General features: G+C 41.6%; 7 protein-coding genes across 9 annotated transcripts; 5 read left to right on the top strand and 2 right to left on the bottom strand.

The window, feature by feature from the left end:
- Positions 1-15,372: 15,372 nt before the first annotated feature.
- On the bottom strand, positions 15,373-20,679 carry gba3 (glucosidase, beta, acid 3). Its single transcript, XM_084547519.1, has 5 exons — positions 20,521-20,679; positions 19,596-19,820; positions 18,719-19,521; positions 18,123-18,246; positions 15,373-16,816 (listed from the first exon to the last, which is right to left on the bottom strand). Exons 1-5 carry the CDS (start codon positions 20,573-20,575, stop codon positions 16,614-16,616), a joined length of 1,410 nt encoding a protein of 469 aa, XP_084403645.1. The 5' UTR covers positions 20,576-20,679; the 3' UTR covers positions 15,373-16,613.
- Positions 20,680-22,453: 1,774 nt separating this feature from the next.
- Positions 22,454-49,123, top strand: adgra3 (adhesion G protein-coupled receptor A3). The gene is made up of 19 exons (XM_084541341.1): positions 22,454-23,461; positions 30,581-30,652; positions 35,410-35,481; positions 40,490-40,561; positions 40,645-40,716; positions 40,919-41,079; positions 41,649-41,862; positions 41,946-42,110; positions 42,444-42,645; positions 42,733-42,882; positions 43,313-43,471; positions 43,568-43,735; positions 43,926-44,133; positions 44,265-44,473; positions 44,716-44,840; positions 45,101-45,224; positions 45,703-45,848; positions 46,419-46,514; positions 47,217-49,123. Exons 1-19 carry the CDS (start codon positions 23,256-23,258, stop codon positions 48,664-48,666), a joined length of 4,071 nt encoding a protein of 1,356 aa, XP_084397467.1. The 5' UTR covers positions 22,454-23,255; the 3' UTR covers positions 48,667-49,123.
- A 10,381-nt stretch (positions 49,124-59,504) lies between these two features.
- On the top strand, positions 59,505-185,231 carry kcnip4a (potassium voltage-gated channel interacting protein 4a). The gene is made up of 8 exons (XM_084543633.1): positions 59,505-59,679; positions 176,438-176,562; positions 182,432-182,501; positions 182,995-183,065; positions 184,298-184,405; positions 184,748-184,852; positions 184,938-185,000; positions 185,097-185,231. Exons 1-8 carry the CDS (start codon positions 59,619-59,621, stop codon positions 185,142-185,144), a joined length of 651 nt encoding a protein of 216 aa, XP_084399759.1. The 5' UTR covers positions 59,505-59,618; the 3' UTR covers positions 185,145-185,231.
- Positions 185,232-186,507: 1,276 nt separating this feature from the next.
- sec24d (SEC24 homolog D, COPII coat complex component) lies at positions 186,508-201,994 on the bottom strand. The gene is made up of 23 exons (XM_084543623.1): positions 201,919-201,994; positions 200,752-200,959; positions 200,018-200,120; positions 199,634-199,770; positions 199,223-199,543; positions 198,771-198,892; positions 198,253-198,364; positions 197,888-198,015; positions 196,510-196,648; positions 196,279-196,394; positions 195,412-195,536; positions 193,964-194,155; positions 193,719-193,812; positions 192,896-193,012; positions 192,477-192,647; positions 191,877-191,973; positions 191,633-191,778; positions 191,405-191,543; positions 190,829-190,947; positions 190,529-190,708; positions 190,171-190,362; positions 189,495-189,584; positions 186,508-188,993 (listed from the first exon to the last, which is right to left on the bottom strand). Exons 2-23 carry the CDS (start codon positions 200,900-200,902, stop codon positions 188,853-188,855), a joined length of 3,132 nt encoding a protein of 1,043 aa, XP_084399749.1. The 5' UTR covers positions 200,903-200,959; positions 201,919-201,994; the 3' UTR covers positions 186,508-188,852.
- A 1,075-nt stretch (positions 201,995-203,069) lies between these two features.
- Positions 203,070-217,971, top strand: synpo2a (synaptopodin 2a). Its single transcript, XM_084546393.1, has 4 exons — positions 203,070-203,313; positions 210,055-210,206; positions 211,305-212,098; positions 213,829-217,971. The coding sequence occupies exons 1-4, from the start codon at positions 203,206-203,208 to the stop codon at positions 217,560-217,562; spliced, it is 4,788 nt and encodes a 1,595-aa protein (XP_084402519.1). The 5' UTR covers positions 203,070-203,205; the 3' UTR covers positions 217,563-217,971.
- A 6,109-nt stretch (positions 217,972-224,080) lies between these two features.
- Positions 224,081-232,511, top strand: myoz2a (myozenin 2a; the record flags this gene model as incomplete). Its single annotated transcript, XM_084554665.1, is given in 10 exon segments — positions 224,081-224,150; positions 224,153-224,202; positions 224,205-224,261; positions 224,265-224,292; positions 224,295-224,312; positions 225,016-225,105; positions 225,917-226,080; positions 228,713-228,857; positions 231,196-231,379; positions 231,893-232,511. Coding segments are annotated over 10 exon segments (1,032 nt in total). The 3' UTR covers positions 232,119-232,511.
- Positions 232,512-241,362: 8,851 nt separating this feature from the next.
- usp53a (ubiquitin specific peptidase 53a) lies at positions 241,363-270,485 on the top strand. 3 transcript variants are annotated; one of them, XM_084561459.1, is made up of 17 exons: positions 241,363-241,769; positions 248,901-249,535; positions 250,377-250,469; positions 250,650-250,784; positions 252,016-252,126; positions 253,025-253,107; positions 253,347-253,431; positions 253,678-253,824; positions 255,071-255,220; positions 257,607-257,769; positions 258,516-258,662; positions 259,857-260,003; positions 261,859-262,648; positions 263,394-263,461; positions 268,064-268,130; positions 268,247-268,977; positions 269,069-270,485. In XM_084561459.1, exons 2-17 carry the CDS (start codon positions 249,392-249,394, stop codon positions 269,134-269,136), a joined length of 3,129 nt encoding a protein of 1,042 aa, XP_084417585.1. In that variant the 5' UTR covers positions 241,363-241,769; positions 248,901-249,391; the 3' UTR covers positions 269,137-270,485. The 3 variants fall into 3 exon arrangements, with proteins under 3 accessions (XP_084417585.1, XP_084417586.1, XP_084417584.1); XM_084561460.1 differs by having other exon boundaries at positions 248,898-249,535; positions 268,250-268,977; XM_084561458.1 differs by having other exon boundaries at positions 248,898-249,535.
- Positions 270,486-288,358: the final 17,873 nt, after the last annotated feature.

The raw sequence follows: 288,358 nt of genomic DNA, 5'->3' as shown, positions 1-288,358 counted from the left end.
CAAAATCCCTCATCCTTTGAGAGTCTGAAGTGAAACATATTACAGTATCTCTTCAAATTTTAAATGGAGCCTGAAAAAAGTTTCTACGCCGTGGTTCCGCCGCTCGTCCCCCCTCCTCCCACCCCAACAGACTTAAATTCCCCCCCTGCTCATCTCTCTGTTCAGCAGACTAAGAAAGAGATGTTGAGCAGAAGTAATAATGAAGCAAAACTTGTGAAGCTATGCAGGGAGAGAGAGAGAAAAAAAAATGAGATAAGAAGAGGCCCTTTAGGATTACTTAACTCGATTCAATCTTCATGGGTTTCATGTGAGATCTTCTCTGATTTGGGAAGTTACAGCATATAGATTCCTTTTGTACCAGAGGCTTTTATTGATTAAAATGTATGGGCCAACTACGCTGAATGCGAAAACTCACTAAGCAAGAGAGGAAGCCAAAGAAAAGCCCAACGGAGGCTCCCTGAACAAAATTACAGTGCAGTCGCAAATGAGTTATGAACAAATTAAGAGACTACCGCCACACTATCGCCTGTGTGAGGCTTTAATAAGGCTCAGTTGTGGTATTAGCTGAATGCTAATGCTAGCATGGCATAAATGATCTATTTCCGCATTCAAATGGAACTCGTGAGTTTGTGGTTATGACATGGGGTGTGGTATACACCAAATGCTTGCCGGTAACACCAACAAAAGGTTGACAACACCCTCGCAAGGCAACTGTTGGCATTTAGAAGTCCCTGCGGCTAAGAATTTAGTAAGCTAACAACCTGGCAATGTAATGTAGGAGATACAAGGGCATAATGAAAGGATGAGGCCATCAGGAATATCTATAATTTCCTCAGACATACTAGACACATCACAACTCGTGAATTTGGACCTTACCAAAATTTCCAAATAAGAGGTCTGGAATACCAAGAGTGGTATACACAAGTTTGTAGACCGACTCAAGAAGGTTTTTTTGAGTAGTTTTGATTTTCTGCATTTTATACATTTGTTAAAAGATTACAAACATCTGTACATCCGTCTTCATCCAAAACGGCTGTGTCCCTACCTTAGAAATACTGCCAGCCGCTGTTCAGGGTTAATTAGATTGCTGAGAATCTTCTCAGGATTGGATGTACCCAATATTTTCTTTTTCTTCTTTCAAGAAGTGAGAGGACCCCAAAACCATCCTCATTATGATGGGAGTTGTGTGAACTGAAAGATACTCAGAAGTCTAATATTTCGATCGAGGAGAATTGTGATGCCTCGAACTCCACCCACCACCCTAAAAAGTGAAAGTGCCTTTATCCTTGTCCTTATCTTTTATCCTAATTAGGCAATTGCAGCTCAGTGAACACAACATATGGACAACAAATGTAAATGGAGGAAGGCTCACTACTGTGCTCACTACTTGATGACGTTTATCTGTTGCAACAAACAGAAAAATACAAGGCATTGCATGACAGTCTTTGTTGGACGAGGGATTTAAAACAATGCTGGCGATGAATACAGACTGGCCTTCAGGCATGAATGTTTTAGATAAGGCACGCAGCATTTCCATCTCTACCATTATTACCATTACGTTATTATGTTGTTGTCAGGGTTTGTGTGACGATTTAATACAAGTCATAGCTTTCACTGTTTAAAATTAAAGCTAACAAATGTCATTCAGAAAAGCTGCCACTCCCATTCACAACCACTGTTGGGCAACATGACTGACAGCAGCACGTTTGATCAAAACGCTCTCTATTAAGTTAGAGCAAACTATCATTATATCACCAAAGGTGGGAGTGTAATGAACCTGTGCACCTCCATTAAACCTGGAAATTGGCTGTACAGCATTTTATTCTCCAAACATCACTTTGCTGGAACTTTTCGCAGATGGCGAGAGATTTTAAATCGCTTTATATATTTTATATATTTTATGTGGATCACTCGTTTTAATTTCAACTTTTTCTGCACTGATTTGATGGCGCAAGTTGAAATTGGGGTTATAGTGTGATCACACGCTATATGAGCCCAGCATGAATTGTCTTTTGAAGATATATATATTTTGTTCCACCCACATTAGAAGGCTGCCTCTGTCCTATATTGGAAAAAGAGTACAATGGGACAAATAGAGCTTTAGCAGGCTTTAGAAACATGAAAGTACTGTAGGAGGGCCATAGCTCCTTGGGGGTCCCAGATTTCCTTCATGAATGCAAAACAATATAGCGCAGGCGTATGTGTGGAGCGGAGTAGGAAGGGGTGAGGAGGGGGGCTATCATCAAAGGCACCTCATACTTCAGCTCGTTTCCCTCCGTTTTTCCTCCTTCTTCTTCTTCTGTGACCTGACATGGATTAATTACAGCCCTGCACAATTTACACCCTGCTGGAACTGTGGCAGAGAATAAAGAATGGTTGAAATGTGAGCCCAGTGACAGGGCGTTAGAATGCTGAATTGCTTTGTGCTGCACGTGCCGCCCCTCTATTGCCTTTGCAGGGAGCATGTTTACGAGGCCCGACTCAGAGGTGAACTCCCAAGCCTTAAAGTGACAAAATGCCCTCACTTAGATCAAGACAGCCCTGGTGTTTTATGGACTACACAGGATTTGTTCCATTTTTGTCTATCATGTGGTGCAGCTTGATCATATCAACCGCATTTAAGAATTTCAGCATCTTAAACCATGACTGCAGCTTGATTCGGAAATTCAACATAGACTAAAATGGTATTAATTAAAAATCTAGATGAAAGATTCTGCTTATGGGATATACACTGTGAGGTACACTGATTGGAAAGGAAGCATTAGCAGACACATCAGCCAGTGTCAGCCTGGCGTTGCCAAGGAGGTGTCAGCGACAACTGGCAAAGTGGGCGCCCTGCCATCCTGCCTGGCTGCCCTGCCTATGAATGGTGCTTTTGTCAAAGGTGGCAGGGAGGACACTTGAGAGGGCCGCAATTAACACTACCCAAAATTAGAACGCGTAACCCCGTGCATCTGGTCTTAAAGAAAAGCCTCCCTTTTTTTCTTTTCTTCAAGACATTTAAAAAATAGGAAGCGATCATTTTGACAGGGTTTGTGCACAGAGCCGCGTGCGACCACATGTCGGAGGCCACAGGGCCCAGGCAGTCACCATATAAGGTGAACCGGACAGGGATCGAGCGAGACAGGGGAACCCATCTTGGGTTAAAGTGACCGGCGGATCAATGCACTAAAAGGCAGAGCCAAAGGTCAGGCTGCTCAGTGGTAGCTTGGGGATTCACTGTGACAGCCACCAGGATGGGGGTGAGTCTCTACTTTCATGTGACCACGCACACTACAAGCTGTGTCTTTTGACCCTCACTCTTAACACAACTCTGTAAGAGGCGTCTAAAAAGTGGCCGCACAAGTGTAAATATCAAACGGCATGTGTTTAACATCAAACTGGATACACAGCACATACTGGTGACCAACAGCCTATCCGTCCCCATAAATCAAAGCAAAACCAATTTGGATTTGATGTGTGCAAGCAACAGTATTCCCTCCTCTTATAAATACTCCTCTCCACACAAAGGTTATTTTGGCTTGAGGACAAAGCTGTTGACACGCTGGCCTGGACGCTAGCTTTGAAAACCACTTCTGTTGAGTGGCATACTTGGCAGAGCACGCCCAAGGCCACAACATTTATAGGAGAGAAAGGAACATACTGCCCGCCTAAACCTTCAACCCTAAGTATACACATCAGTTGTGTTTAGCGTGCTTTACCATGGTCCTTTATCTCATATGCAGTGTATTGCTCCATATTTCAAACCTCTCCAGCTGGGACCTCCTTTCATAAATTTCACTTCTGTCGACTGTGTCTTTAAGTCTTTCCTCTCCTTCTTTCTCTGCTCCTCTTTCCGTCATCCCTTCCCATTTCTTCCTCCTTCGGCTGATTTATAATCTCAAGCTCATTCACAAATCCTACTGAATTATGTACACTGGCACTGGGATGCAGCTGTAGCATGAAATAAACAAGAAGCCCGGCAAATTAAAAAGAAGCTAGGTTCCCCTGCTGTGCGCTCAAATTGCTCCGCGCATTTTTGACAGGCCACTGTCGAGTACGTCGCTGAGATCAGACAGTCCCGAGATGCTGTTTATATGTGTCGGTTGCAGGATGCCTTCACTTTTGTCCACGGCTTGCCATCCCCTTCTTTGACCTACACTCGGATGTGCTGCGAAACTTCTGACAGGTAGAGCTGACCCTTAAGTCAACCTATCTTTTTGACGTGCTCCTTCTCCATCACTGTTGCTGCAAACATACAGGCAAGTTGGGGATTTATCACTAAGGATTACTGTTTGACAGCCACATTGTAAAGCTGGATAAAATATTTAATACGTTGTGGCGCGCTTATTAATGTCTTGATTTACTTTTTCTTGGAGATATTGTGCATCTTCTGCAATCGGGGTTAGAATATATAAGTCAGGTGTTGCGTTTTTTTACATAAACAGTTAAATGCACCTAAAAAACAGCAAAAAGCATTTCTCTCCCACAGTCTTTCTGCTCATTCCTCCATTTGTGAATAGTGCTGCGTAAACACAGAATCACCCCCCCTCCGTGCAGCCTCTATTTTCCCCGGGATTGCTGGACGCCAAACAGGCAAGAAAAATGACCAGCATGCTCTCCTTACTCCCCTGAGAAGTGAGTCCTACACATAGGGATGTGGCTATTACTTATCATCATCAAAAAGTGCTTGTTTGGTGATAATAAGGGCCTGGGATAGATATCTCAGCTAAAGGGAGGGAGGGGACTACCTGAAGTAGCAACCGAGGAATCCTTCCTCTGCTTACCCAAGCGTTTTCTGCCTCTCTGTAAAACGGAGGGCCAGCTCTAAGACCCGGCTTAGCCCAGAAATAGAGGAAGATAGGAAAAACTGCTATTAGCCATGGTTAGGAGGACGAAATACGATAAAGAATAACAGACAACAACTTCAAATGTGCTTACCGTGCAGGAGACAATCGTCGGGGAATACGGCAACGCTGTTTACTCGAGCATTAGGTCGTGGCGTCTTGTTTTATCTAATATTCTCGCCTGCAATGGTAAACATGAAAGCAATATTGCTTCAGACGGAAACGCTGTCAATTTGCGTGAGGCCCACCTTTAAGGATGTAAAAGGGAGCGACTAAGGGGCTTTTGAGCGAACAAGCTTTATTGTGTATTCTGCCGTTGTGTATTCTGTCCCCGCAGTATTCAACCTGAAGCATGGCCACATTGCTAATAGCAACATACAGCCCAAAGGGAAAGTCAAAGCGCAAAATATTTCCATCAACCTCTTTTTTTCCCCTTTTGTTTTCCTCTTTTTTTCCCCAGCAGTGGGTCAGAAGGACCGTGCACCCCGAGGGGGAAGCAGAACAGAACGCAATTCAACATGAAACATAACTCATGTCATGCTACATGGGGAGAAAGTTCGCACGATACATACATTTAGGGTCATAAGTTACAATTCCAGCACGGGTCACGCTCGATAATAGCCCAATTGTGATGCAGCGCTAGTGGGCCTTATCTGTAAAAAGTTCTCAACAGCGCGACACGCGGCTCCGTGCCTCCCTCTGCAAGCAGTTCACGTTCCGTGTTTGTTTTATCTATTGCCATTCAGCTATTTGAGTTTGACACGAGGTTCATGACCACTTCAATTCACCTCCCGGTATCTGATGATTCCGTCGCTCACACTCCTCTAATGTATTCTGAGGGGGATACGTGTTGGGGGGGGGGGGGGGGGGTCGGAGGGGGGGCACACGTCCCATCTGATTGCAAGGTCTCCTCTGATGAATCGTGCTGCAATGGACATCTCGGCTGTATCAAAGGGTGCTTTCCATCGCGCCGGCGTGATTAATCAGAAGGGGACTTTACTGTTAACATAAAAAGTCACCGCCGATCACGGGGAGACTCATAAAATCAAGTATTTATTCACTGTGTCTGTTGATGAGGCCTGAGAATAATGGGATGATGTGCCAAGGCCGGTGTTCATTTTTTTTTTTTTTCAAAGTAGGTTTATTATTAGCTTTGTTTAGAATATTTTGGCAAACTGAAGTTGGATGGGTGAGTTTGGTTTTCAGTGGTAAAAGGAATAAACAGAAGCAAGAGACAGAGAAGAGGGAAATGAGAGAGAGAGAGAGAGACAAAGAGATTGGTGTTGACAGAAATACCTTCCATGCCACGAGCAGTTCTCCGTTTTGTGTCGATTTTTCCACTGGTCACAAGCGGTAAAGCCATACCTGTAGGACATAGGGGGAAGGAGGGAGAGAGAAAGAAGGAGAGGGAAGAAAAATTGAGAGAATGAAATAAATATCTATTTAAAAATAGCCTCTCAGCATGGCAAGGAGAGATTTGAAGATATTATCCTCAAAGGCTGCTGTGAGTGAGGCCGGGAGAAGGCAAGGCTGTCTGCGGTGAAATATGAAAAGCACATACTCCCTGACAGCCTATGGCTTTTCCTGATACTGCCAACACCAGCCCACTGGAGTGATCCATAGACTCTTTGTGGAGACTTGTGATATAAATGCTGAGGGCTAGATGTTAAAGATCCTCAGCTCGCTGCCACCCCACCCTCCCTCGTCATCCTTCGCCATTGCCTTGCTCGCCGCATGGGGGGAATTTGTTATGTTCCCTCTCGTACACCTGCCTTGGAAATATCAGGACGGCGGACAGGGAGAAAGTCGACTGACTTGTCCTTGTCCCTTTTCAATTTGACAAGGCAAGCAGCCTTGGGGACTTTCCAGTCTATTTTCAAATTGACCATTTATAATCAGTTTTCTAAAGGAGAAAGAGAAGGGGTGGAGGGCCCTGTGTTGTTGTGGAAGGAGCTGGGGGTTGGGTGATGATAATACAGCAGCGTGTTGTCAGATGTGTCAGCAGGTAAGATGAATGAAGAATAGGAGGTGGGCGCATAAAAGAGCATGCACAGTGGGGAATTGACCTCTATTCAAAAGAGAAAAGGAAGACAAAAGAGAGAGAAATCTATATCCTCAAGCAAATAAACATATACAGCATGTCTTTGAAATATGCACCACCTCTCCATGAACCCGAAACAAGAGGCAAAAGTTTCGCTGGTGGCGGCGAAAAGCCTTCCAGAGAGGCGACGCGCCCGTTGTCCATTTGTTGACGCCAACGTGGCTGCATATATCAGCACCTGCAAGGTCAGGCCGACTCGGGCGTAGCAAGCGCGGCGAGGGCCCCAGCCCACGTTACAGCATTCTGTCACACTGCTTGCTCCATTGCCACCGCACGATGACATTTCCACAAGATGGCTCTTCTGAATTATGCGGCCCAGCGGAAGGGTACGAAGAGAAAGGGGGGAAAAAAGCTCATTTTCTGGGTGTCTGCTTCCGACCTGAAACAGCCACTTGTTTTCATCAGCGCCTCTTGCCGCTTATGCAAAAACGGTGCGCGGGGCAATAGGGGAACAATCAAGCCGGCCCAACGCTCTCGTTCGCCGTGCCACAGCTGCCTCTCTCTCTTTGAGGTGTAACGACACAGTGTCACCTCTACGCTGGCCCCCATCCTCCCCAAATTAATCCCAATTTGGCCATCAAGCGCGGGGCCGTCCAAAGGGGGCAGGCGGCAAGTAATTGACATTCTCAGGTGCATGAGTTTTGTTTATGTAGTAACGCTGAGCCAAGGCCTTTCACCGTGGATGACAAGCAGACCCAGTTTGCATACACCACTTGATTCGGGAGCGCTGCATGAGTGACTGCTCAGCAGCCCGTGGCCCTGTGGCATTTCAGCAGAGGACATTTCAGTAAAGATCGCCTCAGGTGTCAAGCGGCTTGGAAGGTACAGGCGGCAGCTGGAGGTCGTTTGTCCAGAGCATTGATTCCACCGTGACCCCATCGCTCTCTCTAACTATTGATCCTTCCCCCAAGACCCCCTACACAATGCCCATGCCACACTGGGGAATTAGAACTCAGGCATCAATGTGGCCTTCCTTTAAACGAAAGAATGGCAAATTTTCAATAGGACGTCACACATCACTATATGAAATAGGCATTGTGTTGGCCACTTACCTCCGAGGTCATACGCAAAGTCCATTTTGGTTATTGGGATTCAGTGACTGTGGGGTGAGGGGTGTACATAAACATGAGAGCATACTGGGAGTAGGAAATGACCGTAAGTCATTACAGGCTATGTGGGTGTGTGTTGAAGTGGGGGTGCTGGCTCTCATACGTGGAATACCCTTCCCCGAATGCTTTCCTAGGCAGATCTCCCATGCCTTTTAGCATGTCACACAGGGCCATGAATCACCATTACGGCACCTACGTTTTTACCTGGGCAACTCTAAGGCTTTTTCATTAGGGTAAAAGGGAACCCAGGCAAGCACAGACAGGGTTGCGGAGGGGGTTGGCTGCGTTTGTGAAAGGGAGGGTCACGGATTTGGGTTGGGTGGGTTAATTACAATAACAATGGGGGCGGCCAAAAGAAAAAAAGAGAAAAGAAAAGAACACACTCCATGGCAGGGCTGAGCTGCTCTCATTTGTTTCAATAAGGTAAATTGATTCCTATGTCCTCTGGTGCCATTTGCATCGCATCCATTTAGCGCATGCCACTCGTCCCACTCTCCTCCCATGCTCCGCCCCCTCCTCCCCCTCCATTCACTTCACGTGTGGAGGGCAAGACGGCATCGATGGGGACGCATTGATCTTGCCAGACACCAGACGCGCATCCACACATATTTATATTCCACCTGTGCGTGGACGTGCATATACAGTATATACAGCGATCGGCCGCAACATTAAAACCACTGACACAGGAGAAGTGAATAACATTGATCATCTTGTGACAATTCAGTGTTCTATGGCATTTGTGTAGATGTTACTTAGACATGGAGCACCCACCTAGACCAGACCAGGCTCTCCAACCCATAGCAATGACTCTCCTTGATGGCAGCAGCCATCCCCAGCAGGATGCAGCCTGAGACACACACACACACACACACACACACACACACACACACACACACACACACACACACACACACACACACACACACACACACACAGACGGTTTAGGAACAACTTAAAAAACGAAAAAGAACAGCACAACGTGTTGACCTGGCCTCCAAATTCACTAGATCCCAAACTGATCAAGTATCTGTGGGATGATCCACAGAGGCCCCTCCCCTCAACCCACAGGACCCAAAGGCCCCCCACTAACAAAATTCTGTTGCCAGACACCACAGGACACCCTCAGAAGGTTCATGTCCATTCTCTGATGAGTCACAACTGTTTTGGAGGCACAAAGGAGACCTACACAATATTAGGAAGGTGGTTTTAATGTTATGCCTGATCGGTGTACATAAATGCATACATAAAGCATGCATGTGACCACCAGCAGATATTTGATTTTAGTTATTTGAAGCTTAAAATCATTATATTTAAATGGTTCTGTATCTTTTTTAAACATCTTTATACTTTTTCAGTTTGATGTGACTGTATTAATGTAGTATACGAGCTACAAACTTCAGTTATTTACTTCTAAAATAGTGCTCATTTGGGTTTATAACCACAATATCACTGTTAAAGATATTAGGAGAGCCTCCAGTCACTCGTGTCCAAATGCTTTAAGAGCAAAATAGATGTTTCCTTGACATCAATTTTGACATATGTTCTCTGGATCACTTCTTTTTTCCTCATCTTACCTCCCAAACATCTGTCTGTTCTACTTAACATTCAGTTTTGTCACTGGCTTTTGTCAGCCTTGTTAGTGTGGATGCACTCTTGCTTGTTTATTGTTCTCAAAATAGATTAATTCAACATCAACTCCTACGACGCCTCAGTTCCTCTCTGTGGGCATCGTCAACATAGTTTGATAATTGGGGTTTTTACGACGAAGACAATTCTTGAGATCTAACGATGAATTTGAATAACCACACAGTGACACTACGCCAACTTCCTTTCCATTGCCACGCTGCCCATGTAACAACTGATCCATCTCAGCTACACTGCTGTCCGTGCTGCGCCCACTAACTCCAGTATTACTCACAGGCACGGTCAGTGAATTCAGCACTGCCCACTGGCTGCTAACCAAGCCCTCACTCGGGGTGGTATCTATCTCACCTCCCTCGCTGCCTGCCTGCCTGCCTGTTTGCTTGCCTGCCTGCCGGCCGGCCTGCCTGCCTCAGGACCCTCCCAACCCCCCTTTTGGTGTAACACACTGTCTGGTGCTGACACATACACACTCCCATCCCACACTCCCATCATCAGTCACCGTCAGGGCAGATAGCGGCAGCCGTCAGGCACATGAGTGACGACTGGGCCTGTTACCTGAGCGCCTGCATGACAATGGGCCTGTGGGCTGAGATAGAGAGACAAAAGCGGCAACTCACGGCCACACACACATGCATGACACAACAGATCTTTACTGTATGCTGTACAATTAGCTGTCAACCTGTGATGTAAAGATGTGCTATACAGTGCATCCAACCTGGTGCCAAGTAATTGAAAAACTTGGAAATGCAATATTCTGATACGTCAAAATACCAACTCCACTGATCCCAGCTAGTTGAAATAAGCCTATTTTATATTCCTAAACAGTCAAAGAAAACTAAAGCATAATAATTCTATGCTTGTCGTTTACTGCAGTTTCAATGTGACACCTCTTTCACCACTTCCTTCAAGACGGTAACACTCTCCAAAGAGCTTATTCCCCATATTGCTACCAACAGTATCACAACCACCTCCTTGAATCAGCAATAAGCAAATCCCATTAAATCCCTTTTAATTGCGCCTCATTCAGGCAAATCCTGACCGCGAGTGAACAGTATCAAAATATAGATTCTTGAGGGAGGTGTAAAGACCTTGTATATTAGACTCATCAATATTTTTCTCAACACACTCCAACAGCGGGAGGGTTGCAGAGCGGGAGGCGGTGCACTCGCCCCTTCCAAAAGCTTCATCTGCACGAGCCGACGCCGTACCCACGCGTGCACCTCGAGTTTAGGCTCCTTGGCACACACGAGCTGAGCCGCACGCACGCTCCACGCATGCCACAAGATTTATAACAATAAAAGTCTCCCCGAAAGGCACTGAAACGCACCAAGCGCTTCGCAAGCAGCCTTGAACTCTGCCTGATCTGCTATTTGTTACCTCGGGCGCTTGGCAAAACAACAACGGCTCCAGCCCGAACACTTGAAAGGGCTTATTGCTCATGTTGCCCACAAGTTCAGCGCCGTCTGGCTGGAACGCGCCATCGCGGTTAAGCTTACCAGACAACAAACTGAAAATACCTTGATCCAATTAGAAACGCAAGCTTATTTGCTCAAGTATCAATGCTTAAATTGATAATACCAGCAGGTAATTATTAAATTCCCCCAGCATGCCCCCCTGCAGAACATTTGTATTGCATCAGGAAACAAAGTGAGCACAACAATTGAGTCACAGGTTTGGGCACCATTGGATGATGATTATGGTAATCCAACAATTCCAAAGCTCCATTGTGTGTCACAGACTTTTGTTACAAACTCATGACCTTATTAACCTTCCTAATCCTCAACTGGCGTCTCATGATAAGGGGCTTGCATGCACACACAAGCGCGCACACTTTCTTTTTGATGCCCGGCAAACACTTAGAAGCCCTATCCACCTGGTTTTATCGAGCACACCTGGGGTTCCCTGCATAATATCAACAGAGGCCCTCGAGTCATCCAAGACAATTAACGCTCTCCCTTAGATCAACAGTGTGAGGGGGGAGAAAAAAAAAAAGTGGATGGCGGCGTTTGGAGCAGAGGGCCCTCCCAGTGTGGGCACATGAGAAAGCAGGTCTGATTGGTATTAAGTGGTGAGATTAAAAAGCCATCTCTTAGGTCAGGTCAGCTGGTGTTCATTTGAATGCATTACCAGGGTCCGAGGCTAGATAATTCTCTCATTAGTGCCACTCAAACCCTGAGTGACAACACGGGTGAGAAGGGAGCATGTCGTACAACACTTAGAGTTAATTAGTCCACGCGCACTGTTGCTCCGCACCCCATGCGTCTGCTCTCTCCTCATCCTTTTGAAATGGCCTGAACCTAAAGCGTTGGTAGTTAATCAAAGAGGAATTGCGGCGTTTCGCAAAGGAGCCACTTGTTGTTTGAGGAAATACATGATAACAGGCTTTCTGTTCACGCTCTCATTACTATTGGGGTGTACTCTCTCTTGAAACATGCATTGCATTGGCTAACATGCATTGTGACGGCCTTTCACCGCGTTCCCAGATCTCTGCAATTCACTAAATAAAAAAAGTTAAATGAATCTTCTGTACTTCTGTTGAAATCTTCCCATTTTCTGTCCCTTTATCTGCAGAGGAGATTTGGAGGAGAAGAAATTTTGACTCTTTCTTTGTTGATGAGACCGTGTTTGCATATCGGGAGCACGAGGTTATATCCACGTCATTAGTCTCTCTGCTTGGATCCGGGCCCAATAACTGCGCCGCCATCGCAGTTCTATTCACTTCGGTTCTAAAGGTTCAACAAATTGTCTCTTTCCCTCTCTCACTTATGTTCACTCGCACTCCCACCACTGTTCCCATGAGGCACGGCGCTCGGCTCATTGGCCACCGCACACACGCACACGGAGGGGGGTTCTCTCTCGCCACCACCGCTGGGCTTACCCACCGCACACACCGGACCCAGAATACCAATCTCGCCGCGTGCACCCCCCTCCCCACCCCGACGTCGCCACCCCCAACTGAGCGCGCAGGGTTAGCTGAATATTCTAGGAGCTTTCAATTTTTCAGGCAGGTCTGCGAACCCCCCTCCAATCACACCGCGCCATCACACTCAAGGGAGTTTTGACAGTCGTTAGCGGGGTCAACTGCAATCCCTCAGGGAGGGGCTTTAAAGAAAAGATTTGAATTGCCTTTTTTCTCTTTTTATTCATCTCCCCGCTTTAGTTCTCCGTATGGGTCTGTCATAATTCCACTTCCTGTCTTGAAGGCCTAGGAATATTTATCCCCTTCAGTCTTGTCTCCGCCGCCAAATTCATCAATCAAAGACGAGGCCTTCCAAAGAGCTTTTTATAACTCCGATGTCACGCTTCTTACACCACTGTCAAAAGTGGTGACAGAGCTCCAAACCGCTGGTTATGCCACTGTAAGGCGTTTATCCACTTGTATAATGTGCTGTTAGCGCTCACACAGGATCAAAAACGGGATGCGAGGGAAATGGCTTCCAGCTAAAAGAGAAGGAGAAAGGAGGGGGTTGCGAGGAAGACGGAAGAGGGGGGGATGAGAAAACATTTCTTCTTCTATTTCTTTTGCACTAATATGAATTCCCAGTGAAATGTCTGGCGAAGTAGGTCAATGGGATTTAGAAAGTTTGTGCCGTTTTTTTTTTTTTTTTCTCCTTTTCCCCTCTCTTCTCACACTTGTCAATGGAGAATGAGCAATGCGATTAGGAGAGGGGAAGATGATGAGCTAGAGAGAGCGAGTGAAAAAGAGCAAGAGAAAGAAGAGACTCGAAGACAGGCTGAGTGGTGTGTCGGGACTCTCGCGGGTCCCTCACCAGCTGACGGAGAGACCCAAACAAAAGGAGAGAAGGAAGAGATTCATATCTGTGCTCCAGAGAAAGGGAGTGGCTCCCGTCTCTTCATCTTGATATTGAAGCAACAATCTAATTATACCATTTCTCCAGGGAATATGCATATGAGGGTAATCAGTAAATAGAAAAAGGTAATTATTTGCCACAAGTCATACCCTTTGCACCTGTAAGCACTTTACTGATGTACAAGATTGCGCTTTTTCCTATAATTCCCAATCAAGATAGTTTATTAGGAGCTCAATTATTTAGTTAATTTATAATAAGCAAATGAATTTCCCACTTATTGAATATTTCATACTGTCTGTCAAAATATAATGAGTTAAGTTTGGTCAAATACAAATGGGCCCCTCTTGGTAATTTGCCAGAACGTTCCTCGGGGTAAATCTCCGCCAGCGAATGTGATTGAATGTTACAATTAAAACGTGCTAATTCATTGTCAAAAGCAACTTATCTATACACATGATATATTTGGCGCTTAATTGGAAAGCACATTTAGGAATGGTTTATTCGGCGACTTTCTACATCACGGCCTAATCAGAATAAATTCCGCTAGCTGTAATGAATTGAAGTTGAATATTCGTAGTCGGGCTATTAAAGAGACTGGAAGTGTGAATTATTTAAATGCTAATTAATGTTTTAAGCTTTCCAGGGAGCAATAGGCACACATTATTCCTCTGTCCCCCACAAATGGCTAATTCCAGCGTTCACCAAGTGCACAGTAACCTCTTGCTCATATTTCATTCAATCAATTCAGCAGCATTGGAGGCTCTTTCACCCATGCAGCTACCTTCTACCCGGTGGAAGAGGGAGATGGAATCCATCAATACTGGGAGACAGTTGCTGGAATTACTAATCAACTCTTAGCTGGGAATTCTCTTGATGAGAACATGATTCAAACCTGCTTCACTGAGGATTCGGAGAGAAATTCAACTTGTTGCCATAAAAGAATGCAGTTGATATTTCTCTGACGCACATGAGAAGCTGAATGTTCGGCGAATGCTGCTGCAGAGACGTAAAGACCACCAGCGGCCTCCGACACGGCCTCATATATTAGCAGAGCTTCATTAGTGTTAAAACTGAGCGAGGTGCGGTTTCAGCTTTGCGTCCGACGCAGCCTGCAAAGAAGCGGCACTGGCATTATTCATGCTCTCACAATAGCTTGTTATTCATCATAAGACAAAGGAGATTCTCACTCGGCTTGACGTAGATGGAGGAGGGCCACGAGGGTATTATTCACATCTGCTGAAAACAGTAAGCACAGCCAACTGCATGTCACGATATACACCGCGCTTATTAATGCAAACAAAGTCTCCCAGCGCGGAATATAAATGACATTTTCCTTCACGTCGGAGCATCAATATTAATTGTGTTTAAATATGTGATGCATTGTGGTGGGGCTGCTTTGCTTGTTTATCGTTAACACCGAATAGGATGCATTTTATTAATCAAAGCAGCACATCATGTGGCACCATGTTGTGCAGTGCATGGGCACTGAGCTCTTGGATCCCAAACTGTGCTTTCCTTTTGCACCACAAGGTGGCACTGTAGGTTCACAAACAGATCGCTATCGCTTCCCTGCTCTTTCCTCCTCTCTGATTCTCATCTTATTTGATGATGTGCAGCTGGCATTTCATTTAACCTAAAACGTTAATAACCGTCAACAACATCCTCCTTTCTGCCAGACACACCAGTACACACTGATACCAAAGCCTAATATTCAACTGAGCGCCTTAAACCCTGTAGCTCTATAGTTCATTCATTCCTCAGCACTTCATCTAAATAATCCTTAACCTTAACCATAGTATACACAAGAGATCAACAAAGGGCCTCCAGGAGATTTCTTTTTCTTTGTTCCTTCTTCTTCTTTTTTTCCCCCTCAAAGTAGAGAGTTTGCACAGCTGTCCGGGGAACACAAATGGCATTATGCTCTCTTCCTGTGGTAGGACATCTGTTGCATTCAGCTGGCATCCCTTCTGAGTCTACTAAAGTGTTCTTTATGCACCCTGATGGTATTATCATAACTAGGTTGACCACAGTATTTCATTCATCCTTCCCTTTCGGTGGGCGGGGTGGCTCCAAAGGGACTGTGTGATTTTGCTACATCTTCCCTGCAATAGATAATAGATAACCGCGGTGTTTACGTATGAAATATCAAAGATGTCATGACACCGTTTGACCTGAACCTTTAATTCATGTAAAACTGACCTACTTTGAGCTATTTATGCTCGTTGTGTTTCTTTGTGTTGGCACTTTATTCAATAAGGAAAGTCAGACGCTTAGATTTTTAAGGAAAGCTGCTAAGCAATTCAATTTGATAGGACTCCATGACCATTAATGGATGTCAGGGTTCTCCTGGGGTATAAGTGTCTATCATGTCTGCATGCCACATTAGTTTGAGACCACATAACTTGACAAGCATTGTGTCTTTCTTTTTGTTTTTTCCTTCTGTGAACATTACATGACCTTTTATGTCCTAAAGTTGAATTACAGCCGCTCATGTTTGGGCACGATCTCCACCGAAGTCAGTGCCTGCATCGCTGCAGTTAAAAGCGTCTCGCCTTCCAGAAGACAATGTGAGTACTGTATTTTCTAATTAACCGTCATAGCTGCATAGAAAACTCATGTGACTCTCAGTAACAGGAAGATATCGTCTTAGACATGCGGACGGACAGCCAGAACACGTCAGCCTTAACATATGCTCACAGTGCAAGCACATTTAAGGCTGCTATTCACAATGATACGCACCACTATTTATTTTTGCTGTTGATGCAAATGTTTCTGCAGCCTTGTGAAGTGGCGGCAGCAGCTTGATCTGGTGTGCTCACATCTGCCACGGCCCTCCATGAACCATCTTTATGAAGACTGACTGGGAATTAGGCAGGGCAGAATACTAATTTCTGTTCCATTTTCTAAACTGAAAAATTCCCAGACAATAGTGGCGCTTTATATTCTGGATGGAGCACGTGCCGCTCTATAGAGTCAATTGGGTTCATCCAATTTGTCATTTGCGAGTCTAATAAAACAACAAAAGTGTATCGATTGCTGGTTTATTATTAATGCATGAGAAAGATTGACATTCTTTTCTCTTTTTTTTCTCTCTTCATCAGTCACGTATTGCCAGCTGCTCTCATTTGCATGGAGCAGATTTGTAACGTGAGATTATCTTTGCATACTCCCTTCCAGACCGGTACACGGCCCGTGTCAGCTCCGCGTCAGAGAAGTCCACGTGGAACAATCCAAAGCGGACACTGAATCCATCGGCCCATTCAAAGTTGTCCATCAGCGACCACGCAAAGTATCCGCGGACGTCGACCCCATCTTCTTCTATGGCTGCACACAGACGGGAACTGTCATTTTGGTGCGTGCAACAAGTGCTGATGCAAGAGGCCCCGTTTTTAAACCATTCCCTGCTACGATAGCTACGGCTATTTAATTAAACCATGACTGCTAACATGACATGTGATTGAAGATTAGCATCATTATTTAGCGTTTAAAGCTCAACAAGAGCATGATTTAAACTGTAACCAGTGAAAACTAGTGACGCCCATATTTATTCTTATCAACTGTGAGCATCAAGTTATGCATTAACACAAATTTTCTGTGACTGTTATGGATAAATGCTCCATCCCATAGTTACAAAAAGAATTATATATTCAATTTATATCTTTAAATGAAGAGATTGCTGCAGAGCAGACGAGCAGGCATTTACTCTGCAAACATATTTATATGACACAGATAATTCAAAACCCATATGAAGCCCATATGCCAAAGGTATTGTGTACATGTGTGTTACAGGCCTAATGGATATCCATGATAGCATCGACGCAATGGTTAATACAATTTAATGACTAGTCACAGAGTAAAACTGACTTAAATTAGATTAGATTATTACATACATCATAAATGTTTGCAGCGTTTACAAGCTTAATTGTATGTATTTCTAAGGCAATTTAAAAGGAAAAAAATAGCAGAATAATAATATACTATTTAGCCGCAGCATCCTGTACATACAATATCCCTGACTGCCTAAATGGTGACACCGAAACGAGAAACTCCTCCAACAAGACCTACAATGAAAATTGTTAGGGAAACTTTATTATAGTTTTCGTTTCCATCTTGATTTCAGTCCTTGAAAGAAACCAGTAAGTGTCGCAGTCCCAAAAATGTGATTAAAATAATTATCGCTGAACAGGAGCCAGTCTTTGTATAGCAAATTTGTTGATTGCAAGAAGATGAGCTAAATATCATTCCTTTATCACAAGAGTTACTGTCAAATGGTGGGTCTAAATCAAACAAATAAGCAAATGGACTTGAGTGTGTAGCTTCTTCAGTTTTAATTGTCAGGTTTCTGTCAGACCTCTAGGCACTGGGACTCCCACCAGACACAGGCGCCTCTTGGTTGAGAGGCGAAAGTTCTTGAAGAAACTGAAGCAAATCCAGCTGCTTTCATTTTAGCACTAAGAAACACCATGGCTCGGACGACTGAGAATCTTTGGACATATTGTTAAAACTTCCAACCCGGACTAAAGATTGGAATAAAACCACAAATAAATGTAGAATTAAAATCATTTGTACGACACACGGCATGTCCTTGGACTTTACAATATGTATTTAGTACTGATTTATGAGCTATTACCTTTACCCACTTCCAAGATGGTGTCCTTGTAAAACTCGCAGCGCTGGGCATCTTCAATCTGCAGCGGCCCCACCTGAGAAAAGCCATTCTCTGTAATGTAGACTGCCGGGTTGTTGAAAGTGTCCTGCAAAGTCAGAGGGCAAATATTATTGTCAAACAAGGCATCACGGCTGTCAGGCATTCCGAGGGGAGACAGATTGGTCTACAGTGCGCCGTTTAGCTGCGTTTCAACGGTGCCAGGCTCAAACTAATGGCCTGTGACAAGTCACAACAGCAGGAAATTGCTCGTTTGCAAACACTTTTCAGCAAAGTAACTGTTTCATTCAATGTGACAGCACTAATGAAGCATCAATGTGTTTCTGGAGGTGTCGAAAAGAGATTACCGCATACGGAATCAATAGCAAGACACTAAACAAATGTCAGAGTGTTCTCCTCGTTTGGGTGAGGGCGATCTATCTTGTTGTTAGTTAGTCAGTAAGAGGGAAAAAAGAATACTTCACATTTAAACTCATGTAACCCAAGGTAAAAAGAAAAGAGTGTGGATGACTCTAGAATAAGTAGAATAAGTTAGCTAACCTTTAGCCGCACTCTTTTACCTTAATGTACTTTAGAAGTTTCCTTAAGCCATGGGGCACCACAGCCAGCCAGGACACTCCACATATGGGCCAAGACGGATCCAAAACTTCTTCCGCGTCCCGGTCACTCTTCATACACAACCCGTGTCCACAACCTCCTCCTGATTTGACTTTGCGGGACGTATAGTAGTTCAATGCAAAGAAATCAGCAGTTCCCAAAATGGCAGGTTCATCGCTCGAGAAAGTCGGCAGTCTAGGTGCACCGCTATATTTTAGCTTTTTACTCTGAGCGTCTATGGCAGATCTCATTATTTCTGGATAATCTCCGGTGACGAACACAGGCCAAGCAAACCATCCCATTGTGAATGCAAGGTCACGTTCAGCAGCAGCGACATCTTCCCTGGAAGCTGGGTGTAAAGGCTCAAACCAGTCGCTGCTGATGGCCAAAGACACTGCACCCTTCTGCTTTGGCCTGTACACTGAGTTGTAGCTGTTCCAGGCCATGGCATGGGCGCGCAGCATGTTGTGCCCCACTAGGTAGGCAGCGGTGCCTTTTTCTTTTAACCCCGGGGCATGGATGCCATCTTCATGGCCCAGTTTGGCGCACACATGCGGTTCATTGATTGTGATCCAGAGTTTGACGCGGTCCCCAAATGTTTGGAAGCAAAACTTGGCGTAGTTGTCAAAGTGGGTTGCTATACCCGGGGACTTCCAACCCCCCTCATTTTGGAGAGTTTGAGGCAGGTCAAAGTGGTAAAGGGTGACCATAGGTGACACATTACACGCCAGCAAATCATCAATAACTTTGTTGTAGTACTGCACACCTGTTGGGGAGACAGACATCATCAAGAAGGCTTGGATTTAATTCTGCCACAGATTTTTTTTTTTTTAGAAATACCTTTCTGATTGATGTGCCGTGTGGTCCCATCAGGCAGGAGGCGCGCCCAGGAGACAGACAGGCGATAGTGCGTCAGTCCAAGCTGCTGGATACACTCCAGGTCTTTCTCCCACACCTCATAGCTGTTACAGGCCACATCTCCATTCTGCTCCCCAAACACTCTACCTTTCTCGTGGCTAAACGTGTCCCAGATACTCGGTCCCTTGCCGTCCGCCTGCCAGCCACCTCGACAAGCACATAAAGGTTGATGCCTTTCATAGTAGTAAGTAGGTTAAGAAAAATCACTTTAATGTTTCTGCTGGGACTTCCAGTGCATCCGTGGATTTGATTGAATTTGCTGTATCTTCACTTCATCCCCATAAGGATTTCATGTTTTCAATTTTCTCTCGTTTGCTTTTAGTATGTTGCCAGTTTTAAATTAAGATGATTAATGAGATAATTCAAAACGCATCAGACGGAAAGTAAATGATTATTTAAGTGAACTTTAATATTGCTGCCTCACATGACAGCATGCATGCATCCTCTGAAGGGAGAAAAAAAACTCTTGTGCTTTGAATACGTCTCCAGGAAAACATGAACACGTGTGTTGTCTAATGCAATTTAAAACACAAGATGTGGACTGTGTGAAGCCCATATGCCAAAGGTATTGTGTACATGTGGGTTGCAGGCCTAATGGATATCTATGATAGCATCGACGCAAGGGTTAATACAATTTAATGACTAGTCACAGAGTAAAACTGACTTAAATATTATTACATGCATCATAAATGTTTGCAGTGTTTACAAGCTGAATTGTATGTACTTCTAAGGCAATTTACTACATCAGACCTAACATGTAGTCCTCATATTGTATAATAATCTTCCACTTTAAGAGGCAACTACAGCAGGGGCTGGATTTAAAAATCTCATGGTTGTGTTTACATACCTTCAATTTGATAAGCAGCAGTTCCCGCTCCCCAGGCAAAGTCATGTGGAAACATGTTTTTGTGCGATAGCACAGTGAAACAGAGATTTTCTGATTTCTTACTGAATTATGTTATTGTAATGTGTTCAACTCGGATAAATCGTAAACAGAAAGTCAGCGTTTTGCACATGCTGTCAACACAGCCACAAATATACGACAACCAGGAACTACTTCGGAATGCGACGTTTAATTGCAGTTGTTACGTACACTTACCCGAAATATAATTCCCTGACATGCTTTCTTCCCTTTTCCGTTCTATCCCTGTGACAACACGACTTGAAAGTCCTTATTAAGTAATAATAATAACAATCGTAAGTCAACACCTACGTGAGCTAGCAACATGGGTGGCTCTTTCAATGTTCCCTGGAAAGTATTCACTACCTGGGATTACAAGAAAAACGAGGAGCATTTGAAAGCAACACGTGAGCTTCTTCTGCGTGATGACGTCGGAACTAATTGTGGAAGTTTGCTGTCTTTCACGACAACTTTGTCAACTTCTGGTTGACATGATAGTACAACAAGTGACTTTTTCAAGGGTTTATCATAGATCATTACAAGAAATATTAAAGTTTAAAATTGTTTGTGTGTTTTCTTTTGCAAAATGGTCATACGACTGCGTCTTGCTTACTTCATAGCAAAACAAAATCTTTAAAATTAGATTCAGTTGCAAAATTAAACACGAATGACAAATAAATATTACTATTTAACAAGAACTCACTTGTTTTACATCAGTTAAGTTAAATGAGAAGCACATGGATATGTATAAACATTTTTAGGTTTAGAGTGGATGGAAATAAGGGTTTTAGTCATGTTAATTATGGTAATCCATTCTATTGTTTTTAGCATTACAACAGTATGAGGTAGTGTATGCTCACAATTGAATGGCAAGCCCCACAGGTTCTAAAAACAAATTAGTGAAGGTGAAAGGATAGCCTGAGGGCTCATGTTCCCTGGCCTGTGCTCACTTCAGTGCTATTCTGTTGTCCAGTTTTCTATAGGATGGCGTGACTCACTCCACCTGATCATAACAAAGAAGATTGATTGGTTTACCTGGGGAAAGAAATCCTGTGTTTTTGTGCTTAGCATTCTGTGAAGCACTTCAAATTGCTATATAAATAAATAAAAATGAACCGAACTGAATTAAATTATCATCCAACCTGTCAATAAAGAGTACTTTCGGGGAACTTTCTCTAAAGGTTCTCAAAAGTTTTTATAAAATAACCCAAGAAAACTTTCTTTAAGGGTTATTAAAATAAAATAACCTCAAGGGAATGTTCACTAAAAGTTTATCTAAGGGTTGAACAAAAATAATCCTTTCCAAACTATTCCTTTAAATTTACAGCTTTTGATTGTCAGGGAAGAGTGCAAAAACCCCAAATATTCTCTAAAAGTTATATTTGTACAACATTAAGATAAACTTGAGGAAATACTCCCTAAAGGTCAGGACATTAACTTTCTACAAGATTCCTTAACTTCTTCTTTCAATTTACTGTGGGGGCACAAAAACAGAAAAAAGACCAGGGATAGAAGACGAAGTATTCAGATCCTTTATTTCAGTTAAATGTTAAATGAAAGTCAAATGATAAAAACTCAAGTCCATTCAATTATACGTCCATTAGATTGTGGAGAAAGTGAGTTAGGGCATGATGCAGAATATTCTGCCTAAGAATGAAATATAACCTTAAAATTAAATGTAGTATAAATCTGTTCTAAGTTACTTTCCATGGCTGAAATAAATCTGATCGGAGACACAAGCTACTGAAACCAAAGTCATTGCAACTCGTTGACAAAATTCCTCTACTGAGGAATACTGCCGGTGCTTTTATTCTGAAAGGCAGACCGGATATGGTTTCGAATAGGATCAGCCTTGACAATAGTGGAGCCCGAGGCAGGACTATGGGAAGCAGCTTTCCTAATAGTGGACAAGTTTGAAGACTTTCCAAAGACGTAGAGTAACAAAACTACTCTCTAACCACTCTAGCTACGACTCTTCGAGTGATTTCGAGCTTTTTACTTCGTTTTTCAGGCATTCGCTGCACATTTTTGGCTCAAAAAAAAGTTGTTGTTTTGCGCTTTGGTGATTTTTTTTTGTTTTGTCAAAGTAATTTCCTGTTGGTGCTCAGGGGAGAGTTTACTCGCTTTTATTTGGCTCGGCACCCTCGGTCCAAAGTTCCGGGAAATGAAAGTGAGCGTTTTGAAAAGCCACAGCTCGTTTCCTGAAGTTGGAGCGGATAACCTGGGATGACTTCAGCCGCCTCCCGTGGAAAAGGCAACACTCTGAGTGGGACCCACGCTTCGGGTAACAAAGAGAGCCTCTCCACAACCGGGCAAGTTATTTAGCAACCCACGGGAATACTGAGCATTTTAGACTAGTGGGGTTTGCAGAGTTGGAGGAAATGAACGCCAGCATGGGAAGGGAATTATAAATGAGTCGTTTGCCAGACAAAGGAGGACACCTCTTTCGGACTGGATACCGCCGAGCAAAGGGAAAGCCTTGCGAGAAATGGAGGAGGAAGGCTCACTTGAGCCGAACAAACACACTGGGAAATATCTCATTCTTGTCCTGCCTTAAGGTCAAATTCTTATAACAACGCTGCTCATTATCACCACAAATCCGCCCTGCCCATTAACAAAACATTACTTCCTCGGCCAATGCTGCAGCGGTTTTCTCGCCGTGCGTGAGAAAAAAAAAAAAAATGGGGATGGATCGGTTGCAGTTGTTTGTGATTTTGCTGCTGAGTGGCTTGGGCTGCTCCACGGCATCACCCGCCTGCAAATCATTCGATGAACGCCCGAAAAGCGGTGGGAAGAGCCTGCCGTCCGACAGGAAGGTGGTGTGCAGCAACATGGAGCTCCATCAGGTGTTGCCCCCCGACTCCTTCCCCAACAGGACGGTCACACTGTGAGTACAAGAGAGGGGCATCCAACATACATTTCAGTCAGAGGGAGGGGAAACAGTTACTGTACCTACGATTACAGGGGTTAAAACGTGTTTTTATGCTGCTAAAACTTTACAATGTGCTTTAAATGAAAGACATGCACCCTTATCAACTCTGTTCATAGTGCAAAACAATGAAAACTAGGGCGATATTGCTTGATACCATGCCATAAATCCTATGTGACAACCGTCTGTCTCCCTGCTGTGTAGTGATTCATGTACAGGAAGGCTGCTAAATTAGTGATCACACATGACACCATATCTCCAAGGCATTGTAACAGATGTAAGAGCTATCAGGCTGTGAGTTGAGCCTTGTGGAGTTTTTCCACCTGGCTCTAATATACATGCGCATGGGCTCACGTCCAGTTTCCACGCTCATGTTTTACCTTTTTTTTTCTTTCATATCCAGTTATCACACTCAGGTTTTATCCTATTTTATGCTGTAATCACTACATTTGTTCATACAGAAATCAAAAGTGCAGTTTCAGGGTTCAGACGAACCGCTGCCGTCCTTCAAGACAACACATCGACCATCGGTCGTTGATGTTTGTGCGGCGCCCTGCAAGGGATGAAGCGCACAAGTTGTCTGTTGTTGACGTCCTTTTGTTGCGAAGCCTGAGTTGCACACGCAAGTTAAGCAGCTGTAATTTTGGTTTTGGTTCATCACAAAGCGTTTGACGGCACAGAACAAATTGCATTCAAATACACGGCTAGTACAAAGGCGTAAATCCAAAGCTGTGCACGCGGAGCACTTGCACTTTGTGGTGGTGAGCGATTGAGGGAAATATGAGAATACCAGGGAAGGGTGCAGGAGTAGAAAGCACATAATACACTCATGGGAAAGAAAGAACGGGTTCTTAGATCATTACAGTGCTTGTTTTAAGTGGTTTACCGCAAATCACGTGTACACTGGTATTAGCACACTCCCTATTATCCATACAATACTAAACTTTATTTGTAAGCTTTTACTTGATTTAGGTAATTCATAAATTAGTCATTACTATCTTAAGTCAAACCGTTGTAGCTTTTACTGTAAATCCAGACACAAGCACCGGCGCTGGTTGTCTGCAGAGAACTGTTTGTCATGTCATGGTTCTGCGAGGTTGCTGTTAAGTCTGGCGTGTTCACTTTCCATCAGTTACTGTTGCCAAAAAATCCAAATTAGGCAATTGTAGGCTAGTCTGGGTGGGGCTCAACACCTGGCAGAGACACAATTGAATGTTAAAACCCAAGGATCTGTCAGTAAAAGAGACGATATGCTTCTCTATAAGTACTAAACGACCCAGTAAACATGAATCTCTGCCTCAGGAAATTCCATATCGTCGGGGCTTTTTTTTTTTATTGTACAGTATCAAGCGGCCATTAGGAGTGCATTATTAGGTGCTTCCAAATTTACCTCTACACTTACGTTTTGTGATGCTGGTTGCGTTTATGGGCCGTCTCGGAAATTTCAGACCTTGGAGCTGCACATAAAACCTCCATATGGGCAAACTTTTTGACGAAATACGCCCGCTCAACTGCCTTACAGTGAAAATAAACAGACCATTACTCTGTGGAAATACTTTGCTCAAGCAAGTATCTTGTGTATTTTTGTTATCTAATATTTATACATTACTTAAATAAATGGAGGCCATTAGCTGACCAGATTCTGAGGCGTGCATTTTATCTTAAGAGAAGATGCAAGTTTATGAGGTGGTCAGCAGCAACGACAAGTAGATGTGATTTGTAGTGAATCAGAACTGCATTGCTGTTGAATGTTGGTAGCACTTGGACATTACCTTTATTTTTGTGGTCTGGAAGTATTTATGAAATTTTGAATATGCTGATTTCGTTTATCTAAGATCTTTAGTAGGCCTTCCCTCATGTCTTAGTTTTTGCTGTGTCTGTATGTCCTCTGTGAGGTATCTGTCACTTGTCCTGACAGTGATGGATTGAAAGTTGAGCCTGGGTCCTCGTGATTTAGCACTGAGCTCCAAAGAACAAGAAAATATGCATTTAGAGAGCATAGACGGAAAGCGTGTGCATTTCCGAGCAATTATTGCTACCAGTTTCACCAAAAACAAAGAAGAAACATTCCCTACCAACTGTTTTTCATCCCCGGTAGACATGAGTGACAATGAAATGGCAATTTATGTTAACTGCGCAGTTTTATTTTTTTTTCTGTTAGTTTATGACCTGTAAAGTCACCAGGCCTCTCAGTGGGTGTGGTGGTCCTGTTTTACGGCATTCCCGCCGTCTTGTGGTGTGGTTGACCATGGCCTGGACACAGCTGGTCTTGACTGTAGAGAACTGGGACAGGAGTCTCACGAGAAACTTTTCTCAAGCCGAAAAAATAAATGATCAAGCTGTTATTTCTCCTTGTTAAGCCAAAGCCAATCCCATCCTGTTCAGCTGCTCTTACTTTGTGCATGGATATGCAGCGGATGGATACACAGTTTAGGAAGTGAATTTGCTTGTGTTTATGTTTGCTTCATTAGCGTGAACCACCAAATCTTGCATTAAGCTCATTTAAGACTAATACACATATTTCTATTTAGGGTACATAGGGTCATGTCATTTTCCTAAGGAAATGTCTTCTACTACAGACAGGGAAACTTTGCCACAAGTTGAAGCTAGGTGTGATTAAAAACCCATTCTATTCATTGGACTTAAGATTTCCTGTTTTCCTCTTCAGGGATCTGCTCCCAAATTCAGATTTTAATCCTTTTGAAAAGCTTTTGGCAATAAGACTTGAACCACAAGCACCAGCACCTTTTTTCTCAGCTACTCTCTTGGCTACGGTTGAACTTGTCGCGCCACTTGGATGATTGGTTTTGCTGAATGCCCAAAAATGTATCCCACATATTTGGGTAGAACAACCAGAGCTCTTAACCTAAACCGTACCTCTTTGTACATGAGCAGTTATGTAGTTATTTAGATGTTTTTTTTTACCCAACCTAGATGATTGGTGTCATTAGTTCACCCCGACATTCAGTGCATGTTGCTATTCAGTGCAGTTCTGTACTGAATGCCTCTCTGTAGAGAAAAAAAAAAAAATGAGTAATGCATTCTCTGCATTTGCGCTCTCCAAATGATACCACATGCCTAAGTAATCTGAGAGGAAATGACACAAATGTGTTTACAGCCGGCCTGTCCTCCCATGTCAGTGTGGGCCTCGGCTAAAATGCGAGGGGTTTAATTTAACTTTTACCTCTCGCAGACGCATAAAAAAGGTTGCGCGAGTAGTTTGTACGGGTGTGTTCACGAGGGTTTATTTCTGTTTACCTGTTTAAGTTTCAGCCGACATACCCACGCAGGCAGGAACTGGCTATATTTAAGCTTTCTCTACTCACCCGGCTCATATTTCTTTACAATGCTTGTTTGGTGTAATCAGGATCCATTCACAAGAGCACCTGGGTTGCACAGTGCAAATAAGCACACCTGGTTTGGGCCTCTATGAAGCAGCGTAGGATTAATGTCAGGAAGAAAGCCGGCGTTTCCTCCCTTGCTGCAAGAAAAGACCGCTCTATTAGATGACACATTGGAGAGCAGTAAACTGTCTTGTTTTACAGCAGTGCAAACTGGGAGTAAGGGGTTACATTCCCATCTGGTTTCCTTGAAATTCCACTTCCTTTAAGAGATGCATGTTGAGTTGTTTCCTTATGGGTTTTGTATCGTAAAACTCGTAAAATGATCGTTAATTCAGGCACGGCGGTCTAGTCCGTGATCAGTCCTCATGTCAGTCACCTCATTTATTTTTCTGTGTCATGCCGGGGAGCCGTTTGAAGTGCTCGTGTAACGAGAGCACAGGTGCCTGCTGCCATGCATGTCCTGAGAGGATTCATTTTTTGGTGCTTTCCATGCAAGCCATTGGTCTGAAAGGAATCCTCCTGTGTTTTTCATAGTAGTTCTTCAGTGTTTGCAGAGGAAGACAAAATCCCACGGGAGAGGCATTGCCAGCTGCACATCTCACTCAGTTTGCAGCCTTTCATTTCGCAGACCAGTTGAGCTTTGAGTTTGCCAGGTTTCCTGAGGTATCCGCTAATCCCAGACAAGAAATCCAGTTCAGTGCGTAGATGTGAGCTTTGCATGTGTGGTGCCTTCACGTCTGTGTTCATTTTTGCAGCTTATCCTCTTTTATCCTGGTGTTTGCATGGTGGATCATTTCCCCATTTATCCACAGAGCTGTAATGTGAATACCTTGCTCTAATGGTACCGTATATTGTAGGGCCTACTACTTGAAAAATGAAGGGGGCCAAGAGAGCATGAATGTCAAGTGCCCTCTTTCTTATGGTGTCCATTCTCTTCATAAAGAAATCTTCTTACTTGGATCATCTATGGAACCAGAAGGCACTGGATAAATGCAGGAATTCTCTTGGCACCTCGCAGCACCTCTGACGTTGGACCAGCTTCTTTTTTCCACCTGAGCCGAGGCCTATGTTTCCATCCACAATATCCAGAGGATGTCACTCTAGAAGGGTTTTTATGAGCTCCGCTGCAGCCTGAGACCTATTTGAAAACCTGCTGAAGAGTTACAGATTTCGATGCTTGGGAGTTTTTTTTGTCTAAATCCTCCTGAGCATAAAGAAAGTGTTGAGAGAGCACCGGTTGCCTTTGTCCTTAAAACACAAAGTCCCTGTGAGGGGAGTAGTGGCTGGCCATTTTGTGTCTGGATAATGTGCCTCCAGCCAGAGGCGTATGCTTGAGAAGTGAAAAAGAACTTGGGACTACCTACAATAGTGTCGTATTTACTCTCCTTGAAAGCAAGATCAAATCCGGTGCATTTTATATCACTTTGTGAATAACAGTGGAAAGTCCAGTTCTAGAGACAGTTTTTCTACAAATGTCGCTGGGATTTATAGCTTCTGTATCAGTAGACAGGATGTGAGATTTGGTTGGATCCCCTCGCAGCTTGTTCCTGGCTTGAGTTCAAGCAGGCCTTATCTATGCATCAAGATAAGGGAGACTCCCCTCCTGTATCGTTTGAGGCCCAGCCGTAAGAAATTCCGTAGCCTGGTCTTTAGTCTGGAGACCTCGGGCTGACGTCCAGGGACAGACGGCAGGGAAGCAGACGTCTAGCTGCAGACGTCCCGAGGGCAGTGGAGACGAGGGTGGTAAAATGGTCGTGATCCCCCATGCAGACTTGTGACTCTGCAGTACACGTGTTGCCTGTACAGTCGGCAGCAGTGCTGCTTTCACACCGATGCAGAGAGTGCAAAGAAGACAGAATTTGCCGTCAGAGCAGTTTCTGACATGCAGAGGTCACACTCCTGTCATGAGGAAGAAGGAGGGTAAAGCATGCAGAGAGGGGAGGGATGGAAAGAAGCCAAGGGGAAAAGAAATAGTTCATGATTCTGAGGAGAATGCTCTTTTACACATTGATTTGGACAACAAACAGAGTCTCTAAGCTAGAAAAGTGTATTTAAACAGCCCGACTTAAATAGTTCCCATAATTTGCTGGTTTAAATTCAAAATCTAATATATAAACCTACAAAGCAACTGAAGAACAGGTGACTTTCTGAGCCAAATGTAACGTCACGTAGTTTTATGTCAATAGTAATAGTTTTTCCACTCTTTGCTCTTGCGCTGCTTTTTTATAGCAAATCTTATCATGGCTTAACTTTCCTGTCACATTGTTAACATACTTACTTACTATCTCTGCAAATTTGTGATGAACTAAATATTAAGAAACACGTTCCCAAATCAGCACTCCTCACGGTAAAAGCATCAGCTTGGTATTCCTGGTAAATATTCCTCTATATAAATTATGCTTTTCTGACCACAGTCTTGGGAGGCCCAGCATCTCTGCCTATACCATTATATCATGTTTACCCAGGCAAGTGATAGAACTTGCAGTCTTGTTCGTCTCTCATGTCGTAACATCTGCCATTTCAGCGTTCAGAACCCAGAAAAACACGGGTGGTGAAACACAGGGGCCGTTTGTGTGCGTACTCTCCTCTCGCTCTCACTCTGAACGGCAGCTAGCCAAACAGCAAATCTCCAATGAGTCTCCCCTGTCCAACCCTGTAATAAAACAACCCCTCAACACCCAGTAATGACTCCAATCTGGCCTCGGGTTGTGGGTGCCACTAGCATGTATGTCACCCGCCACATCCCCTCCCTGCTGGCCAGAAGTATATGCTAACCACAAGTCCCTGCTAGTGTTTTTTCTTTTTTTTTTTTGTTGGGAGTTAACAGTGCTGTTGGTTTCCCAGACCCTTTGGGAATAGTTTGAAGGCACACAGGGACACAAAGTGGAGCGTTACTTGGGAGCTTGGCAGGGAAATTAACTTGGTAATAAAATGGGCTTCATTACCCAGGGAGGAAGCTGTCACACTCGTCAAACTTGGAGTGTAAGATTTTCTCAAGATGTTTTTTTTTTTTTCATTTTTGTTGTGATAAAGTTGACGATATCTTCTAATATAGCAGGGTTTGCAGTTGTTGCTTGCATTGAAGGGGGTATGTATTGTGCATGTTGGTTGCTTCTCTTCTAGAAAAGGTGACGTCTTCTTAGAGTTTGTTTGCAGTGCAGTATTGAATAAGGACGGTGTCTATTTTTGGGCCAGTTTTACAGCTAATGTTCCACCAATGGGTCATGGCCGCTATCAAATTATGATGGTTTTACCTGTTAAAGTAGAAGGAGTTCTCTCTTAATTTCATCTTGGCTACCTGTCAAGATGAAAGAAAACACTCGGCCGAAGTTCAAGTTGTTTTTCTTCAGATCTCTTCGGTGAACGTTGTGTGACTGGAAGCAAAGAGTGGTTAGAGGAGAAAGAGTGAGGCTTAATATTGTTATCTGCCAACAAGTAGCAGTGTGGCACAGTTCCACTAGATGCTGGAAAAGACATGAGATCCTTTTGATGCACATTTAATTAACGCACATTCCTCACTGATGTTCTGGGTGCTGTGTCTGGTTTGCTGTTGTTCCTCCCAGACATTAAAAAGGACTTGTTGGAAAATGTTGGATTACACACAGTTGTTGGTGCGGTACAGTGTTAAAACCATTGTATTGGTGCATTTTTGACATTTTCTTTTTTAAATGAACAATAGTATTTTAATGTGCATTTGGTTCTTTGTATTGATATATATTTTTTCTCTCCACAGAATTTTAAACAACAATAAAATTCAAGAACTCAGAAATGGATCCTTCTTTGGATTGTCTGCTTTGGAGAAATTGTAAGTATTATTATCATTTTACCAGCTACAGCATCAAGAGTTGATTTTGAGTCAAGTGAATCCTTCTCCTTCTGGCAAAGCAGATATATAGGTTGAACGACTCCATGAAATGTCACCGTTGCACTTCACACAAGTAGGCCTTGAGCCTGTTTTCAAAAACCTTCACAATATTTCACATCATACCCAACCAGTGCATTAGCAGGAGCCATCCATCACTCCGCGAGTGGAGCTTTGGCTTGTGGAGCAGGAGGTTTGTTAAACACACACTGGCGTCATGCCAGTGGAACATCCAGGTCACAGAAAGCTACGAGGCATCCGAACAGCACTCAGCTTCAGTCAAGGATATCTGTCCATGTTGAAAGACTGGAGATGGTACCAGAAAGGGCTAATTATAGGTATATGCCCTAGGGCTGGTACATGTCTGCCTGGTGACATACTCTCAACATACAGCTGCTTGGATATTCTAGGGCCGGGGTGCTCTTTCTTCAAGAGTACTTAAAGGCAGAATTATAGTAGTAATTATAGCAGTTAACGAAGACTGTTAAGTGTGGTTGGATCTCAGCTTCAGTGATTGGTGAAGATATTCACTGATATAACGCTCTATGTTTACTAGTATTGGTTACACAATAGATGCATGTCATTCATTCCATGTCATTCCAACACTGGAGATTGGAATGTCATCACCGGTGTTCCCTTCCTACACAGGATTCAAGAAAATGGCTCTGGGCCTGCACATATGGGCCATGGGTGATTTATCACTCGGGAATGGCTTCATGCAGATAAAATAACCAGACCGTTAATGGCCCTGCTTTTACCCAAGGCTACACTAACACATGACTGCATTGATATGGAATTCTCAGAGCATACCCCCCCCCCCCCCCCCACCCCCCTCCGACATTCTTCTCAGTCTGTTTAAAAAAGGCCAGAAACATAGAAAGATATACGAGGCAGAATTGGCTGCGTTTGGCCTTGTGGTATCAACCCAGAAAGATGATTTAGATTCAGATGTGCCCTCAGTTTTTGGATGCCATTAATCATTGAATTATTTCATATTTCTCATGTATAAAGTACACATTGACTTTACTTCTTTTTCAGTTTGTTGTGTAAAGTTGTCCTGCATGATTTTTATGAGTTTCAGAAAGACAGATTGTTTATAGATTTGCAGGAGAGTTCCTTATAGACTCTTGAATTGGGTCAGTTGTTAGTTTTTAGAGCTCAGGCCTAGAGGATAAACAGGAGGCTGCGTGCTGAATGTGTAAAAAGAATCTTTGATCTTTCTCCACCAAGAAAGCCTTTAAGGCACTTATGTGTTTTGTCTGTGAATGGCAAGTCAATTTGGTTGTAAACTCTACTCGGCCTGCCGTTGCATCAATACACACAGGCAAGTTTGCCTCCAAAAGCAACTCCCATTGTGCTCCACAGACCCCACCCCACCCCACTCTAGTCTACCCCTCGACCAGCGAGATTGCGAGGTTGGCTTGCTTGCTTTTGTCATTGTAATGAGGCCGAGCCAAGGCCAGAGGTGTCAGCAGTGCGATTCCCACACACAATCACACTCTGCATGCTGACGAACCTCTCCCTGAAATGTTCCTATACCCTCCCTCCCACCTTAAATCAAACTCCTTTCTCCTCAAACTCTCAAAGAGTGGAAAAAAAATGCAACATGAGTCTGTTTGAATGCACGGAGCCTCTCCATCTTGCCTTCCACCCCTCCTTCCCCCCGCCTTTTTACAACTTTTTCTTTTTTTTTTCTTAGTCCACAAAGGAGCTCTCCCTCATTTGGACTCCTTAAATGCAGTGGTGAAGACTGAGACAGCAGCTGGCTGTGAGTGCCGGAGAAGGATAGAGAATCGATTACGCCTATCCGGCACTCTGCGTGAAATTGCAAAGTAACTGTGGAGACCACTGTGTTTTGTTGGGGCCAAAGGTGTCCCCCGCTTGGTAATAAGCCACACAGAATCCCTATTATCACTCTTCTCATAGAAATAGGAGCCAAGCTAGGCGACCGTCACATGCTAATTCCTTTCTAAATCCACTGCTATGGAGGAATGCTTATTGTGGAAACAGCCAAGGATTAACAGCACTAGTGTGTGACGTTTCCTGAAGAATTTCTTGTTGTCGTTACAAGCAGGTTACACGCTAATGCAAAATAAATTGCTTCGCCAGTGTATAAAACATTTTCGGCAATTTAGCACTTTTACAGATAAAAGGGTGAACTCTAACTAGCTAACATTTAAAGTGACCCCTCGCTGAATTGAATAGACCCAGTTGTGTTGGTAGTTTCTATGCTTGTGGTGCTATTTCCGCTGTTATTCACATCACAACTAGAATACTTCTGGCTTGAGAAATAAAAGGAAATGTATACATGTGGCTTCACTGGCTTCTGTGAACAACAACATGGTGGAAAAACAATAGTTATGGATGTAACTACGGTTCTCCGAATTCAGCATGTGTGGCAGTCGCCAACAATAGAACAGAACAGGAAGGGTTAAAGAAAAGTTTGATACTTAAAAAGATATTCAGAAGAAGGGTTGTCATTGGATTACCATCGGTTTGGACTTTCCTCGGAGTGTGCGGAAAGAATAGAATGGGGCACTTACTATGTGTCTTTTGAAATTACTGCTTTTAATATGAGTTTTTGTGAGTAACATGGTAATACCTAGCTCAGTATTTGCTAATATTTAAAAAGCAATCATCTAAAATCATTCTGGTGGCTCGCCTATCATCAATAGCTTCCCTCTCCTCAGTGGGAAACCTAGTCTAACGCCAGGAACCTTCCATAAGTGATATATCACCCTCTAGACTCTTAATTAAGCTTAGTGGACATAACATATGTTTTAATTTTAATATTCTTGGAAGACGCTGTACTGTGTGCACCCCTTAAAATGGCACCAGCTGCAAAACCACCCTTAGGTTTGGGGCCAGTTCAAGAACACTTCTGGAACACACATAGAAATATTCCACCAGCTATTTCAGTTTAAGCTTGTCGGTAAAAAAAAAAAAAAAAAACTGGCATTTTTTTCTCTGCAAATAGATTTAAAAGGTGCCAAGTCATGTGTGGTCGGCGGGCTTTGGAATCTGCACTGCAGTTGTGGATGATTAAACATGGACTGGTCCTCTTTGACTCCCCATATTTTATCCACAACTATTAGAATGTCAGTTGGAGCGACAGTGTTCGTATTTTAACTTTAGTAGTAGCGGTTACTCCTTCTGCTTCTCTGTCCGTTACCTATAACCGCTTGTCTTGTCGATGGTCATGGAGAATTGGAGCTGATCCCAGCTGGCTTTGGGCAAGAGGCGGGGTACGCCCTTGACAGGTCAGCAGGTCATTGCAGGGCTTATGCAGGGACAAACAACCATTCACTCTCACATGCATACCTACTGCCAATTTTAGACTCAGCAGGTTCTCCAGTGTAGATCTAAACTTAGACCTTCGGCGGATATTTTCCAGTAACCGTGTCCTTCAGAAATGTTGAAAGTCTAATGTATATTTCAACAAAACCCTATTGTTAGTTTGACTTTATTACATTTACATCAAAATGTGAATTTAGTTAATTGAACAATGACATTGTTCCACTGGGAGAGTTTGCTGTAACATTCTGAACTTGGACAGTAGAGGTTTGCAGTTTGAGATTGTGTCCTATTCTAAGTTTACATTAAAGTAAATCTGCATCCGCAGCACAGAAATTAATAGGCTCAACATCCTCGTTTGTGCACTCTGTACACTCTCCAAAGCTGCTCTCACTGACTGTAATAATACTTTCGACTTCTGATATTTGATTTCTTTGTCCTGCCTTCTCATTCTTCTCTCAACACTACTTCACTGTGAAGCCAGCTCCGCTAGCTTACATCAAAAGTTTTAACAAGCAATAGATTTTTTTTTGTCTGCGACTTATCTGTGGCCACCTACACACCCTCAGATGACAGTTCTCTGACATCAAACGGACAGAGTTACCCAGAGGCCCTTTGTGTGGGTTCAGGTGCCGACTAGAAAGCCTCCCGAACCTCCACTGTAATGAGTGACTAGGCAGCGCCAGCACAGGTGAGCGCCGCAGGAATTCTGTGAGCACAAGCCTTTGAACCTCAGGGGAGGGAGGGCTGTGTGTTTTCGTGAGGGGCTGAGCTCCGGAGCACCTTTGAGGGTCAGGTTGTCTGTGACGGCAGCTATGTAGTGATGATGGGTGGCTGGATTTGGAGGAGGTCTGAGTGTTGGGTTAAAAAAATGCGTGAGCTTTCCTGTGTGTGAACCATATTATTGTGGGTGTAGATTCTTGCATCCTGAAATGCTCATTTCAAACAATGGCAGCATAGTCCAGTGGTTACAGTGGTTTACTTGTAACTGGAATATTTAAAGATTGGTTTCCGTAATGCTGTAAAGCCCATATCTGTTCATATTTATAGTTATACTAGTACAAAGGTCCTGCCATGTCATTGCAGGTTAGTATTGATAAAAGAGGTCACCAATTACAAGTTTAAAAATGATCTTATGCAAATGTTTGTACCCATAACTATGGGTACACTATGAAAAATTCAGGAATTCGGATCATCATGCCAATATTTTCTTGTTGTCTTGTTTTATTTGATCAGCAGTAAAGATATTTAGTTTAATATCAAATAAGGATTAAGGATAAACTTTCAGTTGTTGTTGGGAGCAGTTCATTTATTACCTTATCGCTTAAAATAACAAATTGACAAAACGGTTGTATTTCTGCTCTTGTGTTTCATGACCTAAATCTTTTTTTTTCTTTTCCCCACAGGGACCTGCGGAGTAACGTGATCAGTCGCATTGAACCGGGCGCTTTTCTCGGCTTGCAAGCTCTAAAAAGACTGTGAGTATTGAGGGAGCTTCTGCAGTGTCGCTGTCTCTTGAATGCGTTTCCCGCAAGTGTGTGTATACGCGACGTTCACACATTTAGCACCTCTGGGATTTCACACCTTTTTTTTTTTTTTGGCAACCAAAAGATCTGAATTCCAACTTTTTAAAGCTTTGGAGCGCTTGCTTTTATTATTTTCCATGCGATAACAGTGATTCATGAATATTGTGAAGACACGGATTTTTCTTCACAAGCTATTTAACCCCATTTTCTTTTTGTTTGAAAACCTTGTTGCAGTTCGAAACTATTTCATATTAGTCAGAGGTAATTCCACTACTCTCAGCAATGAGTCTGCGTGCATTTATTTTGTTTAGAGCAGCTGTTTTATATCTATTTATGCAGCCACAGCTCTTGAGTGCCCATAAGGGAGCATGGTCAAGCAGCAGTCTATTTCTACTGCCTTGTTTTGTCTGGCCTTGTGCCAGACACCATTGCAGACAGTGTGAGGCCTTATATACTTTCACACACTCTGGGGAAAAAATGGAGGGGGATATATAAACGTGTGTATGTGAAGTTTATGAATATCACGTGAGGATTATTTTGATACGTTGAATACATATAGCTCGACTCCATCCAGGTGGTCTGACGTAAGTGTATAGTTGTGTGTTTCGCTTTACGAAAGTGTGTATGTGCATGAGAGAGAGCAGGAACACAACATGAATTGGAATCGTTCGACAGTACCCAGTCGCTGCCAACACAAACTTGAGCTTGGCGGCTGCTGTGGAGCAATAAGAACGAGACAGGAAAGCAGTCAGCTACTTGGCTCAGACCCGTCCCCATTTCCCCCGTCCTCCTTGATGCATATTCATGCCACATTGAGATGGACCCATGCCAGTCTATATGTCTTTTGCATATTAAAATCCCCACCACCTACTCACAAGATATTCCTTAATTCGTTATCGCCACAGAGATCTGAGACCTCACATGGAAATCCTTGTTCCAGGATACAGTTTGGTTTTGCCTCGGGGTAGAATAGTTTAATTGGCCCCACCGCCCGTCTAATTTCAAAGGGTGGTTGTCACTCATTCAGCTGTGAAAGGGAGGGCACACGAAAAGAGAGGAAGAGCAAAGGAGACGATGAGGTAGAGCTGAACCCTGAGAACGTAAACACAGAAGCCCCTCCATCAAGGTTTGGCATTCGCAGCTCCACATCCATTCTACTTTTTTCCAGTTTTTGGAAAATTGGAGTGGAGTTAATTGGCAGCAAGGCATACATCAAAGTAGATTTGACACACAGTCGTGAAAAAGCTGGAAAAGTTATGGGATGTAATGCACTCCACCTCGTCTTTGACTCTACCCTAGCCAGTCTTTACTTTCCCCCATCTGTTTGTTGACTTCCACCCCCAGTATTGCCTAATTGGAGTTTTTCCTCATTTGAAGACGTGCCATTTGGAGGACCTTTTCATCTTGTGTGCGTTGTTATAAAGCCCTGACAGGCCTTTTAAAGTGAAAACGGCAGAAGTTTGGATGCTAAGATCCTACACATCAAATATAAGACATTCAGCATGTAGCAATGTAACTGATTTATGGTTCCACTTGTTTAGTGAAGGGTTATAGGGGGTTCAACCCAAGGAGAGACAGTCCGCAGAGCCAAAAATCCGTAGGTCATGACATTATGTTTAAGTTGAATGCTGCTTGTGTGAGAGGTTGACTCAAACCAGTCACAGAATGACTACAGCAATGTTCACCGATGGGTCATAAAGACAGTGGTTGCACTACGAAGGCGTTCTTTGGCCACTCTTTTCTAAATGACCAACAACAGCAAAACACTGACAACCACCAAGTGGCAGCTGAGGGTTTTAAGTGGCAGACGTGTGTCTGCATAGCACCAATGCATTGCAGACACAGTAGCGTGTTGGAATTTTGTCCATGTGGTATGAAACAAGTTTGTCGGAGTCATCACTCTTTGACTAGCTGTTGAGCAAGAGAAATGTACTCGCAAGTAATATGGCAAAACAACTTCTTCAGACAAAGACCCCTCTTCACGTTTGCACTTTTGTATATTTAAACCTTTTTACATCATGTATAGATCTCATCGAGGTTTCCAAATACCTCTGTCCATAAAACAGTCAAAAGCAGCACAGGGTTTGATATCCTGACATTCTTTCCTCTGTATTCATCAGGCTCCAGAAACACTGAATCCTGGATAGATCCCCTGTCTGCTTCATAAAAGCTTCCTTCAAACCCCTTTCTGTTAGACTTTGAGGCCAAACCGAGATAACCTTCAAAGACCTCCCGAGAACATCAGACTTCAGACTTTTGCAACCTTTTTCCAAAGCCCTCAAACACAATTTCAGGCATATACTTGCACCCTCACAACAGGACTTACATCGCATCTAAAAGTAGTCAGTTGTCCCGGATGTCTGAGCTTCTTTATTAGTGTTGAGAGCTCGGGTATAGGGTGCACTGATGGTTACACCCTAAGGCGCAGTAGAAGTGTATCCCTTACCTCACTTTACAGTTAACACACGCAATTTCTACACAGTTTGGGAAGTACGAATGGATTTAAACACCCCTGCCTCATAATGTGCAATACTCTCCAGCCCTATGGATTCCCTTTACTCTGCATTCCTGCAACAGCTGAACAGTCCCCGCTATAACCCAATCGTATCCGGCTATTTTTGCTTCTGCAGCTCCTCATATCATTCACAGCAACTGATGTGCTGCACTGAAACAGTCTTGCTGTTAATTTGCTCCATGCCTGTGGCTGAGAGACGTGGTTGAGACTTGAGTCAGTAAAAAAAAAAGGTGGTATGTAGAGTGATTTCCATTTTTTAAAATGATTTTAGTCATAAAGATTCCTAACAAAGTGTCTGAGTGTAATAACAACATTCGCCACCTTGTCTTTAAGTCCCTTGATGTAGATGTAACTCAAGTATATGAATCCAGGCGACAGAATGAGATGAAAGTATGCCTTCAGCTAGGGAAGCCCCCCTCCCTTCCACCCCTTCACTTTTACCAAGTTATCCTTCCCCTGACACACAATGCTCGCACAAATTGGCAAGCCTGCAAAAGGCAGCTTTTTCTTCTCTTCCAAGTGGAACTAATAACCTCACACGGTAAATTCCCCAGCTGGTACCTTCAAGACCAACACCAATAATTACATAAATGCTGGGATGTTAGCATATGCCTGCCAGTCATTTTCCAGGTATCACTTTGTGTTAGTATCACATTCCTGGAGCACCCCAGGTTACAGTTTGGCTGGTGGGTTGGGGTAATGCTCTGCCTTTTCTCCCAGGCTCTGGTTTCTTTTCTTGGCACTTTTCAATGATTGGATCATTTACGGGAGAATATGCCTTACAGCTATTGTCAAGGTGCTGTGCCTAGGTCACCAGGACCGATTGCTTAAAATGTTATCTTCCTGGGAATTTAAATGTGTTCTGCTCTTGTGGTTACCTCACGAGGCAGCTGTATTCTCACGAGATTTGTGAAATCCATCTTGTCAGGCTTCAAGCTATGACTGTGTGGCTCACCCACAGTGGTGTGGACAAATCATCATCCTGTTACCAACTACTGGCAGCTATGGCAGTGTTTTAAATGTCGTGATGTGCATTTTATGCATTTGTAAACATGGCAAACTTCTACAGACTTAGCGGCCCTACGTTACATGGTTTGTTAATCTGATTGTTTGAGGATAGTCCGTGATTTACAGAGATAGGTAGATGGTTCATCTAATCCTCCCAAGAATTATTTTATGCAAGTGTCCAAACTGATTCTGAGAACGACTTCCCAGATTGTTCTTTCTCGTTTTGAAATGTGTTTGTTGGATAGTAAATACATAAAAACTACGGAACTTGTTTTCGATTTAGTCTTCAGCGCTTGTAAAGCTGACCTAAGCATTGTTTTAATGTGATTAGTGGGTCAGATGACTACATGTAGCTTTAAAGAGACGACCCCACGGACTTTTACGATGAGGCTTCAAACACTTTAGTGCCTGTTAGGCGCATTGTTTTTGTTTTACAACCCAAAGCTTCAGTTTAGTGGTGCAGTTTCACCTCTGGTATCAATCTTGTTTCCAGATGCAGGTACGGTATTTTCTGGTGAATATAGGCAGACGGGGTTTAACATCTCATCTAAGGATTAGTGGAGACCGAAACAGAGCTGAAAAGAGGAACAATGTTGGACTTAAATTTGCTCGATTTTTCATTTGCAATGTAAAGGTCAGAAACACTAATCCAACTTTAAAGTAGTTAAACCAGACTAATCTTCAGATTTCAGTAGTTTTTAGAGGTCTGAAGAAATATATTTCTACAATTCTTAAAAATATAATTAAAGACAAAACTCATGGGTTCAGCAGAAATGTTTTTAAACGCAAGGGATCAAAACTCCAGCCGCACTTTAAGCATGAAGAAAGGCTTTTTGTGTGACCGGCATGTATCGCCCTTGATGCCTATATCTGGCAGCGTTGTGCTATAGTTGACTCAGAGCTGCCAGTGAATATTTGATCTTGGGAGGCGCTTCTAAATGTTTGTACGGTAGATGTAATTCACAGTGGCGGCAGCCATCTTTTCCATACTAAGCCCTGGAATCGTCTGCACTTCCTTCTGAAAGGCGTCAGGAGTCTCGGACACTTCAATCTGATGTTTGCCAGAAACATCATGTCAGGTCTCATCCAGAGGAGAATCACACACTTTTGACGCGTTTGACGTTAATCATAGGTGATTTATCACCTCCCACAGTGTTACTCTGCCTTTGATGTGCAGCTTTCCCTGCAGGCCCACACAGACAAGATCGAAAATCACCTTGAAAGTTGTAAACCTGTCAGCGGAATTTGTGAGACCTCTGCCTCAACCTGCCTTTGTTAAACATAACCTTTATTTTTACCTTTTTTAAACCTGCAATTAATTAGTGTTCTTCATTAGGGCTGGCAACATCTTCTTTTGACTTTTATGGCTGTCAGGTTGTGTTATTTGTGAATTTGTTGAACAAGTAAACCAAAACCTTTTTTCTGTGTCTACTACAGAGACCTATCCAACAACAGCATTGGGTGTCTTAACGTAGACATCTTCAAGGGCCTCGCAAGTCTGAGCCGACTGTAAGTCATTTGTGCTGTTATGAATACAACATAATCATCTGATTATAAGAGACTATAATAAAGGATCTTTTTTTTTTCTCCAGAAACCTATCAGGGAACATGTTCTCTTCGTTGGCTCAGGGGACCTTTGACAGCTTGGTGTCTCTGAAGGCATTGTAAGTATGATAAGGAGATAGTCTTCCATGGGATTTCAACACGAGGCAGTAAACTTTGTGTCACTGTGATGTCTGTAAAGCTAACATGCAATAAAAACTATGCTAAAGTCATGGCAGAAAAGTGAGAGTTGGCCATTTGTCACTTGGTGTTTGATAGTGCTCACTCAAACTGTGATGTGCGTGCGCTTCTGTCCATCTCCAGGGAGTTTCAGACACCTTACCTGCTGTGTGACTGCAACCTCCTCTGGCTGCTGCGATGGATCAAAGACAGGAACATTTCCGTGAAGAACACCAAGTGCTCATACCCCCAGTCTCTCCAGGGTCAGCTCATCACCTCCATCAGACCGGAGCTCCTCACTTGCGGTAGGGACGCACACGGAACTGGGATTTTTCACTAATAAATGCACAAACGTGTCAAACAAACAAATTAGTAGCTGTTTAAACACTCTAAACTCGAGCCGTTCATCGTTTCAGTGGCCCTATCTGATACGTCATTTGTCCAGTCTGAGACATTTTGAAATGTTGAGCTGTGGCACAGATTATATTGTCAAATGGTGCACCGTCTCTTTAATTTCTCTGTTTTGGTATCAGTGAGGCTGGTGTTTGGGGAACAGGGGCTTGTGCAATGACACAGGAGATAAGACAAGGGCTGCCCAGGCCAGTGCTGCCTTTGTTTGTACTTGCTCATGTCTTATCAGTTTGGCACTCATCGCTGTGAGGGATTATGAAATACATGGCATAGCTTTACCCGGACCAAGTGGTCTGACATGAATGACAAATAGGCCTAAAATACCCAGAACACCGTTTTAGCTTTCTTATGTGTCCAAAGTGCAAAACAAAATGTCCAGAGTGAGCAGGGTTGAAAATCATCCTGGCGGACAAATGTCTTTCTGTGAGAAATGACGACCTGTCTCGCCTCCCTGTTTCCTCAGATGCTCCGCTTGAGCTGCCCTCCTTCCAGCTGACTCCGTCCCAGCGTCAGGTTGTTTTTCAGGGGGACAGCCTGCCATTCCAGTGTCAGGCTTCATTCGTCGCCGAGGACATGCAGGTGCTGTGGTACCAGAACGGCCGCATGGTCAAGTCTGATGCCACCCAAGGCATCTTCATTGAAAAGCGCATTGTGCAGAACTGCTCCCTGATTGCCAGGTATGACGATAGCTCATGAGAATTAACGTCGTTAATTTTAATGATCATAATGTATTAATTTTCCGCTCCACGTTTTCCTACAGCGCACTGACCATCTCAAACATCCAGCCTGGTTTTACGGGGAACTGGGAGTGTCGTGTCAGGACGAGCAGGGGCAACACCACCAGGACTGTCCACATCGTGGTGTTGCAAAGCTCTGCAAAGTACTGCGCTCCTGAACGTGTCTCCAACAACAAGGGAGAGTTCAGGTAGATAAAATGATATACTCATCAGAATATTAATGCAAAAAATAAAAAAAACTTAAAAACCTGAATTTTATTTATGGCTTTTAGGCACAAATCCCATATAAATAGTTCAAAATATGAATCAATAATCAAGTAATTTGATGTGTGATAAAAAAATGTTTTGTTGCTCTGTTGGTGCAGCTGTGTTCTTGTGCAAGCAGCTCCCCCTTGTGGTTAAACCTAATCACTGTAACCAGTGCTGTGCAGTGCTGTTATGATGCACAGATGACAATGAGTCGGTAGGAAGTAAAGTCTTTGCATGGATGAGTGTGACGGTATTTGTTTGAATCCGTCCAGGTGGCCACGCACCCTGGCAGGGATCAGAGCATACCTCCCCTGCAACAAGCTGCCGTCGAGCGCAGGCACCTACTCGGGCAGCCCCGGCGAAGAGCAGCGGGCGTGGCGCTACTGTAATCGCGAGGGCCAGTGGGCAGAGGAGGACTACTCCCGCTGCCAGTTTCAGAAAGATGTCACAAGATTTCTCTACGTCATCAACCAGGTTGGTCGCCTTATTTTCCGATCTAAAGGTTGTTTTTTTTAAAAACTTTCCCCTTTTTAAACCCACCCAAATTTTCTCTTCTCCTAGATGCCTCTGAACGAGAGCAATGTGGTGACCAGAGCTCGCCGCCTGTTGCTCTACACGATTGATGCCGCCAACTTCTCAGACAAGATGGACATTATCTTTGTGGCCGAGATGATTGAGAAGTTTGGCAAGTTTGTTGAGAAGTTTAAAGACGTAAGTTCGCATTTCCAACCCAACAGCAACTACAAACAGACAGGTTGTCATCAGTGGTTTGTCATGGTGTTGTTTATAGAGAACGAATGTTGTGACTTCGGGCACGGCTGGAGGCCAACATAAGAAGTTTAAAGTGCTCCTTGCAATGGCTGTAGGCAAGGAGAGCTTGTGTCTGAAAGCACTTTAGTTTAGTAGTACGGCGCTTGAAATGTGTTTCCAATAGTCACTTATCCAGTTAAAGAGCCATGTCAAGCATCTCCCTGAAGCATGTGTTTAGTGCTGTTTGATACAAACAAGTTGCTCGCTGAATAGAGTCACATTTCTTCTGTTTCCACTCAAGTGAGTATTCACTGGTGGGCTGCTGTTAAGCAAGGGTTTGACTTGTGTTTTGCATCTGTGTGTGTGTATTCACTCGTCTCTCGTCTCCCAGCTGGGTGAGGTGATGGTTAGCATGGCCAGTAACTTGATGCTGGCCGACGAGAGAGTGCTGTGGATGGCTCAGCGCGAGGCCATGGCCTGCTCCCGCATCATCGCCTGCCTCCAGAAGATCGCCGTCTACCGCCTGGCCACAGCGCAGGCCTTCTCCCTGGTTAGACCCGTTAAACAGCACCTTGTCCTGTTGCACCACCACAGCTTTAGTTTAGCGGAGAAAGGCCTCATTTCACCCTTCCTTTTGTCCTCCCAGACGTCCCCAAACATAGCGCTGGAGGCCCACGCTGTCAGGGCCAGTGACTGGAACGGCATGACCTGCATGTTATTCCAGAGGCCCAGCCCGGAGCGCACGCCGGGCCAGGACCGTCAGCTCACATTCAAATGCAACACCACCAGCTCCTCCTCCAGCATCCTTCACAAGGTCAGCTCCTGCCACAAAGCACTTTCATTAGGGAACTGTGGGCCTTTGTTAGGACTGCAGCTTGTAAACACACACTGTGGGTCCCGTCACTGTTCTTTAGCTACAACAACACTTTAAAAGGTTTGAGATTACCATAACAAGTTGGAAATAGTTGGATTTTAACTTCCTTGTGATTTTTTTGTCTCTACAGAGCACTGTAGTGGAGGCTTCCCTGCAACTTCCTCAGTCTCTCTTCACCCAGGCTGTACTCCCTGGGCAGGTAGATGACACAGTCTACAAGCTCCACCTACTGGGCTTCAGAAATGGAAAGTTTTTCCCCTCCACGGGAAACTCCTCCCAACTGGCTGATGGAGGGAAAAGGAGGAGTGTGGCCGCCCCTGTCATCATGGCTAAGATAGGTGAGCAATTGTGATCTGGTGTCGTCACGTGTCTCGATTGTGCTTTTAAAAAATATCAGCTCGGATAGCCGTCAGGCAGCAAAGTGACAAACTAAAAACACTACGACAACCTGATATGTGCTCCCCATCAGATGGCATGTCTCTGCGCGTGCTGAGGACTCCCGTTAACATCACCCTGAGACGGTTCGCCCGCGGCTCAGACGCCGTGTCCGCCTGCTGGAACTTCAGCCTGGCGGGCGGTCACGGAGGGTGGCAGAGCGACGGCTGCCGCATCCTGGGCCATAACGACAATTCCACCACCATATCGTGCAACTCTCTGGGCAACTATGGCCTGCTTATGGTAGGTCGTGCTAATCCTTGTGATGCAGCAATATTTGGGTGTTTGTGAGGTGATGTTTTTTCAGCATGGATAAGTTTTAAGAGTAATTGTCATTCCTTCGTTAAGATGATAAGGCCCTCTAGTGGCCATTAAGAAAGGTTGCCACTGCTAAAGTCGGGGCATTTTGTGCTAGTCTATGAATTGCTTATTGGCTATGACAGATTATGTTCCCCTGAGGGTTTATCTGTTCTTTTTTCTTGCAGGACCTCAGCAGTGTGGAATATTTGTCTCCAAGCATCCGGCCGCTGCACCCAGTAATCTACGCCACAACTATCATCCTCCTCCTCTGCCTGCTCACCATAATTATTAGCTACGTCTACCATCACAGGTAATCATTTCTTTTCAAAGGACAGTCTCTCCTATTTTTATATTTTCTGTCATTTTGATTAATCATGATGTTCTTAATAAAAGTAATTTATATATAACTTTTCTGGATATTGACACTCTCATCTTTTCCTTGAAACACCTCAGCATATCCAAATTATTACATTTCCCAGCCCCAGTGCTATCATAAACCTTCTATAAGTATGCAGTGACCTTTTTAATTTTGTGATATCTTTTTTTTTTTCCCTCTTCCTGTGACCACAGGTCAGTCCGCGTGAGCCGCAAGTTTTGGCACATGCTGGTCAACCTGTGCTTCCACATCTGCCTCACCTGCGGGGTTTTTGTCGGTGGCATCAATCAGACGAGACATTCAAGTGTCTGCCAAGCAGTGAGTATCTTCCAGCGCCCTGATAGGGGAAAATGAACAAGTGCTTCAGATGTTTTCTAGGAAAAGTTGATAAAGTTGCCCTTGGCTAAGTTCCCTGTGCTCATAAAACTGGGGGAAACGTTAAAATATACAGTAGACTGTTTCCATGGCTTGAGGCAGTCCTGTACTGAGGCACATTACTTATTCATTGCACCATATCTAGCGAGGATCTGGCTGGAAAAGTTTTGGCAGGGAACTTATTGTTTATTTATTTTATCCCCTCTGGTGGAAAGCAACATCTCAGTCATTTTTCAGCTCAGGCTGATGATGACAGTGGAAGAGCGCTACAGGTTCCTGGTGCTAATTGAAACACCTCACGTATATTGAATTCCATCATTTTTTATTTCTATGGACAAAACAATATAACAGGTGCATTTTACTATTCTGAAATTCAATTTTATGAGGTCATATGAAAATATCACGGTGTGATCTCTTCTAGGTGGGCATTTTGCTGCACTATTCCACCCTGGCCACTGCTCTGTGGGTGGGCGTGACTGCACGCAACATTTACAAGCAGGTGACACGCAAGGCCAAGCGCTACGAGGAGCTGGACGAGCCGCCGCCGCCACCCAGGCCTATGCTGAGGTTAGATTCCGCGCAGCCTTGCATTAAAACAGATGTGCAGCAAAAATAATACGTTTGTGTTGGAGCGAGCGCCTCTAAATGGGTGCATTAATCACTTGAAGGTCTTCGCTGCTTCAAGTAAAATGAATATCGCACGAGCTAGAAAATCAGATCAAGTGTTGTTAATTACAGGCTTACACCTTCTGAAGAAATAAACGCACACGTTTTGATTTATATTTTAATTTATATTGCCATCTGTTACTTTTGCAGTATCAGCATCAACATGCAAGAACAGATACAATTAAAGCAGCTACGTTCTTATTTGTTTAACTGTTTAACTACAGTCACAGGTTTTAATTAGAGCAAACGTGGAGATGTTGTTTGTTCAGATATGGGTGTAATTTACTTGCGGGGCAAGCTACAACTGTGCATATGTTTTCTGGATATCCATCAATGTTTCTTGTTATAAGAGGTTAGGGACGCTGCCACATGGTGTCAGTGTAGAGACTTAAAACATGATTGGGCCTCATTGTCATATAAGATACAGAAAGACTAAGCCTAACAACCTCTTTTTTTTTATTTCTCCAAAAGGTTCTACTTAATTGGTGGAGGGATACCCATCATCGTCTGCGGGATCACTGCAGCAGCCAACATCAAAAACTACGGCAGCCAGACCAATGCACCGTAGTAAGTAGGCCTTTTATAGATGGCAATTAAAGTCACTTTTCCTCTTGTTTGTGCCTGTGGAAATACTGCGCCATTTAATCTGGACAACTGCATTTAATAAGGGAGCATCCAAGCCCAAAAGATGTTTTACATTCTATCCTCAGGAGGATTGGTGTTGTTATCGACCCGCCAGACTGCATTACTTTAGTAAATAATGGATATATTTTTATGGGGGTAGGAAAAGTTTATTCCCTGAAGTTCTGATTATGGAGCCCCATTAATGATATGTGCATTCAAGCAACAAGCAACTGCTTCCAGTTTACAGCAAGCTCCCCCACCCCTTTCTCTACAGTGGCAGCTGTTTAGATTGTGCAGCGGGGCTGGCTAATTGAGAAATCTGGACCCGTATCTGTCTCCGAGTCTTGGGAGTTTAATTAGTTCCTTGCAAGCAAGACACATTCAGCCCGAGTTATTAAATGAAATGGGACAGTAACAAAAAAAAAAGAGATGCCAAAGTTTTTCCAAGTAATTTTAAGTTTGGAATAAATAATGATATTGACGGATCAAGGCTGGGTGAGGAGGTATTATTTAATGAGGACCGTTTCATTTTAAGTTATTAATAAAAACAAATACGCAGAAATGTTTGGAAAAGCTTGAAGGCTCCATCTAATATCCTGCTACATATAGAAAGTTAAAATGGTCTCATCTCTCTTCGCCTTCTAGTTGCTGGATGGGATGGGAGCCGAGCATCGGGGCTTTTTATGGCCCGGTAGGATTTATCGTCTTCGTGGACTGCATGTACTTCCTAAGCATCTTGCTCCAGCTGCGCCGACATCCCGAACGTCGCTACGAGCTCAAGGAGCCGAATGAGGAGCAGCAGCATCTGGCTTCAGCCAGCAGCGAGGCGGGGCCAGATGTTCCCAGCAGCCACTGCCACCCCCTCACCCTCCAGCTTCAGCCCCAGGAGGCCTCCTCCTCCATTGTATCTGCTGCACACACCGTGCCGCTGTCAGCCCTGGAGAACGAGCACACCTTCGCTGCACAGCTGATGGGTGCGGCCGGGGCGTTGGGGCTGTATGCAGCCCTCTGGGTGTTTGGTGCCATGGCTGTATCACAGGTTTACCCCTTTGACTTGGCTTTCACCTGCCTGTATGGCGTGGCTGCTTTGGCACTCGGTGCATTCATGGTGGCGCATCACTGTGTCAACAGACAAGATCTGAGGCGCTACTGGTCCCAGACTTGTTGCTCTGGTAGACGAGCGTACTCCGCACAGGAGGACATCCTTCTCCCTCAGCCAGGCGTGGCAATGACATCCACAGCAGGATCTGATAACAAGGCAGATGGGGAATCGACAAAGTGTGGCCACAGCAGTGCAGACTCTTCTTATACAAATAAGAGCGTCCCAAGCATGCGCAACTCTGCCCACGGCAGCAAGCTGACAAACCTGCACGCTGAGGCCGCTCAGTGCAAGTCCGCCTCTGCTCTGGTGACGGCCAACGGCGCGGCTATTTTGGACAACAGCCTGACTGAGCATTCGCTAGACAATGAAATTAAAATGCATGTGGCCCCCGTTGAGGTGCAGTTCCGCCCGGTGAACAACATCAGCAATCCAGCTGCTGTCACTAACGGACACGCGGGCAGGCATCACAAAAACAGAGCACGAGCGCACAGGGCGAGCCGGCTAACCGTGTTGCGAGAGTACGCGTACGACGTGCCAACGAGCGTGGACGGCAGCGTGCAGAGCGCCCCCCACAGGCGACACCACCATTATGACTTGGCGGCACGCAATAGCCGACGGGCGGCCTACATGGCTTACAGAGAGCGGCACCAGAGCCAGCTGCAGCAGGACAGCAGCGACAGCGCGAGCCTGCCGCGGCGCTCCCGCCACGCAGACAAAGGAGGGGGTGGTACGCTAGGGAATGGGACAGTGGTAACTGTAGAGGCTGAGCAGGTGACTCCTGCTCCAGTGTCGAGCTCAAGCAAGGACTCTGGTTCTGAAAAGCAGCAGCCCGGCAGCACAGACCTCGACAGCCAGCCTAAGTCGTATGGGCTCAACCTTGTCACTCCAAACGGTGGCACCCTTAAAGAAAACGGACAAGCAGTGCCTTTAATTCACACAGACAGCCCGGCCTGTATAAAGACCGGCTTGTGGAAACACGAAACTACTGTGTAGCAACCGTTTCCGTCCCAAAAGACTGCATAGTAACATGCTCACGCCTTTAAACTGTGAAGTTTTAAATATTTTTGACTGTACATTTTTTTTCTTGGAAAAAAAAAAGAGTCCTTTAAAGATAATTATTGGAAAATTAGCCACATTACTGCCACTGAATTGTCTTTGTAGATATGTTGTTGTAAATGTTCTATTTTTATAACTTTTAATCCAAAAACACTTTTATTCCATCTGAGAGTTCTGTACATTGCACGGTCTGGTTTGTGGCTCTGTGAATACTCTTACCCCGGAGCTTTTTTCTAGTTTGTCCCAAAAATAATAAAAGAAAAGTTCCGTTCAGCTAATTGAAAGTTTTTATTCTTGCGATGACTCCCACACTTTCATCGTTTGCCTCTCTGCAGCCACTGCAAAAGGTGAGTCAGAGCTGTTTTGTTTCCAAGAATTGCTCTTCCTGACAATGTATGACAAGCTGGTAATTGGGTTTTTCACTGACCTCCAGGTGGCCTCAGGTTCCTTCCCCCACAGTGGTGCAGCACTTTAATTGCACGTGGCTGTGGCTCTGGGCCGTATAGGTGTTGTCCCCCTGCCTGCTGGCAGATTTGATGAGTGCACCGTACATTCTCGGCTCCCGCTGACTTGATGGCCCCGGTTGTGACTGACAGCTGACTCTCAGGGCGAGCGAGGCTGCCTTGAGAAGAAAGGATAATGAGAGTAGTGTCTTCTTCTTCTTCCAGCTCCTTCCTTTCTCTGTCTCCTCCGCAGCCGACAGCTGAACTCGAGTCCCACTCACAGCTTGACATTGCTGTTGGCGAGTCAGAGACACAAAATGTGATTTGACTGCTGAGTACTCGCGATGGATTAGTATCACTTTTTGCTGGGTGAATGCCATGTGTCTGACTTAGTGGCCATATTAACAGCCAGACAGTTTAAGTCTGATGGGAGATCAGCTCTCTACGTATTTGTGGGGTAAGGGGCAGCTGAACAGAAGTGGAAGTAGTTTCCACGTCCTTTTTTACATTGACATTTTTACATTGTTGTTCTGGTACTGTAATGTAAAACCACCTCAAGCCCCCTCTTCTCAGGGCTGTGACGCACAAAGCCAACAGACAGAAGCCGTTGGCTGTTGATGATCATCTGTGGCCCTAGTTTTTGCATTGCGTCCCACACCACTGGCACTTTGATTCGCTTTTCGACCCGTAGAGCATGTTGAATCAGTGGTGAAGCAGTGACAGTGAGATCACTTTGATTCACTCTTCAGCTTAGCCAAGCAGCGCATGAGAAGAGAAATGGTAGTCTGACGTGTCCTCACCTTTGTCTGGACCAAAAAGTTACACCGCAATGGCTCGCTTGTGTGAAAGGAAGTAACTCTCCATACCAGCAGGGGGCAGTAATCTGTATTCCTCATTTTACAAACTGTTGCACAAGGCTACCCTCTCTTGAATCATGCTGTTCATGTGGTCTGCAGTTTATTAATTCCGGATGATCATGCCATTGTGTATATACACTGATCAGCCACAACATTAAAAGCAGACAGGAGAAGTAAGTAACACTGACCATCTTGTGACAATACAGTGTTCTGCTGGGAGACCTGGCATTCATTCGAGTGGATGTTACTCAGACATGTAGCACCCACCTAGACCAGACCAGGTACCCCCTCCCCCCAATAGCAATGACACTCCTTGATGGCAGCAGCCATCTCCAGCAGGATGCAGCCTGACACAGACACACACATAAAAATGGTTTTGGAACAACTCATAAAACATGAAGAACAGCACAAGGTGTTGGCCTGGCCTATAAATTCCCTAGATCCCAAACTGATCAAGTATCTGTGGGATGATCCACAGAGGCTCCTCCCCTCAACCCATAGGACCCAAAGGCCCCCCACTAACAGCATTCTGATGCCAGACACCACAGGACACCCTCAGAAGATCCATGTCCATTCTCTGATGAGTCACAACTGTTTTGGAGGCACAAGGGGTGGTCATAATGTTGTAGGTGATCAGTGCATTTGTATCTGCCGTTATGGAGAGTTATATCATCATTTACAGATGCAGGACAAACATTCTTAGCTTGTCCATTGCGGCTCGTTCTTAAATGGTGGTTTGGTGTGTCTGGGCCAAAAGGAATCAACACGTCCGATTCATCTCAGGATCTTTAATAAGAACAGATCCATATGTGGCAAAACAACGGGACTAAACTACTTAGCTGTATCATCATTAGAATCATCACCTGTTTTCTGTTTCCTGGCTCAATAAGCCAGGAGTGCTTATTCAAACTGATGTGATCTTGTCAGCGTGTCATTAACTAACCATCAGAGAATCTTGAAGGTCAGGCTGAAGAATATTCCAGCAATCTTTCACATGTAAGAACTGACCAGTACTCAGTTCTCCAATGATCATCTCAGAGACGGCACAGGTCCAATTTTTCATTAATGGCATATTAATAAAACGCATATTTCACTCAGGCAAAGATATATTACCCGGCCATCTTGGATGTGACAAATTATAAAAAGTCTTTTGAATTATGTAGAGAGCAGTTACGCCTTGATTAGTGGCAGCCTCGCCGATTCCCCCCGAGGCACGAAAGAGTGATCTTCAAATAATAGCCTAGGTTCTTAAGAGCTGCCATCTGGAGGAAAGTTCATCTGAGGTTGTCAGCGAGGTGGGAATGACAATCGGAGGATGTTTGTGTCGCTTGGGGGAGAAAAAGCTCATCAAGGCAACCAAACTGATAGTATCTGGGCTTTAAGATCACAAGGACACCTTGGGCAGAAATCGATAATAAATTAAGATAAAACGAATTAAAATAAAGCAAATTAAGTAATCTAGGTCTTAGCCTTATTCAGGAGTCTCGGGGTTAGATCCCACATCTCAATTAATAAATCAGGATGAGAGAATTCACACACACAGTCATGATCCCTCTATAAAGTCTCTTACACTTTCCCACCCAGTTTCCACTTGGTGCACTCTGCAGAGCATATCCGAGCACAACTCCTTACCAGGAAGCCCAGGGACGACCAACATCAGACGCAGAAGTGACGCGTTGTTTGCATTTTCCAGTTGCCGCTCGTGGCGCCTGGAGGAAGCATCTGGCTCTGTTGTGGAAACTTGCCACTGGAAAGAAGATTGATACTTTCTAGAGTATGAAGCCATCTGAGTGTACTGATTGTAATTAGGTGGCGCTCGCTGTCCAGGGAAACCAAAATATTTTTACCTGCAGTATGCTAATCACCCATAAACCTCTCAGGCCTGACGTATGGATTAAAGCATTAATAATCTTCCAGGGGTTTGTGATGATCGCTGTCACCATCTAGCAGCTGTCTCCATGGATAATTTGTGCGTCTGCGTGATTGGTTTACGTGCAAATTCCCCAAAGTCGCATCAGTTTGAAAGTTTGAGCTAAGGTCAGGGCAAAACATTCAGTCACATAATCCTGGAGAGCACGTCGCGAGTAATTACACTGCTGTCCTTCACATCACAGGTGCATCTGACATTAATATTAAATGCTGTTTTTTCTTTCATCAGAAAGTGTTTTATTTGCACATCATCTTTCTTCTCAAGAATTGCTGACTCCCATCTTCTCCACAGTGTGTGACTGTGCAAATTAGCATTTTTGCCAACTCTTTTTTTTTTTTTTTTTTTACGCCGATTGTGCTAAAGAGGCATTTCAGGTGAATTAAATCAGAAACGGAGAAACTCGCCTGCCCACATTATGTATCTGATTTAAATACACTAAGACTAATTGCAGATTAAAAACTTGGGAAGTCCACCTTCTGTTGTGCAGAGGTGTATAGTAACGAAGTAGATGTAGTACTTAAGTGTTTTTTTGTTTTTGTTTTATCATACCACATCTATTTCATTCACCTGAAAGTGAAATAAAGTGAACAAGGGGAGAACCATTTTATGCGTACTATAAAAATACTTTGTACTTTACTTGTACTTATGATACTTGAGTATATTTTTTCACAAGATACTTTTGACAAGTACATTTAATGTGAGCTACTTTAAGACTTTTACTCAAGTGATTTTCTTATGGGGGACTTTAACTTTTACCAAAGTCATTTTCATTTATGGTATTTGTACTTTTACCTAGTTATTTTTTTCAAGTACTTTATACACCTCTGCTGTTTATCACTTCTTTGCATTTACTCCAGGCCTTCTCTGCGGCGCTTCATAGGACAGTCCTTGGATCTCAGAGCTTGGTTCGTGTTCAGGAGCCTGGCTGGAGGGCGCAAGTCCAGATCATCAAGGGGGGAGGGGGCTGTGGGGCTACATCCTGTCCCAGAGATCTTGCTAATCATCAGAGAATGAACATGGGCCTTCTGAGGATGTCCTGTGATGTCTGGCAGCAGAATGTTATTAGTGGGAAGGGGCCTCTGTGGATCATCCCATAGAATTTGGTGGCCAGGTCAACACCTTGTCCTGTTCTTCATGTTTTTTGAGTTGTTGGGGTCAATAACTCTTAGAACCTTTGAGGAAAGTGAAGACTCATTGCTGGTGCTGCACATAGTCATAAATACCAAACGCTCAGGCGCTATGTAACTGGTTATTGAAGAAGGCAATGGTAAGTATTCATGGAGCACTGAACAAGATCTATCAATAAAGGGATTAAGCTCACAGATGGAAACATTATTCATTACAGGCTATCACACAAGATCAGTTGTTAAGTTTATGCGCTGGTGCCCATGGTGGGTGGCAAGGGGGTAGCAATAAGCCGATAAATCTGCTGCATGTACAACCATTTACAAAGAAATGCTCATCCTATAAACAGAAAATCATTCAGGTCGAAGTGAAGCAATAGCTGATGACTGACAGGAAGTTATTTGGTTAGCACGAGAGAGAATACTGGGCCTGAACGCTGACTGATAAAGATTATATCATGTTGAGTGATTACATCACTCAATCGCTGCTGCTGTTGCTGGGATTGATGTGCAATTTGGAAAAAATCCATTTATTTTGAAGATTCCTCTGAGTTATAATTCTAAAACATGTAGTGTTGATATTGCTAATATGCTAACATGTATGCAGCTAGCATTACTACCTTTTTATTTGAATGAAACATATCAGCAGGACCTCCATTACTCAACTCAAGGTTACTATACCCATGCAAAGTGGGCTTACTCAATCAGATTATTAACAGTGTTGTTCACCATGATATTTTGGTCCAGTGAAAATGCTTTAACACTAAAACGCAGTACAGAATCAATGAGGACAACTAAATAAAAAGATAAATATGACACCGGATTATCACTGGGAGTTTCTCAGAATAACTTCAAGGAATGATAAATGGTAGAAATGTCATTAAAAGGTCTTAAATAAAATTAAATTATTCCCGATAAACACTTTTATTTGTAAAAAGCTGCTTCATAGTTCAAAACTGTCCATTATGTGACTCCAAAGAAGGCCCAGAATCCTCAGTTACTTAAGCTGCTATAGACCCAGGATAGTGGGTGACTCAGACTCTCTGGTTCTTTAAATTGTCTTGATATGAGGTTGTTATTGATGCAACATAAATGAAACTTAATTTAGTATAAAAAGTGTCCCCACAACCCTTAAGAGGAATAAGCGGGTACAGAAGGTGAATGAATGAATGAATAAAAAGTGTTGATAATTACTTAGATGTGTTAATATACCAACACCAAATATGCTCTGTACACATAAGTTGAAAATGAACACTCTTTCTCTGAAGCCTAAATACTATTCTATTCTATCTGCTGAACAATATAACTAATGTGACAGCTGTGATATTACAACAATAGATCAAGTTTACTAAAGGAAATACCTCTATTCATTTACTATATATTTATATATATATATATATATATATATATATATATAACCCTAACCCTATATATGTAAATATATATGATGATTCACATAAAAACTGAGAAATCGTTGACTGTATATTTAAGTTTATTGAAAACACAATATTACATTTCAACTTGTCACAGAGTAGAGTAGATGTATATGATTTTTTTTTTATTTGAATGTGTGAAAACCTACACCACTAAAGTGGGCAGCAGTCAGGTTGTACTGCTGTCCACTGAGATGACAGTAAGAGCTCCATTCCTGACCTGCATTCAGGTGTCCCCTTGCTGCACTGGTATCTGACCTGCAGTATCCAGGAAAAGGTAAACCCAAAAACAGGTAAGTATCCCCCATCAACCCCCCCCCCCCCACCAACCCCACCAACCCCTCCTACACTGCTCTCTGCATTGCAGTAACATGTGAAGGAGGAGGTACCCCCCCCCCCCCCCCCCCCCGCCCCAAAGTAGGTTACCCCTTCCTCAAATGATCTCTGTCCAGCAGAAACCGAAAGAAGAGAAGGTATCCCAAATTTTAAATACCCCCCTCCCCCAATGATCTCTGACCAGCAGAAACCAGAAGAGAAGGTACCCCCCCCCCAAAGTAGGTTAGCCCCTCCTCAAATGATCTCTGACCAGCAGAAACCAGAAGAAGAGAAGGTATCCGCACTTTTAAATGCCCCCCCTCAGCCAATGATCTCTGACCAGCACAAACCAAAAGAAGAGAAAGTATTCCCACTTTTAAATAGCCCCTCCTCCAATGATTCCTGAGCAGCAGAAACCAGAAGAAGAGAAGGTAACCCCCAAAGTAGGTTACCCCCTCCTCAAATGATCTCTGACCAGCAGAAACCAGAAGAAAAGAAGGGGGGTCAGAACAATATGTTGTGGGTGGAACCTTCTGATGTTCCAGGTTCTGTTACACGTTTCTTGAACGCAGAAGTAAAAGCACTGTAAAAGCTTACAACTTTCATTCACATAAACTGTTGTGATCTGCTTCTCTCTGGCGAAGTAAAGTGACCTTAGTATTACATGCTAATGGTCAAAGGCTTCTCATCTTTGAATACAGAACATATTTCCTGTGCAAAACTTCTAGTTCTGGAGTTTTCTTTTGCACGTACTTCAGTCAATGTGTCCCTGAGGCTTGAACTTGACTTTGAAATACACTTGTTGGTAGTAATTTACTAACAAAGGTTGAGATTTCCTTTGTGACATCCAGCTGCTGTCCAGCGATATATTAACGCTTCACCTATCTGTCTCATTTCATTCAAACTGATTAAGGTGCCCAAAGGACTTATTGGTAGACTAGCCAGTTGTAACTGCCATCTTAAATACTTGAACCTGCCTCTCATTGACTGGAAATTGCAAATCCACATCTCATCCGTCAAATCACCCTAGACTGCATAGTCAGTTGCAGTTTTCAACTTCACGATGGCCTCTTCTCTTGTAGTCTGCCGTGCCATTAAATTCAGTCTTAAACTGCGACCGTTTTCAAATCGCTGTGCACTGCTTGATAAAGATATTACACTCATTTTGTATTTAACTGTATGCTTTGATGAATTGAAGTTATGGGATTCTATTATCAGCACTGTCTCCTCTTTAAATACAGAGCAGAGATCTTGCGCAAACCCAAATATATCATGATTAAACTTCGGGCACCATCAGAGAGGACAGAAATAGATGCTCATTTGGTGATCCCGAGGGGGGCAGCACGAGCGGAAGAAGGCACTGCTACTGATTTGATCCGAAATATGCTTCATTATGTGTGTGTGTGCAGTCTCTAAAATATTTGTTGAAATTATCACTTTAAGAGACATAAATTTATGCTTTTTCGGTCACTCTTTTCACAGAGTCACACACACACACAGAAACATTGCCATATAATGATGACAACAAGCCATCTGCAGAGCTCTCATCCCCATGTGTTGGTGGACCTGTGCTCTCATTAATGCCTTCCCATTGCCATCCATCTACCTGTGCCAGTCTGCCTGATTTGGCATTGCCTTTCTCTCCAGGTGCTCCGTTATTCATAGCCACCTCAAAAAAGTATCAGTCATTGTTTGACGGTGACAGTTGCAGACAGTGGCGTGTTCTCTCTCTCACACGCGCACGTCTCTGAAATTGAAGTCGGTCTGCTGTTGTCTGTTCTACACACCATAAGGCTTTGGACGAGGCTTTAAATAGATGGAAATGACCAACTATTGAAAAATATAAATTCAGTTTATCATCTTAGCTGTGTTGATGCCAATGTGGGATTTCTGATGACCCACAAACACAGCCTGGAAGCCAAATCATTTGAGTCTGGCTATGCAACGCTGGCACAAACGCACCAAACATTAAAAAACTCTTCATATATTTAAACCTTACTTGAAAATACCGAATTCCTTTCAGGCTTTAAAATTAAGCTATCTTTTTATACCATTTTTTTACTTTTATTTTCTCATAATTGAAGGCTGCAGCTAACCAGTTAGCTTAACATAGCACACATTTGTAAGCAGGAGCAGGAAACGCTAAAAGACACATTTTTACTCTTTTTATCATTTACTCATTTCCAGATTAAACATAGCAGCATGATTTATGTTTATTTGAGAGTTTAGAGATGATGGCAGTTGGGTTTTGTTAGTTTATCAGAGCTAGGCTTACCGTTTTCATCCGTTTCCAGTCTACATGCTAAGATAAGCTAACAACCTTATAACGGGAGCTGCCATGTTTAGCTACCCTTTACCGTAGAGACAGATCTAAGAGTGGTGTCATTCAACTCTGTAAGAAAAGTTTATGAATGTTATAAATTTCTTAAATAATTCTCCTTCAGAAGCAAATTTGTATACTTCCCAAAATGTTGAAATGTTGCTTTCGGCAGCATATCCAAGTTCAACTCTTATTTCAAGTAAATCAGGATTTTACTTGAATGTCAACTTTCTATTTCTGTTTCTATTTATTTAAACTCTATGTGTGCTCTTCTTGGGCCTGCTCCCTTTTTCAGCATTTATTAACAGTATTTGGAAAGTGAATGAGACCTGATCTGGGGCTATCTATCATGTCCATGCCTGGTTAAATAGATTTATAATTAATTGTTCAGGATAGAAGGATGCTCACAGAGCATAAAGACAACACATCAAACATCCAGAGTAATGCAGTTTACTGTGCACTTCTCACCCTGTTAAACCTGTCCAGATGAATCACCCTGCAATCTGAAAGTGCAGAAAGCTTATGGATCCCTTTTTCTTTATATTTTTAGATGCCTGCTGAACAACACGCCAGGTATGTGGAACTAGTAAGCACCAGATGGATGCGTTTCCTTTTTTATCATCCATGGTTTTTGCGCATATTCCAGGAATAAATGTGTCTAAACAATTTCAGCGCACGCGTCCAAGTCGTTTAAGTATGAAACTCCTGTTTTTAAGATACGCCAGTAATTTCCTGTTGTATCTGCTGAGGAAATCATCTCCTGTTTCATGATTTATCCAAAGCTGTCTATTGTGCTTAATTGAACTGAGTGTGTGCTTCATAAGGTGACAGAAAACTATGCTTTGTTGTATTTTTAGTAGACAGTTTGCATTCTCTCAGTTGTTGCTGCCGTGAAACAGATGTGCAGCGTTGTTAAAAATGCCACAATCTTCAAAATAGCTGACAGCAGCCTGGCTTATCTGTTCATCGAGCACCTGCAGTGTGTCTGGAAAATGCCCGCTCCACTGTCCGACCTACACTGCTGTTAGTGTGCATTATATAAAGAGAGCGGGGTAGATGCATGGATGTGCACGATCAGACATGATGGTGTGTGTACTTATCTACAGAGCCATATTTTATCAGCCAGCATCCTGAAGAGTTTTGGACTGGTGCAGAATTATGTAACCATCTAAACTGTTTGCGGCGTGTTGGGAAATTGGAGGGATGTACGATGAAAGCGCTGTTAAAGACCCCTGATGGTCCCTGAACCCCGCTTCTGAAACCACAACCTAAAAGTTTAATATAGCTTATGGCATGCCAGACAGACCACACTGCAGCAGAGATGCTATAAATTCAGTACATAACAGTGGATGGAACTGCTAATCATGGTGAGAGTGTACTTTAGAGGAACCATCTGGCATAATAAGAACAAACCAGAATATAATGTCCATATGTGATTGCTGAGCATGTCATTCCAAAACAGTGGGCATTCACATGCCTCTTCTGCTCTTGTGGGATTGGATTTATACGAGGGTTTGGAATCCAGTTTTGGACGACAAGGCCTGGAGCATGCACAGAGATACAAGTAATCTCAAAAATTGGACGGGCCTGAGGTCAGTGAAGTTCTTTTTAACCGTTGGGTTTTTCAGAGTGCTTCAAAATCTTTCAGGGGAGAAGCAGTGAACGAAAGTGAAAGAATATTATAATCACAAGCTGTGGTCGGCAACAAAAGATCACGGGGGAGGGCATGAGGCATTCTCTGCTTTGAGTTGTGCGGTTGGCAAATTGAGATATGCACATATGAAATAAAATCATATTGGATAATGCTCTTGGTTCTCGCTAAAAGCTTGAAGGCTACTTAGTAGGCTGCACATCCGTTCAACCCGTGCAGTTGAAACATCGCTATATTATGAATGAGGCAACCAGACTTTTTAGGTGAATTTAATATAATACAATGCAAACTGGAGTCCAGACGGCGGACAGAGTGTAAAGGCTTTGTGTAGGTTATGCAAGGCGCTGTGGCTTAGTTGGTTAAAGCGCCTGTCTAGTAAACAGGAGATCTTGGGTTCAAATCCCAACAGTGCCTATATCTTGCATTTCATTTCCCTTTAGGAATCAATAAAGTTCTTTAAAGGTAAGTCATCTAGCCCTAACATAGCAACAGATTCGATATAAAGAAGCATATGAAGATCTAAATAAATACCATTTTCCTCTGGTCCGCAGACTCTGACAGCATCACCATCACTTGCCACCCACCTATGCTCGCTCCCGCCAAAGAACCGCGTGCACGAGCAGCCTTCCAGCGCTGTCCGTCTCTCTCTCTCTCTCTCTCACACACGCTGCGAAACTTGGGAGTTGATTGAGCAGCAAGTAGTACCAGCCACTGACAAGTCAACGCCGGACGAGCCCTCGTCACCGAAAACGAGGCTATTTCGACTCAAAAAGGAAAAAAAAACAACAACAAAAAACTTCATCTTCCTAAACAGCAATGGATGCAAAGAGAGTGGAGACCATTTCAGCCCGGGTGGACGCTGCTGTTTCAACAGCTGGTAGGACAGCGGTGGCATGTGTTAATTTACTGGTTGAAATGCTGATTTATGGGTCTGCTCTGCTCGCCATGCATGGAGCAAACAAAACTCCTATAACACATAGTCACAATTTAATATTGCCTTGAGTAGCGATCAAAAATACACACTTCCTAAAGGATAACTTCATTTTTTGTGTGTATTTGCAGGAAAATGGTTTAATTCGGCTTGTAATTGATTGTAAAAGAAACATTTTTGTAAAGTCTCTTCCTTAGCGCAAGCGTAACGATAAACCAAAATGCACGGTCAGTGGAGACAGAAAGTTTAATCTAAGTCATTAATAAGACAAGGAGTGAGTTTATTGTGAATGTTATTCAAGGCAACATTAAATTGACGAGTCTCGTGCTGAAGTTTAAATTGCATGCTACTAATCAAGGTGCTCGCAGACTCGTGTCTGGACTTTTGCCTTCTCTTGAAAGGAAGATGTTGGTTGGTCGATGGTCCCGGTTTGGTCAATTTGTTGGAATTCAACTAAGCAGAAAAAATATTTATTTATTTATTAGTAGGCCTACTGCTGAATAATTTTACCTACAAGTTACATCGTTTCTGCTGTGAACTGTCACGGCAGGCAAAGCGCAGGTGGGATTAATTACGTTAATGATGGTTCAGTTCCATTTAGCTTCATATTAAGCCATGACAGTGCATCGTATACACAATAACGGAACCTATCCTAAGTGGAACGCAGCCATCATTAACACACCTGTGCTTTTCTTGCTGCCTGGCAAATCAAAATGTCTGCCATGAAGAAGCCTTATAAAGATAGGTATTTTCATGTTTATCTGCCACTGTACTCTGCTATGCGTATATGCAAAACTTCTTAACCTCACATAAACATATGTTGGAGACCATAATGAATGCAGAATTTCTCTCCTGGGTCACAGTACTTGGCCAGCAGCCAGAATAATGATCACTCACTTATAGTCCTTAGGTTTCCCCTCAGGCTCCTTACTGCCTCTCCGAGGGCCAGAAGCAGCAGTTAGCCGCCCATCACTCCTGACTCAGGTTAATGCTTGTTTGCACACTTAACCGACTTCAAATTATCCCCTTGTTATGGATATGAGTCATACCCCTATCCATTGAAACAGAGTATAAGTGTTGAGAGATCTTAACACGGTTTGATTGTGGTACAGGAATTTTGGTTTCCCTTTAGTAGGCCTTACTGCAAAGGGCTTGAGTAATGGGAAGCAATACTGTATGGAACTAACTGCTATTGAGTGGTTAAACTCATGCGGACAAATGAGGACAAATACACTATATTACCAAAAGTATTCGCTCACCCATTCAAATGATCAGAATCAGGTGTTCTAATCACTTGGCCTGGCCCCAGGTGTATAAATTCAAGCACTCAGGCATGCAGACTGTGAAACAAGACATTTGTGAAAGAATGGGCCGCTCTCAGGAGCTCAGTGAATTCCAGCGTGGAACTGTCATAGGATGCCACTTGTGCAACAAATCCAGTCGTGAAATTTCCTCGCTCCTAAATATTCCACAGTCAACTGTCAGCTCTATTATAACAAAATGGAAGCGTTTGGGAAAAACAGCAACTCAGCCACGAAGTGGTAGGCCACGTAAAGTGACGGAGAGGGGTCAGCGGATGCTGAAGCGCATAGTGCAAAGAGGTCGCCGACTTTCTGCACAGTCAATTGCTACAGAGCTACAAACTTCATGTGACCTTCAGATTAGCCCAAGTACAGTACGCAGAGAGCTTCATGGAATGGGTTTCCATGGCCGAGCAGCTGCAGCCAAGCCACACATCACCAAGTGCAATGCAAGGCGTCGGATGCAATGGTGTAAAGCACGCCGCCACTGGCCTCTAGAGCAGTGGAGACGCGTTCTCTGGAGTGATGAATCACGCTTTTCCATCTGGCAATCTGATGGACGAGTCTGGGTTTGGAGGTTGCCAGGAGAACGGTACATTTCAGATTGCATTGTGCCAACTGTGAAATTTGGTGGAGGAGGAATTATGGTATGGGGTTGTTTTTCAGGAGCTGGGCTTGGCCCCTTAGTTCCAGTGAAAGGAACATTGAATGCTTCAGGATACCAAAACATTTTGGACAATTCCATGCTCCCAACCTTGTGGGAACAGTTTGGAGCGGGCCCCTTCCTCTTCCAACATGACTGTGCACCAGTGCACAAAGCAAGGTCCATAAAGACGTGGATGACAGAGTCTGGTGTGGATGAACTTGACTGGCCTGCACAGAGTCCTGACCTGAACCCGATAGAACACCTTTGGGATGAATTAGAGCGGAGACTGAGAGCCAGGCCTTCTCGACCAACATCAGTGTGTGACCTCACCAATGCGCTTTTGGAAGAATGGTCAAAAATTCCTATAAACACTCTCCTCAACCTTGTGGACAGTCTTCCCAGAAGAGTTGAAGCTGTAATAGCTGCAAAAGGTGGACCGACATCATATTGAATTCTATGAGTTAGGAATGGGATGGCACTTCAGTTCATAGAATGAGTAAAGGCAGGTGAGCGAATACTTTTGGTAATATAGTGTACCTCTAAAGGGGGTGAATAATCCAGGTCACTTATGTGTGCGCAGTGAGCATCATGTTGGTGAGGTCTTTTATTTCTCATTTATAGGCTCTTGCAGTTAGAATGTAAACTTTTTGGCATTACTATGTATTGATACAGGTTATTTGGAATAAATTTCACAAGGATACTATAGAGGGGCTGTCTAGTGGACGTACGTTAGTTTTTTATTGGTTGCGTTGCTCAGTAGTGACTCATTCTTGTGGAGAGGAACAATATTCTGTCATTTGGCGCTTGTTTTTCCTCAACTCTAATCCGTTTTCTCTCTCCGTGCTCTCTGATGCTCCCCCTCATTTTACCCAGTGGGCCGCCACATCATGATACTTCCCGACGGAAATCTGAGAATGTAACAATCACCCATATAAAAATGCTACAGTCACCCATCCATGAGTTGATCCTCCCAAGAGCTGCTTCCTCGGTGCAGTGATTCTTTGCATCAGTGCCTTGGAGCTCTCTCAGATCACCATTACAACTTCTGTCAGTGCCTGCCAAAGGCTTCCCCAGACATTTCTCTCCTTTATTCGAGAGTCCCTATGTTTCAGAAAAACTCAATATAGTGTAAGAAATGCAGCACCGTAACATTTATTGTTCAGATTTAGCTATTTTCAGAACCACGGCTAGCTCCAACCTTGAAATAGTTGCGTAAGAGCCGTGTTTTGGGGATGATTGTACTATTTTTGTTTTTTTCCTTGTGCCACTGCAAATTGTCATAACTGGCTATGATGCATCGTCAGTTATGACAATTGAATTGAAAAACACAATTAAATAATAAAATAGACTAGGTAAAAAAAAAAAAAAAAGTACCATGAGATATTACCTCAGTGCTTTTGAATCAACACTTCATTTACTCTCATTTGCATTTAATTGTTTGAACTTTTTTAGTCTGCTGCAGGCATAATGTCTTCCAACTGAACTGGTTTATGATAAAAAAATAAAAAATAAAATGTAGATGCCTTTCAGGATATATGCAGATTCAGGACACCGATTGGAAACGCAGCGATGAACGTCTTGGACACTAGTTTTAATGTTTAGTGAGTTTAGTGCTTGAGTTTAGGATTTGATACAAACAAGTGCAATAATCCATATAGGTTTTTTTTTTTATCAATGTTATCTCATAGTCAAGATCTCAGTATGAAGAATTTAATTGCGGCTGCAGCTTTACAGTTAAATCAACTTAAAATAGGAAAAACATCATTGGATGCATCTGACTCACTGCCCAGGAAAGACATATTGGTGTTATTTATAGTCTATATAAGATTAATAACAGTTATATATGTGTGGTATTTAGTATTTGAGAAATATTTAAGCAAAGGTGGTGTATTTGTCTTGCAGAGGCATGCTTGTAGACATCAGCTTTGAGGTCATATAGGGTTGAGAACTGACCACATGCAGTGTTTGTATTTGTGTGTTGTCTTGGCATCTGACAGTCAGAGGTCTTGAGATCACAGAAAAAAAAAAAAAGGTACAGCTTGAAGAAACTGCTCCAAATCTGTCAGACGGCAGAGTGCTTGTGATTCAGCCTCTCAGAGGAAAGTTTTGACAGAGTGCAGGGTAACATATGAAAGTTGTGGCTTTGTTGCTGCAAGAGATGTGCCGTTTAAATTTGTTATTAGGCCAAGTTGACTTCAAAGTGTGAAATGAATAATATGTTAATAAACCTATTTACAGGCAAATTAAAGAAACACAGAATGGGACCACGTGTTGTTTTTAAGAGCTGTCATTTTAGCAGCTTTTAAAACCGCACTGTTGGCAGCTTGTGTGCGTGAGACTTAATTGTGTTCCTTTACTCTTAAGAATGATGAAACCTCCAGCGTTTGGCAGTGAAGATCATTTCTATTCAGGATTTGTTTTTATTCTGTCTGTAAATAGATTCAAATTGGACTGTTTGACTTATTAAACAGTTGGATCTAAAGTGTAGCATACCAACTGCTGTGGAGTTAAGTGTACTCCCCATCATCAAGAAAGAAGACTTCACTCTTTTTTATTTTTATTTTTATTTTTTTGACCACCTGTGTGTTTCCTGTCTGCCTATCAATAAGATAGTCCGTGGTCACATCCAGGATTAATTACACCATGAACTTCCCTGCTTATCCCCTGGACGCCCTCCAGCAGGTTTTGTTTGCTTTGCATCCAGGCTTTGTTTTTCCTTCACAAGGACTGGGTGGGGAGCATCTGCTTGCATGGACCATCTGCCTTGGGACACCGGCCAGAGAAGGATGAGGGAAGGAATATTCGAAAGAAAAGAGGGTGGGGTGAGAATGCAGGGACCAGAGCGTGAGAGGGTGGAGTAAGACAGTGATGTATGAAAGGGGGCGGACTGATTGGGACGGGGAAGATAAAGTCATGGAACAAAAAGCTTATGATGCTATTGCTATAACCAAAGGGTTATATAAGGTGCTTGTTTATGATTTCCGAAGGCTGAAAGAAGTGGACTGTCTTTCATGTTTATGTTTCCACCCACAGGCTTGTTTATGCCACAGATTCACTCTATTCGACTTCTTCGGATAGAGTGCCAAACAGCCGGTGCCAACTGGGTGGTAACGTTTGGCCTCAGCTTGCAAACGTTCTCAGTGTGTGCCAAGGTCACACTGAGGATAAACAGCACTCCTTAGAAAAAAGCAACCCTGGTCACCTTGGGAATTTCTTACCTTTCTCTCCAAAATACAGTCCTGCATTTATAAAGGACTTCATAATACACAAAGCGTCACTCTTTTTTTTGCAGCACCACATAAAACAATAGCATATTTCAAGGCTGAACTTCATAACTTTTTTATATTGCTTATTAACCTTTTTATTTGTTCCATCTTAACATCTTAATAGATATTTAATAATGTTCATTTTCTGAAAGCACAGACGTTGTACTCAAAGCACTGGCACGGTGCTGATATAGACTTTAACAAAACTTATTGTCTAAAATAATTAAGTAAACCCTCATTCTCATTGCAAACTGTGTAGTACCTACAAAATATACACATCTGTGGACTTGTGTAAACACTGGCTGGTAATCTGTGCACACTCTGTTGGACTGGACCCTTGCACAATCCTGCTTAAAATGATAATCCTGCACTAAATAAATAGATTTTGTTTCCTATTTGGCTTAATTTTAGTCAGTAACTATGCCACATTTCACTCTCCCAACTGTAATCTCTCCTGTAAGATACCTTATAAAATCTAAAGGAATGCAAATAATAAAATAACATTAGTGGATCAGCTACATGTCTGGTGGGATGAGTTTTTCCCAAGGACTCCTTGATGAAATGGTGTCACGGCTGAAGATCATACTGGCCATATGTGGAGGCAGGCCTAGAATGAGTGGCCAACTGGAGGGTCCGTCTGTCTTTCTTCTCCTCCCAATTGGGGGTGCTCAAAAGCCTATTCCGAGACTCGGTCCCTCAAAAAATCAGTGTCCTACAGGGTACTGCCAACACTTAATATAGACTCAACAGCCAACACTGCTAAACATACCCATCATTCCATCAGGAGATTATGACATGCAACGCATACGGACATGTGCCATATGCCAGCCTTGATAATTAGGGTAGACCTGAAAATAGACGGGAACAACAACTGTTATAGGCTTACCCACAGTACATTGGTTTCAAGTAATTATCATTAGATCTTTTTCAATTCTCCCAATTAATATTCAACCTTGAAAATGCTGGAAAGAATTTATAGGCTGTATCGTAGTAGTTGTGGCATCCATGCAGTGTGCAAGGCTGACACCAAGTGGTAGTATAAAGAAAGTGCCGTCTCAGTAGTGTGAAAGCTATTGACACACTTTCATCCAGTACTGAATACAGTTCTTGCACTAATTATTACATTTTATTTTATTTGAACTGGCCTGAAAAAGAGTGTCTACAACAAAGTGCCTCATTCGATCCATCCAGGTCAAGTCGGGTACAGTACTGGTAGATATTGTGCTATGGTTTAATGTAGACTTACATACGATACCTTGAAAGTCACAAAGACCAGGTTTAGGTTGTTATATGTTGGTGTAATGCTTTATTTAAAGCTGAAACTATGAAGTCATTATTATTTTGCTAGCCTGTCAGTTATGTTCCTTATTAATCACCTCCCAAATTAGTTATGAGCCAACCCCTTTCTGTGTCCTACATACCATTCAATACCTGTACTTGTGCATAAATTGTGCATTTTAAGATGTATTAATTCTCATGTATGGGCTTCCTCCTCTTTTTTTGTACTCACCTGCTTATGAAGCCCTTCCCTACAATGCACTTTTCATAAAAGAATGAATATAATGTAATAAAACATACTTATCTCAATTTCCATAGTTAGCATTGTAGATATCCTCTTTGTTGTTGTAGAAGAATCTTAAACTATTACTATTGCATACAAAATCTTCACTACAGTGAGAATGTTTTACCACTTAAAGTTCAGCTGTAGGCGGCACAGTGGCGTGGAACCTTCTTGCTGTGAGGCATCAGTGCAAGAAGGTTCTGGGTTCAAATCCATGGGCCGACTGGGCCTTGCTGTGTGGAGTTTGCATGTTCTCCCTGTGTCTGTGTGGGTTCTCTCTGGGTACTTTGGCTTCCTCCCACCATCCAAAGACATGCTCATTAGGTTAATTGATGATTCTAAATTGGCCGTAGGTGTGCGTGTGAGTGTGAATGGTTGTCTGTCTCTCTGTGTTAGGCCTGTGATAGACTGACGACCTGTCCAGGGTGTACCACCCCCTTCCCGCCCGATGACGGCAGGGATAGGCTTCAGCACCCCTTGCGACCCTTTACAGGACAAGCGGTTGCAGAAAATGAATGAATGAATGTTCATTCTGGTAGCTGGTTTCAGTTATATTTCTTAAATATATTTCCATATTTATATTTCACAGATAGAGACAGAGCTTTGTACAGCATGTTATTTAAGTCACAGACTTTGAAGCAAAATTGGCAAACTAATAGCAGTTCAGTTGTTGGAACTGGTAGTAATATACTTGAAGTTGAATGTAACAACAAAAATCTATGACGTATATTTTAATTCCCATCAGGTGGCATTTAGGCTTGCTTTTTTATTCTGAGAAACTGCCATTTTCCAAAATACTTCCAAGAAGTATAGATAGCAGGTAACCATCCGGACAAGTCTGCATTAGTCATGCAGTGCCAAACACAGTGCCCTTTGTTTGATGAGCTGAAAATCAAGAATGTCCCCAGGGAAAATGAAAGTGACCTTACAACATAAACCTGCAGAAAGGCTATATTCTTTTGTATGCTTGATTGCAACGGTGACACGCATCCTGACACAGAACGTGTCCCAAATCCCTCTAGGTGCTTGTCGAGTCACAAGCACAGTGTCTCTGTACACGCTGACCGATAAAGACCCTCTGTTATCTTCAGATAGCAGGCGCTGCAGCTGAATAATTTATGGAGCCATTCCAACACTTTGAGAAAACTACACACACCCGCAGAGGGTAGGGGAAGTGGTAAAAGGTGGCCGTGTGTCTGTGAAGGAGTTGGTTCAGAGAATTAGGTTAGCGTCTATACATAAAGCTGTCTTTTGTGTGTCAAGTTTTTCATGATGCCACAGTTCATTTAACAGTTGGAAGAGGGAGCAAGTGGGAAGGAAACCAGGCAAATGTGAACTGATGGACGCTCTGCACTATTCATTCTCATTTTGCTGAGTTGCAATCTGCCTTCTCCCAAGAGAGCTTTGTCAATTACCCATATAAAAAGTGCTGAACACTTATTTATACAATAATTGCATAATAGTACTGGTATGTAATTGAACCATGATAATGAATAAAAGCCACGACTGACGGATAATTACACCAGCGAGATTGTTAGGTGTGTATTGCAGCCCTTTTTTCATTATCTTGTGTGACCTTTCAATTCAAAGCCTTTGCAACCAAAGCTGTTGCATCCTGGGGCTACAGGCCACCTTACACAGATGAGGGGAAAAAAAGCATCTCTTAGTGCAAGGTTATATAGAGGGAGTCCTTTTTTTCTTCAGTATATCAGACACTGATCTTTGCTTCCTTGTGCTCTGTATGATCTTCCTCTCATCGGATTACCCGGCCGTGGTTGAAAAGGTGATTGTATCGATTTCAGGTCAGTTTAAGTAAGTAAGTGAACGGGTTCCTCAATGATGGCTTTATGGAGCTCTCATGTTTCAGGAAGGAAAGTTGTTCTGTGATGTACTGGTTCATACTGTGACTTCACTAAGATGAGCCTTCATCTCCCATCTTTAAATACTGCATTGCAGTTTGTTTAATCCACCGGGCTGTTTCCCTTATGTATACTGCTAATTTTAGCTGCCACTTTAGAGGACAAGGTCACAGTGGATGTGGGGGAAATTGGGAAGAGAAAAAGTGTGTGGGGCGAGTGTGTGTGTGTGTGTGTGTTGGAGGAAGGCAGAGAACCAGCTTACAGTACAGCCACACCTCTCAGTGTGTCTTCTCTCTGACTACCAGCTGACCCTGTAGCAGTGAACCACAGGGGCTCTGACCACTGTGACATTGGAGCTGCAAAGATGGAAAAGAAAGTAGCCGCTCATTTCAAGCTATTGCAACAGAGAATAATGAGCAGTCTGGTTTATGGCTCCAACCTAGGACAGCGTTTTTTCTTTTTTTTTTATAGGGGTCTGCAGTGGCTGTAGCTGGTGTGTGTGTGTGCTTTTACAGTTTTACCAAGGGTGGTCATGGATGAGGCAACAATTCAATAAAGTTTAGAAATCCTAGAATGTAACATTTTTGTCTAGGAAGGCTTCGTGCTGAAACAGAAATTCTGTAAAGTTCAGTATAATGATCATTTCTAGCCTCTCTTAATGTAAGTGGCAGAATTATAACTCCAGTTAGTGCAGCTTATAAATAGTAAATCACTTCCACTGCATGCACACAGGGGTGCATCAGCCCAGGTGCACATAATAAATTCAAAACCTATATAAAACATTGTGTCTTTCTGGATTCAACCCACTCTCCTCCTATGCCCTTTTATATTATGATCTCATTATGACCTCACTATGACCTAACATTATGCAGATGGGTGTTAAACTTGTAACAGTAGTAACACGTCTGCCTAAATTAATGTTTTATTTTCCGAAACAATTAACATAGCTTTCACCTAACTGCTATAATCCTCAGCGTTCACATTATGCTTGAATAGTAAAGACAATTAGTGAACTCTGCTTACTAGAGTGGTGGAGAACATTTAAGAAAATAAGAGAGCAGATTCAATGTTGCTGATGCTGCTGGGCAGCAACCCCCTTTGCTACGGGTAATGGTTTCTGTAATGGGCTACTGCATTATCCTCGTGAGGTTTTATGGAAATGCAGGGCTTGGTTCAAATGAACCCTGTTGTCTTAAATGTGTGTCTTCCATCATTTTAAATTCAGACTGCAGGGTTGTTAATATTCCTTTAGCCTTTTCTAACTCACCGGCAACACTAAAAGGCGAGAGTCACAGCGCACAGATTTATACCGCTTTCTTTTTGTAATCTGCATCCTGTCTTTTTTTGAATGTTGAATCGTCTGACGTTGTGGTTATGAAGTCTCTTCTTGGTCGTGGAGACGTGGAAGAAAGGCAGAATGCCTACACCCTGGAGAGCATTCATACCTAACATGTTATACAGTCATACCTAGTTTTTTCACCTTGCAAACAATTGTCCAGTTATAGACGCAACAAAACTCCCTCAGTCAATTTGACATTATCTAGTTCTGGTATGCTCCTCCATCCAGCTTTGATTTTTATACCTCCTACTCATCATCCCTACTCTTTACATAGACATTCATCTCCACCTCTTTGTAAATTACAGCTGTAAATCCGCACTGGGCCCTGGGTAAACTCTTACACACTCTTCCTTTATTTTATTTCTAGTAGCTGATGATACTGAAGCACAGAGACCGGAGAACAAATATGTTTAAATGCTACAGGTTGAACTGTCCATTCACCCAGTTTTAAGCGTGCTCTTTTGCTTGTGTCACCTCTGCTCTTGTCGGCTTCATGAAGTTGGTTTAGTGGAGATATATCATCTTATTTGTACCACATCTTTTCTGCTGCTGAGCCCTCTGTCTGTGCCTACTGCCTGGGTCCACAACAGCTCCACTAACCTTCCTTCTTGTGTTAACACAGCTGTTGTGCAGAGACATCTTGGTTTCCTTATGTTAGTGTGTTTTCTTGTTGGCCATCTCATTAGTGATGATTGTTTTGTTCTTGGATAAAACCACAGCGTCTGGTTCCTATTACACTCATACTGGAATCTCCTTCGGTTTTTGTAAGAAACAAGGAAGTATTTAGTATCACTAAGACTCCTGCTTGCTGCAGGGAGTAACAAGTTCAGAGCTTAGATGTAAAATACAACCGTAACTCTGTTCTTACTTAATCTGATATAACTCTAAATTCATTCCATGAGCTGGAGCTGGCCGTCCAAATTGATTTTAGAATATATAGTAGAAAAGCACTTCTAACATATCGGATGAGTGTCTGCTATAAAGATTTAAGTGTGCAAGGCATCCACAAGCTCACTCGTATATCTCATGCACCAACCACATAACACCTAAGAGGCTACATTCAGCAGCTAATGTATGCGGATTATGTTTCAGTAATTTTCATGGTGTGGCTTTAAGCAGGACATATAATCGTAACTGAGATGATGAGGTAAGAACAGTACTCCACACATCCCTCCCTCATGCTCAGATGATTTGTGTTCCTTTTGCTTCTTCATGATTTTGCTTGAAGGATTGTATGAAATTAGTGTGTTTAAATAAAAAGTCACATTTTGATTTGGTTTTAGTGCTGGCTCGATCAAGCCATCTACACCTGGTCTTGTTTGACTTGTACTCAGGTGCAGTAGTCTTGAATATCAATGAGCAGTGGTCTTGAATATCATCAGCTGCTTCAATATAAATTATTCAAGCTCTCTCCCTTAGGATGTGGACATACTGTCTCTATAGATGTGTTCACCCAACATGAATGAACGTCCATGGCTACATGTGTAACATGTCGTAACACAGCGAGCAATCTGTTCCCTCATTTCAATCGTGAGTGTGTCTCAGCCTGCTGGGAAAGCATGGCTTTATTCCCAGTTCTCTGTCCGGGGTCCCCCCCCCCCCCACCACCCCGTCTTCTCAGGTACAAAATATGTCTTGATCATCTCAGGGGAAGCAATTAGATTTAGCTTTACTGTCTCCTCTAAACCATAACCATCTATCACTCTGCACAAATTAATGTTATCTGCATTTAAATGTGGACTTCAGCCTATTTGGCAAGTGACCTGGGACAAAATGATTTGCATATAATCTATGAAAGTACATCACATTTACTGAATGTAGCATAAATAAACGGACTGAAATGAGTGCTGACTAAAACTTCCTCTGCTGGAATAATAGCCCACTCAGAACAAAAGTGCTCATGTAAACAACCGAACAGACAATCGGAAGGAATTTTCTCTGAAGGAGACGGGTGCTGTAAAGCTTTGATGGTTAACTATGTAAACTCCTGATCTGATCGTTTCTCTCTCACTTGGATAAATACATTCATTCTGTGCATGTTTGGCGCCACGTGGGTAAACATTAGGTGAGGTGATGAGTTAGCGGGAGAGACAGACACATGGCGGTGGTGTTTGAAAAGAAGAACTAGTATTTTCTATGGAACTGGTTCAGTATTGTGAATAAAGTTGTGAAGAAATGTCGTATGTTGTATTTCCGTCAGATTTCGATGCTGGACAGTGAGCAGAACCGATTTGCGCATGTCAAAGTATATTCAGTTTGATATTTTGGGACATTTTAATGTATACATCTTATTCATGTCCATATGAAGAGCTACGTTGGAATCAGAAGGATTTCAATGGGGTTGATGAAAGACATTTGCTTGCACAGGTGAACTTTTTATTTAATGGTGACAGTGATCTGGTGGAGGGAGTTGGCTTGCAAAGTGTGTGTGTGTGTTGAAAGTTTTTATTTTCAAAGAGGATCCAGGAGGACAATTAAAAGGCTCCACTTTGCATACAGCTACCACTTCCTCTCCTCTTCCTCTGCTACTTGAAGAAAACACACATGCATGGCCCTTCAGCCTGAAGCAAAAGCCACATTGTCTTTAAGCAATTCTCTCTCTCTCTCTCTCTCTCTCTCGCCAATTCGTTCACTCACTCTGCTTCACAGAGCAATCCTCGCTCTCCTCTCCTCTCCTTTCTCCTCCTCCTTCCACCCCCTTTCACACTCTGTTGATCAGCTCAGGGAAAGGGAAAGTGCTTGTGTGAAACCTGAGGATCACTTGCAGACTGAGGAAACAGAGAGACTGCGCCGCGCATCTTGTTTTAGCCCGCAAGGTAAGATGATGCTCAAAGGGACTATTGACAGCATTAAGTCCGCTCTGGACCTCAGCTTCTTTGGATTGAGTGATATAAATTTGCTGAAAGCAGACCAAAAGTCAGGCAGTTAGAGGAGCTGTGTGATCTCTTGATGTCTAAAACTTCTGCTCTTGAAATGGGACCTTTGGGGGGACTGTAATGATAGTACTGACTGAGATAGGGTATCACTAGCTCTTATTTTATTTAGTAGTGTCAGGAACTCCAGTTTGTTTTACTCTGGAATTACTGTTTTTAGATTATCTCAATTTGCGTGTGTTAATTTGAAAATCTATTAGTGTGAGGCAGAGTGTAGGCAAAGAGTCTAGCTTGGAGAATATCTTGCATTTTTTAAGCAACATCTCAGGACACGTAAGTCGCACATTTTCCCGTTCACAAAGGGCACGTTGAAAGGTTTTGCATATCATTGTGGCCGTGCATAACTCGGAGCAAAATAGGTTGTTAAATTGGCATATGCACTACAATCAGGTCTGTGCCTTAACTTATGACAGTTTGTCCGGCACTCTGCAGAAGCTGTAGCTTGTGTTTGAATCATTTCCAGAGGCTGTGAAGGGGTCATCTTCTGAATTATAAGGCTAATAGTAATCACCTGTGTTTTCAATATTCTTGCTGCAGTCACATAACCTTGAGCTTTTGGGGTAATACTTCATGCTTGTAAATGGATCTTTGCTAAAATAATGAGGCCTATTTCTGCACTGAATTTATTGCCTACTGTTCTCACAAATAATTGCGCAATATATTTCACAATAGTGTGCCCTCAGCCATGTGTACGCCAACCAAGAGAACCCAGTGGAGGGAGGATCTGCAGCATTTCCGTAACGACTATGGCTTCTCTAAGAGAGTCCTCCTCAACTGCTGCCTGGTGCGACGCATCATCACCTGGGCCTCCCCAAACCCCAAAGGTACACAACTCATCGGTTTATGCTTACACACAAACGGAAAGATCTGTGGTGTTTCCAGGTGTGTTTTGAAACACGGGTCCCAATGACTACTTGTTAAATAAGGTAGCTTTAGATTAACTTTATTGAGTAGAGGTGTGAAAATTGAGGAGAATTGCTTTGGCTTGTGTGAGAAGCTTGACCTTTAAAGTAAATGACTAATGGAGCATTTTTCCATAAAACAGAACTGGCATTTTAATGTGAATCCTTGTACGCGGAACGAATCTGTTTAGAGATCTTCTTTGCAACACAAATGATATAAGGGACCCGTTAAATATCAGCATTTTTTTTTTTTTAAGAAGTTATGTTTTTAAGGCTAACAACTTATTTTGTACACAGTTATATCACCAGCAGGCAAACAGCTGGTGGATGTGGTTGTTTAATCCCAAGGCTGAATTGCTGCTGATCTGAATTATTCTAAAAACATTGGGGAAATACTCTTTTAGTGTCACGGCAAGAAAAACACGGTGAAGAGAAAGCATTTATCAAACTGGGAAATATCAGTATCCTACACAAATACAATGTGAACTTAAAGAGCGCTGCAGAAACAAATGTATATTAAAAACAAATTGCATATTTTCAAGATTGGGCTTTTAACGGTATACATGCATTGACTGTACTATTACTGGATTTGACAATTTGAAGCACAAAAGTGTCCAGAATTTCCAAAAACCGCACAACTACCCACACCTTTAAAATGTAGTCTTGTGGTATTGATCAGTCATCTTCTCCCTTTATAGGAATTTATGATTTTCCTGGAATGAAAAATGATCTGAACGCACTGCACCGTGAGTTACAGTCGACAGCTTCTGTAGATGAATTCACTTTGAACCTATATCAGTATCGATTACAAGTCAAGTTATATATTCATAATGGCTGTATAGCCGTATAGAGTAGGATTTACAGCTACATTATCCCGCCACCGAAACAGGCTGTGAGATCCAGAGAGAAAACATTGGTCATTATGTCGCCTTTTACATACATCTCCTTAACCTCCTTTCACATTTTAGAAAATGGGTTCCCATAGTACATTAAAAACGAAATGATCTCTTGCTCACAATGTGACTAGGTGTGGCCATATTTTAAAGCATCTAAAGGCCTCAGAGATTTTGTGCGTGGAGGTAATGGTCTTCTATAAGTAGTGGTATATAGCACCATTGAAGCGTTTGTTGTAAGTGGATGTCACAGGAGAGTTTTTATTTGCCAGTAATAAACTACAGGCAGACTGAGCATTTTCAGTCCTTATCCCCCTTATTCCCTCCTTGTAGCTGTTAGTTACACTTGTATAGTTCCCATGATTGTGTTATATCTCAGTGACATGTCAAAAATTACCATAAACCCAGGAGTCTTTTGATTTTGATAGGTGCTCTTGCTCTCTAAATGGGTTGTGTTAAGGTATGATTTAGCATGCTATTAAACAGTAATGAATATCACTGTAGGGAATGCCTAAATGGGACGTGCAGTAAAGATTTTTCTGCAGGGTAAAAAAAAAAAAAAACAACAACAGCAGATGGCCTAAAAAAATGAGTTCTGGTCATGAATAAGAGAAGCGCCATCATAAATATTCACCTTTCGTGAAAAAAAAAGCTAAGTTTTTCATTTTGTATTGATTAGATTGATGTCAATGTGGCAGGTGCAGAATCTGGATCACATCGCCAATGTAGTTTTTCTTGTACTTAGCCTTGGGTTGGCTATGTATAACCCCCTCTGTGTGTGTGTTTGTGTGTGCATGTGCGCCTGCACAGTTGTCAGTTGAAACTATCCTTCTGATAACATGCAAGCTGGCAACCACAGCTGGATCTACACCAGGACCCAGGTGTTTCTGTCAGCCACATTGGAATTAGGCTTTCATTCCATTCGCTGCTTCTGTTTCATTGAAAACATGCTGCAGTCCCAGAGCAGGCTGATCTAGGTAGCTGGAAAAAAAAAAGAAGAAAAGAATAACACAGCGGTGTACTGCACAAAGAATGACGATGCAGTAATGGAATATCTTGGCTTTCTTCATCTAATGTTTGAATTTAATATAGACATTATGAAAACTGATTTTTAATTTTTTTTTTTCACAGAGTACCAGGACACCAGTTGTTTTAGATTTCAAGCCTCCTCCTCTTGGAACATATGGTTTTCTTGTAGGTGTTCTTGTCACGAGGTGGCATCTCAAACTAATAACATTATCCCCCTGTGTGACTTAGAACAACCTCGCAGCATGCAGAGGATCACGCTATAAACCTGCCAGGTGGCAGTAGTACCCTCTGGATGTAGGAGCAGTCTCCAGAAAATGAGCATGCTCAATAAAGCTGTGTTTCTACAAATATAAAAGCCCCATGTTGTGTTCCCGGGACAGACGTCTGCTGCGAGAGAGCGTTTTACATATCCCTGCTGTCTCTATGACGCACTTAAGCGGGTCATTTGCTTTATACGCAAAGGGAATGACAGTACTCAAAGTCTTAACAGACAGATTTTGGATTACACTTCGTTGTAACCAGTAGATAATTTACTTTTAACGTTTTTCTTTTTAACTGAGATACAAGCAAACTTTTTACTTCATATGGTGGATCAAGGCACTTCACAGTGTACCATACACTATGCCAGAATCACATATTACTGTTACATGTCTCTTATGTCTTACATCTCTCAATAAGCTGAGTGGTTCTAGGATTTACCATTGGTCACCCCGTTTTTGACATAAACCAGTAGTAATTCATTGGACAGTTTATCGTACAGCTCCATCGTTGCACCTCATCTTTACTGCCAGGAGAGGGCAGCAAGCTACAGACTAAATTAATCACAGAGACGACGTACAGTGTGCTGCATTGAGAGATGTTCAGCAGCATTATGAGAACATATTATTTTTGACATTTTAAGCATTTTTCGAATTGCTTTAAAAACAAAAGCCACAGTCAGCATGTAGACTGCTTGAAGATGACATATATGGATTCTCAGTAACATACCATGCTGCTGCTATTTGCATAAATTTGACTTATGTGTGTGCACAATATTAATAATGGTACATTCCAGTATAATGCAGTACAACAATGCTGCAAGATAAGATCCTGAAACATCACAGTGTGAATAACACTCAGGTGGTCAAACTCTTGTATATCTCTGTATGTCTGCACTGCAGTAGTAATTCATTGGCCCCAAATGCACTCACTGTGGCCAAGATGCGGCTCCTTCCTGATAGTGCAGCACAGTGTTGAAATATGATGACAGGAAAATATGAATATGGGTGCTTGACTAACGTTCTGCTTTATGATCAGAAATCAGAGACGCTGATCAGAGCATATCGCTGTTCACCAGCTGGGAATGTCACTCAAGTGAGATTTGCTGCTCCATTTCAAATGTGTTTTCTCCAGAAGTCCTTGTTTATTACTCAGCTTCTGTCAGGAGATATCCTTGTGTACGCATAGCTGTTGTGTGTTTTACTGTGAGCTTAAACAACTAGCTATTTCACTTCAGGATATTGATCAGTGAAACATGTACAGCTCATTGTCATTTCATACCCACTGAATGTTTACACGCAGCCCAATACTCAACTGTGTTACATCAATATTTGAGACGTGCAGTCTGGACCTGCGGTTTCCCAGTTTCTTTTTATATATAGGGGAACTAAAACTGAAATATTGTCATGCAGTGATGCTCTCCATAGCTTAACTTTTGAAGTCAGAATCACCAGAATCCCGCCACCTTGAGACGGCATTTCAGGGTCACGTCCTTCAGAAATGGCCTGATTGATTTACCCCCTGTTTGTCAGTGGTAATGCACATTCATGAGCAAGGTGCATTTGTCCGTCAATCTACATCTGTTGCTTTTAAAATTCTATGCACGTTTTGACAGACCTTTATTTTATTTCATCCAAATCTCACTGCTTCTCCTCACCAATTAGACATTAAATTTGCTCACAGTGTGATACTATACTAAAGAGTTGAATAGCACACTGAGACATATGGCTTAAAAGACTCTTAAACCTGAGGTGTAATGCCAATCACCAGATTCCTGTGTTATGGAGAACATGTTATATTTCATTAAAGTCCTGGTGGAAGGGTGGCACTGTGGTGTGATGGTGTACCCTGCCTCTTGCCCAGTGACAACTGGGATAGGCTCTCCAGAGGACAAGCGGTTACAGAAAATGAATGAATGAATGAATTAAGTCCTGGTGGGAATGTCCTAGATGACCATAATCCTGTCCAAACTTTCTTGGATGAGAAATAGCAAATTGGCGAGTAGCTTGAGGCCAAATGTCTACTTCTGGTAAAGCAACCCTCTTTCCATTTTAATCTGTTTCCCACTTGGTCAAGAGTGCAGGCCTCTGTAGAACTTAGGTGGAAATAGGAAAAGGCAATGATGGATTAGTTTGGAAGTTGAGGCAGCGTGCAGCCTCTCAGTTTGGAGGAGAAGAGAAAAAGAGCGATAGCCCAGGGACTGCTGGCTGGCTGAGATGCTGACATGTCCTACTGTTGTCATTCATTTGGTTCATATATTGTGAAAAGGGCTGCTGGGGAATCAGTGGAAGGGATCTGACAGGGATACCTTTCCAAGGCATTAAGTTTATTCATGTTTCTAGCTACAACTGGTGACACCCAATGAGAAAATGATTTTTACAAATAGACAAACTTGTTAAAATGCAGTGTCTGCACATTTTTAATCTTCATATCACTTATAGTTTCATATTTTAGTGTTTTTCTATATTATTCTTCAACGTGGCCTTTTACAGCTTTCATGACCTTTAACTCTATTAAATTTAATGTTTTTCAATCCACAGAACATTTTTATAAAAAAATCATCGCTGTGTTGTTACCAGCACAGAAACGCTCTGCTTGTATGTGCACAATCCAGTTATTACACCCTAATAATTCTATATATGGCTTAAATATCACCCAGCCGAAGCACACGTGATTCAAGAAGCACTTTCCATTATGTCACACAATAGGGAGCCTGCCATTCTCTGTCTCCATCTTGGCCACGACCTGCAGCCCTCTGTTGATAAACAGGGATTAGCAGCTAACAGCCATGGATTAGCCGGAGAATGGGCGACCCCAACGTAGCATGTTGTTTGTAAAACACCTTTAAGTAGCTCAGTGACAGACAGTAACACTAACACTCCACCCTGTCAATTGGATAACTGAGATGCCGGGTGGTTCACCATGTGACTGTGCTCTAGCTACAGCTGTAACCAAGCCGGGTCCTTGGAGGAATTCATTCTACACATCATTAAAGATGCATTTCTTGCCACATGCAGGTGTTTTTCCATGGACTCGTGTTTGTTTCTGAGAGCAAGACGCAGGTGACTCTGCTTTTAAGAAGTTGTTCAAAAGATTAGTTCATTTAATGTTCATTTTGGTAATTAGTTAAATTTAATGTTAAATGTCATTTATTCAATAAGAACTTAACAGTATTGCCTCACTAGACCAAGCTGATGCAATAAATGGAAACAGAAGCAGTTTCTATGTTTGCAAATAAAGATCAATAAAAATCATCAAAGATGTTCAAAAAAGTTCTTTGCTAAGTAGGCCGGAAAGAAAGCTTTTGAGACATGAATGTTCTAAATATAGTTATAGATTAAGACAAAAGTTTGTATGAAGTTGTAAATGTCATTAATCACTGTCTGCTTTTGCATAACTTACCCTTAACCTTCTGGCTACCTTTTCTTTCTTTTTTTTTCGTCACACGTCCTCCTTTCTCTTCATGTCTGCTGGTGATACAGTCGTTTGCTGGTAACCTACTTCAGTCAAGTGTTTGTATTCTAGCAGCGGCCTGGGCCCTCTATAAATAGGCCTTCCTGATTGATACCCAGCGCGGTGAAACCTCGTAAGCTTTCGGCTGCTGCAGGGCAGAAATGACTTTCTTATGTCTGTCACTCGGTTTTAACACACCTGTCCCTGTCATGGTCTAATTTATCTCACTTTTCTTTGTCAAGCACCGTCCACTCAGCAGGCAGAGGTTTGCTACAGTTTCTAAAATATCAGTTCATTCATATTTTCCCCTGAGATAATGTCTAATTAATGTTCAGCATGAAGAATAGGCATCTTTGGTCACATGTAATTAGGTATTTCTGGATATTTGAATGTTTTCAGTGGAAAATTAACATCCAGTGCTGCTTGAAGTAACACAATATATAGTCTCCAATCTAGGGCTCCAACCAAAGAAAATGCTCATCTATTCTTCAACTAATTGATTGGTCACGGGGCAAAACTAAATCTGCCCATTTTATCTAGAATAATTTATGGGCCACTGTACAAGTACTGTCTAGCTGATAGCATTATTAGGCTAAATTAATTATTAATATGCTTACAAAGATAGAATTTGAAGCACAATAATTCCTTTTAACCTAATTAATTTAGACTGAAATGACAACAGTTTCAGAGCTAACCAGCATACAGCTCAAAGCCTCATGTTCACGCTGCTGTTTGCAAAGTTGACTTGAATCCATTTTAACAGCATGCAGTCATACTGGCAACATTTTTGACAATATGTGAGGTAGTTTGGTAGTCCCTGTGTCTGTGTGGGTTCTCTCCGGTTACTCCAGCTTCCTCCCACTGTCCAAAGACATGCTCATTTAATTAATTAGTTAGTTAGTGATTCTAAATTGGCCAAAGGTGTGCATGTGAGTGTGAATGGTTGTCTGTCTCTTTGTGTTAGCCCTGTGATAGACTGGCGACCTGTCCAGGGTGTACCTCTCCTCTCGCTCGATGACAGCTGGGATAGGCTCCAGCCCCCCCTCGACCCTTCGCAGGACAAGCAGTTACAGAAGATGAATGAATGTACTTACCAGTGGCACCAGTTGCACACTAGACAATTTAAAATGTAATCATATGGGAATTTAAACAAAGCAATTTCGTATTTTTTTTGATAGGTGTTGTGGCTTGTATATTATATATCTATTATTTATATATATATATATATACATATATATATATATATATGTGTGTGTATATATATATATGTGTGTGTATATGTGTGTGTATATATATATATGTGTGTGTGTGTATATATATATATATATATATATGTGTGTGTGTTATGGCATGCCATTCAGGAAATTAATCTTTGAATATATGGAATGAAACTTTGAATATATGGAATGAGTTTCATTCCATATATTCAAGTTTCATTCCATATATTCTAAGTTTCATTCAATATATTCAAGGTTCATTCAATATATTCAAAGATTAATTTCCTGAACGGCATGCCATAGTGTGTGTATATATATATATATATATATATATATATGTGTGTGTGTGTGTGTATATGTGTATATATATATACTTAATTTCTATTGATGATATGATGGTTAAAAAACTGTTTTGACTGTCCACTGAAAATCGGCTCATAGCCTATTATGAAACAGTATCTGCACCCCTCGACCCTTCACAGGACAAGCGGTTACAGAAGATGAATGGATGAATGATTTAGTTTATATTCAGTTATCTAAGTAAAAAATGCTGCCAGTGATTTTGTGATTTGATAGATTACAATTTAGTTTTAGTTTTACTGCAAGAAATGTGCTCGACATAATGTTTAATTGCGGTTTGATTAAATAATAAATACGTGAACTCAGTTGGAAGAAATGCAAGATACTTAGCTGTCTGGTTATCAGAGTTTTATTGTGCTTCATGCTTATTATTTTAAGACACCATCTAAAAGCAATTTTGCTGCAGGGTGATATTTGAAACTTGCAACGTTGCCAATTGAGATTATTATTTCAAATTACTTCCAACCATCCTGTGGTAAAATAATAATATGGTATTGATTACATTTTGAGGATGGTATAGTGCTATTGCTAGAGCAGTTATTTCCTTGGAAGGCTTTGTGCTGCACTTGGAAGTCAGACCAAAATTAATAATTAAATGGTGCAACCTCAGTAGGAAGATAATTCACCACCTTGGTAATATACGAGACACTGTTGGCTGGCCTGGGTGTTATCTATCTGTCCCGTTCTTGTCGCAAATGTGCAGCTTCTCCCTGATACAGGACTTCATTTGTAGAAAAAAACAACCCCCAAACCGAGCAAATCATAATGAGAAATGTAAGACTGTTTAATCCAAAATTAGGTTAAGGTATAAATCCCATTCTGGGAGGATTTGATATAGTGATTCCTGCTTTAAATGCTGCTGTCATTTGAATACTCTCCCCCTTTGCCTATTTAGAGCTCCTTAATGTGCCAATACCCTGCAGTGTAGCCTTGGAGACTAGTTTGACACTGTGGAGGTTGCATTGCTGACAACTGCAACCAAGAGGGACATCTGTGAGAAGACACATAGCGGAAAGTGAAGAATAGACGACTTGGCGAAAGACATTCGAGACGATGAAGGAGAGAAGCTTGAGTAATTAATGGGAGAAACAGTGGAAGAGACAGATAAGGACAGTGCACCTAGAGGACACGAGACGGAGACAGATGGCTGAAGGTGGAGGCTCTGTCCGAAATGGCAGAGAAAAGTTATATTTCACAGTCTAAAGCTGGCAGGCTGTGGCGGAATGAAAACCTGTTCCTTTGAGACATGAGCCGAACGCTGTTGAACAGACCGGAGTCTGCTGCAGCTGCTCTGATAAACCTGGACATCCATTACTGTACGCCAGCAACCAACACATCAATGACAAAAAAAGGTTAAAGGACAAAAGTTCATATTTCATTGATGCGTAGTGAATTCCACAAACTCACTTGTAGGTAACAGACACTTCATTATTCTTGGATCAGACCGTTTTTGACTCGGGGAAAAAGACGTGTGGAGCTGCTTGTGTTTTGACACAGATTAAATTAGATTGGATGCAGATTTCATAAAGAAACCTTTTAATATTAAGAACATTGGTGTAGAACAGCAACATAGTTGTCAGGCGCCTTGGCATACAGTATATGATGAATGTTATCTATAATAGACTATGGACAGCAGACCTTGATGCATCTCTTCATAAACTGCATATTATTAATCAGGATTGACACAGTATGCAGCAAAAGGAAGCCAAATGGGATTTTAAGCTGCAAGGAGGCAAACCAACAGCAAATATATTTTCCATTTTGTCCTTCTCTCAAGCTATAAATCATTTCTCAATCACAGTAGAAGAATTAATCTTTCCATCTCATAGACCCGTGATGATTTTGAGAGAATTATCTACTATAGTGGTGTTGGCCCACAACCACTCATGAGTGATTGCTTATGTTGCTGCTTCAGGGTTATTTTCAAGAGATATCTGTCATTTCCTGCTATTCCTTCTGGCAGATCTCCCAAATAAAGTGACAGGCTCTGCAGCCCAAGAATCTGCTCTGTGATTTTCCAGATCTTATCCCAAAGTATTAGGGTCATTGGGGAGGTCAAACAAAACGTGGCAGTGATTTTCCTCAGCATCCTGTATATTCTGTAACATGTGTGGTTTATTGATGTTAGATATGTTTTCAAGTTAGAATTCATAAATAAAATGGATTTCCAACAAAGTTCATGGCAATAAGCAGAACAAGAAGTAGATATAACAGTTGCTATTCTGTTGCTGAAAACATATTACAAGCCCACATCCGCACGTCCCCATGTTATGCATGCTTCTTGGCACCTTCCTCTTGGCAGTCGTTTGGGGTTAACCAGACACATTTTTACTGTTTAACAGGGTTTGCTGAATTTGACCCAGAAAGACTTTTTACACTTGTGCAAGGTTTTACGAAACCAGTTTAATTTACGGCTAAATCCGGAGTGAGATAAGTCATCTCATCAAATAACTTGAATCGATGCTATACTGTTTAATGTTAAGCATACAGTTAGTTGAGGGAAATTAAGTGCACTGAGTAAAGTACACATACACCGATCAGTCACAACTTTAAAACCAATGACAGGTGAGGGGAATAATATTAATAACCTTGTTGCAATACAATGTTCTGCTGGGAAATGTGGTCCTGGTATTCATGTAGATGTTATTCAGACACGTACTGCCCACCTGAACGTTGTACCTGACCAGGCATCGTTACCCTATTGCAGTGACACTCCCTAATGGCAGAAGCCATCCCCAGTAGGATAATACAGCTTTCTACACCACAAAAACTGCTTAAGAACGTCTCAAAAAACCTGAAAAATAGTCCAAGCTGTTGACTTGACTTCCAAACTCCCCATACGCTTAACTGAACAAGTATCTGTGGGATGCTATGGAACAAGCCTGATCCACAGAGGCCCCCTCACCTCAACCCACAGGTCTGCAAAGACTCCCCTATGCCAGGCACCATAGGACACCCTCAGAGGGTCAGAGTCAATTTCCTGATGCACCCGAACTTTGTGGGAGAATTAAAAAAAAAAAAAAAGCTGGCAGCTGGTGTTATGGTTGTGGCTCCTTTATAATGTCTAATATAAATGTTTTGGTACCGGTATGGACATTACAGTACATGGTGGATGCATTATTTAATATTTTTAAATAATGTAGAGCTCTATATTGTGCATCTTTCTTTTGTCAGACTGAAACACCAACCACTTCCTTGGGCTTTGATTGACCTTTTCTAATGTCATCGACGTGTAAAAGAAAGCTCACTTTGTCATTTTTATGGCACACTGAAGGTTTCTTTTTTCGCTGCACAGTCGGAAATTGGTGTTCTATTAGTCTCTTGGTAATCCAGAACATTCATTTAAGTGGCATTTCTAGGTTTTTCTCACTTCACAGAGGACAAGGCTGGGAATTTCTCGACCATGCAGCAACACATTAAGGGCAACCTCTATATTTGCTCCTGTGCTAATGGTTCCAGTCCCATTTGTTCTCACTTGGGGGGAAAACCAGGAGTATCGGTGCTCCCTGCGGACGAAGCCTAACCTTCTTAAGTAACTGTTGTAGTCTGTGCATGTCGGGATGTCGGCAGACACGTACCTGGTAGAAATTAGGTCAACAAACCACACCAGGCCTTCTGCAAGAAACCAAACAAAATGAGGTCATGGAAAAGAGATGATTCTCAGCTGGCCTGCAGAGCTTTTTAGCATGGCACAATATACGGTTTGTTATGACAGTTAACTCTATCTCAACACTAACAGAGTCACTCACCAGAATAAATTGTCCATTTGAGTTCTTACTATGTGCTTCTTTGACGTCGTGGAACCAGCATAAGGGACAGCACCTATTATGGAGTAATAATACTTTTTCATTACACTTTGACCGTAGAGCAAAGGCATGGATTGGCACAAAGTGTTCACCATCTTTAAATTATTGAAAGGACTCTTAAATCCTCGGATAGTGGGTTTATGAAAGTAAGAGTTCGTCCATCATCTATACATGGAAACTCATGCAAACAATGCTGAACGATCCAAGATTGTTTACAAGGAAACATGGTCTCTTTTCCATTAACTGCTTGTTGAAGGATTGGCACCTTTTTGTAAAACAGGACATTAGTCCACAACATAATCCCCCTGTGACACATTTCCTTGTACTTCTAGGAGTGCTTACTGGCAATCCACTTCTACTGATGAATTTCAAACATGATGGCCTCCCAGTAATTACAGTGCTAATGATCATTTGTACTGCATGGTGGTGGGTGTAATTTGCCCATTCCCACTGCAGCAGCTAAGTTGTTTTATTTTCCTCATCTTCAAGGCAGTCATTCAGCAAATAGCTTTTTGCAAGAGAGAATAGTGTTGTGGCCCCGAGTGTTAAAAGGTTCAAAGGAAGCCTTCACGAGTATAGCTGCGGAATAAGTGAATTAAAATTTTGATGGCATGAGCGTGTTATATTTTAATTGAAGTGTATTTCTGTCCTGCAACCAAATTCCACATCCCGTATTAGTTACGTTGGTGTATTTTGCCTTGATGAAAGCCACAGTATTATACACAGAAAGCAACTGCACTACTTTATGGAATGAATTAGATTTGACAAGATGTGATGAACACATCTAAAAAAAACATGTCTGTTTTTCCTTGAGTAGCACTGTTAAAGCCTGCATGAGTATACAACCTGCAACATTATTCTGAGGACAACAGACTCCAGTCTTAATGGTTTTATGTAAGATAATATGCAAGCCTGGCCTGCATGATCAGAGTGACTTATTCACAGTTGACGTCAAGCCGCTGGAAACTGCTGCTCAGCAGAAACGGATGTACACAAATGCTGTTTTGCAAACTTATATCAGTCCAGGAAAATGCTTTAATTAGTTTTGAGTCGTGCTTGCCAGAAGTGTATTGGCGCACATAAGTGAGTGTTCGATGTATACCTGCCTCTGGACATGTACTCACCCATAAATAGTGACAGACACATACCAGTGTACATTTTGCAGAGTAAAGCTGCAGGCAGTCACTTTACAGTCTTTTATGTAATCTGTTATGTTTACTGCCCAAGGGACCAAACGTTCATTGCTCTGTCCTTCCATAACCTCATAGCATTTACAAATTCAAATGTTAAGTCAATGAACTCGATTTGCTTCATATTGACAATATATTTTCTACAGTAGTTGTAGCTAGGTAGAGAAAAGTTTTCTCAAGATAAAATCAACACGAAAAATAGTTCAGAGAGGGTTATAGAGTTTATGACGTAGGATGACCAGCTCATTTGTAGAGAAAACAGGTTTTCGCTGTCTGTTTGAACTTCTGGAGCTAAGGTACGAGCTATCTTCTCCACACTACGTTAACTTGGAAAATGTTTATTGGACTAAATCCAGTTCCAAGGGGCATGCATAATCCTGGAGAAGACAAGTGAGATAAGAAAATATATTTAGTTTATTTAAGATTGGATTGGGACTCGGATCAGCCGCCGATACTGAATATTAAAAGATTGATATAGGATCAGGGGGGCAAAGAAACTTGATTGGAACATTCATCATATTTGCTCCATATTTTACATCTTCAGAAGATATGAGAAACACAGCTGCTACCTGTGGGGGATTTTTTTTCTTTTTTTTTTTCTGAGGAATAATGACATTCTCTGACAACACTGGGAGGGTCTTTGTCTTTGCCCTGGGCTGGTTAATATTATGAGCCACCATTTGCCAAATCATAATTGTTCCCTGGAGACTGTACGTACTTATGCTTGTGGTGTAATGGCAGCTGTGATTGGAATATTGAGCAAGAAGTGTTTATGCTGCTCGTACTGTACATACTGGGAACATACTTCCTTTGCAAATGCCACTGTGAATTTTAGAGTGTGTGGAAATACAGAGAATGGTTTGAAAGGTTTTGAGAGTAACCTTAGATGAGTAAATGTATTTTATGTAGAGTCTGAGTAAAACCCGCACATAAAATATTTTGCGATATTATTAAATTATGTAGTAGAATGTGGTTTACATTTTTTTAAATTGGTCGGTCTGTCCATGACTTTGGTCAAGACCTCAAAAACTATTGGATTGCTTGCAAAAATACACAACATTTATGGTTATTCATGGTCAACTGAGGATAAATCTAATGAAAATCAACAAGTTTTGGAAGGATTGCCCTTAAATTTAATGTGGACACGCTTCACAAATTTTAGCAACTTGATTATCTTTCAACATCCACCTTTACAGTTTAATTCTACCTAGTCCTGGTACCCTCGACCATACATTGTTTTGCTACCTAGCGAATGTTAACATGCTAAAATGCTAAACTAAGATGATAATTGACTTAACACCGTCATTTTAGGATTAGAATATTTCATAATGGCTTTAAGCTTAAAGCACCGCACCATCATAAAGAGTCACTAGCATGACTTTTTAAAATAGTTTAAATGTCATCGACCGCCATGAGTTGTCTGAGTTTTCCATCTGTGTTCTGCTGTCTCACTCTGCCTTCGCTGTTTTTGAAGTGCTCTCTCAGTAGCTGCAGTCTCTGCACGGTCTATAACAATGGCAGTTAGTGAGCCTTTGTGGTTTAGCTCTGAATCATGACATGAAAAACAGCCACACAGCAGTAACCCCAACCTACCGCCTCATATTTTCTTCTCCTCTCCATCCATGCTCAGGGCTACATCTGCCACGTTATTAGTGAGCCAACTAAAGGTGGCCTTGGTGAATTTGCTCCAGCGCACTATAGCTCTTATCAATGATTTAGTGTGTCGGGATTGATGTTCACACTCCATCCAGATATTCAGGTGCAGTGATTCTGGGCTTTGTGGAAAATCTGTTTTCGAGGACTTTTACAAGGTGAAAAAACTATAAAACCAAAGTCAAATAAAGATACATTTTCCTGGTTGTGTAGATAATATAAATCCTGTGCATGTATAGGGATCTTTCTTGGCTTTCATCTGTATGTTAACAAGGACTCTACCAATTATTGGCTCAGTTTAGCCCCACATTGAACGCTCTCGGGAGTTTGAGAGAGGCAGAAATGGCTCCTACTCGTATATATATTTACATACCCAACTCCCATATGATTACCATATACAACTAGAATTGTGCAATTATTTGAAAATGTGTCAAAGTAACAATATTTAAAAGAAACGCTTTCAATTCAACAGAGAGAGAGAGAAACATTTCCCTTTGAAGAAAATGAGTTTGAGCTGCTGCCTTCTAAGCATACAGTAAGAAGAGAGTCCTGTCAGCATATCAAGATCCGTGCCCTAGAAAGTCTGTGATTGTAATAAAGATCATGATATGCATCAAATTCCACGGCATTTACGACATTTTGAACATTTTATTCATTTCTTTTTTTCTTTTTTGTGTGTGTGAATACCAAGGAACATTAAAGGAAGGGTTTTGGAGTGCACTGCCAGACCTGACATTTATTAAATTACCATGCAGCTCATTCTTTTATCCTTTTGTATATTATGTGTTGACTTCTGATGGGAATATTGCTTAAAATATTGATATCTCAATATATATTGTAATTATTACGAATTAATACATATCAAACTGTAATTTCAAACATTATGTTGTTGAAACAAAAAAACTGGTCACAGTCTGGGTCATTGTGCTCTGCAGTACAAACCCATTTCAATTCTAGCTCCATTTTTAAAGGTGAAGTATGGTGCCCTGTTTTCCTCTTTCACTCGACTGAAAAAACAGTTTAAGATTCATGATGTCTGTGTCTAGCATTGTACCGTCATATTTAAAGACCCGGCTGGCCAGAGGAACAGTAAATACGGGGTAATGACACTTTTCAGATCATTATTGTTTTTTTCCTCTCTAGGTGAAAATGATTGCTGACCACTCTCTCAATCACTGTGAGCGATGGGGTTCTGGAGTAAGCGAAGAGTGAAGTTCATTACTGTCTCTGGGCCTGACGTGTTCATTACCCAGATATATTGTGATTTCCTCCTCCTTTCTTCCTGTTTCATTCTCTCTGTCCTGTCCTCGTGTTTTTCAGTGTCAGAAACTCAGACACACTTTAAATCCCCAAATGTCCTGAAAACCATCCAAGACCAAGGCTTTTTGAGTTGTAAAGACTAGCAAGAACTATATCTTTGGAAGCTGTATTCGTCTTTTTAGCAGTATGGATTGTGCTACTTGGTATCCTTGGAGTTGTAGTCATCTGGGTTTTCTCTTTTGCTCTAATATTTGTTTCCTCACCTACTTCCATAGAGCAGATTGAAAGCACATGGTTTTGTGATCCAGTCATCTTTCCGTGTGCTGCTGCTGTCCTGTCTCATTTCTTCCAATGTGATGTACATTTTATTTAAACATCCATTGTGACTTCTCTTTAAAACCTGATCCTTTGTTGCTGCTTATCTTTCATTATATTATATGACTAGTTCATAATATGCATTTGTTTTCGTATGAACATCGTCAAATAATACAGGAAAATTATCCAGGCAAGTCAAGATATCCGATCAGATTTACCAACTGCAAATTTGAGAAGCTTCGCAAGGATGTTGGGCAAACCTTACTGTTGAAAAAGTGCATGTGAAATACTTTATCTTGGCTGGAGTGGGAAACCTGTCCTGCTTAACTTTGAAGAAGAAGAAGAAGAAGCTTTATTGTCATTGTACAAGAATACAACGAAATTCCGTTTGGCAGCATCTCTTGTAGCAGCTACATGTCACAGGCATGGAAAGAAAATAAAGGCAATATAAGTAATAAATATTAAGGTGCAGTAAAAATATTATATATAAATAGTCTTTATTTACACTAGTTCCAAAAAAAAAAAAATAGTTGTAAAAAACGTAGTGGTCTGTTTATCTGTTGTGGGGGGTAGTGTTTGGTTGGTTGGTTGGGGTGGGGGGGTCATGGTTCCTGCAGCAGTCTTTTCACAGCCATGGGGAAGAAACTGAATTTAAGTCTGATTGTGCAGGCTCGCATGACTCTGAGTCTGCCAGAGGGAAGGCTGGTGAAAAGAGAGTGGCCTGGGTGGGCGGGGTCGTCCTGAATCTTCGTGGCCCGTCGGAGGAGTCGGCTGGAGTAGATCTCCTCGCGTGTCCTGACATCCATATGTCAGGACACTCTCTATTGTGCAGTGATAAAGGTTTTTCAGCAGAGGTGGAGGGAGTTTGTTCCTCCTCAGCGTTGTCAGGAAAAAGAGACGCTGCTGGGCCTTTCTGATAATGTGGGTGGTGTTCACAGTCCAGCCCAGATCCTCTGAAATGTATGGTCCAAGAAACCTGACGTTTGTGACCCGCTCAACTTCTTCCCCATTGATGCTCAGGCCTGAGTGCAGTGTGGTTTTGTTTTCTTGGTGTTGAGGTTGAGGTGGTTGTCGCTGCACCAGGCCGCCAGTGCTTGGACCTCCTCTCTGTATGGTGCCTCGTCATTGTTGTTAATCAGCCCCGCAACGGTTGTATCGTCTGCAAATTTGATGAGGGTGTTGGAACTTAAAACTGTATAAATGAATATAAACAATAGAAAGCAGAACATCCCTTTTGTAGTAGTGCAATAAGAAAAGTGCAAACTGAAAGTGTGAGGAAAAGTTGTTGCTTTGTTGTCTTCCGGTATCCGCAAGCAACAGTACCTCGGCCAATGAGAGTTTTTCAAGGGACGGTTGGTAACCCTAGCGACAAGCAAAGCTTACCTGGTAAGAAGCCTGAAGGGAAGTTGCTGAAGTCTGACTTGCATGTGATTTTGCGCCCCCCTGAACTCGGACAATTTTCGTGTGAAAAAGTTAGCAGCCCACTGACAATTGATGCCTCGTGCTCAGATGACGCTGCATGTGTGCCGGTTTCATGGCATGGTTTGAAAGTACCTCTCCACATAAAAAACACAGAGGCTGCTGAGGGTCCGAATCAGTTGCTGCAAATCCCAACATGATGTATTCTTCTTTATAAAGACTCTTTTTGCTGTCTGTTTTCTTTTTCTTTTCCCGTGAGCCAGAGCTTCGTCCGAAACAAGCAGCCTTTTTTTTTTTTTTTTTAATTTGAGCCATCTTTCCATGTTGTCAAGTTGAAACGTCGTCGTCTTCTTTTTCTTCTTCTTCTTCTTCTTCTTCTTCTTCTTCTTCTTTGTGTAATTGTACTCATCTTCTTCGTTTGTTTGTAACATTAGCTTTTGAAGCGCTAACCTGAACCTTGCACGCCAATGAGTTTTACCACACTGGCTTCCTGCAAATATTTCACAATAAAAGCTTTATTAAGAAATGAGTGGTGTATGCCCACTGAAACACTAGGGGGCTCATAATTTGAAAAGGATACAGAACCTGTTAAGTTTGTATTAACAGCGTCATGCAGTAACTTTAACAATGCAAACGGGCGCAAGATCTCTTATTTAAATACAATGAATTACACTTGTGAAACAGATGGAATTAGAGAAAAAAGGTCATGTTACCCTCTGTAGTTTAGGTAGATAAAGGTCTGTCACATTTGAATAAAATAATGCCATTTCTATAAATGTCATATGATCTTTTTTAAAAGATATTTTATTTTCACAGACACTTTGCGATTACACCACGGACCACTAAGGGTCCGCGGACCCCCGGTTGAGAATCTATGCTCTATGCTACCTCAGCTGCAAATTTGTAAAAAGTCATACATGTCATTTCTTTAAACAATCCTATGTTGCTGTTGTTCATAGTCATGAGCAATTGATATATTTAGTTTTTGCTATGGTGGTATGATAGCAGCTGGGATTCTTTGCATGTAAAATGGGCTAAGGTCACAATTCTATGTAGATCACATAAAGTAGAATGGTTTCATGGACACTTTCACACAAAATACTGCTACATTCACTGTTCTTTATAACTTAATTGTTCATCCAAGTGTGTTAATAAGACACCTGTTAGATGGCGTTCACCAGCCACCAAAACTTTAAAGTACTGACATCACCAGTCGCTGATGTTCGCAGTCAGGTCTCCTTCATGTACTTTGAAGCTGCAGCAGCCTCATGCATTAACTTCTTTGACCTGTTTGATAGGTCCACGAATTACACAGAAGGCCATCTGCTCTGCTAACAGATGTATGCAGTGCTGAGTCTGGTTCAGAGCCAGCTGTCTTTAGCTCAGTGCCTAAAGCGCTAAATGCATGTGAAGGTGGTTCAAATTTCTGCATCACTGGTTGTATAGATTGTATGAAGGAAAAAAAAAACATCACAGTCTGGCGTTAACTTGTTTTCCCGAATCTGATTCGCTGCCAATCTTTTAAGTGCTCTGTGAAATCTTATTAAAATTCATTCAACTTTGGTGCTCTTTAGAACGACTAACTTTGTCACGATCGCTACAGTGGTATTTTAGCATACACACTGTTGGCAGTACAGGAAAGTAAGCATGAAGGAAATTGTTCAGTCCAGGGATAATGAGGTGTTGGAGTTCATAAGGATTTAGAAAAAGGCTTCTAGCGAAATTCAAAGCACCTACCATAACTGGCCTGGTGTTTGAAAGCATATCAAAAGAAATAACTGAACGGGATCACAGGTGAATGTGGCTCCAATGTCACTGCAAACCTAAGAGCCTTAGGGATTGGTTCAGACATCTAAAGAATTCAACAAAAGAAGAATCTGTGCCTTATTTTACACATCTAACATTCCTCAGACTGGGTGGTAGATATTGGCTACACTGAGTTCATAATGTCTATAACAAAAAAATAATAAAAATCAGATCTCACCAATAAATGAGAAGTGAGCGTTAGGCCTTGCAAAGAGGAAAAAAGTAGCTTTTGTCAGCAGGCATTAATACAAGAACTAATGCCCCTTGAAAAAGAAGAGCTGGGAATCAGTTTTACAATTTCAGAGCATCCACTGGAATGAAAGCAGGGAATATTGAATTCATCTTTGAAGCGGTTGTTGGGGCTCAGGTCTCTCAGAAAATCTGAATTGTCTAGAGCAGGCCTCCTTTCAGTTGCACGTGAAGGGACGAACAAAGCGAGTCACTCTTATCAGTCTCTTGCTCAAGAACCTTCATCTCCCCAAATAGCCCCGGCAAGATTCCCGAGTGTTGATAAAACGTTGTCTGTGAGTCCAAGGAGTAATGACGAGGAGATATACAGTGCTGTGTTTTCACCAGGAGGAAAGGGAGATAGCATTTTAGGTTTCACTGTGCCGTTATAAGAATCCCATCAGCAGATTTATAATGAAGGAGATTAAGTCAGTATTTCCGTTCTGACCTTTTCAAACCAAATTCTTCCTAATTCCATACAATGGTAATGAATACCAATGAAGACCGACTGTAGTGGGTATCCTGATAAGCATTTGGGCAAAGCACCATTTTAGGCCTGCCTTATGTTCAGTATGATGATCCATCACTTTGTAAAGCAGAATATACACACGTCAGCCGAGTGCTCTGTATAGTGCATACAAAGCAGGAAATAAGATTTTAATGTGAGGAGGCTTCTTATATGCTTTTCATGAGTGCCCTGAGGGAACAATTGTGCTAACGTTAGTACACTGATGTCATAAGCAATTCATTACTGTCGTCAGGTATCGACCCAGCTCTTATCTGCAGTGACGCCCGGCATCGTCAAAGAGGCTGTTTAACCTCGGTTCCAAAAAAAGCACAGGACGTCAGAGTTTCCTGTAACTTGTTAGTATTAAATGAATCATTATCCAAGCACTTCAGCTTCATTAATCCTTTGATTTGATCAGTATTAATGTTCGTGGCAACAGGCTTAACAACAGAACTTAAACTAGCAACTTCCTGCATTTCTGCTTTTTTTCTCTTCATAGCTGATCCACTTCCATTTTCCAAAATTGCCAAGCATAACGTACTTAGCGACTTTGACCAAAATGGTCAAATGACTGGGTTAGAGCATCTCTAAAATGACCCTTGTGGGGTGTTCCTGGTATGCAGTGGTTGGTACATATCACAAGGGTACAAGCATGGACAACTAATGCTATGTAAACACTGGCATGTGAAGTCTGATCCCTCAGAAGAGTTTCTGTTGCACAAACTGGTTGAAAACCTTAATGCTGTTTATGGTGGAAAGGTGTCAGAAAACACATTGCCGCAGGGACAACCCTGTCCATTGCACGCACCGAAATTACCTACAAGGTTTGACCGTAGTGGATGAAAGTGCCTGTGTCTGATGAATCACATTTACTTTTACATCATCTGGATGGCTGTCCAAGGTTTACCTGTGGAAGAAATGACAGTAGGATGCAATACATGAGGAAGGCATGCAGTGTAATGGGGAATGTTCAGCAGGGTGCTGGCATTTATGTGAATTACTTTGACCACCTCCCAAAACACTGTTGCAGACTATCTACACTCGTTCAGGGGAAATATAGACTCCAGATTCCACAGACCTCAATGTAACCGATCATCTACGGGACATAATGGAAAAAAAAGTCCAGTACATGGACCCCCTACCTTGCAGCTTGCAGGACTTAAAGGATCTGCCTCTAATCTTGTACGCCTTCAAAGGTCATTAATCGTCTAAGTTACCTTTACAAAATAAAGAGTCATTAAAAATTCAGGACCATCCTTCTGATGAGTTTGTCTTGGTCAGCAAGGAAGAACAGTTATCTATGAGCACTCATTGACTGGTCATCGGTATTGTTTGAAGCCCACCTCGCTTTGATGTGAAGTGTAATGCCCAGACCACTAACTTGATTTGCTGAGGGAGATGGAGCATTAATCCTGAAATTTATGGGGCAGTTTGTCACCACTAGGGTTGACAAGGCTGTTTTTACCTCCCTATATGCTTTAACAAATTGGCTAACCTTTTACCTAATGGCAGATAAAAAAAATCAATTAACTTTTCCTATTGAAAACATCTGTGTGATTTATCTCTCCTTAAAGGTTACTATTGGGCCATTTGACTTCCGTAGCATCCTGCATCTTCTGAAGCACGACTCTTCTCTTTGTTCCGTTCCGCTCTGGCTGCACAATCCAGTCTGAGTATTTAAAGTGATTTAAACCGTAATATTAGCCAGTGATTCTGTTTCATTACAAATACATTGTGGACCAGTATCCTCTTATACTTGGAAGTAATTTTTTGCCTTTCAGCAAAGCTACAAACTTGATGTGGAGAACAGAAAGCTGCACTCCACCCATGCCTTTATTGGATTCACCCTGACAGAAAGTACGCGCTACCCTACAGCTTACTCATCTTCTGCTTTATAAGGCGATTATTTCAAAAGCATTGCTCAATGCTGATCATGTTTTATGGCCATTTTAGTTTGAAAGCTCCAAAATGCGTTGAATGTTATGTTGCCTCCGTTAATGTTCGCACATCAGCGGTTGCTGCTAAAGCACATCCTGTACATTCTCCAAGATTTTTATTTTATTATTCCGTGATGTGACTCTGTTGCTCTCTGCTGTGAGGCTGTCCCACTTCACTGTCATTCTGTGCGTTTGGCAATGATGTATCATATTACCACCTTATTCTGGGAGGCTCATGAAATTGTGTATTCAGTAAGCAATTCTGGGCAGAGCGCCCAGACTTAACAGTTCTGTCTGGATTTGAATGCATCACCAGTACTCTACAGTATATCTACTATTTGCAGTTATTTCTCTCCTTACCATTGAAATCAGCTGCAGTGGAAGTGTTTATGCAGACAGTCTCCTAGGATTTATTTTTTATATAAAAGCGTAAACAGAAGCGATTCTGCAGTTATAGTCTCCTCCCGGGTTTCTGTGTGCTCAGCAGAATGTCTCGTGTAGTAGTGCGCAGACATATGTTGAGGAGCTCCAAGTTTATTGGTTTTTTAGTAAAACAAATGAAAGGAGTGGTTGCTGGACCGTTGCTCATTGCTTTAGCTGTGAGTATATCTTCCACTGAACTGCAATCAACCATGTGGCGAAAGGTGGATGTTTGTAGGATGAATGAAAGGCAGTGATCCATGAGTATTTTATTCTGAATCGATTCGAAATTCATAGCCATTGTTTTTATTTTTTCAGCAATTTTCAGAACACTGAATTACTATAAACGGATAAAGAAAAATCTAATTAATCCCAAAAATAAAACATGATTGATGGTCAATCTTTTCTACATTCCCATCTAAGGCCCAGGCAGCAGCTTCAGTAATGAACCTGCAGTGCTTATTGCTTTCTTCCTTATTTCATTCCATTCTCAGGCTTCCCCACATGTTTCTGCATCAACTTGCTGTTCAATTTGGCTTCTGCTCCCCCAGAGATTTTCATACTGTGCTGATGGCATATTGGCGTTTCCCTTGTTTACCAAAACTCAGCAATGCCGAGCAGCAGCACAGATTGCTCATCTCGGTGCATGCTGGTGTTCTGTGATATGTTCAGACGGCTGGAAGACATCAGACTCAACCCCTGCAGATGCTGTACCTGCCGAGTTTGACAAGCAGAGTTTGTGTAGCTTTGCTGTTCGAGAGGTTTTTTGTTTAATGGAGAAAACAGGTTAATTGTCTCATTCATTTTTCATGGTTACTTCTAATGTGGTGTAAATAGCCATTGTGCCATTTGATAGAAAGCTAATCAATATTAATTAGGAAATATAAGAGTAGTCTTCCTGAAATAAAACACTTAATAATTCATGAACTTATACTGAATTGTGGTGGTTGTCTTTGTGGGAGATAATTGGTTTTAGGAAGTTCCCCACAGCTGTTGTCCTTCACTAATGTTTGATTAGATTTATTTATAGACATTTGAGATTTATAATATACTGTTCATATACACCGATTAACCACAACATTATGACCACCTTTCTAATATTGTGTAGGTCTCCCTTGTGCCTCCAAAACAGCTGCAACTCATCAGACATGGGGCTTCTGAGGGTGTCCTGTGGTGTCTGGCAACAGGATGTTGTTAGTAGGGGGCCTTTGGGTCCTATGGCTTGAGGGGAGGGGCCTTTGTGGATCACCTTGTACTGTTTTTCATGTTTTGTGAGTTATTCCTAATCTGTTTTTGTGTGGGGCAGTGAAAAAAACAAATGTAACGTATAAAATATTTAACTTCCTCACAATATCTCGGTGCACACTTCTTCATTAGGTATGAGAACGCCCTCCCAAAACGACAAAGGCAGTATAATTTATAGCAGTCGTTGGTTTATATAACACCGGTGTGACCGTTCTGAATGAGCCTGTGGATAACAACAGTGCTCTGCTCCAGTCCAACAACTTTCAGGACCTTTTTACAGATATATTTTCAGGCAAGCTAAGATGAGAAGATGCACTTATCCAGCGCAGTGAATCACACTCCACTACTTGATGACAGATGGCTGCCTCATAGATTGTGGCTCAGCTCGTGATGTTCAATTTAATGGCAACTTTTCCCAAAGCTCCCAGTTTGCGACCTGCTGTGGTTGCAGTGTATCATCCATTTTTACTTTAAAGTGTCGGAGCGGTTTGTGTGTTTGATGGGAATCTAATGCTATTTAACATGCGAAGGAGTCGCCATAGAAGACCGTGGTCTTAAAGTTCCACACCCATGTTTGACAACACGCTGCTGTCTGCAGTATTTCAGCCGACTGAGCGGCTTTTACACAGTAGGGAGGAGGGGGGAAAAAAAAGCTCTTGTAGTAATGGTGGCTCTCACCCCTGGGCACCTGCAGTCAGTGTTTTCTAGATGGATCAATATATCTGTCAACTTCTACCTGAGTGGGGCCTTTTTCATGTTACTCCTGTCATTGCCGCAGGGTGCAACATGAAAACGCTTGTGTTCCCTCAAAGACCAGAAGGAAAGAACAGTTACTTTGGGACTTTATATTCGAGATGATGAAGGAAATGCAAATAGGAGAAGGATTTTGGGTAAGCGCTCCTCTGACTAAGAATTGAAACATATGTGCTCAGGCAAAATATATAGGATCATTTGAAGGCAACTTTAAAATGCTGAGAAACAAACTACCTGAAGAATCTTTTCAATTTGTAGCTGTTCAACTTTTCTTTAAAGAGCATGGCAGGCCAAATTGACCTTAACATTATGCGGTGAGGATTTTAGAGTCCTCTCTGCAGGAACAGATGCAAAATCAGTCCATACTTCTTCAAGTGAACTCTTTCAGTAGGTTTAAGGGCACTTCAGATCAAAGACATGGTCTAGTCAAATCATACTGCGTCATAGCTACAATTAGTTTCACTGATACAGCTCAGTAGCTACGGTATATTTATCTGTGCCGTGGGAATGAAAGTGATTATTTTTAGTTGAAACGGATGAATATGACCCTAAAGGGAGTAGATACGTTGGTGGAACTTTGATTTGCCTACTTTTACCTAAAACTTTGTAACGGTCTGATTCTTTAAAATGTCCTCTGAGTCTGGTTGAGTAGAATATCATATAACAGATATATATTGATTCTTAATTAATGCAAGATGAAATGCAGTAGTTGGAGCTGCTTCTGTGCCTTCAAACAAACACTGTGAAAGTATAAACCCTCTCTTTGTGCTCCGGATAACACTCATATTTCTTTTTGTCTTTAAGCCTACTTAAATATCTCTTTCAATTTCAGCAGTGTTTGTATTGACCGCTGCTTAAATATCACTTTTTTTTTTTTGCTTGTCCACGCTCATGAAGGTAAACATGACTCATGTTGAGTTTTTCCTGACTGTATATGGACTTGGAATGTAGTGATTTGTTCCACACATCAGACTTCACGCTCAGCAAAGGGGGATGGGGAGGCCTTGAGAGTGATCAGTGAGGAAAAATATATGACTTTTAGTTTAAGTGCACTGTTTTCCAGCAGCACGGTGTACCTGAGTGGCGTGTTTGGGTCCGTGTTTGTCATTCACCAAAGTGAGTAGCAGCAGGCCATCTGTCCGCCTCAGAAACCCGTGAGGTGACAAACCTCGCTGAACTCATTTTGTCACGGACATTTGTGCGTGTTCCTCGTGTGACCTGAAAACACTCAAGTGTAGCTGCTCCCAAGCGCCTCTGTGGAAATTACAGAGTGTTCAGGGGCGTGTTTGTTTATCGGAAACATGGATAGAAATGGAAACCAGGGCCTAGGTGACAGGTGATGGAGTTGCACACATGTTTAAGTTTTCCTCAGGGGTTAAATATGAACCGTATGCAAATCCTGTTCTTTTTAAAGCCTTCCCAAATCCAAGAATATAAGCAAGTATAAGGAACGGACTGTACAAAGGGTTTATCTGCCGTATATCCAGCCTATTAGTATCAGCTGTAATGCAGCGTTACTTCACAAAGCCAAACAAACTGTTTAATGTTTACATTAGAAAAAGCCTCTTCATGTCTGGTTCATCCACTGTGTTGTGTTCTGGATGCTGATCCAGACTTCAGAGGAACGTTAACAGCTCTATCCTGGATTCGGGAAGATGATCCTCAAGCAACCCGAGCACATTTGTTACCTGTTATAGAATTACAGTAGTCAAACACAGGCTACCAGATGTGTTTGTTTTAAAATACATTAATAAAATGACTTACATAATGTATATGTAAGTAGCAGTATTATGTCATTATTAACAATGGCTCTGTTTCGTTTAGCTGTCACGGTATAAGTTGCTTATAAGTTGCACAGCGTACCCCAGGAACATCTGCCATACACTTTGCTAAAACAAGTAGAACTCCATCCAGGGAAAAGATGTTCAGAAACTGTTTGCAGTGCTGTTGTGTTGACAGGGCAAGCGTAATTTTGGATCTGCGATGTCACAGTGGGCGGCATTATCTCATTTGTTTACATGAAGCGACCTTTGTGCAGTGTGGTGTGTTTGTGTGTGTGTGTGGCCAGAAATAGCACTGGTGCTAATCTTGATGACAGGACATTTTACATGTTTGCACATGAATGTTCAGTTACTCTTACCCTAATGAGAAACAGAGACTTTGGATGCTCCATGAGGGTCCTTCCAACGAAATCTAAGGCATCGTGGCATTTCGGTTAGGCTCCTGGTATGGCATGCTCTTGACAGCACTTGAGTTGTGTTGTTTTTGTTCTCATGTGTTAAGGCAGTGTGAGTTTTAATGATAAATTAGCTCCTGTAACTGTATGTGTGAACGTGTTAGAACGGAAAGTTCGCCTGCCAACAATAACTGCATGGCACTATTTTGAAAGTGTTTGTCCATTTAAATTAGTCTGCCACGTCTCCTGCCAACGTCCATGAAAGCAAAGCACAAAGGCGCCGCTTCGCCCCACAGGTGCCTTCTAAATCATTCATCTAATTGAGATGCTGTACCAGTTCTCTGTGACCCAGTAAGAAGTTTCACCCAATAGTCCCCAGAAGTCCTCATAATTTATTTTTTCTCAAAGCACACCTTTTTAAAAATTCCTGCCTGTGGAACAAACCCCTCGCTGCTCATTCCTGTCTGGAAAGTGTGTGTGTGTGTGGTATAAAACGCTAACAAGATCTCCAAGGTCAGAGTCTGCAGAGTCTCCACGCAGAGCTGGATTCACCAAAATAGAACTGCCTCTATATCAAGTGACCTGTGGAATCTTAGCCCCATTTCAGAGCATATTGAAGCCCAGTCTTGTCTGTGTCAGCCTGATGGACGTGTAATGGGAGAATGTGTTTTCTCAAGTAGATTCACTGCACTAATAAGACTGGAAACAGTTAAAGGTTTGAGTTAATGACAATCTTTTTAGATGGCAGAGCTTGGCGTTGATAGATGAGGGCAATCAAGGTATAGTGTAGGCTAATTAGTGGATAAGATGATGCACTCAGCTGGCCCTAATGTCACGACAGACACTGGGCGTCGCCTGTCAGTCATTATTAATACTGACCTTGACATTTTGTTCCAGGAAAGCTTACCAACCTGGGCTGCACAGCTTTTCTCCCTACCCGCCTCCTCTCGGTTAAATTTTGATTTTTGCTCTGTATTTGTCACTTCCTCAACCACTCATTATCAGTGTCTCAAGAGCACATGGTGTAGCACTGCAGTAGTCCATTACTGTCAGTCATTGTTTTAACGTTCACGCGGCGGGGCCATAATTTACTGTCATTGCTGATTCATTGAGGTGGACACTTTCCCCTTAATTCTCCTTTATTTCTCTCCTCCTCCTTGCGTGCTTTCTATCTCTCCTCTTCTTCTCCTCCTCCTCCTCCTCCTCCTCCTCTATGGCCAATCAGGCCACACCTCCATGGCAACCGTCAGTGAGGGTAAAACATCCACAGATGGTGCTGAGTAGAGCGAGCAGCAGGCGCACTACGAGATCAAGTGTGGGAGTGTGTGTTTGTTTGTGTGTCTGAGAGAGAGACAGAGAGGGAGAGACCCACTGGATAACCACTGTATTGTGGAGCCAGCAGAGTAGCCTGTAGTAACACAGACGAAGAGCAGGAGAGTGTTTGCTCAGAGTAGTTGAAGGTAAAGTCTAAAGAGAAGGCGTGAGTGTTGGAAGAGCAGCAAAGAGAAGCCCCTTCACCTTCCCCAGAGAGCAGGAGGTAAACCGCCGGTAAGCAAATATTAATGACCTGACAAAAGAGCACACAACATCCCCGTGCTGATCAGACAGCCTTAACCTGGAGCCGTGCAACTGAGGAGACTGGATACATATACAGTAAGCCACACACACGCAAGAGAAGCTCTCCAATCACTCATGATCATCAGTCCTGCCTCACAAAGACACACAGGCCACGCTGATACAGCCAGAAGAGTGGAGGAGAGAAGAGGACACTTACTCTGTTGTGGGACTTTGTCAAAGTAAAAGTCTTCCCTGGATATTTTTTTTTTGTTTTGTTTTTTTAAACCTGAAGCTAGAGTCGTCCTTCCGTTCTAAGCATTCCCCCTCAAGGAGTGAAGATGAGCTGCAGGAAAAGGTGCAAGCGTGAGATTTTCAAGTTCGCACAGTACCTGTTCAGACTTATCACAGGCACGCTCAACACTGGTAAGACATTGAGAGGCGGGTTTATCCCCTCTTGTGTTTCTCCTTAATCGGCAGAGATTTTTATTTCATCTGTTCAGCCACTTGATTAACATTCTCCACTTCATTTTCATAAAATTAGCTCTTCACAAAGTTTTGACACGTTGTGCTTTCATCCCTGCAATGCCGTCCAGTATTTAGGTAACGTGCACATGCACGCCTGCAAAGCCTGCTTGAGAACTGTGAGGATTTCCAGAGTGTGTTTTGAAATTATCACCTACTCTGCATCATAATTTGTGTGACTGTGCGTGCATGTGGAAGTGTAGAAACGCTAAGCTGAAGTCATTATAGTGAAAGAAATGTCAATCAAACAACTCGTGCAATACAAGAACAGCAGGTTTTGCATATTTATTCATTTGACTTGCGGGTTCAGCTCATAATTGATGGTCATCGGGCTTTCAGCAGCACTGCACACAGTTTGTATCAAAAGTTTTCTTGATACCGTTCACTGTTATGCATTTTATTGTATTATGTAGTTTAAGAGTGTCTGGAAAAATAATGTGGAGTAGAGAACAAGAAGTTGTCGCATGCAGTGTATACACAGCATTATTCACCACAGTTTCTGCACCTGTATCATACTGCAAAGCATAATAGATTTGGGGTTCTTGTTTTTTTTTTCTGCAAACAAACACTAGGAGCTTTTTCTAACAAGACGGGTAGTGAATTTAATGGATTTAACAAGATTAAACCTTGGATTATAGTGGATTACCATCATACACTGATCTTTGCACATTGTGCATCAAAGGTGATATGGATTATTCATATCTATCGTTCAGAATGTGCATGCATTGATTTGTCTTAGACTTTGCAGTGCACTGTGGATGTTTTGTGCTGGAGAGCTGAACAGATGTGACTGTGCTACTGGCATATATTCACACCCTTGGCTTGTGTGGCTCCTGTTCTGGCATTAATTGAGGTGCTGTCGAGTTAGCTGTTGAATATCACCCTGTACGGTGCTAAGCCCCAGGGAGATGCTTGGAGAACATGCTAATTAAATTACAGTAAAACATGCTTCTAAACGTGTAAGTCTTATATTATTCTTACCACTGCAGTGCTTCTGTTTTATACGTGTTAGGAAACAGCTAAAGAATTAAGATTGAACAAAACTGTTCAGATGGAGAATTTTTCCATCCAGCCTGGCCTACTTTCTGCAGTCTCCTTGACCTTAGAGACAGTGAGAACAACTGGGGAGGAGGATGGGAGGCAGCCACAGAAGACTTGCCCCATCAGTGGGGTGCCCTAAAAAGGAATAGATGGTTTCAGCTTTACAATTACACCAACGAGTATGGGCTCATGGATGATACCATGCTTGAAGAAATCCATCGACAGTATTTGCACAGAGGAGTATGCTGTTGGTTTCCATAGCTACAAGCGGGTCATTTCGGTCAGATTGCTATTCCCATTTGGTGTTAACATGATTAGTGTGTTTTCTGGAGTGATTTCCTTTAATGTCCTCAAAGCTTTGGCTCATGATACGTGGCTTTGCTTTGTGCTGCGCTACAGGCCATAGTATGTGTTTGGTGCACGTCCAAACGTATCAATTATTGATCATGTTAAGTATAAGGCAGAACATTATTTCCCTTTGGACTAAGCAAATTACTGTAAATAAATCAGCAGAACCTTTTTTATGCTGAAGAATATTACTTTTATGAACCTCCACACAAAGCACTAAATCATTATAGAACAATATTGAAGATTGTGGACTGTTTTCCATGTGTCAAAACGCATTTAGATCCCCTGACCTATATAGATACTGTTAAGTGTGGTGTTGCTGCATAAATCTGACTTTGACTCATGTGGTTAAACTGCAACTTAATTTCAGGAAAAAGACTTGACATGTTTAACATTTTAAAACCCATTACTAGTCATTTATTAGACAGTTTCCACTTGGGTGGATCCGTTTCTCTATAAACACATCATATTATCTCACACAGCCTGTGCTGCAGATTAATATAAATAGAGTTTGACCAGACCGAAGCCAACTCGGCCATATCTGAATGACCAGGGGAAGGGAATGATAGATGAAGTCAGTTAGCAGGCCATGGGGTTTTAATTGAGATGTTCATTCTCCTAGAACCGCCTCACAGTCATTGCTTCATTGATCACTTATTTGCCAAGGCCAGTACAAACACAAAGAGTAGTTGGAGGGTAATGTACATGATGTAACGGTACCAACCTGAACAGATTTTGATGTACAACTCTGAACAGGATGTATGTTAAAGGTCCTACTTTGACATCCTCGTACACACAGCAGTCAGCCTCAATGTGATATGATTTTATCCAGAGAGAACTCATTTGATGAGCACAGGAAACCATCTCTTGACCAGGCATACTCACACAGACACTGTTTATGATACATGCGGATATACATAAGATTCATATTCATGCCAGTGCCGCAGTAGGTCTTGAATTTTCTGACTGTAAGGGAAAAGGAAGGGGAAACAAATCAGAGATGCGCAGGTTATAAATCCGAATAGCTGTGTCAGCACAATTTCCGTCCATTGAAAAGCAGAAAGTTATTGGCTGCTCACACCAGGGGAAATCTTCATCCTCTCCAACATTTAAAGCACGGCTTCTGCGTCAGACACACATGGAGAGCCACCAGTCCTCCAGAGTATCCATCGAGATCATTAAGATGTTCTAAACCTGGCTTATCAGGGCTGCTTGCTGTTAAGTGACATAATTTCCGTGTCTGTTTGTGACGTAGCGGGATGAAATGCTTAAACATGTCTTCTCCACTTCTCCACTCTACTGGATGGCTTTGCAGTACACACTGAATTTGCCATTTGCTCTGGATCAGTGATCATTTTCGGAATCTTTTCGCCACATCTTCACAGTTTGCTTCTCTCCTGTCAGGCGTCCCAGCCTCTGTAATGCATCATCCTTTTCATCGGGACAGGCTCACATTCTCATAACTGATTCCAAGCATATTGTTTGGCACACTGCTGCACATGCCCTCCCAGCTTTTTTGTAGCATAGTATGGTATAAGTTTGGTTCCTCTGCACGACTAAAACCTGTGATCAGCCTTTAACCAGTTTGTATTGATTCCAGTTGTGTAATCCAATGCAGTTGTTTTGTGTTCAGTGGAGGTGAATTTTTCCTTGGCTGTGTTCTTCACTAGGGACGGGAGCAATGGTGAAGAAATGCAATGTCTGTGAGATTTTAAATGAATTCATGTTGGGTGCGGTAGTAAATCCTGTTAAAAATAAAAGCTTTATTTTATTCTTATTGCTAAATCAGGTAGATTGGATATGATCTGTTTAAAAATGTGTTGATTTCTGTGACTTTTGTATGTTCAAGTTGAGATTTATGAAAACGAACTGTTTTAATGCAGTGGGTTGAAGATTTTGGGCAATGAAGAAATTGGCGATTGGTGTTGCAGTAATCGGAAGGATTACTGCAAGAGTGATCCTCGTCATTACGTCCACAGTGTAATAAACATTCAGTCCAGAGCTGTTAACTTTCGCTTGTACCAAGTACGACTTAGTACGACTTAGATTAATATAGTTTTTGGTTAAAACCAGGCTCAGAGAATGCACTGGAGACACAGTAGTAATTAATATACACTAGGCTAGCTTCACCAATTAATCATAAGCTATGGAAATTACCTGTCAAGTGGTTAAGCCATTCATCAGTGAGTCACATCTGTACAGGTGCTGAATAAATACTCTTGTGAACTTACTATGTACACTTGCGATACCATGTCACATTATAGTTCATTGTGTGAGAGTTTTGGCCACAGTGTAGGCTTTCAAGTTTCAGACTGATGTCAAGTTGATATCGATTTATAAAGGGAACATTTTATTCATGTTTGTGCTAATTTTTAGCAAGTTATACAGATGAGCTACAGGACTGCATTGGTGACTGGCCAAGAAGAAAGACGTCCACATACTTTCCCCTGAAATTTTCAATATCCTTATCTAGTTGGGAGATGTTGTATATTTAAAGTTAACTGGGTCTTCTTTTAAATAGTCATGTCCAGTTTACCCCCAACTCAGAGGGTTCTTCTTACAGAATCTGTTTTGAGGAGTGTTGCCTTGATTTCAAGGTAGACTGTAAACTAGTAGAGCCATCTTTCTGGAAATTAATTCAGAAATAAACCATCTCATTTGCTGCTTGGAGCAATTTGTAGATTATTTAAATTATTAAGCCTGTTTTAGGCTTTTGTTATTTGTTTATGCCATCTTTTGTGAGTTGGGATGTCCAGTTACTCCTCCAATACATGACCAAAAGCAACACAAAAAAAGTGCACTCATTGACTTTTCATCAAGTACCTGTGAGCACGTGCGAGGGCCTGCCCAATGACGAGGGGACTCTTCTTTGTTTTCCTCTCTTTGGTTTCCTGGTGGCTATTAGCAGGTCATGTTCCACCTGTCCCATGAGGACAGCACGTTCAAAGCGCATAATCCCTGACCAAACACTGAATATTTGATACCCACGGGTTAGACTGGGTTGGCATCATGTCTGTGCAACAGTGTCCCTATTCTGATTGGCAATTGGCATTTCACTATTTTATGACTGTCAATAGAAGTCAATGAATGTCCTCTACACAGTGGTAAGACATTGTACACGCATACATTTAATATACGCTGGTTCATATTTCATCTGCATTGCTAATAACTGCCATCGATTGCTGCCCCTTCTGTAATAATTTGCTAAAGTTTATAGACATCTTCAGCCTCTGAAAAGCTCATAAAAATATTAATGCAGAGCAAAACTGCCAAAGGATCATCCGGTTTCATTTCATCATTTCATCCTAGCTTAACTCCTGTCTGGAGTGTATCTCCACTACAGCACTGCATTTATCTTGTGGTGCATGAACATTTCTTCAGTGTTGTTTGGACAGGCGAAACCATAACAGATGGAAAACCATGTTACATAATGTTGCCTTTCTTACCCAGTGAACCAACACGGCATCTGCTTGATTCACCTGACAAGCTTGTGGTTGTATGACAATCTGCTATTGGATGTCTGCCATGAAGTATTGCTTGCTCATAGTTTACTTGTAAATCTATAATGTGCTTAATTAACTACCTAGAAAATGTAAACCAAAAATATTGTGTTGCAAGTTTAGTCTAATTATTGTCCACTTGATCTTTAAAATTTAACACTTTATGGCAAGCAATATTACACCATTATATGTCTCTTTTATTATGGGATTTTTGTATTTGTTTCACAAATATCAGAAGGGAAATTTAGAGAGCAATAACACGGAGGCAAACGTGAAGCAGCAGATTAGGATGTTGTGGTAATCCACTATATTAAAGCACATCTGCCAAGCCTCTTACATAATGGAAAAAAAGAAGAACCAGTATCAGTGTCGTCTGGTTACGACTTTCTGTGAACATGCCTCGTGACCTTTCATCATGACCCCTTTCCCAAGGTTCAATGCCGCTGGCGAGCAAAGACGTTTGACTGTGATATGTCTGTCCATATCACCTTCCTTGGCAGGCCAAGTTCACTGTCTCTCAGTTTCACTGTGGCACTGCCTTCTTCTGGTTTCTCGTTTCTGCTGCCACGATGCCGTCCAACACCAAAGCATTACAGATTCTTTGGCTCGTCTGTTGATGCCATACAATATCTAAACCCCAGCTTGGTCCAACCAGATCCTCCTTCGCTTTGCTGACAACAAATGACTTGCTAATGGAACCTGTTAAAAGTTCTGCAAGACAATCCGCGCTAGTGTTATGAGAGGGTAGGGAGAGTGCGCTCACTGTAGTGGAAAATGAATGTCACAGTGTACTTGAACTACAACTCTGTGTAAAACCACTGCGAACATATTCTTTGACCTTGCTATTGTTGAGGTCATGATTATTATTTCTGTTCCCTGCAAAAAACTAATTTCGATGCTGAAGTCCAACACTTTCTTGCAGTGGTTACGGAGAAATACTGCTGTCCTTCACCAGCCCTGTAATTGCTTGCTTTAGTAATTACTAGAACTAATTAGGTAATGATGAGCTTGTCACTAAAGTGTCACCATCATAGTTGAAAAGAGTGATTAAAGTTTGATGTGTCAAGGGAGTAGTTAGAATTTTGTGTGCAGTATTGGCCAGGTTTTTGCATTTGACTTTCCACAACACTGTTGCCAAACTGATCGTATTAAAATGAATTAGAGGGGCTGTGCAGCTATTCTGATGTGAGAGTTGTGGTTTATGTCGCACCACAGCATCATCCCATCCTTCAGCTTTCCTGGGCGTCTGTTCTCCTCATTTGTCTGTGTTTGCTCTCTACGTCGGTCTGTGGTTATCACATGCCACTGTCCATTTGAATTCACCCATGCTAGCCCAAGTAATCAGTTTTCCCATTTGCGCTAATGTTCGTAAATGAAGGCCCTTCTGAGTGGAAGGAGCGGCCGGGGTATTTTTAGTTGGCTGTGCATGGAGAGGGCTACGAGCTGAAGCTGTGTACAAGGTATCGCTGTGTTTGCTGGATTGAGTGTGTAATTCACCTCAATGACTTTGGTGTCAGTGGGAAAAAATAAACAAAACAAGAATCCCCCAGAAACAAAATCTTTTCACCACTTTTTATGATTAAGCCTGTGGAAAGACACGATGTCAGTGGCCTAAAGTTAAACAGCACTAAAGAACTGCTAAAACAAGACTGCGCCCCGAGATAGCTGCTTTTAAGAGGGGTAGTAATTTGGTTGGTGGGGATTTGTTTTCCTTGCTCATTGTTGTTATCACCTTAGAGGATTGTTCAATTACCCCAGTGCTCTTCCTTTGTGCTCTGGCTCTCCCTTCAGCGATCATTACTATTGTTAACTTAGATTAAAAAGTTTTCCCCTCCTGTGCTTTCACCTGTCTTTTGGTTTCCCTTTCACTGCCCATATTATCATCCTTCCTGTTTCCACCTTTGTGTCCCCATTCCTCCTCTTCTGCTGAGCTTTATCTCCTGTCTCACTCTTAATCACTTAATTTTAAGATCCTGTTGAGGCTCTTTGTTTCAGATGCGTCCAAAGCTGACTCGCGTTGGGTGCCCCAGACGTTCTGCGATACAAGAGACAATGTCCTCTTCACGCGCTGTTAGCTGACAATTACTGGGACTGCAGTCCTGCTCCAGGCTCCCGCTGACAAAAGAAAATCAATACACCTATGAGGGTCAGAGTAAAGACTAAAGGGAAGCAAGAAGATCATTAATATGTGTTCATTTCCTCATGTACTTCTGCATTTGTGGGAGTATTAGCATTGTGCTCACCGTAAAAGTAGAAGCTCTGTTATTGAGCACTTTTCTTGCTGCAGTCCCACAGGAATCTGGGCTTTTGTGTTTTTCATATTTCATTTTCCTCCGGCGCTGTTAGGATCCACTCATGGCCGTTCTCAAATGGGTTTCATGTCTTCTGAGATTGGTCACAGATTGAAATTTCAGACAGATCGATCTCTCTCACCGAAAGCGGAGGTTTGCGTGAAATGTCAAACGCTTGGATAAACAGAGGAAATGAAAAGACGGACAAGAGGCGGGATGTAAACGACAGGCCGGTTTTCAAACTGTAGTTTTTGACATTTTCACTGTGCTGCGCTCTCTCTGGGACCCAGGTCTCATGTTTCTTTGAATTTATTAATGTTGCTGCTCAGTGCCGATTTTGGACGGGTAATAATGATGTTGTAAAAAACCTATTATTTCTTTGGGGGGTTTGTTACAGCGACCAACTTAATGAAGTGCACTGTGTTAGATGAAACTAAATGTGGGCAAGCATTGTATATCTAGACAGGTAGCGTAAACAGTCTTGTACTTTTTAATTACACCCTGTTGGATCGCGTCACTGTCGAGCAGGTTTGCTTCTCATACCGGTGGGCTATTACAAACTAACACACACTTTATATACCTATATTCCCTTGGAGAGTGTTTGCACCTTCCAGTCCTTGATGCCAAATATACCACTATTCTGTTGGCAGATGAAGCACATCGTAATATCTGAATATTAATATCAGTTAACGAATATATTTCTTGCAAACATTTCCTTGTTTGTTTATTTTCCACTTTGGGATTATTTGTGCTCACTATAATCAAATTATTTGCATAATTCCAATTTATTTTGAATAGCTTCAGCTGCTCCGGAGGTCAAACTGAGAAAATGAACTCTCTTTTCAATGGTTTATTTGCTTTTTCGATAAAGACATCTCAACGGGTTTGTTTATTGCAGGGTGCAAAGGATAAAGTGCTGTTATGTGACCAGAATGTTTCTGCCTATCCTCAGCATGCAATCCATGATCTTGACTATATAAGCTCTAAGTCAAGAACACCAAAATCGAGCCACACATAACAGCCTGCTCTGCTGGAATCAAGGCCACAGTGTGTGTGTTTGTGTGTGTGTGGAGGTTGACTGTTTTCAAGCCAAGATTGAGCCCAGATACATTTCCCCTCATCAACTCCACACACCTCTGTTGTAAACCGGTGTAATCGCTCACTCTCGCTGGCAGAGCTCGTCGTGGACGGCCATGCAGAAAATGGAGCTCCTTCTCGATCATTCTGCAGACAGATCTGCCCGTGGCCCCATTACTTACCTGGCTAACTCTGTGTCAACACCAGGCAGGTGTAAACAGAAGAGATCTCACCCATCTAACATCACTGTTAGTGGATAGGAAGGCAGCTCAGATGTCTCCATGAGAAGACACAGATTCACTGATAAGTTGGCTAGAGTGAGCCAAGTGTTGGGCCGCAGTAGAACTTTTGTATGCTTTATTATACTTTCTAAGTCTGACGTACACTATTTTACTGTGACTTTGTGTGCGTCACTCATCATTAACATTACAACATTACATATGTTTTAATGGGCATCAGTGTGACTTTACTATTTTGAGAATTATAAAGGAATGTTTTCATTGGACTTGGACCTGTAAGAGCCAAATGTCTATTGTCGTAGTATGTCCTTTTGTAGTTGAGCTGCTTTCTTCCAGTTGTTGTAAGAAGCTGCTTTAATCCATCTATCCATCCATTCATTTTACACCTTTAAATCCGCATTTGCACGTTCTTCACTTCAAAGTTGCGGATAGGGCTCTTTCCACAGCACGCCTCTCTGAATGATCACACAACACAAAGCGTTTTGTTCAGACGTCTGGTAGATTTGTCTGACCTTGAAAAACGCAGCCTCACACATTGTATATCTTGAGTTGTGATTCTGTATCTTAAGCACTCTCAGATAAACTTAAACCCTCTGTGTGGGAGAAATTGTAATCCTTGACTGATTGTTTGGATTGATTTGTCTCAACGGGAGGGACGGACGTTCAAAGCTGATCAAGGCTTATCCAGAAACCTCGTTGAGCAGTTTACCAAAGTTATTGTGCTACTCTGCTGGTCTGTGAATGAAAAGTGAGGGGCTCGGTTCACAAAAGTTTGACGGTCTCACACTCGGAGCTGTTAATCTGGGAAGGTACCGACAGGAAAACAAAGGCAGACAGAGATTTGTAAGTTTTAGATGCTACAGACAAAAAAAAAAACTTGATTAGGACAATGATTCCCAACAGCAACTTTAATGTCCACTGGATGGATTTCGTCTAATGGCCAATTTCAAACATCTTTAATCTTTAAGGACATAAGTACTTGAGTTTTTTGCTGTGATTTTAGTCAAGCTTGCCAGTAAGAGAAGCTACCAAGCCGTTTCCTTTCTCGAAAACAGATTAAACCATGGCAGCTCAACTTGCGAATACAGTGTCAAGGAGTGGAGGTGATGTATGACACTCCACGCAACAGAGCATTCTCCACGGAAGCAAGGTGTCATTTAGCATTTCTCTACATTCACCCGCATTTTCCATGCACCACTGAAACCATCGCAATTCAATTTAAATGCAAAGCAACACAGAAAAAAGGCATTTGTGTTTACCATTTACAGTACGTCTGCCTCAGCAATCACCAAGCTTCAGCCAGTACAACAAAGGCCCGCCTCCTCTTGCGCGCTGCTTCACGGATCACCCCGACCATTCTGTTGCCTCTGACTGGCTGCTTGATACATTAGATTTGTACCTAATAAGGATGGATCACCCTTTTTGCTCTTGTCCCCTCTTTTAGGTTCCTCGGCCTATTTTTCTTCATGCTATCTTCTGTGATTAAACTGTGCCCCCAGAGGAAATCTGTGCCTTTTCATCCGATGTGTCCTTTGGTTCTAACAGATTTCTAGTGTAACATGAGGCGCAAGAAAAAGATCTGCAGGTACGCACTCTGTCAAATTATTAGATTACTCAGGATGATTAATAATCCAGACATTGAATGTGTTCAGCAATGGATGTATTGATGAGGTGGCATCATATTGATTCAGATGTCTTAAAAAACATCATTGCAAATGTAATTTTTTAAGGGGAAATAAGCAATGTGCACCCAAGTGAATGATTTACCTCCAAATAAACCAATGGAGCACCCATTTGAATGCAGAGTCAGACATTTTCTGGTTGATAAGAGAGACAAGCGTATTATGTATTTCTCATTGGCAGTTGCAGTATTGCTGTTGACAGACCGCTTTAGCCAGGTCGCATCAGGTCTGACAGCTTGAGGACAGTGCAAATAGATATTTGTGGCTGGGTCTGGGTCAACTACAATGCTGCCCTCAGACAAAAGCACACCTTCTACACTGTGTATAGTTGCATCACATACTGATGAGGCAATGTAATGCAGTTCAGGAAGGATCATTTCAAATATGCTCAGACGCAATTCATACTGCCATGAGGAAGGATTTTACAACTCAGCAGTAAGATATTCATTAAAAGCAAACAGGATCTACACGGCAAATGCCTTGTTCATCCTGGGGATTCCTGTCTTGTGGTGCATAGCTCGAATGTCTTATAGACAATAAAAACCTTCTGCTTTGTAGAGAAAGAAACAAAAAGTGTAATCTGAGCTTTGCTAGAGTAAATAGAGTGGAGTCAGAGTAGCAGAGATGGATAACCGGAGGTAGAAAATAGAGGTGCAAACAAAGCAATATTTACTTCCTGGATTTCCATTCTTGTCGGTTGTGAAACGTATCACTTGGCGCTGTGGATCGAGCCAGGGGAGCTGTTCTCTGAGGTGTCCATTTTGCCTCTGAAGCCCAACGTTCCCCTGTGCCAAAGCAAAAGTGTGCTTTTAATCAATTTTTAATTTAGGCCCCTTGACAGTTTCTAACTAAGTTAAAAAGAAAACACATTTATTGAGAATTGGATCTTAATACAGCTGCAGCAGTATTTATTTTGTAACCCCGTGTGTGTGTGCAGAAACGTGTTAAATGGTTGATCTGATAAAAGAAAAGAAAAAGGGTACCATCTCAAATAGACAAATGTCTTTGATATCAACTGCAGACACATAACAATAGAGAAACAAGCACGTTTAACTTTTCCTAGATTTTTTATTTTTTTTTGGTAAACGATGTGAGTCCCCATTAGCAGAAAAAGTGTCTCATCTTGAAATTAAAAATCTGTTTATCTACTGAAGCAGAAGATGAGTCTCAGTAACAAATTTTGCCTTTGCAATATTCTGAGCGCTGGCATAAACAGGCCTTTGGGGTCAGTTCAGGAGCTTTGCTTTATAATCACGTTATATGACTGAGGCTAGTCACAAATCAGAATCCGACTCGGGAGACACATTTAGGTTGGTCTGTATTTCCTGTTCATAGGCCTAGTGTTCATCAGGGGACTCTGCATGTTTTAATTACAGGAGAAGTTCTATAAAAAGTATCAACTGGATCCAACCAATCAAATACAAAATGAAATAACGGCATAGAATCACGGTTATTCATTATTTTTTCTATCGCTGTTTTCTTGAGAGAGTTAATTTAATTATCTGGAGATAACAAAGTCCAGCAGTTTTCTTGTGATTATCTTGTTATCATCAGAACCAAAAGATAAAAAACTGCGATAACGAGATGAAATGAAGAATCAAGCGGGCACTGTTCTGATTCTTAGAGTTTGGCTTCACTGCTTTTTGGCAGAAGCGCTGTCTGTCTTTTTAACACATGATTAATGTTCTCAAAGTTTCCAATTTAATCCAAACATGATATTTTCTTAAACCTCAACAAGTGGATTTGGTGCCTGAACCAGAGTGTGTGTCTGTAAACTGAAAAAAAGTTAACTAAAATCTGGTTTCACATGGCGCACAGATATCCTGGATCCAAGTCCTTTGTTCAAGCAATTCAACCACGCACTAATGTACACTTTATTGCTCTTCATTATATCTTCATTACATGAAGATATAAGACTGTTATGTGTGGCTTACCTGACTAAGGAAACAACCTTTTGTTTTGGTGTGATAACAAAATAAGTAACAAGATATCACAAGGAAAATGAGCTCTTTTGCTACAAAAAGACTACTGTGTAATCTCGAGACAAGCGCATTAAAAAATAATTACGAACACGGCCATTCTCAGCTTCCGTTGATGAATGTGATGATTATGTTTTTTAGGTGTGCGTACGCATGTGATATTTGTACTTGTATATGTATTTTCTCTAGAAAAATTTGAGTCATTACAACAAGCTAGAACAGACTTTATCAAGAACTTAAATATTTTCATACAGCCAATAAGTTTACTTTGGTTTTAAAATGAAAATGATGTTTTATAATTATGTCAAACTAAAGGGAAAAAACACCTAAGTGTTTGATCAGTGAAGCTTTTCCTCTTTGTTGCAATATTTAATAATGCGAAAGGGGACTAGTCATCAAACCAACTCCATCACACTGCATCACTCTATCCATTAAGCAGCTTTTTGACAGTTAATGACTTCATGTGTGCATCTGGATTATTGATATGACAAGGGAGATGGATGAGCTTGATGTTGCATGAATTAATGCCATACGAGGCAACTTTATGAGTAATTGTACACTTATATAGATTTCCTGATTGACCCAGCGTTCAATAAATGTAATCCTCTGTGATACTGGAAAGAAACCAACATGTGGTCCACTGTGTTGAATGCATGCTGTCATACAGAGAAATTTAAAAGAACATTTGAATTAGGTTCCAGCAGTAGGGCGTCCAGTTAAGTGGCAACTAAGAGCTTTCATTAAACTAAGTGCGTCCATCACAGCATGTTGCTTTATTTGAGATTACATTTCACGTACAGAGATATTATAATTTACTTTATCTGACTATAGATGTCTGCATCAGTATAGCATGCATTTAGGCATGTGTCTGCTGTGCAAGTATTGGACTAAATATCAGGGAGGGATAATGTATTATACCTTATTGTGTAAGGTGGGTATTAGCATATTTATCCACTTTCAACTTCTCAGATTGGTCTGTAAGAATTTTTATCAGAGTCCTGCTTTAACTTTTCATTAGCCTGAGTCTGTCACTTCACTCTGGCTGTCTGAAGAGGTATGACTTTATACATAAAGGGCAAATACTGACTGCCAGTGTTCTCTCAGCGGCTGCAACTGAAGCGGTGTATACTCCGCATTGTGCTGATGGAAAGTGCCATCAAAGACAAGGCCCTCTTAGGGGAGCCTGATATTGTCTGTCTTGTAGGGGTAGTGGTGTGGGGTTTCAGTGTGGTAGAGGAGGAGGCTAGATTTCTCTGCCATGTTTCACACTGGTATTGTCTGTGTAATCAGACACTCATGGGTTTTGATTAGGTATTATGAAAAGGAAAAGGGTTAGTCGCCAGCAGCCGGTCGTTTATTAAATCTCTATTACCTGATTTTATACCTTACCGCATAGTCCCGATTTGAATAGATTCAAAGCTCAGTCATGTATTAAATATAATCTACTAGAATAAAAAAAAAAACAGATATCTCTGAACAAGAGCTTTTGGTTGCGTCAAGACCTCGAGCAGCTGCATTATATTCTAAATATGTAATTTTCTGAAATCATGTTAAAGGAGCAAGCTGTTAAATCGTGTAGTACCTTTGTCCAGATGAGGTTGTTGCTGAGACCTCTTTCATCTCGATGTGCCGTTGTTTGATGTTCATGAGTTTAAATACTGACTAAAGGGCTACTTAAACCAGTGTAAATGCAGCGTAAAGATCAATTATGTGCAAAAGAGCAATTGCTAACAAACTGAAGGGCAAGAATAATGTGGTGTTGGCAGAGTAGTGCAGCAGCATCAACGACTGCTCCCGAGCTTAAATGGTGCTATGTTGGTTTCTTAGTGTGACTTTCTTTCACTCCAATGGCACATGGACATCGGAGAAACTGGCGATCATGTCCACCATCGCCGTGATGATCTGCCGGATAATCTACGTGATCTGGGCTGCACCTAAAGTGGTTGTTGCCCTTGTTCATAAGTAGAAATGGTTGTAAGAAGTGTGCGAGGAAGGCAGGGGTGCAGCAGAGAGCTAAAAACAAACTCCAGACGGTCTGTTCTCCCATCCATTCTCCCCTCTCTCCAAACATTGCTCATCATTGTGTTTACTCTTTCGTGTACTGATTACCTGACCTTCCACATGGTTGACATGGTTGTTAAAATCATACTCTATAAAAGAAAGATGCGCTCTCTTGGCAGGGCTGCTTCTTCTTCCCCTCACCCTTGCATCTCAGCTCCCATAGGTGAGTGGAATTAAGTTCTCATGTGGTAAATACAGCCTTGAATCTGCAGAATACCTGGGGTTGAATGTGGAAAGCTTTAAACATGACACTCTGTTCCCTTTCTATTATTTTTCCTCCCCGTGTTTCCTTTAAAGGATTACTCTTTTGTCAGCACATCTCATAGAAAGCTGTATCTCTAGTAGTATCTGCTGCCGGTTTGTGGAAGCGATGGCGCCAAGCTAAATGGTAGTTGCTCCAGGTTCATGTTTAATGGACGACCCCATTATACATGAAAAATGGGCCTTGTTCTGTAATGGCTGGCTAAATCCAGAGCCGGGAGCAACCGCACAGAAAACTCTAAAGAGGGAAAGACATTGTATAGGTGAGGATTTATTTGATGCTGCTTGATATTTTGCGATGAGATTTGTTTGAGACTCTGTATACAGGTGGAGCTATACCACTATTGGTAGAGATATGGGTGTTGTTTTTATTGGAGAAATGTGCCGATGGGATTTGTGAAATTCCATTCACCTTGAACCGGCTTCTTATAGATTGTTCATGGTGCGGGAGTGATGTATGAAAGGATAGTATTGGCATATTGAACCAGGCTTTGAGGAGTTTATGGCAATCAAGATGATCTGCTTTTGCAAGTCAAGGTGTTAACTCTCTCGGGATCATGGAGGATAAATAAGTCAGCAGAAGAGGATCAATTGATTTTTGTTTTCTTGGTGCTCCGTCTGAAAATGTAAGTGTCAATAACTCTTCAAGCACAAACTCAAACAAAGGGGTCTCATCATGAGTCGTCAGCGCCCAGGAAATACTTTCGGCAATCAAACGTCACACAAACAGACAAGGAGGAAGCCTCAACACGTTAAAAGGAGATCACATTTCCCATCGAGGCTTCTTCTTCTCTGCCCACACTGAGTTCTGAGCCTTCGGCCCTCAAGTGACAAGCAGACAAATTGGTCTTGAAGAAGCCCAGAGGCAATCAGAGCACACCACTCACCCACAATTACTTGTCTTTTAACAAAACGATCAATGTGCTCAGCGGGGTTGACCGGCACTCGCTGGGACACGCTAAAATAGACTCCCTGGTAGGGTGGATGCAGCTCTGGAATAATGAGGAAGGGAGAGGTTCAAAAGGCGGCCTTCCGCTTGAAAACATCCTCAGGCTAATTTGGAGTTTTTAAACTCTAAGGGTAAGGACAACTGATGGTGAGGTTTTAATCCACCCCCTGATTGGAAGGGAAGACGACAAGAAACCCCAATCACATACATAATGATTAGCTTAATTTGGACTCTCATACAATTAAAGCACAACATAAATGTCGCTTTGATCCGAAGTGAAGAGACTCTTCCGGGGTCTCGCTGCATAGTCACCTCACGTGCAGCTGCTCTGATTGCCTACCACTGTTTTATAACCTACTGATTGCCCCTGCTTTGCAAGTCTGATCAGTCAGCTATAGTCTTACAATGGGAAATCAAAATTAGTGAGGAGAAGGGCATTGAAAGTTGATTTACGTTCCCTTTAGTAAACCTATAGCATGTTTGTTTCTTTTCTATCAGATCTGTGTATTCATTTGTTTTTATGTACTCAACATGTTGTGGCATATTCCCACTGTAGAGGCATCAGAGTGCCCTTCTCTGGGTTTGTGTGGGTTCATGTCACAGCAGTGGGGATGTGACAGCTTCTGCTTTGGCAGGACAGTGCAAAAATACTTGTACTTTTCAAGGGGGGAGGGGGTGGACTTGTGGTTTGCATTCACAATACAACCGTGTGTCAACAGCATAGATACAGTCCACTGCATTCATTTCAAGAGTGTTTTGACAAAAAATAATTTAACTAGGAAGCAACTCATTCACATAATCAAGTGAAGCCCTAAGATAATAGTTGTTTTCCTCCCTCTACAGTCAAGTAGTGGAGTAGATTTATGTGTGGGATCATTGCAAGTGCCTCTGCTGATTTCTTATTCATGACCTCAGCTTGAGTCTGCTCATCTGAGCCCACCACATCAAATTCCGCTTACAAAACAGGCTTCGTGTTCACTATCCAGACAGTTGCGTTCTCATTATTTTTTCATATTTCATCCGACTCTTGTATCTATTGCTTTATACAAACAAACAGTGGGGAAACTTGACCCTCACCTTTTTTGCAGCTTCTTTTCCACACACTGCTTAACTAAAGCTATGAATCACTCATGAGTTGTGATCACACTGGGGGTTTATTGGGTTTAAATTCAATTCCCCACTTCTGGCAAACGGTAGAATGTGAATAATTGATGCGCAAGTCATGTCTGAGGGCAAGAATAAAAAAAAAAAAAAGTGTGATCTTGACTGAGCTTAAAGGTGTACAGTCCTGCAGGGGATAAAGGAGCTCTTGCTATGAAGGATCTTTTCAGAGGTAGGAATTCACTGTAAATCCGTGCTTATTTCTGAGTTTTGTTGAAACTCAACTGTCTCTTCGTGTAAATCCAAAAAATGCAGCACCAAATGTGGGTGTGAATTGCATTTAATGAAACAAAAGGACGCAAATGAGGCAATGAACATGTAAATTGATTTGCTTTCAACACAAATGCTTGAGAAGATTAAACCAATCTTGATTTATTTTCGCTGGTCGAATGAAAAGATGATAAAAAAATAATATACTCCTGCAATTTTTGTACTTTCTGCCTGTTTTTGCTTGAATTGTTCCTCAGCCGCAAACAAAGCTTCAGCCAGATAAGCGTACCATGTTATACTCTAGCTGTAAATATCACTGTGTGCATATTATTTCTCTATGACTAAGTTCTTTAACATTTCTAATCTCATATAGTTGGTGCACACATGCTTAAGACCATTGCTCCCAAACTAAATGTCTTGCTTTATGAATCAAGCTTTATCCGTCCATGTTCTCATGAGTTTGCTGCATTTCTGTTGGCGAGCTATGAAGATGGGAAATGAAATTTCATCGATTGCCTATTGACCCCAAGCCCAGATCCAGAATAGCGCTGTGACGCCACAGCTTGACCATGAAATGGGATTTTATGACGCTTGGCAAGTCTGCACTGTTTGATTCAGACTTTAACCCTTGCTGCACTATCTTGGCAAAGGCAGTGCAGACTGATTACAGTTGAGAATGGAGGTTACCTGTGATATTTAATAGATGTCAGGCTGGCTACAGTACAACAAGTTATTTCCTCAAAGATACTTCCGCAGTTCAGACACCTGCCATAACAGAGACTCTCCCAGTTGAAGGCCCGTCTGCTTACGACTGCAGTATACTACAAGAGCATCATCAAACCTGTGAGAATTTTCAATCGCTGTCAGCAACAAATGTGTCAGTGTTCACTTGAGGTTTGTGTTGTTGTTGCCTGACTCTCCACACTAGATAAGGAAGCTTGCAGATTGTGTTTTTTTAAGTTTGAAATATGAAGCGACAGTCTGTCTTGGTGGTAAGCCTTTCAGCCTATATAAATAAATTCACTCGCAAGCTCAGCAACACACTCTCAGAATAATTAATCGTGGAAATGAACACAGGACGGTTTCAATAGTACATGATTTATTTGGGGAAGTGAACAAAATTCAGTGCTTCAGCTGACGAAAGTTTAGATTAAAGCCAAAACTTTGTTGGAGATGCAGATCAGCTGTTTTTTTCAGTCAGATTTATATTTGCAGTACATTTCTATTGGCAAAAACAGATTTTGCTTCATGTTGCTGTTGTTCTGTTGATGTCATCAATTAAATATATTAATGCTTTATAGTGAGAAAACATGTTTTTTTCTTATGTCTTTCGGATGGCTTATTTTTTTTAGTGTGCAACGTTTTACAGGCAGAATATTTAAAAGATGAACTAAAAACTGCAGACCACTTGATGATGAAATCGCCATAATTTGGATGATATGGAACTATTTCCTCCCCCAAGCGGTTTAATTTGATCACTCGCATGATCATTGCCACAGCTGTTCCTCAGTCCTCTTCATATTCGCGTTCTCTTGGACTTAGACATGCAGTTTTTTTTCCCCCTGTACTTAAACGCTCTCTTTCTGGAGAGCAGAGAAGAGAAAGGGTGGGTTATGAGCGTTGGCCTTAGCAGAGTCTCGCGGGCTGATCTATGTCCTTGAGCAGATAGATGGCACGGCGCAGCAGCCTCTAACTGCATTAAAAGAGCCCCATTCCTCCATTTCCCCCAAAGACCACACAAATCTGAGCCTGTGAAAACTCACCTTGGGTTGCAGTGTATTTTTGTGTGTTGGGGAGTTCTCCGACATCACATCATGTGTTTGCACTTGCCTGAAAATTACAATATTGACACTTGAGTGGCTTTCACTTGTTCCACTCTAACAAATGCTTGCTAAACAGTGCTCGTCGCAATTTGAGGTGGCCCCCCATAAAAACTGCACTGAGGCTCGTAAACCTGCAGACTGGGTTACGATAATTGACTCCTGCAAACAGGGTAATTAAAATTAGCTGTGTAATTGCAGAGAAAAGAGCTGCTTTCCAAACATTGTGTTCTGAATAAAATCTGAACCCATGAAAAGGCTGCTACCAAGCCAGCGCTGTCACTGCTCATGTTGTTCTGGCGCCTGGTTGGGGAAAAAGCATCCCGTCCTCTGGCGAGTGGAAACACGCTGGATTGTATTCACCTGTTGTTTTTGTCAGTTTGTGGGTGGAAGTAGAGAAGGAGGATGATGAATCTGAAGGAGAGTGCACTTGTGCGTGTACAGGTGTGTGTATGTGAATGTTTGTGGCATTAATAATAATATGGGCAAACCACATGATTCAGAGACTGCACCAGCCTGCAAGTGAAGGGGAGTTTAACATGGAAGGAGAGAAGCTGACTCCAAGAATTAATTATTGGGCAACATGCTCCCGGGCGTAGACATGTAAAAGGGCCCCTAACCCTCCATTCAGATGGAAAGAGATGCAAATCAACCCTATCGCTTGAAGTCATTTTTTTGTCTTTTTACATCGCATTGTAGTCGCCTGCCTTATCCCTGTTGTTTGATTGTGCTGCTTTTGTTTTCATTGTGCGTCTCTTTTTAGAGGTCTCTTTGTAGTCGTTCTGTCTCTTTCAGTGACATCCTGCATGGGAATCAGAAATCTCTGTGTTTCAGTGAAATATTTCTGTGGCCTCAGAATGCTGTGCAGCTGTAAATATGATAATATATATTACATATATATTTTGTATAATAAATACTGGATTAGAAGATGCTTTATATTAAACGACAAGAAAAACACTGCTTTTAACTGAGATCTGTGACTTTCAAGTAACCTTTCAGTTTAAATAGAAGAAAAGCCAATGGCTGACCGTTTTTCCATCATCTGGTTGTTGTTTTTATGACGTGTCCTGCGCCTAGGGGTGGCTCAGTAGGTGGAGCAGGAAATGCGGCATTGCAAATCGGCATGATTCAGAGACTTCATGACGGTTTGTGACTCATTCTAGCTACTTGGCTTCCTCCTGTGCATGACAAATCAGACTACTGCCACCTGCTGGTATTAAGATTTGTGTCCTCTTTGTCGTGTGAAGCGAAACTTTTTAATCCAGACACGGGCATTGTGAGGTGACACCACATTTGACCTTTGTTGCCGGTAGATCTGTGATGTTGGTTTGGTGCACCAGACCTTCAGGGGCCTGCCGAGTCTTTGGGCTCCTGGTCTTGTGTTCAGTATGGCTGTTCAGTGGCCCACCCATGGTTGACTTGCACGCGTTGGCGACCCTTTCGTTTTTATAATTGGCCTCACCACATGCTTCCTTACGTCTGCATATGGCTAATCAATGATCCATGACGGGATCATTTAAAGACAGGCCTAACTCGTAACATCACATTAACAACCACAGCTGCAGGCGTCAATAAGGCACACCGCTGTCAGACGAACTCATACGTATGATTTGTGTAGCATTTACCACCCCCCCCCCCCAGGGAAGCACTCAGTGTTTTTATCTTCTCCTTACATCGCACCGAATTGTCTTAGGAAGCAGTGCCCCCAGAGGTCAGTGTTTACCATGTAATGCATAATTCACACGGGCATTTCTGCCAGTCAAGTTAACCGCATGTAATTTTCATGAGCAGGAAATCAGCCTAGTTGTTGCAGGTACATCACAGATGAGTTAGTTCTGGATATAGCTACGACTGGGTGAAAGGTCAGCCTCTGTAGTCCCATGGAGATGGATTTGAGGATGAGCATGTCACATCGGCACAGCCTGAGAAAAAATATTACTGGAAGGAAAAACTGTGTTTACAACAGCAGTTACACAGCGGAGGATTGCTGTGTGATTAATTCATAGATCTGAGCCTTCTGTTATGCATGGCTTACTTTGAGTACCCTGCTCGCATATGCTGGTTTACCTACTGTATCATCTTTCACACCATAGCTGTGTCTGCAGTCTTGTAACTAAACCAAGCATGAGGAAAAGTAATTAGATTATTGCCTTAAGTGTGATCACTTTGTGTTTGTTATATTTGTGCCTCAGTAGTTCCCTGTTATTTTCTCTATTGTAGCTTTAAGATGTCGAAGGACTGTATCATCTTAGCATCATCTAGTATCCTATTGTGAAGATAAAGAGATAAAGAGCCTTTATTTGTCATTATATTATACAACAAGGGCAACAACCACTTTAGGTATCATATAACGAGATTGCATGGTCAGACATGGAGGGTTGGTCCTGAGCCGCTGCACTCGCGCGCGCCGAGTGGGCCAACCTGACCGGTGCCTAACACCTAGCATGTTTTGATGATGGGAGGAAATTTTTAGCGCCACTGTTCTATCAAATAGAAATATTCAGTATGCCCTGTGAATCAATTTATTCAGTTTTCGTCCAAGATCAGATTTACATTTCAAATATCTTTGAAAACTGTGAAAACTTGTCGTCTCCAACAGGGTTTGGCTGCACAGCTTCCTCCACTCCTGTGGTGTTAACAGCCTGGTGGTCAGGACTATCATATTATATATCTGCATATACGTTTACGGGGTCTATAGGCAAGGGACAAGATTTATGTACTGGCAGTTTTCTGGCTTCAGTTTGTAGTAGGAGTAGTATTGATCGAACGTGTTTGAGTCGGATTTGGTTGCATGCAGGTAAACAGCCTGTGTGGAGAGCAAATACCCCGTCGGTAAGCAAGCTGACATGTCACATTTGTCAAGCAAATTACTTGACATCATCTCTCAGCCCCAACTTTATTCTCACATCTCAACTTTGTAGTTCATTTAAACCTTGTCTTGGCCGTGACATCTGCTGGCTGCACTGTTGTCCCCACAGGCTTAGTTTCATCTCACATTGTCAAGGGGTTGATGCATAAAAAGAAGGAAACATCATTACAGCTGAATGTCTTACTGCAGTATCCCTGCAAATGCTGTACTAACTGAAAATGCATCTGTTTATTGTACTAGCAAGAAAAAGGGAATTCATAATAGACACAGCCCTAAACATTATCCCCGGTGAGCAATAATGCTGTTAACACTGCTTTTGGTACAAAGGCAATTGTCTTTCCTTTGTCTCAGCATGTTAAGAGACACCAACAGCATTAATCACAGCGTTGTTCCCAGCCGTTGGTGTGAAGTGTGTGCAACTGAATTAGCCCGACAAGATACGTACAGTGGTGTAGCATCCACTCAGAAGACAATGTGTGACCAGCAGCCTTTGTCTCTGTGTTGCGGAGTAGGCACATTACTGCAATGACAATACATCACAAAGGCATTAGAAACTAATAACGGAACATTTCCATGGTGCAGTCTTCCAGCATAATAAACTGTAGTCCTGTACTTGGAAGTGCACGCCTGTGGAAACTGAACTCTTTGTGTGAGCTTGGTTATACTTTAGGCAGCCTTGTAGATCGTACATATTGATTGGCTTCTGGTTTCAGATCAAAGACGCAGGGAGTCGCGCAATCCACGGTTAGATTAAAGAAATTTAATGCGAGCGAACGTTAGCGATTTGGAGAGGCGTGAAACAAAGACACACTCTTAATATCCCCTCTCAGTCTGCCAGGATTAATGACAAGAAGCGGTTGGCTTGAGTTCAGCTTTTAAATTAGATGGTGAACACATCTTTTCAAGGAATGCTTCTCTAATCTCATTTTGTACTGCTTCTGTTCACAATCATCAGCCAGTCTCCCTACAGTCTATCAGATGAGACTGATAATAACAAAGTAAATCGACTGTTTCCACTGCACATCATCACTTTTTCTGAGCCCTGAATGCTGGCATAACATGATGAAACTCTTGCAACTTCCCGGCACTGACACGTAATACGGTCTTGCTGTGGGAAACATAAAACGATACACAAGCGTTACCGTAGCTGCTGGTACAAAGAGCGTTTGGTTACGGGCTGCCGGTCTGTGTGAGAAGATGGTTTGCAGTGTGTCTTGCCGTTTATCCGAGGGAAAAAAGGGTTTCCCCCTCCACTCTGTGGTTTATGAATAGAGAGCTAGTGCATGTCAGGCAGGACTTCAGCGCTGCCGCAGTGTTAGCATCATTGACACGGTTAGTGTTTCACCTGTCAGTGTTGGTGATAAGCTGTCATCAGAGCCAGCCTAATAGATTTTAGATGAGGCTGTGGACCGAGGCAGATGATGAATGTGCCGTTCATGGGTGTTTTTGTGACCTCCCTTTCCCCGCCCCCCGACAAAACCAAGGTCTCGTGAAGGTTGTCTTTCCAATGATAGACAAACTCGGCTGCCATTATGAACTCATCTTTAAATGATAAAGCACTCACAGAGATACAGCTCATAAAGTACTTCCTACTTTACATTTTAAAAGCATCCTCTCTGTCCCTACGCAGACCTGGAACATAAACCGCAGTCGGCCATGAGAAGACATTTTGGCACACTGGATGTGATAATAGCTTAATTCACTTAACTTCCTTAAGCCTCTTAGGACAGAGAACAATATTGCTGAAAGGTCTATAACTCAAGTTAGAAAGGGAAAGATGAATGGTAAAACTCACCTTTATTCAATTCAGCACACTCAGGGGTTTGGCTTGTACAGCTTTACTTGCTCAGAACAGTAGTTCAGTTCGGTAATTTGGTGTTTTAGACGTCGTAACAGCTCCACAGTCCAACTGAATTGTACTTGCTGTGACAAGGAAACCTATCCTAAATTTGTTGGAGCAGATCTGTCACTAAAAGCAAGTTGTTATGAACCAGAACTTGTCTTTAATTAAATAATTTCCTACCACTTCTATGCGTGTGCCTGTGCCTTTCAGTCAGCCAGACAGCTTCTTTGTTGTCCAGCTGAGCGTAGGTGCCGTTAAAAGCCTCATTACAAATTCTTTATGTGTCACCACTACTGCTCTCCTCTTTCCCCCACATCTCAACAAGATATGTGACTGAGACAGAGTGAGCTGATTAAACTGTGCATATGTTTTAAAGCGCAGTATAATTTCTCATGCAGCGGACTAAACTGTTCCTTTGCTATCTCGAGCAGAACACAATTTCCTTGGATGGTGCGTTGAATGATAATGTACGGTGTGCACTGTTGCTAAATTGAAGTGGAGTGTGGAGTTTATTGCTGTTGGGGTTTTACGATTGCACTGATTCAAAGGAGCATAAAATTATGTTTTCATCTAGCATCTGGGTTGCTTGTTTTTCTGCAACAGTCAAACCGCTGCTTGGACCGAGGAAGATTTTATTGGGTTCATCCTCACATCTCGGCGTGAGTTTCATAGTCTTTTGTTTGGAGATGAATTGAGTGTGAGGAGTTACGATTCAGAGTGAACACTGCTCATTACGCAGCTGCAATGCAATATTTCACAGCATTAAGAGGCGATGAAGGGCTTTGTTTAGGGAAAGCAAAAACTGAACTGTGGTGTCTGTTGCACACCCTGATACATTTCTTACCTGACTGAGCAGAGAAGCACCACACTTGCAGCCTTGTTGTAATTTTTGGATGTTGTTTTACTGTCACGCACGGCTCAGTGAGCACTGATGTGTAACAGTGGGCTGGGTGTCACATAGACAGCAGCTACGAGTCAGGATGTAATAAAAGAAATGTGACACAGGCCGGGCGTGCAGGGTACACAATAGCAGCAGGTGGGGCTGTGCTAATGACAGCTCGACTGGAGCGGGTGCCATCGAGCCTCACGCCCAACTGTAACTGCTTGGCTGGTGTCCACGTTGGACAGCCCCATATAACCACTGGAGCAAGATTTGAGAGCCTTAAAACAGTTTTTCCCGTGGCATAATTATTTGTTTGAGCAGTTTTGCTGGCTGTGCTTCATGATGCAGCAGGACAGCTTGATTAAAATGATCACTCCAAGCAGTTCCTCTTTATTATGTCTTGAGGAGAGGGCTGTTCTTGGATGCATCGCTGAAGGTAGTGCTGAGTCATACATCTCGCCTCTGTTTACAACCAGCAGTTGTAGAAAAGGGGAAGAAGAAGTTCAGAAATACATAGCTTTCCAAGGCTATCTGTTCCAGCTATCCCCAAACAACTGAGCTACCTTGCTGGAGAAGATATATTCCGTTAGCTAAGATAGTGGCAAACAAATGACTCCTTCTCTGGGGTTTATAGGTTTACATTTAAGTGGCTGATCTGCCCTGCTTTACCCTGATGTGGAAACTGAGCTTTTGTTTTTTGCTACCATTTTAAGAGACATAACCTTTTCCCTGGACTGTATTTGTCTGTGATTGATGGCGGTTGGATGCGGATCGCCCCACGAAGCCCGGTGCCCACTGATACAGACCATCTGGGCAGGTAGTGCAGCCCGGTGTCACTGCAGCAACACATTATGCTTAGACCAGTCTCGGGACGACAGCAGAGAGGCTTTGCACGTGGAGGTGTAGTAAACAGCCGGCGCCGTTTGTCGTGTCAGTAAAATAAAGCGCAGCGTGTGCATATTCTGACGTTTTTATTGTTGCACCGCTATGATCGTTGTTGTTTTGCGTCCAAGCCATTGCTCATGAATATCATTAGCTGTACAGGAAAGCTTACACCTTCACACATAATCTGCTTCTGCTGCACTTTGCCGGCCTCTGAATCCACTGTGTTAGATGTGTCCTCCAAAGACACCAGTCTTTTATTGATTACTAGTAACAAAGCGCAGGCAGATTCTTTCTTAAAGGAGGATGTTGGGTATACCTGTGCCAACTTCTGTTTAAATTCTCTGCTCTTGAGTCTCATTTAAGAGGTTGTGTAGTGATCATTTAACGCTTACAGCATAATAGAATCCATTTTAACAGCACCCTGTAACAGACAATCCCCTCCTTGGTACTGAAGGGTTTTCTCCCTTATCTGGGGCTGTTCACATTTTGCCTTATGTGTATGACTTGTCACTGAAAACGTGAAAATGTAAAAACTGCTGCTCTGCTTATTGAGTTTAGGAAAAATGTTTCATCATATATTTTAAACACTCTCAGCAGCCATCAAAAGACTCGAGTATCACTGACATGTTTTTTGCCTTTTTATTCTCACCCAAAGTTGAAGAATTCAAATGTACATGGGGGAAGAAAAAAAAAAAAAAAAGAGTTTGTTTTAGGATGAGCTGACACCTCGCAGCTTGCTCTCAGCAGGCGGTGTGTTACGTCATGGAAAAGAAAAAAGCACGTCTGTTCTCTATTATTTACAATGTTCTTTTTGTCAAGAGCCTTTAATCTTTGTTATAAAATCCCTGTAGCATGCGATGTGCGGCTGTTTAAAGTCTACAGAGTGATCTAAATAATTTGTAGTCGGGATAAATGGGATCCCAGCATGCATGCTTTTAGCAAGATAATATGAGATTGTTGTAAAGTAAACGACACAGAAGAGGATACCTCTCAGATATGTATTTGGAGAATCAGAAGGCTGCTTGTGTGCAGCTTTTGTTTTTCAAGATCAATTGCGCCCTCTACTGTCCAAAACGTGGGTGTGGACTTTTTCTATTATTAACCAAAACATTTCTTTTATTCTTCCTTGCATGCGAGGCCTCACATTGATATACGGTGATATGTACTTTGTAGAAAATATAAATCATTCTAGCAGACACAATTCCCAGTCTATTGGGAAATTCTTATTAAGTCCTCTTTCTTTCTTTCTTTCTTTCCTTCTTTCTTTCTTCTAATTTGAATGAAACAATGCTCGCACTAATGAAGTGTCGGGCTTGAAGTGTCTTTCACATGGTCTACAGTGTCTTCTCACTGTGTTTAAAAAAACAACAAAAAAAAAAAAACAGACACCTACATTAGTTTCATTGATTAGATGTCGTCTCTCTTGTTTGCATGTGTCACTTGCACTGTTGGAGCAGTAGAGCATACAGCAACCTACACAGATCACCAATATCATCATGACCTGACATGTGGAGTGAAAAACACTGATTATCTCATGGCACCTGTCAGTGCGTGGGTTTAAATCAGGCAGCACATCAATCATTTTGCCCTCAAAGTTGATGCGTTAGATGCAGGTAAAATGGGCAAATGGAAGGATTTTAGTGATTTTGAGTCAAATTGTGATGGCTAGACAACTAGGACAGAGTATTTCCATGACTGCAGTTCTAGTGGGGTGTTTCCAGTCTGCAGAGGTTAGTACCTATCAGATGTGGGCCAGAGAAGGAAAATCAGTGAATCAGTGACTGGGTCATGGTTGGCCATGGCTCACTGATGCATAAGGTCAGCAAAGGTTAGACTGTGTGGTCCAATCCAACAGTCAAGCTCAAATACCTGAAATAGTGAATACCATAGAAAGGCAGGAACACACAGTGGGTCACAGTTGAGTGGGCCAAAAGGTGGCCTGGTCTGAGGAATCACATTTTCTTAAATCAAACATTTGTGGCCACACAACTTGCACGAAAGGACCTGATGCAAACATCTTAGTGCCTTAGGAGGTCTAGTGGAGTCCATGCCTCAACGTGTCAGAACTGTAATTGCAGCTAAAACCTGCACAATATTAGATAGGTGGTCATAATGTTCTGGCTGATCTGTGCACATGGCGTGCATATTTCTACTAAGCCTCTGGTCTAAAACGTTATTTTTCTACTTGTGAGCATAGGACATATGGGGACAGTGATTAGTTGATAGTTGATTGTGTTCCTCCAAATTGTTGACTGCCAGCACAGCTGCCAAAGTGGGTCTAATCTGATTTCATAAGTGCCTCAGTTCTATGTGAATGCCAGAGTAGCTGTAGAATATGGGCCACAGCCGTATTGAGACAAACTCTGTTTGTGCACTGGAATTTTTCCATATTTATAAGCATGAACTATTTGAGGCTGTTACATGGAAACTTAATATTTGTGTATAGCTTGTCTTTCTGAACTGACTCGAGTTTGTATTTTGAGTGCAGACAGGTATATTTATATTTACGGTATATCAATGTCCTCCATGAAGTGTGATGTAATTTTGATAATTGCTATGAGGGTACAAATATGTATTTTTCCTTTTATTGTTTATTGTTTCATCTGTGTTGAATCTGTTCAGATTTATTGCTCATCCTGCGTATCAATTATATAACTCAAGCTCCTCCTGTTGTGAGATTTGTATTGCATGTACTGAATGCTAGAATTCATTCATTCATTCATCTTCTGTACCCGCTTATTCCTGTGAAGGGTCGCGGGGGTCTGCTGGATTCTATCCCAGCTGTCATCGGGCGAGAGGCGGGGGTACACCCTGGACAGGTCGGCAGTCTATCGCAGGGCTGAATGCTAGAATATTTAAAATTATTTTTATTGTAGGAAAATGTTTTTTCCTAGTTTGTATATCAATGTAGACATCAGAATATATATTTGTTTCTGCACTGACCCAGTTTCTCCATTATTAGTTTCCCCCTGTAAAAGAACAGTATTCATTTTGTCCACTAAGTGGCAGCACGACAGTGCAAGAAGATGTGTCTTTGTCAAAGACAAAAACAGCTTTTTCAATGCACTCCTGCCTCTTATGTTAATGTAATGGACAGGGGAAACGGATAGGATTCAGAGGAGCATTTTTTATAGTATCTTAAAGCCCATGTACTTGTTTTCCAGCACTGCAACATACAAGAAAACGCAGCAATGCAGTTTTGAGTACAGCAGAGAAAAGAGCAGAACGTCATTTAGTTTTCAGTGAAACCATTTAGAAGTGGACATTACTCTTACTGTAACATTTAAGGCACTCAAACCCTGCATATTGTGAATAAAAAATGTACTCTTAACTATTTACTACATTATATTAAATAAAGTCTACATAAAATGTCCAATAACACAACTGAAACGCATTCATAATTGCCAATTATTTGAGCCAAATGAGCAGTTTTATGAGAGATACATAATATAATGCCTACACCCGGTATTGGCTTCACATGGTGGATAGTTGATTGACCTGTACAGGGTGAGTAGAGATGATGCATCACATCAGATACAGATAAAATCGCATCTCTCGCTACCAAACCGTTCTGGACGGGACAGACACTCCTACGATTCTAGTAGTCCAAGTTCATATACATTCATCTCTACAGATGTCTGTAGGCAATGGACAACCAGAAGCTTCCTGGTTTACATTTGTTTCTGTCCAAGGGGTCACGATTCAACAGGCTTTGACTGTTTGCAGCATGTGTGGAGAGGAAAAGACACAGAACGTCTTGTCCCCTGTTGACAAGCATCTGTCGAGCAAAAACCTTACACAAAGCCTCTATAGTGGTTTTAAGCCGCTAATTGAGGGTAAACTGGTCAGACGTGGATGTTGATTCTCAGCTACATTTGTGCTTCTCAAGTTCCTAGTTGCACTGTGAACAAGAATTCTTGGCATCATCTGTTATGTGGACATCTGCTGGCAACACCAGGAACTCCAAAACATTGTCTGTAGCCCCCAAATACTATGGCAGTGCCTCAATAGCCGATTGTTTCTCAGATTGTGTTGACATGCATGCGCTCCTGTCAGTAACCGTTTGGATCAGATGGTATGCTGAGCTGAATTCTCACTTCAAACTGAACATCCTGTACCAAATGGTTTGAGACAAATACATGTATCAGCACACCCCTTGTACTCAATTATAGGTGCCTTTGGTTCTCAGCGATGTGCTATTTTATACAAGTTACTCTGCCTGGAAGGAAGTCAAGAAAGGTCAAATGAAAGCAGAATAGCTCATTTTTGGAGCTTCAAAACCTTTTAAAGGGTTTTGAAGCTGCAATTCAGTCAAGTTTGAAAGTATAACCTTCTCTTCCGTCTTACACAACCCTCCCGTCTCGTTCTTCACCTCTGTGCAGCTCAGCGTGTCTGATTCATCGCTCTCACCGTGCCTCGGCTGCTGTTCACAAGCTTCCTGCTGCAGTGGCTCAAGTACATTTCCATTTGCCTTTGTACACCGGTAGTTCAAAAGACAGTGGGGGCAACTAGCCGCCTAGGGCTCGCGAGTCTGTGTCTGAGTCACAAACACCTACGGTCTAACAGGATTTCTTTTAATGAAGTGCTATATAGAGCATCAGATTGTTGAGCAGGAAAAAAAAAACAGGAGGAAGGTTATGCAGGATGGAAGAGAAAAAAAGATATAAAGCCCATTACTTGATGATGGACAGTCATCTCAAGTCGATAGGTGATGCGTGGGTGGCAGCGCACCTGCATGATTGAGATGTACAAGTATTTATAAGATGTCTGCGTGACGTGTTGAGCGCTGGTTCTTTAAATGTTCAGGTCTACTTGTACTTGAAGCCCTTAAAGCTGAATTCATTTCAGTTATAAAACACTCGTGCTGCCATTGCAATTTCTTTCTGGAACCCCTTATAGTTAATCAGATTGTTTTCCTCAAGTGGTGTAAAGTAAGCCTCAGTATGTGCGGAGATGATTTACCCCAAGAGACGTTTGATTATTTCATTCTATTCTCTGGAGTGTCTAATTTAATGAAAAGTCATTACTGCTCCAACATAATTAGGCTACCCTTTGAAAAGCCATGCTCAGCTGATTTGGACTAGTCTTCAAACTGGGGGTTCAGCTTAAGGGCTCATGCTGTGGCTATGCTTTTGACACTTTCTCAGAGGACCACTTGGGTTCACTACAACTGACACTCTGTACATGTATGTACATATACATGGACAGACATTTACCATATATTATCTGTTGATTATGCTTGATTCACCTGCAACATAATATTCAGTACCTGTCAAACATGATAATTGGACATGTCTTCAATGAAATTACTGTTAAACTCCAATTTATTGATAGTAAAATGCCTCATTGTGCAGAGACAGCAACCGTATCCACACAGCCTGTTTAGAAGTACCCCTGTCCCTTGTAAGTCACTGTTGGATCTTGTCTGATATCTGTGAAAGAAAAACTGGTGTCAAGAATCATTTGACAGCAGAAATGTGCCGACAGAAATCTAGTTCTCACTGACATTGCTTTGCCCCAGTAAGGGCTTTGTTCAAGGATATTGTTAGTATTACAATGTGGGTCCCATTCTGAAGTTGTTGCACCAATTGCTGGTCAGACCTCTTTAGGAGGAACCCAATTACAAAACAAAATAGGGTGTACTCTGGTGAATTGGTGGTCCTTGACCTTCAGCACGGCTGCGGCCACTCCTTTGTGTGACTCCGTTGTGAGTGTCTGTGTTGTACTTTATTTACATGTGGTTAGCGGAAGCAGCCTAGACAGTAAGAGTAGGTTCACTGATGCTGGCAAACTTTGTCATTTCAGTGTTACCTTACGTTCCGTCTGTCAGCCATAGGAGGTCTCAGAGCGACTATATGCACAGGGCCGACAGGAAGCAGGTTAATGGAGTGGGTGGTAAATTGGTGCTTGATTGCAGTGGTTGGCTGTTCCGTTTCTGAATTGGACTGCCGTCACATAGTTCATGAAATGAATTGCGTGTGGGTGGCACGGGGAGCGGAAGTATTTTTCTTTCTATTTTCCTCTTTTGATTTGTCACATCAGGCGAGCTGTGGCATTTTTCACCCGTTCTAAGCAAAGAATGACAACAGCAGAGATTTAGGACTCATAATGTCTCTGACCCACAGACCTTCTGTGTAATCCTGAGGATCTTCCCCCAAAGTCATCCAGAGTCTGCAAAATAAGTAGCCAGAGTTTCAGTTTTTAATAGATATAGGGTATATAAAGGCATGGGAAATACTTTCCCCATGGAAACAGGAGATTTTGTTCATGATTATGAATACTGAATCAGTATTGCATCAGAAACCATTCATTCTTAAATCTAATGTTACTGATTTTTGGAGGGGCTTTATTGGAGCTACTTACATTTACTATGCCTGTTGTTGAATAATAAGGATTTAAGATTTCAGCAATCCTCTGGTGATTTTAAGACATATTTCCATTGCAGCAGATGGATCATATAATGTTGACTTAACAATAGTTCCTTTTTAAAAATGTCTTGTCAGCATTAGCAGGCAAAAGAGATGCGCACCGGTGATTGCTTGCACGTCATTTAGATACAGGACACAGCATGGTTTTCTCCTCCCATTCCCAGCGGGAGATGTAGTTAGAAGGCAGCTAGTAAGGAAAAATGGTTATCTGCAGCATGAGCTCTCTCGCCTTCCTCCAATTTCTCTCCACCCGTGTGAAGAGAGATCTGTTGCAAAGAGCGTCAGTACCACTCTCCACAGCATGTTACTGGCTTCCTCTCCGTGCGCTCAATTAATCTAGGTGCTCAACTGGTACAAAGTAGCTTTTGCAGAGCAGAGATCAGCCAGCAAGCTCGCACTTGAGAGCGGTAAAACAGGAGAAGGGAGGGGAGGGGGGGCTGCAGGGTGGTGTGCGCGTCAAAATTCAAAACTCAACAGAGGCACGCATGTTTTACTCCCACTCCTATTGCTCGACGTACAGCCCACCTAGCCAGGGAGAATATAAGAGAGAAGTTTGGACCGGAGGCTTGATTTTTCATATAGGGCTCCCAGCATCTCTGTGTGTGTGTGGTTTTTTTCTTCTTCATTTTCACTCTCAAGCCACACAAGTGTGGGAGGGAAAGTGTGTGAAATCTAGCAGGACTTCCAGATCACTAAGCGAGAAAGTCTGGAGGGCATCATGGGTGCTTTAATGGTCATCTTTTCTCTTCAGCCCAAACAAAGACGCAAGAGAACAGGTAGGAAAATGGGTTTAATCTGACACTTTTTAGACAAATTACCACCTGAACTAAATACTTATTTAGAGGCAGTCGTCTGTTTTAAAAGACCTCTTTAACTGTATTGTATGTTGTACTTACAATAGATAACAGATAACCAAATCTATGTGTTTGAGAATGCTGTGCATCCTTCTGTGTGTTTTGGACTCAGGAACCCAGAAAGTTCCCCATTAATCTTCTGTTTACTCAATAATCCCATCTGTATTCACGTTGCCACACCATCAGTCCATGAAATTGACTTGAAATTGACCACATTTTGGGAAACGTTTTTCGGCTGAACTCCACAAACTTGCCTGACTTTTTCCATTTGCTCTTCCCAATATTGATTTTACGGTGACAGCACACACGCAGCACGCCACACAGCATTGACTCTCTGCCAACGCAGTCGCACAAGCTTATGTTACATCTCTGTCTCCCCCGACAATAATGTGCTTATCAGCATCACCGTCACAGCTTGTCACTGCAACAAATGACAAAGAAGTCCAGTCTTTATTACAGAACAATGAAATATTTAGTGGGTGCAGTGGACAATAACTGTCAGAGGTTATATTTAGTGGTACAGTGGGAGAGAGACGGAACGGATGACACTTAAAGTACAGCAAGTCATATTTCACTCGGATATTGTTAGAGGACTTGAAAGCAAAATGAATGAGGGACTCTATGTAGCTCTCTGAAGCAATAGATCACGGAGCAGACAGTTCTGTGCACTGTAAGCACATTTTGGACCTAGAAAGCAGAACATGGGATCTCGATACACACCTGCAGTAGACGTAATAAATATAATATACCATGATGTTATTCTTGTATATGGTGCAGATAAATAGGGAAGGTTTCAGAGTAGGCACTGTTTGATCAGGGGCTGGGGCAAAATCTGTCAGGATATCTGCTGTCGATTCATTATAATGGGGGGTGTACAATTTAGATGTCTAAATCGTTTTAGAAAAAGTGAATTCATGGTTTCAGGGGCATACAAATGCAAGCTTTATACTCTTTCTGCGGCTGAAGCTGTTGTGGCTAGCTAGTCAATAAGATAGCCTTGGCTTCATGTGCTGATTTATTGTTTTCATGGTTTTCCAGCTGAATTCTGCTCAATTCAGTAGCCAGTGGTGAAAGGCAAATAATCTTTTGATACCATTTGATTTGTGCTGTTTTTTTTTTTTCCAAAATACAGTCCTACAATGAGACTTTACCTCTCTGTAGGCACTTAATACATGCTACATACATGATACTATGCTAAAATTAGAGAGCAGCATGTTAAACATAAAAAGTCGTCTATAGTTGATGATCTCTGTATAAGAATTGGAACTATAATAACAGTCTAAAGCTAGTTTCATGTCGTATTACAGTAGAAGTATTGTCCAAAAGTATTATTATTATATTTGCATGTTACATGTGAATGGGCATAATATTGAACAATTTTAATATATGAAGTTTCTTTTTTTTTTTTTTTTAAAAAAGCCATTTTGTTGTGAGGTTGGATTGCCACCAAGCTGTGTGATGAACTATTTTCTCACTATTTTAGAGTCTAAATGTACTAAAATGGGGTGCACCAGTATATTCTTCAAATCCAGCTCAGAACTATACAGCTTCATACCTTTTCATACCATGTAAAGCTCTTTATATGGGCACAAAATAATAAAACATGCACCGCCCGAGAGACCTCTGTGCAACTCCACTACCCACTCTAATGCTTTCCATTAATTTTCATAGCTGCACTCATCTACATGACGAGAGATGATGCTTCAATAGCACCCGTAGGAACTTTGGCCTTCAGCTCCCTTTCAAACTCACGTGACCCAGCTTGAGTGTTCCCACAGAGCTTAAAATGCCCCCAAAGAGATACCCCAGTGTCATTATGGTGGTATTCACGGATGTGTTTGGCCTTGTCTTGTCTGTTTGTGTTTTTGGGAGCTGTTATGAGTACAATTTGTGTAGGAGTGAGCTAGGTACACTCAGATACAGAGCTGCTCAAATGCAAGCACCAAAACATTAACGATGACTCAAGCTACTGTACTCAAATTACCACAGTCGGAACCAGTTGCCTGTTTTTTTTGTTTTTGTTTTTTGTTTTTGGAATAATAAGTAAGCTAAGTTAAGATGTAACCCAAGGTTTGTTTTCTTGTGTCAAGTCTGTGTGACATTAACACAAGGGGCGACGGAGATCTCCAGTATGCTTCTTTTTGCTGGCCCCCTCTCCTTCCAGGCCTTCTGGTGTTTACAGAACTGAGTGGATACTCTGGCCGACCACAGGGAGAGCAGCTGTCATTTTTGGGGCAGCTACGCCACCAATCACCACATTTCCTCACAGCCCAATCTGATCATGTGAAAGACAAGGCAATTTCTCTTAAAAGTTTAAAGTTATGCCATAAAACAGAAGCCGTCTTTGAGCTTTATTCAATAATTATGGTCACAGAGAAATGTATTGAAGCTAAACCTTCCCTGTTAGCTCGTACACCAAAATGAGAACAGGCTTAATTAAAGTTAAATCTTTTCTTCTTCAGTCTGGGAAAAATAGCTTAGAGTGACCAGTTTTACTGCGTTCATAGTGTCTGAGTTGAAGGCAAATAATTACTGTAAAAACGGACTATATGCCAAAAGCACTTTGAATTGATCTCATTAATTTTTTTCCAACCCATCTGCCACACACACCACTTTTCACAGCACTACTCATCTTGTTCAGAGGCGCCGGGTGGACATCACAATGTGGCAGAGATTTGAGAGAACACTTGGTATGCACACGGTCCGTTAGCACTCCTCTCTCTGCAGGTACAAGTGTATTGATCCATATTTCAGTATTAACTGCCAGCCAATGAGCAGTCCCATAAGGTCTCCAGTAAGGGTACATGATGTTCAGAGCTATATTCTCTCTTTAGGAATTACTCTAAGACTGCATGTACAGTATCACTTAGTCAAAGACCAGTCTTTCTAACACGTTCCTGATATAAGCCCTAACATGCATTTTAGAAAGGCACATGGATATCTATCCATCTATCCATATCCATCCATATATCTATATGCATAACAATATCTTGTTGCGGAATTGATTTCTCCTTCCAGCCAGAGAACATCATTGATTTCATTAAGCCTGGTGGCATGTACATTAAAAGACGTCACACATCCATATGCTCTGGTATGCAGCTACACAAAGGCGGCTCTTACGTGATGAAATGCATCTTCTCTTTGGATTTCTTTTTACTTCTATCAGCAACATGTAATCTTAACCCTGTTCAATGTCACTGTGTCATTATACTGTATTGGTTTCTCTGTTCTCTAAATTAGCATTTAAATTGAAAAGCGAAGACGCATCAGTTGGCTTTGGGCTGCAGCTTGTTTTTGGTTCGTCGTGGCACAGCACTCAGTACAGCGGTTGGTTCCCTGAAATGAATCACTGTATTCCCGCAGGGCACGGTGACCAGTATTAAGAGGGTTCACTTAGAACTGGATTAATGACTAACATCCTGCACACAGAAGCTCCGCAGGTGCAGAAAAGTGGGCTTAGCCACGTACAGACAGTGTTTTGGATAACAGTGGGGTCATGGCAGCACATACTGACATACAGAGCGACCACAGGTACTTACTGTCACCCCAGGGAGGTAGCGCTGCTTTGATTATTCCTAACCGTAATGTAGACAGCTTGTTCCCACACCCACAATACTTTGTGCTCTTTCTTTGAAGGCAGTATAATAGATGCACACCTAGTAGGGGTTGAATGACTTTGGATTTTTTAAAGTCGACTAATATGTGGTGAAAGTTAAGTCGACGTCAACTAGTCAATGATGTCGCCAATTAAAACACAGTAGAAAGTAATGCTTTGCAACAATGAAATCTATATTCTTGACCTGAATACATATTGTAGCATCTCACACAAAAGAAGCTACGGAGGCTACTGTCAGCCGTAGTCCCCGTTGATAACAGTCAAGGCTCATTTAAGGCGCTTTTAGAGTACTGCGGGACCTAAACGCGAGGACCTACGCACGTAGCCAACGCCGGTGCGAGTCACTTGTGCGCTTGTCAGTCTCGCTCGCTCTGTAACAACACCCCACCCAAACGCTAGTCGGCGCTCTGTCTTTTTTGCCAGTAGCGTTAATTCTTGTTTCTACTTCCTGCTTCACTTTCAACAATGGCAACTGAAACTTTCGCCAAATACGAGTCATACAAATATCTCTATCTCCAAACTTCCTCAGTTAATCTTACCAATTCTTTATTGGTCCAAAACAATCAATTCAAAAATTGCGGAGATGGAGAAGCAGCTACTACCAAGTGGACCAATCACAGCTCTTGCGCTCTGCGTCACGGCACGTAGTTACATTTCTGGGGAGGTGTACGTCAGTTACGGCGCTAGGGTCTGCACAGGCTCTGCGTATGCTCTGCGTATGCTCTGTGCTGTCACCGTAGCTTCTACGTCAACTTAACGCAGAAGTCTAAACCACCTATGCGGCTCTCGCTCAACAAGAAAAGAAAACGTGCTCTTCAACCACAGCATCAACTCATAGAACACAAAACTGAACATAAACACATGAGCTTATCAATACTGTGCACTGCAGATCGATTTTGTTTTATAGTGCTACACAGCAAGATAATATAATGTAGCCGTGATAAAAAAAAGCGGTGTATCTCCGAAGCCTTTTACATGTACAGCAGCTAAAGGTCTAATAACTTTAGACAATAAAATTCACTAGCAAATTGTTGATGTGCAGCCTCCTTCTCTCAGTTACCACAGAGGACTGACTTACATAATCTGCATGTCTCAGTAGAATGGGCTTCATCTTTAGTGAAGTGTTTCCACACACTTGATGAACCGCTGCTTGTTTGCTGCAGTGACCCACTGGGCTCTTTACTTGTCTTCTCGGAGACGCATGTTTTGTTATTGCCACGTGATCGGCAACTAGTAAAGTCAACTAGTCGGTACAACCCCTAACACCTAGTGAGAAAATGCTATTTGCAAGATTGTGCAGAGGCAGTGTTCGTATAAATGTTCTATTTTCAAAAATATGCTTACACAAGAAACACAAAGCATTTAATGTTTAGTTGTATTCTAATGCTGTTGTTTTTATTGATTTCTTTATTTTTTGGCCTTGTACCATCAGCTATGAAATTCATTACGTGAGATAACATATCTTTATCTAAACCCACTGACCTTAACGAGAAATCACAACGGGAATTTCAAACACTTGAAACATTAATAAAATCAGATAATACCCTGATTTGGTAGATAATCTAAACTTCATATCCAATCCATCTTCATAATGTTACAGGTCTTCAGTTATTTTGTAGTTGGTGTATTTCTTGCCGTTTCCACTTGATGGCAGCAGATCCAAACACTTCTTGCAGTGATTCAGAATAATAAATGGGGGCTTCTGCCAGTTTCACATATGTTCAAACCTTTCAACAGATGCAGACATCGTGTTTGGTCATTAAATCCTCCTCAAACAAATCGGTTAAGTTCTGGGAAAGTATGTAGTAATGTCTTAAGATTTCACTGTTTATTTATCTCTTGCCTGGAATAGCTGGACCCTGAGCTGCCCCTAATATTGCTTTCTTGTCCAAAAACTCAGTTTGATTTCATTGCCTGGGAGCACTTTATATTAGATTGTGTTCTTTTTCCAGGAATATGTCTTACATCACGCATTCGACTGCAAACTCATTGTACTGTGATCTATTACTAAGATCCAAATTACATTAATTTGCAATTAACCATATTGTTTGAAGGTTACAGGCCATGGGGGCCTTCCAGTGTAATTTATTCAAACAGAGGGAAGACATTAATTTGTTTTAACGCCACGTTGCAGCACTGCGCTTTGTCCACAGATGGGAATTCAATTGTAACTTAATTTCACATGAGGAAACGGTGTCCTTCCTTCCACTGTTTACTTTAAGAGAACGTATTACCTGCAGGTCCCCTAATCCCAGCTGTAATCACTTTGATTTAAATCAGCCTAAATATAGGTGGAAGGGGGGCTGTTAAATGACTAATCCATTCTTGAGAAAATGTGCATGGCCAGATACTTTGAACTGCTTTTGGTCTTCAGAAGCACATGCTGTAGATTGATGCTTAGCATTTCAATACTTGCCTCCACCGACAAGCACGTCTGTAATTAAAATTAGATGATCAAATTATTTAAAGATGAGAGCTCTTTTCAACTGCATAATGACCTTTCATTATCTGGATCTGGATCAGATATGAGGGGGAAGATTATAATCTGATACAATTCATTAGTCTAAACCAGGGGTGAGCAATACATCACTGCGATGGACTGGTAGATCGCAAAAGTAGTGCGGGTAGATCGCGTGTCATTAAAAAACAAAAGTATTTTAGATGTTATTTCATCATCTGTCCTCACTGTGGCATTTGATACTTGACATGCAGTACAATGTCAGATTAACCAGCGCCCAGTCTAAGGTCTCCCCACCCATATATATATATATATATTATATATACATGTATATATAGTCATTTCTCTGTCACTATTACTCCACCGCCCAATGACTTGATTTGCCCGGCAGATCTTCACCGGGATTTGCTTCCAAAAAACATCACCTGTCTTATCCTTTCAAAAGACACGTGAATGTCATATTCACCTGATGGCAAAAGCAAAATGGAGTAAATTTTTTTTTTTAATCAAATATCCGTGCATAATAAACTCGTAGCCAGCTTATATTGTCTGTGTAATATCGTGATCATTATCATAATTATCTCAAGTCCCACTGGGCTTGACTCACTACTTATTTTAATTTGGACTGATACTCTGCTCGTGTGATACTCTCATAACCCAGTGTTCGGTTGGTGCTGCAGACATTTTCTGCCACCGACAGTACAGTGCATGCTCCCAGCTCCGATGAACACACTACAATGCTCTGCACTGGCAATTACCTTCATCACCAATCATACACTGATTGATACAGCACACTGTGTGCTGATGACATGCACAACCTTGATTATTTTCATTACCATTAAACCAAGGGCTTTGATTACACCCTGTGCAAAGTTCTGAGGTGATTGGAGAGCAGATGTTGGAAAGTGGAGTTGGAGAAAATGCCCCAGAAACGAAGAAATTGTTAAATTTCAAATTAAAACAACCCTGAAAGTTCTCTTCCTCTCTGTCTAGATAAATCTTTTCCCACGGAGACTTCTATCTCACCTTCTTTTCACCTTTACAACCTCTGTTCTCGAGGAGCTTCCTACACAGCTGCCGGTCCTGTCATGTCCACAGGCGGCACACACACACAAACTCTTAAACACACACTCTCGGGGCTCAGGGGCTATATTTAGCTCTTACTCAGCTGCCACAAATAAAGGAAAGTAAGCGATAGTGGGATAAATGAGCTGCCCAATAACATGCACAGCAGAGAGGTTGTTTCCATGGCAAAACGGCATCTTAACAGTTCCCTTTGAGCCGACGGGCTGTGAAGATGAATGTTGGATCAGTTCCATCCCAGAGAGGATGTGCATGGACCTTATCTATGGAGCAGCTTTTAATTATGATCTGCATTGTCATTTTTTGCTAATTAAATATGCAAAAAAAGTGTACCTTAGGAAGATCATCCTCTTGTGTTTTTGGACCATGTAGTGGTGGATATTGCTCTGCATTAAAGCTTCTTTTTGGCTCATCTTGAAAATCTGATTGAAGCCAGAATCATCAGATCTTGGCAGCTCGTACGTCATAATGTTAGACAAGTCACGCTATAAATTGTGTAAACGTCTGCTTTAGTGCCTCTATGTGTCAACATGTATTCCTATGAGAGTACCAGGAGACACCAGATGAATTCTTTCCTTTGTCTCCTGCAGCCACCTGCTGCTGACCGCAGGCACATTTCCTCTCAGAACCTCAGAGTCCTTTGTTCTCTGCCGTGTTGTCTTTCTCCCTGACCTCTCCCTTGTCATCTCTCCCTTAAGGTTTTGTGCTTTATTTAAAGTCCAGGTGATGGTAAGGTCAGACACACAGGTTATTTCCTGAGCTGACATTTTACACTGATCCGTCCTCCCACGTCCTCTTTTTGGTGTCTTGCCTCAATCACAACCCGTTATCAGTTCCTTAACTGAGTAAATATTGAAAAGGTTGGAAATATTGGAAATCTCTTCACTTGACTTTGGAAAATTTAAAAGGTGTTCTTTCTTTCTGTGAAATTACTGGAGCAATTCTGATCCGATTTTGTGCTTTTATCCAGACAGGAGTGATTATATGTGATAAGCTGTGTTTCCAGCTGTATCCAACCTGCCTTTTGTTCTGTGGGGGCCACAGATTTCATTCTTATCTTTTCATAGGGCGTCTGTTCTGCTTGTCAGCTCGGTATTTCTCATGACTGTGAAGAACTTTGCTAACTAAACTAAAACTAAAGTATTATGACAGTATGACATACTGTATGTATATGTTTTACTTATATATTTAAACTGTGGACATTTTGTATAACACAGGTTTCATCAAGGCCAAGGCCATCTATAATTTGCCAGTGCTGCAACATGCAATTCACACATGATGTGACCTCTAATTAACATACGTATTTCATACAGACTTTTACAATTTCCATCCAAGATCAAGTGACTTCTGTGGCCTTATGAAGTTCTCTTAACAATAAAGGTGTACGGGATGTTACTCAAGTAAAATATATCTATTTTTTAAATTAGAGACAATATTGGAAACTTTTAATGAGAGTCTACATCCGTGATCACAGCTTAATAATACGTAGCCTGATGAAGATAAGGACAGGCTCATCTTGCCAGCAGGGGAGCATTTGCTCCCTGACACTAGAGTAAAGACCATAGATTGTAATATAAAGAGGGGTGGATCCTGAAGTGCAGTTTTGGAGCTTTATCTTGTCTGTGCCTGAAACCTCCCAACTCACAGCTAATTCAAAATTGGGCAAAGAGGTGGAGCATAAGAGGAACTGAGACAGGCAGGTGACATCCAGTCAGAGAACGTACCCAGCTGTCACTCAAAGTGGTCCCACCTCAAATCGTACCGAACCTTAAACCCTGATATAAGATTAAATTGGTGAGTTGCATAAAAAGTCAGATTCTGTAGAGTTGTGCTAAACAAACAAATTCGCTATGTAGATCAAAACAGCCTTTTGTACCAGGATGTAAACATGTTTATTTCTACTGTAAAGTTGGGCAACTTTATGCATGAAAAATGTTGAGTAAAACTGTGATTTACAAATCAATTACAATGTGTCTTCGCTAGCATAGGAAAGTTATTGTATAAGTCCAAGACAAGTGCTAACGTTAGCCATCGATAGAATTACCAGAAAATGATAAGCTAGTTTGGTTGTACATTAGCATGTAACCTTACACTAAATAAGCATCACTGCACAACCAGAATGAGTGACTTTCATGTCAATCTGCAACCAACAAATCAGCACTGTTCATACACATTAGCTTTCCTCAACTGATTTAAATCAGTTGAGGAAACTAAGACATGGATGTCCATTCCAAATTCCAGTGCTGTCCATCTGGTTGATAAGATGCATCACTGGTGAACCTTATGGTGGCGCTAGAGAGAAAGTCAAGGAGTCAAAGTCTGTTGGAAAGTCAATTGGAATTATTCTCCTGGGAAACATAAATGTCTGTACAATAATATTCTGTTTCCTCCAGTGTAACTATATTATTGTATTATGCAGGATCATGTAGTGATTGTCTGTCTCGCGCCGGGCACAGTCACAGATATATGACACGTTGCACCTTCAGTGCTTTTGACCTTTGCGCAGTCAAATCTAAACATTGCTTCACATTCTGCTTCAACTGGTGGATCGCTGCCATCGTCCGTTCTCCTTTTTTAGCCTTCTGCCCATCGTTCAGCTTTGTAGCCACGATCACGTTCACCCTTCTCCTTTCCACTTCCCTCCTTGCCTCTTTTTCCATTCTCTCCTCACGCTCCCCCGTTTCTTTATTCTTGCCACTCTATCTCCCCCCCTCCCACTCCCTCCCTCGTTTCTCTTCCACTCACTTCTCCCCCCCTCCCTCTCTCTCTGACTTGTGCCGGTCTCCTCATCAGAGCTTGAGATGCAGGGCTCTTAAGTGGAGTTAAATGGCCTGCAGACAGTGCTGTACGGTGAGCTCTGCATCGTCGATCATGGGCAGCCTGTGACCCGTCCGTCATGTTGACTATGAACTTGGAGGGACTGGAAATGATAGCAGTGCTGGTAGTTGTGGTCCTGTTTGTTAAGGTGCTGGAGCAGTTTGGTTTGTTAGAAGCGGGCTATGACGGTAAGGAAACTCTCTTGAAGGCATTTATTTTCTTCTTCTGTTGGTAGTGATCAACCACTTGTTGTTTACCAGGTTTTTAAAAGCACAGTCTTGTTTGCTACTGACTAAGAGTTTGTCTGAAGCATCATCTGTGAATGTTTGTGTGAGAAATGAGCCTCTTGAGATCTTTCATTGTATTTCAGGGCTCCCATCTGTTGCTCTCACTTTCGTCTTTTCCTGGTTAAAATATATGATCGCTTGCAACTTGAGCTTTTAATGAAAAATCTGAAAATGCACATCCATCTGCAAGACGTATATGAGCATGGAAAGGGACATATTGTAATATTTTTCACTTATGGAGATGTTCTTATTTTGTAAAGAGTTTGACGACTTGCAATGTGATTCTTCAGCTGTGTGTCATAGACGTTATCAGGTCAACTCTCCATCTGTCACTCATCAAACCAAAGTGTTATACAGCCTCATGCATCTGTCTTTCAAGCTACTTTCATTTAATATGTTGCATTTGCATCTCTGAGTCACCTGATTTTGCTAATTGGCTCAACAGTTATGATGACTCATGCATAGCACATACAGACAAATATTATAATCTGACATTCTGCTTTCAATCCCCTATCGATATCATATCAAGCTTTCATTTTATACCCAATAGTCTTTGTAGGATCGTGTCACCTCCAATTGATTGTCAGTTTATTCAATTTGAATGGAGTTAGATTGGATGTGAAAGCTTGCATCATATGTGGGTTGGTTAACTTGTTTATCCAAATAAGAGTGAGACAGCTGAGGGCTGAATGTCATCCTGCAGCAAGAGCAGCAGCAGCTTGAGGACCTTGAACTTGGTGAGGGCTGGAATGAAAATGGTGAATTCCAAACGAAATCGGGGATTAAGCTGCCTGTTCAAAAAAAGTTTGTCTCAGTTTAAGAGAAACGTTGTCAGAAAGTGCTGTCACTCTTAAGATGTAAGTCTGTGTTCTTTTAAATGTGCAGTTTACGGTTTTCTGCTTCTTAATTCCATGTTGCTTTGTCGCTTCGCAGGAAACAATGATTGAACATGTGCCCACTGGAGACTGTTCAAGGTGTCGTGCTGATTCTTTCCCACCAAAGTGTGAATCTAATATTGAGGAACCGGGTCTCTCTGGCACCCGAGACCACCTGTTATTTATAAGCTCCACTTACTGTACAGTCTGCCAAGCTGTTTGCCTTATGGCTGGGCTTTTACGAGTGAGAGGCAAGCAAGCGTGTTCGAACAAGCCAGAATATGAAAAGTCGCTGTTAGTGTTACTTGGTTGACAACTTAAAATTGAAAAGTCAATATTTTTCACGTTTCTTCTATATTTTATATGATATGCACAAGCCACATTTGTTTGTATGCCCATTTTTTGATCAAACTGCTAAAACTTAGGAGTCAGCAAAGATAACACTGATATAATCTTCCCGTGTGGTGCCATATTCACCATTTGGAGTGTTTTCTGTGTATTTGTTCTGTCATTAACTGTCTTGTCTTGGATTATCCCAAAAACTTTCAGTAAGCCTGAGTCTTTTGCTTCATGCAGTGGCCTTGGTTTGGTAGGTAGCTCCACGAGGAGCTAATTGTGTTAGCCATTTTAAGTTAACACAATAACCTACATAGACAGCATTGCCAAAAGCAGTCTGGAAAAGATGTTGCAAGCCAGCGTCAATCTTCATTCCTATACTCGCCAAGAGCTGTCCCCAGTGATGGAAAGCAGTTCTTATGTTTGCTCAAGTTTTGCTTCTGTTGTGATAATTTGTGGTTTCTTGCCGGGAACAAGTGGTGGTGTAGACTAGAGTCATAATGGTTGCCTTATTGTTGTGTCTCATGTCCCAGTCCTTCACTTGGGGAGTTTATCAATGTGCATTTTTGTCCGTACTCGTGTTTTTTGGGGTTTTTTTGAACTTGTGAAACATCATCAGTCGCTGCCCAAGTATAGTTCCAATTCAAAGTACATATCTGACCCAAGAACAGTCAAAATGCACCATGCATGTATACTTGCCTTGTCCTTTTTATTGAGGATGCATCAGGAACTAACTTGTGTATACGTTTACTCACTTTCCCATTTTTAAAGAAAGTTTAAGTTATTGAAAGTCCACATACATAAATTCTCAGACATTTTTTCACAGTAAAATACATAAAAGCTTGGTGACATTTTGCCAGATCAGAGATTTTGTAAAAGAATAGTTCAGCAGATAGTAAATGGTTTATAATATCCAAAAAAAAAATCAAATCAAATCAAATTACTCACAATAAAAAAGGCTGAATCCATAATTAACCAGACTTTAAAAAGGTGTTGATTGATGTATGGCATTTAGGAATTTCGCCTACTAATTTTTATAACAACTCCATGTCAGTCCATTATGAGCCCCGTTTTGATTAAACATGCACGGTGTTTGATAAATGTCATGAGCACAAGGTTTAGTCAGAGTCGGTTTGAATGGGTTTTCTCAAAAGGTAAAAGGAAAGTGATGAGGTAGGGATTAATAATGTAGTCTGTCTCACCTCAGTGTGCCTCTTGTGCAAAAAATTGTCTGATTGATAAGGAATATGTGGGATGAGTGTTGTTTTAAAGGTCCTACAAAAAGAAAACATTGGTGAAGATATTTTAATAATGATGTTTTATTGTTTAGCAGTAAACACATTGAAGACAATTAACCAAACAAGCCAATAAATGCAGCAGAATCTTGTAGGGCTGATTATAACTCTGTGGTACTCTCCCACTTGATGGCTTTTGGTTAAAAATAGATTTGCGACACAGCCGGACGCAAATGGCTCCTTTCAGTCGCTGTGCCTCTCTTTAGTGGCTTGACAGTGAGTGACAGTGGTGGGCCACCGGTGCACAGGGATGTGACAGCTGACAAGGGCAGCTTTTGATAAAGCAGTTTTTGCAAATTATTACCCTGCTGAAGGTGTAGCTTTCATCAGCCATGACTTTGTAACAAGTGATTCTCATTATAAATGGTCAAAACCCCCAAAACCAAGTGCTTTATCACTTGCAATTTCCTCTCTTTGATTTTTCATGTGTTGCATGCAGCCTGCTTCTAATTTTGTCAAATGAACTAGTCTCACCTGTCACCCTCACTGGGCCAAGCCATCTGGCTCCTCTACTATTGGCTATTGTCTGTAGAGCTGAGATGTCTTAAGACATGACTGTCAGACATTGTCCTCACATTGTTGCAGGTATTACTTTCTATGAGACCATAGAGTCTATGTGTACCTAAGTACTTAATGTGTTTTTCACAAGCATCATGTGGTACACTGGTGTGATATAAAGGTCAACACGACAAATGATTTTCTATTAAGTGCAATGCTGCAAGTGATCAGGAAAGTAAATGATCTTGTTCAACCTGCATATTATGTTGAACATGTCTTTACATTGTTGTTTATCACAGGAATCACATGTTTTCAGTGCAAATACAAACTCAACTATTGTCAGTGAACAATGGTGTAGAAATGCATTTGCATCATATTAGTATTTGCTAGAAGGAAGTCTTGAAGCACATAGGTGCTTTATGAGGCTGCACCTGGGAAAAATAAAATGATTATACTTAATCTTTAGCATACAACCAGCCATGACATGCGTGGGTTTTATACATTATGTGCTTTGTTGTAAACAACTTATTATAAAAGTTTTCTTTCCCAAAGAACCAACATGGGAGCTTATTTTCCATCATCACACCCACCATACATTATTCACACAAACATCACTACAAGGAGCAGGAGTTCCTGTAGGAGTATAGGATGCTCTTAAAAGTTTACATCTGTTCAAGTTCACATCTGAGATTAAGGGCTCCCTTTTAACTTGAGAATGAATCAATGAAAATTCTTTGGGTTTTGGACTGCTTCTACTCATGCACTTAAGTTGGAAGCTTACACTTACATTGTGTGCACAGTTATTAGGCAAGTGAATGTTTTGACCGAGGCATCCTATTTATGGAAATTTTTCCAACTCCAAGCTGTTTAAACTCATATTGGATTTAAGCAGGCGATGTGCATTGTGTAATGAGGTAAGGTGTGGCCTAAGGAGATCAACAACCTATCCATCACATGCATCTAAGTACTGTAGTCAGACTAAGGACTAAAAGATGGCAGAATAATAACATGGCCCCCTTCCTCACCTGACTAAACCCTGTTGGCAACTTGTGGGCTCTTCTTAACCGGGAGATTTACAGTGAAGGAAAACAGTACACCTCTCTGAACAGTGTACGGGAGGCTGTGGTTGCTGCTGCACATAAGTTGATCAAGAAACTGAAAAGCTCCATGACTGGAAAACTGCTATGGAAAAGAAAGGTGGCTATATTGGTCAGTGATTTTATTTTAATATATATATATTTTAAAAGTCAGGAAAGTTTATGAGTAGTGTAATGGGTAAATTTCCATTCTTTCATTTGGTTGCACAATAATTCTGCACACTATTATTTGTCCCACAATTGTGGACACATAGATATACTGCTAAGAAAGCCGAAACCTCACTTAAATATTCAGGTTTGACGTTTATTAGCATTTTGGATTGACCAAAAGCCCTGTAGTTCAACAATAAAATGAATCCTCAAAAACACAACTTGCCTAATAATTGTACACAAGGTGTACACTCTTTCACTGAAGTGGGACTTTGCAGATTTTCCAGCAGAGGGAACCAAAGCTTGCATTAACCAGCAGAACTATCTGCCAGCATTGAATGTTTGAACCAGAGCCAAGTTCATCTACTAAAAGCATATGAATATCAAGAAGTTCTGTGCAGATACATCCAATAAAATATTCAAAACAACTTTGACCCCATTCATTTACAGTTTAACCAAATAACAGCTCCAGTTGTGTAATTTATTGGACATGCACTTTTAAATACAATCTTGCAAAGTGCTTTTCAGCCATATAAATTGAAATCATAATATAAGTTTATATTTAAAGGAAAGTACAAAGCATAAAATGGAAGATGCATTAATCAGTGCAGAGCAAAACAGTGGCTGTAGGACAAAATGAGGCCTTGCCTTTGTTACTGTTTGAGGCATATTAAAGCAGTTGGTGGTAGAAGCTGAAACTTAGGTGGGTAAAGTTAAAAATGGCGTGCACTCTCCAGATTCCTTGCTTTTTAATAAATGTTTGTAAACTGAGTCTGGTCCATCACTGACAAGGATTATTTCGCAGGGATGTCTCTCATAGTTCAAAAGGTCGAAGCTAATTTCAGCACTACAGGGACGATGTGACATTTAATATAGACACTTCAGGATGATATAAAGGAAGTTAGTGTTTGAAGAGACCCAGCTAAAAAAAAATCTTGACAATCTGTTATTTTATCAAGAATAATGTTATCCCTCTTTCTTTATATTTGCACCATATTTCATGTCTGTATAAGCAATGTGTTCCTCACTGCCTTTGTTTTACATTCCAAACACATTTTTTAAAAAATCTTGTTAGATGTGATTCAGTGAAGGAATATTAAAAAGTCAGCAATTTATTATAATTTTTGATTATAGCCTGAAGCCAGTTGACAGTCGTTGAAGGCATGCTGTGGTGCCTTATAGCTTTACACTGAATTAAACACCGTTAGTGATGTTTCACAGGCGCTAGCTTTGCTCTGTCATCAATCACAGCGATGATAAGGGAGCTGCTAGAGAGCGATTTTCAGAATGTATGAGGTTGTAATTGGTTTTAGGCTCTTTCTCCAGGCACACTTGTAAAAGAAAAAAACAAGAATGTTTTTAGCCTGATTGAAGCAGAATTGGTGAGCTGTACCTAGAACAGCCACCTCATTCATTATGGAAGCTGTACAGTCAGTAGCGTTTGAGCTAGCTTTGCATTTAGTGCCAATTAGATTTGGGGGACACTGAATTCAGCTAATGAATATGTTAATGGACTCCGTATCAACTATAAAGGAACAAAATACAAACATCATGTCTATCCCTGAGGTCAGTTCTTCAAACCAAAAGCAGTCAGCTTCATCCTTGAGCTGGTTTAACAACAGCCTTAACCTCTTTACATATTGAATATTAGAAGAAAGGACCAAGCATTTGGTACAAGATTGTTGGGAAATACTTGTCGTAACAGATTTGCAAGCTTCAAATTTGCTTTACATTCCTGCCTGCCTTAATCATTACATTCCTGTAATTTGATTGTTTTATGCAGAAACCTCATACTCTGTCTGTCCCCAAAAATCAAACACCTGCCAGAGGGAGGGAACCATTACTTTCCATTTTATGCACTTTTTTTTAGAAAATGGACCTACTGTGTTAGGTAAAAAGTAAATATTTGTATACAGAATTATGTTTGAAAAATTCACTTGGTTAAGAACTGTGAGTTCCCTTTTGGAACATACAAGAACCAAAACAAACGGTATTTGCTAACAGAATGGCACAATAAAAAAGTCTTCAAATTTGCATTGGTTGGTTGGTTCACATATAATTTCCCAGTTTTTTATAAGAAGCAAGTTCCTTGTAGATAAATTTGGCTTTAACATAACAGAATTACTGTACAGTGCTCACTCCCAGTATGATGCTGGACCAAAATACAGTGGACTGGAGCTTTGTTCATTTATTTAAATGTTTTGTACCTGGATGTGAATATTGGTGGGTTCCATTCCCAGCAGCAAGTCACCAACTCCAACCACAACCTCTTCAACATTAGTGAAAGCTGTAGCAATATACTGTTTGTTAGCACAAACAGTATATTTTTTGTTGTTAGCACAAACAGTATATTTTATCTAGTATATTTATCTTTTATCACAACTTTTATCTAGTTGTGTCTCAAGGTACTTCCATAAACTTCCATCTATGGACATGTTGCTACAGTATGTGCAATGTGAAAACACTGTGTAATCTGAGGTTCATCATCATCAACTGGCAATGCTAACTACGGCTAACCTGGCTAGTAATTAGCAAACCCCACTGTGTTTCCCAGATAAATGCAATGCAGTGTAAGAAGGACCTTATGGAAAATGCAGAATAACTGAACTTTTATGTAGTTGTTGTTCAGCGTTCTCTCAGTTTCAACATTTGTGTAAAATTCTCACATACTTTTGCCACCTCCCAATATAACACAATGCCTGCTTATGTGCCACACAAATAAATATGGTGCTATTTATTGTTCGTAAGCCTTGGCATTGCAGTCCTCTCTGTTCTTGAACTCCAAACTATCATCTCTAAAGGACAAAGCCTACAACACAATTCATTTACATTTCCTTTGAGTTAAAGAAATGGATGTAGCTTCTCCTGCCAAAGGCTTCATTACATTTTAAGTGAGCTCACTAGAAGGATAATAAATCACTCCGTGTGTGTGATTTACTTTCTTTCATTCTCTGTTTGTCTTTAGGGTCATTAAATCTTGTACTTTATTCTACCTGCTGCTCTGCTTCTGAATCGCTTCATAGACCTGGACCAAACATCTCCAAGAGATTATTTCCTCCCATTTACTACTATTATGGCAAGGGACGTCTCCACACAATTAACTAGAAATGAAGCAGTATTGCATACCAGAATATTTAGCAGTGAGAGATTATTAACACCCCGACCAAAAATTGCCTCAGGAGTGCCCCCAGCTTTGAATATTAAGTGGATGGGCTTATTTAATGCTGGTTTCCTCATTACTTTCTTTATGAGTTCATCATTTACCCCTGCTTTGACAGTGAGGTAAATACATTTTTCCCAATTGAAGAATCATCAAAAATACAATAAAGCACAAGAGCACATTTGCCCCTTAGCATATAGTAGTGCAAATGTTTGATTAAATCTCATCGCGATTGAATACCATATTTGTCCTGTCTTCCTGTTGTTGTCGGATGTTTTTGTGAATCTCTCTTCTAATAACAGAGAAACTGCACAGCATCCTGAGAATTAGTGGGAAATTTATGTCCAGTTTAGACGCTCGGTGCTAACACAAGATGTTTAATGTCCTTTATGTAGCACGTTGTGGGAAGTAAGTAGACCCAGTGGACCACTATAATCTGCTCGTAGGGGTCACATGATATAACCATGCAGTTGATGACACTGTCTGCTGCTTTTTGAAAATGACAGAAACTTCTAAATATTTGTAGCAAGCCAAGCACCCTTTTTTTAAATCAAGCTTTCTAATTTAATGGAAAAACAGGGTTTTTTCTTGATAGGGTTTACAGGACTCAACAGGTTCTAATGTTGTTCACCCACTTTCCTGTAAGAAATAATCACCTGTATCGATTGCCTTCCTGTGCCTTTGTTGCTGCTGAACTATACTCCTCATATCTCTTCCTCTGGACAGTGGCTCCAGCCATCCTGTGTTCTGTCTGCCATTGTATTTTACCCTTGTCTTTTCTCTTTTTATTGTCCTTGCTAATGCATATTCTCCATTGGCCTTTGAACTTGAGGTTCAACTTGACTGGCTGCTGAAGGATAGCATCCTATAAATCAGATGACTGGCTGGCTGTGCGAAGGCAACCCGTGTCCTGTTCTTTGCCTCAACATGTTGTCCACTGTGAGCTGTCAGATGGCCGTGCCAGAGCTAATATGGCAGAGACGGTCAATGTTATCTGCTGTAGCACACTGCCCTGAGCTTTGTATTACTGTCCATTTGCAGACAATGCCATTGACTTTTCCCTTTTGCCCGAGAAGTGATCGTCTGAAATGAATTGCCGTGTTTGTAAAATCTCTGGGACCATCTGCTGTAGAGAGTAAGCAGCAAATTCTGGGAGATGGTGCTGAATTGTGGTGGGAGTTTAGGGAGCTTGCAGGACTGTTACTGGATATTGACTACATAGCTTTTCATTGGCGTTCCTCAGATTGTGTAGGTCTAACCATATGCTGTGTATGAAAATTGACATAGCCATATATATATGGAGTGTGGATTACCATTTAGAAGCCTTGGGTTTACCATTTGGCTGTCCATCTTTGTTTTTGAAAGAGAGAGAGAGAGGAGCTGGGGATTAGGGACGGGTGGATCTGACTGAGAAAGCGAGGGTGGCTTGTCGATCACTTAAGAACAGACATGTTCGTCAAGTCACACTGCAGCAGAAGAAGTAAATTTAGCTAATGATATCATAATGAATATTAACTTAGTTTTTCATGTGAACGATAGACAGACCCAGACAACACTCTGTTGGTGCAATTGCTTTAGGAAAATGTAATACCCTGCATCAAGAGGAATGCATTTTTGGAGCTGCCACATTCTCCATCTTCAGCTGAATTGGCACCATCCAGGGGTTTAACAATGCTTTCATATTGTATTGATTTAACATTTCTCTTTTTAATGTTTTTATTTTGACAAAAGCAGATTATTTTTCTATCGTCAACTGTATTACTTCATTTCATTTACTTTTATTTCTTTGAGGTCAGGTGCAGTTTAAGTACGCTTCCTGGATTGGCTCTCATTTTAAAATTGGTTCTTTCACAAGATGTATTTGGACACAAGTGGTTCTTGTCGGAAAATAAGGGAGGGTGAGTCGTGTTTACCGCCTTTTCAACTTCACCACACCCTCTGCATAGACCCATTGAACAGGCTCCTGGAAAACATTCAATAGTCGTAATTACAGGGAATCATCTGTTCTCATACTTATCAGCATTTTGTCTTTCCTTTGATCGTTTGTCTTTGCTGGGGTTGATCGGTTGAAGTTTGCAAATTCCCACAAATGCATGCATGTGCACGCACCTGGCGGAGTGAGCCAGAGTCCGCAAAGTGAGTACTCGATATCAGAGTCACCCCATGGCATTCCATGGTTGATTGCACACGCTGCTTCGCTGAGGGTTGCCCTGGTTCACAGCTAATAATTGCCTTCCCCTTCACAGGCGCTGCCTCAGTAAATATGACAGCCTCAATTTAATGTGCCTTCGAAAAACACAGCCCTAAACACTAATGCTGCTTTGCATGCCTGAGCAAATCGCTGCAGGTGTCGTCTAATTATATCACCCACTTGTACCCTGAGCTGATCTGTAAACAACGGCCCAATCTCATCTTAGGCTCTTTGCCCGTCCGCCGGTCGACGTCGCTTTGATTGATTGCTGTTACATCATAGCCAGTTCTTCCGCTGCTGGTCTTGTACTTTAACAGAAGCTCACCGTGTGCTTCAAGGAAGATAACACTTGTCCAATTCATAATGGAAATTTTATTCTCTGGGGGCCACTTGGTATGCACATGCTTGCTCTGTTCAAAGAAAAACTAATAAAAATCCAGAGGTTGCTACAGTCTCACAAAGACTCACTTAAGTCACTCCCGCACCTGTGGTGTTTAATTTGGTTTTATCACAATTTACCGTACCTCTGCTTACCTAATAGTGTAAAGGGTTACCTCACCATTAACTACAGTGTACAGACTAAACCTTTTAAGCTTGCATATAAAGAATGGATTTTTCAGACCTGAGCAGTTGTGTCCACTCTGCTCAGGCAAAGAAATGTTTGTAATTCCGACCAAGATCTGTCTATCGGCCCACAGAAGCAGTATCTATTGTTGTCTATCGATCCACAGAGGCAGATGGACAAAAAAAAAGGCGTCAGGTTTGTCACTCAGACTTCTGCTCGTTACGCAGATAAGGAACTTGGACTTCAAGATTGGGACAAGCCTGACCTGAGGGCAGCTTGACATTTCAGACTTGAATCACTTAGAGATGCTATCTAGTAGAGGTTATGGAGGATGGATGAGGTCTTTGTGGAAACCTTTCAGTCATGATGGCATGTGGGTAATTTGGGTGGCTACGCTATCATCAAGTGATTGGTCGATTTTTGTTTTTGTTTTTTATATAATATCAAAGGAAGTGCAGTAAATGACTCATTCTGAAGCCATTCTTTGGAAATTGTTTAGCCATGCAGACAACCAATTTATCAATGTAAACAGTATGGACGTTTGTGTGTATGAACACATTTAGAGTAAAAACTGCATAGATCTTTTTGTTCAGTCTCATTTAGTAATTTTTCCTGATTTTAGTTTCAGTCCCAGTGTTATTAAAGTTATTTGTCTGCTGTCCACAAGGTCATAGTATAGTAGACACATATTTCTCTGCAAAAACATTGGCACTGTTCACACTGGAAGGACCTTTTTATTGAAATGTGCACATGTCAGTAGTATGACTTTTGTCCACTCATGACAGCTGTAATAGGACTAGTATGTTTTGAATTCACAGTAGACATAATACTGAGGTTATTTCATACATGTCTGACTTGTATGGCTGGAACTGAGATAGTTGCCATCTTTATTACACTTTTAATCTTGATTTTGAGTCCCTCATGAGTTCTAACGTTGCAGCGCTCTCAGCAGCAATCATCACTGAATCATAAGAGTTTTTCATCACTTTTCCACGGCTTCCATTTTCTTTTTGCAATTGGATATAAAATCACTGTAATTACAATATTGAAAAGTGAAATATTCCTGCCTCAATTTTCAGGATCTCCTTCTGTCAGGCCTGCCGTGCTGGAACAGTGTTAGACTGGTAAATGTCCACAATTTGTGACGTTAATAGAGCAAGATGTGGGGTGTAGTATTAAATCTGTCAGCAGCGTTGATGGAATCACGGCTCTGATAATAGTTGGACGGATGCACCCCGCCACAAAAAATCCAGCACACATTTTTCCCCGCATATATCTACCTCCACCTGTCCAACTTCAGTCATTTATTGTTTGGATATAGTATCTCTGTGCTGCAGAGAGGTTGTGATTGGTCAATTATTTCTCCATGTTTTATTAACCGTTGGTCTACCACAGACTATTTTGAGATGCAAGCTGTGGCAGGGAAAGGCCTCAGGCAATGCCTCCCCCTGACTTTGGGGAAATGGGATGTGTTCAGTAAAGTGAATCCTCTCCTGACAGCTGTACTGTATGAGGCTGGAATGGCTTGTGATGTGTTGGCTTCTCTTATGATGTGCCAGTGGCCATGTTGGCAGCACCGCTGTAAGCCGAATGTTGTCGCTTGGAGACAACGAAACATCTAACTACTGGGTCAGCTGATATTTAATACATTGTATGTGACAGCTGGGTAATGCTTTGAACCAAAAAATTGTTTCCCATGGGAATTAGTTATTGGCAATTAGTATTGTGCTACAGAACCACTGCAAGCTTCTAAACCTGTATTAATTTATTTTATGCAGATTTGGAAACAGACTGTAAGCACTTCAGTGACGTATTATCCCTTTAAAGTTGACCTGGTGCTACCAAACATCCAACAGAACGGAGAAACATTACCAATCACACGTAGTTCTGTGTTTGGCCCATGAAACCAGTTTTAATGTTGCAAAGGATTTAGTTTTAAAAATAAATGTACAAAAGTTCCCATTTGATTCAGTTGTCATCACATAAACCTGCTGATTTAGCAGGTGTCTTCCTTCTATATTCTAAAGCCAGTGACTAACGCTGTATTCTTACCTTCATTTGAACAATATGACAATTTTATAGTAAATATTAAATTTACTATAATGTGATAAATATATCTTAAAGAAATACACAAGTATGTGATGGATTGACAACTATGAACATCCACTTTAAGCCTAAAACCTAGAGCATAGAACAAGCTAACACTACTTTAAAAGGACAGTTGTTTACCTTTTAAAGTAGTGCATACATTACAAAATTATCCTTTTTTCACTGGTCAGTTAGTGGATATTTTACTTTTTGTGGATGTCTGTCCAGTGCCAGTGACTCCGCAAATGGCCTTGAGCTATTCAGAATAATCAGGATGTGCCTGCTGAATGTTGCATTCAAACTGCATCCTACTAAATAATTCACAAAGATTTGAAAAATAACCAAATTATTCTCCTTATTTTCCATCCTGCATTGCTGAGAAAAGCGCAGCGGCAGATGGACTGAATGTAAATGGGTTTTTTCCATCACAGGAAAAAGCCGCTGCTACGTATCAAACATTTATCATAGAGCAATTGAGTAAGCAGTGAGTCACGGATCCTTTCGCTGCCCTGATGATTGTAATTAAGTTGGCTTTTTGCATTTAGATCGGTGATGTATGGCTGACTTTGTCGTAGATGGAATTAAAGCTCAGGAAACAAAGCAAAACAATCAAATAGGTTGCAGAGAAATCGTGTTTACAGTTTTGCTTTTCTACGTTTTGAGCTGTATTTTATTTTATTTTATTGGGGGCTGATCATATGAAATAATGACTAAAACGCTCTACACCGGACCAGTAGATGGTGGTGTCTTCACTCGTTTGCCGCTGACACTGACTACATGAATCACGCTGACTTTCTCACTCTGGTTTTCTTCATCACCTCACCCCATCTCCACAGAATCAGACTTCTTCTGAAAAGAAGTGGTTCCTTTAAATGAAATGGTGTGATCAACATTTTCTCCTTCTTTTCTGTCCTTTTACATTTCTTAGCAAGTACCACAAAGACATACCGACATCCCCTATTCCTCTTATAAATTAAACCCTTCACAGCCTTATATGCTTTGAGAAAGTCGAAGCATAAAAATTTAACTTATTAAAGTAAATTGCAACCTCTTGAGGTTGCAGACATTGACGTTTTCTCCATTTAATGATATGACTACACAGTAGGCAACATGCACTAAATTCTACCAAAATCACTTTCTGTGCTGTCTTTCGGTGCCTTTCAGGATTTGTGCTTCTGTGTTTGAAGTTAATGTGAACATGGTGTTCATCTAGCAGCACACCTCCCCTCTGCCTCTGTCTCATCTCCCCTCCCTCCTCCTCGCTCCCTCACTCATATCCACTCCCTCTCATCTTCCCTCCCTTTACTTTGCAGCAAGGCAGTCAGTGCGAGAAACTGTCAGAGAAGAACAGAGTTTGCTCTCCCTGCTTTTCCACAGCTTTCACGTGTCCCCTCATTTGCAGAGGGGGCGAAAGAAAAAGGGAGAGGGGAAGCTTTGAGATCAGCATGTGTGGACTTTTTTTCCCCTTTGAGGCTTCTTTTGTATATTCTCAGTGACTTCCTGAGATCAGAGAGACCTTCAATGACTTTAGGCTTCTCACAAACCTGAGGCCACTTCTTGCTTGTCTGCTTCTTGACCTGGACCCATCTTAACCTTACACAGATTGGATTTGGGGAGCGAACGAGCAGTAGGTGGGTGCCGGGAGGCACCCGGCCCTTGTGTGTGGGCCGGCGTAGCACTGGAGTGGGTGCAGGGGAACTGGAGCGTGGGGCCAGGTGGGAGCGGAGGTCCTGGTCCTGGCGGCGGTCCGGAGGGCGAGGAGGCCGGCTCTGGCTCCGGGTCCGGGTCGGGATATGGTGGCACGGAGTGGGCAGAGGGTGGAACAATGCTGAATGCGATCTGGGAGACAGAGGGGCTGCAGACGGTGGGCATCGTGGTACTGGTGTTCGCTTCCATCAAGCTGCTGCACCTTCTGGGGCTCATCAGCTTCTCAGAGGGTAAGACACTGACGGAGAAAATGAGGAAGAGAAAGACAAATGTGAGGGGAAAGAGGATGTAGAAGTCGCTAATCAAATAAAAAGAAAAAAGCTTGCTGATGGATATGTAATTTGTTGTGAATATTGCTAATACAGTTTCAGTCATTTCCTCCCCATTTGTGTTGTGTCTCGACTCATAAAGGCTACTCTGTGGTAGTTAGAACTTCTTTAAACAAGACAGGAATTTAAAAATTTGCACCGTTAATTGCATCCTACCAAAGCAAGAAAGAATTAATGGCTCAGATGAATTGCCTCATTTCATGAGTAAACCAGAAAATGTGAGATGTTTGATGTAACTGGAGGGAGAAGAAGGAAGGACGGATGATGGAAAGACTTGAGAGACAAGTTCTGAAGTTTAGAAAAGAGATGGCTTCTGTCATTTTAATACTTTTGAGTGTGATTGGTTAGTGTTTTCTCTTTTTCTACTCGTATATAGTTTGCTCAGAAAACAAATGGAGATATTACAGCCTCCAGTATCTGCATGTGATTTTACACCCGAGGGAGACCCATCGTAGTGTAATAAAGTACAGGCACTGTAAGGTTCACTTAGCACAGAAGGTGTCAGGCCTAGATACACAGTTTAATTTAACAATAAATAAAATAGAGAAGAATACTAAGCAGTTTGAATTTAAAACCAGACTTTCCGTCAAACAACAGCTTAGTAACTTCTAATTAGAATAATCAATCAGACTGTCTCAAGCTGCATATTCAGAGAGACAATAAGCACACAGAGAAGTGATCATGTGTAATACGGGGTAGCTGGAAAAAGCTGACCTGACCTGAGAGGTGTGTTTAGATGGTGAATGGAGGTGTTAGCGTCTGTATTGACTGTGGCTGTGTTATTTCAAAGGCGCATGGGAGGAGTGTTTTCATTTGGGGGAACAGTGGACCTCATGCTCGGCGTAACAGTTTACATGCTTCGCTAAACAGTGGCAAGTTCTTCTCACTCTGCATTTCCAAACGTGGCTGACATCAAATTGATTATTTGCCACTGTGAGACGATACAGACATCAGAGCAGGCATGTCGGGTGCTTTATGCCTGCTGGTGTAATCTGTATGCCACACAGGTGTTTTAGAGTTCAATAACGCGCAGAATATCTGCTGTCTGAGCTTGTTGTATCCGACAAGCAGTCAATATAGGTATTGACGTTCTGCGTACAATCGCAACCGTGTTCAGGGGAAGAAAAGGGGATTGGAAGAGGGGTTGAGAATAAGGTTGAAATTATTTTCAAAATGAGACTTTTTTTTTTTTTAAACATAGTAACACTGAGATTGATTGTTGTGGATCTGTTGGAGTATTAAAATCACACATGTTGCATGTTTCTGTGATGGAAGGAAACTAAACTGAAAGTAAAACCACAGAAGCAAATACATTACATCAGAAAAGATGCAATTATGCAACTGATAATTATGTTAATTGTTCTTTTGAGTATTTTCTTGATTATTTCAAATCCCAGTTCAAGTTAAAATGCATGGATAGTTGAATCAAAACCAAGTACAGAATGAGATCTAGTTGCGTATTTGACTTTTTAGGACCTCTGTCACATTAAAGAGGGAACGAAGGACTGCTTCCGCTCAGACTGCAGCCGAAATAACACATGTAATCCTCCAATGTCAGTTTGTGCACATTCAATACATACCTAGGAACCTTTTGCAAGCACTGGTTTTTCGTAGGACCAGTCGGAGTGGGAACTACATCCGGTTAATGGAAGCTAACGAATAGGAAGTTCATTTGTGAATTAACATTTTAAAGTTTAGAAGTCCTAAGTGAAACGCTTGAACTCTGTTTCAAATTGGATTATGATAGTTGGTGTTATAGTGTATAGTGTGTAATTTGAATTTGTCATGTATTTGTATATTGTACATATCGATTTTGTAATTTCATGCCTGTTGTCTAATTTGCATCATACCTAAAACTATATCTATACTGTGTATTATAGACAAATTAACAATCTCCACTTAATTTAGCATCAGCTTCAAAGCACAAACACAAATAATTATTTTTTTATTTAATTGTAAATCAAATCAGGCGTCAAGGGGTTAACTTGAAAAATAAATCATGAAATTATTTATCCATTCAATAGTAAATATATTGACTGTTCACCAGAGCTGGATGTAACTTTTTCTCTGGTTCAACAATTTGTCTTCACAAACTGTGCCATGTATCTCTTGTATCCCATGGTGACGTCTTCTAATTTCTTGTGTTGTCCAATCAGTTGTTCAAAACGGTTTATTTTATATTAATTTTTCAAGAAACTGGCATTTAGGCCGTAACTATTGTTTGTAATAAATGAGGTTTTTGTATTTTTTCACTCCACTCCACGGTACACTGTAGAACATCATAAAGGAATGTAGTGGGATCAACTCATCTATTCATGTGGTTTAATGCAAATATATTCTTCTCAAAAAAAAGTCTGTTCAACTACAGCAGACAAGGTAGTTAACTAAATGTCATATTTAAAGATAAAACATAAGTTTCAGATTTCTCAGCATGCACGTTTGCTAGTTTCCATTTCCCACTTTTTCGTTGTTGTTTGATAAAACGCTGACCTTGATGGAGTTTAGTAAAGAATTAGTGCATGTTAGTCATGATGTCTTTGTACTAAAAATGGCATGAATAGCTCAGGCAGTGAGTTCCTCCCGTTTAAGAGAAAAGCAAAGTAAAGCAAATCTAACTGTTCTGTGTCTTCTTCTTATCTCTGACAATTAAAGTTAATGTCTTGGATTTATTATACTCAACATTTTCAGTACTCATACATCTTTATTATTAATCAACTTCGGTTTGGTTAAGTCATAGTTTTTTATCTCTGGAGCAGGACCAACATTTCTAAGTTGAACAAACAAATGAATTACGTTGGAGAATGGCCAGTGCTAAGATCAGGATTCAGCATCTGTACACTGAACTACTACACAGCTTATTTGTTATACATAAGCCCAACAGTCATATGGCATCATTGTTGTAGCAGCTGTCGTCTTCTGCAGTAACTATAAATGTTTGGGTTTTTTTGTTTTTTTAGTTTATTTTTTCCTAAACATCCAGGGACAGTGTTTTACTTTAAGTGCACGCTCTGCTAAACATTCATACAGTCAGACATGTTCACAGCTGGGGACTGCCCAGTACGATCACATCCCTCCACTGCTGGCCACCTGAGCAGCTCCACTGGGGCATCTGGGGGATAAAGGTCTTACCTTAAAAGCCTTTGTGGCGTAAATGTTGTGGGAGTTTCTCAGCTGGACTGCAGATTTGAACTGGCAACATTTGAGTCACCGTAGAAAAAAGCGAGCTGAGACCTCGCTCTGGATGTATGTTACACTGTTAAGATCTTTACAGTATAGCGTCGGCCGGCAGCAAAAAGAGACTGTACCCTTTGTAAAGAACATGTCATAGCAGACCACACGTTGCAAGCGGAGAGGGATCTGACCTACAGGGATTTAACACTCTGATCATTTATACTGCACAAAAAAGGACTTCAGACCTGGAAAAATAATTTAATAGCCTTTCTCCGTCACTGGCATTCTTCCATATTGGAGAAATATTACAAGATTGTTGCATGAGCCCGTGCACAGTCACCAGAGCCTTTTACTGTGAATACGAGCAAGGTCTGGCGAGCAGCATGAGAGTCGTCACTTTGAGTTTAATTATGAATGTAGCTGAACTGATGTGCACACGTATTCTTACTATCTATCCCAAGGCTAGTGTTAGAATGTCAGTGCAGCTGGCTAAGTGTTCGTTCAACTTGGCAAGTAAAACAATGTAATGAGAGTGCTTGTTAGAGAATGAATTACTCGTTTAGAAATTTGGCTGTTGTTTTTCCCAGAAATCTATCTTCTCGTTTCCAAACCTCATTCTGTTGGATGCATTGCAGCATGACAAGGATTTACACCCTAACCCAGATCCTTTACAAACATATTTACATTTCTGCTTGCACTCTGCTACGATGCAGTAGTGCAAACTGCCGAGCAAAGCCTCATGTAGTGCAGACTAATCAGTATGTCACGCAATGATGAATTATTCCGTGTTCAGCTGTAGACATCAACACCCCCAGCCGTAACCCCATACCCCCACAATCACACACGTTCACAAAAAAAAACCACCATTATGCGAATGAGGATGGAACGCTGTGTCAGTTTGGACCTGCCGTTTGCTGTTATTGTTTGAGACCGCAGAGATTGCTTAGCACTGATATTTATCTAGCAAGGTTCTTGTGTTCTTTGTGTCCTTGATACGAATTTATAACCGGGCATCAGAAAGACTTAGTGCCGGCACTAACCTGGGCTTGTTTTGCTCTTGATTTTCAGTTTTTGCCACTTTGAACGTGTTTTGGTTATTGAAACAGTGTATTACTTTATTGGGTCAACTGGCTGGTACTGTAGAGCAGTGGTTCTCAAAGTGGGGGCTGCGGCCCCCTGGGGGGCCTCCAGGGGGCGCTAGGGGGGCCTCAGACAATTGGAGGGAAGATAAGAAAACAATTGCAAAAATAAAAAAATATAATTAATTAATTTTAATCATATTGTAAAATCTAATCTAATTATTTTTTTAAATCATTGTCATAATATAATAAAATATAAAATAATATAATATAATAATATGATAATGATTTTGATATATCTGACCTGGCGGTTTGCACCATTTATCAAGCTGCTTTGCTCCTCAAGTTAGCGTGTAGCTTGCGCAAAATGGACATGGACCAACAGTCCTGCTGTGGAGGACACTGCTGCTGCAAAAAAACTAAGAACTCCAGGCCAACTAAATTCTGAAAATATGAGGCAGCACTTATGCTAAACAAATGTAATAGTTATTAAATAGTGAATAGAAGTAAGAAAAAACATTCTAAAAGTTGATGTTTCTATATTTTGTAGCATTGTCTGTGGGTTTGCAAAGGGGTCCTCGGCCAGAAGCTAATGCTGTTTGGGGGGCCTTAGCGTGGAAAAGTTTGGGAACCTCTGCTGTAGAGAATGCTTTGGGGACAACTTCAGTAAAACCCAAATCCACATAAAAGAAAATAACGTATAGTCTATGTCATAATAATTTGTTTTTTAGGCGTTCTACTGGCATAGTCCAAGGCACGGCAATGTCCGCTTCTCTGAAATATTGCAGTATCTCAATGAAAATGTCTCATAGATAACTAGATATTATACAGATAGAAGCTGAATCCCAAGCACCACCAGTCATGCATGCATTGCCTTCAAATTCAGCTCAGACTTTCATGACCTCCTCAGGATTTACTTATGGTTTTATGACTGACACCGTTATCAGGTTAAAAACATATTTCCAAAATGGATCTTGCGATACCCCATCTTTTCCAAGGGGCCTCTTGTGAGCAGTGCATATTCAGACCCAAATAATTCCAGTGTCTCATGTGAGTTAACTGTCTCATGCAGTTTCAGCAGGCTGGCATGTCTTTTTGTAGGATAGTTGAGCTGCATCTGAATTTCCTTCAAACAAAATAGTTAATACTGTACGTCCAACTTACTGCCTCTGTAACGCAACACTTCTCTTAGCCTAAAGATGCTACTTAATAGCCAGCTAACCTGCCTTGTGCTTACTACATTCTTATTCTTCTTTTGGGATTATTGGCAGGTGCAAACCAACTTGGAGGTGCGTTCCCATGACTTACTGCCACCTGTAAAGCTAACAAGACAGTAAGATCACATTGCCAAATATGGCATTGTGTGCAGTTGTATCTGTGCTGTTTCACAAGTGCAATTACATGGACACAGTATCGGAATCAATACCAACACGAGCATCATAAACAGGAAATCCCTAGTGTCCAATATTAGGGTTTGCTGCCACCTTTGTTTATTGCTAATTACGAAATGTTGGCAGACTAATATGCTGACATGAAATGACGAAAATGAACATTTTTCTCAAAACAGCCTCGCTGCTGCTAGCAAAACTGTTGTTTCACGGTTTTGAACATCAACCACGCATGTCGAATTTTTATGATGTATTATTATGAATGACCTTTCTGCTGCTGTTAGGTGGCCTTTATTTATGATCTAGCTGTTCTGGCGTGCCTGTCTTTGATAATCATATCATCTGGCCTGACGGTGAGAGTTTAGAGTTTAGAGTTCGAGACTGCTGTGTGGGTATGTCTGAGCATTTATGTCTTTCTTCTCTCTGTAGGTATTTATTATAAAGTAATTATTGAAAGCATGGTCCTCATTTTGTTAAGTGCATTGTATACTTTTTCAGTTCCCACACACTGTTTTATGGATGTGGCATAAGCCGCGCTGCATCTTTATGGGATTGTTTTTCTTGTTGAGCGACACATCCATCATGGAAGTTGAGTCAGCAGGAGTAGTTAGCATCTTTTTCATTATTTCAAACGATGGCATTTACAATCGGTTCAGTAAATTTAATTGGAAGTGTCTCATCATGGAAATACATCTTATTATTTAAATTGGCTACTCTTTAAAAGATTAAAGTATAGAAACAATGACTCAGTTACAGGTACTGAAGTGTAAGGTGTTTTGTGAGCAGCTCCCCTGCAACCTGTAATTGTTCATCCACTTACCAGTCATTTTAAAGGACAACAATCGACTGACCCAATTACCCTTTGGCTATTTTCCATGATGCCTATTTAGAGCCCAGCTTGATTGACTTAACCTTTGCCTGAGCGTCCTAAGTTACGGGTCCCTCTGGTGTGTTTAGAGGCTCAGCAAAAGAGGCTATTGAAAGTAAGCGGACCCAGCCTGTCAATTTAAGTCAGGAAGGCAAGGAAAAGCATCAATCAAGCAATCAGTTTGGATGAAAACATCACAGATAATACATTCTGATAGAAGAAACTTGACAGAAGGTTTTGAGGCAAAGATCTGATATGGATGATTGCAGTGCTTAAAGACTCCCTGAGGGAGAGGGAGCAGGAGGCAGATTATGTTCGTAAAGGCGCTCTTAATTAAATGACCTGTACCATATAGTAGTGGGGCAGGGATACACTATCATGTACAATATCTCTGCAGCGCATCATCTTTAGAAGCTGTTAAACATGAATATGCTTGTTATTGTGATCTCATTCAGATTTAATAAAGGAAAATGATGCTTCAAGTTTAAGAATAAAATCTTATGTAATCCTTCAACCATCTTTAGACCTTTGAAGCTGCACGCAATTTTTTATTTTTTTCTGTTGGGGCTACACAAACCAGTACGCTACTTTGGCTTTAATTAGCTATGTATAATCATGTAGCCACATGAATCCAGGACAATATTTTCCATAATTAAACCAAGGACATAGGTTCTCATGCATAATGCAGCGATTCCTTACAAACCTTAGAGTACAGCTAATGAATCTGTGGGAGATTTAATGTCCCCTCTGTTTCATGGATGTTTTGTATTGTTTCATCAAGTCTGTACACCGATCAGGCATAACATTATGCCCGGAGAAGTAAATAACATTGACCATTTTGTGACAATACAATGTTCTGCTGGGAAACTTTTAGACCTGTACCACCCACCTAGACCAGACCAGACACCCCCACCCCATAGCAATGACACTCCTTGATGGCAGCAGCCATCCCCAGCAGGATGCAGTCTGACACAGACACACACACAAAAACAGTTTAGGAACAACTAAAAAAACATGAAGAACAGCACAAGGTGATGACCTGGCCTCCAAATTCATTAGATCCCAAACTGATCAAGTATCTGTGGGGATCATCCCACAGAGACCCCTCTCCTCAACCCATAGGACCCAAAGTCCCCCACTAACAACATTCTGTTGCCAGACACCACAGGACACCCTCAGAAGGCCCATGTCCATTCTCTGATGAGTCACAACTGTTTTGGAGGCACAAGGGAGACCTGCATAATATTAGGACATAATGTTATGCCGGTTCGGTGTATATTGTCTTTTTTGTTTGACGTTTCTCATGTCAACTGATTGAAGATACTATTTTGTAATGAAAGTAGAAGGAAGTCATCAAGCTTAAGTGGGGTTGAATTGTATTTAGAGCAAACCCCATCTTATTACATATTTCTTTAGTGTTTAGAAACATCTTGCTGCGGAGGGCTAAGTCATGGAGTATCACATATTATCAGCAGTTAGACCAAGAATCCCAGCAGAGCAAATAATAGTTTTACAATTTTAAAAGCTCGAGAGAGGCTCCATGTTGAAAAGTAAACAAATAATGAATAAACAAAAGAAAAGAAAATATTTAAACACAAATCACTTTAACTAATTTAATATTACTGGCTGGTGTTTGAGACCATAAATCTTGTTGTCACACAACTAGCTAGCAGCTTTTCATCACACTAGTGTCGAGTAAAAGCCTCCCTGTCAGAGAAGAAAGAGTCAGTGAATAAAAAGATAATCCACCATCCAGACAGTGTTCTTTCAGTCCTGGTCATTTTCAGGAGCAGTTTTTCCACGCAGATGTTGAATTGCACCAACTCTGGACAACAAATTGATCTTTTGGCTGAGCTACGGTTATGTGGAGAAAAGTTGATGTGAGTTATGTTTCACATAAACACTGCCTATCTTGTCAAATTAAAATTCATTAATCCATTAATGCATTTTTCTGAGTGACTGGTAGCAAGTTTCCTGTCAGCAGCTGGAATAAGGACGACTCTCTTGGAAGTGAGTCATAAAGAATCTCTCCTCTTCGAGCATCCTTTTGCTGCCATGAAAGCTCTCAACTTTAGAGCTGAAGTGTGATGAAACTCCTCCTTCTTCCCTTGTCCCGTCTTATAATCTTTAAAATGATTGGAGTAGAAAGGGCAAAGGCCTTTTTTTCCCCCATTGCAGCAGCGAGGTTTTCTTAGAGACAGACTATTATCAAAGCACTTCCATGTGACAAATGATAGCAATTAAAAGCATAGACTGCTCTTTCCCCAAGAGTCCAATAAATGCCTCAACCCTCTGATGGTGTGTCATTATGACCACCGTGAGAGTCTGCTCTCAATCATACAGAACCTTGGCATCCAGTTCCCAGATCACCGGTCAGTGATCAGTCGGTCACACTCAACAGAAAAGGACAGCATTTTATTTCCATCCTAACACTGAAAAATTAGCTTCTAGAACGTACTGCTGTCCTCATTATCTTACTTAAACTGATTACGATTCGTCCATGAGGCATACAAACTGTAGCTAATTGCACTAATGGTAGACATAAATGCCTAATGCATTCGTTTTTGCGAGTAAAGAGCCACTGTGTTGAGCTACTTTGCCTTCTTTCTTGCAATAGCTAACCTGAAGGCCTCAGTCCATTTGGCTGTTTACACAGCTCTATTCACAGTATCCTTGGACTCAGATTTATTTGGATCTGCCTTTCATCAGTGGCAACAAGACACAAAACTTGATCTAGTATCCCAGGATATGTAAATTCACAATACAGCGTTATACATATTCTGGACTGTGGCACCCGCATTTGGTCTCAGTGGTGCTCAGTTGGTTTTTAGACAGACCAATTCCAAATCCTGAGCCATTTTTCTTGCCTGCCTTAAGGAACTAGAGGCTTTGTTATTAAATAACAGCATTGACATATTTTCCCGCTTGACTCTACTTTAAGAGCTTATTTGTATTTGCGCCCACCAAATGGTAACAAATGGTAGATCTGTATCCACCTCCCTCATAGTCTGTCTGATTTATCTGATATAAAATGCTTTCTCATTACACAGTGGGGACGGTGTTCAAATTACTTTCCTTTTATTGACTCGGGTCTGCAGATCTAACACTTGCAAAAGTAGAAATGCAATCAGCAGATATCCACCGTTGGCTGCTCTGGTGTTCTGGGTGTCCGCTATAATTTGTTTTGGTGCATTGGAAAATGTTTGGTCCTGTCAGAGGAAATTCATTACACTTAAGGCCACTGCAGGGGAGCTAAATTGTAACTCTTGTCCATTCCTTTTTTCACTCATATTAGTTGACATATTTCTATAGGGCTGCTCACATATATTTATCTACACAGAGAGCCGTGCACCCTCTCCCATACACATGGTGTCTGTTTTTCAGTATGCACCTGTATAGATTAGCTAATTCCCATCTGGTCCGAATGCCTCCCAATTCTGTTTTACATAACTATCTGTATGAATATAAGTTGACGTGCTCCAGCGGAGTTGAAAACCTGAGATAAAACATGCCTTCCAATTTAGACAGAGCTGCAGCTTGTGTATATTCAAGTGAAGCACAATGAAAGCATTCCTCCGAGGCACCGCATTTATAAAGGCTTTGGATATATTTTGCTCGTATCTTTCCATTTATTCTGGCTATGCTCCAAGTGTATGTATACAGTATATCTCTATTACATCAATGGACTCTCAATACATCTGAGGCGGAGGATCATCTATAAGCAGATGTTTAGCATTGGCAGAGGCATTACTCGAGTAATAAATCAAAAAGGCCACACAACACTTCTCCCTCTTAGTATTCTGCTGGGAGATAGCTTGTGCCCGTAGCCTTGGTGTAACTTCAGACGAACGGGCCAGTTTGAAATCACATTGGCCTTTTTTCTTTTTTTTTTTTGGGAATCGTGCCAGTTATGCCAGCACAGGCTGCCAGACGCTGCTCATCTGCCGCCCTTGCCCCCGTCTCTCTGTATGTAATTTCAGTTAATTCAGTTAATTGCTGGCTGTCCAATTCGTCCCTTTTTCGCTCAAAAACAAAAGTACAAAGTAGCCTCCTATCTCCTGGTTCTTGGGTTAGATTTAAATGGGCCGAAAGGCTCTGCCTGTATAATTATGCAACTGGCACAATGACTTCGGCAAATGTTCAATCTGCAGACTGTTACTAATATTGAGCTGACCTTTAGGAAGATGAGGGAAACATTCAAATTCAAAATTCGAAAGAGGTATGGACGAGCCAGCATAGCAGGTGGCCAGTCATTATCTCCATCACCATGCAATCAAATAATATGCTTTTTCCAGCTGTCAGTTGAATCAGGAATTTTACCTCAGTATGAAAACTCTTCATTCTTGTTACTATGGAGAATGTAATCTCTATGAGTAAAAGCAAATAGCTGTGTTGCAGGACAAGATGACTTGATAAACTATGGTTGCAAAACAGGTTTTTGCTGATGAAACAGGCAGCGGTTTTCTGATTTTGTCTTTTATACTGCCTGCCTTGAGCTCTGCAGGAGACAGATTAAGGTGTTAAGAGATTAACACCTGGCAACCACTGACTTTAATGCCTGATCTGCGGGAGACATGATGGTCAAAATGTTCTTGTGCTAGCAACTATCACAAAATAAGTGTGTCAATATTAATTACCATTTTAAAAAAACAATCCTAACAAATCTAGGGAGTTTTAAAAAGGGCAAAAATCTTGAAATTCGCGTCTACTACAATAGTTGGTGCAATCCATTTGAAAAAGAAGACCAGCTCTCCTTAGAGTGATTAATTACCTCTGATCTAGAAACCATTCCAAACCACCACCAAAGAGTCACACTGACACGCAGAAAGAGGGGACGGCAGTTCTGCTGTCCACTGCCAGATAAAATCACTCACAGAAGGGACTTAAAGGGTCCTAGAAAATGACTACTGATTATGATAATGTATGATAATGCCTAAAGTGATGAATGATAAAATCATACTGGAACCGAAGAATTTAAATTCAATTTGAATTTCTCGTAGATATTAAAAAAAGCCCAAAACTAACTTTCAGACCATTTGTCTGCCATTGGAATCACCCGTACCTGTTTTTGTGACTACGTTTACATATTTTGTCCTTAAATGGATCGCAGTAGACACTGCACAGCCTTGTGATGAACCTGATACCCTCAGATTGCTGGTGGGGTTTACTGTGTTGTATTGCCAGGACTTAGAACAGGCTATATTAGGAGTGAGCTCAGGCTGAGATAAGATCGGTTTTGAGTTTGGATCAGGCGTTAAGTTTGTCAGTGACAGCAGGATGGGATGCCATTGGGAGCTTGCTGATGTCAAGCCTCGCTGTAGTTGAGTTGGTAAATGTGATGCAATGTGTTTAAAAAAAAAAAAAAAAAAAAGGCCAGATCAGAAGGAATATTCAATTGGATTGACATGGCTGGTGTAACACCTTAATAATATTAGCACCTAATAGCCATGTAAATGCTTGATCCAATCATTTCTCTCTGGGTTAGGCATGGAAATGTATATATTTTATCAACTGCAAGACAATACAGTACAATAATACAGACGGTTTTCTGATAAGAATCATTTCAGGTAGCTTGTATGTAATATGCGATAACCTGATAATGACGTTGAAGAAGCAAAGGGTTTGTCACGTCCATCCCTCCTTTATTGAGTAGCTCATCACACTGGTGTGAGTGCAGCGTCACAGAACTACTAGCATGGATGTACAGGAGTCTTGCTTCACATGCTTAACAGTTTAGATAGATAGATAGATAGGTTTTATTTGTCACATGCACAGTTATACATAGTACAATGCACAGTGAAATGTACTGTTGTACCTGCAGCCAGTAGTAAAAAAATATATAAGTACTACAGTAAACAGTAGTTACTACAGTAAACAGTAGTTGCACACAAGGTAAGCGATATAAGTGTAATGTACACCGATAGAGAAATAGAATATAAAAAAAATAAAATAAAAAATGAGAATAAAAATAAAAATATCGACTGGATAAAAATATAGACTGGTAAACTTGGGGGGTGGGGGGGTAGTTGTATATGTACATAAATTTACAGTATTAAATATTAAGCAGCTACATGAATAAAGTGCAGTGATATTTTAAGTCCAGTTAAGGCTCAGAGTTGAGCAGGCGGATGGCATGGGAATAAAAACTCTTCTTCAGCCTCTCAGTCTTTGTCCTCAGGCACCGGAAACGCCGGCCTGATGGCAGTAGAGAGAAGAGAGAGTGTCCGGGGTGACTGGGCTGTTTCAGGATCATTGTGGCCCTTAACCTGCAACGTTTGGTGTAAATGTCCTGCAGGTTGGGGAGGGGGGTTCTGATGGTCCGCTCCGCTGAACGGACCACCCTCTTGAGGGCCAGGAAGTCCTGCCTGGTACAATTTCCCATCCAGGTGGTGATGCTCCCACACAAGATGCTCTCGATGGTGCAGGTGTAAAAGTTTCTGAGTACCTTGAGAGGGAGCTTAAAGTCTCTGAGACGTCTGAGGAGGTAGAGACGCTGTCTGGCTGTCTTCACGATGGTGTTCAGATGGTGAGTCCATGACAGGTCCTGTGAGATGGTCACTCCCAGGTATCTGAAAGTGTCCACTCTTTCCACCTCAGAGCCACAGATAGTGAGTGGATGGAAGTCCCTCTGCTGTTTCCTGCTGAAGTCCACAATCAGTTCCTTTGTTTTGCTGACGTTCAGCAGGAGGTGGTTCTCCCTGCACCAGTCCTCCAGGTGGGACACCTCCCTCCTGTAGGCTGTCTCGTCGTCGTGGGAGATTAGTCCTACAACAGCGGTGTCGTCAGCAAACTTAGTGATGATGTTGGAGTCTGAAGTGGCCTCGCAGTTTAAACCCCACTCCCCACAAAACAGCCCAGCATGACCTTTTTCATTATTAAACGGGTTTTCACGTTACCTGCGTGGAAGCATTTTTTCCTATTCTAAGCAGGTGAAACTTAGATAGGTCACTGAGACTACTTCAATTAGACAAAGTTGGCCATTAACTGTAACCCAGAGCCACTGCTTAGTCCTGGTCAAAGATCATCAGACCACTACTGACGCTGTAAAGGCTCACATCCTTGGCGCTGCTGCCCGTAACACTATCTAACTCTTACTGTCGGAAGATAAGTTGTTCTCCCTTGGAGTCGTGGCCTACTTTTGTCAGCGCTGCCTTCTTGGTGCCGCCGTGCTAAAGGAAGGAGGCTAAGCTCTATAAGTTAAGACCTCACACACTAACAGAAGCTGTTGAGAAAAGGCAATGATGCTGTTGTATGCAAAGGTGCAGCTACACACTTTTTGACATTGGGGGGAAAAAGGCCAAAAGACAGATGGTAGGGTTTCCCATACAATGTTAATAATTTTATTAAGACAGTATACCCCCACCCCCCAAAAAACACCAGGGTCTCGTGAAATTTTGTGGCAAACACTGGATGGTGAGGAAGCAAAATGTAGGATCTGTTAAATGCCATCAGCATCTGAATTTAAAAACGTCAAATTTCACACAGATTAAACCTAAACTTTCATCACTGAAGCTCCACTTAATCTTTTCAATTTAAATCTTATGACTGAGTAAGGGCTTTTACACTTACTGTATTACCTCTGTGTGTCCCACATGGTCCCCCAGGCCATGATTTGCCTGTGTGTTGCCCTCATTGTACATATACCCTCATACCACAACAAAGAAGCAGCAAACTCAGCAGCACCGATCATCAAAGCGCGCACGCTTCAGCACAAGAATGAACCCAAGATTTATTGATTTTAAGCAGCCACGTGTGGCCTGCTGCGAATACATTTTAGTTTGTTCCTCATATAGATATATCAATTATTTACAAGCCACTTTTTTCGTTTAGGGATCCAATTGATTTAAGGCTAGTGAGGTTTTACCCTCCAGCCTGACCTTACCTTTGAGATAAATGAATTATAAGCGTTGAGGGAGTGTGGCAGTTGAGCCATGACTGATCAGTCAGGACTCTTTTTGATGGGTACTGTCCTCAGACTCATCTATCAGGGTGCGTTTTTTGGCGGCTTCGTCGGCTCATTGAAGAAGAATGTGTGTAGCAGTCCGTTTTATGGCTACAGTCTACAAGGGTAGTTAAACTGTGTCCCATGGTAGTTACATTTTTCTGATATTTTTCTTTATTTATGACCCTCATAGGGAATTCAGCCTCATTCCTGTGCGATGCTGCAGGGCAAAATGGCTAGCTTGTTGCTCAGAGGTGGCTGTGAATTACATTTCCTATCAACAGAGCAGCATGCTATTATAACAGCTGTCAATCAAGAAAACCGCTATGGTCAAGTTGTTGTTTTTTTTTTTTCTTTTGAGGAAGGCAAAAGTATGGCATGACAATATGTGTGTGCACGTAATGACTGAACTGCTGAGACTTTACAGAATGGTCTTTTTTCATATACATCTGGACTTCTTCAGGACAACAGCACCCATTTATGGTGTTTAGGAAATCGGATACAAGTGCACACAGCACAAAATGGTGAACTTTGACCTTTGTGAGTAGGGGCACCGAGGCGCCGCGTGAGCCACTTTCTGCATTATCACACTCAAAGTCAAACATCAGATCAATTTTGTCAATAAAATAAAAGGTCAGAGTTAATCAGACAGCCGCGGCTGCATGCTCTTTTCCCGGCCGATTAAGCACCGTGTCACTCAAGCTCTGCTTTACTCCACTTTAGAGATCAGTTTTTATTGCCTCCATATTGGTTCAGCCTTTCATCGGGAGTCGTGCTTTTAATTGTATTAGTGATTTAGTTCTTTCAGTCTTAATGTTTGCGCTGAATCCTAAACACAGTCCCATACTGAAGCCCACCACTTTGTCCTTGGGTCCTTGAAAAGGTGACTCTCTGCAGTACAGTAATGTTTCCAAATAAAGCCACCGTGCTGTCAAGACCAATATATCCAAGTAACAAAAGTAGCATCTGTCTAGTTCAGCCTCAGTGAGGGCACTCAGACGTCTCGTCTCCACTCAGCTAGGAAGGTGTGTGTCAGGGAGGTAACGAGAACGGATGAGAGCTTCATCCTTTTAAAAGTCAAAGTTATTGGGTTATTATAGAGGGCAATATCAACCCTGCCTTCAGCTACAAAGATCCACAGAGAAGTTTGCTATAGTAATGTTGGTCACTATGTGCCAGAGCTTTTAACCATCTGCTCTGTTGTTTGTGCGTTCCAGTGTTTCACCCTTTTACGTATTTAAGTTTACTTTGCAACTTGTTCTGTCAGCTATCAGAGTATCATTAACAGGTGATGATAGCTGCCGTTTCTAATTTCTTAAATTGAGCTATTCTTCAGCAGATGGCCCGTTTTCCAACCAGACCAGGTTGCAGATTTATGACACAATTTTCACTGCCTCTCTTCTGTGATGTAATTGTTACAACTCCATCCCTTTATAGCCCAGGTTTATAGCGGCCTCTTACAACTCCCATCGGCCAGCTTCACGTTCGGTTTGGTTGGCTAGTTATAAACATTCCCTGCGCTCCTCCTGTATTATTATTTTTACCTGCGAGCGCAGTAATAAAGTGCTGCATGATTGACAGATGATTTGCTGCCCTCGAGGACACGTCCTAACACCCACCGCTGCCATCAAGCCTCACACTAAATTTTTCAGAATAGCCCAGAGTGAAAGGGGAAATGGGTTTGTCCGCTTTAAGGCAATGTGGACATATTGCATATAACAGTAGAGAGGGTTTTGCGCCGTTCAGTCATCAGTTCATACTTCAGATAGGCTAAATAGTCTCATACTAAACTGCCTTTGTTATACTGACAGGAGGAAAGCGCTTTTGTCGAGCAGCATGCTTGATTATGTGTGAAAAGAGATGTCACCTGATGAGATATACACCCTGACATGAGATCACAGGCTGCATATCGTTTGCACCCCTGTCTTTTACACTGATGACCTACAACGTGTGAGGAGACTCATTACTAAGTAATGTAACCCAGTGAACTAGAGACTCATGACCTGTATTTATGCCATACTTGAAGTTGCAGAGCTGGAGGTTTCGATATATGCAGCATAAATGCCGCCATCGACCCAGTTCTCTTCCAAACATGTCTTTTCTGCCATTACAGGGAGCCTTTGGCAGTTGACCCTTTCTTGAACATGTAAACTACTCTCATGCCTTCATTAAATCACTTCCGAGATTTTTAAGCCTGCCGAACGTAAAGAGAAGTCATCTCTCGTCTCCTTTTGACCCCGCCTGGTGCAGCTTCCATCTTAATACAGCGCATTATACTGTGTTGTTGTCCTGAAGAACCAGAGAGGTAGCCTTAAGTCTGTATGAACTCGAATAGCCCCCATAACCTCTTGCATGCCCAGTTTCCTAGAATGTGTTGAGGCTGTTAGTTGCCTTGGTAACCACAAGACCTAACGCTGTATTTCCCAGGTTACCCTCAGATTGTCCACAAGCGCGGAGTGAGAGCTCGACTCTTGAGGCTCTTTCCATGCTCCACAGGCAAAAAGCCATCCTCCAGTAATCAAAGCAAGTGGTTCTTCCAAGGCTCTCTCTGTCTTTGTCTCTGATAGTTGTTTGTTCCCGTCGTCTTATATGCTTTTTTCCTTTCTGTGGCTTATCCCCGTGTTTGGGCACACACTCAATATGGGCTTTGGGCACACATGATTTGTGGAAAATGATGTGCTGTTATTCACAGATATTTTTCTTCTGTCTGAATTTCGTTTATTATCTAGTGAACGAAATATGCCGTTTGATGTTAAAGCAGGGCAGATAAACATGAAGTTAACACACAACTGTAAGTCTACACCTTCTGGACAGAAATGATGAGATCAAGCAGCTGTTTTATTTCCATTTATAAAATATTACCCAGCATCCCTTATGAATGCACATGATTTTCTCTATGGCGGCAGGTTAATTGTGGTCTGTGAGAAGATTTGGCCTTTTGGCCGTGGGCCAAAGTAAGACCCCGCCGAGCTAATGAGGCACTTAGACAGTGTGTCACACTTCAGGTATATGAGAGGCCCTGCGCCAACAAGACAAGTCAAACGCTGTGCTGCGAGGACAGTGCAGTCGGTGACAGTGCCCAGACAGCATCTGCCATCATTATAGGCCCATTAAAACATTTCACAGGGTTCAGCTGCCCACTTTCATGAAGAGGTTCTCTGCCACAAGGACTTGTTGTTCCTTGTTGTGTGTTCTGGGGTCTCAATAACACTAATTACTTCCCCTGTCATATTTGTTTTTGAGAGGAATAGTGCATTCACATTTGTGTTTGGTGTTGTATAAGACCAAATAAAGGAACCTGATATAATGAGGTAAAAAATTATTTTAAAATTGAATGGATTTATCATACATTTGATGTTTTGGAGTTCTGAACAGAGGTTTATTTTAGCTTCTGTTGATACTTAGATTTGTAATGGAATATTATTAATTCCAGCTTTTCATAATGCCAATTTGCAAGGACTCTTACCAGCGTCTGTTCACATCTGACCTTCTCCCTCCTCCTCCTCCACAGACAGCGTTGAAGATGAGCTTGAACTCTCTGCAGTCCGCCATCGCCCCGAGGGCCTGGAACAGCTTGAAGCCCAGACACGTTTCTCCCGTAAGGAGCTACAGATCCTCTACCGCGGCTTCAAGAACGTAAGTGACAAGACCACCATGCAGCCTCAGCAGATAACTTAATAGGCTTGTGTTCTCTCTTGAATATGAAACATGTATTGTTTCATGACCTTTTCTAGTGGAGAGTGGTGTTTCTACTCGCAAGACATGTTGACCTTTGCTTGTGTAGGAATACATGATCAATCATCTGAGGAATGCTACTTTACTGTATCATCTGCATCTTGGACTAAATGTTACAGTATCCAGTTTTGTTTACCCTAGAAATGATTCAACTCTGTCAGGAACAATTGGGTCAAACCTTGAATCTGCTCTGGTAGATTACCGATGAGCAATCCAGGTCAAAGTCCTTTTGAGCATCCCATATAAATCCACCTCGCTCCATTCTCACCTCTGGTGTGAGGTGTAATGAGATGGCCCAGAATTAACTCAGCCCAAATTGTCTGGCAATGAAAGAGGATAGTAAGAGTCCTGTGATAGTGGAATCCCCATGGTGCTTCACTTTCCTGTTGAGCCTGCACTCTGCCCCAGCCAAGTCCCTGCAAAGCCTGCCCATTAGTCCGCTTCCACTTGAGACAGAGTGCGAGGTAAGAAGTGTACTAATGAGGCCTTCAATTTGTGCCATGCACTTAGCTTGACTTCCTCTGATGCCGAGGAAGATAGTATGACATATGTTTATAGACATCCATCAATATTTTTCAATTAATTTGATTCTGTTTTGCATTTTTTAAGCCATGCTAGCAGCACAGCTCTAGGCACAGAAATGCCAGTTGATTGGTCAGTTGGTCTACAATATTGGGCCATCTACAAATATCTCGACAGCTGCTGGCTGAATTGCAGTCACATTCATTCTGTTGACATTCACAGCTTACTAATAATGAATCTTAATCATTTGGGTGGTCCTTCCAGCTGTCCCTGAGGTAGCAATACATATATCTTGTCTCCTTGGTAATCTCTTTCTTTGCAATCATCTATTGTGCCATGACATTTAAAAAAAAAGCTGTGCTGCACCACTAGCTTGGCTGTAAATCTATAGACCATATCTGTGTAATGGAGATGTTGTTCTTGAGGTAGATGTCCAAACTGGACAAAGAGAATGAATAATTGCACTTAAATCACAGCTTAGTGAGCCTAGTGTAGTTCATTTTTTAACTCCCGGGGTCAGACAGCTCATCTTTGTCTTGCCCCATCCCAGTGACGTTGGCAGAATGAGGGGGAGCTTTTAAAGGCCAGCCAGACTAATAGAAGCTGGCATGGTTCCCACGATGACAAGTTTGGCCCTTTGTCCTTGGTGTTGAGCTTTTTCAAACCAAATCAAATGCCTCTAATACAGGTGGGAGAATTAAGCAGTTTGTCTTGACAACAAACTTTAAAAGCACCTTACTCGTCCTTCACTTGTAGCGCAGCGGAGTTTTGCTTTAGATCCAGAAATATGTCTAGCACCGACCACAATACCTGTGGGTCTGCGTCTTGCTCTTAAAGGGGAACTACTGTTTTTTACAACCTGGACCTTATTTCTGGCATAAAATACGATCATTTACTCACCCATATAACTTTTGTGTAATTTGTATTCCTTCGGGAGATAATTAGATCAGCGTATATCCATGTAGTGGGAGTGACTGGGGCACCGAAATGCAGCCTCTAAATAACGCATTATCTGCCGCGAAACTCGTTCATTTCACCCGTGACTGTCGACTGTAGTTTTTTACAACATGGCTGAGATTCTGAGATTGTGGATGAACCATAGCCGTAGCAAATTACAGGTAAACAAGCCGACCATCGCGGGTGCGCACGGCGCTCAGAGACGACATCATCCAGGTCAGAAGACATCATCCGGGGTCTGTAGGTCAATCTACAGACCCCAGATGATGATAACAGGTAACTCCGGACTCAGCGGGGAATAGCATTAGTGTACAATAACAAAATATTGGTGAAATGAATGAGTTTCGCGGCAGATAATGCGTTATTTAGAGGCTGCGTTTTGGTGCCCCAGTCACTCCCACTATATGGATATACGCTGGCCTAATTATCTTCCGAAGGAATACAAATTACACCAAAGTTATATGGGTGAGTAAACGATCATATTTTATTGCCAGAAATAAGGTCCAGATTGTAAAAAACAGTAGTTCCCCTTTAAGGTGGAATTTCAGCAAAGGTCACATTAAAGGTATAAGAGAATCTGTTGTTTCATAAATCCCTTGACACCATTCTTCAAGAAATAACACAGTATTGTCCTCATGTATGACTAAACCGGCTAGGCTTCACAGTTCACAGCCTGGGGCTTTGACTTTGAAATAGAAAGTATGAGATCATAATCTAATGCCATCAGTCCACGATGACTCGGATCGCAGGTTTATTTAATTCCCCACAGATCTTATTGCTGCATCGCAAGTCTCCGAAAGAAATTTCATGCCTGGCTAGTTTTTGCATTTCGCAGATTGTATTTGTGATTTTATTATCACGGATGAGCTAATTTTACAAGCACGTCAAATGAATGCAGCTACACTCTCTGACCTCTCATTCCATTTAATGGGAATGGCACTAAATAATGTGCAAAATGAAACAACATGCAAGGTCAGGTGGAAAATTATAACATCATTATTTGTATTCTACTCAACAAATCACTTATATTATCCCACTTCCTCTTTATTTCAGTTTTGATTTAGAGGTTCATAAGCAGGTACTGTAGATATTTAAAACATTTAATAATCAATGTAGGAGACAGTTCGGGAATGAGAGAAAAAGCAAGTCACTGAATTACATTTTAGTATAAAACATCCAACATAAAGGATCTTACTCCTTAACTGGGTAATTTCCAATAGATTGATTTTAATAATTTACAGTATGTGTGAATGACTGACTTTTAGCTTGGCAAGATCAAAGCTTATCCTGACAGGACCTTTAGTCACACTGCGACTATTTTTCTGAACTTTAAATTGAATCCAAGGGGCTCTGCATTGTACATGGTAACTAGATCGCACACACAGGCTTCATCTCAGTTGGAAAATTGCCTCCGCCGCCAGTGTCGTCATCGTGTGACTGAAAAAGAGATGGTAAAATACAATCAAATGAATTCTGCCATCGGTTCAACAATCATAGTTTTACTGACCTTTAATTTTCCTTCTAGTTGGAGATGTTAGGAGGAGAAGCTACAATCGATGCTTGGAACACAGCCATTGGAATATCAATGACCCACTTAGCCAGTGTTATTAATGTTGTCGGCTGTAATTGTCCATCTACACACACACACGCACGCACGCACACACTAATATGTGTTTTTAATATGATTAAAAATGTCCCGCCTCACATGACATTTCCTCGCACTACTTCAACAGAAGGTTGACAGTTGGGAGCCTCTTCTCTACACTGTTGTACATAAACAACGCACTAATTAACAGTAGACCCACTAAACAACAAATGCCGTACAGAGATGCTGCACAGCAATTTTGCTTTTAGGGTGCACATGTTTGATGCCAAGGTTTCCACCTAAAACTTCTCTGTAGTCTTTGCAGGAATCGTATTTAGAAATTGTTGATTAAACTGAAATGAAGAGAATAGTTGAAAGTTTTGGGAAATAGACTTCTCTGTTGTGATGAGATTTTTGGTATCACACATTTGTTAATTAGATACAGTCTCTTCAGAAACCCTTTGCACTGTTTGTATTTTGTTTTTTGTACATTTCATTTTAAATGGTTTAATTTAACATTATGTAAGTCCATCAAACAACATTAATCGATCCACACTGACGTAAGTAAGTGAAGTAAAAAACCCTCCTTTTCTAAAGGCATTCAGACCCTTAACTGAATATTTAAGTTTTCTTGGTTAACTCAAAGAATAAACACGGTGGTTCCTATCTTCTTCCATTTTGGAATTACTGAGCCCTCTGTGTCTGTGGAGCTCTTAAAGCTTTAAGGCACTGAATCAAAGAACTGCTGGCAAAGAAGGAATGTGTCAAGACCAAAAAGTTACACTTAACCCCATATATCTGTCATTCAAAAGGGGAAAATCTCTAACCAACTCATTCTGCTGTCAATTCAGCATGTTTAACTGGCTGAAAAGACATGGATGGAAGCTCTGACTAGTGCAAAGGGTGAGGGGAGACCCTGCCAAAACTAGAGCCACAGACGCTCACCAACAGCCTGACACTGCCCAACAGCTGACTGTCCGCTTCATGTGTCACAGCTTTTGGAGACGTTTTTAGACTCTTAACCCTGATCTGCTCTGTTCCTAGTTACAGTTTTGTCCCAGAGATCTACGGTTGCTTGGAGCTCCGGGCTCAGGTTTTGAGTCTTTTAGATACACAGGTGTCGCCCCTTCTAATCTTGGTCCAATCACATCTGCCACAGGTGAACGCCTAACAAGAGGTTCCATTAACATTTTATACATACGAAGTGTGCAAAAAGTGAAGGGGTTCTCCATCAAATACATGTGTGGTGTAACCATTTGGTCAAATTTCAGTTTGTTAAATACTGTGGTTTACAGTTAAATACTTGCAAAACTAACAGTATACCCATCGGCCTCATCAAAACTTAGTACTGGTTAGTTCATTCTTGCTGGGTAACGTAATAATTTAACAAGTAAAGATTATAGTAAAGGTTGTTGGCATGATTACTCCTTTGCTTGAATAGTTGGACCAATCCACTCCATTGTAACCAATAAAGTTCATGTGCTATTTATTCTTTCCATCGTGGAGAATACGTTACTCAGTGATGCATCATTATGGTCCATAACCATTGGTCCATTAAATCAGGTCTCAGGCTGCCAAATGATAAGGAGGAGACAAACTTGCTTATTCTGTGAGCCTAACTTACCCCAAGTTGTTTCCCTCCTCATCCCAAAAGATATGCAACTGGGTCTGTGAGACAAAAGCGGAGAGTGTCAAGGGACTTGTGCAGACAACCTTGCAGCATCCTCTTAGCCTTGAAACAAAAGAAGCCTGTTTGATGCAAGACAACAAGGTTTCATCTTTTTTTTTTTCTCTCCCCCACCGCTCTGTTTCCCAAAGTGGCTGATCACACATGGTCACAGGAAGTAGGAGCATGCCCTTTAAAGCTTACAAAGTTTCTCATACTGAGAAAACTGCTTCTCTCTCACACACATCCTATGATCCCACAGAAATAGAGCAGTCAGAAAACACCTGAACTTTACATTTTTAAATAAGGGTATAGAATATGTTGATGTAGAAGTGCTTATCTCATCTTCACTATCTACTAGAGAGGTGTTGGTGTTATTGCACACCATATCTACCCAGTGTACGGTCTGTTTGTTATCTTAGATTCCCTGTGACAGCCTCCACCATGGCCGTTTTCTAATTTATAACGTCCAGAGAAATATGTCCTGCTTTGGAGATTGCCCATATAGGTGGAGCATTTCCTCTGTTTCTGAATTCAATATCCTGCCAGAGCGTGCAGCGTGCAGCTCCACACCAGAAGAACGAAATTAACCCGGATAGCTTCCTGCCTTTTTCACCACGCTGCTCTGTGCAAGGTCATCCATCGCGTCTTCAGTTCTTTGAAAAGAGACAAAAACGTCCTCCTTGGAGGAGTTATGTAAGAGTATTCAGTCTTTTCTATTGAATGCTACCATACAACTGTAGGTGGGTGACTTTGAATGGCTGTGAACAAGTTATCTATTAAGGCTTGGATGGTTTGCAGTTTAAAAACCATCAAAGTGAGCATGAGTTTCTGACAGTTACTGTCTGAGGTTGATTGTTCCCATTTTGAATACATCTTTACCTTGAAAAAGGGCTTTTCAGGTTTTAAGTTTTAGTCGTGCTCAGCATCGACTGGCTCACCTTAAACTCAAATTTTAGGCAAAGGACTTTCAATATAGGAGGAAGACTTTATGTAATATAGATGGCATCTGACCTGTGCATTTCCCTTTTGTCTTCCAGGAATGTCCCAGTGGAGTCGTCAACGAAGAAACTTTTAAAGACATCTACTCACAATTCTTCCCACAAGGAGGTCTGTGGCTACCACTTCGTTTTCCAGCTTCCCTCTCACAAGCGTTCCTCAGCTCTTCTGTGTTATGGACTGGCAAAGATTGTCTTTGATTCATGTTTACAAAAATTGCATGTCCAGAGTACTTTAACCTTCCATCTAAGAAAATGATGGTGAGAGACGAAGGGAGAAAAGTAGTTTGTATTCATGCAGCCGTGAGGGTCTCACTGTTGGCTCTCATCATTATGCAAAGACTCTACCAGAAGAGGAAGAAGAGAGAAAACATTAGGAGCCTTTGATATATGTTCACAGAGAAGAAAGGCAGACCAGTAAACACAATGGCACAGGAAACAATGATAAAACTCTTGGCTGTAAGCACGTTTTTCTTCGCTCTCATCACGAGGCTGGTTTCTTTGAAGTTGTACAGAAAAACAGTTTTCTTCTTGTTTGCAGTAGATTCTCCTGCTGGTATTGACTGGGCTGTAATCAAATGTTCTCATGTTTGTTCTCTCCGTAGATGCTTCAACATACGCACATTTCCTGTTCAATGCATTCGACACAGATCACAACGGCTCCGTGAGTTTCGAGGTAAGCCGAGGATTCAAATTTCTGTCAAGGGAACAGGTACGAAGGTCATAAGTGGGTTTGCCAGCCACTTTTGTACTGCACAACTGTTTAATACTTACAATTTGTGTATATTTATACAGTCAGTCATTTAAGTCATGTTCTGATATTAAGCACGGTGCACATTTTGCTTGCATGAATTTATAAAAACACTGGACACTATCTCTGCAACAAGATGAGTTGAGATGAGGGGATCATGGGGGACTGTGTTGCTCGAAGCATGTTCCTTATATCCAGTGTATTCTGCACATTATTTTTTTTGTTGCATCCTTAGCAGAAAAATCCCAGTTCGCAGAGATAATCATGTTTGAAATGGAAGCAGTGTTTTCAGGCTTTTCCTGGCTATCATGGGATACTCAGCTTTTACTTTGATCCAGAATTCCAACAGAGATGGCATGTAAAACATATTTTTTGGCCCGCTGTCATTTGCCAGCTTGAGTTAATATTCCTCCCACACTGACATGGATGAGTCGCAGGGATATTCACAAGTGGCTCACACATCTATTCTTTTACATTTCTTGGGTCATGTGCAGTTTAAAATACTGGACAGGTTATGTTTGTTGTTATATTTAGGAGCCATATGGTTTTTTCATGGCACGGTAGCAAGTGCTAGTCCATGTCATGGTGGTTGGGGACTCCTGACCTAAAGTAGAGGTATTGTACAATGTATATGTTTGTTGGGAGTGTCAACAGTCTTAAAAGAAGTGTAACCTCTGTCCAGAAAAAAAAACAAAAAAACAAGTTAACATTTTTAAAGTACTGACGCTGCACACTCCTAAGGCACTACACTCGAGAGCATTATGTAACCTGCGACCTCGATCATGTTAATTCAGCCTAAACAAGTTTACTTGAGATGCTACCAGCATTTGATTAATATTTATGAAGGGCACATATTTGCTTATTAGGACGGAAAAGCTGTCATCACGCCAAACTACAGCTTCTCTGGCTAATGTGCAGTCCATTCTGTTAGAAAGTACTGTGATTCCCCGAGGGCCGACACAGAATATGAGTCGGCTAATCATTTGAATAATGAGGTATTTTTGATTTATAGTGTCTGCACGCTTGCTGTTTCATCACTTGCCTGTAATTAATACGTGACATAATACCTCCTGCCTGCAGGAATGTTGACATATGGGATTAGCTGAAGAATCTCAAACACTAAGCGAGACTGTTGTTGTTGTTTTATCTCACTGTAGGACTTTGTTATGGGTCTTTCTATCCTCCTGCGAGGGACAGTCCAGGAAAAACTCAACTGGGCTTTCAACCTGTATGATATCAATAAAGATGGCTATATCACTAAAGAGGTAGGTCTCCTGTCAGAAATGTGAAAGCGTTCCTAGATCTTGACTCTGTCTCAGTGGCTTCTGAATGAACACATACATCCAGGCTCACAGTTTGGTTTAATTTGCTCTACCACAGGGCTGACTTTTGTCCAGACAGAAATCTACGCAGTTTTAATGAATTTTACATTACATGACAAATGAATTCACTGTAATAGAATATTATCTAATTAGTAGTACATCTGAAGCTGCAGGGAAAACTATTAATTTTGCAAGAATTTGGTCATAAAACCAAAGTATTTGGCAAATTTTGACCTTGTACTGGCTCTAGAAAAAGACATGCTCTGCCTTTTCTGTGCATCACAGGAAATGCTGGACATCATGAAAGCCATCTACGACATGATGGGGAAATGCACATACCCTGTCCTCAAAGAGGAGACGCCTCGTCAGCATGTAGAAGTATTCTTTCAGGCAAGTTTGCGGCTGACAGCAGACATTGTTCAGTTTATGAGGCCACAGAAAACCTTCTTCATTTGCTTTTCTCTGTCTCCAACAGAAGATGGATAAGAATAAAGATGGAGTGGTAACCATAGACGAGTTCATCGACTGTTGCCAAAATGTAAGCTGGATCCCCGACACATCAGCTCCTCACTGCTGCTGGAATAAATTCAGCGTTAATTATTACATTGCTTCTTTTTTTTTTCTTTTTCTGCAGGATGAAAACATCATGCGATCAATGCACCTCTTTGAAAACGTCCTTTAACTTTTGGTTTCGACTGTGAAGGCTTTGGAGGAGACCATCATCTTTAGCTTGGCCCAATAACTGACTTGGACTCATACTGTGTACAGTGTGCTATGCAGACTTTTGACCATAGATATAAATATTGTTCATTACTGTTGGCCACAGTTAGGAGTAGACAGTGTGGTGTGAACACTCTGGAATTAGCTGCCTTCTCTACGGTTTACTGAGAGAAATAAATAGGACAATGTTAAAATGGCGAAAGGGTTGAATTATCAAAGTGAAAACATTAACTTCAAGGTTGATTTCCCTTCCGTCTCTGGAGTGTCTAATGCAAACCGTGTTGGCCTCCAACATAATCAACACATAGAGAAAAAAGAGACTGCTAATGAAAGGGTTTGGATCGGCTCCATGTCTTGACTTGTTTTATTTACTGCCAAGTGAAATCACTGTGACTTTTTACTGCATCTAAAAAGCCCGAACAAAATATCTGAGCTCGCATCCGTCTGTTTTTACATTCCAGACAGGCTCTCGGTTCCAGAGTGTTCTTACCCGACTTAGTTAACCATTGTGGTCTGGTTTTTTGCTCTTTGAAGGAAGCATTGAGAGAAAGGGAAAAACGAATAATAATAATACATTGTACCATTTTAAATTGTATATACTATAGATAAAGCATTAGATAAGAACTCTATGAGAAACTTTTCAACTTTGTTCATGTTTACTTGCCAACTAGAATGAGACAACAACGCAAGGATTGTATTGATGTCAAAATCGGACCATAACATCGATGGTTTGTCTACAGAAGCACACAGGTAGCTATATTTACCACGAGTATAACGTTAGACGACGATATCTTTGTCAAAACATAAATGCTGCTTTCAGTGTATTTCATTTAACCTTTATGTATATTTCCTGTAAAGTTAAACCATCTATCAATATGTTTTTATTTGGGTTCTTTTTGGAGCACTGTTGAGGAGTTTACACTAAAAGAGCGTGTTTCAGGTTATTTATATGGTATCACGGTCATTGTACAAAAGATTGTCAGATGTACAGTATTAAATGAAAACTCACTCTCTCCGGTGAATTTTAGGTCTTTAGATTTGCTCATATAATTCACTGTTTTTAATGAGAAAGGGCAGCAAGGTTTGGTTGTTGATGCAAACTTTGTACTATTACGTTTGGGTTGTTGGCTAATAAGCTTCCTGCTGTTTCCCCTGCTCTTCATCTTGAGGGACTTGAAGTCCAGCTGCACACACCTGTTCAGCCTGATTGGTTCCTGCTGCCTGCGATTAAAGCATTGATTGATGTTAGCAAACACAAGGCATGCTGGGTAGAAGTCTCACTTACTGACTTCGTCCTGCTCGTTGGAATCTGCTGGACAGCGGAGAGAAGTGTCTGGACGTTGCATAAGTAAGTTTTAATCTGTCATTTCCTCTTTGCTCTTCGCGGTGACTTGGATATTAACTACAGGAAGCATCCATCAAACTTCAACAAATTTGATCATGTTTGTTGTCATTGTATCACTGGGAGCTGCAGTCACAAACATAAATCTCCTCAGTGAGGCATGTCTGTTCATTTAGTAAAGAAGATGACACATTTTTCTCAGTTGTGTTCTTGTGTATATTTCCATGAAGAAAAGCATCAAACCTGCCTTCTTTTCCTCGACGTGTTATTTGTGTCGCTTTGTTGCAATATATATGTTACTAACAGGGTAAAACAACGTGTCTCTAGAGACATCATTTCAAAAATGGGACAGATTTCTTCTGTAAACAACATCCACAGCTAAAAATTCATGTTGAGATTTGTCTGAACTGCTGCTCAGATAAACAACGTCCTTTTGTGGCCTCCATAGCAGACGCAAACCTATAAACTAACATTCATTAAAAGCTTATTGCAGCCAGTAATCAGGAAGTATTCTGTTCTGGGAAGAGACTTCTCACGCCCCCTTGTGGTGACGGGGTATTACACGTAGGGACAAAAATTCAATTTGCTTCCTGGATTGGGTAACCTGACGTAAAATTGACTTTTATTTTCACCATATGTAATAGGTTTAATGATCATTTAGGACTTTTAGCTGTACCTGTTTAACGGTTGTTGAGCTCTAATTGAATCATGGATGCTGTCCAAAATCAGATTGTGTGTGTGTAATTTAGTTTAGTCCTTTATTTTTGGCTTCCAGAGGACTGTGTCAGTGAACTGATTTAATGTATCCCAGGAGGTGAGGTAACAGTATGTGTAAGAAAAATGCAGTTAATGAACAATGCAAAACAGTGGATAAAGTAAAGACTTTAATTAGACAAAATGTTGTTTAGGGATGAAATGGCGACAGGCAATATCCGTCCATCTTTCCAGTTGGATTCAAATCACTACTATCAACTTAAGGTACTAAAATTACCTGAGATAAGTTTGCATACAAACCAAATAGAAGTAATATATCTCCAGGACATGTGTATATTTTACTATTACATCAACTTAAGGCAGATGGTAATATCTTTGAAAACAAGTCGCACCTTTCAAGTAGAAACTTTTTGTGGGCTGCACGTACACAAGATAAGAGGACGTTTCTCAAAATGAATATGAATTACACTGAAACAATTACTATAAAAACAAATGAGACGGTATGGTACTGAAATGTTAAATATTATCACCGTAGACAAGATTTCATAAACTTTAAATGTTTTTAATGCCTCCTTCAATCCATTCCTCGTTAAATATTTTCCTTTTTTTTTTTTCTTCTTTAACATTTACTCATAGGGAGTAAAAAATAAAAAGTGTCATTTTTCATCAGGACACACGCGTTGGTATTTCCGTAGAGCGACAGCTGTGTTCGTTTCATTGTGTAATCAGAACACCATAACAAAACGTTTTCGTGCACCACTGCCCTTTGTGAAGAAGAAATCTCGGCCATAAATGGTCAAAGAATGAGATTTTTGGTGGGGGCATGTGTGAATTGAATACTTTGAATCACTTATGTTGTAATAACAGCCGACGGCTTTTGTTACTGCTAAGATATGATTTGACAAGTACTGTGGATTTATTGTTTAAACATTTCTTGATATGTATTTTCCAGTCAGACGGCAAAACCCTGATAAAATGTCGTTTAAATATTGTAAATCTTCTTTGAGCGTTTATTCTGTAAAAGTTAACAAAAAGAATTAATCGTTTCTTAAAACTCGTATACTTCTTCTGTGGGTAACAAGATTTGTGATTATTTACAGTATGGCCAACAAATAACCCCTTGTCTTATCCAGACAATCTACATAGTGGAATGGAAAAATGCTTAAACCAGTTGAATACACAGTGGATATTGTATTGCTTATGCCAATGGGCCTCGTGCCAAAATGCATTTCAGCCTGTGGCTCTGATGTCATTCCGGTCAGTCCATCTCAAAGAACATAAGCGGGAAATCCTCCGTGTTTTGTACATTTCATTCCTCCCGAACGAATTGACTTAAGTTCCTAAAGTGACAAATTGCTATTTGAAGATCATACTGTGTTGGATACTAAACGATGACAAAGGCAGCTTTGGACTCTGGAGGTTGAATCTCAAGAGGCTCTCCCTGGTTCCTCATTTCTCCCTCTGTCTTAGTAAAAACACTTGCTGTGGATCGCCCTAAAGATTCAAAAGGATCCCGCTGACACTGACCCGGTGACATTCGCGTGTGGTCCGTTAAGATTTCTCCCTGGCCAGTCGGGTAGGGGGAAGGGGGAGGGCAAGCGCGGCGGGGCAGGGTTAAGTGAGCAGCTGCCTGATCTCTCGGTGAACGTAGCAAAGGAAGTCCATGTAGGAAGCTCCACCGTGCAGGCCTTTATCCTCCACCAGGAACTGACGGAACAACATCTCTGGTTTGTCTTTCTGCCTCACAATTTGGAGCTGAGGAAGCAGGAAAAAGTAAGGAAACTTAGTGAATTGACTATCAGATGGTAAAATATGAACTCACTTTGCCTCTGATATTGATGACATGGGACCAGTCACGGAGCAGTTTTTTTCCTACATCCTTTACATCCTTTAAATCGATTAGTCCCTTAGTTTTTTGCTTTATTCAAAGGCTTATGACTGCATGGTCCTCAATGGATTTAGAGTCATGAATAGATTTACAATAATCCATACTATATTGACTGCTCAACAGCACTGAGCTTCCAGTGCATGAGGCTGTTTGCACAGTTGAATTGGTTTTTGTAGCTGCTTTTGGGAATGCATTTACTTCCTTGCTCCACTAGAGGGAAGCAGAGATAATTAAAAGCTGCTGTGTGTTTAACCTCATGTTCTGCTGGGTTACATGTTTCTTTGTCTAAGTTTAAGAAATATTAGACAAAAATGCACAATGATTCTAAAAGGTTTTATGGGAATGTGCTGTTGCTTTAAATACGTCACCTTCATAGAGTTTGGCCTCTGTTCCACAACGCTGTCAATGATGGATCTGACCTTCCTTGACAACGGGTTGTCCAGCTCCGGCAGCGCACTCTGAGAAAAAAACAGTTTAAGGTTGAAATTGAAAATGGAGGTCACTGGCACTCATTCAGCTCAAGTGCTGTGCAAAAGAGCTCTGACATCATCATCATTAGACGCTGATTTGAGGATGGAAAAACAAACTCTTGAATTATAAACCCGAGATTGCTTAAGTACACCTGGAAAAAAAAAACAATACTCAGTTATGTCTGCCTTCTAGCCTTCGTACCAGTAACACATAATCAAGTGCTATTTGAGTTTTACCTTGAAAACAAATGTCCATCTTTGAACTTTTATGTGAGGTTTACTCGTTTGAAGGTTTGACGGTTACAATATCCTACAGTTTATTTAATTTTACAGGTTATGCTTATGGAGTTCAAATGATTCATACTGAATAAAATGTAGGCAGGCTCAACATTTTCTGAAGTATGATATGCAGGCTTTACTAATCAAATAGCTGGACCTGTAATTTCAAGGCGTGTTGGAAACATCCAGACATTCTTCTTCCATAGACTAATGCCCCCAGGCACTGAAGAGGTAAAATGTCTCATCTGATATCTCTTAAAGCAGATCACGTGGACTGTATTAAAAGAATTCTGACCATGTGTCCTTGCAGGTGGGCGAGGGAGGGCAGGTTGAAGATGCTCTGGATGAGGTCAGGTGGGCTGGCTTGGCCCAGCCACAGAAACATGGAGTGGCCGTTCTCCAGCAGGAACATGCCAGAGTCTGCAAGACGCTCCTCTGAACAGCGTACGGGAGTGGGCACAGCCTCGCTGCTAACGTCTACGTTGTGCTGAAAAAAAAAAAAAAAAACAGTGAAGCAGTGTACTGATTATTTCCACTATGGCGCAATCTTGTATTTGAAATGTTTATGCACGCAAACTTTATTTACAAGGGTATTAAACAGGAGATGAAGCTTTTGTATGAGAAGAGAGAGAGAAAGTGTGTTTGTTGCCTACCAGTGGGATGAGGCGAGGGTAGAGCAGCAGCTGTGTGTCCTCCACCCCCATGGCCATGACCGACAACCTCTGGTGGGCTCTGTCGTCCGTGGAGAGCTCTGTGCTGCCCACCAGGGGAGCGGATTTCATCAGGCTGTTCATGTAGACCGGGAACACTTTCATGGCATCAGGCAGGATCAGCTACACACAGAAACATAAAAAGTTACACAATAATTGTTCGTTCCAAATGTATTGTCACAGATGTGGATAAAGGAGTTCTTTGTGTCCAAAGTTTCCTTCCTGACGCCACACTGCACTGACCTGGCTGGCAGCGGAGGGGCTGGCGCAGTTCTTCCTGTAGCAGGCCAGCATGTGGGCCGTCTGGTTGACCAAGATCTCCCTCACATTCTTTAGAGGCTGGTTCAGTATGGCACGGTAAGCTGAGTGGGCAGGAGATGAGGTTAGCGAAAAGACAGGAGACTGGGAGGAAAGGAACACAGTAAGATAAGCAGACAAAAAAAAAAAATCCTGCAGCAGGTGAAGAGAAGCAGGACGAATGAAAGAAGGCAACTGAAGGTCAGTAATACATCTGTTTTTTACGGTCTATGTGCAGATTACAGAAAGAATCATGAGAAACATATGGTTCTTGTTTCCATAAATCACTCTTCTTTTACTCAAAGGTCACTGAGTATTAGATTATCAAGTGATACATGGAGTCAACTTAACCAAGGTCAGATGATACGTGAGTATATGTCTCTGCTCTGCATTACGCTCAGATAAATGTGACTGTGCGGAGTGACTTAATCCCCAAGTAGTGGATTGTTTAAACATCATGGGAGGAAACACATCGATCCTGCTTGCAGGGCTTTGAAATTAAAACGGTGAAAGGGCGCAAACCTGATTTGGCAAAGAAGTTGATGAGTGAGTCTGTCTCGCAGCTCTTGTATAACTCAGACAGCTGTGAGCTGCAGTTCAGACTGAGGTTGTGGATGCGGAGACGTCGCTGCCCGCTGATGGTGGTGTACAGCAAGGCGCACTGGGAAGGAATGAGAGTACAAACTTAAGTTGGAACTAAAACTTGGGAGATTTTGCTTCTAATAAAACATTTTTTTTTAAAGCGCATACCTGCATGAAAGCCCCCGTCTCCTCGCTGAGAGTGTCATCGTGCTTGAACTCCACCGTCACAGCCTTGTCGCAGTCCACAGCTGCCATCTCTATGTCTGTGGTGTTGTTCATGTGGACGGCGCCGAAGAAGTCGGTGGCCCTGAAGCCTGAAAACAAGACACGCATCATAGTGGAAACTGCTGAAGGCTAACTCTCCAGGATACATCGGAACACACCAAATAAAGAGTCTTGCGCTGCTTCTTACCTGTACTGGTACGAACGCGCATTATGGCGTCAAATCCGATGCTCTTCTGAATGTCTTTCCTCAGGTCTCTCAGGAAATGCTCCCCGTCTGTCTCCATCTGTTGACACCGGGCAAAAAAAAATACTGTATGAGCAGAGGCTTTAACCAGCAGATGGCAGCGTTGTCACTATTTGGTTCAACGTCAATGACAAGCAGAGATTATAAAATACCTTAACACACACAATTACAAGTAATGCAAAGTGGGTTAGTAAAATGACAGTTTAGGCACAGAAAAAAAAAAAAAACACATGAGAAGATGTAGTTGTTTTGAAGAGAGCAAATGCTCTTGGTGACTGATCCTGTGTTTTGTTTTGGAACAACTTCCCCTTCTGGTTGCACCATTCCTTTGGGGCAGTTCTATATTCGACTGTGTGCTCTGTGCCAAACTCATTATGTGGATACAACTTGCTTTTTTTAAGGCCTTTGCCTGTGTGTTAAAAAACAAGAATTTAAAAATAGTTTTATTTCCACTGTCCCTTATGCGTCCGCTTGCTGCGTCTTTGCGCGTGCTCTGTGTGGTCTGTGCACGGTGTCAACGAGCACGTGGGCTTTCCGCTGTACCTGGAAGTTGTTGTACTTGTAGACAGACCCTCCGGTGTGCGAAGGCACGTCAGCCATGGTTGCCAAGTCCACATACTGGCTGGGAAAAAGGAAGAGATCTACGCAGCAGCCCTGCGCCACACACTCTTTAGACAGCTGCTCATACACTCCCTTCTGAGGCTGGAACAGCAACTGTGGAGAAAAAGAGAGTCTCTTTAGTCTCTTTAAGGTAGAACTCAACACAACTTGTGTTTTCAAATGAGTAACAACATTTCAGTTTCAATTTAATAAGGACTAAGAGTTGATGTGATTTGATATCTTCACTGGAAGATATTATTTTATTCATATATGTGTTCTATCAGTAGACTGAGTCCAGGCATCAGTCCACTGCTTCATTAAGAGTTTAGAATAAGCTGCACGTTCTAACTTCAGCTCCTCACTTTCTCTTTGTCCGTGCCGACCAGCTTTTTGTCATCTCTGTTCTTCAGCTTTCCGGGAGCCTCGGCAGTGGGCATGGACGAGTGGAAGATGAAGAGCTTTCCGCTGCATTCTGCTGCCTGGATGGGGAGAGACCGATAAAAGGTGTCTTAGGAAGTTCCTTTGTGATGTATTGTTTCTAGTTGAAGTAAAATCTTATGTGCAAGACTCAGTCCCTGCAAATATTCTGCAAAAGAGTGACTTCATTTTGTTGCAGACCTGTAAAGAATTGAAAAAGGAAGTACCCCAAACAAAAGTCTGACCATGAACAAGAATGAAGAAACAAATGCGTCTCTGACTCTTTGCTGTTGCGCAATAATGCGACTGCTTCCAATTAGAAGCAGTGTGTGAACTTTTCCTTCGCTGTTCGCCAAAACACTGACCTCATATCACTGGGAGAGTTTGCTGGACTTTAAGTAAACACAAACATACCAGTTTGGGAGAAAAAATAAGCTGTTGAATGAGCTCGAATTTCAAGCTGGCGAGAGCTTTATGTCTGAAATATTTTGCCAAACTGCAACAATTCTGTGGGGTTCAGTGTAATGCCTTAGTTTAGATTTAAACTGGCTCCACTACTTTAAAAAAAAAAAAAGTGTTTTGGCTGCATTAAATCTGAGTGTTGTTTGAAAAAAATGCATCAAATCAATTTTTAAAAAAACAAAGAGGGATGTTTACTAGAATCGAAAACTCTGCTGCCAATAAAATGTCGGCAAATTAGGAAGCTTCCAGTTGTGCAAACGATATTTATGTCCACTTCACGATGATAGATGTAATATTGTGGCTGACCTTAAATGCCTCCATGCCGGCTTGGATTACAGGGGCAAAGACCGTTTCACTCTCATTGGTGTCTGCAAACATGTCAGGGATCTGGTCCAGGAGGCTGAGGAGGTGAAGTGAGAGGATTATGGTTTGGTCTGAGTAGCTTTCAGCGGCTTCACCTTCTGTATGTTAATGTGACACAGACGTTTCCCAGTGCCTGTTCTTAGCGACATCAAGATAAACAGGTTTTCCACACATTCAAAGTCCCTTACTTGTAGATAACGGCCCTTGAGTCCTGGTAGTTAACAAGGAAGCCGTCAAGCAGTGGGACAAACATCTCAGCCGTGTCCGATACCACCATCATCTGCGGCTGGGCCAGAGCGCTCTTCACGTTGTAGAAGTGCAGGACCTTGTTGTAGGTGACAAAGCCGACCTTTATCGCAGAGCTCTCCACGCCTTCCTCTCTGGTGGGGCAGAGAGAGAACAAGCAGTTCGTGAATTTTCAAGCACGTCCGTTGAAATTGCATGCACCATTGCACCCCAGATGAAATGAGAATTTATCCAAGATGTCCCGTCCTCTGTTTGGCAGACGGCCATCTACAAAAAGCAACAGCAGTTGATATTTAAAATCACTTAGAGGCTAAAACTGGAAATGGGGAAGAATCTGGTTTATCTTTGGGTTCATTTAGTGCACTTAGTTAAAGGGCCGTTTCCCATCAAAGTCAAAAAGTCAAGTATAAACTTCCTTGCAGGATTGGAATAACATCCCAATGTGCACTTGATTATTAATGTTTTAATGTTAAGTAGAGAGTTAAATCATGAGTCAGGTTCTTAGTACGTTTCTCAGCGTTGGAGTCAAATCAATAAAAGGTGTTTTGGCTTTAGCTGATTAAGTATGATTCAAAGAATAGAGCGAACCCTGACATTTACTAGAACACTGGATACAGGTTTGAAGCGGGCAGCTCCACTGAACCCGACTATGAACCAGAACCATAAAAGTAATTTAAAAGCATTCTTCGCTGACACTGCCAGCTGCCCTTGGTAGGTCTCTCTTCTTAAATCATGCAAACAAACCAAGGAGAATCAGAAGAGTTTCTCCAACCAGACATTGAGTGAAAAAAAATACCAGTGTTGATGAATAAAGACTTTGTCTATGGATCACATTCAGATGGGATCTAACTTGATCTTGAGTGAACATGAATTTTGCCAAATACTGCAGAAGCACATATAAAAAGAATCAAGGTGTCCAGTGGGTTTAATTTAGCGCATGTAAAAAACAAAAGTAAAGATTGAAGCAGATGAAGGAGCGCTTGTCTTGAGCACACTTCTGCTGAGTGTTTAAAGGGTGATGTCATGGCAGCACAAAGAAGTTATTTTAGGAGTAGCCAGGTGAAGTAGCTTATCCTCTCCCCGTGATAAATCAAAAACTCACTTCCAGAGGAACGCGCCCCAAAAAAACCAGAGCTGTCCGAAACAACAAAGCTTTTTGTTTTGGATGCCTTTCAGACCCTCCCTAGCTGATACCCACCATCTGCAATACCTCACGCAGAAATATTCAGCAGACATGAGCAAATACTTGGCTTGATCTGTAGGACTTCAGGGAAGCCCTTTTTTGGCGAGACAAATGTCGTATGTGGTCAGAAGTCAATGCAGAAGATTGCAGATGATGCACCTGTACTGGTTGAGCATGTGTGTGTTCTTTCATTTATCCTGCGCGTACCTGGGTAGCTTCTCCAGCAGAGTCTTCAGCTCATCACATATCAGTTTGACCAGGCCACTTTTGATGTTGTTGTAGGACACGTCAATCATGAAGATGTAGGCAGGAGGATTCGGGGGCTTGTTGTTCTGTGGGGAAAGAGGCAGCAGGTGTAAAGCATTGGTCTTTCAACAGTTTGTCAGGCATTTAATATAAAAAATTAGAGAGAATACATGTGTATGGTGCAAAGTTCCAGTTTTGTATCGTCTAAATGTCTAAATTTAGGTGTTAATCGTTGCATATCAAAGCCTTCCTATTTAAGCTACTCTTATCCGTTTCTATTTGTGCTGGTTTGTAACTGTGGCTGTCAGGAGACCGTGCCAGATATGACATCCTGAGTAGAGAGCAACGGTAAATGAGCTGTTGCGGGGACCTTGTCCATAAGATATTGTTATGTTTCCACAGCTACAATCCGTGGCAAGACACTCACCTTGCAGGTTTTTGTTTATTAGCTGGCGCTCAGCGGTTGTTTATAAGGCTAAATAAACAGAGCTAAAGTAGGCCAGCGGAGTGACTCAGCTTTAACGGCTTACTTTGACCGTTAAATGTTAGTCTCAACCGCCACAACTTCAACAGACTCACAGTTTATTGTCTTTTTTTTCGTGTGTTTTCAAAGGCATTTTTCCGTCTTTCTTTGATACAATTATCTCATGCTGAATAACTTAGGGTGCCTGCCAAAAGGGCCCTCAGAATAAGACAGTAATTCAATTTCTTGCAGAGTATTTCCGAATATATTTAAAGTGACAAATCTCTTATTACACCTTAAATTAATTTGATTCAATGCACGCGCATTGAATAACAGTCAACTGATTTTGTGTAGTCGTGGCATACCTTGCAGTAGTCCAGGGTGGCTACAAACTCATAGGATCCCAGAGACAGTTCAGGCCTCTCATAGAAGTCCACTCTCCGGCCCATGTGGTCAAGATGTTGGAAGTAGAAGACTGGCACTGAGGTAAGAGAATATTCATAGATTTATCATGTTGTCTTCATATTAAATTAAAAAAGCTTTCCTCATTGGATTCAAGGTTTAGGATGGCACCATATTTTTGCACACTGTCATACCTTCGTTGACACAGTTACAGAAGCCACACTGGAAGCGGCGCCCTCCATCAATAAACTGCATGTAGGGGCACATGTAGGCCTTGCAGCGATTGCAGCGGACTGGACCTGTCTCACCATGGTTCACCACGTACAGGGGAGTCTACACAGGGACATGTACAAAAGACATATTGGTCAGGTTGTCAGCAGCTGTTCCAAAAGTAAATCAGGTCACCAGGACTGTTCCTTAGAAGGAAATCAATGACTGTAACAAGTGTAAGATCTTGAATATTCCCTCGCACAGACCATATATGTGCTCTGTGTGAAGCATCACTGGTTCCATGGCAGCCAAACAATACACTGCACTTTCATATACAGAACATTTTAGAATGTAAATGGTTAGCATGAAGCTCTTTGGTACACCAAATCACTACTCTGCATGAAATACAGGCCTGTTTTCACGCTGTTTACTTAAGGCTTTCTTAACATAAATTCAGAATAGTTGCCTCAAATTAACTCAGCTACTGTAAAACACATGCAGACAAGGCAGCATGCGGGTTTATTATTAGAAAAGAAACTGGATGAGAGGGAGTAGAAGTGTTTACAGTATCTTGGGGCTCTTCACCCCGTGCAGTGAACAAAACCTGTTGGACAATAAAACAACATTCAAGACCAATCTTTTAAGTTATGTACTGATTAAGTCTGTCTGATTCTGCAGGTATTTCTTCCTGTTGCACTCGAAGACGTCAAATCTGATAATGCTGCACTCTTAGGTTTGATTCCTTTTTGTATGAACCTTTTTTTTCCTTCTTCTTTAGTGGTCCCTGCAGATCTGACATTAGCTAATTAGCCTAAAGCCAGATGAGAGAAAGCTAACATTGCCTAAAAAGGCCAGTTGGTGCCTGGGACAAGGCGAGTGGAGGGGGAAAATATCTAAGGCAGGATTCTTGGACCACACATGATCCAAAAGGAGGTCATTCTTAGGACACATTAACTTTTGTAGTGTATGAAGACGACTGTCAAAGCAGAACTAACTGTGTACACTAAGACACACAATTTGCCAACACCACATTTAACTTTTATATGCTGATACTTTTTCTCTTTCCTAAAGGAAATCAAAACCAGCTAGATTAGATGTAGACTTGATAAAATATGAAACATTTATGGGAGAATATAATCCACCCCAATGGAAACACCATAATTTAATGCATGAAAACCAGTGCTTCAGTGCGGTATGGAAGGTCAACCAGCATTATTAAATTCTCAGTCTGAGGGAGGTCCTGGTGTTTATTAGGATTTTTCAGTTCTTGCGCAAGTAGCAGTTTTTCTCTTCCAGGGGGGTCATTTTGGATTGCTATTTGATGGGGCAACATCTTTGTTGTGAGTAAAACCGCTGACTTACCTCATTCTTTGGCAAACTGGCAAAGGGTTTAATGATGGAAGCCAGGGGCACTTGACACTGTTTGGCCAGATCGGTGGAGCAGGGTAATGAGTAGGTGGTGCAGCGTATGAACCTGGGACTGGCGTTTCCTGGAGTTGGCAAAAAGAAGTCTTAAATATTGTGACATAAAGCATTTCTAATACCACTATCCTCAAGAGTAGTGTAGTACTACAGATTTAAATGATGTGTTAAAGCCTGTACATTCATAAAACAACACAGATGTCATTGAATTTAAAGTGCTCAGAAAGAAATATAAAACAATTTTAAATGATAACTGGGAGAATATTTTGCACTCCAACACAAGTCCAGGTGTTATTTTAGCTTACCTTGATCCTGTACTGTGAACTCAGTGGTGACCAGAGGTGGAACCTGTCCTCTGATGTTTGTACTGAAGACCTGTCCCCCTTGTTTCACTCGGTCATCTTCGATGACTTGAGTCTAAAGGAGACAATGTTTGTATTACGACACAATCTCACAAACCTTGTCAAACCGTTAGATTAATCCCATGTTTTGAAACTACACGCATCATTAACACTGAAAACTGCAAGAACATTTAATTTGCAATGTTCTTTGTTTTCAGATGTTATATATGCCCAAATTTGAAGACAAATTAATACCACCTCTCACCACCTTTGCCTAGTCCTTTTTCCATTACCCAATATTTAATTATAAAATCTTTGAAAATACTCAGGAGCAATGGAGCACATGTAGTTGCTTTGCCAAACAACCTTTGAGGAATTAATAAGCAGCTGATTCAGAAAATGAGGAATGACAAATGTGGTATGTTGGTATGTGAAGGTACAGCGGCAGTCCCAGGAGGATTAATAGTCGACCCGCTACTTACTATGCTTGGGATAGAGTCTGGGTCCAGTTTCTTCTGAGGTGGGCCAGCCAGTCCACCTGGTGCTCCGGGGAAGGCCCCTGGCATGCCTGGCTGGGGCCCAGACATGAGTCCCCCAAACTGACCTGCGCATCGAAACAAGATGTACTGGCAATTATTGGGTACTGACTGTCATGTGTAGAACTGAGTGTAGAGCTCTGTTATAACAAAGTTGTCTGAGAGTAAAACCAAAGACACACTAAAAAAGGAGCGAGTATCAGTATTTAAAACTTTTAGCTTGACATTTTGGCTGTGAAAGTTTTTTATCAGCTTGTTTTGTGATTTCTCTCTAAAATCCATAGCATGAGCTAGTGAATCGGTTTTGCTGCTCTGCTTGAATTTCTCTTATCTGACTGAAGGTTTTAAGAATATTTATTTGAATGGTGTGAGCTTGACTTCTTTTCACTGACAGTTACCTGCTTGCTGTGGGTATCCTGGTGCACCCGCAGGTCCAGGACCAGGCTGCTGAAAGCCTCCAGGGCCTGGAGGAGGTGGACCCTGGAAGGGTCTTCCCATGCCTGCCATCGGTGGGCCCGCCATTGTCTGGCCTCCCATTGGCATGGCTGTTGGGGGTGACAGTGGTGGGGACATCTGGGGAGACATCTGGGGGGACATGTGTGGTGACTGCGGGCCTGGAGGCATCTGTGGCTGACCCATTACTGGTGGAGGTGATGTCTGATAAGGCTGCTGAGCCACAGAGTTTGTTGGAGGAGGAGGGCTCTGCATGGGACCTGGGGCTGCACCATTAAGACATGAAGCATATGAGTAGTCATTTTTCTAATCTCTGACGCTGAATGACTATAATTAAAAGATTTCAGTATAAATACCATAGTTGCCCAGGTTCATTTGACTCATTTGATTGGTGAGTTGCTGTGCTGGAGGCGGGCCAGGTGGAGCCATGCTGTTGTATTGCGAGTTTGGAGGCTGTCCATAAGGAGCCGTAGCAGTGGGTGGAGCAGGGTACCTGAGGGACATAAGAACAGCTAGTAATATGCAGAAGTTTCAGTACAATATTCTAAAATGATATTTGAAACATTTTGATGATGTGGCAAACATTACCAGCCGTTTTGCAACAATCCCTTAATACAATTTTAACAATGATAATGAGCCACTTATGGTATTTGATAGCTACAGATATTTGTACTGTACAAAGCGAACTTTTGTGTTGATTTTAATGATGAAAGCAGCTGACGTTTGATGAACATTGTTACCTTTGTGGATGAGCGCCATTCTGCTGGACATTTGGATTGTACTGACTGGACACTGGAGGTGGTGGCATGCCAGCAGCCGAGGAAACAGGTGATTTCATCATACCTGTAGTGAGTAACAGATGTTATGTGCATGTCTATATGGCCCTCAATCTGTGAGTGTATTTAGACAAAGGCAAGGCTCATCAAAGATTTTTTTATACTGCTGAGATTGTTATCAACTGCAGTTGCGGTGCATCTCCATGTTGGTGTACTTTCTCTTTAGAGCTGTATTATTTTTCTATTCTAAAGACTTTGCATCAGTAGTTTCTTTATCAGACTTTAGGAAGTTTCAGTCATTTTGTGTCAGTGTGCACAAATAACTGCAATAAATTTACTTGTGCTGATGGTAAGTGGCATGTATGCTAGGCCAAATTATTTAAAGGCCAGACAAACACAATGCAAAACTGACAAAACATAATTAATCAAACAATAGAAAAGTCAAATCAGAAACTGCTCACATTTTGAATGGCATGCAGTTCAGGCCTGTTTCTTAAAAATAGTCGCCCAAATCTTAAAAAATTATTTGCAAAAGCTTAAAATTGGTTGAATTCTTCTGCTGTTAAAGAGCGATAACACCACAACTGAAACCTTTTTTGAGTGAGTGAGCTGAAAAGCACAGATTTAGGCAGCAAGACTGAACTCGTAAATGAAAGCGTAACAGCCACGCTCCTTGGGAAAACGATTCGGATACGAACCAGTTGGTGGAGCATTGAACGCCTGGGGCGGCCCCCCGTAGTGCCCGTAGAGGGGCTGCGCAGGACCAGGTCCAAATCCACCTTGGTAGCCCCCCATCCCCGACTGGGCCTGGGAGTACGGGGGTGCAGCGACATAACCCTGTTGACTCATTGCTGATGGGACGACTGTCACTGTCTTCTCATGCCAAGGTGAAAGGGTTTTGACAACCTGTGGATTTAAAATGAGCAATTTTAAATCGTGCATATTTTTGCATAAAAATAAACATTAAATACTAACAGCAAAGAGCACATACATTTCTAATAACACATCTAGCATGATTACAGGCCACACCAACAACAACTGATGTTTGACCTGGTGCAGTCATCGCCGCGGTGTAACATGGACCTTTGGCATTGCTCACTGAGAGATAAAGCAGCCTATCTTAGCAAATATTATCTTTAAGAAACTAAATGCATGAGTTTCTGTTTTGCTATCAGCACTACTGTACAATACAATGGTAATTAAATAATTGTTTTTCTTCCGGCAGCTGAATAGGTGTGTCATTGGGGAAATTAAACACAAATGCACCTTTCTAATGTGTGGCCTACATATTGTCAGTGGGTTATGGGTATTGCTTCAGTCTCAGTGGTGAGTTATTAAAGGGAAAGGCCTGTAAAGTTTTGAAAACTGACCTCAGGAACAAGCAACAGCTGCGTGTTGACATTTGTTATAATAAACCTTTCTCACCCAAAACAAAACCCCCAAATAAGGAGAGAAAATTATAATAATCGTGATTTATTGTCTTGTTCAATAGTTAACTGTATCTGCCACTTCCGAGAATTGCCACGTCAAAGACCGTTATGATGGCAAAAAAAAAAAAGAGCCTGAGCATCGCTGATTTCCATTTATTCACAGCTGGATACACATGTTGGAAGCTAAAGCAGGATATTGTTAGTACGACACAATGTTTTACTGACAGGGTGCAGTAGCATGACAGCACCTGGTTCAGTTATGATCACACATATTGATAGAAAACATCTTGCTAGCTACGCGGAAATCACTACAAACTTTTCCTCGGCACCAGAAACGCATTCATTTCAAACAGGAATACATACACATAAAGTACTGTCTGAGACATAGTTACTCGTCTGTAGTGGCTCCATAATAATACCGCGCAGGTATTTTACCTGAATATCGGGGCAGAGTCCTCTTCTCTGTCCGTAGCTCTCAGTGAAAGCAGAGTGCCACGTCAAACTCCTCCAGAGCGCCGGTCGCTATGTTGGTTACGCTACGAAAATCCCCAGCGTCAATTGACGCGTAGAAGAAGACACGCTGCATCCGGTTTTGCACTTCAAAATAAAATCCTTAAACGCTGACATACGTTATTAAGCGATATAAATGACGATGACACGAAACTAGCTTTTAAAAGTGACTATTTCACAACTTGACTAAATGCTGTTAACGTTTAAATTGTTAGTGTTGATTTTAAAATTGTTACACCAAGCTTTATTTTGAACAGTACTTCCTTTAGTTTCTTTTTCGAGCAAAGTGCTTTTAGTTTAACTTGACGGAGGCCTTACGTTGTACGCATGCGTGAAGCAGAGGGAACCCATACACGTCAGCACAGGGGTTGTGGACATGAGTGGTCCTCATGCTTTTCATCACCTGAAGGATAAGCATGGGCTGCAATTTTGTCTTTCTTATTTGTCTTTTTTCTTTCTCTTTATGAAATGAATTATAATAATTTGGAAATTATGGCGTATGAGACAATACCAGGACATTAAATGATTACAGATCTGCCTTAAATTTATTGTAAAGGCATTTAGTTGAAGTTATTTGGGTACAATGAATGAATGGATTAATGGATGTTTACACAAAACACTACACAGCCCATGAAAGTGTGTCACACCTTAACACATCTGACATTAAATTTACACACAGTGACCACACAATGCTTGTAAGTTTTCTGATAGTCTTCCCAAATGCATAAATTAGATGGAAAAAACACTGTAAACATTTCTATTAGTCATATATAGTAGGTTATTATATTATTATATAGTGATGGGAACAGTTTGGACCTCAGACCTCCGATTCAATGTTGCGTAGTAATTATATATATCAGGATTTGTGATATTTTTGTCCTGTGTATGCCTATTTATCAACTACTCTGTGGTTTTATGGAGACCGAGTGGCATTTACGAATGCATTAAGTAGCCTTTCTGCCAAGTTAACTGATGCTATAGCTTTTTACAGACGTTACAGGCTGTTAGAGCAATAAACCACCAGTTGCACGCAAACGCTGCAGGCGTGTCCGTGCGTCGTGACGTTTCCGAAGCGGGCTGGACTCGGGCAGAAACTCGGATGATGGGGATTATACAGCGGTGCAGGGGAGGCAGTTTGTGTAAAGTGCAGCTGGTCCGGTTGACAGCTCGATGAGCGCGCTGTGGAAGTTTGGCTGAGAACCTGCGCGCAGCATGGGCACTGGGGATTACATCTGCGTAACGCTGCGTGGTGGCGCACCCTGGGGATTCACACTAAAAGAGGGAGAGGGGGTCACCTACAGACCCTTCATTGTTTCCCAGGTATCTCTCTATTTTCGTCTCTATCTTGGATCGTTACAAGAATGATGATACAAACAAGTTTTGTTCTGTAATTTCCCCTGTTTGGATTACCTGGTATAAGGTTTTAGCGGAGGTTGGTTACGAAGTTCTGTGAGGAAAAAAATAAATAAATTGAATACTCCTGTGGGAGAGGGATTATTCTGAGCAGTGCGCGTCGCTGCATTTTTGTGTGCGTTGGCCGTGTTTTGGTGAGAGATTCCTCGGCACCCTTATATGGTCAAGGCCAAGGGAGAGTGTGAAGCTGGAGGCAGTGTGATCTGGTGTCAGTCACAACGAATTCAGCAAGAAAGAAAGGCATCAGTTAGACCAGCGACTAATCTGAAGAGGGAAAGTCTGAGAAAAGAGGCACTAACGGTCAGCCAAGCTATGAGGATGCAGACGTGACATTAAAAGAACATTCAAATAAGTGATAAGAGGCAAATTTCAAGTTTTGCCACAAGAAGTCTTTGGTTGCATAGCACGATAATGCTGTAATAAACCTTGTAAGTGGAGAATTTTATCTGTCTGCTGTTGAAGCCACCTTTCTTCCAGAACAGGCATTCTTTAACATATTGTAATGACATTTTAATGCAATAAATTGTAGGCTACTGCTTCTCAGTGTTGCCTGTTATTTAAATATCAGTTTACATTTGTATTTTCATAGTTCAGGAAATAATGTGCATCTGCTTATTGCTTCAAATACAAATTAGGCTACTGTTAAACTATCTAGTTGTGGTGAAATCTTTTCAAACATGTGTTTATTCGTTGTACAACATCTTATTGACTTTGCAATGTTGCATACAATTGCTCACAACTTTTCAGCGTAAGCGAGCATAATAGTGGACATAACACCAGCTCAGTTTCCTGCTCAGAAGTCTATTGAAATAAACAAATGATAATCTACCACAATAAATGAGCCTCTGCAAGGACGGATCTCTGCAGGTTAGACCACCTGAACTCAGTCTTCTTTAAATTTATGCATTTACTTCCATGAAAATGTCAATTGTGGAGAAATGTATGCAGAGCAGCTTCAATAAACCATCTAGATATTTAGAGGTATGTGTGCACTGGAAGAGATAAAGCCAGGTGCCTTTTACTATGAAGAGCGGCCTCTGTATATGGCATCATATAATGGATGTTCGCAGGCACTCAAGTCGTACAGATCTAACCGTCAACTGTCGCCTGAGTAGTGAACATGTAAATGTTTCTGTTGAGCTGCATTCCTGCCTCATCAAAGCTCCATGAATACAAAGCTTCACAGACTCTGAAAGCATCAATACATCATTTTAATGGCTTTAATGGCTTAGAGGCTTAACCTGGGTCTAACGGCTGAAGTGAAGTTCATTTGTGACTTTTATTGGGATTTCTGTGTGATTACAGAAGTGATTCCCACATTTATTGGTATAATTATGTCCTATATACTTTTAATGAAATTTCATAAACCTGTATGCTGAAAGATATCCCTGGCTCACGTCTGGCATTTGGCTTATTCACAGCAACTTTAACATCTTGTTAATTTTCATTATTCTAAACAAATACCTCATGAAGGATTTATGGAAAAAAAGACTGCACATGGGTTAACGTGACACTTATAAAGTGCTATTCCAAGAACAACTACAACCGTTAGGCTGAGCAAACAAACATCTACTAAAGTCTTTTTTTTTTTTTTTTTTTTGCCCCCGACTTCCAGTGACTGTTAACTTTTAATTCTCTTGTGAAACTTTACATTCTAATTTTAGACATAAATGTGGTGTTTAGAGTATTCCAGCCACCAAAGTGTTCTCATGTGTTACATAAGAGTCTGTAAGTGTGGGCCTATTAAAGCGAAGTAGCTAGAAATGATGCATATGCCTCAGCCCGGGACATCTGGGAGTTTTAGTCCACCTCATCTGGAAGGCATAACTCCAAACATACCTTCAAACTCCTCTTGCTGGGTGGACATAGAGCCAAGGCAGTGACTTAAAAGTCAAGAGAGCCGACATACCAAAAAAATCACCTCAAATACTCTTGAGCTAGAGACCCTCCTGCCTCTGATAGAATGTGTTTTCCAAAGCGTCTGTTGAATGCCATGGTTCTGTGTTGTGTTCCCTGAGAGAAAGTGATTGTTCACTGCACTGACAAGCTGTGTAGTGTAAGGGCACGGGCTATCCAATCTTAAACTGTTCTTTCCATATAAGGGAGGTTGTATTTTCCCTCTTATTTGGAGTCCTGGCCTGAGAACAAAGTTGATGATGTCACCTTATTTTTAAAGCAACAGAAGCTGCACCATAACTTTTACTTGTCTCGTCATGCAACACTCATTTGGTAAAGATTTACCAATGTAACATGTTTTAATATGAAAGGGATATTCCATAAAGAGCAATCGGTCCAACTTGGACAGCAGACATTTTGGCCTAAATACTTAGGTATGTCATCTTGGTATGTGAGATGTCAACATGCATCAGATCAGTTATGGAAAACTGAATGACAAAGTAACAGTAAAGTTTCCAGGTTTATATATGGCATGAACTCATCCCCGCTGCATTAAATCAAATTTATATCTTGAATGATTACTCTTCCTCTCTGGCACGATTGCTTTACCTTTTAAAGAGCAAATAGGGCTCTTGTTGCTGCTGCTTTAGCCCTAATAGTGCACCATGGGAACCTGATTAAGCTGCTACACAATCAGCAAAAATGCCGTTGCCTCGGTCATTCAGTGCAGTTTTCCCGATCAGAATAAAGTGCTGAACGTCTCCTTCCATTACCCGAGTCTTGGCGTTGTGCTCCATTCCTCATTGTAGTCCTGGGAGAAGGCAGTGACCTCGGATCATGAGTGTGCTTGTTTGCTCCTTCTGTTTCACATCATGTAAACAAGTTAAGGCCAGCGCTCCAACGGCTTTGTATTTGGGCCATGTAGTTGTGAATTGCAGTCTTCCTAGTTATGCATGCTCTTTGTCAGTGCCAGCCAAAGCTTTATTAAACTTGCCCGATGATGGCAGAAAAAAAGATGATCTCAAATGCTATAATAGCATCTTTATTTTTGTTAAATTACGGTAAGAATTTCTATTGTTCTGCAGTTGAGTATTTTAATATTTCACCCCATTGTTGTGTTAAAAAGATGCTGTTCAGCTCTAAAATACATATTTTTAGTATTTTTGATACTTCATCACCTATGTGATCGTCATGCGATGCTTGAAATACCATAAGAGCATCCACATAATTACTTTTGTTGAGTTTGGCAACCTTACATGTAGAATTCCTTGTGTTGACATGGTTGTTATATCAATATATTGCATATCCATTTAAGCTTTCCAAGCTTTCTCTTGAATGTTTGGCTTTCACTGTGCAGAATTATGTACCTTTCAGAGTGTTAAATTCTTCTTTGATAATTGAAACCTTTCTCTGTGCACGATGGAGGGTTGTACCTGCTGGCGGGATTAAGGCAGTCAGTGATGCAAGAGACATCTTGTATTCAGTAGTCAAACTACCCAAGAAACTCTGTGTAGCAATGCATGGTAAATCCTAATGCGGGATCCCAAGGTAGTCAAGATATGTAATTGCGCCAGCAAAGCTTGGGCCTTCCCCAGGTGACCTCCGAGCATGGCATGCCCCGGTAGACCTCTAAAGGAAGGCGCCCTGGAGCCATCCTCCCCAGATTCCCAAGCCACATCAACTGGCTCAGATGTAAAGGAGACGTAACGGTACTCCGAGCTCCTCCTCATGCCACCTCTAAGGTTTAGTCCTCTCACATTACAGAGGAAATTTCAGCCACTTGTATCTGCAGTGCCATTATTTTGATCCCGACCCTGAGTATTTTGGTTTAACAATCAAAGTGCATTTCATTACTCTTGCCATATTTTGGATCATTTTTTTAATCACTGCCTATGTTGCTGAGTTATCCCCAGCAACTGCCAACCACAGTGTCAGTGAAAATGGCATCATTAATAGTATAAACACGTTTTCACATTATTTGCCAGTAAATCCACTCCGTTAGAAAGCATCTCTGCTATAAGACAATAAAAGAACAAACATTAAATGTAAATCTTTTCACATGGTATGAGCGTTGCCTGCAAGGCAGCTGGAAAATATTTACCTGAAATGTAAAAAACATAATTGTTCAAAGCTGCAAACGGCAGGAACTGCCCAAAGCGATGCGGACACATCATGCATTTCTGTAGTTCCTCTGCTTTTCTGTTGCATTTAAGCCTATTAAGTAGACCATTTGAAAACAGGCTCCCGAGGCACGTAGTGTTGTTTAATTACAGACCCTCGTGATGTCAGCAGTAAATGTGATAATTAACAACAACATTCCTGGAAAGCATTTTAACTGAAAGAGAAAAACTGACAGTTTATGTCCTTCTCTTCTGACACTAACGGTAGCATTTATATGTTCTCCTCTCCAGCACAGTTGCTGCATATATTTATTTATTTTTTCCACAAGACTCAGTCACTATCTGCCTCCTTTGAACATTGCTGTGTATCTTTGTGTTGCGAGGAGATACACCGACAAATGTTTCCCCTCCTTTTTTGGAGCACGGGTGGTTGCTGTGGCATTCCAGACAAAAACCATCCTCCCTGTAGTGAGGTGTGAGTCCCAGTAGACATGCACAGTGACTGCCTTATAGGGCCTGTTTGCCCGCTGCTAACTCTTAAAAAGTGGAGTATGGAGGGAGCCAGGAGTGTTTTATATGAAAGTTAGCAGCTCTATAAGGTAACTTGTAAAATGATTTTGTATATACAGGATAGCGGTGTCATTCTTTGGAGTAAAGTTGTCTGGTTATATTTGTGTTTGAACACTTACTTTTGTAGCAGATTATAATCAGTGTTACTATGGTTTTGGTAGAGCAAATTTCTAATAATTAAAAGTAACAGGGGAACAAAATAATGTTGTGTTATCTTCATCTGTTTTGCTCAGTCAGGGATTTTCCTCTGGTTCCTTTTCGTGAAACATGTGTGAACATTGCCATCTAGTGATTAGGTTAGATAACTGCAAGCTTTTACAGTAGAGCTGCATCGAGTATGGAAAACATTTTTATTAAAATTTACAACTTATTTTAAAGTTATAGTACTATTTATTTAGTTTTGATTAGATATATTTGACAATACATATAAATAATACACCTATTATTTTTTGTATATATTTACACCAGTACACTGGAAAACAAAGAATGTTGAATAAGAGTTATTTGCTTTTATTTTATCAGTTGTAACTCACAATGCAATATTATCTGCTTGGCATTTTATGTATCATCCAGGAAGCTATCAGAAAGCACAATTTACATGAACATTTGTCTGTATTGTGTTAATCATGATTTTCAGTTGTGAAATCTCTGAATTGGGAGCAGTTGTACTGTTTATGTGGCTGCTGCTCGCCGGTACACAATTCTCTGTATCCTTAATGAAATAAGCCAGGGGGACTGTGTTGTTAAATTGGGACATTCATCAGTGGCAGAGTAACATGGTCACTTATCTCTCCTGCTTAGTGCCATAGATGAACCAGTATTGATTCTGATGTCAAAAACTCTGTAACCTTGTACATGACTCCCGCAGGGGGATTATCCAAAAGATTAAGATACATGACTTAGTTGAATGAGTTGTGCAGCTTTATCAGTATTTCAGAATTATTTGCATGGCATGTTGTCTGTGTTTGAGAAGGAGAGAAAGTGGGTGGGATTAGATGCAATTTTCAGTATGGTCTTAGGGAATCAGAGAAGTATTGCAGACCTTATACAAGACTGTGTATTTTTAATATTTACTAAATGCCTTCAACCTGATTGCAGGTCCTCTAACTGCACTGTAGTAAAGTAATAATTCATCCCCCTAGCGGTATGAGTGGGCTTTTGTTCACAAGTTATGGGGCATTTCTCCATATTAAATCCACAATTAATGAACCATTTTATAGGCTTCAGGAACCAATTACAAGAAAATGAAACCATCAGTCATTGGTTTAACTCTGTAAAGAGGTGCCCTTTAAATGGATCTACACAGGGCTGGCCTACAGCCATAATATGCAGAGGTACAGTTGAAATTCAAGGTAGAATTATTAAAGATGTGTCTTCTATGTGTGCAACTCTGTTTGTACAGCAAATTGTGTATTGTACAAATTGTTGATTTACTCTGGGGTGACTTTGTATATTTTTAGTTCATTTATGCTCATTTAATATCTTTAAAATATTAATGATCCAGAATCCCTCTGCGCACGCTGGCGTTCTGGCCTGGCTTGAACTTAATGCACATCAAAGGAGACAGCTAATTAAAAAAAATCAAAGGAAGGAGTCCCTAGACATAGCTCTGTACTCAGCATCAGCCAGCTATACTAACATAGAATTTTGCTTACGTTGTTATCATTATCATTTTGCAGTTCATTCTCATTTTCTTGGATTTATTTTATTTTATGGCCATATGACTGCATTTTTAGGACCCAAAATGCAACTAAAATACAGCTATTCTTTTGCTTTTCCACATAAAAGTGGATTTGAGACACTGACCTGAGAGATAAGTTTCTGCTTTCTGACCTTAGCAGCAACTGTCAAACGTTTCATGCATGATTTATTTTGGCTTCCTGTAAATAGCTGCACTGTCATAGCTGAGCTGTGTGTGAGGGTTAGAGGGCATTTCTCACACTTGGAGAGGGTCCACCGCACGCTTGTGTCATCATCTGAGTTCACACAGGTCCCTTGTTCGGTGTCACTCAGACTATTAACTGATCTGTTGTGTGTTTTTGTTCTGTTTTGTCCCCCGCAGGTGGAGGAGGGTGGTCGGGCCTTCCTGGCAGGAGTGCGGGACGGCGATGAGGTGGTGTCAGTGAACGGGGAGCCATGTGCCGATCTCACCCTTTTACGAGCGTTTGCTCTTATCGACACATCCATCGACACTCTGCAGCTGCTCGTCAAAAGGTAGCGCTGTGTGTTTGCTGTGTGTTCAGCTGAGATCCTGTGCAGTACAACTTCTGAAGTTGGGACGTAACAAAAACACAATATGATGTCTTCATCAGATTCACGGGGTGTCACTTGAGTGAAATAAACTGAAACATAAGATAAACCAAGTCCCTGAAAACACAATGAACAACACTGCAAAGTCCATGCATGATGACAACTGAGCCGTGGTTTCAGACTGATCCTTGCCACCATTGTATTAGCATTTTAATAGCACGTTGTTTTATGACCTGTGCCCTTTTGCATAGTTCAGCTAACTCCTGGGTGTCTCTGTGCGTATGTGCATGCATGTCTGTGTGTACTATAATGAGGTAATGTGTGTTAGCCATGCCGACCTTCCAGCTGGCAGATGCAAGGTGTTAAAGATTAGTGTGTCTGATTGGCATGCAGCTGCTCAGCTATTAATCAGCTGGCGTTGCTTGTCTGTTTATCAGGTGTCCTCTTATAACGCTGCCTGTTTGTTAGTGTGCCTGCTTTTGAACTGCAGTTGTTTGAAGCTATATGCAGTGTGGGTTAGGGTTGTGGGGCATTAGCAGATCCACACAGTTAAGGTTTGTTTGTGCTAATAATATTTCTCTGACTGCGTAGCAGAGCAGATGACTGCAGATCGCAGTCCTTGAAATATATGAAGATACGTGACTCTTTTTGAGGCAAAGGGCTAGTCTTTTCGGGGTAATTGACTTAAATTCAATGACTGCAGTCACAAACTGTAGCATTCTGTTACTCCAACCTGACCTTGAAAGTGTAAATTAGGCAAAGTGATGTCGAAACGTGATTACTTTCCACCTCAGTGCCCTGACCTTTTTAGATTAACTTACTTCATGAGGATTAAATCTACTTGATTGCTTGACAGATTTGTGGATATTACCTCTGCCTTCTATGTAGAAGTAACCTTTACTTATATGAGGTGGTTTGAAGGCCAATACAGATTTTATTAGCCTGAATACTGAATCTGTTCACAGCAAAGGACAAGTAAAATAAGAAGCGCCGTTATGTTATGTTAATGATGAACTCAATTTGCCTCACTGTTCATTTCTGTTTCCCTCTCTTCTCTGAAAGATACAGCTCCACATCCCCTGAAGATAGTGAATCAGAGGGGACATGCTGTGCTGAGAGGGCCTCTTCTGGTGAGGCTGTAGAGAGCACCGTCCTACACATCTTCTCCCCTAAGCACAAGTCCCAGAGCCCAAGGGAACTCTACATATCTGAGTGCCAGGACGAGCCCTACCACGGGGAGTTGGACAGCGACACAGAGTTTACCAAGACACGCCAGCTGCTTTGCACTGAGCTACATGCTCCCTCGTGTGATGATCAGAGGGGTAGGGAGCCTGTTTTTAAGAAGAATGATGACGAGGTACAGCGGTGCTTCTCCCCAGGGGACATGGTCGAGCTCCAGGTGGCGTTATCTGAGCAAACCTTGGATGACTTCGGCTGCACCTCTCTTGGGAGTGCTCTTGGGATTGAGGGGGGACTTTCAACCAGAGAGGCTGTTGAGAGTATCCATACCACCACCCTATCTCACTATGTACCATGCTCTGACAGAGAGCCGCTCGGCCAGCATGGAGTGGTGCTCAGCTCCCCTTCAATGCTTGGGCAGGTGGAGGTCATTTTGCAGCAGCAAGCAGCATCAGGAACAGGGAGGGGCATCCTGAGTGTGGGTGGCCCCAGGGTCAATGAAAGACTTGGATCCCAAAGTGAAGGAGAAGAAGGAGGAGGGCACTCCGAGGGTGCTCCTGGGTCCTTTACCGTCTCATTTGAAATTCCCCCAGAAGAGGCGACACAGGCAGAAGAGCAGGACTCTGAGTCTGAGGGGGATCAAGACAAACCCAACAAGCATCGACCAAAGCACTCCAGTAAGTACCCTTGAACCATTACCTTTTGTACCACTGACTGTCATCCCAGTGTGCATTTCTTTTCTCTGTGTGAGTGTGTGGGTAGTAAGGATCTGTTCTTAAAATCTCCAACACCAACTTGCATTTGTCAACATGTGTGCATTCCCAAGCCTGATGTCCACTGTGTGTACTCCTCAAAATAGTATGTGTCTGTCACCGCACTTAGAGGAGGGTTCTCAGTCCTTGCATTTTAAGCAGACACATCCGGCTCTAACTCGAATTGTGACAATAGAGAGACACAGTGTAATGACAAAAACTAAAATAAAAATATCAAAATCAATGACATTGAATTGGTCATCTGTGGGGTTCTTTAATTATCAATTCAAATAGTTGGCGGTGTGAATATGGATATTGAGGCGTTCCTCAGAGTATGTAGGAGGCATAAATATAACACCAGCACGCTGATGATGCCTGCAGAAGTGGCCCTTTGACAGACACCAGCATATGCTACCCTAGACCGTTACCTGATCCTTTCAAACTGAGTGCTTTAACTGAGCTAAATAAGTGACTCTGTTGCTCACTCCTGCTGTGTCCTCCTCCACCTTCAGGTTAGTCCTGCAAGAGTATAAAAAAGTAAGCCTACTTGTTGTTTTATTACGCCCTGGCATTATTGGATGATTTGATTGTTTTTTTCATGTGGTGTCTGTTATTGAAGTGTCTGCAAATGTGATAGATTTAATAAGAACTTTCCTTTATTTTTACGTGGAGGACTTGTCAGCTTACAGATAAGGACTGGTGAAGACACTCTGGCCCTGGTGGATTTATTGCATGCGGGCTATCTTTAATCGTTGGATCCTTTACGGGGATGAATGACCGATTTAATGTTGTGCATTGTCAGTGAACATGAGAGTATTAGACACGGATCACAGAACTTCATTATTGCTTTATACGCCGATATTTTCTGTTCAGCTGAACGAGCACATTTAGAGCAACACAGTTACAAATGTAGAGTACATAAATATACAGCAAAAGGCATCTAAATATCACATGTGAACTCATGTATTGTTAGTTATGTGAAGGAATTAATTGTATAGTTTATAGTCTATTTATTGGAATCAGTTTAGCCACGGTACATTTACTGTTAATAGTTTGTTGTCATTTTCTGTTTCTGCTTCTACCGAGGACATCGTGTGTATTTTTAAAGCTTTTTTGTACAGACAGTTGATGTTAATGTTACAAGCTGAAATTATTTTCCTTGTACTTTTTCCAAAAACTTGTATCATCCGTCACCAAATTACTCGAGTAAGCATTTATGACAGTATATGTTGCATGTATTTTCCAGTTCACACTTAGGGTGGAGAAATCTGAGGGTGGTTTATAAAAAGAAAAAAAAAAACAGCTTTCTAGATACATAATATGCAGTAATTTAATTAACTACAGTTACATGAGCAATGCAGATACTGCATGCAAGACTTCTTTGAAGTTGCCCTTAAGTCAGTGATCAAAGAAATTCAAACTGAATCTTCACTAATTGTGTCCTAGGGTGTACTATTTCAAGAACTGAAGTTTTATTTTACCAAAACAGACGGAGTAAAAACAAAATTTTTACTCCACTGGAAGATATTAAATATATTGATACCTTTAATTCAGATGAAATTCAGCCAAGAGAAGAACTCTTTGTATTCCTCCTCTAGGACTCTTTTCTTAATCTGCTCTAAACACAGATCTCTCTTATGTTCTTCTTTTTACAGGGCTCAGGCGTAGCGAGAGCCTGTCTGAGAAACAGGTGAAGGAGGCCAAGTCCAAATGTAAACGTATTGCTCTCCTTCTCTCGGCTGCTCCACCCAACCCCAATAACAAAGGGGTGTTGATGTTCAAGAAACATCGTCAGAGGGCCAAGAAATACACACTTGTGAGCTACGGCACAGGAGAAGACGAACCAGAGTACAGTGACGAAGAGGACGAAGAAAACGGACAAACTGTTGAGTTTACCCTTGTAGCGCACGACGATTCTGAACTGGGCAAGCATTTACTCACTAATGTCCACAGTAGCAAAGGTGTGCTGACTCTCAGCTTGGACAAGGGCCTCCTTGAAATTGAAAGGAACTTGAACAACCAAGCAGAGATGGAGTGTTTGCCGGAAACCAAAGGCAAGGGTGCCGTAATGTTTGCCCAGCGGCGTCAAAGGATGGATGAGATTTCTGCTGAACATGAGGAGCTCAGGCGCCAAGGGATACCCGTGGAAGCAGTGCCGGAGGTTGGAAAGAAGATAATGGAGCAGTCCTACATGCAGTCCACAACAGAGGGCCATGGTTACATGGATGTAAATGTGCACCAACAAAGCCAACAGCAGTACCAGCAATATCAAGAACAACAGTACTATCAGCAACAACAGACCTACCAACAGCAGGAGCAGTACCAACAACAATACCAGCAGCAGCAGCAGCAGCAGCAACAGCAGCAACAGCAACAGCAACAGCAGCAGTATGAACATTATCAACAACAACAACAAATGTATCAGCAACAACAAGAATACATTCAAGAGCAGCAGCAAATGCAGCACTATTCTTCAAACATCAATGGCACAGTCCAACATCAAACCAGTGAAATTCAGAGTTCTTTGAGCAATCGTACTGCAAAGCCTTTCACAGCAGAAAACATTGCGGCTACCCCTTATTCTCATGCAATGAGTGGGAACAATCAAGATTCTGTGGGTCAAGGAGAGCAGATAGCTTCCCGTGATGAACGAATTTCTACTCCTGCAATTAAGACAGGCTTTTTATTAGATGCAAGGAAAAGGAATACTGGCAAGCCTATGTTCACATTTAAGGAAGCTCCAAAAGTATCACCTAACCCAGCACTGCTGAACCTTCTCAACAAAAGTGATAAGAAGTTGGGTTTTGAGTCAGGACCTGAGGAAGACTATCTTAGCCTTGGGGCTGAGGCTTGTAATTTCCTCCAGTCTCAGCGACTTAAACACAAGACTCCTCCACCAGTTGCCCCAAAGCCTGTGATCAATCCAAACTCTCTTCCTTGGTCCCCACCAATAGAAACTACCAACCAGGACATGCCTCAGCCCGCTGAAAATAGCATATCCACACCTGCTGTTGCCCCCACCACAGAGAATACTCCTGCTCCAGAACTAGAGCCAACCTCTGCACCTGCCCCTGCCCCTGCCCCTGAGCCCTCTCCCTTTCCTGCCCCCCAGGAGACTCCTGCCAACACAGCCACAGCAGAACAGCATGCATGGACTCTTCCACAGCCTGAACCTCAACAACAGCCTTTGCAAGTGACAGCTCAGGAGGAAAATAGTCATATTAATTGTGCTGTGCAGCCTGAGTCTGCCCCTGCAACTACCTGGGGTGGAACACAACCACAGCAACAAGTATCTTCACCTTCTTGGCATCCAGGTCAAGTGCAGCCACAAGAACCACCTCCAAGTCAGTCCCCACCACAGCCGCCTTGGGTAACACGTAATCCTATTCAGAATCAAGCACAGCCTCAACCTCCCACAAATACTTGGACCGCTCAAATCCAACCATCCTGGACTCAAGAACCCCAGGAGCAAGCAGATAGACAAGCTCAGCCACCCTGGGCCCAGTCTTGTGAGCAACCACAATCTCAGTCACAGGTTCAGCCAACCTGGACACCCTCTCATGAGCAGCCACACCAACAGCAACCACAGCCAACTTGGGGTCAAACTCAGGAACCCATGCAGCCTCAACCTCAGAGCCCATGGACCCAGCCATTACAATCAGACCCTCAACATCAACCACCATGGGTGCAACAAGCCCAGAAAGAATCCCAAGCACAACCTCCTTGGGTTCAACAGGTTCAGCCAGAATCCCAGCTGCAACCGCCATGGGTTCAGCAACCACAGCATCAGGCTATGCAACAAACATGGCAACAGCCCCAAACACCAAGTCAACCGCAACCACCTTGGGTCTCAGCTCAGCCTCAACAGCAACAACAACCTTCAATCAATGCATGGCCCTCATCACAATCTCAACCCCAAGCACAGCCACCTTGGATCCAAGCAGCCCAAGCACAACCTCAACAACAGCCACAAGCCAGTTTAAACCCATGGGCACCAGCACCTGCCCAGGCACAGGCCCAGCCTTCATGGGTGCAGCACCCTGCTGAACATGGTCAGCATCCAATGAATTCTTGGACCCAAGAGCAAAATCAGGTCCAGAATCAGCCACCGTGGGCTCAACCTGTTCCACCTCAACCCACATCACAGCCAAACTGGCAGCAATCCACTTTGAAGACTCCTCCACAACCACAAATGAATACATGGTCTCCAGCTCAGACACAACCTCAGACGCCTGTGAATGCGTGGACACCACAGTCACAACAAACACCTGTGACTGTCAACACTCGCCCCTCTCCAAAACCTTGGCATCCACAGCAAAATGCTCCACAAAATCAGAGCCCTCCACCTCCACCTCAGCGAATGCACTCTTTTAGTATTGGTCAAAGAGATTCGCCACCGATCAACCCAATGGCGACTGTCTTAAACCCATCATCCGCAGGTTCAGCTTTTGAGATGCCAGCCGTCAGAGGGAAAGGAGCTGATATGTTTGCCAAGAGGCAGTCTCGTATGGAGAAGTTTGTTGTGGACTCTGAGACTGTGGAAGCAAACAAAGCAAGTCGGCCAACATCACCAACTCCTTCCTTACCGAATGAGTGGAAATATACTCCCAATGTACGTGCTCCACCTCCACGGGCATACAATCCTATTCTGTCCCCATCTTATCCACCAGCAGCAGCAAAGCAGCCCCCTCCAAGTAGCCCTTCAACCAAAGCAAAGAAAAAAGACAAACAGAAACCTGCCCCTAAACCTCTCAATGTTATAGATGTCATGAAGCATCAACCCTATCAGCTAAATTCTTCACTTTTTATCTTTGGCCCAGAACCAGAGGCTGCCAAGCCTTCTGCACCTAAACCTAGCTGTTCACCTCCTAATCCACCTGCCGACAACCAAGCAGTTAGATATGAGCAAATGGCCCCAGTCCAGCAAGCTGGACCTTTTAGTGCCCCATATCCTCAACAAGCCTATGGGATGCCCATGCAGCCTGTGATGCACGATGGTCACTATCAGCAACCCCAAGCTAATGTTTATCCTCCGTCTAACCCTTATCAGCAACCTCCTGGTGGTCAATACCAGCAAACATACAATCAACAATATCAACAACCTGCCCCACCTGCTTATCATCCCCAAGAACCTCAATCTCCAAATCTTCCCTACCAACAGGCATTACAGGCTCCTTACCAGCCAGCCAATAGCCCTCCCTATCTAGCAACTCCCTCTGTACCTTACCAACCACAGCCTCCTAGTAGCTATATTGCTCCAACTTTCCCTATGGCTGCAAGGCCTGAATCTGCATCTGGTGGAAACACTGTAGCTGCTCCTAAGCCTAAGTTTACAGCCAAAAAGAGCTCAGCCCAAGTGTGGAAGCCTACAGCAGTTGAAAAAGAGTGATTCTCATAGAATTATGACATGTTTGGGACTATCTTTACCTCCACCTGTAGTTGTCAGTGTCACAGGGCAGAGCTTGAAAGTTTTGAGAGTTAATCCAAAACCATTAACACATTGAAAATAAGAATGTAAGTAAATGTTTTCAAAAGTGTCAAATTGAACGGTTGACATTTTTATAGGAAATTGAATCTAAAGAGGACACAGTATAAGAATGTAGGGTGAGCATCATGCTCAGTGTAAACTGAAAGAAAGTGATGAGAAATCAGAGGTGAATGACACTAGATAGCGAAAAAAGGAAAGTTGATTTTTGAAAAGAAGAAAATGCTAAATGGTCCTAATGATAGATAAGGTAAGATAATAGGAACTGAAATAAAATAAAGTTTAATCAAGTAAATAAACAGGGTTGAAAAAGTAAAGGTGTAACTGAGAAGGGTGGGGTCTGTGGGGTGTAAGGATACCAAGCAGAAAGCTAAATTTACAAAGTCAGAGATGTCAATACAGAGACTGTGTAACAACTCTGGAGTTTCAGGACGTTTTCTAGCCACAGAACGAAGCAGTTCTCACTGTGATAACAAACTCTGGCTTGCTTAAACATAAAATGATCAGTAATTAGTTTTTTTTTTATTATTCAGTGCCTTTCCCCAGTGTCTTATCCATAGCACACACTTAAGAGGGTTGGTTTTATTTTAAGCTTTTTGCCAGCTGTTGCGTCATGTTAGGAACTATATTTAACCAGCCTTCGTGAGAGGGAAATCTTAGTTCCAGAGAGTAGGCTTAAATTTCAACTTAAGCCAGTTAACGCTACTATCTTTAAGACCTTCGTAGTATGTCTTTTCAGATAACCGACAATATCACCTTCTCCTGGAATTGTTGTATATCTATGAACTGATGATGAATGATATATAAAAGAATAATTTTTGAAAAGATCACCAGCCTGGTAATGGTCACAGATATATTTTTGGTACAGGGCTGCTTCATGTTCTTTTCTTTTTCCTTTTTCTTCGTGTGTTTCTCTTCATAGTGCACTTTCTGTATGATTCACCGCAGTGCCATTAAACTGTCTTTTATCCTTGTTTGGTTTCCTTTCCTTTGTCCTTTGTGCATGCCCTTTTAGTCTCTCTTCTTTTCATCTTGCTTAATTTTACCACTTCTACACCAGTATTATAAATACTGACATGTATTGCAGTAACAAATCAGGCACTTTTCAACAGTAAATCAGAATACAGTTCAAACTGCCAGCAAAGCACATTCCTGCAGAATGACTACCCGATGATGCACTTCTGCAGGGTATTATTGGATAGGTGACTTCACTGTGACCTCACTGGATAAGTGAGCGCCCCCCCCTGCTGAAATATATACCGATGTTGTGTCATGCGTTTTCAAAAAGGGAAGGAATTTGTTAATATCAAATGGCCTTTTCAGTTGGCAGATTTCAGCTATATCTGGAGAAATTTGACTCCACCACTACCTCATTGGCTGATTACACATGTTTATTCTTTGTCTTCCACATACTTGTTTTTATGTTCCCTGTTGAAGACGATTCTACTTTTTAATGTTGTTATTCAGATATAAATTAATTAAAATATGGTTCTTATTTGAAAAATAAAACTGAGGTTTAGAGATAAGAGTCCAAATGAATATGTTACTGCTAAACGAATGCATTAATCAGAATAAGACAGGACAGATGATCCACATATGCATCGATCATCTGATCTTCAAATGTAATTTCTTATAGACCTGGACAAGCTCTAGCATAAAGTGTGTTGCATTCTGCAGATTTTGCAGGTAGACATTTACAACATTCATGTGTAATCCAGTAGTAATCCAGTATAGCTGCCATTGTAAACTTACCAGATACCTGAGTCAGCAGAGAATTTCTTCCCCCTTGACTTGCATAGCCTTTGTCTATTTATCACATTCTCTTCTTTTCTGCTTTTTTGTTTCTCCGTCATGTACCACTTGCTGACGGTGCACATCTTTCACCACATGATGGCAGCACTGTCTTATCTGCATGCCCATAATATGTAGCAGAATGTATTGCAAGAGACAGTGAGCGGGTACAGATGAGTTTTTTCACACAGAATAACCCTCAGCAGTCTGGGTATTTAATGGGAGATTTAATATTAAGCATTAAGACGTCACCATCTTATTGTTCTTTCAAGGTTTTGTTGACAGGCAATACAGATTAAATGAAAACAAACAGAATATGGCTCTCATCATGTGCTCTGACAAGAAAGCTGCCCACTCTGTTTTGATAAATGATAAAGTGCACTTGGTTGAAGAGGCTTACTGTGCAAATGATAATTAGTGCCACAACAAGTTAAATAACTGCAACAGCGCGTTTAATAGCATTTTCAGTTATCTTGCATTCTATTTCAGATCTTAACATCTATTTATAAAGAATAAAGCATAGTTTTAGACAGGCAGTACAGTTTAAAAGTATTAATGTTCTTAAATGAAGGATGCTGACAAAGAGTTACTGTTTTCTAAGCTGGTTTGATTTGGCCAAAGGGCCAGTCAGCCAAACAAAAATGAACCCTTACTAAAATAAACATGTCTGGATCCTTCCTTACAGGCTTTTGGCAGGAGCTACTCCCTTTCTCCACCAGCCAGAGTACCAGTCACAGGCCAGAAGTCAGCTTCCGCTTCTTCCTCCCCTCGGCCTCCAGCTCGAGCCTCCACAACTACCCCAGCAAGGCAGACGTCCTTGCTGGAAAAGGGCCGCAAACCTCTCACACCCTGGGAGGCTGCCTCCAGGCATCCCCTGGGCCTTGTGGATGAAGCCTTTGCTTCCCAGAACCTCCAGCAAACCCTCGCCTCAAATGTCCGCTTGGCAGCCCAGCGCAAAGTGCTGCCCGAAACGCCAGCAGACTGGAAGGCCAGGGTTTCTTACCAAGCCCCGCAGAAAACAGGCAGTCAAACATGGAGCCAAAGCCAAAGCCGCAGTCTGAGTCGAGCGCCTCTGCCTTCATTTGTGTCAGCATCCACGACAAGAAGCCCAGTCTCCACCCCATTCAGTCAGGCCGGCTACAGGTCCCTGCCCAGACAGTGGCAGCCTCACAAATCTGTGACGGAGACAAACCTGCGGCCTTCTGTGTCTTCGTCTGAGTACAACAGGCCCTTTGGAAAGCAAACATACAAGTCTGTGTACACAAGCAACAACTGTAGTTGGAAGCGGTAGGCTGCAACTCAGCTTTGACATAGAGGTCACATTACTCCTAAATGCCATAACATGTGCAAGTGAAGTTACAGCATTTTTTTAAGTAACAAAATAAAAAATAGGAAAATCTTTGTAAGGAAAGAAAGCTAATAAGTGTGACCTGTGGAAACGTTTGCTGAAGTTCTCCTGGTAATGATTTCATACAAAGCATTTTTCAAATGCTCTTAGCTGTTTTGCCATTATAACTTTTATACGAAAGGTTTTAGATTAAATCATTTACTGTAATAGTCATGATCGCGTGAGAAACTGATAATTACTCTGAGCAATGTATGAAGACTCATTTCAGTAGCTGACAGCATTGTAGTTTAGTAGATACACTGAAGTGGATCTGAAGTTCATCATAGGAAGGCATGAGTATGTTGTAAAGAACGAGTATAAATGGAGATGTTAGTACAGAACAAGGAAAAGATCTGAGTGACTGCTTATTACGTTCATCTGGAGATAACTGCAGCTGTCCAATTAAGACTATACCACTATGATGTCCTGAGAAAATGGTTATGGATGTTAAGACAGAGAAAGAAACAGTGCATATAGTGAGATGCAAGCTAATATAATATTGTTTTAGTTTTTAAGCTTGTGCGTTTTGTTGTTTTATGGATGTATGCACCTAGCATGTGGGTTCTTGGAGTGACTGTGCACTTTTTTTGCAAGTTTTTTTTAAATCCGTGAAACTTGAGGACGGTATTTGCAGTGCTTTCACGTCAGGAAATCATTTCAGCGCCGCCATGCAATTAGTGAAGCGTTCGAGATGAGGCTTGAAACTTGGACAAAGGTTAGCGCGATAACTCGACACGTTGTGGGAGGACGTGTTGTTATGTAAGCTCTAATAAGTGAGATTAATTCACTTATTTACCAGGTGCATCTTAATGAGTGCATCAGCATGTGGGAGGGAGGATGTTGGTCAGTCCAACACTTCTTTTTGACCTCCTGGAAAACAAGCGAGTTTGTTTCATTGCAGTCTTTTCATTTAAAGGTGAAAGTTGAACGGTGAAATGTTGATTGTTTTAGTTTATGAAATATTTACTAGGACTTGGAGAATATCTTGTTTATGGGTTTGTATTTGGCTTTAGCTTCTGCTATGAACTTGTAATCATCTCCAAAAAGTAAAGCTCAGTTGGTGTTTCCACAGAGTATACGTAATGTCATAATGTGATTCTCACCAAGCGATCTCATAAACATTAAGTACCATTTATCACAAGGCTTTGTGTTTTCCGACTGTCTCACTTAACTTACTACAGCATATCTGTGACTGCTTCCGTTCAAACAACACATATGATGGTCATATTACATTATCAGAAATGTGTTTGTTCCAAGCTAATTGAGATATAGATTCACATGAAGCATTTTACTCAATAAATACAAACAAATCGCACTGTGTCACAGTCTGCATTGCGCGTCTTTGCTCTTTAAGTTTGAAATGTTCTGCCCTGGGCCATTTGTTGCTTGCTGTACCATCCCATGAAGCATTTTTGTATGATGTGTTATCTTGATTAGTCAGGGGATGGGGGGGGAGGGGAGGTTGAGAGGGGGACATGTTCCCATGGCGACCACCGGTTACATAATAACAGCGGGTACCTAGTGAAGCTGAACCATTAGAGGACAAGAGATAAGGGAAGAGAGCAAGAGAGGATAAACAGAAATGATTCCCCTACCGGTTTAGATTTGGAAAAATCTTTACACAATTCAGCACCTTTTAAAAGGTTGGGACTTGAGGCAGAATATGAATATGCACCATAGCTCACATGGTTTTAAAACATTTGTTTCTGTGTATGGGTTTTCCTGACGGTATGCCAATAAACGTGACGCTAGCATCAAGCCTTATACTTCCCAGCGATGCAGTGTGCTGCAAACTTCCTTCCATTAGTTGTCTCTTTTACCAAGTAAAGAAATATATGGGTCAGTTAAATTTAGCAATCTCAATTAAAACTAGTGACGGTATTATAAGGTGAGTGAACCCTATTAGGCTTTGGTCCTTGTCATATCACGTGAAGGCGTTTAGAACAAATAGTATCTGATTGGTATGTTAGGCCTTGAGGGTCTACATCTGCATGGTTCACGTCACTGAATGTATTTATTGTTAGCTGTGCGTGGCAGTTCTCAAGAGCTGATGAGGACAGTTGGAGCTGAAACAGCTTTATTTTTATTATCTTTGTCAGTGGTTTCCAAAAGAGTTTTTTGCTTCCTTCTCAATTTGTGTGTACAGGCAGAGTTGCAAGGTGGCAACACATTATTGCCCTTTGTATAGGTACAGTAAGTCAACGTCAAAGTTATGTGTAACCCTTAGTCTACCACTGTTACTGCACAATAAAACACATTCACCGGTGGTTTCTCCATACCCATGATGTTCCAAATGGGTTTGATTTCATTTTAAACAGTTACAGTAAAAGCATACTTAAGTAGAGAAACCACAGTTACTTTAAACTGTCAAAACTATGAATACACTTTGCAATATGGCAACTATTTATCCATACTTTTTATCAACTGTCCTTTTAACTAGTTTTTGCACACTTGCTAAAGATTTATCAGACTAATTCAACAGTTGGATGTACACCGATCAGACATAACATTATGACCACCTTTCTAATATTCTGTAGGTCTCTTTTGGGCCTCCAACACAGCTGTGACTCATCAGAGAATGGACATGGGCCTTTTTAGTGGGGGTCTTTGGGTCCAATGGGTTGAGGGGAGGGGCCTCTGTGGATCATTCCACAGATACTTGATCCGTTTGGGATCTAATGAATTTGGAGGCCAGGTCAACACCTTGTGCTGTTCTTCATGTTTTTTTTAGTTGTTCCTAAACCGTTTTTGTGTGTGTGTGTGTGTGTGTGTGTCAGGCTGCATCCTGCTGGGGATGGCTGCTGCCATCAAGGAATGTCATTGCTATGGGGTGGGGGTGCCTGGTCTGGTCTAGGTGGGTGCTACATGTCTAAGTAACATCCACACGAATGCCAAGTCCAAAAGTTTCCCAGCAAAACATTGAATTGTCACAAGACGGCCAATGTTATTCACTTCTCCTGTCAGTGGTTTTAATGTTGTGGCTGATTGGTGTATATATGAAATAAGTTGTATTCTTATTTGTCGTTGGAGCTCAGATTTTAATGGTGTTTGACGCTGAATAACTGTACAACTACCCCCTAGATTACTTCTGTTATTACAGTAGCTCACAGTGGTTTGCACTGACTTCATAACACTAGCTGGGAGAGAGAGAGAGGGAGAGACCGAGAGAGAGATGGAGGGAAAATCGAGCGGTAGTGGTAGCGCTCTAAATTTAGTCACCCTCCTGCTTGTGAACTAAATACCAATGACAACAGACGAACTGACACCCACCCACTCATTCAGTCATTCAGTCGGTAAGGTCAGGCTGCAGCCCCCTCTGCCCACCCTCCCCATGACAAGCCCCAGTATCGGGAAGCGGGAGCACCCACGCAGCTCGCACTACCCAGTCTGACCCTCTTGCCTCTCACCTTTCTAACTTCCTTCCCTGAGGAGACAGGCACAGCTTGACACTACCCCCTGAGGGTCCTTCAGGCCAGGTAAGCCATCACTCGGCCTCGCCACAGGTGTGCTGTCCAGTTCTAATGTCACACTCTCACTTTGAATAGAGCATGATTCTCACTGCCAGTTGTTCCCTCTGCTTTTTTCCTGTTAGTCACTAAACTTCCCTTTTGTTTCTTAATATACCTAAATAAAAGATAAAAAACACTGCTAAGAAGATTCTGAATCAGATTAAGTAACTAAGTAAACATATCTACTAAGCAGAAACTGCTGATTTCTAACTGAAGGTGTGGTTTCCAGTGCTTCTTTGTTCCCTGTGAACGTATTTTAAACTGGAATGAAACACTCGTGTTGTGTTAACTGACACCTCGGTGTAAACTTTCCGCTGTGTTTGCTGTGACGGCACCATGTTCTCTACTTGTGTCCTTTCAGTCCACTTTGGTAATTTCAAACATATTGATTCCCAGAACCCTGACACAGCTGGTTGCCATGTCTGAAGAGCATGTGCTTGGCGTTTAACAGCCCAAGGTTATTTAAAGGGATGTGCTAACTTTGCCCTTTTCACTGCCCCTATAAATTCTATCTGCTTCGGTGGGTCCTGGTGCGTGGCGTGGATGCTTGATGTTGGCCAATCAATGCCCAACATGCAACCTTGCTTTCGTTGGTCGTTACACATTTGAACAGGTTGTGCTGATATGCTAGGTCTCCTGTGACTTTTTGCATCATCCCCATGCTCTCCAGGGGCAGCCATGTCACAGTTCTCCACCATGACAACCAGGGAAAGGAAAATGCAGGCGGCAGCAATCTGCAGGGAGTTTCAAGCCCAGGAAGGTAACCGTATCGTTTCCTCTTCACTTCCTCGTTTTCCTAATCCCTCTGACCTCTCGGTTTCTCTTGTTGCATCCTTTCTTTGCTTCTGCTTCCACGTCACCTTCTACTCACATTCAGCTCCTTGTAACCATCTGCTGGATTTAACACCATTATTTACAAGGCACATTTAAATCCCTGACTTATTAACTTTACTGTAAACACCTACCCACCCTGCCTAAAACACACTGGACACTGATACTTTACAGGAGGCAAGAGCCCACTATTTTCCAGAGCAACAGTTGCCAACCCTACCCTCCAAGACCCTGGCTATAAATAAGCAAATGAATACTTTTATGGGCCAAAGTAACCAATCCCTTTGTCGTTGTCCTTTGAACACGCTATTTCAGGGCGAGGACAACTGTGTGGCTCAGGGATAGGGAGGCTCTGAAGGCTACTGACAGCTGAAAGATATTCTGGCAAATTATGCGTCTCGCACTTGGATATAGGCCTGTGACATCTCCATGATCAGCATGCAGTAGGTAGCATGCAGAGCAAACCACAAAACAAGCACTGGACATGAGTGGATCACGAGGGGAGATAAATCCTCGTTCATCATATTGGCAGCAGAGCCAAGTCAGCAATTTGTGTAGAGGGATTTTTTATTTTTTTTGCAGCAGCAGCAGGGTGTTTTTTTCCTGTGTGAACATAATTTGTATTCAACAAGGTTTGATAGGTGGGAGAAAAAGAATTAGGAAAACACGTTTGGCTTGTCAGATGTCTGATCACTGCACTGAATACACTCAATTCTCTTGTTTTATCTCTCCCTGTCCAGATGCTGAGATGGATCTCGGGAAGAAAGTGAGCGTGCCTAAGGACATCATGCTGGAGGAGCTGTCTCTTGCCTCTAACCGGGGCTCCCGTCTCTTCAAAATGCGCCAGAAACGCTCGGAAAAATACACTTTCGAAAGCATCCAGAATGAAAACAACAAGTTCAATGTAAGAAAAACTGTGGTGGAGGGAGTGATACAAAAGCGAACATGTTTTTGTCTCAACAGTTTCTTAAAGAATAGGATTCAGAGGAATCTAGTAACACATAGAAAATATTCAGAAATATGTCTTTATTTTTTATCTATGAGTAGTTAGCTTGGAATGATCACTTTATATCTACATGAAGCCCACCATGTTGCACTCCCAAGTATCAAGTGGGGCCACCCTAGCTTATCCTGCACGCCTGGGACGGGTATTCAGGTGGCAATCTCCAACCTCACCACTAGATGTCACTAAATAATACATGTTGGACCTTTAAAATTACATTTTGGAAGAAAAACAACACGTATTTGCATATTTGGCGAAGACCACTGATTCCACTCTCATGTTTTTGCGTTAAAGAAGGATGAAGTTGAACCTACTAATTAAAACCCTGCAAATGTAAAGTGTAAAAAATCGACAGGATGATAAATACGGAAATGTTACACATGCAAATAAAGTGCAGGAGCTAATAAAGAAACTATCATATAATAAACTAAATCCTACAAAGTCGCAGGACTTAATACACAATATTAAAAATATGACAAAGCCACATCCTTAAATTAATTAAAAATCCGTGCATTAACTAAGGTTATGCTAACCTACACCATCCATCACCTGGACTTAGTTTCATATTAAGCAATCCTTATTTCTTGAAAAGACAAAGTCTCCTAAAATGCAGCACTGTTTCTTTACATGCACAATTTACAGCATAGTTATAAAGCCATCTATATTTTCATCTAGGGTCATTCAATTTTCTCTTTACATCTGTTCCAACCATCCCTTGAAAAACATTTGCACAGTACTTTACATCACGACAAAGTATATGTCGGAAACATTAATGAGTTGAAGTGTTTATTTGACTCATGCTGCAGACATGAGGTTGGCATTGAACTGTACTAGTAAAAGTCTTCCAGCTGGTCATAAGTAGCTTTATTAATGTCCCTTTGTGTATGCATGGGCAGAGTGCCAAGTGTGCATTTTCTTTTCCCAGCAGCACTTATCTTAGTCTGACCTGGCCGCACATAAAGCAATTAATGTCCCAAAGCTCTCAGTCAAATTGAATCAAGATAAACTAACTAAGTTTCACTTTGTTAAATCCAATTAATCAGCAGCACTAGTTATGTCCTGTTTAATTTAGTTGTGTGGCTGCCTTGTGTACTTTTTAATGCCCCCCCCCTTGAAGTCCATAGATAAAATAATCATCATGCTCGAGGGAAGTTTTCCTGCTCTCATCTTTGAAGTGAGAAAGACTCACATATCCCGGTTTGTTTATTGCTCCAAGCAATGGAAGGATTTTGTTTCAAGTTGTCAACATTTCCTGAGGAAGTCCTGGAGTAAATCATCATAAATATCTTCCAGCGGGATGAAAGCTGCTGTGCATTTCATCCCAGCCCTGAGAACAATGTTATGAATGTTGAGGGAAAATGGACAAGCAGACAACTTCTCTGTTTGGAAAATATGTAAAATTGAAGCCTGCCGACCGTTTAACATGTAAAAGAGCCACGTTGGGAGGAGAGGAGAGGGAATTAACTCACTTCTCATGAAACTGCTGTAATTTAACCCTCTGTTTTTCCAGAGCATTTAGGACTTCTCTAACCTTTGTTGAGTGTGTTTCCTCAATTATTTCAAAGTTCTGTATATTCATTGGCAAATTTCTTAGCAAGTACCAGATCTACACATTAACTGGCACTCATCATTTACGCCTGTTTTAGCTAGTATTAGGTCTCCACCAATGTCTAAGGGACCACTACTGTAAAATTGCAAATGTACATCGATAGAAAATGCACAACTAAAGCCAACATTAAAATAACTCACAACAACAAACAAAAGCAATCAAATCTGAATGCAAAACCACCAAAAGCCTGTTTCACTAGAAATGCTTTGTGCTGCATAAAGGTGCCTACGGAGGAATGGCCGGCGGTTTTTGTTAAGCAAATCTCAACAAATCGCCCGGTGTGCTACATAATTCAGAGGACGTCAACTGAGGTGTTTGAACATGAAAGGCTCTAAGGTTTAGCACCAGAAAAAAAATCAAACGCTATGAGAGATGTGACAATGCACTATTAAAGCTGCAGGCCAGTCAGCTTAACAAGAAGCTGAAATTTTATGCGGAATTAGCTGCAGATTTATTTTCTGTATTGTTTGCACATTGTCATATGAGACACTGTTGTCATAAAATTATGCTTCAAATAATATGGATAAGGATTTTTACACTTTGCAGAACAGTGCTGTTCAACATTTTTCACTTCCCCTTTTTTGGGCCCAACAAAGCTGTTGTTTTGGTCCACTCTCACAATTGTGATACGGTAGTTTCCTGTGGTAGCAGTCGGGTGTTTTCAGCAGAAAGATCTCTAGTAAGTCCATTGTATCATCGCTTTCTAGTATCAAATGCCCGACAGAAAAAGTTTGTGACAAACGGTCAACAGTGGAACATGTACAGCTAATTTGCTGAATATTTAACACACCGGGCAGAGTTAGTTGAACGTCTACATTTTACAGATAACCAAGGAACTTCTACCAACTCAGAACAGTCAACACGTAAGAAATAGTGTTAACGTTTTATATCAAGCTCAAATTACCTTTTTGACCTTCCCTTTAGAACACGCTGGTTACCCAGAGTCAGAATGGGAATGCAGCAGACAGCCAAAGCGGCGAGAACAACTTGGGTGTCAACCAGCCACCTAAAGTGACATCTGACACGCCAGACACAAGAATGGAGCCAAATCCAAGCAGTATTGCCCCAGGTAGGTCACACTCTTGATACAGTGCACTGCAACACGTTTCAAGGATCCAAAATCATGCAGCAGTGACACACTATAGCTAAAGTTGACCTCTTGACTTGTGTTCACCTCCTCCCTGCTTCCCTGCTTGTGAAAAAACAACCCCTTAATAGTGATTTTTCATTTAACATGTGTGTTACAGCCCATGAGAAAAGTTATTGCTCCTGGTGGAGGGATTGTGTGGATGTGCTCTGCACAAAGTGCTGGATGTGCCGTGTTTTGATAAGGATTCAACGGTTTTTCATTGTTTGTGCTCTGCAGGCTTTGATCATGCAGGAAAACATTTTCTTCTTGCCTGGAATCTGCTGGCCTCAGGCGGAATATGATTACACATTTTTATTCTACCCTCTTTCTGCCCGTCTCCTTTCTTGCATCGTCATCCCACTTCTTTGTTTCACGCTTACTCCTCCACATTCCCTGTTTTCTTCTTTCATTCTCTTTTTTTCCCCCCACCAACTCTCCTTGGTGCAATCAGCCTTTACCATCGTTTTAAAAAATTGAGGAGTTTTACCCACGGGAAGTGTTTCCTGTTTGCCTCTCGTGCCCCTGATACCATCGGCTTTGCGCTCACATCCTCCCTCGTGTCTTAATTTTGCCCAACTGACACAAAACCAATACTGATTTAAGGATGAGTATGTCCGCGCTTGGGTGGGGTGTTATTTCTGGACCAGACACCACCCTACAGTGTCTGAATGAAGTCACTCCAGCTGCAGCCGAAATTAGGCCAAAGTGCATTAGGTATCAAATGGTAAGAACTCTTAAAATAGCGCAGTCACCCACCCAGAGGTGCATGTTCAAGGTTCTTGCAATGGTAGCAGCATTTCTTAACCGGGTTATAGTCGTATAAACACTTTTGATTTTAATAGGGCTTAATATGATGCTAGAATGTGTGTTAAAACTTTCGAAAAATGTATTCTTGCAAATCTTGTGCCATTTACAGCAAATATTAAATATATCTTTAGTTACAGAAATATTTGTGTGTAACAGTCATCAAAGCCAAACACCCAGTCACCAGAACAATATTCCATGACCTCAGAAAATCTTTTACACAATGTTTTGTAATATATTCCTCCCCAAAAAATCTGTAAACTTCCCCACAGGTCTGTTTGGTCTCTCCTGCTTCCTCCTCGGGGCAAAACATAAACTCAGGAAGGGGGATTGTTCATTGTGAGAGGTTAGGACGTGACACGACGCCCCACGTTATGTAATGCCTGAGCTTGCGAGCCCCCCCTGAGTGAAGCGCTGGGTTTGAAGGATAGTACTTTGGATAGGCTTCTCCCATCAACACACACGGACCATGCGGGGAGACTTACATGCAGGCATGCACATACGCAAACACAGGGAAGCTGTCCTTTGATTTGTTTTGCTGTGAACTTTAACAAGAAAAAGAAAGAATTGAAAAGAGGAGGGTTGCAATATCGCACACTAAGACAGTACTTACTTTTGTTTAAGATCTTTCTTCTTTCTCACTCACACACAGTTGGACACTTTCGCTTGGTTCAGTGTGTTTTGCAAGGAATCCAAAAAGCACCTTTGGATTTTGACAGCTCAAGGTGATGGCAAGAGTTGTTGGCATTCTTAAATCATATGATGAGACTCAGATGTTCTCCTCCCCAACTGACTGGCCTGTGATCAAAGAGAAGGATCAGCTTTCTTTGGACAGCTTGTCATGGTTCAAGAAAGGATTTTGAATTGTGATCTTAAATTTTACTTTATTACCAACCTTGTGAGGGGAAATCTCCAGCCTTGATAACACAATTAAAAATCTATTTTCAAACTACACTCATCAGCCACAACATTAAAACCACTGACAGGAGAAGTCAATAACATTGACCATCTTGTGACATTACAGTGTTTTGCTGGGAAACTTATAGACCTGGCATTTGTGTGGATGTTACTTAGACATGTAGCACCCACCTAGACCAGACCAGGCACCCCCACCCCATGGCAATGACGCAGCAGTCATCCCCAGCAGGATGCAGACACAAAAACGGTTTAGGAACAACTCAAGAAACATGAAAAACAGCACAAAGAGTTGACCTGGCCTCCAAATTCACTAGATCCCAAACTGATCAAGTATCTGTGGGATGCACTGGAACAAGCCTGATCCATAGAGGCCTCTCCCCTCAACCCATAGGACCCAAAGGCCCCCACTAACAACATTCTGTTGCCATACAGCACAGGACACCCTCAGAAGAGGCACAAGGGAGACCTACACAATTTTAGAAAGGTGGTCATAATGTTATGCCTGATTGTAATACTCCTGTATTCAGCCACTGTCTGTGTTGTATAATTTACCTAGGATATGGAGGTCCTTTGAAAGACATCCCTCCAGAGAGGTTTAACAGTACAGCAGTGCCAAAGTCCTACCATTCACCCTGGGAGCAGGCCATTATCAATGACCCAACCTTGGCTGACACTCTCGTCACCCGCATGCCTGAGATGGAGCCCCGACCAGACCTACCAGGGTACAAAAGTTTTAACAGGTAACAATTTTCCATAACATAGCAAATTTAAAGAATCAGAAGAGTTGAAGCTGTTATAGCTGCAAAGGGTGGGCCGACGTCTGCCTTTACAGGCATATGAGCGATTACTTTTGGCAATATAGTGTACATAGGTAGAGGAGTTGGGTACAGTCAGCCACCATAAGAAACTGGTCATAACATACCCAGTAAAGCAGAACGCAGCCGAACCTCTGAGTGTAATAAATTGAATAAAAGTGGTTATAAATGTTTCATTCATTCAGATGTATCATTTTGTGTTTCAGGATTTATATTGTCTTGAATGATAAATTATGTATGAGAGTGCTGAGAGAGCAAAACGCATATTGTCCTTCAGCGGACTCATAGTGCTTCTCTAAGCAGCTATATCTTAGAATATGTCCCCAGGTCAAAGTCTTTGCTCAAGCTTTAATTAGTTGCATCTCTTCAAATGTCACTGGAGTTTCTCTCATTAGCACATGACGGCTGCTTTTAACACCGCCACTCTGTCACCTCCAGGGTGGCAATGCCTTTCGGTGGTTTCAGCAAGGCACCCAGACCTGCACCCATCAAGCCCCTGCAGGTGGAAAACCTCCCGGAGCTCCCCGAGCTCCAGGTGGACCCTTCTGTAAACCGACCCACCTTCAACAGAGCTGCTCTGGGGTGGGTGTCGACGGGTGGTCCTGTGTCCATCCCAACTGTTTCCCTTGAGCCTGTGCTCATCCCTGAGTCAGAAGACCTTTGAACCCGTAATGAAGTCACACAGAGATGCTGTCTACTTATTTGCCCCAGCTGAGGTTATAGTGGGAGGGGTGACATTTCTGTCAGGGCAGTCAGGATGAGAGAAAGCTTCATGTTGGGTGTTACTGGTTCAAGTTAGCATGTATGCAGCACCCCTTGGTTTTCCAGTCATGTTAACTATCATGCTGCAGGGAGAAACAAACAAATCACTATGTACAGTAGGCAGACACACCACTGGAATAAATGTGTTGTATATTAATGTGCATAAGAGTATTTTATCTTGCAGACTCAAGTTTTTGCTCAATAAAGTGGTGTGGAATCAAAAATTCCTGTCAGATATTTCCTTCTTTTTTCAGTTTCCTGCCACTACAAGTCTTGATAACACAAATACATATTTCTATTTGGAGCACCATATTTCTCCAACATGCCCACAGAGGATATTTTCACGGTGAATTGGGATCAACTACACTGAAGGCTCACTTGAGCGAACGACGCTGCGCCTCTGTGTTATAAGTCCTATGCAGACCCATCAGGCCAAAGATACATGTGAGCCACTGTAACACGCCTCAAGGTTACACTGCCTGACAAATCAAATCTGCTTCTCTGACATGAGCGACTTGACTGATGCGTCTCACACCTTTTGGCTATGCCCATTGGAAAGAGTGGGATTGACGGGAGAGCAGCTCCATGAGCTGTGCCCACTCAGACTCTGTTTATTACCACGGTTCTCACACATAACAAGCTCAAGTAAACAGCCTGGTTTAAAGTAGCAGGATATATATATGGATACACAGATAATGCGTGTTTCATTGCGGATGATGTTAGTTCTAATTACAATTTAAGTAATAGGAAATAGATCATGGTGCAATAAAGCACTGATGTTGTCTCATTATTAAAATTAAAATGTTTTTTTAGCGTCACGTTTTTTGCTGAGTACAAATTTATTTTAATGCTGTTACTTCTATACCTGCTTATTTATTCCCTTTAATATATTTCTGTGTGGATATATAACAGAAACGTGTAATACCATTACCTACTGCTTCATAACCTGCTTCTCGGTGGAGATATAAATATTCCAGAGGTTTCTTTTAGCCTGTTTTATAAACCATTTTAACCCTTAGATGCATACGTGACCTGGTAAGGTTGTTTTCTTGCAATATATCCATAATGAAAAGTTGTTATCACTTCATATTGTAGTTATTGCTCAAAAACATGTTATTGATATCATTCATTCATTCATTCATCTTCTGTAACCTCTTATTCCTGTTAAGGGTGGCGGGGTCTGCTGGAGCCTATCCCAGCTGCGTAAGAGAGGGCGAGAGGCGGGGTACACCCTGGATAGGTCGCCAGTCTATCACAGAAAGACAGACAACCATTCACACTCACACCTACGGCCAATTTAGAATCACCAATTAACCTAATGAGCATGTCTTTGGACGGTGGGAGGAAGCCGGAGTACCTGGAGAGAACCCACGCAGACACAGGGAGAACATGCAAACTCCACACAGAAAAGCCCAGTCGGCCCATGGATTGGAACCCGGGACCTTCTCGCTGAGAGGCATCGGTGCTAACCACCTCACCACTGTGCCGCCCATTATTGATATCATGTCATTTAAATTTTTAACTTCTAAGGTAAGGTAGAAACTCACATTTAGTTCAGCTAGCAAGGAGTATACGGATCACTTCTATGAAGTGGATGGAATCTTAAGGGGGAACTACTGTTTTTTCCAACCTGGACCTTATTTCTGGCATAAAGGGTTAGAGTTAGAGTTAGGGTTAATCTTTATTTCTACTTCTTGCTTCACTTTCTACTTCCTGCTTCACTTTCAACAATGGCGAGTGGAAACAAGTCATATAAATGCTTGTACCTTTGACCCTCCTCAGTTAACCATTCCTCTATGTGTTCCATCTTTATTGATCCAAAATAATCAATCTGAAGATTGCGGAAATACTAAAGCAGAAACACGCTACTACCAAGCAGACCAATCACAGCTCTTGCAGCCTGTGTTGCCACAACGCATAGTGACATTTCTGGAGAGGTGCACGTCAGCTACAGCTTTAGGGTCTGTGTGAGGTCTGTGCAGAAGCCTAAACTGCGCGTTAGACTTACAGAAAGTGACACACTGCGGTGATGGCGTGATATGCACTGTCAAAATGGCTACAACTGAGCTCCATCTTTATGAATTCAGCAGCCCACTTCTTCACCATTCTTCCCTATCGTAACCAAAATGTCTTTGAGGACCCCTCTGGATGTTAAGGCTCCAACACCGCGGTAGAGGGCGACAGTATTGACTTGCAATTTTAAATTACCTGATGCAGAAGTAGCACAGAGGTTATCATCTTCAAAATCTTCTTCATAATAACTCGAGGAGTTGAACTGCAAATGCACATACATGAACCAAATAACACATCTCCTTCTACTTTAGGCCCAAGACTTAGAAATCCTCCTTTCATGTAGCAGGTCAGTCAGTTCAGTGCCAGTTTTTCACTATTCTGTCTAAGTTTTCTGTACAAATCTTTCTTTTTTTTTGTCATTCTTTATATTTCTGTATCACCTTTTAATAATGCTTTTACATCAACCATTAAGTCTTTTCCAGGTGCGCGGCTTTCTTTCTGTAAAAGACAATAATAGAAGAAGACACATTGGTTAATGCACACTGATGGTCCCACTGGCTGTAAAGACAAAAAGTAGAGATATTCAGAGAATGAAACTGCCAAGCACCACAAATGCCACCGGATTCCGCAGATGTTTGATGTAACAGGATAATGTGAAATCTGGTCTCGGTGGATGGCTGCATCTCCCTCTGCAGAAGGCATTTGTTTAATTTTGTTAAAGCTATAGCTGTCATCTCTGTCTCCAAAAATTAATTAGGAAATGCCTCTCAGATTTCTTGCAGCTGTAAGTCCAGCATCAGCATTCCTCGCCTCTGTCGGAGGGCCTTGGGAATGTGCAGCTCCCGGTGCCACTCCCTTTTTCGAGTCCTACTGAGTTCCTCTCACCAGCCTCTTCAGGAGAACTGTGTGTACAGCACACCACCCAGCATCCGACTGTGCCAGAAACTCTGCCAAGTGCCCACAGTAAATATGGAGCAGTGTTTATCAGGACAGGGGATGACCTCTCTTTGAACTTTGAATGTAGCCATTATCAAAGAGCACCAAAGGAAATATTATTGGCAGGAACTGTAGCTTTGGCTGATGTCAGGGAGCCAGACGATTCGATTATTAGTCCCAGACTGCAACCGGTTTCCCCTCAGGCGTGTTTGTCTTGGCATGAGATGGCACAGTAGACGCTGGACACTGAATTATTGGCTTAGTCTAGAGTTTGTCCTGGACAATAGGGTGGCCCGGTGTTTAGAGTGATAGAAGCTATTTCCAGAAATCAACTCTTGTAGCGTCCTTGAGCAAGAGACTAAACATGTAATGCCTCGGCCTTTGAAAGCTCTCTGGATAAGAGCATCAGGGAAAGTTAAAGGGCCAGTGAGCTCAAACACAGGACTATGCATTTGGAAACTGCATTTGGACTGGGACAAAAGGTCTGTAAACACCTGAACATCTGAAACTAGAGTGCCTGCTTATTATGTAACAAGAAGCTTGATAAGAAGGGAATTCACCGGATTTTGGGTGTGTTCAATTGGGTGTTGATTTCACAAGTCATCAAATCCTTTTCACTGTGTGACCCAGCTCTGTCTGAGCAGCTGGCTTTCTATACCTTTATCAGCAGTTAACAATGGACATTGCTGCTGTTGCATTCACTGTCATGTTTTAAAGCCAAAGTCCCTTGGGTTTCCATCTGCACACACAGCACCAAAACACTGAGTGTGCAGTACGCTGCTGACACAGAGAACTGCTAAAAGGTTGAGCCACTTGACCAGCCAATATCCCAGAAGGATTTCTTTAAGTATGCATGGGTCGAGCGAGAAAACAAATGTGCTGTGAAATAACAACTACAAGGGCAATGAGCTAGAGGAAGACATATGGGTCTCTCTAAGGGTTTTTTTGCACGTAGGCGCACTTTTGAGGATTTGCCTGTCATAGTTTAGGTGGAATCTGGGATTAACCTTGTCGTATTCTTTTAAAACGACCTCCTGACATAAAAATCCACAAATAACAAATGGGCTAATCTAGAGTGTCAACGTTTTAGTTTATGTCTTTCTCATTTGATGACATGATGCTGGGGCTGAGGGATGGGCGAGGCAGGTGGTCATTTTCACAGGGAAGTGCAAAGCCCAATGGGACGTCTAAAAATACGAGGGAACATAAAGCATCCCCAGGGGTCATTCGGGTGGTGTTGGGTTGCCCATGAGGTGAGGTGAAGGGTGACGGGGCACACATTCCACTCCTGAAATGAGGTGAAATGATGCAATAGGCCGAGCCATGTTTCGCTCAGAGAAAAAAATTCAGTCCATCAAGCGTCAGCTGGGTGTGCGAGGGTGCGTGTCTGCTTGACTGGAGTTCTCAGACAAAGATGAGTGAGTGTGCACACGTTTGTGGGATTCCAAGGTGAATACCACAATAAATCTGAAATCTTCTTCTAACTATTAAGGACAGAGAATGGCTGCTGAGCAATGTTGACTCCGTTTCATCAAACACAGAGGTTAAGGACGCATAAATTCACCACTGTAGAAAGCACTTCATGGAAGGATGCACACAGCTAGGCTAGTAATTAGCCTGTATGGACAAATGAACTTTCAAAATTGTGTTCCTGTTTACTTGCAAAAGCCCTTGAGACCAATTAGAGCTGTGTTCTCTCACAGTATTCCAGCCTCTGTTTGTTGCCTCAGGGGGCTCATCTATATTCCTGACTGGTCAATACATGTTAACCTCTTCTCTTTGGTTAATCGTCAGTCAAGAATTGTTAGCTTTCCAACTGCAAACATGACAAGTAACTAAGCAAACTGCATCTCTGACACCTTCAGACGACAAGCAAGTGCTATTTATATAGCCGTGAAAGGGCAGAAAACAGCTTTAAATGTTCTTAACGTGGAGATAGGGAGGACTTGGCACATTCTGAAGATGTTGCTGGGGAAAGAATAATTAATGTGCCTTATCTTAGTCAATGAAGGCTATTACTTTCTGAACAGACAGCACAGAAGCGATAGCATGCTTTCCCCATGTGCTGCAGCTACCGTGGATACAGCAAACACAGCAGTGAAATACATCACCGTCACCCCTTTGGCTGCTCTCCAGAATTAATGTAACATGGTCGATTGCCAAAAAAAATGAAGCTCATGTCATCCATTTTTCTGCAGTAAAAGATATACTACTCTGTGTTAGAAAGAAAATGTAAATTAATGGCAATCATAAAAAGTGAAATAAATGCACATAGGAGAGTCTTTTCTTTTTAGGTAAACAAGATGTCTCACCTGTTCTCATGGTGTGTGGCGAAATACACCCATGCTGCGATGTCATGCTGTGCTTGTGGGAATGTCATCGTGATGACACACAATAGCATAATATACAACATACGCAAGATAGTAAAAGATTTTATATATATATGTTTGTTTTTTTTGTTTGCTTTTCAAACTATGTTTTCTGCATTTCCTTATTTTGAAATTTGACTACGCCCAAAGGAATTTCCACCAAGAAGTGGTTGAACAAAATGTCCTCTCCAAGAATTGTTGACTTCATTATTACTAAGAAACCTGAGGAGTGCTTTCATTCCAAAAACTCATCATTACCGGATTATCATTTCTAGTTAAACATAACACAAGTTGCTTCAGAGGCGTCACCTCCCGTGGCCCCCATTGTGGCGCTGGAGCATGTCTAATCTCTTACGTAAAAACAGGGCATTCACTACTGTGTGGTTCCTCATTAGTAGTAATTCAATAGCAACACACAACGGACGGCGTACACTGAAAACATTACAAGCTTTGCTTTGTTTAGTCATTCAGAAAGTGACAATTAAGGGCTATAAACTTGATTTCCAGTCTCACTCTTCAACGTATTCTCAAATAAATATCCAATGTTTGTTTGTGTTTACGTGCGTGGTCAGGATAACTTGTGCCCTCACATTACCTTTCATTAGTACAAGCTGTTCCATTTGAATTATTTGCATTTCCCATGATACTGCACACATCCAAATTTGTGTACGTGTGTCTACACAAACATGCACACAAACTAGGCCATTTATTATTACCCAGGCCGACACAGGAGAAGATTAAGTTTACATTTTAATTGGACTCTTAAATTTTGCAGTTGCTGTTACAGCTCATGAAACCAGCGGGAGAAGAGGTAGAAACTGCAGGTTTATTTATTCAAATTTACTTACACTATATTGCCTCTATCTTAAAAGAACATGCTTAAGGAACAGATTCTTACTAATTAGTTACTTTCCACATTTTGGCTTTTATTTTGTGAGAAATAACTTTCCTACTGTGGACATGGAGTACTGTAAATATGGATTGAAAAGCCAGACAGCAGTGCTAAAAATATCCCACATCAGATAGCACAGCACATTTGAGGTGAAATGGAACTTTGCTGCCCAGTGACCCAATTAAATCATCAATGAATCTATAGACTGCTGAAACATGAGTTAACTTGCTCAGGAAACTTTGATTTGAGAGCTCAGTAAAACAAGTAAACCTAAATCCACAAAGCAGATTATACTAGTTTTGTGTTGTTAGTGTGCATGCTGGTAAAATTCCCATAACAGCAGCACAGGCAAGGAAAGGACAAAGTTTTGTCATTTGAGCTGTGTTTATTCAGTGTGTTCAGCAAATCTCTTGCAGTTCACTGGGGCTTTCTCAAGGTGAGGAGTCAGGGCAGAGACACCAGCTCTCCGTGGGATACTTCCTGTGTGCACTGTCTCCTTGCAGAGCTGGCAAAGTGTTGATAATTAATCTTGAATTAAAACGCCCTCCACAGACATGCATAAGATCTGTGGGCTGTTAAGAGATCCACAACTGTTTGATGTTGTAACAGAGAATCTAAGTGATACTTTCCAAATATGTAAAACCGTCAATATGAGTAAAGTACAGTCACTACAAGCAGACATATCAAAGGCAAAGAGCAATCTGAAAACAACTGAGCCACTATTCTGCAGAAGCCTCTCAAAGTGCATTCCAACAGGGCGGTGACGTGTCAGTGCAATGATACAGTCACTTTTAGACTTTTGGCTCAAAGTGAGGCAACAATGCTGACAGGGCACAAATTGCTAGATTCAGCAGCTGGATTGCAGGCTGTCCACCGAGGTCAGAAAAGTTTGCGAAACTTGTTAAAGACCTCATCTCTTTGAGCCGTCTGATCCATAATTTATAGGGAGTACAACATATTCAGTGGCACCACTTCAAAGCAAGGGGGGCTATACCCAGAGCGGGAATGTCCAACACCATGATGTGAATCTAGCAGAGCTCTGAGCAACACAGTGATAACAAAATACACTGTAAATCCTGTAGAAAAAAATCTCAGAAAAATCTTTAACCCTCCAGAGATTGCAAAAAAGTTTTTCTATTTCCCATAGAATAAACACGACAGAATATAGTTTAATTAAATATACAGCACTTTCCCATAGAGCCATGGTCATGAACCTATGTGCTAAGTTCAGTACTTTGACACAAAGATCATTACAGCTTGCATCACTCAAACAGATTATTATTACACTCTTGAACTTTTTTATATTTCTAGAGGAAGCATTATCTGTCCCTCGAGGAAATGTGTACAGAGGGAAATGGCATTGTCTTCTCTATGGGCCCTTTCAAGTACTTCCTGGGGAAAGGCTGGACCACGCTGATACATTGTGACCATTGAGTGCACACTCCGTCATTACATGTAGTTTCCTCCGCTTTACTGAGTGACTAATGTTTTCGAGATATGTTTTTTTTTTTCAAAAACACAAACCTTGTAGGACAAGCCCTGGCTGAGATAAGTGATATAGGGTACTTATTTACAATCTGATAGTCTAATCAATCACAATCTAATGGAGGATTCACATTGAATTTAAAAGTTTCATGACTGTATGTAAAGTTATTTTCTTAGAATATTTATTCTAGTTTAAATTAGTTAAATGAAGGCCACGGTTTCTAAATAACGTTGACTTTTGGCTTCAATATACAAAAATATATTGTGGTTTTTTTTTATGAAAGAGGCAATAAGGCATAGATCTTCTACTGCTAAAAAGTTGCAATATTACAGACTAAAAATATCCTATTAACAAGATTTGCATTCAATATCCTAGTAAAATATGAATGTTTGCTACCAAAATCAATGCTACTGGATTATAATTATTCTGTAATGTTACTCTAATGTTGCAGCTGCCTAACTTAATTACACTATAAACTGTTGAGCAGCTTTATCAATAATTGTACTACGTTATTGATTAGTTGACTAATGTTTTAGATTATTAATCTGTAAACTGGAAACAGCAGCTTTAACATAAATGTAGTGGTGCAATAGTTTTCTCCAGAAGAGTGGAGAGAAACTATTACTTAGCATACCATGTAAATATTTAAGCACAGTACATCAAACATTGCACATTACATGAGTAAATGCACATAGTTACATTCCCCCTCCGGCCATGGCACGTGTTAAAAAGTTATTACCTTTACGACAAATGTCTTCTCTTTGCTTTGGAGGCAATTCAAAGATTTTGTTTTAATTTAAACAGTTATTCCAAATTAAAATGCGTTCATCCTGAGTCATGAAACATGTCAGAGGCAGCACACTTCGTAGTCTCTTGGTTGAAAAGGAGGGGAGAGCGGCTTTAATTGTAGCTACACTCCTTTCAAATGCTTTCTTTATATAACAGGATCAGGCAGATGGTGTTTGGGTAACACCAGCCTTACATGACTTTCTCCCACTGTTCATGATCATCAGTGTAAGGACTGTCACTATTGTTGGGGTGTAAGCCTGCAGGAAAACGCTCCACAGCCCTGGAAGCATCACTGGCGGCCGCTGCAAAACATTTATGCATGCATGCAGATATTCTATTGGGAGTTGTGATATCCCCGTTTGCAGACAAAGTGGTGTGAAACAACAGCTGTAAACTAAATGTCAAGCATGCATGTGATGCAGTTTTTGCAGTAGGAAGAGTTGTAAACCAGACTCCGCATTGTTGTGTGCCGCAAACTGCAAATCCCGGCACCATAAAGCAACATTAACGAGCCTGCCAGCAGAGTTGGCGCTCTGCAAATATTAAGAGTGTGTCCGAGCCTGTGTGTGTGTGTGCGCTGTGGCTGTGGCAGCGGTGTACAGTAGCATGGCAGACTGCAGTAAATACAGTGTTGAAGAGGCGGGGTTTGACATCTCAGCCCTGAAAACATCTCTAATCCAGTATTTCAGGTGGCGAAGTCGACCGAGCGACCATTGCTCACTACCGCCGCGCACCAGCGAACTGCAGCAGAAACGCACGCCTCTCAAATAAAACCGGACCGTATCGCAAAGTGGACGGAGGCGGCTGCTGAGAGAAGTGGACATTTTTTTCCCCCCCTCCCGAGAAAAGAAATCCTCCGGAAAAGCCAGAGAGATAGAGAGAAGTTTAAGCGGCTTGAGACAACACTTTGTTGTCTGTGTGGCGTTTACTTTCTCCCTTTGAAACAAATTTGACACCGGCGACTCCTTCGGCTCCTGTCACTCGAAACTCAACCAAAAAAAGAAAAATTACACTCCACACTAAAGGATATTACCACACTTTTTATTTTATTTTATTACTCCCTCGGAGGTGAGTGTCTCTTTACTTAACTTGTGTAGTTCCTGAAACTTTCTTAGTTGTTGTTTTTGCAGCCGTACGTGGGGCGGAAATGTATAGCCGTACCTGGAACTCAGGTAAGTCGGAAGCCAGGTAGGCCAAGCGTTAGCTTCGGTTAGCACACTTGTCAAGTTGTAAAACGTGCTTTAAAAATGGGTGAAGCCTCAGAAGAGTTGGTTTATGGCACTGGCAGTGCGTTTTATCTAACTTGTGGTTGGTGTTTCCTTTTAAAAGTCGTCTGTCGTCGCGTTGTTGTTGTTGTTGTTGTTGTCGTCCACAGCTAGCTAGCTAATATTAAATATTAAAATATGTAGCTAGCATAATAAGCTTGGAGTGACGACTCATTTTCATTCACTCATTCGCTTTTATTTTCATTATATTTTTTATTCTATTGGAATGCGTATTTATATAAGTATTAAAGTTTTATATATATATATATATATATAAAAAATACAAGCTTTTTTCTTGCTTGTAATTGTAGTTATGGCCAAACCAAGCTGACTGCCAAGTGAACTGTTATGTTTTTGTTGTTGGCTGTGAGGTTTCATGTTGCGCAATTTGTGCACACCCTAGTTGTTCTTACATCGGGACAGAAACACTCAGTACTCCGTGGGAGCTTATTCAGAGGCAGGACCTCACCCTGCAGTGAACTGGTTTCTTCCCACTTAAGTTCATTCCCAGTAATAAGACCTCCTGGGGGGAAGCAGTAAGCGCAGTAACGATGATGAAGCAGTGAGATCATCCTGCACACTCATCCTTTATGTTGATGGAACATTTCCTTAAGGGCCAAAATAGTGAATCAACTATGGAGGCATGCTGAAGAACCAGTTTGAAACAAGGGCTTGTGTCAAGCATGTTGAGCAAGAGCACCTGGTGTACTCTTAGGAGGTGTTGTTTGCTTATTGAGCTATGTCTGCACCGGCCTCCATTCAAACCGGATTAATTGAAAAATAAGAGCCGGGTTGTCGGTCATCATCACACTTATTGGCAAGCTGTTGTCAAGTGAGGGGACATTAAGGAAGCAATTACAAGAGCAAGGAGGAGGATGTTGTATTTCCATCAGATTCTATTCAGCGTAGGATCCTGGCTTTTGTTCTGCCTTTTCCTCTTCTGGATGCAGTTGAGAAATAATGGGTGACTCAGCGTGGTGTGGGTGACCTGTTCAGATTCACAGGGTTGAGCACGGCGACCGTGTGCTGGAAAGCAGGAAGCCCACACAGGAAACGACCGCCGCATTGTTGCCCGAAGCTTTAAACAGTCCGTAGGGAATTTTTTTTTTTTTTACACACAAGTTACGCTGTTAGTTCAGTGTTTTAGCATGCGGGGCCACGTTTTGTTGTTCCTTCCTGTGCATGCAGTGGCTGCTTGTGTGCAGGCTTTTGTAAATATCCGAGGTTTTGAGTGTTTGCCCCGCCGCAACTCTTAATTAAACTAAACAGACTGATGGGAGTATTGCGGGAAAGCTGTGTCTAAGGATCAGGAAAATTAAAATATTGACAGTGGAGCCTGAATTAGAAACTTGTGAGACTGTTTGTGAAATCAGTCAGTAATTGTTCCCTTGTATATGATCTCTGTGTTTTTTCTTTAATATATAGAATTATATATAATATAGAATTATTTTAAATTCAGTGGTGCAAAGCTCAGACTGTAGATGCATCTTGCAGAAGAAATATTGCCTTAGAACCTGCAATTTATAACCACCAACACAATACAATCTGTTACCTTGCTCAGCAGTTTTTCTTACATTCATTAGGGTACTTTTTTGCTCTTTTTTCCCTCCAAACGTAAGCATACCATTAGCCAATTTATTTTCAGATGTGGACAATGAATCACACCTTTAAAATAGTTGTTTTCTCAAAGAATTCGCTTAACATAAAACTCAAAATTGCTCTGTGTTCTTTGTTGCTCTAGCAACTACTTTACATGCCATCTGTGTGTGGTTAAAATAAAGGAAATGTATGTGTGGGCTGCTTAAGTTTAGGTGCGAAACAGGTGAACTACAGATGATTTATATTTTTACACCTGGAAAAAAGCAGGACTCAGTGTGTCTGAAAAAGATGTTATAAAGCATAACAGAGAGAGGGAGGACGTGCACAAAACTGTTTTCTTTTCAGTGTGATCTCCAATACGAAAAGCCATTCGTCAACAGAGTCACAGTTCGAGAGTGATGAGAGGTACTTCTGTCAACTGTCATGTAGGTGTATAATGCAGCAGCTTGATGGAAAGATATATTGATCTGCATTGAGAAAAAGAGGCCTCAGCAGAGAGCCTGAAAGCTGTCCCACGCTATGTGGCGAGCCTTATGAGTTGTATCCCAGAGAGCGTGGATTAAGAATTAATTTAAAGGCTTCATGTGCAAGTGGCATTTGGGGCTTTAGAAAAACTGTGATGTCGAGAGAATAATCAGTTTTCATTATAAGGATGTGAACCTGAAGCTAAATTGTTCCAACAAAAAACCTTTTTGTGTACACGATGTGAGTCTTCTCTATTTCTTCTGTTCCCATGGTGTGTTTCTATTTTAAAGTCATTGAACAAGTGTGACTTAATTTACCACAGATTGATTCATCAGCGGCTCCTGGCATTACCATATAAAGGGGATCAATTGAATCACTCCTAATGAGGCTATCCATCAACAGATCACTAATTGATGAATTATAGCATGATAGTCTCCGTGCCTTCACACTAAATTTGTCTAGATTTCACAGATTCCCCAGGCTTGTCAAAGCTGCTGATGCACTAGGTGCTTTTTGGCTGAGTGCTTCAAGGTGCTAGCCTTAGCATTTTCCCCGTGACAAGGGAAAAGAGGGAGTCGATCCCGGACTGCTTGACAGGTCTGAGCAAGCCTTTGTTTACAAAGGAAGACCGGACGTCCTGCAGTTGTGCTCTTGAGCGAAAAAGCAAAATTATTTCTTTTTGTTTAGCTTCTGCTTAGAAACATTTCAAGCTCTGCTTTCAAAAATCAGCAAGAGTGTGTTTGTTGCATAGTTGTTGTTCTTTACGTATACATAATTACACAACCAACCAGGGTTCAGCAGTTACAATGAAAGCTTCAGACATCAGCATTAAGATGTTTTTATTAAAATTTTTGTAACTGAATACTAGTAGTAATTGAACATTTCTACATTGCAGCACAGTTTTTGTTTTTTGATGTATTTTTGTCAGTTTAAAGACAGATGTTTTTACGATTTAATTTTAGTGTGTTGGTAAGCCAGTAACTGGATTGCTTTGGTACAGAATTGTATATTTAAATATCCATGCATTATATACAAATAAAAACCCTCCTCATCAATCAGTTGCGAAGAATTCTTAATATTTACCGGATGTGCAAGATGGCACATTAGACCGGTCTTGGAAGTTGTTCTTGAATGCGTTTTGGCTGTTTATTGGAAAAACCATCTGTCTATCGCCATCTATCATGGAATAAACACAACCATTACCAAGTTTTGAAAGCTAGCAATCACTCATATGATTGATTTAAAAGGTCATTTTAAGTCCAGAAAGTCTCTGTTTGTCTTAGAGATTATAAAGTAACGCTTAGTTTTTTTCAATACCGCATAGTGAATAATTAATTTAATGACCAAATGTGTATAGTTCATGGGTCAGTTCAGACAAATGTGTCTCTCGCCGTTTTTTTCCAAAACAACGTCCCGTAATGTTCCCACCAAAAGAGACACAACGTGGCCCTTTGATGTTGGGATGCAGTCGAGTAACATTGATACATATTTGTTGCATGTTAAGTCATATGCCATATTTTCCCACATTTTTATATTGTGCCTATTATATGATAGGGAAGGGAATTTTAATAGTTTGCTTAGGTTTTGTATATGTTTTTTCATTGAATATTACGTTTGGCTGTAGCTGTAACTCTGCTTCATCAGTGTGTGAGCTCGTACTTGAGATAAAACACACATCTGATCCATTATATCACGAGGATCACGAGTGTTAGGGTTATTGAAGGCAAATAAAGGGAACTTGAGTATGTGACTTTGTTTGCAAGGCAGGCCAAGACCAATCTGGTGCTGAACAAAGAAATGGGTGTCCAATCACTGTGAGCTCATTATGGTTACATCATGACATGAAGCCAGAAGTCTTTATGAAGAAATGAAGAAAAACTCTATATGGACAACTTGTGAGGATCAGCCTGACAAAAGAAAAATCTGTCAGAACAAAATGTTGTCACTCATCGCTAAGTCTTGAAACAGAAGGGTGTCAGCAGTCGTTTTGGATTACATTATGATTATGATGTAAACCTGGCGTCTGGACAATATTACCACCAGCCAGCTGAGTCATTTTCTCCACCTAAGGTTTATAAACAAGGGAGCGGATAGTTCACACGGCTGCATTCAGCTGAAAATGATTTTGGGATCTGTTTTTTTAATTTTATTCTGTTATTTAATGAAATCGTGCATTAAGCATGTGAGCCGTGCAGACGATGTGCGCATCATTCTTTCCAACACTTCGCCCTTTTATCTGTATCCCAGGTTAGCCACACTATGTGCCACTTTAACCTTTCTGGATTGTAACTCAGCCAGTTCATGTCTAAAAATGTGCACGTGTCCCGTAGTGCAGACACTACATGTTCTCATGTGACGTCAAATGAAAGGTGTCACGCTTAATCTGATGGGCCTAAAATGTTTTTGTTGTTGTTTTTTTGCTCTCTCTTTAATGGGGAATAAGACGAATGTGGAGAAATAGTTGCTGAGTCTTCCTCCGTAAAGTACTTACTGTACGCAATAATAAACTAATGATAGGGAAAGTTGTGTTTTTTTATCGTTAAGTAATGGCACTATATTATTTCTGTGTGTAAAATTTACTCTCTTCACCATAAAGCAATGGGAGCATAATAAAGTCATCTCTGAATAGCAGTCAGCAAGTGCCATTTGTGCTCAGACAAAAGGATGGTTTAACATAACTGAGGTTGGCAGTTTTTCAAATGGATCGCTGTAATGCAATAAAATGTGTAGTACCAGAAAGGCCGAGCTGTACTAACTCTTGCTGTTGTCAGCAGTGTCACAATACCAAACATGTGTTGGCTTCATTCTCCATGCCATCAGTTTGACATTGAATAATGTGGACATGAGGATGAGTGGCTTTGTTTTTAACTTGCTGGTAGGTCATTATAGCTGTGAGTATACTCTGTGGTGTTGTTTTGTGCTATCCTATAAAAGAATAAATTATTGGTTCAACTTTTAATTTAATCTGCAGCGATTGGCTGACAAAGTGATTGACAGCCTGCAATTATAAGAGTCATGTTGGTTTTAGAATATAAGAATGATGGATTGAAGTAATTTATTCAGGCCTCGCACCAGACTAGTTTAATTAGTTTTTCTATTTCATGACACTGTGGCAAAGTTGATGTCCATGCATTTGCCTGGAGACGTCTTACGATGTGACGCACAGATTATAACAACGTGCCAACTGGACACTTGATGCCATTGGTAAAGGTGAGCTGTATAGGTGGGATCATACATTTTTCCACTTGCCACTGCAGCCCTGAAACTAATCCGAAAACAGCAGCTCTTAAGCAACTCTGAGCTTAAGTGATTGCTTTGGAATGCTGTTGCTATGGAGGCCAGTTGCAAAGCACAGAGGCAGAGACGTTGGCTTGTATTGTCAAAATCAAGACGACTGGAAACGCCACAGTGTAAATACTGAACTCCAGGTTGCTCCATTAACCTGCTGTAAAGTAACTTGCATTGTTGCAACATCGTCGTCCATGGAGGATTCCTGAAATGCCAGGGTGTCGGTGCTGCTCAACAGGTTTTGGCTGAAACTTTGTTTGGCTCTGGAGACTGTCACAAGAGGGAAGTTTCATTGTTTGTGCTAAGTAGGGCAGTATTTTTCTTTCTTTTTTTTTTTTTTGTGCTCACTTTGAATAACAAAATGTTTGAGGTTTATTGTTCGAGGCTTTTTTTATTTATTTTTTTTAGATGTTTGGCTCTAAAAGAGGATGAATCACTACTGCACATTTTTGCTTTTTTGTACTCTTATTTGCTGGAGTTGAAAAATTTTCTTTTTGTCTATGATTTAAGACAATGTTTGTTACCAATAGTAACTTATGAAGTTCCCAATAAGCATATCAAAACTTATTGGTTGTGACTGTACAGACCTCTTGAGCCATATACTAATGTAATAACCTAGGCACAGCTTCCACTGCCTCACTCAGCACAAACATATTCATCCGTCAAACCTTTTAAAGTAATCTTTTCAGCTCTGCTTTTGTAAATGCACTATGCGCATTCACTGCAGATTTTGTTGGTGTCGCTCACAGCGTTGTTGAAACTGCAAGGTTCGTAAATTGAACAATATCTTCAGTGGTTTGCTGAAAATAGGTCAAGCCAGTTTTTTTTTTTGAGATTTTAAAAGCGTGACAGTGCCTGACAAAGTTATAAGACAAGACACAAAAGAAACAGTATATTACACAGGATTTAAAAAATCTGAGGCTGCAAATAGCTCTCCAAAAATGAGTTTATCTGGAGCTACAACTGTACACTCAGGTTCTGTTTGACTTTAGGTACATGGATAATAAGAAAAACAGTAGATTTTATCTGCTCCTATTGGATCTTTCATACTTAAAAATTGCAACCTATGCAATTGCAATGAAAAAAGTTATGTTTGAGCATCGTTGATCAGATGAAACTAGGTCAGATTAATTGTCCCGTTGAAGTTATTGTTGGAGAAGTGATTAAAGTGAACAAAGTCTGAATGCGTTATATTTTTACTGTTTGTTTATTGTCTGTTGGCTGCTACTGCCAGTGTTGTTTAGGAAGTGGATTCAATTTGTGTGAATGTTAATGTGCAACTTAAGTTAGGGACACGCCTTCAGTGCAAAGGGTGTTTGTAAAAGTTAATGAATAAGCTTTGTTGACATGTCTAAAAAGCCCAGTTTGACATTAATATGGTAGCACAGAGATGGAGAGTGATCTCACGTGCGTTTGTTTTCTGTGCATACACGTGATCGTTTAATGAAACTGCCACGATAAGGTACTATAAAACAGTAAAGCTGAGATAGGAGATGAAAAACAAAAAGTGATAATCAGCTCCGTAAATGCCTCTACAATCTCATTTGACCTCATTTGATCTCATTCCCTCCTTTTCCAGCAGAGCCCTGTGACGGCCTAGATAAAACGTTGCACTTCGGAAAGGGACAATTGACTGCAGCTAAATGTCCTCAAGAGCACTAGGACCATGTGGACTGTGCAGAACCAAGCTATGACCAGCGACACTACAGGATGACTGAGCCGTGTACCGCAGTGGTCAAAATGCACTTTATCCGAAGTATCACACCATTAATTATCGAAGTCTTGACAGAACTAAGCCTTGGATTATAATTTTTTTTGTCTTGAATTTTTTTTTTTCTTTTTTTTTTTAAATTTGGAAGACTTTGAATCGACAAACTAAAAGGGCCTTCTCCATGAGCTGTAGACCTGGACTAAAAGCCCATGTGTAGCAGGGCAGCTCCTTCAGCTTACGGAATAACATAGCCTCAGACTGTTGGGGAGTCTCTCCGGCAGAGGCCATCTGATCTGATCCCAGCGACAACCCGCCCTGTCATCCGACTATCCCACCTGTCTAAAGGCAGACTTCACTATCCAATGGCATGGGTCAAGTTCTTCAGGAAGCCGGGGGGCAATCTGGGGAAATCGTACCAGCCGGGGAGCATGCTGTCTCTGGCCCCGACCAAAGGACTGCTGAACGAGCCGGGCCAGAACAGCTGCTTCCTCAACAGTGCTGTGCAGGTAGGTCTGTCTCATCACTTTACTACACAGTTTTGACATCGGTCCCTAAAAAGTTGCATCCCCGTTCACCTTGAGACTGGAGACTCTGGCCGACAATGGGTAGTTAGAGAAATGTTCATTTGGGAGGGAAAAGGGTCAAAAGAGATTCCTTCCATTCCAGATAAGTATCCGGTCGTTAACAAACCCCATTCATGCGAGTTTCAGGCTTTAGAACTAAAGAAGCTAACGGCGAATGCCGAAACATTTTCAAGAAACCCTACAAGTCCAGTTGCTCTTGTTTGAGCATGTTTTTTTGGAAAGGTATCCGTTGGTGTTTCAGTTGAATGAAAGCTCTGGCACAGGCTAAGCTGCACTAAAGCTTTATTTATTCTGCCGTGCGCTTCCAGGAACCGCACAACATGTTCAGCGTCTTTGGAATACAACCATCAGTTATGTAGAAAGTTTAGTCACTGTCTAATTTTGCCAGGGCTTCCCAGCATTTCTTAAAATGGATTTGAAGGTTGATTTCTGACCGGTGGGATACCGTCTGAGTTAGTTCATCATTACATCATTGCAGTCAACCCCTCAGTGAGGTCAGTCTGGCAGACTGTGAGTCAGAGTGTGAAGCGGCCGATGAGCCTCTTGAAGTTGATTTGACCTTCGGCTTTGACTCTGTGAGGGAAGTTTTTCCTCTCGCTCATTCTCTTGACCTTGGGATACTTCATCATAATGTCTAAATGCCATGCACAACAAAAGACCCAAGGATGTTGAATTGAAAATAAATGGAAATAAGAAATCTTAGGTATCTTATGCTTATGACTGTTTTGCAGCATGCTGACCTCCTCCTTGATCTCATCTGTAGGTACTTTGGCATCTGGACATCTTCAGGCGCAGTTTGAGGCAGCTACCTGGACACTTCTGTCTGGGAGAGTCATGCATTTTTTGTGCGTTGAAGGTAAGCTGCATATTTAATAAGAGGTAACGCTGAGATGTAATCGTACACTTCCTGTTTATCACCGCGGACGTGTGACTCGTCGGGTCACATATCTGGTCTGTGTACTGAGCGCCGACTGACGAGTGCTTTTGTAAATATCCCATTGTCCATGTGCAAACAAGTTCTTGCTCTCGTCTTCAGGGCATTTTCTCCCAGTTCCAGCACAGTCGGGAGCGCGCCCTGCCCTCTGACAACCTGCGTCACGCCTTGGCAGAGACCTTTAAGGACGAGCACCGCTTCCAGCTGGGCTTCATGGATGATGCCGCAGAGTGCTTTGTAAGTTCCTCTGGCAACTCGGCTGTCCTGAGGGAGGGAGACTAGCGTACGGAGAGGGAGGGCTTGTGTGCGTGTTTGTGTGTTGTCCTGCCACACAGTTCGGGTAACGCGCTGCAACAAACTGTTTGGCGAGGTCACCGAAAGAGCTTCTGTCCCTCCTATCCCCTCCCATCAACTCCTGCCACACTGGCGCTAAATATCATCATGACAGGTTATATAAGTGCCAGAGTGGTGTTTGAAACTCTGTATCTTGCGCTGCCATATTATGACGCATCAATTCCATGTTTTTTATAAGTCCTTTATCATTTTTACATTTCAGTTCCAGGTTTTCTAATCTTTTTGGCACATAAAACAGCCTTGTTTGGCCAGAACTTGTTTTTCCCTAACTCCTGCGTAATTTTTGTTCCAGTTTTACTTTGACTCATTCTGTCAAATAGGAAACGGTTCTTGTCGAATTCATTTTAAGCCATGTTTAATTTTATCCATCGGGTTTAGTTTATTTTCCTGTCACAATGTTTATCACTTCTGCATCGCAAGTGTATACCCAAACAGCACAGATGTGTCCTGACTTTTATCCTACCATCATTGTTTATCTGCTTAGGAAGTCCAATTACTCAGTAATGGATAAACAAAAGAGAGAATCCAACATGTCTGGAGCACAAGTTGAGAGGACTGTCGGGGCTATGCGAGTGTGCTGTGTATACATATATATGTATAATGTCACTTTGCCTCTCTAATAATTTACTTGTAAACCTACCACTTAAGTTGCATACAGAGAAAGCCACTTCTTTGTCTGCAACATTTCCTCAAACAAAAACTCAACAGTCATTTTTTTTTTATATCCAAGACAGAAGCTTTCGTGCCAAAGTTTCTGTCTTTTATGGGCAATCTTAATGCTTAAACCCACACAGATCTTTGGCCTCGAGCATTCGACATGTAATGCACTGGCAGCAGTGTGCTGGTGGAGAATTTATGTGTGGAGTTAGCCAGTGTCAGGTTAACAGGCTGTGAAGTTGAGCCTGTAACCTTTGCAGGCACACCTTGCAGCTTTAATATTTTATAAACTCACAAATGTGCTGTTGAAACAGGAAGGAAAATGGAGCGTAACTTGTTCTTTTAATGTGTTTATTCTGTTGCTGGGTTTACTGCACGACTTCTAAAGTTGATCTTAAGGCATAAAGCCTTAATAATTATTTGTCCCATGTATGAAATGTCTTCCGTTCTGTCGCAGGAGAACATATTGGACAGGATCCACCTGCATATTGTGCCTGAGGAGACGGATTCCTGCACCTCGAAGTCTTGCATCACACATCAGAAGTTTGCTATGACACTTTATGAGCAGGTCAGTATGAGTTTAAGAACCATTTACCAGTTCAGACGTTGTGTGTTAATTCAGGTTAATGCATCTTAAGAAGAGATTAATATTCATTTTGTGGTTTCCCTTATGTGTTTGAGTTCATTTAATTTTTGTGTTTCCGCCGTCTCTACAGTGAAATGTGGGCAAACTTAACATAGACAGGATTCAGCAGCACACAAACACACATGCACACACTAACATAGACAGGTACATGCATCACTGTCTGAGACAATAGAAATCCAATCCGTCACGTTTTGATACCGGGTCTCCCCCAGTGGAATATAGAGGGTGTTTCTGGTCGGATTCCACTGTGCTGCAGCAGTGGCAGATAAATCACAGATGGTGTACACATAACTTCAAGCACAGCATATCACAGTACACACACACACACACACACCACCCTGCCCTGAGGATCTGATGCCCATCACTGGCTCTGTCTGTGCCCCAAACCAGTCCTATCTCTGAATCAAACAGATAATACGCCTTTGGACTCAATCCCTTGGGGACACCATCGTTGTGTTTTGTTCCACCTCAACTTCAGGGCAACCAGTCTGGGCAAATATTATCAAGGCCTAAATGAGGATTGTCCTTGTCAGATAGAGTTTGATAGCTTCAGAAATGAAATTGGATTGTCTGATAATGTCAATTATTTGAGTACATGGCTGCAAGGGATACTGCAGAGCCCACAACTGCAGTATAAGTTGCCACAATTTATACCAATGTGTTTTTGTTTTTTTGTTTTTTTGTACTGGGACTTTCAGTTCTCACTTGTTTGGAAAATTATATACGGATGAGATAATCGGCAGTTGTTTGCATGCTGAAATCCTCTCTTTTTTTCTTTTGTTTGTGGCCCTCTTGATCACCGACTCTCTCCCCTCTGCAGTCTGTGTGCCGCAGCTGTGGGGCGTCCTCCGACCCACTGCCGTTTACAGAGCTGGTGCATTATATCTCCACCACTGCACTCTGGTAAGCCACACACTTACTGTCTTTGCTTCTCTTTACTCATTTATTTTGGCATAAATCTTTGCATTTTCACAAGGTCATAACTTGACTTTTTTTTTTTTTTTTTGACGATTTCCCCTGCAGCAGATTTATTTTTCTCTCGCCATACCTTTATCTTAATTTGTCCCGGTCATTTTTTTTCTTTATGCTTCTGCTCACAGTTTCAGTCTTTATTTTTGGTTGGGGGGTTTGTTTTGTCTCAGTCAACAGATAAAACAGCGCAGAGAGGAATCTTTTGGGGATCTGTTACAAACAGCAAGTACGGTCGGGGACCTTCGAAACTGTCCAGTAAGTGGCCTTTTGAAAGCATTAACTTTATGTGGAAGAGTGAAATAGCTGCAACAAGTGCTCCAGTGTGCTGCAAAGCCTTTCATCAGCAAAACTGACTATGATTTGCGCCGTAAAATGCTGTCTACATTTGCTGAGGGATGTTTGGGAAGTTATTTTTTTGAATTTGAAATTCTTCTGTCTGGCAGTTACTTGATTTTGTGTAATATTGTGCTCTTTCTTGTATATTTTTCTTGTTTTTTCCAGAGCAACTGTGGCCAGAGGATCAGGATCAGACGGGTCCTTATGAACTCCCCAGAAATAGTTACCATTGGCTTTGTTTGGGACTCAGATCAGTCTGACCTAACAGAGGAAGTTATCCGCTCACTAGGGCCTCACCTCAGTCTCTCTGCGGTGAGCACGCTTTTACAAATAATTTATCTAATCATTTTATCTTATTTTTATATCAACTTTCTTGCTACTTTAAAAACGAAAGCCACAGCTGATTAAATTTGAGTGGGAATGAGTGGAATTTTGTTTCATTTACACGCTGGGTATTTCTTCTCCTGCTGTTTTAGGGGCAGTTTATTTTGGTGCAACTGAACATATGCGGGAACTAAAGTGGGGATTTATTTCTCTGTAAGTCGGGGCCGTTGCATAAGCAGTCAACGCCCAATGCCCAGTTGGCCCACGCCACTGATCAAAAAGCCCCTGCTGGCCTTGGTCAGCTTGTCAGAAAAGCCCCTCCCCTCATCTCTGTGTGACTCTGTGTGTGTGCATGCCTGTACAAGAGAACATGTGGGCTGAATAGACATCACTGAGACATGAGGGGGTGTTCAACACTGCTTCTGTTGTTGTATTTATATGAACACATTCCTTGATCACAAATATGCACAGATGTGAGGGTGTGTTCTCTCTTTTTCCTGCACAAAATTGTGTCTTCCTCTGCACGTTTTTTTGATAAATTCTCAGCCATGTTCACATCAAACATGATGGCAAACGAGGCACTAAATATTCCTCAGTAGCGACTTTCCGCATATGTGTAAATGTGCTTTACAAGCCAAAATCTGTACACACGATGCATAAAGTTTTGTTTTATTGAAGTATTAAACCGTTTATTTGACACCTCCCTCTTGCGCGTTTCCAAAGCATCAGAAGAATTTGTCAGACTCACCCTCCCACTAGTGCGCCACAAAGGCCTTTATTCATAGGGGAACATTTCATGTGACTTTATTGGGTGTTGAAGGGAGCCCTCCACCACCTCGTCTGCTCTGAAATCTATTGTTTGAGAGAACTGGCTGTGCAAGAAACATGAGAGGCAGAAACCAGCGACTGCTCACTTCTCTGTATTATTTGTGGGAGAAAATAAAAACTAACACCACAGACTTGTGTTGCTAAGACTATCGAGTTCCGTCGTAGCTAAGATGTCAAGCCCTGCTGTGACTGCAGTGATACAAACCAGCCGTTATTTGTACTGATTTTCAAATCAATGCAGGTTAATTCCCTTTTGAGCTTAATCTATAAACAGATGGAGCAACTGATTCCACTAGCTATCAGCATTACTCACTCCCCTTCCCACTTGGTGTAGCACTAATGTCGATAAATTGCTGGTGTATGTATTTATATGTGCGTGCTTGCTTGTGTGTGTGTGTGGACACAGCTCTTCTACAGGGTAACAGATGAGCATGCCAAAAAGGGAGAGCTGCAGCTCGTGGGGATGATCTGCTACTCCAGCCGCCACTACTGTGCCTTTGCCTTCCATACCAAATCCTCCAAATGGGTCTTCTTTGATGATGCGACCGTGAAAGAGGTGAGAAAGAGCGCGCCCGTGCCAGAATCATTAGTCAGTTAATCACTGACTTAATTGAGTCTATTCTAACTGTCTGGGTTATATATTAATTGTGTGGGTCACTGATCAAGCTAAATGCCAAAGAGTCACTGATTTCAGCTTCTTCTGAAATGCAGGGATTTGCTGCTTTTCATTATTTTATCAAGTTGTAAAATGTAACAGTAGTGCAGTTACAGTTTTGGATTTAGATGTGCATCAGTCAAAACAAGTAATGTGAAGACATTATATTTGGCTTTAGATTGTACAGATTTGACATTTAATGACTTAAATATAAAGATAAGTTGTAATGGATGGAAGTAGTGTGGTGATTATGATAAGAGGTAGTGCAACATGCACATGAAAAGCTTTTATTTTCACTGCAGTGTCTGTGGAGTTAAAGAGCACACTAAGCTAGCAGGCTTTGCATGATTTGTTATGGAGTATTTTGAAACAATATGGAACAACATTTAAGCGCTCCCAGAGGATTTATTTTTTTGTATTATGTTTCATTTTTGTACACATTACCAATTTTCAATTGGGAGTAAAGAAACATGGTTTGTTTTTCAAGCTAGCAGCAAAGAGTAGCAGTGTTCAGTCTCTTATCTCCATCACTACGTCTCTTTATTGTCCAATAAGGCTCGCATCGATTAAGACTTCATGAGCCTCTGGGTTGATGTGCCTTTATGGCACTGAAGAGTCAGCCAAGCCCCCAGCCCCATTTGCTGCAAATCTCCAACTCTGTGTTCACAAAGGATTGCAGTAGTGAAGCGTAGCTTAACCTGTAAAGGGCTTTTTATGGATCACTTCACTGGTTAAAGTTTAAGGGTCAGTGAGAAGGCTGAGTGGCAGTGTACTGGTGTGTATTCTGTATGTGTGTTTTCGCAGCGTGTTGATGTGTGTGCACTAGCTCATGAATCCCTCTTTCCTTTTACCTTAATGCTTGATTTTATTTCTGTGATGTGCACATTCGAGCATGAGCACATCCTCACAATTGTCGCGGGGACTGTGGCGCAGCAGCTGGCTGGCTCTATGTCAATCCATCATCAGCTTGTGCTGTGTGTGCAACCCCTCCCTGCTGAGACGGAGGAGCTACAGTACCCGGCGCCTGCCAAGTCCATACCTGGATCGAAATTTGCCAGCATTTCTGTGACTCCCCAAGTCTCAGCCGCTAAATGACTGCTGCAGTGTTCAAATCACTGTTTTTTTTTTTCAGTGCATAAAAAAATGATTTGCAAACACAACACAATAACTTGCTAGGAGCTGTGATTGGCTGGCCCATCATTTTCTTGTAATGGATACAAGATAATAGAACAGACACATTGCACTAATTAGAACATGTCTTTCTAAATGAATGCACCGGTAGTAAATGACAGCTAATGTAAGCATGGAGACCTCACTGTTGTATTAGCGCTATTAGCACTATTTGTATTAGCATTGATCATTTCAGAAATAAGGAACATCCTCTATAATAGTGGAAATATTGCTATAAAGAATTCGGTCCTAACAGATGAGAATAATGTGCCTCATTAACCAAAATAATCATCTAAAATAACAAAATGATATCATTTTCCCCTCTATTCAAAGTGCTTTGAAGTCCCTCCTGTATATAATGTGCATACTCTCTTGGCGCTCTGTATTCTCCTTTGGCGCGTTTATTTTTGTCTCTTAATTTCCCGTAGATTGGTTCTTCTTTACCTCATTTTTCTGTCTCTTCCCCACCTACTTTCTCCTTCCCCCCTCTTCCCCTGTCATTTGCTTAATTAAGGAGCACGCAAGCATCTGTTAGCCTGCGGCCTGCCTTTGTGGCGCCTTTGTGGCAAGACCGTACGCACCGTACGCATAATCTGATTGTCTGATTTGGCCTCGGTGTCATATTCATTCATAAATGAAAAGGTGCACAGTAAATATGACAGAAGTAGCTGTTATTATTAGATAACTTCAATGATATAATATATATAATATGTAATTTGTCGGGTAGATTAAGATTAGCTTGGATTGTGACCTTCCAGTGACGCCATTAGAGCTTCATATTAGTTTTTATTTGTGACTTCCTCTTTTGTGAAATGAAAACAAATGGGGTCACAAGAAAGCGAATTATCCTGTTATGTGTACAATCAGTCTGCCTTTCCTAAATTGAATTGGTTGGTTGATTTGGACAATGGAAAACATCTATGATGTGCTGAAACATGTGAGGATCCATCAATAAAATCCAACAGCAAAAGTCTGTAGATGCAGGCGGCTGTCACATGAAAGATTATGGGTTGTTACCTTTTCACACATAGAGGTGCTGCCTTACTCTTTTTAATTTGCTTAAGTGCATATACTGCTCATGTGCACTGACCCAGCTTTTCTTTGTCTTTTGCTGTAGATTGGCTCCCGGTGGAAAGATGTGGTCACCAAATGTATCAAAGGTCACTTCCAGCCTCTCCTCCTTTTTTACTCCAACCCCGAGGGGAGTGCCATCACCACGGATGATGCCTCAAGGCAAAAGAGCAACCAGTCTCACCACAAGCCTCCTGTCAACGGAGAAGGTATGGTGTGTCCCATCAGAGCTGTTAAGTCGTGTTTAATATCCTCATCATAGTTAGTGTCGTTATATCAGGCGAGATGAGGCTCCTTTCTGAAAGTAAAAGCATCAGATTCCCTTGATGTCTATAAATCATGGTTAATATTGCTGTTTTTGCATTCAGTAGTTATAATCTTATCCCAAGTGACCTGTTTGCTTGTAATGTCCTACCATAAAACACACATTAATGTGGAGCTTTGCAGCTACGACTTTTTTTTAGTATTTATAGCTGTTGGAGTGGTGCAGGCTGTGGAGCAGCAAATGAAAGAAAACTAATTGCTAACTGGTTAAATGCAACAGGAGGATTTACCCAAAAGTTTCAGTGGTTTGATTTTAATTGCAAATATGGTATCTGTAGTTGATTTTACAAAAAAACAGCTTTTTCACTTAATGTGTCGGATCTCAAATCAGTTGCCTTTGCTGCCAGGCGGTGATGAAAATTTGTTGATGACAACAGCTGAACATCTCTGCAGTTTGGATTATACATTCATGGATTTGTGTGCTCGGGGAGGTTTTTATCCTCTTTTAAAGATCCTCCTCCAGCTCTCCATCCTGGCCGCGCCCCAGGTCCAAGCCGTGGCAGGCGCTCACTGTCCATCAGAGCCGGCAGGGCATCGGACTAAACTGGATGATCCTTCAAAAATCAGTCATTTGAATTCTGTTTATTGGTGTCAGCTGAAGACGGTGTTTTTTTTTTCTTCTTCTCTGCAGACTTTGAGCCTCCAGTATCATCCCACAAGAAGCTGGACCTCACCAAAGAGAACCTGAATACTTTGTTGGGCCAAGAATCTTTCAAACAGAAGACCCCTTCAACCTTTAGCAGGGGCAGTGCCCAGACCACTGGAGGCCAGGGGCCAGGTAAGAGAAATAATATACAACGACTGAATAGCTGAAATAGAGACTCGAGAAAGAATTAAATCCAGTTGTTTTTTTTAGTTTGGAGTGATTCGAAGTTAAGAAGAAAACATGCACAGGGAGAGGGATGAGTCATGTTGTGTGGTTGTAGTTTTCAGCCTTGAAAAATATGTTTGTCCTCAGAGAGTGGTGACATGCTCAGATCTGGCATAGCAACGAGAGGAAAAGATAATTAAATGTCTTCGCTGTTGAACTAATTCTGGCCATGTTAGTAATACAGAAGGGGATTAGGCACCCTTGTTGAGGAGAGAGGTCACAAAGAGCTGCCAACTCTGCACACACTTAAGTGAAAACTGGGAGCAGAGTGGGAAATGAGAAGAAGAGATTTGTGAGATGAGTAAATGGTCTTGTCTTCAGCATTATTGCACATGACATTTTGTCGAAGTTGAGAATGTCCTTGAACTGTTTCTCTTCACTGGATAGTGGATCTGTGGGAGGGAAGACTGCAAGACAGTGAAATGTCAGCAGTTGCTCACAGCTTTCGGGTGTAGCAAAGTCAAGTTTAAGGTCAAATTATTAAGCTCTGATTCATCGTGTTGTTAAAAGTTAAACATTCCTCTTTTGGGAAGTGAAATCCCCCCCCAAAAAACACAGCTTATTTTTAAGCTAATGACCTGGTGTTTCCCAACACTCATGTCGTCTTTCCCTGTGCTTGCTTCTGAAATCTCAGACAGCTAACAGAACCGCAGTGTGATCATATTTTCCAGTGCCGTGACTGATCATTGCGTGTCGAAGTAAATGTCTGCCAGAGACGGGGCACAGAGAAGCCTCGGCATGGCCGTGTTTCCTCTCTGCTGCCTTTCCCCTCGTGTAGCAGAAAATCAACCGTATAGCTCAGCACAAAGGTGTGCTGTAAAGTTCACCTCTGTCAACACACTCAGCAGCTGCACAGTTATAAGAGGTAGAAAACAGCAACAAGGAAAAGGAAGGCTGTAGTGACTATAGATATCTGTATGTACTCCAGGTTAGCAATACATTTAATAGCGTCTGTAAAGTGCGAACTCTCCACCTGATTCAGCAAAGTTTCCACTTATTTTTTATAAAGGTCAGCATTAAACAAATAATGACGCCATAACTCTTATTCTCCAATGAGAAAAAAAAATGTGTGAAATACCTGACTTATCTTTGGTTTTCTAGTGAAAATTGGCTCCAGTGATCCCAGGAGTCGCCTGAGGGATATTTCTCGTGAAGTTGCCCAGAGAGCAGGAGAGGTGCGGGGGATGAATCCATCCAGAAGAGAGCCTGATAGGAGTGGTCAACGGAGGCAGGAGTCACGCTACAGAGGTTTGTTGTTCATTGCGTGTGGATCTATAGAAGCGGACTGCCGATGCAGCGGCGCACGTACACGTGAGAACTGCCAGGCGCTATGATACAAAAGGCTAGCCCTCCACTTCCCTGGCCCTTATGTAAGCGCCAGGGAGCAATGTGTCAGAAAGGGGATTAAGTGCTGACGTCTGCTGAGGCCTGCCTTGATCCCCCTCACCCATAGTGAGATCCCCTCTTTGTGCTCTACATTGATATTAACAAACAAATGCAGCAGAAACAAAGCACATCAACACAAACAGTGAGGAATGCTGCATGATTCAGTCTAAAGGGGGGGAATTTAATTCCAAAATTCACATTTGTGCAACTTTTTCCTTCCAAATTGAGTTTGTGTGTTCTTATCACTACTGTTACTGGTGAGTTAATTTAATACTCCCTTGCTACATGATTGCTTTCAATTAAGTATCAGTGTGGGGATTAAGGAGCGCAAGTGTAACACACACCAAATCCACCATGTGAGCAGCAGCAGGCTGTGTTAGCACAAAGCTCACATCCCATTATGAGCGAATGCAGTAAGCTAAAAGAGGCTAGTGTCATGGCTGTGATTAATGGGAAGGCTGGGGGTGACACTACAGTTAATGTAAGTAGTATAAATTTACTGCAGCACGGCTCATGCCCAGGCTAGCACTTTGCTAAAAAGTGTTCTTCAGAGACACTCAAGAAAAGCTCGGGCAACTTTGCTGCGTCTTATTATTTAACTGTGAGAGAAGCGCTCAGATTGATTTGGACTCGGTGCCACTCTCCCAAAAATGATCCACAGCCTTGTGTACTGTAGACAACAGTGGGCTGGCAGCAGAAACTCCTCTAAACACACCGGTATCTTACAGATATATATATATATATATGAGGAAAAATGTAGACAGCCACTTTTGAAGTGATTTAACCGTGGGACACAGTCAGCAAAATCCAAAGCAATAGGGACTCGATCTCCTGCAGGCTTATTTCCCAGGACTGACAGTTATATGTAGTATTAAATTTACTTTTTGTACCCTCAAACATGGCGTTAAAAGAAATCAGGTTTTCCCCATCATTCAGATGATGACTTCCATACTAAGTATGCACTCACATTTCCTCCCCCTTGCTGCTACAGTTTCCTTGCAATACTAAGCACAGATGTCTAGTTTTTCTTTAGATATGAAAACAAAAATATCAGTGCTCTATAGAAATGTGTGTACGCATTTACTGCACGGTTTTACGTGAATGGACTAAATTTCCTGAACGATGTCTCATGTTTTGAAAGTGCCCGTTGAGTCTGGACGTGCTTTCGAAGTAGTCAGATCTGTGGCACATCGTTTGCTGGAATGTAACCTGTCCATTTGAAAAACACGTATGTAGCTATTAATAACAAAAAGAAAAAGAACACGGTGATATGTTGTGTCATCAATATCTGCATGGGTGTGTGTGCATGAGCTGGCTACCCTCTGTGCACACAACAGCGGCTGTAATTTACACCTTCCTGTCATGTGTAGACATAAATGTCAGGAACTCGGCTGTCGTCATGCCCTTCCCTCACTTTCTGCCCAGCTTGCTGTGTTCTTTTTCTCAGCTTTGTTTCCTGGTGTTGATGTGTCAGTTTTTGGCCTCTGCAACATTATTCATAGCACAGTCTTTGGGCGTCTCGTGTAGCAGAAAACACATTACTGTCATAATAAATGCAGTGGAAAATCTTGGAAGTGGTTGTATTTTGCTAAATTACTTGGTTATGGTTGATGCATTGTTGTAGAATTGTATCCATCAACCTAAAGTATCTTTTCAGAATATGCTTTACTGTTGAAGTTCTCAAAGGTTAAGCTCTCATAAATCCTTTATCACCCAGATTCAGGTCAGGACAAGACCTACTCCCGGTCTGCTTCCCCTCCAGGGAATGGCTTCAAACATCACATGGAGACTCGGCTGTACAGCAGCCAAGGAAAAGGTCCCACTCGGACTGAGAGAATGCCGCAGCTTGGTGGCCGGTCCTTCCATGAACCGCCTCACTCCCACTCGAGAGTCCAAGTGCTGCCCAGTGTGCCCACTACCAATAGTGGTCATCACAGCCGGAGAATAGAGCAGCTGTCCAACGGATATGACACCGACAGCAGCCAAGACTCCAGAGGGCGTTCCGGAAGTGGAGGGAACAGCCACAGCAGGGCCAGTCGCCCGTGGAAGCCCATGCGCGAGGCTCTAAACGTGGACAGTGTTTTGAGCGGCGCCGGTGGTGGAAATTCAGTAAGTCAGGATCGGCGGCAGCACAGCCCGCGAAGAAGACCCAGCAGTCAGTCGCCCTCTCGTGACCGGGAGCGAGACAGAGATTATGTGTGGGGAGGCCGGGAAGAACGGAAACCCAAGAGCCTAATGACCATCTACGAGGATGAGCAGAGGCACGAAACTGGTGGCAGCCGAAGCTCTTTGGACTCAGATGGCCGGGGGGGCCACAGTGACAAGGACAGATCAAAGGGCTCGGCAACTCTTAAAGTGCGCAGCGACAACTGGAAGATCCAAAGAACCGAATCTGGATATGAGAGTAGTGACAGACTAAGCAATGGCTCGGCAAATCTCGACTCACCTGTTGTAGAGAACCTTTCTTCCAAGGACCTCCAGCCCATACCCGAGCTGCATCTGATGAGGTAAAGTACACAGTTGGATTTACATTTTTCTCAGCCAAGTGCACAAAGGCTTGGCACTTCGAAGTGCGATACAGAAATAGCTCGCCACAATATGAGCTATGTGATGCCAGCGTCGGAAAGCTGCTTTGTCATCCCATGGCCTAGTCATCTGAGGACCTAAGTCTCAAAAGTGCTGCCATTTCTAAATAATTAAACATTACAAACAAACTGTTCTAAGAATAGCAAGACCCATTTAACATAAATGCTCACAAGGCAGATACGCAAACCTTATTATGCTGGGCTGTCATTTGTTGGCTTTGTAGTGCAGGTCTTGTTTGGAGATAATGATCCCAACTAGCTGACAACTCCTGTAGTCAGTGGGGAGAGCCAGCAGATAGCTGACTTCCTCTACCGCTACTGCATTATTCAGGCCTGTCAGTAAAGTGCCTCTTTAATTATTAGTATTTCAACACATGGTTAAGATGGGTCAAGGACTTGTGTTTTATACTGAAAATGTATGAAATTTCTGGTTTTACTTTGACAAGTGTCCTGTTATTCTGCCTTATAGACCATAGGAGCAGACATGCTTTCTTAGTTAAATATCAGTAACCTACATAAACATTTGTCTTCACAGTCTTATTTACACATTTGAATTTGTATCATTTATACCACAGTACCTCTTTTTTTCAGTGGCAGATATAAATATCATGTTCTGGAGTATCTCGTGGCGTTCCTCAACACATGAATGATTCATTTTGTATTTTAGGGATCACTTCCCTCCGCCAAGAAGTGACGATTTGAAGGCTGACATGTTGCACTCTACATTTCCCACCGGTGAGTAGCTGTGAAAACAAAAACACTGACACTGGCATTATCTTGCCATTATTTCCAAAGATGGAAAATGTATGGAAGCGTCAGTCTTTCACAAAGACTTGGCCCTGACATTGAAGAAATTTCCTCTGCTCAATGGACTTCCGTGTGTTGTAACGACCTGAAACATTAAGATAGTCCCCAGCGATTTCCTTGATTTATTGTTCCATCAGTAGTGTTAAGGTCGCAGTCTGATTGAAGGGATACTGTATGGAAATAAGTGTGCTGTGGTTCCCGACTGCCTGGCCTTGACCTTTTTTCCTGAGTAAAGTTATGTTATGCAGCACGCAGCAAAGGAAGACACAACCCACAGAGTACAGACTTTCTAACATGACGCTGTATTTTTGTGTGTTTTTAATTGGGGTTTCTTCCTCAAACAGCAAATGCAACTACAAAGGGAAAATTGTGAGGAAAAAAAAGGAAAGGACCTCCAGGTCCTTATTAACTATTAACTGCAGTGGGAAGCATAATGAGTTTTAGTTTCCTCCTTTAAAAGTCATGTTACAAAGCTGCAATATTTTATTTTAATCTTCTAGACAGGATTGAGAGAGATAAGATGACGTGAATAGTGCGAGAGGGCTTGTCACCTAGAAACCCTTCACATTCTTCATCTAGCACAAGCTTGCCGATGTCCACAGAGAAAGGGAGGGAAATATCTTTTAAATGAACTAATATTTTGAAAAATGCCTTGCTAATTCCCTCAACGGGAGTAAGGCAGAGTTAATCCTGAATTAAAGAGGAAGACGAGTGGGCTTGTAGGGGCCACCCAGCTGTGCCCAGCCATGCAGAAAATGCCAGGACCGGACCTGTCAGAAGGTGGTACTCAAACATGACTCAAATAAAAAGCCTTTTTATATATATATATATATACATATATATAGCAGTGCAGATATTTCAAGTTCCCAGAGAAACGGCAGCTGTGGTTTTATCAGTCTTTAAAATTATTCAGAGTTAAATATAGCTTTAACACAAGTGTGTTGGGGAAACAGAAGCAGTGCTGCTCTTGTTATTGGCCTCTGAGCATCAGCTCAAGTGATTCCTGTGAAATGAATTCCTGGCAAAGAGGCAAACACTTCTCTGGTTATTTTTTCACTGCTGCAACGTCTTTTAGAGTTTAACTTTTATATTCCTTTAAAATATTTCCTTTTAAAAATAAAACACTTATTTACTCACTCAGGCTGTTTGCCCCCTAGTGCCTTTAAGGAGTTATGACCATTCCTACAGATTTCACACTGACCAGCTTCTATTGCTTGCTTCCTCTTTAATTTGTTTAATAAATGTTCTCCTCATGTGTATTTAAAAATGCATCCACAGCTGTATTTCCAATTAATGAATTGAATTAATGCCTTGAAATGCTGAATAGTTAATTGTCGATCCTAAACATGCCTAAAACTCTCAGAGGGCTTTTGAGGACCAGTAGCGATTTTAAAATCAGTACGGGATATTTATGCCCTGCTGCCTGCAAATTGTATTGACAAGCTGCAGTAAATGTGTCCAGAGTCAATTTGGCCTGAGTTCAGCTGTGGTAGTCTGGCGTCAGCTGCAGTTTCAGTGAAGCCTGAGCAGATTCCAGTAGTCCATTAAAGTCCAAAATCCTTTCTGAAAGCCCAATCGTGTGGGCGGGACGTTATGAGGAGCACAGTGGAGAATGTTTTTTAAACCACAGACATTCATACTTGTGATGGTTGTGGCATTAGAAAGGGGACTTTAAGTCCACATCTGGGCCCTTTTTTTTAATCACCTTGATCACAAAACTTTGATCTGGTGTAAAAGGTCATGGAGATGCTGGATTTCCAGACACTGCTATCACACCTTTACGTTTTCTTGATTGGCTCCCGCAGATGTCATCCAGAGTCTATAGAAACACGCCTGAAACACTCTTTGATGTTTGTTTCATGACCAGATCAACAAGAGTTTTGACCGCAATTACTGTCTTACAATAGGATACAATGGCCTGTGCAGATCTTGCGTTAACTCGGGTTATAACCATATGCAGCATAATCTCCAGCAATGAAGGGAAATAAAGACACCAGTGATTGAGGAAATACGTAACTTAACCGCACACGTCTCCTTACATCAGCAATTAACCACATGCTGATACATTATTTAATGACAAAATCATGATCGTGTACTCATTAAATACTTTTATTTGTTAATCCTTGATTAGATTTATTTGTTATTTAGTTAGATAACAGCTACAAGGATAGACTGTTTTTATAGGCTCCCATACTAATGAACAGACATCACTCTGTGCTTTTTCCTTTACGGGCAATCATTTAACTCCACTCAGGACGCATTGCGTTCACACTACCGAAAAAAAAACGCGGACACATGCAACCCAGACCAACTCCAAATGTAGTCAGAGATCAGATATCTCAAATGCGATCTCACTGTGTCCTGGGCTTATTCACACCTGTCTTCTACACGATCGGATTACCCAGATCGGATCTTAATTCAAGGTCTGCACAGGTCCTTAGCGTTTTGACTGCTATTATGCCACTCGGCTTATCTGGCCTATTGATGCCACTTGATAAGCCAGTGAATGATGTGATAATAAGAAGTGTTGATGCCATAGGATGGACACACATTTATATTGTGGCCTTACTGCTGCCTTTTTTGGCTTCTGGACACGAGCAGATCAAATTTAAACTTTTCTTTTCTGCGCAAAGTTGCCGAGGTCCTTATGACAAGCTGAGCTGCAAACGAACTCGCAATTCTGACTGATGTTCAAGAATTTTAAAAACCCCAGACGGCAGAACACAGAACTTCAAATCTTGACTTGACAGCCTGAGAAACTGAAATGTGTCGAGTTCTTATTTATTTATTTAGTTCATTTTGTCTCATCAACAGAACTTCAAAGGGAAATTTTGCATGTTCAAATTCTCAAAACCCAGTTATGGCCCGCATAAAGGCACATTTATTATTTCCTGTGGGAGTGTCACACTTTGGCAGCGAGGGTAATTGAAATTATGTGAGATGACTTCTGGTCCCCTCATTTAAATGTCCTTGATAGTGAATAACAGGAGTCCCCAAACGCTCGTCTGTCCTCAACTTTAACAGAGTAATTCGTAACGCTAGAAGGGTTCCAGAGACAGGTCTGAGTTTTATACATGAGGACAGTAAGTGCACGCTTCTTAGTAAATCAGGCAACTATAACACTCACAAAAACATGTATAAAATTTCTTTAATCCTGTTTAATAACTTATGCTTTCCAGTTAATATAGGAATATCGGGGAAAATGTTATAGTACTTGCCGTGGTTTAGATTGAATGCAGCTGAGGCGCAACCTAATCCATGCAATCACAGTACATGGAAGGTTTCCCAGCCAAGTGCAGTAGGCCATGTAAACAGCAGGACACTAAGAGTACATCTGTTTTGCTGGCATGCACAGCTTTAGCAGTAATACCAAAATTCCAGTGAAATTTGTATTCTCTGGATATCAGCCAGATCCTGAAGGACTGGTTTATATTAAGTTTAGATAATGATTTCATGGCAGTAGTCTGAAAAACTTTTGACTTAAACACAGACAGTCTTCCAAGCTAACAGTGCAGGTACCCTGCCCGAGCTGCTTCCCCCTCCGAGCTTTCCCTCGGCAAACGTGCACGTGACCATAAAGACCTGGGGGGGATTTTCTAAGGAGAAAGCATTGTAGGCTGCGTCCCTTTTTGTTTTTGAGAATGATATTGTTACAGCTGCTTGCCAACATTGCAGATCAGCGGCATCAAATAGTGAATTGCCACATGGACTTAGCAGCTTAAAAATGCAATAGTGTTGTAGAGGGGATCTAAAGTCTGGAGTCCGACCCTGGCGTAATTGCATGCCAGCACAAAGGATTTAGCCGCTAATGCTTTGAGAGAACGCATGAGGGGGGAAAAAAAGAGGGTATGCTGACACATCACAGATGGTCCTCAGACGCTCACTCTCTTCCTTGTCCTGTTAGTCAGCTGTTGTCTGTCTCAGGCCTTGTAAATCACACCCACACCCTGCTAACTTGGCAAACCTCCACGGCAGCCCCCACGCAGGGACCTGTTTCTATACATACATTTGATGGGTGAAATCAGCCGTTATCACTAAACTGAGCAGTATAATTTAGTTACATCTCATTAGGACGTAATTGCCCTTAATAGTTTAATGGAATGCTTCTCTCTTTTCTCTTTCTCTTCATTAGTTGTAAAACTAAGCTTCTGAACCAGTTGGAGTTCATTCAGGGTCCTGGTTTTATTAGGACTGTTAGCTCAAAGCTAACAGGGCCTGGATATGAACCCAAATTCCCTTTGAGGGGCCACGTACTTTGGCTGGCTCAGACAGTCAGACTGGTACACAGGGGGCCTGAGGGTTCTCTGCCAGACAAGCTGCTTTGATACTTCCTCTCCCAGCACCAGGCACCGGGCCTCACCATGACCCCTGTTAGATAACATGCCTTTGTTGGAGAGACACTGGAAAAAAATATATTGTAGCCATGTTCCACTAGAAACCCGAGACAGATGTTACCTGGCTCTGTTTTCGACCATCTGGTAGTGATGACCATGGTTTACAAATTACTCACGAGATTCCATTTTTGTCCAGATGAGCAAGGAAGAAAATCTCCAGATCTACAAGACTCCGACATCCTCTCTAGTCAACACTTAAAAAGGTAAAAAACAAAAAAAAAATGAATAAAAATGTATGCAGTCAGCAAAACGTTGCAGCTGAGTTGTCTCAAGTTCAAGTAAAAAAACAAACTGTGTTTGTGTTTTTGCTCTGTGACAGAAGAAGAGCTTTCCGATACACACCAGGGATCTTGGAAAAGAACAATGGCCTGGACAGTGAACAAGAGGAAAATGTGGACACCAGCCCTGTGAGCCCCGTGCCTCCTTACTTAGCAAAGACCAGCAGCTCTGAGTGGAACAGCTCAGATGACCTTGCTGGACATTTCTCTGAGCAAGAAGAGACTGGAACTACCCATATAGACTCTTTCTCGCACAACTACCCCTCACCTCTATCCTACAAGACTTTTGGCAACAACCACAATGACCCATCTGGCGTCCGCTCCCTACCACGAGAGGTGCCGGCACGGTTGAGCCCCCGCAATGAACCCAAAAATGGCTTCTCCCCCCTGTCGCACACCGCCCTTCGGCGGTGGATCGAGACACCTGCCGAGCACAGGCTTTCATCCGATGCCAGCTCCAAGTCGGGATCATCAGACCAGGACAGGAATGATCTGTCGGCCAGCGAGAGCGACGAGCGGTTACCCAGTCCAATGCCCCAACACAGCGACGGTACAGACTCCCCGTCTTCGACAGATATGGTTCTTCCCACCACTTACTTTTCTGTGGATAACTGTATGACAGACACTTACCGGGCCAAATATCACAAGAGGCCTGCCTTGTACATGAAAGCAGAGGACCATACGTCATCAGGGGAGAGTGATGTCGAAGGCAGGGGGCTCCCTTTGACAGATGTCAAGCCACTAGAGCCTTCCAAACACAAACCAGAATCAGGTATCCAACAGCGCAATCCACTTTTTTAAACACTATATGTACATTTCATTTTTAAAAATGCTTTATTTATTCTCCAACTGTTGTTTTGCAGGTTATAAGACTACTGCAAAGTGGAACCCAGTAACTCCTAAAGGACTCGATGAGCATGGTTTCCTGTGATTTATCGTATCAATCAACTTTGAATGACGACTGGACGCCACAAGGGATTGTTATGCACTATGAATGCTACACAGTTTGATTCCTTCTAATTGCAGTGTGTATTTTCTCATGAACTAGTCATAGCAGAAAGTTGGACATGAAACTGGATGCCAAAGAGATTGTTTGAAAAAAAAATAAAAAAGGAATGGCAGGGGTCTTTAATTAGCAGTCTGGCTACTAAAAGCTTTGAATGGTCTATTTGCACAGTAGAAAGGTACTAAAAGAATTATGCCTGAAACATTAAGCTGGACTTCTGGAGCTCAAATACAAAGGGTAGTGTTGGTAAAGAATGTGTCACATAAAGCCACTTTAACACACGAGAAATAAAGAGATTTATTTCACATGAAGAGGAAAATGGTTTCCTCCAGTTCTCACACATCTTGTGGAATGCTTTTATTTGTTGAACTACTCCCATTTCAGTGTTAACGAGGTGTTGGCCCCAAACCTGTCTGCGTTTGACATAATATACCTGCAAGAGATTCCCGTTTAAGACGTGGGTTTTGGTTGTTTTTGAAGCGTAATCATGGGCACACTTTTGGCACGATTTAAAAATGGATCCCACGGATCCGTATGTATATGAACCTCCAGGACACCCACATTGGTTTTTGGCTGATGAGATGTCTTTGCACAATCATTAAGGTGAGAAAGCTAACAAACTTACACGGGGTTAAATAACCAGCATAGGTTTTTTTTTCCTTCTATCTCTGCCTCTGTCAAACCTTCTCTCGACGAGATCTGATATACCAAAATAACTCTGACAACCAGCGAGGGTGTCCGGGGCTTGCGAGCTGAAGGGTATTGATTGATTGCCTGTTCAGCAGGAAAGTTTGGCACGTCCCGATCTCCTCATCTGCACATATCCTGTCATCTTAACATATTTACTGCGTTTATAATGTCTATGCACTGTGTTTCTGGTTTATTGTTCTGTTTTTTTTTTTTCTTTTCACACTCGTTACAGTTATATTATTTCTGTCTTTAGACGAGTCAGTTTCTCAGTTTTCTGTCAGCTGTTTCATAGAAAATAGTTCCTCTTGGATGCAAGTCTGCCCATGTGGGACATGGACAGTTTAATAGTGTCATCTGCGGGGGGGGGCGTTATTAAAAGTATGTTGTACCTTTCACTAGTTTACTATTGTCGGTTCGGATGTCTTATATATGCAGCAGACTCATGCACAGTGCCTTTTGTATTTTCTATGTCGAGGCAAGATTGAATTGGAGCCATGATTTGTACAATTCTTTGATTTTAAAGAATTTTTACATTTAATTTTATTTTTATTGATTAACAATTGTTAAATAAACAATTTTGTTTAACCGTATCTGTTTCTCACTTTGTTTGATCAAATCTAATCTTAAATCTTCATTATTTCAGAAGAAATTATTTATTCACGTTAACAGCCCTTGGTGGTGTTTTGACTGTTTAGCTTGACTAAAACGGGGTTGTCAAAATAATAAAACCTCCTTTGTGTTTAATTCGATGCAACGTAACAGCACCACAAACTACATCCTCCAAAATGATCGTACAGCTGAATTGCCGCCTTTCTTGCACTGTTACACCATAACCTTTACAAAGCTAGGATTTAGTGCAGCACTGTTATATTAGAATGCATTAGTTTTTACTAATGTACCTAATGAACTGGCAAATGAGTGTATGCTGTCTATAGAAACAAACATGCAGATCATTGCAGTTGCAAGGAAATGTAGTGTTTTGCTGCCACCTGCAGTCATGTCGACTGGTTGCACCTCACCTGTGCAGTTTTTTTTTGTTTTTTTTCTATTTGGACATATTTGGAGCATATTTGGAGCTTTGTAGCCTTTAGAAAACCAGTAATCAGTGAGGCTAACCAGGAAGAAAAGGCTTCAATTTGCTAGAGAGCATAAAGATTGGACTCTGGAGCAATGGAAGAAGGTCATGTGGTCTGATGAGTCCAGATTTACCCTGTTCCAGAGTGATGGGGGCGTCAGGGTAAGAAGAGAGACAGATGAAGTGATGCACCCATCATGCCTAGCGTCTACTGTACAAGCCTGTGGGGGCAGTGCTATGATCTGGGGTTGCTGCAGTTGCTCAGGTCTAGGTTCAGCAACATAATGTGTGCAAAGAATGAATGACCAGGTTCTTCCATCAATGGATTTTTTCTTCCCTGATGGCACGAGCGTATTTTAAGATGACAAAGCCAGGATTCATGGGGCTTAAATTGAGAAAGATTGGTTCAGAGAGCATGAGACATCATTTTCACTCATGGATTGGCCACCACAGAGTCCAGACCTTAACCTCATTGAGAATCTTTGGGATGTGCAGGAGAAGGCTTTGTGCAGTGGTCAGACTCTCCCATCATCAATACAAGATCTTGATGATAAATTAATGCAACACTGGATGTAAATAAATCTTGTGACATTGCAGAAGCTTATTGAAACAATGCCACAGCCTGTAATCAAGGCTAAAGGCGGTGCAACGAAATATTAGTGTATTCCTGCTCATTAACAGGTTATTAAAGTACCATTCATTGGACGAAGAACAGGAACAAAGCAAAGTCTTCTAATTGCAGGTGAAGTGTAAGTATCAGGTGTCAGGTGTGCACTAGCTGCAGATGTTCCTCGTTCCTCAAACCTAAACCAGTCATTTAGAATGAAGAAGTCAGTTATCTGAGTGGTGAAATCTACTTGGATATTTTAACACAACACTCTTTCATTACCCACATCAGAAATAAAATAAAGTTGAAGATTATTTACCCAGGGATGGGAGGTTATGACAGGACAGCATGCCTGACGGATTCAGTAGCAGTAACAGTTCCACTTCCCTTTGTAGTGTCATGGGAGCGCAACTGATTTACAGAGTCTTATCAGTGATTTGAAGCAACCTGACCTGTCTGATCTCTTTGTTATCGTGACAATTCAGAACAATAAATACACAAACATCCAGTACTTATTCCATCCTCAAGAGGGAAGTAGAGGACTTTGCAACCAAAATACAAGCTCTTGATTCACGTCATTCTGCACTGTAACTTTTACTTTATTTCACTTTCTAGCTCTCGCTGCACAGTTCTCTAGATCTGCTTATTAAATTTTGTTTTTATTATTATTATTATTATTATTAACGCATGACGCTTGGCATGTTGGCTTTTCTGTAGACTTCAGTATTTTCATTGTGCAGCACACTGACCTTCACATGTCAGAATGCCAACAATGAAAGCTGCTCACATAGGAATTTCAGGATTTTACTGACTTCTCATCAGAACCATCAATACCTAAAAACTCAGGAAACTGCAAAACAAATATAAAAAATTGCTACCAAAATAAGTAATAGGTAATTAATCAGATGCTCCCCATAAACTATCTGTTTCTTGTGGAAAGACAATTATGAAGGATTTGGTAAATGACGGCCTCAGACCAGAAAGGAATTCTGCTGTTGTTCACTGCAGGACAGAAAGGGAGACTGCATACCGTGCAATGTATTCAGAGAATCCTGAATATGTTCTGCCATTCATCGCTCCTGCTCCTCCTTGCATGGACTGTCTATCACGGGTTTTGGTATGCTTGAATTTTAGCTGTCTTCTGGTGTATGTGTGTGTCTCCACCATCCGTCAGAGCGGGACTCGGCCTGTCAGTGTGGGCTCCTCCTCTGCAGCTGCCGTACTTCATTAGGGGCCATCAGCTGAGCTCAGTGCTCCACTGTCAGTAGAGTCAGTCTTGGGTTTTCTCTATTCTCCTCTCTTTGCACTCTCTCTCTCTCTCTCTCACACACACACACACACACTTTTCTCTTGCAAACAGTCCCTCGAACTCACTCACATTCTTCATCCTCATTCAGATTTTTCACTCCGTCAACTTACCTCAGTCTTGCCCTTCTTGCTAAATTTTCCCCAGCGCCTTCTCTCCTCCCTATACTCCCTATTGTTTCACCAGACTTCCTCTGTTTGGGGTTTTCTTGAATTTTATTTCCTTCTCAAGTCAACACGGTCAGCTCGTTGGGGGAAAGTTTCCTTCAGAAACAGTTCCCTTATCCCTCATCTAGCCATGAGAAAATTGAAATGTTTCATGCTGTGCCACAGAAATAATTGTTTTCCATGCGAGCTCAGATGCTTCCTTCAAATGTCAGGTAAATCTTGCAAATGTACGTGCAAATGGTTGCATCTCATCAGTGATGAGATGTGACCAGAAGGGGCAGATATTGCAGATGCCCCATTTATAGCCATATGTGATGAAACTGAATGTGCTTTAATTCATTTGGTACTCTGTGTAAGTACAAAATATTACATATTTATAATATGCAACAGTATGTGGGGTGTGTGGTCACTGTGCGAATTACCCCACCATATTTGGGGGGTACTGCTCCTTCACTTCTATGACCATCATGGTCTACTACTGTATCAACCCCCACCATGATCGCAAAAACACATCCAAGGTCTAAACATGCGACAAATTGATCATCAGTATCTCATTATTGCTATTATAGATCCAAAGAGATCTGTTTGATCAACTTCCAAAAGTTAGAATAGTTGAATACACTGAAATACTATTCTAACGAGTATAATACTGCCTATTTCATGAAATCTTGATTTGGTTCATTTTTAGATAGGCTATCATTAGACCTGGAGGTAAGGCAGAACTTTCTCATATGCTGGGATAAACTGAAACCAATTTTCTATTATATCTATTACATTTCTATTATATTTTCTATGGTGGTAGTTAGTGTCAGTAAATCAACACGTAAAAAAAAAGATATTAAATAATAGAAATAGAAAAAATAGAAAACTATACTAACCAATTAAAAACAAATTCAAATACTAGCATGGTATTCAGCTGCTCTTGGCTCTGGCTGAGATTGTAATTTTATGTAGGCTTAGCTACATCAGTACTTCTAATAACAAACAACACAGGACATGTGTCAAATTCATTTCTCAGGGCACAATTGATTCATAATGAAATGAGAATGGAAACCTATAGAGTTTTTACCTGCCTACCTCACCATACAGCTATAAGCTAAGCTTGCTTGAAATAGAGACTTAGCTTGCTAACTAACGTTGGTAATTAACGTTCTTCTAACGTCGGAGTGCACTTTACTAGCCAAGACGTGACATGAGCTATGAAAGAACAAAACACTTTAATAAATGTAAAATCACGCGTTTTCAACAAGCCAAACTTCTGCTGGCAACTTACATTTACCCATGCACATCAGGCTCAGCAGTGAAATCAACCAACTGCAGGAATTTACCCGGCGTTTTTATCGCGTTTTATGATACCTACCTCCTGCACTTGAGAAAGTTGCGGCATCTGCGTCGGAAGCTTATAACGCCACAGAGGTGAAAAATGGTATGGTCCAAAACGGGGGTTCCGAAATAGCAACATTAAAATATCCCTACAGTGAAAATGGGAGTTAACTTGTAGGCTATTGTTATTTTTATTATTATTATTTTCACAACATCAGAAAAAATTACTTGACCCCCCCCAAAAGTGATATTTCTGTCTCTTTGGGGGGTACTGGGTCTTCAATGGGGGATACAGTACCCCCCAGTACCGCCCGTAATTCGAACTATGTGTGTGGTGTTTATATGTACTGAAGTCAGTTTAAGGGACTTGGATTGCAAGCTTGGATTTGACGTGCGGTTCAAATTTTGAGACGTTCACTTGCCATTGTTATTTTGAACACCGCAGTTTAAACGAACTTAAATGCATGCAACTTGCAAGACGTCAAAATCAGAACAACCTTTAGCAATTGGTGTGTGTAAAGCCGCTATATAGGGTGCTGTTGCGTTTTTAACAGTCACAAAGCAACTGTTTTTGAGGTGGGTTATCTCTGTTTTTTCAGATTTTTTTTCCAAATCTGTAAAATAGAATTTTACGAGCCGTCCTTGAAAGTAGCTTAAGAAAGCAGCTGAGGGGGGCGCAGGCGTCAGGTGATTAGAAACACCTGTTGACCACAGGACAGTCAGGATGGAGACGCTTGTAAATTAAATGTCCAAAAACTGGACGTTTAATAACGTGTGTGCAATTATTCGAAGCCATTAGTGGATAGGCATAAAATAATTTGAACGTTTATAGCGCAGTGGAGGTAACCAGAAATGCGTTTTTAACATAAATTCAGTTATTAGCTAACAATTAAGCTACCGAGGTTCACCTGCACTTTGGTTGGAGAAAAAAGTTCTTCTAAACAAATGCTCACCACTGAAATGGAAAACGACATTCCCAAGATATCTGGAAACATCCCGACAGCTCATCTTTTGGTGAGTAATGTTGTTTTTGTGAGCTCATGAGACAAACTATAAATAACTAGCTTAGTGAGGTACTAACCAGTTCCGTACTAAACTAGTAATTTGCTAGTTTATCATAATTTGCTAGCCCTGACCAACTGCAGCAACCCCAGTATTGCTGGGACTGTCCTGAGGAGTCAGTATAAGTTGTCTTTGCTTTCTTGTGGGTATAAATGTGCAGTTTGTGTGGTCATGTTTAGTTTGCAGCACAAACTTTACTTTCCTAAACTGTCTCAAGTCATTTTCCATACAGAACACTCAACATTAACATATACAAACATATACAACATATATAAACTACAACATAGTTTATAGCTCCAAATATTAATACACAATGAGTCCTATTTTTTACCAAGGTTAACGTTTTGTAGTAGTGTTAAGTATTTTATAATTTAGGCAAGGCAACATAATCTAAACAACTTTATTTTTGGAGCCCATTTCAGTTATTAATGTAAAAACACATCCTGTAACTGATTATAATGAGGAGCTTTCTGGAAATACTGGCACAAGTATCTCAAAATTATGACTTAGATTCTCTTAATTCCCATTTTTTTCCATGAAATAATTATTCTGAGAAAGTTCCTGATTCTGTTGACTGACAGGATTAGTTAAAATCACTTTGGCAGAAACGTAGGGTTCCGTTGCACTGCCTCTAAAATTATTTTTGCGTACTGACAGTGAAGTTTTCTCGTAAGAAGGATCTCATGTCATTTCTCTAGTTGGAGCCATCTTCTCTCCTTTCTCTTCCTTTAAAGTTATGTACATTAGTGAAAATGTGACATACCTGAAAGACTTTTGTGTTTAATTCAATCCAGTTTAACAGCACCAACACAATGATCACACAGTTCTTATGCTCCTTCATTATAAAACAGTCACAAAGGGAAATTTTGTGCAGGACTGTTATATTAGAATACATAAGTGTGGCAAGAGAGTGTAGGTTGTCACCTAACAAATCAGAAAATACAGTAGGCTATAACAGAACAACAGACAATGCAGATGTGCGTCACGTCATATTTAATTGGCGTAGCTTTGAAGTCATCTTTCTCGCTCTTTTTTCTGTTAAAATGCCTCTGCTCCTTCCCCCCTTGTGTATTTCTTGCTTCCTCTTCTTGCATATCTGGTGGGAGGGAGTAAGATGTAACATGTATAAACTCTGAAATGAGGAGAGGGATATATCTGTGCGCACTTTAACTTTGTTGGTAAATGATGCTGCAAGTGTACCGCAGTTAACGCGGGCCCATGAATCAGATTCAGATTTATTGCCACACGTATGCTCGCAAAGACACGTAATTTGTCGTCTCGTTTGGTGCAGTGAACACGGTAGGAAATGAGAAAGTTCAGTTTTAAAAGTCTGACTGTAGTCTGACTGTTTTAATGCATATACTTTATCTTTTTCTGAACAAACAAGATGTCTCTAGGCTGTTTCTGTCGGGGGGGGGGGGGCAACAGCATTTGTAAAGTAATGAATTTTCAGCTTTAAACTGCAAGTTTATGATTTTTAGTGTTGACCAGATCTCCGACTGTGAGGGATATGTTTTCACTGTGTTCATGTACAAATGGGACTGACAAAGCAGTTTGAGTTGATTAATGTTTGTCAACCATTTCACTTTGTCATAGGTTTTATATATTGTTTATTTAGTCCCTTTTTAACTCAAAGCACCTTATTACTTACTACGGTCATTTCCACTCTTTTCTCCAGTGCATTTTCTTTCTCCAGGTTTCATCTGTATAAGTAGTTTTCCCAGATTTTTCCCGTCTTGTCTGAACTTCTTCTTCAGCAGACCCCTGTGTGCCCAGTTGTGCACATGCGTGTTTACACACAGACATCCCACACACAGCCCCGCGGGCTTCTGTTCTTGTTGTCATCCTGACAAGCAGCAGGAACAGGATTACGGGTAGAGGCCCTCTTACTTGGGGCAGAAGAAAGTGTGAAATCTGATTGCTTTGGCAGATTTAAAAAAAAATAGGACCTTGTGAGGTCAGTGGAATCCTAAATACAAACAGGCTGAAGAAATATAGTGGTTGGGTGTAGTCTGTTCCGGGGATTTTCCGAATTTTCAGACTTGAGAGGGTGGCCTAATAGAGGATGGAGAGTAGAGGATGCTGGCTGCATAGGTGGAAATAGCTGCCTTCCCCTTGCATATCTGTGGTTTGGCTGAAACAGTTTTCTTAAATTGCTCAAGGATGTTTTTGTGATACTAAAATATGTATTATATATATATATATTATAAAACTTAAATTATGCATGCAAGGGTCGCAGGTTAAATATATGACACATGGGATGTGTTCATTGACATTATCATAATTTATCACTAGGGGGCATTAAAGTATTGTGTTTCAGGCAGCGGCCAAAACACCATTTGCCAGTCCTCTGCTTTCACTTATGAACCTCCTACACTTTCTTGCCTGAAACAGAATCACTATAATGATTGCATGGTTTGGAGAAACAAGACTTAGAGGGAAGAGTTGTGTTTTGGGATGAGAAGAAAAAAAAAAAAAAAAAAAAAAAACAGACATAGCAGAGTCTTTTATTCTGGAAGTGCTGGAGTGGAGGAGGCGTGCCACACCAGCATGGTACGCGTTAAAATTAGTCACATAATGCCAATCTCACATCTTATTGAAAGGCTTTAGAAGGATATAAACACAGGTGGGGTGGTTTTGATGGTTGATGGCACCTTATTTGTGGGTTGATGTTCCTTCCTTTCTGTTTTTCTTGTTTTTTTCTGTCTTCTCCTTCTGTTTGTTATTCACAGATATCTCCTGATATTTTGTTTGACATTTATGTAAATTTCCAGCCAAAATAGTGTTCTGCGCTGACATCATGTTGCTGTTTGTCTGCACTAGTTTTTGTTGCCTTCTCCCGACACGCTGTTTGTTTCTCCAGACCCTGCAACAAATGCTGTCGGCTTTCCTCACCTGCAACAAATCAATATCATGCAAGGAGGAAGCTTAGACTCTTTAACATGCCGAAAGCTATTACAAGGATTAGAATGGCGGAAAAATGTACAGCGCAACAGAGAGACAACATCGAACTTGACACGTGTCTTTTCCTTAATAAGTACTTGCCGTTAACTTTCTCTCCCTCTGACTTTTGAGTTTTTAATTGCAATTTGGAAATTCTAATCCTTTCTTCAGCTGAGAAAACATTTTTTGTGCCTTCCATAATCTTCCTGCTTTGCACAGAGGCCACGCTGATTGCATGTTATTGCTTTGACCCCAGCCGTTTTTTTTTTTTTGAAAACTCATTTAGAAAACTGTTCACATCCTTTTTGACTCTAATCGCTAAGCCTGCAGAGTTGTTAACATTAAACATATTTGTACAAAAATGACATCAGCTGTCACATCATGCTGAGAATATATTTGTTATGTGTGTTGAAGATGTTTTTGTTAAGGTAGGCGTTGAGACTGAATTTCTCTTTGATTAGTTGTTCGGACCACATGCTGTGACAACTTTTTTCCCTCCAGTTTTGGAGAATACTTATCTATCTCTCTCAGATATCATCATCGATTGCTGCAAAGAGAAATTAATACATCATTCAAACATCATTTTAAATCTTCCTTGATATCAGCCACAGATATGTCCATTAAGTCTTTGTGTTTTAACTCACACTACTGCCATTTGATTTAGTAATTCTAAAATGTAAGCCTGTGTAGGAGGCACTCAGCAATTGCCCATCTTAGGGTATAAAGGAAAGCATTATAATTATAATTTGGTACTTGGTTCTTGCAAAATACATTTCCTATTTGCCAAAAAATATAAAACATCTCTTGGTTTATTTGTGCCAGACGTTTATTGACCATCTTTTACTACGTAAACCATTGCACATTTTATATGTCCAGTGGGCATTATTGCAGTATTGTTTTCCAAGTAGCTGTATTTCGGTATTTTTGAGCACTGGTGCCTTTTAAGTATTAAAAAATTACTTGTAAGAATATAGCCTGCAAAATTACTCATACACGCACCAGTGGCTCGAACACTGTCCTCAATTCTTATTGCCTGAGTTGCTGCGGTAAACACAGGTTCAAGTAGAAGCTTGCTGGATAGAGGACTCAGTAGATTGTGCCTGAGAGCAGAAATGGGGCGTGACGCATTGTATCCTGGTACATTTAGGAGCGTTGCTTTTGCCGTCTCCCTGGAAACCATTACCGCACTGCCACTTGCAGGCAGTCAGCCTGTCACGGATTCAGGTGGAAACACAAGCATCTTCATGTGAAAAGGCAATGCAGAGTAGAAATGTAAAGGGGGGGGAGTGGGAGTGCAAATGGCTCTGAAGACTGCAGGCTTAAAAGTGTTGATAACCGTGGATTAGCTCTGCCTTCTCCCTCAAGCAGCTTTAACTGTGTGGTCTCTGCCTCTTCCACCTTTTTGTCTGTACACTGTACACAAATGCATCTATGCACAAGATAGGGCGCTGTATATCTTATGCGTCCAACGTTGAACACGAGGTCAAAGAGGTAATCTACCTTCTAGTCATTTAAAATATCCTCCGTTTTGCTGAGCGTGAAATGACGTTGTAACTTTTGTCATTTGTTTATTACCAAGGAGGAAAAGCAGCGTTATCACTGACAGTTGTTTAAACAGGCCATGGATGCATATAATTTGTAATCTCCATCATCCACTCCTCATGTATTTGTGTGAACAGCTTTGGTTGCAAGCACAAGTTGATTGACATTGTGCTGGCAGACACAATTAATGCTCTGAAAGACTCTTAGTATCTAGAGTAACTGTATTCTATTGTGTTGCTCCTTTCAATGCTGCAAATGATCAACCTTGATGCTCCTACGTGCTTAGATCATTGAAGTACTTAATCTTGCGCTGACTGTAGTGTTGCTGATTCGAGGAATGCAACTAATACTGTCTTTGTGATATATGATCATTTATTAATTCAGTTTGCAGTGACGTCATGCAGTATTTTTTATTATTTTTTTTTAAATGCATCTAACATAATGGAGTTGTTGTGATACCAACATACTGGAATGGATTTATTTACACGTATTCCAGTTGATGCACCAATCCAGTCGTTTTGTGTCAATTTGCAGAATTGCTCACATTTAGCGCTGCTTTGCTAGAAATGTATTTTCCTTTGCCACTCCAAAACAATTGTTGCAGCACAATTTGCTATTTGCAGGCCACTGTTTTAGAGCTGTGCATAAAATCTGATCTGCGTTTATTTAATGTTTGCCAGAGGTAGAGAAAAGCCAGCGCTTTGGCAAAACTATACCACCACTAAAACATCGATGTGTGCAGTATGCAAGGCTGTAGTTTTTCGCGATGGCAGTGGCGTAGACAATTTCAACAAGAGATTCAAGATGCATGGAGCAGAAAATATCCAAGATGAGTTTTATGAAGACGGCAATGTTTAATTCACTGGACAAACAAATATGTCAGTTATGGAGAACGTGGGATTTTGCCACTTAATAGATCATTTGGAGCCACGATACGGTTTATCAGGCTGCAAATACGTCTCTAGAAACAGCCATCCCCAAACTATATGAGGCGGTTATGAACAACATTTCATATGAGTGAAAGGTGTGAGCTGTCATAGCTTAGCACAGTTGGTACAGCTGTTAAAGCATGGTGTTTGATTTGTATTAGTACCAGGGAGGAAAAAAAAAGGTATTGAAACATTTCCTACTAGTTTAGCGTTGGATGCTGAACCCGCACATACAAATACAAACAACTTCCCCAGTAACAACGCTGTGATTGATTGCGTCTATATACTGTGCTTGGATGCTTTTAGGCACCACTGAGTGGTCAGAGTTGTCCCTTTCCAAATAACTCAAATCCCATTGCTCATCTCAAGTACTCCCACTAAAGAGAAGATACCCTTGTAATCATGCACATCATAAACAACTTAATTTTCATTAAGCCCCTTTACGCTTTATGGTAAATTTAATTTAGATGATCCTGTGATTAATGCTCTCAGCTTACTGTACTTAAAAGTGGCAGTGGGATAACGCAAAGCTCTGGGCATAGAGAAGGAGTACCCAGGTATGGCAGCAATACGCAGCATGTAATGAAGTTGCAGAAGATAAAATTACTCTGTTGTGGTGTGCTTGCTGTGATTAACACAGAATAAAAAAGATTACTTTTTTTAATTCTAGATGTTTAATTATGCATTTTTTTAGACTTTTAACTGTCCAACTAGATATATAGATGTTACCCCTGAACACACCAAAGTCATTTTTGTTTTTAGAGACTGCAGTAATAACCACCAGCAACTAGTGTGTTTTGATGGTGACGTCTGCAATGCTAATAGAGCTACAGTGTAAATTATGACCAATTTCGCAGTGGTATAAGGCCAAATGTTATTCCTTTTCATGGCAGGGATGGATTTGCCTTGCGAGATCCACACACAACAAGCTGCCTATGGTGCTGTGCTCATGGCCCATTTCTTCTCCGTGCTGTCTTGGTAATGCCATGCCATGCTATGCTTATTTTCGCAAGGAAGAAGGGAAGGGAAGGGAGAAGTAAATATTCTTTGACATTTGACAAAACCATGCACACAGACAAACACATGCAAACACAGAGACGGATCACAACCCCCACCGCTGTCATCAAATTAATTCATTTTGGATTTCACAAATATGACCTGTGATTGCTGGTTGTCAGTGGGGGTATGTGGGGTGGGGGTGGGTCAGTCAGCAGCTGATACATGAAATGATTGGGAGAGTGCAGCGTGTTCCCATTATCTTGTCCCTTGCATTGTAATTATCACTCCTGCTCTTTCTGCACCACTGCTCCCATCTCTCCTCGCAATTGTAATTGTGATTGACTGGTGCGCCGGCCAAAACAGTGCAGTCTGAAAAGGCATCAGGCACACATCTCATAACCGCCCTGCCATTTGATCTTCTCCTCCTCCTCCTTCACACTGACTGCTCCTCCATCTCTCCATCCCTGTCGTTTTTTCGGGTTGAAGGGAAGTGGCAGCCAGACGATAAGAAAACATGCTTGTAGATGAGTAGAGATTCGACATGCCAAAAGCATATTATTCAGTGTTCCTATTCAGTGTGATTGAATATAATTACAGTTTATGTACAACTCATGCATGAGTTGATAATACATGCTTTCACTAGTGCCGAGCACTGCTCTAACGTGATGGACACACATGGCTCTACTTGAAGTCCTTCAAGTTACTAGTGTGGGAGACATCGTTTATAAACACAAAAGTGTTGTGGACATACATTCAGTAGTGTAGGCATGCTCAGGTTCCCTCAAGTAAATTTTTTGGCCTTCAGTTTCCTCGTGCTTTGAAATGCCAGACGGAGTCTTTCTCTGCGACAGGTCTGAATGATACACCTTGTCAGAGAGGGAAGTTCATCAGCAGCCACTGAGAGTGCCATCGATTGAGCTGCCCTGAGCCCCGCCAGGTAATGGATTGGATTTATCCCTCTCTGGATAAGGCTTGTGCTCAGACGTGTACACACATGCACCCAGACACACACACATACATACAAATCACACAGTGCTCTTTCCGCATCCATGTGTATTTGACACAGTTGTGCACCTGCACGGTGCATCCACAGATGCGCCACTGCTCAAGGTGCACACAGTGTTTGTCTACCCAACGCATGCTGACAACCTGTCTGAAAACTTGTGTGACATTCAGCAGACATTTATGACAGTTGGGATCAAAGACAGTGATGTATTGTCAACAGCGGCATGGATAGGGAAAAACAAGACAAGGTGATAGTACTTTGATAGATATCAGGACATTTGTCAGGCATTCGTCTGTGCTTATTTTAGGAGTGAGAGATGAGTATCATCAGATCTATATTTTGAGGAGGGGAGAAAAAAAATGGCTCAAAGTTGATGGAAGATGTCTTTCGTGGGGAAGAGTCACCGCAGCTCAACTGTTTTCATGTGTATCTTTTTGTGTTTTTGCGTCCAAGCTTTCCTCAAACAAATATTAAGAAAACCATCATCAATAAATCGTTTTCGAAAGCCATTTAAGCATCTCAAGTCTCATTATGATGACAAGGGTAAACAGATTGGAGGATGTAAAACACTCGATTAAAGTGGCATTCTAGCTGCTTCTCTAAATTTTAAAGAGGCAATGCATCATGAATGCGTTTCACCAAAGATGAGCATAGTTGACGAGAGAACTAATTAGACTAATCTTTTTGCCAGGAGGTTTACCTATAATGGTTATAATCTATAGACTCTAATATGATTCAGAGAACACTTAGTGGCAATCCATCTTCCTCTGTGCCTCGAGGCAGTGGTGTGTGTGTTTGTGCGTATGCATGTTTGTGCTCAAATTTGGGAGGTCTGAATTTGCACAGCCACTGTTGTTGCTGAACAATACTTAGGAAAACTAAACAGTATTGTTGGTGAGTGGAGCTGCTGTCTTCAGTTTTATGAGGTATAACTCTTCAACGATGGCTGAGTAAAATTAATTCCTGTGTAATATGTCAGCTTTTAAGAAAATAACATTTTACTACAGATTAAATTGGCAATATTTTTGACTTAATAATGCACTTTGAACGGTTACATGATGTTTTTAGAATACAGATGGCTGTGGTCAGAGTTGCAGTTACTGGTTCAGAACCTTGATGGCTCTTGCTAATGAGATTGTTTTGCTGAAGCATCTGTCTGGATATCTAATGTAGCTTGCCATGTGGAGAATGTCATCCACCGTCTGTCCTGTAGCTACAAGTCAAGTCTCCACAGTCAGGTTTGACATTGTAATTAGTCTACGATCAAAGGATCCCAAGAGGTTCAGCCTCCTTACTTTGTGGAAAACATGACCTATCAGAAGTGTCATTTATTTATTTATTTTTTTTATAAATGTCGCTTTTGATAACTATATATTGGACTTGACCCTAAGAGAGACAAAAATATGGTTATGGATCAGACTGATTTGTGATTGTAGTAAAATTGAAGAAATATTGCATTGCATAGTATTTGGAGGGATAGTGAGAGTAAGAAGGTTTTATGAGTGCACCAAAGTGTCTATAATGTCAGAGCTGCAGGGCAGTCGTTTGTGTTTTACTGAACTTTTCATGCCGTTCTCAATCATTTTAAAGAGTATTATGTAAAATTATTGAGACAGAAATGGATAGTTTTGGTAAAAACATGAATCGTTCTTCCATTTCTTGCTTGGAGTGAGACCATGAAACTTGAAATTACTACAGTTTGAGACTTTCCTGGTCCACATACAGACTTCAAACTGTTACAGTCAAGGGCTCTTCGGTGCCTTTTCACTCTATGGAAATCAGAAAAACCATGAGCAAATACAGGCAAATCGGCATAAAAGCTAATGAAGCACCCACGTACCCGCTGTTGCGAGGTAATGAGTGTACTTAGCTCTAAGGGAAAGGACATCTCCAAAGGATTTTCAGTGTGTGCCCACTTCCCCAAGTGCTTAATCATGGTGCTTGATTATGAGCAGCCATTAGGAGCCTGTGAGTCAACCCCACTCATACACTGCAAGGAATTATGGTGTGCTTGATTGAATTCAACATTCTTTGCCCCTGGTCTGTTGGAGCTTGCCAGAAGATGGTAAAAAAAGCCTACAAAAGCTTCCCTGTATTGGTACATCACTTTGGGCAAGCAGACAGGCTTTGTCTGGAGCGAGCTTTTTACTAGATGTGAAGTATCTCATGGCTTGCAGCTTATAATCTGACTGATGTTTAGGCCTCTGAAAGTTGTCCACAAGTAGGAGCTATTCTGATTGTTACTATGATTTTAGAGATTCAAACTCATGCAGCCTTGAGAAAGACTGAAATGCATGACATTGACAAAGAAGTTTCATAGCTAATGCACCATTACCTTATTAAGCTAGTATTGTTGGTGCTTCACACTGGTGCATCCTTGATCAGTCTAACAATATGGTACAACCTCTACACAAGCTGATTAAGACGGGGGCTGAATTTAGTAAGACCACCAGTGTAGACCAGTATATTGTATATAGTTTAAGAGCTTCCTCTTTCAATCTTCAAAGCCTTGCATATCACGATTCTATCATTATTTCTCCTCTTTCCTCATCCCATCTTGTCATCTCTCCGTCCCTTTCTCCTTTGTCTCCCTCATTGTGCCACTGTGTCACTGGGCACACCTGCTACATCCAGCTGTCAATTACAGCACAGAATTACAGACTGGCACGCAATTAGGGTACGGCTCACGCACTGGCCGACGCTGGTAATGAGTTTCCCCAGTCATTGATCAAAGTCACAATCACACCCCAGCACAGAGTTTCCCAATTAATTTGCTTTCTTTTTTTCTTGGCTATCCAGAGAGCATCCATGTTGGGCCAGAGATTTTTTGGTTTCCTGTTTCTATGTTTATACACTTTGCCATTCACGGTCTGTTGGTTTTATACCGAGGTTTCGGACAGATTAAAAAAGTCTAACCATTTTTGCAAATATCATATTGCTAATGCCAGTAAAAATGCTGAGCAAACTTCAACCAAGAGGGCAAATAAAAAAAAGACCTCAGATATATCCAGATACATTTTTTCTAAGCTGTTCACGACATTCAGATGCACTCTGAGATACTAAAGTTTGGCAAATTGTTTTATCAGAAATATGTACACGATTGTACTGATGTAGCTTAATTTCAGGATCCAACCTTAGTTACCCACAGGTTTAAGATCAGGAAAATCGGAGAATAGCTAGCATCCTAATGGATGAATATATAAACATTTAAAAATAGTGGCTTGTCAACAAGTTAGTCGAACATAAAAGTAGATAGAATGCAGCTGCAGAGGACGTACTGTTTTTGCCACTGCACAGGAGAAATCCATACATTTTTCTTCTGTGTATTTTTCCTTTTGCACTAAACTCCCCAAATTCCTTGGGCTGTTGCTGCAGATCATTTAATAGAGCTCTCTTCTGAGAAGGGCTGCATGTACATCTACTTCTCATTATGCAAGTGTCAAGACTTGAGTAGTGGGCTTCCTGGCAAATAACAGAGGAATGACATTGCTTGTTTGTTTTCCCTTAGATGTGAAATGCGCTGAAGCAGGAGTGAAATAGGTGGCGGGAGGGGTGGAGTGACGACGAGGGTAAAAGAACAAGCTGAGCATGGTCGCACACAGTGTTCAAAGCCACTAGGCACAGGTTTCTGTGACTGACAACCTGCTGCAGGTGGGAACCTCCCAGTCACACTTTCCTGTCTCAATGAAATTGCCTCAGTGATACAGAGACAGTCTGTAGTCATACTGTTCTTCGCCATATTCACTTGAGCAGTCATATTGTTTCCTGTCTCTTCTTTCTTTCAGCTAAGTTATTCTAATTAATCTAGCTAGGTTCTGTGAGAAAATATAGAAAAATGTCAAATGTTTGAGTTTGAAATGAGAACTCAAAGTCAGCTAAGATAGCAATCTAGTGGTGAAGACAAGGTAATGAATTAATTTTGGTTCATGGCTCAGTAGTGAGGAGAACTAGGTTGAGTAATGAGAAGAGGAAGCTGTGATAATGGAAATCTAAATGATTAAAGTGTGTGTTTGCGTGGGGTGGGGTAGTGGCAGGATGGTGGGGACTTGCAAGGGGGTTAGGGTGGTGTAGGTGTGCAGAATTGCAGCAACATGTCGGTATGTTGTCAGTGTTTGTCAGCACTCATGAAATAGTAAAAATATTAAATACTTTGAGTATGCTGTGCTTTTAAGAAGTGGAAATGCCAAATTACAAAAGCAATCAAACAAAGGGACACTGAAAATGTACTACATACGGTACAGTGGCAACAGCAGCTTAGACAGTATTGTGTATATGTACAAGCATTTGGAGTTTTGCATATCATTCAAGAGCACATCCAATGTTTTTGCAATTCTTTTAAAATGTCAAACTAGTTATTATTTATGTATAGTTTGAAATAAGACAAGACTTTTGTGCCATTTCATCACTTCCGTTCCCAAGTGTAATGTAAGTTAAGGCTCATACAATTAAATTGTTTCAGTGGCACTTCTCTTACTGGAAATGACCTCACCCACTATTCCTCTTTTTCCTTACTTTAGCTGGTGTGATGTATGCAGACTATACACCCTGGCGCATGCGCATACATATATACGTACACATATACAGCTCCTCTATGGAGGTATAAACTGGGGGTAGATATTTCCCTAATGGAAAGACTCATTGCGAAAAAATAACTGTAAAACCAGCCAGCGCTCTGTCAAACTATTTTACCGTGTCAGCACAAATGCTGCAGTCTCTCTTCACTCTGCAATGAAATTTATGGCCATTGATGACTGATTGCGTTTCTCTCCCTCACAGTACTCTGAGTCTTTTGAAAGTAACCCAGCAGCGCATTAATTTCTCCTAAGTCATCATTTCAAGTGCAGTGGCTGGCTGGAAAAATAAAAACTGAAATGAAGAGAGTCTAATTTTGATAGTTTTCATCAGTGCTAGCACTAAAAACGTAAGTAAAAAAAAAAAAGTAATATAGAACAGGTAGTTAAAATTCCTGTTTTTGTGTAGATGTACAGTATATGCATGCACATTCTTTCACTTCTATGTAGACACTATATTCACATGTATGACGTCTATATCTGACTTCTTCTCTCGTTATTGAATCAACCAGTGTCTTTTCAAATTAAAGGTCCAGTTATGCCATTATGCTCGGAGGACCAAGAACAATCTCGAGTGCCTTGGCGCGTTCTCAAGAACATCATTATGCCGCGTGCATTTAGTAGAACCACTGAGGTAGACACAGTGGCTCAAAAGTGTGGCTCTAATTAAAGGGCTAATGTCTCATCTTGAGCATGTCTTTTCCATTTCTTGCCATTGCTGTTGAAGGCAAGGAACGCTCAAGCAGAGATGGACAAAAGCTTGATGAAAAGACACTGATTAACCTGTCATGTTCCAGACAGGTATCCATTAGGCTCTTTAATCAAAGTCTATATGGCATGAAATTGACATTTTCAACCCACCATAATGCCTCATGAGGAGCATTGAACTGAACTGATACTGCCTTATACGTCAGTGCACTTGTAGCT

This window comes from Chelon labrosus, assembly GCF_963514085.1.
Source record: "Chelon labrosus genome assembly, chromosome: 1".
In the NCBI taxonomy this organism is placed as follows: Eukaryota; Metazoa; Chordata; class Actinopteri; order Mugiliformes; family Mugilidae; genus Chelon; species Chelon labrosus.
This window is presented reverse-complemented; position numbering and strand designations above follow the sequence as displayed.

Excerpts from the sequence above, each read along its gene's own strand:
- usp53a (XM_084561459.1), top strand. The coding sequence starts at position 249,392 with ATGGCATGGGTCAAGTTCTTCAGGAAGCCGGGGGGCAATCTGGGGAAA. Across the intron at positions 260,004-261,858 it reads GCAGGAGTCACGCTACAGAG|ATTCAGGTCAGGACAAGACC; the intron begins GTTTGTTGTTCA and ends TTTATCACCCAG. Across the intron at positions 268,131-268,246 it reads TCTAGTCAACACTTAAAAAG|AAGAAGAGCTTTCCGATACA; the intron begins GTAAAAAACAAA and ends GCTCTGTGACAG.
- synpo2a (XM_084546393.1), top strand. The coding sequence starts at position 203,206 with ATGGGCACTGGGGATTACATCTGCGTAACGCTGCGTGGTGGCGCACCC. Across the intron at positions 203,314-210,054 it reads GACCCTTCATTGTTTCCCAG|GTGGAGGAGGGTGGTCGGGC; the intron begins GTATCTCTCTAT and ends TGTCCCCCGCAG. Across the intron at positions 210,207-211,304 it reads CTGCAGCTGCTCGTCAAAAG|ATACAGCTCCACATCCCCTG; the intron begins GTAGCGCTGTGT and ends CTTCTCTGAAAG.
- sec24d (XM_084543623.1), bottom strand. The coding sequence starts at position 200,902 with ATGAGTCAACAGGGTTATGTCGCTGCACCCCCGTACTCCCAGGCCCAG. Across the intron at positions 198,893-199,222 it reads AGGATACCCACAGCAAGCAG|GTCAGTTTGGGGGACTCATG; the intron begins GTAACTGTCAGT and ends TTCGATGCGCAG. Across the intron at positions 198,365-198,770 it reads CAGACTCTATCCCAAGCATA|ACTCAAGTCATCGAAGATGA; the intron begins GTAAGTAGCGGG and ends TGTCTCCTTTAG.
- gba3 (XM_084547519.1), bottom strand. The coding sequence starts at position 20,575 with ATGTTTCCACATGACTTTGCCTGGGGAGCGGGAACTGCTGCTTATCAA. Across the intron at positions 18,247-18,718 it reads AACTTCTAAAGTACATTAAG|GACACTTTCAACAACCCGGC; the intron begins GTAAAAGAGTGC and ends CTGACTTTGCAG. Across the intron at positions 16,817-18,122 it reads CATCTTGGAAGTGGGTAAAG|CCATAGAAGAAGATGGGGTC; the intron begins GTAATAGCTCAT and ends GTCTGTGTGCAG.
- adgra3 (XM_084541341.1), top strand. The coding sequence starts at position 23,256 with ATGGGGATGGATCGGTTGCAGTTGTTTGTGATTTTGCTGCTGAGTGGC. Across the intron at positions 40,562-40,644 it reads CTCGCAAGTCTGAGCCGACT|AAACCTATCAGGGAACATGT; the intron begins GTAAGTCATTTG and ends TTTTTTCTCCAG. Across the intron at positions 44,841-45,100 it reads AGCTACGTCTACCATCACAG|GTCAGTCCGCGTGAGCCGCA; the intron begins GTAATCATTTCT and ends CTGTGACCACAG.
- kcnip4a (XM_084543633.1), top strand. The coding sequence starts at position 59,619 with ATGGATGCAAAGAGAGTGGAGACCATTTCAGCCCGGGTGGACGCTGCT. Across the intron at positions 59,680-176,437 it reads CGCTGCTGTTTCAACAGCTG|ACAGCGTTGAAGATGAGCTT; the intron begins GTAGGACAGCGG and ends CCTCCTCCACAG. Across the intron at positions 184,853-184,937 it reads ATGTAGAAGTATTCTTTCAG|AAGATGGATAAGAATAAAGA; the intron begins GCAAGTTTGCGG and ends TGTCTCCAACAG.